At 44.8% G+C, this 243,793-nt stretch overlaps 5 protein-coding genes and 1 long non-coding RNA gene across 7 annotated transcripts; 3 read left to right on the top strand and 3 right to left on the bottom strand.

The window, feature by feature from the left end:
* Positions 1-1,081: 1,081 nt before the first annotated feature.
* On the bottom strand, positions 1,082-7,381 carry LOC137802778 (pannexin-3-like). The gene is made up of 4 exons (XM_068600898.1): positions 7,198-7,381; positions 2,783-2,925; positions 2,293-2,507; positions 1,082-1,925 (listed from the first exon to the last, which is right to left on the bottom strand). The coding sequence occupies exons 1-4, from the start codon at positions 7,379-7,381 to the stop codon at positions 1,082-1,084; spliced, it is 1,386 nt and encodes a 461-aa protein (XP_068456999.1).
* A 3,470-nt stretch (positions 7,382-10,851) lies between these two features.
* Positions 10,852-103,969, bottom strand: pknox2 (pbx/knotted 1 homeobox 2). The gene is made up of 12 exons (XM_068600897.1): positions 103,869-103,969; positions 78,318-78,393; positions 45,864-45,970; positions 43,157-43,293; positions 25,291-25,462; positions 21,870-22,055; positions 21,553-21,688; positions 19,773-19,870; positions 16,236-16,355; positions 15,916-15,992; positions 15,154-15,326; positions 10,852-13,873 (listed from the first exon to the last, which is right to left on the bottom strand). The coding sequence occupies exons 3-12, from the start codon at positions 45,948-45,950 to the stop codon at positions 13,590-13,592; spliced, it is 1,470 nt and encodes a 489-aa protein (XP_068456998.1). The 5' UTR covers positions 45,951-45,970; positions 78,318-78,393; positions 103,869-103,969; the 3' UTR covers positions 10,852-13,589.
* A 1,808-nt stretch (positions 103,970-105,777) lies between these two features.
* Positions 105,778-111,750, top strand: tmem218 (transmembrane protein 218). Its single transcript, XM_068601087.1, has 3 exons — positions 105,778-106,201; positions 107,288-107,390; positions 111,121-111,750. The coding sequence occupies exons 1-3, from the start codon at positions 106,092-106,094 to the stop codon at positions 111,253-111,255; spliced, it is 348 nt and encodes a 115-aa protein (XP_068457188.1). The 5' UTR covers positions 105,778-106,091; the 3' UTR covers positions 111,256-111,750.
* Positions 111,751-119,184: 7,434 nt separating this feature from the next.
* On the top strand, positions 119,185-140,460 carry robo4 (roundabout, axon guidance receptor, homolog 4 (Drosophila)). The gene is made up of 19 exons (XM_068599663.1): positions 119,185-119,528; positions 125,431-125,748; positions 128,296-128,453; positions 129,479-129,599; positions 129,707-129,845; positions 130,128-130,255; positions 131,639-131,754; positions 131,833-132,064; positions 132,156-132,277; positions 132,369-132,552; positions 132,647-132,844; positions 134,607-134,649; positions 134,926-135,038; positions 135,673-135,996; positions 136,088-136,192; positions 136,321-136,456; positions 137,115-137,345; positions 137,470-137,825; positions 139,214-140,460. Exons 1-19 carry the CDS (start codon positions 119,330-119,332, stop codon positions 139,390-139,392), a joined length of 3,402 nt encoding a protein of 1,133 aa, XP_068455764.1. The 5' UTR covers positions 119,185-119,329; the 3' UTR covers positions 139,393-140,460.
* Positions 140,461-152,466: 12,006 nt separating this feature from the next.
* Positions 152,467-230,321, bottom strand: robo3 (roundabout, axon guidance receptor, homolog 3 (Drosophila)). Of its 2 annotated transcripts, none has more exons than XM_068599794.1 (27): positions 229,762-230,321; positions 215,615-215,941; positions 192,504-192,661; positions 191,663-191,783; positions 190,428-190,566; positions 189,063-189,190; positions 179,467-179,591; positions 177,382-177,553; positions 174,254-174,459; positions 167,995-168,076; positions 166,894-167,062; positions 164,637-164,803; positions 164,400-164,521; positions 164,061-164,277; positions 163,314-163,438; positions 162,553-162,739; positions 161,505-161,762; positions 161,216-161,255; positions 160,898-161,037; positions 160,498-160,779; positions 159,527-159,677; positions 158,948-159,166; positions 158,351-158,550; positions 158,046-158,153; positions 157,209-157,385; positions 156,631-156,773; positions 152,467-153,365 (listed from the first exon to the last, which is right to left on the bottom strand). In XM_068599794.1, the coding sequence occupies exons 1-27, from the start codon at positions 229,823-229,825 to the stop codon at positions 153,354-153,356; spliced, it is 4,239 nt and encodes a 1,412-aa protein (XP_068455895.1). In that variant the 5' UTR covers positions 229,826-230,321; the 3' UTR covers positions 152,467-153,353. The 2 variants fall into 2 exon arrangements, with proteins under 2 accessions (XP_068455895.1, XP_068455896.1); XM_068599795.1 differs by having other exon boundaries at positions 158,351-158,547.
* Positions 190,498-192,666, top strand: LOC137802165 (uncharacterized). Its single transcript, XR_011079956.1, has 3 exons — positions 190,498-190,821; positions 191,612-191,855; positions 192,553-192,666. It is a non-coding gene; the product is annotated as an uncharacterized lncRNA (long non-coding RNA).
* Positions 230,322-243,793: the final 13,472 nt, after the last annotated feature.

Here is a 243,793-nt window from a genome sequence, read left to right as displayed (position 1 = left end):
AGTTTGACTTTCTGAAGTATGGCACGGGTAGACTGCTCCTACTTAACAAATATAATTATACATTTGACACTCTGATAATTCACAGACGGATAAAACTTTATTTGCTCATGACGTAAATAACAGTATAAAGAAGCAAAAAGGAAATGAGTACAACAATGTTCTAAGTTTATGAACAGTACATTACAGACAAGTTGCTACTGAAAGGGTTTTTTTGCCTCTCAATTACAGACGTACGTAAACACGTACGTCTGTAAGTGAGAGGCAGAAAAACATTTAACGTCTCACATTATGATAAATATATTTGGTACATGGTATAATAATACTTTGCTCATACTAATGCATGGTGTTCTCTCACCATAATAACAGCAAATGTCATTTACATTTACATGCTCGCTGTCACTGCCCCCCTCAAAAAAACACACCAAAGTGAGAGACAGAAAGTCTGCGGCAGCTTCATGCTAGAAACTAACACATCGAAATCCATTGACATTTCTAGCCAGAACAATTTGCCCTGTAATTCTAAAAGAGTTTTCTGTGTTGGTCTTCAGACCACAGAAACTTCATTGATGTCCACAGCCTTTGTGGATACAGTACTCTTGAAAATCTACTGTAGAGCGTGTCCCGCCCCGCCCCCATTGTTATCACATTGATTCAGTCCATAGGAGGCCTAGTAATGACTAAATGGTGCAGTCTCCTTCAACTCATGGTACCCCTGGTGGTTTGGCTCTGTGAAGAGACAGAGAGGGCAGTTAGGGCTAGGAAGTACCACAGATCTATCTCCTCTACATCGTGCTTTTCAAACACTCTTTTAGAAATATAGGCAGTTCAGTCTGGCATTAAAAAGAAGAAAGAGCAGAGGCAACACAGTTACAGACCACGAAGAGAGAACTAAGACTTAACTATGTTTGTATTTACTTGAATTTGCTTACAGTTGCAAATGTTTCTCAAACTGCTTTCTCCGGTACACACACATACGACCTCATTGTGTATTCAGTGTCTGTTCACAGAGAACTGCTTATGCTATCTTAAATATAAAGCACTTGCTATTTATTTTTCAGAGCCTGTATATGTAGTCTGGAGGTCACTTAATAATTTTCTGTACATCCCAGATTATGAAGGCAAAAATAGCCACGAGCAGAATGCGTTTGAGTGAGTAGATAAGTGTTACGGTACCGAGGCTCATATTCTCCTCCACCAGAGGCCTCTTCTCGCTGCAGTTCACAACTCTTCCCTGCGCCGCTCCCAGAATAGTCATGATGTCCACGAGATTGAGCTTCCCTTCCTCCTTGGCCTCCTCCACCTCCTCTGCCAGCTCCATCGCAGCCTCCTCACGCTCTTCCATCTCCTCCTGCGAGAGCATCGCGCTCAATCCCTGCCCCGCGGTGGCGCTGCCCACCTGTGGCGGCGCCAGCGAGCACAGCGCCCTCACCTTCCCGTAGGACATCAGGTGACCGACGTTGGCGCGCAAAAAGAGCAGGAGGACGTTGAGGTCGTTCAACGGGCAGCCGAGTCTGCGGCGGTTGAGGAGGTCGAGGGCCGGGAGGACCTCGTACACGGAGAAGAAGGTGGTGTCCCAAACGAAGAGCCGAATCAGGCTGAAGAGGACGATAGGAGCCAGCAGGACGTAGATGGCACCGTTGGCCACGCTTATCACCTGAAAAACCAACTGGCCAATCATTTTGCACTGAACCAGTTCAGGAACCCAGTTCTGATCACGCAGCATGCCCGTGCGGACAAAGCAGCTGAACTCGTCCTGCAGGAAGGCGGACAGGTGGAAGTAGGCCAGGTAGAGACAGGCGGCTGTCATGAAGGTAAGGAGGAGGAAGCCCCGCAGGAAAAGCATGCTGACCAGGAAATAGGAGTTTTGCTTGCACTGCAAGTATCGTTCCAGAAGAGGGTACTCGAAGTAGCGCTTCTTCTTGGCCCTGCAATTGAACAAGGAAAAAGAAAGTCAGCACCAAGTTCTCCTTGATGTTCATCAATCCCAGCTGGGAGCGTCTCTACCCAACCCCAATCCTCTACTTTTGGCAACTTTGAGCTGCCAACAAGATCACTTCAGAATAACCTTTGAGCAATATTTCTCACTGGCAGATAGTTTTATTTGCTACTGCGATGACCCAATTCCTCGGATTCCTATCGGAATCCAGTTTAATTTAACAAGGCATATTCTAGTTTGGGCGGGAAATCTAAGATCAGGTTACTGAAAACATGGACCCGGAAGCATTTTCTTTAAAAAATACATGAACAGCAATGAATATTCATGCTACAAGCCAGCAGTCGTCGGTCTCTTACCTTTGCAGTTCGGCCTGAAATGTGAGAGGGTTCTTGGTGCTCTGGCGCATGTCCAGAATGCTCTGGGCCATTCGGATCGAGCGGTTGTACGACTTGTCCAGTTCGTCAATTATGAAGAGCAGGTCTGAGCCCAGCGTGGGCATGACAAGCTGGCGCCAGATGAGAGCCGGCAGGTACATCAACACGGCCATGGCCAGAAGAGAGTAGGGGAACATCTGGATGGACAGCGAGAGAAAAGAGTTGAATCAAGCAGACGAGTCAAATCAACATCGACTTTACAACCCAAAAAAGTCTGAATACTTTGCAAACGGTTTGAGCAACAAAGCATGTACTCTGCTTCTCATTAAATGTGGCACACTGACATCTTTTAACTGGGGTTTTGCAAGTTACACCGAAGAGAACGAAGGTTTCAGCAGTTTAACTTCGTCAGCCAGCCACTCTCAGTGGAAAAATAACAAGTGGAGCAAGTTTGATCAGACTCTCAACTTACTTTGTGTACCCAGAGCGAGCGCTCCTCAAAGTTCCCATTGCTGTCAAACTCATGGTGCATGAGAGAGTCCCAGCAGTATGTGTCGACATAGCTGGCCTGCTTCATGGTGAAATTGCTGGGAGGGAAACAGCTGATCTGAGGCCCTGCAGAATAAACAAATGTTGATTTGTAACATTATCTGCTAATATGGGGAATTACTTTCTGCTTTATCAAATTGCCTGTAAGCAGCTGCTAAGCGCTTGATTCCACACACTCAGACACACACACGCACACACACACACTCACACACACACCTACACACACAGACACACACAATTTAGTACTTATATCCTTGTGAGGACACATTGCTGTCATGCATTTCCTATTCCCTTACACCAGTGGTTCTCAAACTTTGGGGATTGGTTCAAAGGCTACGACAACAAAACTTACTTTAAGTTGGTGCTTCTGTCATTGGTATATTTTATCTTTGTGGCTTTTTACTTTAGTGGGGCGCAGAGTGCGGGGGAATTTCTTTATTTCGTATATTGCAAAAGTACAAAGTACACAGACATAAAACTAAGTCATTATTAAATACATGGCGAAATGCCTGGAGTTTGGTTAAAATGTTTATGTCACACCGTTTAACAGTTACGCTTGCGCGACGAGGATCTTAGCAACTCACCGATTCTTGGCGTTTTGCCAAATGACAATATCCGTGAGATCTCCATGAGATCATCTTTTCTGCTTTCAGAATACCGATCTAAGCGCAACATTGAGCATTGATTGAGAGCGGCCTGCAACCCTGTTTTGAAAAGATTTGTAGCAGGCTCACTGAAGCCACTACTGATCCAACGTTCTGGCTCACACATATGTGTTTTTGTTATTTTGAAAAGATATGCAATGTAAAACTCAGTGAAACTCTTCATTGCCAAATATTTTAACTTGTTTTGTTGAATTGCTCACAGGTTGCACATTGTTGTTATTATCTTGTAAAGATATTCGGTGCAAAACATGTTAATTGCAGCCACAATCATAATAATACAAATAATTATTTGTGAAATATTACTTTCACAGAGAGATCCGTTTTTGCATCGTTACAACAAAGTGATTGCACTTTCTTTTCTTTTTTATTTCTGATGGAGCGATCTGGTTTACCTGAAAGTGATTGCATTCTTCTTTATTCTGTTATTTGAAAAAGCACAGATGGAGTAGTCACACAAAGGTGTTTTAATCAAAATTCAGCACGTACTATTTTGTTACAATTTTGGTTGGACATGAACATTTTTCTTCCTCCAAAGTGGGACGTGACCAAAGAAGGTTTGAGAACCACTGCATTACACATAAAATGTCTGAATCCTCAAACAGGCCTTTCTAGGTCTGTCCCAAAGTCAGGGCTCAATGAGGCGACTGTGGCTCAGTGGTTAGCATGCCCGTCTTTCAATCAGAGGCTCGGTGGTTTGAGCCCTGGCTCTGCTAGTCCCTGTCGTTGTGTCCTTGAGCAAGACACTTAACCCTGAATTGCTCCCTGTTACTGTCTACGGTGAATAGAGCAAAAATTGAAGTTGCTTTGGATAAAAGCATCAGTGAACTGTGATGCATTGGCCAAAAATGTCCTCACTCATCTGTTCTTCACAAAGTTAGCTGTACAAGTAGTACACACACAGTGCTGGGCGTCCACTACCAGGCATGTACATGTAAGCTTCTGCATTTTCTTTTCCGTGGAACATCATTTCACTGGAGAAATCATGTGTTTCCAAATGGCAACCCGGTATTTAAAACCCTGGGCGACTCCCTTCCAAATTTGGCCTCCTCCACCTTATATTTAGTTCACCTTGATATAACGACATGTAGTCCAACCACTTGAATCCATGCTCCAGCACCCATCTGTCATTTCCCAAGGGTGCTCCACCCTGAAGCAGAGAGCTCGGGAGGGAACACACCAAGGGTGTGTCCGACCTAATGCAGAGCCTTGGAAGAAAAACAGAGAGCTACTATTTTTTTCTACAACACCACATCTGCCCAGCGTTCTGAAAGTAGAAACATACTGCAAGTAATTTATTGTCAGGATGTGATTTATCCTGCTGGTACACCTCATTACAGGCAACCGTTACACGGCCCAGATATACTACAGCGTGTGTATGCATATGTGCAATTAATCAGCCGGATTCAAACATATTGATGGGGACACCGAAAATATAATTCTGGCAGCTGAGCTTTTAATGGAGGATATTCATTTTGGCCCGAGACAAAGAAGACAGGCGAGGTTGCAGTTTGTATTTCCAGACTCACACTCAATTCAAACTAATTATTTCATATGATTAGCCGTGTAACATGTATTTTCTTTCACATATTTCATGTAAGAGCAATATGTTACAGCAACACCAGTCATAAACGCCTCACAATTCACCTTTACTCATAACATATTTTATTCTGGGCCAGCTTGTAAGGACATAATGAAACCCTATTAAAAGTGGATTTTATGGAAGGCCAACATAGTGAAGCTGGTGAGGACAGATGGTCGCAGCAGTGGTTGGTTCATCACCATCCATTACTGGCAGCCACGTAATGAAATGATGTTACAGGGTGTCATTTCTAAAAAGGTTTTGTAAAGCTGTCTGTCACATTCTCTTTCCTCGGGAGCCTCACAAACCCCTGAAGGCATCACGGCGGCGCAATTCATGTAATCTGCTCCGAATGGTGCAAAACATGGTACAAACATGAAACAGATCCGTTAGAAAGTTGTGCTTGTTGTTACTTATTGATCCGATGATCTTAATTTAATGTTGTATTCTGCTGAACATGAAGCTGCATCGCTCTGTGAGTGATTCTGATGCTATCTGTGCGTTGTAATGCAGCTGACTGTGGAAATCCGTTTTCTCCACTTTGCTGGTGTGTATGTTTGTGTGTGTGTGTGTGTGTGTGTGTGTGTGTGTGTGTGTGTGGGGGGGCGCAAGCATTGACAACTCACCCGAAATAAAAAAACAAACGACAGCAGATGCCTTCTCATGAAATCTTGTTGAATATCCCGCTCCCTGTGAGCCATTTGGCAAAGTGAGGCAACCTACATGTATGCCACTGCTCCTATCTCCGACTCCCACTCCCCAATTAACATTGGCAGATCGTCGCCACATTTTGTGCTTTGTGCGAGCTTTCTTGGCTGAGAGTCCAGGTGCAAGTAAACCAGACAGCAGCGCAATCAAGCGCCGTTATGAGGGGAAAGCCAGCCGATAGGCAGCCAAGATCCATCAGTAGAGCCGCGCACCCCGCCACCACATCATGTTCCACGACCCCCCTCATCCCCCCAAGTCCCTTGTTAATCAACATATCCTCTCATTTGACTGAAATAGAGGGGAGCTGCCACACAAGAACTTTGCCTTGTAATTACAGCGTGCCAGCGTTAGTGAACGCTGCTCTCAGTCATGGCAATTAGCATCAGAAGCATCCGGCTGATTGCAGACCAGCGCTGCAGAGACAACGTTTAGTACAAAGTCAAGGGAGTCAGCCTTCTCAACAATAGACTTGTACTGCAGTGTTGCCACGTATACTTTGGATTGTCAGCTGCGCTTTTTGTGTTCCTTAAATGACCCATGTAGACGGACAGCCTGTTGGCATGTTACATGTGAAGAACCGCCCTGCTGTTTTAAGAACATGTCATTCCCTGTGGTCTGGACCGGATGAATGGAGTCCGAGGCAATTGTGATTTGGTGTTTTCAGGAATGTTGTGTTGTCACAAATGGCTGCGTGGTATTATGTATTATGCTGAGAAGCGCTTCAAGGGTGACGTGGTGTTTTTCAACATGGACAAAATCTCTCATGTTTAGTGTCCAAGTGACTAATGAGGAAAACAATTTCTGAAACTGGTCCAGTATTGAGCGAGAGCGTCGCTTCAGGGGCTGCAAAACATAATCCTACTGGACACTTGCCCACCGTCAATGTGCGTCCACTAAGAAGCTTGTTTTTGTTCAGTCAGTTTGTCTTCCATGAATGTGAAGTAGTTGTTTGAGTGTTTTCTCCCTCTCGCTTTATTCTGTCAAGGAAAATGCTGTGTAACTACAACTCTAGTTGTTGTTGCTTCCTCCTTAAGGATACATCCTCAAGATGGCTGATACATCCTCAAGAAGGAGGAGGGAGGAGCGAGGATTGAGAAGATGTTCCTGAGTGAAAAGCACAGACGGCTCGCTTGCCATGTTTCAGGACTTCTAACTCAGCTTTGGTTTCTTCAGTACACACCATTGTGTTTGAGTTGAATTAAATACCATGGGCCGTGGTCTAAGTATGGTATCCCTCCCTCATCAGAAGTTTAACTACAAACAAGTAAAATATAAGGAACTCAAGGACAAACAGTACACGTTTAGTTAGCGCAGGACGCCGCATCGCGGCGTGATTCAAAGAGAAGAAATGGCCTCACAGACCGGTAGACACAGCGAGCTGCTCACCCAAGGAGATTTCGCGGGCGAAGGCCATGGTCACCAACAACAGCGGAAGGCCGACGGACACAAACTTGATGACCTTGTCCAGAGGAAGCTCCAGCTCCAGGTGGCTGATCCCGTTTAACCCGGGGCTGTTCTGCAGCAGGGCATCAGATAGCATGGCCTTGGCGGCCGCCTGGGCGATGGACATTTTGAACTCCTGCCCGGTGATAAGAAAACGCTTTATTTCCTGACACAGTCAAGGAGGAAGGACAATATTGTGTGATCTCAATACAAATCAGACTCATGACCTTAGTCACATGCCCCTCCTTCTATTTCTCTTTATATAATAAAAGAGAAATAACTATAAATTTAAAGATACATCGAGAGTACTTTTTCAATCAGAAAGGCTATTAACATTATTCCAAGGAAGCGAAAGCCATCTTACCGTAAGTCTTCCAGCTTTCTTTGGTGATTTCGAAAATATGTTTGCAGAGCCAAAATGTTCCTCTAAAGGCCGGCACGGTGTTGGAAAGCGTCTTAAGTATTCAGGGAGGGCCTCTGTAAATGAGAGGTTGGATCTGGGCTGGACCCGGCCCGAGCCCGGTTCTGGCTCTAATTATAGGGAGGACATCTGGGAGCATGTAGGCGCACAGATGGCACGGACTCTAGCAGACCTCCAGCACTCCAGTCACATTGGGCAATGCAGTGTGTGTGTGTGTGTGTGTGTGTGTGTGTGTGTGTGTGTGTGTGTGTGTGTGTTTCTCTGGTCTAGCCCTGCTGTGAAGCACAGTGGCTGTGGCCCACTTCAAACAAGTGAACCATCGCCTGTGGCTTTTTCAGCCTCTGTCATTCTGAGACTATTTTTACTGCTTTACAGCCTCAGGGCGACTCCTGGCTGAGATACTGTACCATACAACTGGGATGATCATGTTGCTGTTCACTGCAGTGTATGTGTTCAGTGTGTAAAAAAATGTATTTGATTAAACGGAGCTGACAGGACTGGAGAACTGGTAATCAAATTAACAAACAAGCATTTGGCTCGTCCCTGCATGGGAGCAGTTTTTCTGTAAGGTAATTTGTGCTGTAAATTAAGGAGAGCCACAGTGTAGTTCAGTGTTTCACGTGGTGTGTTGAATCACACAAAGCAAAACAACAGAAGGGTTTAAAAGATCAGCAGCGCTTTTTTTTTTTTTTTTTTTTAAAGTAAAAGGTTCAAATCTGTTTGAGAACAGAGGCTCTATGAATAAAAGCAGAGTAGGATCGTTGTCATCATGCATTTAAAAAAAATCGGATTAGAATGTCTCATGTCATGAGGTAAAAAAAATCCACAATCATCACGGGGTTGTATAGAAGTCTATGCTTCATGTGTTGGTGCTGCATTGTCTCTACTGACCAACCGGGGACAACTCCTCTGGTTGTATAGAACTCTATGCTTTATGTGTTAAAGCTACATTCTCTCTTCTGGCCACCAGGGGGTGACTTCTCTGGTTGTATAGAAGTTCATGCTTCATTTGTTAAAGCTGCATTCTCTCCCCTGACCACCAAGAGGCGACTCCTCTGGTTGTATAGAAGTCCATGCTTCATGTGCTGGCACTGCATTGTCTTTACTGACTAGCAGGGAGGGACTACTCTGGTTGTATAGAAGTCTACGCTTTATGTGTTAAAACTGCATTCCCTCTCCTGATCACCAGGGGGCGACTCCTCTGGTTGTATAGAAGTCTATAAATGACTCTACTTCTCTCTCGATTTATTCCTTCAGTAAAAATTGTGAACATGAGTTTATGTCTCAATCTCTAGTTGCTCTTATTTAATACAGCGTGATGATTATTTAGTAAATGATGATCATTTAGAGTCCATAAAGCAGGGGATGCTTCAGGGCGGGGCTATGGTGATTGACAGGTCTCTACCACTCCGTTGTCCGGTCTGGGAGTTGCTGTGTTTTTGTCCTGAAGCTTTACCGTTTCACAGTGAGATGCTTGCAGAGGAGTCAAAGCAACAGGAGTTGAACAAATGAGACACCTTTGCCTCAAAGCCGTCATTTTAAAGAGACGTCAGTTAAACATGGCGTACAGTTAGACGAACAGAGCAGTGTTACTGTTAATTCAATGTACAACATGAGGTTATGTGACAAGATTGATTGGATATTATTTTTATACTCTATATATATCATTGTGTGAATGACTAAAAATGTTTCTATACAAATAAAGAATGACGTGATTGAGTGATAGATATTATATATGTAGATATATATATACCTTTATGGCACCATAAAATGAAACAGCAAACTAGTGCTGAATTTAAGAGAATGTTCTTGTTGAGACAATCATTTAACGACAGCAGGCCTTGGCACTTGTAAACAAAATGTCCCCTTTATAGTTGAATTGGATGCAACCTTGGTTCAAGAGGGAAACATAAGTAATCTCAAGGTGAAATGTCAACAGTTTCACGATGCGCTGCACAGATGGTGGAGGGCAGAAGGTTTGCTCATCTTAAATAACGACAACGCAGGAACACAGGAAATGGAAACGCTTTCATTTGTAGTCCTGCGTTTGCTGTTTCCTCGTGTAAGCTTCTCCTCTCTGCTCTTTTCGTCAGTAGGACCCATCACCTCAACCTAAACTCAACCCTGCCGCCCAACAACTAAACTGCATTCTCTATTGTCTTTTCTCAAGGCTTATGGTGGCACTTTTCAAGTTTCATGTTGTAAATTGAAAGAAAACCCAACAAAAACCCAGCAAACTACTTAGTTAGTAGAGTGAAACATTATGGTTGGGCTTAAAGTAAGTACAGTTGTTACATCATTATTATTATTATCTCGATTTCACGTGGGACACAAATCAGCGGTCTCCTGGGTGAAAGTTCGGTTTATTTGGCCCAAACAAATCTATAAAATAATCGATCCCATTCTTTTTCTTTGCATATTCTTATGACTTTATTTGTATGGTTGCTGACCATTCCTGCATTATTTAACCTTGTATTCATTGAACCTTGAACCCTGCTGGTCTGAAGTGCACCACATTGACCCCCCCAACAACCTGACTAATGAAAAAGAGGTGCGAGTAAATGATTCATGAGCAGTTGTGCTGCTGCATGTACGGCCGCCCTGTAATGAATTAAAACCCCTACCTTCTACTGCTATATGGGATATATTAATATATTTACATTGTATCCTCTTTGCTCTGCTATTAGTGTTCAGGCAAGGTCAGGGCTACTCTCCTCCCGCTGCACAGGAAGTCCTGTGTGGAATAATTCTAAAAATGTTGCGATGCCCGTACTCTCAAGCAAGCGTTTTATCAGATCCCTTTCAAAAATACCATGATTTCCTCCCACACACGAGAACCTTTGACTTTTGCTCTCTCGTGGAGATGTCAGCACTGATCGCCTGGTGCCGCTGGTACGCTGGTGCGTTACTGTGGAGCCCAACATGGCCGCTGCAATTCAAGTTCCTCTTGCCCCCGAAAAAGTGTCCGAAGGAGGAGAAAAGCAGCAGAGGTAGACAATGACAGATATTTAATAAGTGATGCTGCAATTAAAGAATGACCTTTTGTAGTGGGGGCAGAAAACAAAGCGCGGATGCCATTATACACAAGCGCTACAAGCCGTGTAAACACCCACGCGATGTGGCTCGCTCAGCTAACACCCACGGGAGTGATTGCCATTTTACTCCGGGAGGAGCGGGATCCACATTTCAGAAGCTGGAACCCTGTGGAGGAGAGAGCTCTGCTGTCTGGGAGGAGGGGAACTTTTGGGCGGGCGTCTTCCAGCGAGCTAAAATCACAGGCTCGAGCAATAACCAGTGGGAGGGAGACTGCGCATGTGACAGGAAAATGAGGGAAGCTAAACCAATATTTAGACTAACTCTATAATCTGGAAATAGGTCACAATGGAGCCGGGCCTCCGAGGGTTTGGAGATGTCGAACATACATGAGCCGGGCTCCCGTTGTGTATGTGCACGGGGAACAATGCCGCTGCTCATTATCTTCTGTTCGGTTCTTTTTCCTGCTTCTGGTCTCTAAATGCCCTCAAACTGCTTTATCTCCTGTTTGGTGATCTATGGACCTGGATGCGTTTGCTCAGCCTAAACATGTGCAGAACTTTCATATCACAAAGCCAACAGCAGTACCTTTACATGTTTTAATTATTAAAATTGGCCTATTGAAACACAATAGATTATGACAACCAAGTGTATAAATGAAATAGAAATATTCCCTATTGTCTGTCACTTGCTCTGGAAGATCCATTTTTTTTAAAAAGCAATTGAGAAAAGAATATTAATGAGCAACATACTTCACAATGAACAATCAGAACATTCAATATAACATGTTTTTTTCTTTTTCTAGCTTCACATTAGAAACAAGCGTATCCGTTTGTGTGTTTTAGTACAAAACAGAGAGCTGAAATAGTTTCACAGTTTCTTCAAAATCCTTCACATAAAATTGAAAGAGACGTCAGCGCTGAGTTTCCATTCTCTTCCTCTTTTTCCTCAAAATTGTCGTCTTTATCTCCTTGAAGACGTGTGTCAGTAAAAGACAGAGAGCTTTGCCGGTTGGGCATCCCAACGTCCCCCGGCCCGGACTGTGGGAGATGTGGGTGGGACAGTCTGTGGAGTCCTGTTGTGTGACGGATTCACCCCGAGGTCACGCCAAAAATACACAAGCAATTCTCTAAGACGGACTTGATGGCTGAAGTCAAGTATGTGCATGGCCACCTGCTGATACAACGGCCTTATTCAGAGCGTTTGCAAACATGGGTCCGCCACCTACTGGACTCCACCGGTACTACTCCTCTCCAACCAACAACCAGGAGCGTGCCGTTGCCCACTGAGGCCGATCACAATGTGCCGACAACACCTGCATGTCTTCGAGCGCCTCGATGAGCCGATGAATGTGGTGTGTCTTTTTGACCCCTGCAGGATTAGGCCTTGCCTCGACCCAGTTCAGGTACCCGGGTTGACTGGGGCCCACTTCCAGGCCGTGTTGGACTAGGTTATCAAGAACCTTCTAGCCGGTCAGGTTCAGAGTGGTTTGGTTGATGTTATGTTGGGCGCGCAATCCTGGGGCTGTCAGTTAAAATGAATCTGACTGTATTGTAACCTTAGTTCTATGAGTACAGGCGGAGCCCTCAACTAAGGGCCCTCATCGCTCCTACACCGCCAGCATACATGCTGCTTTATGTACTGTGGGGTCCGTATGGATTTTAGTGGACACGTCCTGATTGCCAAGCTACACTTGTGATTGGAGAGCATTACCCACAGTCCAGCAGAGGGCTCCACCCTTTGCTTACAGACCTACGGTTACAATAACGTAACCTTCGTCTATCAGGAGCAACCGCCGTGGTCTCGTTGTTCCTTGAGCTACCATCTGAGGCCACGCAAAAGAAAAAAGAATAAATATGCAAACCTTCAACACCAGAATGCAAACATATGAAAAATCTGATATACATACTATAAGTGTAGTCAGTATACACTAGTTTACTACTTTTTTTTTCTTTTTTTCTTTGCACATGAGAGGAAAAGAATGAACTAAGATTGTTTAAAAAATCATGCTCTAAAAGGTTTGCTGGAGCGATGAGTCAAATGTTTCGCTCACGAGGAAGAAACACGGCGACCTGAGAACCTATGGACCGTTGAAAAGGCGTGAAAGATGTCGCTGCAGTGGAAGCCGACACATCGGCGTTCAGTCACTGCTGAGGGTATTTGGACAGCATAAGTACTTGTTTTAAATTTCTCTTCACTCTTATTTTAGGAAGCAAAATGACACATAAACTGCAAAGTTACATGTAGAGCGTACTTATAATGTACTTGTAAATTTACGTTGTCATGGTATTTAGACAGAATATGTTCAGTTTTAAAAGTAGTTCACATACATACACATAAAATCTCACTGTGCAAATTATGTTTTTGTTTGTTTTTCTGTTTTTATGCATGTGCAACTACTCCAACCTACTCGTTCTACTGTTCCCTTTTTTAAAGTTCACAGTAAACTGCATTCAAAACGTGTTTTTTTTCTAAAAGCTTCTGCAAAGTGGTTAAAATATGTCTCAATTTAAAAATGTCAGCAATCTCTTCCACTTCTGAGTTCCTGTGTCATTTCTGTCCATAAATAACAGGAGCTATAGAGTAAAAAAATGTGCTACTATCCAAATATTTTGAGAGCTCACTGCATTAGAACATTCACTAGTAAAATGAAACAACACATATTCATCATCAAAAGTCCCATCCGTCCGCTGTAATCGTGATGTCATTGTGTCTGAGTCGCTCTGCATCAGAGTCTCTGATGAATTTGGAGAAAACCTAATATGTCCTCACATGCTCCCAAGAGTCACTTAGCATTAGAGCTGTCCTCGTCCAGTTTGAATGAGGCTGTGCTAAGGGGACACGTGAGGTCAAAGGTCATAGGGTCTTTTCCTCCAGTCGACTACTCTAGTTCCTCCCTGTGCTCCATAAGCAGATCTCTCCTTCCTCCTCCGCCTCCTCCTCCTCCCCCGCTGGACATTAGCCTCCCCCTGTCATTTTCCTCCTCTGCGTCCTCCTCCTCCTCCTCTTCCTCCTCCATCCCTTCCTCCTCTTCTTCTTCCTCCTCCTCTTCCTCCTCCTCCTCGGTGCCGTCCATGGAGTCGTCGGCTCCCAGCATGGCTTGCTGCATGGCCAGTGTGGCCGAGTCCGAGGACAGCGACTGGAGGCTGTCCATACTCAGCGGGTCTGAAACAGAGGAAGGGGGGGTTTTAGTTTCCTCAAGAGCCAGTGGAACAGACGTGAGAGCGCCTGTATCTCCTGTACTGTGACTATTCTTCAGTGAAATAGAATATTCAAGCTGTGTACAGATTCAAGAAGTTACATCAAATCCTCCTCATTTGATTGGACCGGTGGTGGCCGGGCCTCGAGCTACTTTAGCTACACTGAAGTTGTAGCTACTTTAGCTACATTAAAAGCTCCCTGCACTAAAAGCTGAAGAGTAATACAAAAAAAACTATGAATACAGAATGTTTTAAAAATATTTGGCGGTACTTACATTGAATAAACTATTGAACTTCTAATTATGCAGTTTGCTACTGCCTCGAACAGAGCAGGGCGTCATCATGCCGTGGCCTGGCTAAACTCTGCATATTTATGTATTATTATGTATATATTATTATGTGAATCTCTTCCTGTCCTGCCACCAACCTGGGCCCAGTCTACCTCGTAATGGGCTCGTTCCCTCCCTCCGCTCACTCGCCTGTCGTTCGTTCGTCAGCTCCTCATCCCTGCCGCATGTCATCCCCGGCTCTCCACCCACTCACCTTCAGATCACTGTCTCAGCTGCTGTGGTGGCTACATTTATAAGACAAGCTTTAAAAAAAAAAAACTGTTCCTTGTAGTCCTGTTTGCTGTGCCCCAGGATCCCGCTCTCCCCCTCCTTCTGTGCAACCTCAGCCACATCCCCCTCATCCATCCTGGTCTCTCAGTAAACCTTCGAACTCCACCAGCCTCTGTATTGTCTTAAGCCTGGCTCCATCCGTGTGACTCCACACACCCTATCCAGTTTTCCCCCTGCCTGAATGAAACCTACACTGAAGATTATCCTCCTTTCCTGCCGCTTCAGCGATGACAGTGAAGTTCGCTCACTCTTTGCCTGCTACAGCTGCAGTGCAGAGATAGCGGATAATGAATCACGCCCGATGACTAAAATCTATAACCTAAAATGGGCCTTTGATGACTGAAAACTATTTCTTTATCAAACTATTCTCTGGAGAGTCGGACCCCCTGTGCTTTGGAACACACACTCAGATCTAATTTAAGATTCCCGTAGAACAAATGCTGAGATTCTTTCCCCACTAAGAATATTGTACTCTTTGTTCTTGACTTTTGCCTTCGCGTCTTCTCACATAAACACAAGTCAACAGTGACCTCTAGTGGGGACATTTCAAACACACAGTTTGAAATGAAAACGTAAGGGGGTGTTTGTGTTTCTGACTTCCTGGGACATGTTGGCGTTATCTTACTGTCTGAGTTGTTTCCCGATCGGTGCGACTGCAGAACTCCGGCCACGATGGAGTCGGGCCAGAAGCGCTGAGTGGGACGGTGCTGGGACTTCATCTTCTTGGCTTTAGGGGCCGGGTCCGGGTTACTGGCGTCCAGCATGGGCTGCAGGATGCGCCGACGAGCATTGATGAACCTGCACAGGAACAGGAAGGATGTTTTCTTTTCTCATATACTTATATGGAACCAAATATACTAATTCTATTACATTACTGTCATCATTTTAAAATATTCATTGTTATAAAATACAATATTTACTGCTACATGAATTTACAAGAGAAACGTAAATTACTGGGAATAAAAAACTTAAATTGTAACATATTTGAACTAGAGAATATTATCGAACAAATAGCATCTTTTATGTCAACCAATTATAGATTTAAAAAAAAGTTGAATCTCAAGGCACAAAGTAGCAAATTATGCACCTCTTTTCATCAAATAGCTTCCATATCTAAAAAAAAAATCCCAATCCAGTTCCATGAGAACAAAAATATACTTAAAAGAGTGACACATGGCGTGAAGGGAGGCAGTTTGGTCTGAGGTGTACTTGCTCTATAAGACCAGGAGATGGCAGCACAGTGCAAGCAATGTGCTGGGCCGCTACAGTGAATCCTCCACTCTGGACTCCATAGGCTTCTCCTCCAATAACAGAAAGTGTCTCCCTGTCTCCCGTGTCCAGGAGGACTTTACAGACTTCATGTTCCTGCAGCAGCACAGCAGCTTACCAGTTGTTCACTTGTAAAAGCGTGAGATTAGTTTGTCCCGCGATCTGCCTTTTCTCGTCTTCTGTTGGGTACGGGTGCTGAAAGAAGGAACACACGGCATCTGAGTTGTCGAAGCCCTTTTCCTTGAGTTAATAGCATTCATGTGACGTCTCTGATTGGCTCTGACTGCTCAGGTGAGAACACTGCAATGCTCCATTCTCAATAAACCTCCCCCTTCATCATACGTCCCTCACATCCTCCTACGCTGCTCTGCTTCTAGCTGCCGCCTCACAACCTCTCCCCCTCCGACAGGCCGACGTGTCTCAGACTCCTCGCCTCACCATGAGATGCTGAAAGAGCCAGGAGCGCATGATGTTGGTGGCGTGTTTGGGCAGGACCCCCCTCTTATTCTTGGACTTCTTGTCTTCGCTGTCCAACAGGGACGACAGGTCCAGGTTTACCTTCACAATGAACACAGGAGGGGAAGCGAAGGGAAGGGAAGAAAGGAAAAGGAGAAAAAAGAAGCGGATGGTAGGTCTTACTTATTGTTGCCACGGAAACAAAGGGAGACGACCAATTACCTATCGTTTTTTTTTTTTTTCCTGCTTTTTCCGTGGCAAGGGCAGAAACACCTCCTCAAGAGTCACCATGGAAACTGAATTTGGGTAATGGCACTTAAAATATAAAAAAGCAGCGCCCTTGACTGTGGGAACACAAGAGGGGTCAGTCGGTCCTTTCGGAGCCGGGACGAGGAGCATAAAGAGCCAGATCAGGCCGGGCTTGGGCACAAGTTTGGGCTTCACATTGTTGAAGGGCTGCTACAAAGTGTGGCTGTGTTTGTCTTGGCGTCTCGTCGGTGTTGACCTAAGCCTGTCTGTGTTCACTGAGAAATCATTATTCAGATGTTATTGTTTGGAGGACGAGGCGCTCTCGGAGTATTGACAGTGTTTGACAGCCTGCTGTGCTTATACGGGCGTGTGTGAGTCCATGTGTGTGGTCTGGCTGAGCCGTACTTGTGAGGACCGGCTCCGTGGTCCACTGTCCTTGTGAGGACTGTGATGTCATCGCTGGGTCTGTGGTCGCACGTAAAGGTATGGTGAGTTAGTGAATGGTGTGGATGTCCCACTTCGGAGTGGTGATGAGGTTTGAGTTGGGCCGGGGCATTAACAGAGAAGAAATGGTGAAATAATGGTCGTCAACAAATCCCATAGAAGGACCAAATCAGCAGTAAAATGGATCCACTAACGAGTATTCATCTCGTCTTCCCTCTGTGCCATAGAGCTCCATTAAAAACACATCATGGTGACATGTTCCTTCATCACACACACACACTTACACACACGAACACACACACACACACGAGTTTATTTTGACTCAATTCCCTCGTACACTGTCCTGCTGCCACAAATACACACTGGAGCACACAATGTGAATTAATCCGCTGCTGGAAATAGTTCCCAAAACATGTATTTTTGTACTATTTGAGAACCTTTTGATCACATCTACAGTTGGCCAGTTGTTTCAGGAAATTACTCTTAGTCTCTTTAAAAAATCAAACAATATTTCTTTTGAGCTATTACAGTAAAGTATTCAATGAGATTCAATGGTATTAGGGCTGAAGTTCAAGAAGCAGGGTCGGGAATTCAGAAAGTATTGGAAAATGGACAAAGCCAACACTGATTTAGGTCTTTTAGCGGGATTTGTTTAAAATATAAAACGTATAAAAAAAAATGGCCAGACTAAGCATGGGGCCAACATGCTGCTCCCCACGTGGTACACCACTGAAGGGTTCGGGTGAGACATGTCCTCGTTATGGTCCTGCTTATGGTTGACATCGGGCCCAGAGCCAGAGAGGAAGAACACAAGATGACGCAACATCCTCCTACGTGACAAAACAAATGCATGTGTGCGTCTGGATGAGTTAACTATAGAACAGTATGCGTTTGTTCATTTCATTGTGGGGATGAATGTGTGTGTGTGTGTGTGTGTGTGTGCTCTGAGGCAGATAATATGAAACACAATGGGCCTTCATTCTTCTCTGACACTATTTCTATACACATGCGCCACGTCACATCCCACTTACTGCCTGCATAGTTGTACAATGTAACATTATAATGTGTGACATAACTTTTGAATCCAACATTATAATTGTACCATGCAGCACCGGCGACTGAGTTGTTTTTTTTTTTTTGGATGATTTCTTTGAATGAGGTACCCATTTGTGGAGGCTAAAACACTTCAGAGGGGAGCATACTGCATGGAAAATTCATATGCATAAGCACAGAGGACAAGAAGCATGAATACATAAAAAATGCAGGTCTTCTAAAGAATATAAAATTGATTAATTTAATGCAGCGCGTAGTGGTGGAAAGAATCCCTGCTGTCTTGGAGATAAATAACACACAAACCTATATGCAGCCCCCTTAACCCACAACAGACCGATAAACACACACACACACACACACACACTAGCATCCCCTCATACTCCCTACACGAACCAACAGTCATTACAGTTGCAGCTGGGTGTCACGTGGATGCCCTCCTCCTCCTCCCCGTTCCTCCACCCCTCCACCCCCCCCCCAGCCTTGGGAGTGCGCGTGTTGCGGTGGAAAGCAAGGTTGAATTAATTGGCGGCACCGAGCTCGAGAGTGTGATTACTCCGGGCTTGTCGGCAAAGTAGCAACGGGGCTGTGTTCAATTCCCCGCCCGCGTGTACCCTCCGCCTCAGCTGGGCCGGGACTATTCACGAGCCACCCTCTTGACTGTCAAGCACAGAGGTACCTGCCTGACACCGAGCCGCCTGCCGGCCGCTGCCGCTGCACTCGGATCCCCGTCTGAACTCCCGCTTTCTGGTTCGATCTGCGAGGAGCGTCGAGGCCGCGAGTCCAGAAGACCGGCCGCACCACTGGGCCTTGGATTCACTCAGCTATTAGGCTCGCTGACTCGTGCACATGTTTGAAATATCATTATAGAATCGCATTCTTTAATTCAGACTGAATCCTGTCTGTAGGTCGGAATTCTAATCTATTTCACGACTCTTATTGATGCAGTTTCTCATTCAAACTCTCAAACCAGAGTTGATGATTGTTGAAACAGTGGGAAGACAATTTGTTTTGTTTTTGTGTTCGAGTTTGAATGAGGTAAAAAGACCGTTTCTCTGAATGGAGTCCATCTTTAAGCTGCACATACTGTATAACACATGTTTCTTTCACATCCAACTCTTTAGGTGGAGACTTTATTCCGACCAAACAGGAGTTGGTAATTGTTGGAACAACAAGACGGTTTTGATTTATCTATTTTGCTCGCGTGAATTTGAATGGACCGTGTTTCAATAAGAGTTCAAATGACTTTTGTCTGACTGGAGTCAGGTGGCTTTCAGGAGAGCATATGAATTGTCCAAATCCTAGATAATTATATTTATTATATATTCACTTCTACGCCGGTCACATACTGTAAAAGGGGCGGAAATGTGCCACTGGGGTGTCATGATTCCATCACTGCCTGAGCATACAGCAACAACAATAATGTATAAAAGGTTGACGACGTATGAGTGAAAATGTGTTTTAGCTTTCTGAGTTTCAAATCCTGTATCGCATCATGAAATATCTGTAATCTCCCGTGCAGATAGTAGTGCATGTCCTTACACGACCTTCACACAGTCAAACCTGACCGCATCATTTAAGGGCCCGAAACATCACGGGTTTGAACTATTTCCCTTTGGTGCGTCAGCGGGGGGGGTCTGTGTTCAGACAGAGACATTGAAAAGGCGCCCGGGGGTCTCGGAGCTCCTCTTCGAGATAACAGATGGAGAGTTGCTGCGAGGGCACAGGGAGGGAGCGAGCGCGTCGGCCAGAGCGTCGTCGCTCAGCCGGCTTTACCTGGGAGTTCTGGATCTGGATGGTTCCCGGCGGCAGCGCCTGCGTTAACACTTGCCCTTGCGATGTCACCATGGCAACCGGCTGGTACAGGGTCCCACCTGAGGGGATAATTTAGCATCATGAGTATCAAGTGGCTCCAGCAGCTCCTGGCAGCCACAGCTCGCTCTGCCACCAGAGCCGTGTTTCTTTCTTTGTCAGCCGCGCAAACACAAACAAATGTAGAGACAAAAGATTAGACTTTGAGGTGCGTTCCTGTCTTTCAACCCGGGGAGGAAGGAGAAGAAGAAGAAGAAGAAGGAGAAGAAGGAGAAGAAGAAGAAGACGAAGAAGAAGAAGAAGAAGAAGAAGGAGAAGGAGAAGAAGAAGAAGAAGAAGAAGAAGAAGAAGAAGAAGAAGAAGGAGAAGGAGAAGAAGAAGAAGAAGAAGAAGGAGAAGGAGAAGGAGAAGGAGAAGAAGAAGAAGAAGAAGAAGAAGAAGAAGAAGAAGAAGAAGAAGAAGAAGAAGAAGACGAAGAAGAAGGGGGGGGGAGTGAGCTTTTGCTCTTGGCGCAATTAGTCTTGATCAAGACACTCTTATCAAAGTCTGTTTGAGCTCTTCAGTGTGTAGTGATCAAAGGCTGATATTGATTTATTTTGGGTTAAAAGAGATTTCCGGAGGGCAGGATTAACATTTCACTGCACAGGCTTGACATTAAGAGATCGTATCGGCAGAGCAACATGTAAAGGATATTATTAAAGTCTGGTACACGTAGTGTACAGTACACAAACAGTATACATACAGTAAACAGCTCTATTTATACAAACAAATGTTGATGTTTGCTGGAAGAAAAACATATTTGCTCTTAACTGACTGTTTCACTGTTATAGTCAGACTTCTCATTGAACTGTCTCTGTTTAATCGTACACACAAACGTGGCATGTCTCCTGATAGCCATGAAACTGGGGAATTTGTATCTTACTGTCTGAACGTGCAATTCCTTTGTTATCATAGCATGCCGAGGCCGATCTAAAGACGTCATGGGGGGATAAAGCCAAAGACATCATGTGGACCTTTGTGTATTGATAACCATACGTATGTAAAAAGGTAGTGCTTCGCTCATTCTTTGAGCAGTCTTGGATATGCAATTTGTCTATCACGTTCTGACTCTGCTCCTTCCTTGCAACAAATACATTTTCTGATTAATAATTTTACCACCAGGTGTCAAGTACATTTTTCAAACAATATTGCATAGTAGTGAACTACATTTAACTTTCAATGCTTCTAGTTTGTCATTTCAACTGTCCCCCCTGACAATGATGATCTCTATGATTCACAACAGGTGTTGCATATTACGATAATTTCACCATGCGAACAGACGGTACAGTTCAGTACTAGCAAATGCAGTTATACAATCTTGACCATCGGAAAAAGGAAGGGTTTAGATTTGAGACAAAATGTATTCCCATTAACTGAAACCAGAGATATGTAAAAAAAAAAAAAAGAAAGAAAAAAAGAATATGCGTGTTATAAAAGCAAGTGTGATTACAGGAGTGGACCTTTATGTCATATGACGTCTGTGGATTGTATATGTGCTGTGCTGTATGAAACTGCTGGTCTCCCCACAACAGCCTGAACCAATCCAAGTCACATGGGTCTTAAATATGCAGATTTCAAAATAAACCCCTCCCCCAACTTTTAAATGTGACATAGCAGAAGGAATACTCCCCTCACGCTAATACAAGCCATGCAAATTGGATGTGAAAGTGTCAGAGTCCTGGTGTTTATGTCATCACGTGCTTACCCGATACCACTTGAGAGTTGATGGTCGTCATGGCGACATTGCCCTGTTGCAGACCCCCGGCGGCCACCAAAATCCCTGAAGGGTTAACAGAGCTGGAGACAGAGGTCATGGATGGAGAGGAGGTCTGAATTAGTTCCTGGGGGATCACAGAGAGATATTAGTGAGCAAATGCAAAGAGGCAGCTCGACTATTTCAGACTGAAGAAATCCCAGAAGCCAAATCTACCTGGTGATAAATGACCAGGTGTATCTTGGGAAGTGCTACTCAGAAAGAGACACCATCAAGGAAGTAAGATCCACAGAGAGTCCATGACTGACCTGCTGCATGTTGAGACTGGTGTGTGACGGGGAATAGGGTCCTCCGAGGTCGTTACGGAGGAGGTTGTCGCTATGCATCTTGGTCTTGAGGCAGGTGATGTAACGGTTGCAGAAATCTTTACAGAGCTCATTGACCTTCTCTAACTCTAAGAGGTGGATTCGCAACACCTGAATGGCCTTTACCATCTGTGGGAAACAGAGACAGACCATAAGCAGATCACCACCACAACATGCTACTAAGCTAATCACTTAAGTCAAACACATAAACACTTCAAATGTAACATACAGCATTAAGCCAGACTTACTAGTGTTTTCAAAAACATTTGTGAATATCTATGGAAAGACGAGGGTGTTAAAAGAGGAGCAGCTCTATCACTCTAGCAGCCATGCTAGCAGCTCTGTGGGGCTCTATGGAGCTTTGAGCTCGATGCTACCTGAAATGCTCCAATCACAGCGTTGATGCCTACAGTAGCAATGTGTTAATGTTAAGCACTTAGTTCAACGCTTAACATGTAGAAACATTTACTAATTAGCACTAAAGACAAAGTTCAGCTCGGGCTAACAGGAATTAGCTTTCCAGCCATTTGGTCATGAATCTGTGAAGCATTGGCTCAAGTGGATTGTTGACCACTTGTCAGTGTGGGATGAAAAGTCAAGTGACCATCAAAACTATTAGGACTCATCGTGTGGGCACCATGCCTGAACCACATTGCATTGCAATGCATCTAAGAGAGATATTTGGTTAAAAAAAACACATTTAACACCTCAATGGTGAAACCAATTCATTACTCATTATTTGAAATCAAATTTCAGAGGAATCCTTCACAATGTACAAAACATAGACTGTAGAGGGACGGGGCATCTCAACTTCCTCCCACTGAACCGAAGTGAAGCCAATAAAGTCTGCACAGTAGTGATCAAGGGCCTGTGTCATTGCTTCCACCTTTATTCCGTCTATGGCACAAATGAATAAAGCCACCCATGAATTTGCAACTAAATTGACATTTTTTTCAGTTGGAGGACTTTTGAGAGACACATTTATTCATTTAGAAAAGGTCTGAAGCATTTCTAATCATTTTACCGGGTACTGTCTTTCACTGGGGGCAATTTCCATGTCTTTTAAAAAAGTAACTGTGGGAGTACCTTAAACTTGCGTTCTTTCTAATAGCCAATAGAGGCGACCCCTGTGGTTGATACAAGAAGTCAGATATACTGTAGAAGTATTGATTTATTCCCTCAGTAAACATAAGGTTATGTCTCAATCTTTAGTTTCCAGTCTTCTTCAATACAGTGTTTTCAGTTCATGAAAGTTAATTGTAGTTTAGATGTCTGTGTTTAGCTGCACCCTCACGTGTCACTTCTGGTTGCAAAAAACAAGATGGCAGCAGCCAAAATGCCAAACCGAAGCCTCAAAGTTGTCGCCACAAAGCAAGAGGTGACTTCACGTCCACTATGTCCACTTCTACATTCTGTGTGCGGTGGTTCATGCCGCCTAAATGCCCAAATGCTCAAACCAACACCTCCAGTTTGTAATGCAGGGTTTTCGGTTCAAATGTTCAAGCCTCCGAAGTCCAAACAGCGGCGAGCTCCATGATAATGTGAACTCAAGCGTACAGCTGGGGGATTGGTCCTTCCAGATGCAAGTGCAGGGATTCCTTTAATTTGATTAATTTCAAGGATTAATCCCCTTTATAACTCAATGCAGGAAACCCATTAAAAACCCGTAAGACTGGCGCACATGTGACCCAAATGACTGGATACTAGTGTGTTCAAAATATACGGCACAGATGATATATTAGCGATCAAATACACATTTGGTCATGTTAAGTGAAAGAGTTAAACTCCAAGACACGAGATACAAGTGAGATGTGGTGTTTAAATCAGCTTTTAAAGGGTGAAATTTGATGAGAGGAACTGACAAGCAGCGGCTTCTTTAATTGATGAGCAGGGAGTCACATCCACCTTTATTATTTATTCCAGAGATGCATATAGATTGCAAGTATACAGGGGGGCCAGGGTGTCTGTAATCCTTTCATCCTTCACTCTCCCAAAGACCGAGCCTCTGATGTAATGTAATGATGACAGGTCAAAGTGCAGCAGCGCCTCCACTGCCTGTCTGCAGGGCTGCTCGTCCACTAATATAGTCAAATAGATTATTTTCATCCTCATGTGATCATGTAGTGGATTCAATGGTATGTTTAATTCAAGGTTTTGTCTGATCAATACATTCCTTTTAATTAGCTCCACCAGAAACATCTTTGTTCCCCTTTTTGTTTCTGAAACAATTTATTAAATGGATCATCAGATTTTCTTTTTCTCTCACTTGCATCTCAGGGCTTCAGCATTTATTTGCAATTAGCCTGCCAGTCAAACAAAAGCCAAAATAGTGAGCAAACAAAGACAAACAATACCACTGAAACGGACTACAGGAACTCTTCACGCTGGCGAGGCTTCTCTGCAGGTTCTACAGACCAATATCCCCGAAGACGTCCAGAAAAATCTCCCCACACCAAAGTGGAATTATTGCTTCGCCCGCATAAAATAATTAAAATGATTGCCATAGCAGGGGTCAGAGAGGAACCTCTGGCATATTAGATACTGATGGACAGATGTCTGATATTTAACAGCCCACTTCATCGGAGTTGTGTTGCTAGGAAACTGCTTGGGCTCAGGTTTATTCCCCCACGATGGCCAAGAAACGACACCATACGATATAAGATCTGGAGGGTTTGTTTGTAGTGAAGTGGTTGTTCTCAAGCAGGAATAATAATGATGTACTTCCTGCGGTGAAGTGACCATCAACAGGGTGCTGTTCCCCCCTCGGTGCAGCACTCGGAGGTGCACTCCCTCAACGCCTCCACCCAAGGTCAACACAATGGACAGAAAAGTGCTTGGCCAAGAGGAGATAAATCAGCTAATTAAACTCTTCGCTCACTTAATCAAGGGACCAGTAACTCTCTGCCCATCGCAGCCAGTCAGGCCAGTGAGACGCTCCGTCCTGTGGAAGAGTTAGTGCCCTTTGGGAGGGATGCCTGTACCGCAGTGCCTCATAAAACACACAGATGCAGGGTTAATTGACTGTTCAGCACTCGTCGGCCTGTACGCCCGAGTACTGCGATGGCAAGAGTGCACTTTTTTTTTTTCTTTTCTTTTTGTCTTTGACTCTGTCTGGCTTCAACTCCTCCCCCTCTTTTCTCGGTGAGCATGATCAGCATCCTCCTTCTCTTAATTAGTAATTACTGCTAGCTGTTGTGCAAGGGGAAGTGCAGGGGGAGGACGGGGAAGATTACACGAAAAAGGAGGGAATGATTAGGAGTGGTAATGATGGGATGCGCTGGAAACAGACAAACAAGGCATTTCTACAGCTTCCTTCTTGTTATGCTATCTCAGTCTTCATTTACGTCGAGCGTGTAGTTCTTACCAAGTTGTCCAGCTCTGGATCCTCACTGAAGAAGGGCTTGTGTTCTCGCTCCTGCTGGTGCACAAAGTTCTCAATGTCCACATCGAAGCTGGCTGACGTGATGCATTCAGAGCCCTGTGTGGCCTGCTCGCACTTCTCAAACAACAAGGCCAGCAGGGGGAACAAGGGATGTCTGGAGAAAGAGAGGAGACACAGTGTGGGTCAGTTTCCATCATTCAGTAAATGTTGGTCATCATCAAGCTGGAACTACAGTATATCTCTAAAAATCTTCATTTCACTGCACTCAAAGTTCAAGTTCGACAGTCATTCATGTATTTTAGGAGTTTGGGGCATTTTGTGTGTTGCAGTCGGTGGAATCGCTGCAGCCACTATAGTTTCATCTCAGTTGAAGGTGGCCTACGTTTCCCAGAAAGCCTTCCCACAGCCCGAGAGAAGTGGTGTGAACTCTCAATCAAAGGCGCTTGTGCTGACAATAACTGGCCAGCTGTGTGATTGTGCAAGTGGGAGTGAAAAGAAAACAACAGGAAAGAATCTGCCATTTGCCATTATTGCTTTCTATGTCGCAGATTGTTTTTCCTGCTATGAAACTGCTTCGGATTAACTTGATGCAGCTTTTCACACACACACACACACACACACACACACACACACACACACACACACAGACACACACACGCAAGAGATGACATGTTGATGCATCTTTGTGTCATTTCATTTTGATATTTGACTTCTGATAAAAACAAAAGTAGCCCGACCCCGGTGGCAGGAGTCAGATTCAGTTCTATATTCAAACAGGTTGTTTCTGAACATCTGAACACTATCAGCATCCCAATAAACTCACATTTAGTTTCATCTTTGAACCAACATCAGTCCTGAAAAATGTGAATTGTAACCGTTAAGTTTACACAGCCAAACGTTCTGCATAGTAAATGCTGGGGGGGATTTTTTTTCGGACTCTAATATGTCAATGATTAGCAACATTGATTTTTATGCATTTTCTTTTTTTTCCTGCAGAAAACCAGGAAAACAGCATGAATTTGCCCCACAGGACAAACAAAAAAAAGAGTAAATGGCTCAATCTGGTGGAACATAATAAAAACTACAATTTTGAAGCCAGGGCTCAAGATTGAAAGCCTGATATAATGGAATAATACAATGTATGATTTTATGTATTCAGAAGCTCTCTCCATCAGGTCTGATTGATGATCAGTTCTTTAGAAAGACATGAAATATCAGATATATATATATATATATATATATATATATATATATATATATATATATATATATATATATACACTTTCCAGACACTACGGGCGACATTTCCCCTTTTTTATACTTTATACTTTTATACTTATTGTTGTAGATATTTACAATATGTGTACAATGTTCATATATTTCTATAATAAACAAGTACACATTATAGTTAAGTAGAAAAAATATTGTAAATACGAATAAAAAGGAAAATAAAGAGAAAATATAAAAATATATAGAATAAAATTCAAGTTAGAAGGAAGGCTAGCGTGATGTTGTGTAAAAATCATAATGCCATTATAAAATCTTCAGGCTTGAATCATTCAATATTCTTCACCCAGCATCGTCCTATCTCATACATTTATTGCATTGTTGCAAATATTCTTGATTCCTGATTTTATTACACATTATTGTCTATTTTTTAGAATGCTGTTTACTTGACTTCCAGCTGTTAAACGAAGGCGTAGATTTGAACCACGGTGTTCTGTTTCAGTCTCAGCATCCTGTAAATATGGACATCTGTATGTGAGATCTGTATGCAGATGGTGATCCACCTGCAATGACACATTCTGGTTCATTTTGAAAAAGTCATTATAAAGGTTATAATTAATCAACAGAGTGTTCATATTCATTAAGATGTGTATTTTTTTCCCATAAAACCCTGGTTTAATGGCTCTTGCACATTTGGATTGGCTTCTTGGAGGGATAAAGCCTCCTGTGAGTCCATGAGAACTCCCTCTAATGTCATTTCCCCTTTTGACACTTTAGAGAACTGCTTATCTTACAAAGTAATATAATGATATCACATTTGTATTGACATGTACGCTTGCTTTCATATAAACCGATTCCTTTGACACGTATTTCTTCCCAACAGGGTCTGAGTGTCGACTGTAGAAAGATCCAGGAGAAAAGATCATGACCTGTGAGGAGCTCCCGTCCAGAGCCCTTCTCCCTCCCTTACTGTACTGGTAACAGCGTGCAGCTCCATGACATTCCCTAAAGGACATGCTGAACATACGAACAAGGTTCAGCTGGAGATGAAAAACCGTCTTTAAGAGGATAGGACATGGTCCAGTGACAGCGGAGGCTTTCCAGTGTCACCTCCATTGTTACCATCTGCCTTTTATAGGGAATGTCACTCACATCCGATCCCCAGATACACGGTGCAATGGCCCATACTGTGCTGCTAAATGTAAGTCACATTATTAAGCATTTCCACTTGGAGGAAAGCTGCTGCCCTAATGGCATGGAGGCAGAACACAAGCGTAGACTAGTGAGAATATATGAATATGTTTTCCCCACACGCCGGTGATCACATGGTGGTGATCTCTGTTCCCTCCATGTTCTCAATCCATCCCTCTCTTCCATCCTCTCACACACTGTCCTTTGAGTTACCTTTGACTCAAAGGAAACACAAAGTATGTCTCTGCCAAATTAATTATGGTAATTTTGACTCTTTGCAGTGTATTATATAACCCCTGTAAGCTGCTTACTAGTGGCATATTCTATTATGTCTGCACCCAGTGGCTTTAGTCGTATGTAGCGTTCATTTATTAGAGATGTTCTTACCATTTAAAAACAGAAAAAAGAGAACTAATCATTGTTATACAGATGTTTTTTTCAGGATTTCAAACACAGCTCGGTGCTCAAAGGCCTAGCCCGACTGCTTCTTCATATTATTTAAAGTCGCAAATAATCTGATCCATTGTGATAATTCAATATAAAAGTGCTTTCACACCTCTTTGGTTTATTCACATTAACTCTGGCCTTCTGCACCGGGCAGAAATAGCTGCAATTCATTAGGAAACTTGAGGAGGCCAAGTTTTTGTTAACTTTAACTTAGGACTATTAGAAAGCATCCTGACTGCAAACATTACAAACATGCATAGGATGTGCACACCCTCAGGACAGGAGGCTCTACAGAACATCATTGGGACTATCTCCTGAGCATCAGAGGTGTTGCAGAAAAGAGGAGTCTGCAAAGAGCACAAAGGACACCTGCTGCTGTCTGGAAGCAGAGATACAGCAGCTTCCTTCTTTCATTTTGTTTCTTCTGAAGCAAAATAAAACGGCATCTTGTTACGCAACCCTGTTGTACAATGACAATATATGCATCTTGTGACCTTATGACCTCGTGAGTGACTCCATCGACCGAATGGCCACTTTGAAGGAAGTGATCGCAGTAGTATCTTTTCTCATTCTCATCGTGTCTTGACTCTTATTCCCTCTCATTCCTTGGGTAGCTCTTTGGTGCAACCCAGCAGATAAAGAGACACGAGGCCCAGAACAGAGCTGCATGTCCGGCTGTCAGTCAAAGGGATTGTTTGTTTTTGAAGTTGGTTCATTTGGAGTAAGTGAGTGCACCACAAACCAGACAAGAGCTTGAAACCAGAATATAATGTATCTACCCCAATGTTTAAACCAAATGAACCAAACTGCACGGCCACCGGGCCTCTGCAGTTTTATTTACCTGTAGTTTAATTCCAGGAGTGAATTTCCCACCGGACAGGAAACACACAAACTCCCACTATTATCTGGCTTTTGTCTTTAGTGGGAAAAGGTTCCAATCAGCACTCATTCCCTGGACAAATAGCTGCAATAGTGACAGCTGTGTATCTGCTGCAGGTTTAATCACCGGTGATGGAAACATGACACCAGGTATAGACGCGCTAATTTCAGCCCCTGGCATGTCACGGGTGTCCCTCTCCATCCATCCAGCGACATCCAGTTTTAAGAGGGACTAGAAGAGAAGTATCAGTTCTAAAAATGAAATAACAGCCGCAACGTTTTCATATCTATATTTAACAAGTTTCCATCTAATTTGAGTGAAACAAGGGTTTGTGTGCGTGTGGAGGAGGGCGTCACTCGAATGAGCAATACATCGATAAAGGTTAAATAAACTGAACACAACGCACATATAGAGATTCTATTTTTCCACATATTAGAGGCCGTTGGCTTAATGATGATCGCCATATTTTCTCACATTTTTATGTCGGACTGCTGTGGACATGAGTTGGTGTGTGTGCGTGTGTGTGTTGCACTGACATGCAGGCAGACTGGGCCCCTGCTCAGGCTCTAACCCGTGGCTCTCATTTGCAGCCTTTAATAGTCGTCTATATTATACTCTAATCTGCCTGATCCCAATTTAATGCCGCTCCCTCAGCCAGACGTGGCAGGAATACTAAACAGGAAGTCACGTGCCGAGTGGAGAGCCTCTGCCTTGTCTGTTAATGTCTGCTGGTGGAGAAGAATCCAGGTGGGGGGAGGAGGTGGTGTAGAAGAGGGGGGGAGGGGGGGTGAGAGAGGGGGGGATAACTGAGAGCAAACAGGGACAAATGGCTCTCAGCGCTGAGGACGGCGTCTTAATTATTTACTCTCACATTCTGTCTCTGTTATATCTGTTATCACAAAAAGTCGTTCCTTCTGCCGATGCGCTGAGATAATTTGAATCTTCTCTTTTTTTCTGTGTGCGTCCGTATCCACACACACGCGGACGACTGTCAGACAGAATAACACTTTGCTTTAAGAACACCGTCAAGAACGCATCACACAAACTGTATATGCTGTCAAGGAGATGTGGCAGCACAGGGCCTAAGGACCCAGGGGCATTGTGGGAATAACTGCAGAGTACACAAAACCATATTTGGCAGGTACACATATAGATGTAGTGCCTGTGCATGGCAGAATAAAAACGCCAACAGCCAAGAATACAACTAAACAGATACAACAATTAAAGCTGCCAAGCCGTATGACGAAGGTCCAGGTTCAGATGTTCAGTGTTAATTACACTATACAAATATATGTTGTGTTATTATGGCATATTTTTAGTCATTATTGAGTCTAGAGTGCGAAAGAAAGGCCCGGCTCCACACGTTCTTATTCTGCTGTTGGGGAAAGGAAGACCACTAAATGATAAATACTTGTATATCTCTTTTAGTCTTCCAACCACTCAAAGCTCTTTAACACAACTCGTCATCATTCAGCCATTCACACACTGACGGGAGGAGCTACATACAAGATGCCACCTGCCCATCCGGACTATCTCACATGTACACACACATTCACACAGCACAGGAACCGCCTACGGGGCAAATCAGCGTTAAGTGTCTTGCACAAGGACACATCGACATGGACTAGCGGAGCAGGGGATCGAACCGCCCAATCTCTGATTGAAGGTTGACCCTGTTCCACCATTGACTTCTACCTCGCAGTTTTACGCCTCCACCAACCAACAGTGTTGACTCAAATTGTCCTCATTTCATCATTGTTTACATGAGACTTGTGTGCGCATTATCATATTAGCATACTAGCAAATGCATTCTTGTGTTTTGAGTTATTGGGTTCAAGTGGACTTTTGTACCGAATTTTGTACCGCAGACTCAAACCAACAGTCCTTATCTCGTGAGTCAGACGACTTTGTACCAAATGATTTTCTTTACATCAGAAATGTTTCTTGTTCACATCCTTATGAACCAAATCATCCTAACTTGTTCAAATTGGAACGATTTTATGGGTGTTAAAATGAGTAAAATGTCCAGTGGATGCCTAAAGAGAGTTTGTCTGAAGTTGTCTTGTAAGTTTAATATCATATTAATATTATCTTTAATATCATCTGGCCTGGCAGGCTGGTAGGAGATCAAGTCTGAACATTAACAGACGCAAATCCAACTCAACAAAACGTACAATAATAATGAAATGCACATAAAACAATGCCGCACCCACATATCAACCATATATCAACCACATATCAACCATATAGCAACCGTGCTGCCACATGTTTGGAGAACTCACAGTTAAGAACTCACAGGTTCATTCTTTTGTTTTTGTTGCAACAGCAAACCATAGAGCGTCCTATATGGAAGCCCCGAGGAGATGTGCTCATTGTCTTTTCTGATCTAAACTGTTTTCTCTCCTGTGTTTATGACTTAAGAACAGGAGCCACCTGTCTCATGTCTGAAACAGGTGGTTCAAAAAAAGGTTTTGCCAGGATCTTTACTTCATTTGTTTTTCACAGGTAAAACAATCAAAAGGTTGTAGCAGTTGATTTATTTTATTTTTGGTCAGTATCATGTTTCCTAGTGTTTGTTGTTCAGCCACACGGGGCTCCAGCGCACCACCACCCCGTCCTCTCAATAGTTGATGTGTTCTTTAGTTTTAAGTTCTCCCTGCATGTTAAACACAAAGTACATAAACTGTGTGTTAGTGAGTTATGTGAATTACCCCCCAACCCGCCTCCTATAAAGAGTTATTTATTATTCCACTGATTGTTTTCTCTTGTAATTTAATGTGACATTTCTCTTACCTGAGATCTCAGAAGTGGTACTTGAATCTGCATTTCCTCCTAATTGCAGATTGGTACATTCATAAGCCTCCACCAAAACCCAAATGTGTCGGATGTGCGGTTTGAAAGCGAGCGAGCCTTCTCCTTCATCCGCCATGTTCCTACTGTTGCTCCCATTCTCACACAGAAACAATAAAGCATGTCTTGTTTAATGGCGCTGAGTCTAATTAACATTCAGAATCAGTAGAGGACATTAAACCCAGAGTGCATTTGTTCAGCAGACTTTGTTGAGCTGAAATGCTCCTGAAATCTGTAAACAACGTGGTAACGTACATGGTGAGGATTTTATCTTGACAACAACAGCTTTGTAAAGGCTTGATGTGGACTCATTTGCATTGAATATTTTATGTTTCTTCTCTCTTGCTGCTGCAATCCAGTTCCTTTCTTTCCTCAACAGACATTTCTTAAACATGTTATGTGGAGCCATTAAAGCAAAAGTGCTACAAATAAAGGTAGCATAAGAAATGTTGTCATGTCACTGTTATCTATATATATATATATATATATATATTTAAATACTTACAGCCATAAAGTAAGGAAGAAACATCTTCATTTGAATGCTGTTCCTTTCTTTCTTGAGGAAATTCAACATGATATGTTTAAGATCATCGTGTTTTTTTTTAAGATGGAGCTTCATTCTGTGGCGTCTGTGCTGAGTGGGAATTATAAGCTCCACTTGCCATTGGCGCTCCGCGGCTACCAAAGGCTAAAGGCTAAAGCTATCAAAGCAATCAGGGTTTGTGAGGAGACGTGTATCCTTGACGACGTACCATTGTGCACAGCTGGACCCGGCCGACTTGGAAGCGAGGTAAAAACACTACCTTTCGGCACTTTCTATGACCTTTACACAGATTAAGGTAGATGGGGTGTGAAAAGGCATGCATTTTTATGAACGTGAGCGTAGCCGCATGTGTCCGCCCGTGGGTGTGTGGGCGAGTGCACGGTCACGCCGTGTGTGCCTCCCAGTCTCCCAGTCTCCCACTACCTCCTGCCACCATCCTGAGCCCCCCCACGTCGGCTGCCAGAAGCGGCAGGTTCTATCTGCAGTGCGACGGAGTGGAGATTGCCGGCTGGGGGATCATTATGAGGGCCATAAAAGAGCGATTTACAGGACGGCCAGTGAGTGGAGTCAGCACGGTCCCCTCCCTCCAGCGCTGCACCGTGCTGGGTCACCGGCGGAAAAAAAAAAAAAGCCCAAAACGGAGAATCAGAGGCCAGCGGGGGGATGTGATGACTTAAACATGAAGGTGAGAGCACGGCGGCTCTGGTGGCATCTGCTTTATGGGCGGTGAGTCAGAGGAGGAAATAAGGCCCCACTGGATTTTCATTTTCATGTTTGATTAGAGGGGAGTGCACTTTGAAAAGTTTGACTCAGAGGTAGACAGGTATTGAAATATATACAAACTGCTGTTAATTGATAGCTGACCACATTTTAAAGCGGTTCTGGGGCGGAATAAATTCCGGATTTTTTTGGTCAAGAATCAATCACAACAACTGGTTGTTTTCTATGTCTTATGAATACAAAAGAAGCTGTAAAGGTAGATAAAGAGCGAGTTGCATTATGTATTGGTTATTCAGAAGTGATGACTCTTGACCCCCATGAAATCAGAAGATTTCAGGATATGATTGGACTGGCACGCCTCATAAATGTACTGGAGCTCTCTTTTAGCGCTCGTGAAATGCTTCTGCGTGCTGATTGGTGCTGAGCAGGTAGTGAAGACGGCGCTCTGAGAAACAACCAAAACAGGGAAGTCGGTTCAGCTAAACAATGAGCTGAAACTCTCTAAAGAAACTCCACGAAGCCGAGCGGATAATAGGAGCGACACGTTCAACAGCACTCCTTGTTTTCACATTGTTGTTTGGTTCTTTGTTTTTATAAATATATTGATCGTAGATGATTTAAAGGGCCAGCGTCTAGGATTTGGCAGCATCTAATGGTGAGTTTGCAAATTGCACCAAATGAAACCTCTCTATTGTGCCAAGCATTCAAAGCTAATGAAAACACTCTATGTAGATATAGATATCTTTCAATCCATCATGACACTAGAATGTCATTGTTCACAGCGCTCATTGTCAAATATTAGTAGTTATACTGAAAGACAGAGGAAGATTAAGAGGCTAATAAATGGAAGCAGGACAACACAAAACTCACAATAGACAGCTGGGAAAAATGAAACATTTAAACATCAATTGTGCAGTTGCATCACATGTGCAACTCCATTGTGTTATACAAGCAAAAGCTTCACAACAGCTACTAAATGGCCCATTTTCTGCTAACTACTGTGTAAAAGGTCAATGAACTTCCAATGTCAGCAGGAGATATCTGGTTTTCTCCTGCCAATGAAAAATGTTAAAGCTGCAGATGCAGAGCTGTGCATAAAAAAACAGCTCAAATCAAAGCAGACGTCTACGGAATAAGTCATGTTTTCCTGCTTCCGTAATAACCTGGCAGGCCACCAAGGGGGTACAGAACGAGGTGGGGGTGGGGTTTGAAGGTATGTGTTTATGTGGACTGTGTGTGTGTGTGTGTGTGTGTGTGTTGGAGAGAGAAAGATGGAGGTCTCTCTCTCTCTCTCTGCTCCCCACTGTTTGCCAGCCTAATCAGGCCTGCTGTAGCCCCGTATTTTAGAAGCCAGTGTGTGGAGGAGTCCTGCTGCGTGTGCTCCCTATAAGGCCCCGTTTCCCCAGGCCACATGTCTGAAGCACACCCTGTGTGAGGTTGTGTGTGGGTGTGGGAGGTGGGGGGTTCACAAACACACACACACACACACACAAAAGAAGCCCCGGCATTATCTGAATAAATCTTGTCTCCTTTATTTTACTTTTTCAACTCCCCTTTTCATTCTCATGCTTGGTCCTGACCTTCACTCGAGGTTCTGTTTCTCTGAGGCTTCCTTCTAGTCTGAGGTTTGTACAACATCTCTCCCAACACCACGCTGGACCACAGCAGATGTACACAGATGGGACGTGAGTAAAAAGTGTAGTGTGCGCACACACACACACACACACACACCTGTCACCTTTAAGTTTCTTGTCACCAACATCACCTGCATTCATTATACTAAGCCTTATGGCCATTGCTACAACTTCAGTCTTTTTTTTTCCTTTCCATTTTTTCCTTTCTTTTAAATCAATAAAATAAATGAAAAAAGCAAACATTTCCAATGGACAAGTTCCCTCCTAAAGGTCTCGGGGCCGCCCATGGCATGAACACCAGACAGACACAGTACAGTGCTGGTCCCTTCTCACCCTCCATGGGGCTGCACTGAACCTTTGCAAAACCCATGTTGCCATTATTATTATATTTTTGGGAGGTTTGACTAGAATTCGTATCCTCTTACGTTCCTCCCCATCTTTTTTTCCTTTTTTTTCATACGTGCAGAAAGACATATAGCACTAATCTGGAAATATGTATAAGTAGTTCCCCCACTAGAGAAGAAAAAACAAAGAAAATCTGTAACAAAGTCAAATATTAGTTTGTATGCATTGCTGTGTCATACTGTTTTGTGTTATTATCTGCATATTTTCTTTTGTCAATGTTTAATTTTTGTACACATTGCACTAATACAAACATAAATGTATAGAAGACATAAACCCGAGGGCAGAATTTCAGCTCTAACAGAACCACCGTTGCATTAGGTAATCAGTCAGAGATGTTAGAAAAGTCAATCATCTATATAGATTTTGCATCTTGCCAAGGTTCTCAAAAAAAAACAAAGAAATGACGATAAAACTGTTCCCAGAGGGCATTACTTAAAGGCTGTGAAGTCCAAATGGAGTTGTTTCTCTTCTGTGTTTGCTGTGGGCCAGTCTTGTGCCAAGGAAAGATAACACAGATTACTAAATCTGTCCAAATAAAACAAAAAAAAAGAACATTGTGGACTTCCTTTCTCAGCCAAACTCAAGCGGTGAGGAAACTCATAAAAACGTGTATCTGACAGAAACAGCCAATAAAACCACTTGAGCTCTGACACAGTTTCCTGCGTTCAGCAGCACACGCTGACCTGCTAAATGGAGGAGGCACAGCCTGTTTTAAGCCAGTCAGACGGCGGGTCTCTGCGCCGCTGGAAAAACCCAGCGCGCGGTCGAGGGTTGCATTGATGCATCGTGGAGGCGAGGATAAACAGACTTTATGGTGCATTACAGAGGCAGACAAACACACAGGCGGGCACAAATGTGGCCGACGGCATCCTTGGACGTGGCAAATTTAAACGCACTCCCTCCCGTCGTGTACGACATGAGAGGTCTTCAAATGTTCACGCCATTAATGACGAGCGCGCACACAAACACAAACACACCCGAGGCTGGATGAGTTCCCGTACGTCTCGGAGTTCTGCGACTGTCAGCGTGACGGCATGTTAACCTTCCCTCAAACACACACACACAAACCCTTAAACCAGTCTCAATGCTAAACACCCAGGCTGACCAGCGTGAGAGAGGCTTTCAGCAAAGACCCACTATGGAGGGGCTGAATGGTAATGTGCACCATACAGGGCTCTGCACTGCAACACGGGAAGCTTTGTAACAGGATCCCACCACAGTCAAAACACAGAATTAATCACTTTTGAGTCCTGTTTGCCTTCACTTCCTGATCCAGTGTGTTACAAATCCTCAACAACGATCTTTTAACTGTTCAACATGTTTGATAAACAAGTTCCTGTAAATGCAACCGAAGAACAGATGGTGTCTATTATTCTGGATAAATCAGGATATAGCTCACTGTCAAGAATAGTGGAAAAGTACCTACTACTTATAGCTTACTATCCCAATATGTTTTATTTAAATAATAGCGTATCAATATGTCCGCAACTAGTGTGTGTGTGTGTGTGTGTTAAACACCCTCCTCCTCCGCTGCAGTAACGCTAGATGTCACTCTCTATTCCCTTCAAAAGCTAAGGCCAGCGACCTCCCGGCTTGTCACGTGATCCGGCCAAAATCACAGCATGGCGTCCCACCAGCAAGCGGCTGAATACTGTAGAGCGTTGCTATGTGATCCCGAATCCTTCATGTCGACACATGATGGATGTATCAGTGTAGTGTCCAGCTTTTATGAAGAGGTGAAGACACGTGTAACATCAATCCCCCCGCAAAGAGAGTATCGTATCATATAGCAATATATACTGATATATCGCATCGTGATACAGCGTATCACGATGCGGCTTATCGTGATACAGTTTATCTTATCTTGAGGTACTTGCCAATACACAGCCCGAGTGTGTAGAGTAGACTGTAGAAATGTGGTGAATGTAGTTCTTTCTTGCTCCAGCAAATATAAGAGCCTTTACATTGATTCATGTGCACGTTGTTATATTTGTTCAAACTGTTGTCTTTGTCTTGAGTACTTTCACACAAAACACAAATGTTACAGGGCAAAAAAGCTCCATGATTTGTTTTTCGTGATAACATTTTTTTGGGGCGATTGGGACATCAACCAATCACCTGTGACCGAACATGTTGAGTTATGCCTATATTTATAAAACACGGAGACTCCTTAATCCGAACCAAGACGGTAAATTACCATTCTTACCTTTCACAACAAGAGCCCCAAACATAATGATACTCACAGGTGAGTACTTTGTATTTTAGTGTTGTGTATTCACCGTGGCACCCCGTGTGCCAAGTCTTAGGCCCGTCTGTGAGGACTTATGAGAAACTCACTCGTCTGGCTGGTTATCACTGATTCTCTAAGTTCTCTACATGCAAAGCAAGCGAACAGTTTACTCTGAACAAACGGCAGAATTCAAAGCGTGACCTTAAAACAGCTTATTCTGGTAAACACAGTTTCAGCCCGAGTTGTTTCCAAGCATCACAAGGACATTTCTGACTGATTATGATGTCTCTTTCAATTAAGTGCACATTTCCATCTCTGAGCCCAATCCGCTTCCATCAGCTGAGAACGCTACATTTGCAACCTACAAAAACAAAAGCCTCACCGGCTTTTTAATAAGATGCACAGAATCCAGAAGGATCTTTATTGTAAATGCCACAACTCATTAGGCTAATTACCCTATCACACATTTACTCCACTGCTAATAACCAAGTAGGCAGGGAGACAGAGAGAGGGAGAGAGAGGAAACCACACATCTCCTCATAAAGTTGGCATTCTAGCAATTAGTGGGGAGAAACATTAAAGCCCACACAGACTTCCTGAGCAAAATAATTAAAGAAAAATGGCAGAGGAGCTGATTCTCCCTGCTTTTCTCTTTTCAAAGTCTACAGCCCCCATAAGAGCACTGCGTAGAGGCAGGAACTCTGGCAGATCAGACTTCTATTAAAATAAAGAGTGCTGTTTGTGTTTTTTTTGTTGTCCTTTTTTGCATAATTTGACTCACTGTGGGAGACGGTGACTTGTGAAGTCAAATTTAATTGCGAATATAATAAGGTAACAAGGTGCGTTTAGTCATTAGCTCCTTGCATGGGCAAAAAAAAACAATTCCAAAAGTTCTAACATGCTCTGCCTCCTCCGGGCACGGAACAGCAAGGATTTTCACTTAAGAGCTACAAATAATCATATTTTAGCAGCACATGCTGGTGAATCCTCAGCGCTGCCTCACCGTTGATCACAACATTTTAATTGGCTATCCTACACATTTACAGACTCAGCAGGCTCCATGTGCTCCGCAGAGCTATTTAAGCTGCAAGCAACTTATTTTATTCCCATCCTATTGTGTCACATAAAGACACTGATAATAAACAGCGACATTTGCCTATAAAAGGGGAAATAGGACGGTTCAAAGGGATTTGAAAAAGTGCTAATGCTAAAATACTAGTGTAGTATGATAATTCATTGTTTAACTAACTGATCAACGTATTCTGATAAAATGGTTCACATGATGTCTGACCTTCAGTTCAGTACACAATGCTACTTGGTTAGCTTTAGCTTGAGGAAAGATGGTGCTCCGGGTAACGTGACAGAAGTAAGGCTATTAGGAGATTGGTGCAGGATGTCCCGTCACACGAGTTACGATTCCCTCTGGTCAATCAGTGGTCTGCTGTGTTTTAACTACAATCTGTAGATTGTTGCAGGCATAAGTATGAACAGTGAATGAGAAGCACTGAGCTTTAGATGTAATGTCAAATCTCAGCCTCAATGAGATGAAAAGACTTCACACTGTGATGTAAACGCATCGTGCGTGTTGGTGCACCGTGGTTGCTGGTTGTTTGCATGAACACACTGAGGACATAACACAATGACTGATTTACCAAGTGGGACTAGTAAAGACGAGGGAAAGAGGCTATTACGTGGACACGTGAGCCTCGACAACATCTACATGCATTGCTACCCATCGTCTCTTCTGCCGTGTGTTTCCATGACAGAACCTAGTTTGGAGGCAATCGGCACCGTTGTAGTGAGTAACCCCCCCCTTGTTGTCGGCCAGTCATGGAGTACAAAAAGCACAACAACTTTAAACTGTTGCTTACAAGAAGTAAGTTGTGTAGTGTAAAGATTAAAGATCTGACCAGGTCTGAGCAGCTTGAAAGTCGTGCATTGAAACGATGTTCTCACCGTGTCATCCTCAGTCAAACAGGCAAGGCCTTTAAACTGTGTTAGAGTTCAAGGCTTACTAGTTTCATTGATATGGATTATATTGCACATGTATCTGTGCGGTTTTCTGGGTGAATCAATGGAAGAACAGGATCGTCCTTCAATCAGAAGATCGGGAGTTCAATCCTCGGCTCCGCTAGCCCATGTCGATGTGTCCTTGTGCAGGACGCTTAACCCCATATTGCTCCCGTAGCTGTGGCTAAACGTTAGCTAGTCCTGATGGGCAGGTGGAACATTAGTCCCTCCCATTAGTGTGTGAATGGGTGAATGGTGACGTGTAGTGTTAAAGTGTATTGAGTGGTCAGAAGAGTAGAAAAGATCTATGCAAGTACAGTGCATTTACCTTTTATACTGGAGGTGTATTAAACTCTCACTGAATGACTGAAATTAATGAGGATATCACTTTGCATTCCTCATCTCACACATTGATTATTATTAGATGATAGGTCAGGTTTTCTGCCAGAGCCTCGATATTGATATAATCAACCATAGGGTATTTACTTTTAAAATTCACATGAAAAGTTTGAATGCAAGAAAACCTCGTCATCTGCCTAACACTGCCATATATTATTATGTATCATTTCTGCATAGGTTTAAGTTCCACATGTGGGATACATACTCACGGTCACAGGTATTGGAGGACATTTTCCTCCTATTCTGCTAGGCTAGCTGTGTTGCCCTGCTGTCAGTCAATATGCTAAGCTAACCGTGTCTTGACTGTAGCTCCAGCCTTTACTGCTTTGCTGCTACACAACACCCAATCAATACCCACTGCTGCAGGTCCACTACGTGCATGTTTCCAACCGTTCTACATGAATCAACACACCCAAGGAAGGAGTCACAGACCCTGGCTGGTATAGAGGCCAATCAAGATGCTAATAAAGCACATGAGCATTATTAACGTTAATATATTCTCTCTAGAAGACAACAAGAGAAACCATATTTAAATTAACTTATACATAATAAGGTCTATATCGAGGCTGCAAAACACTGTGGTTGTGTTAGCTGTTACTGTGAGCTTCCTCTGTTCTTGCTTTGTGTGTGTGTGTGTGTGTGTGTGTGTGTGTGTGTGTGTGTGTGTGAGGAGGAGGGGGGGGGGGGTTAAAGGAAGGAAGAGGAGGAAAGTGGAGATCCAGAAAGCCCATGTGGAAGGGGAAGAAGGGCTGATTTGGACCCCCTACTCCCTCCCACCTCCATCACCACCCGGAGCTACTCCAAACATGGCTGCTCACATCAAAGGCAACCGTGTATCTCAGAGGAGCCGCTGAGGACTTTACAGCAGCTCGCCTCAGGCCTGAGCACAGGGGCCTCCCGCACCTCCTCCAACAGCAGCGGTGGATACCCGCAGGTGGGACCCGCGGTGCCGGGACAGACGGACCCGGCACCGTGGCGTGCGGTGTCACCGTCTCAGGACGGGCTGCGCCAGGCGGCAGCTGGGCGGCCTCGCGTCTCCTTCCATTCAACACATCCAGTAAGTTGTTGGTTTGCTGCCGACACCGGCTCGATTAGAAATGTCTGTATTTTGAATAATTTACTTCATAAATAGATAATACAAGCTCATTATAAGGGGGCATCAATATTCTAGTGATAAGCTGAGAGAGGAGTGATTTTTTTTTTGTACTAGAGTTTTTGGGTTTTCACCCAGCAGTGATTTTCCTGCTTATTTTCCACTCCTAACAAGGTGGTGCCTTCCAGGGCTTCTACATGGTAAATGAAAGAATACAGTTTGGAACACATGTCTGTGGGCTGATCTGTAAACAACCTAAAATAAGGGTGACAAAAGAGAAGAGAAAAAAAAAAGCCAAAAGCCTATCTACACCTCAGCATGAAAATTGTCAGATAATATTTCACAATGCTTTTACTCAGAGCCGAGACTTAATCTGAAAGTTTACACAAAGGAACAGTGTGGATCACTTCAAGGGATCTATTAGCAGAAATGGGATTTAGTATGCAAAACTCTGTTTTCGTTAACTTAGAACGAGCCAAGAGGGAGCCTTTCACGTTTTCCCGTCACCTTACAGGCCACCGTAGTTCTCCCACGCGCGTGTGAAAGCAGTAACGAGAGCCTCGGAGCGCAGAACCGTGGTACCGACAGCTGCCGGCTCCTACAATAGTGTTTTTATGGAGTTATTATGGTGATAAATGCCTCCGAGAGGCCTCACGTTACAGTCCTGGAGGGAACGGAGGGTTGTTCACTTGAAATCTGCAACCGCACCACGACATGTTAATAAATCCTAGACACTGTCCCTTGACAAAATTTGTTTGAGCAAAATTTTTTTATTAATTCCAAAAAATATCTCACTGCGTCCACACAGCGATGGTTCAAATTTATTGACTTGACACTTGAATTGTTTTGTTTTTTTCTCACAAAAGTGCATCGGCCTCACTCAGTATGGTTTATATGTATATTTGGACTTGACCTCTACCAAAAAGTTTTCGCAAACTTGTAGTTTATTTCCAAAATAAAGTCTTTACTACTTGGAGATTGATGCTTACCTTTGAAAATGACTGTTGGCGTGAAAGAGAAATAAATTATGTTTTACAATTTAAGCACGTTACACAAAACAACTCTGCTTGCCAGTTAAACATTTATTGCTTTAAATGTGTTTCTTTTTGCTTTCCTTTAGCCCTCTTGAGGCTTTTATAGCCCAATACGGCCCGTTCTCACTCCCACTTTGTCTTGGTCCGTGTGGCTGCCCTTCTAACTATGACGCTCTGCAGGGCCGTGGTCACAGGAAGTCAAGTGACATAGTATAATTATGAATATGAAGTCAGGTTGGGAGGAGGTCCAGGTGGACACAGGCCCGCTGTTCATGTCCCATGTCAAGCCAAAAGTCTGACTTATTTAAAGTCAACATTTTATTTATGCAGCGTAGCGTAGCTTATTTTAAGTCGGTTACGCAACGTTCCACAACATAACACATGTACTTATTTAAACCCAAATCACAATCTTTTCCTAAATCCAAGCAAGCCGTTTCCTGTGACAATGGAAGTTTATTTGGAAAAGTAGTATGTGTAACGAAGGGAAAAAGACCCGTTCCAAAGTGAGCGAAGAGGTTGGTAGAGCGTCATAGATGGAAGGGCCGGCTTCGACGAAGCGTCTGTCGTGGACGAGTTAGGAGTGACAACGTGTTGCCCAATACAGTGACTGAAAAGCATTAGAAAGCATTCACTTCTGTATCCACTCCTTTATTGTCTCATCACAGTAATCAGAGTCAAAAGAGGCTCCAGCCTCTCCAAGTCCACAGTCAGAGAAACAGCCCGACTCCTGCCAGCATATCAAACGCTTACTTCAAAGTCAATTTATTAAATTCAAAGAAAAGTAAATTGAGAGTGCTTCTGCTCGCCTTTGATGAGTGAAAGCCTTTACTGAAGGTGCTCTTTGGTTTATGAACCACACTAAGTGAAAATTGAAGGAGGCACTTCAAGTACAGTTTTTTTTTTTTGAAAGCGGTTAAGTCATGGCTTGTTTAAGGGAACATATTAATTAAAGACACCAGCGCTTGTGGCCTTCATCGGCGAGTAGCACATCAAGTCAATTTGGTACAGTTTTTTGGACGAGGCTAGAGAGAAAATGCAATAATCATTTCAAGGAAAAGAGAAGCGACGAGAAGGGAAATTCAGGGGCAGTCACATCTATTCACCAAAAGACAAAGTGAATGCCCTCATTCACCCAGAACAGAGAGACAATGACACATGAAGCTCTCACGGGAGAGCGAACCAACCTGTAAACGGCCCTCTTGTCAGACTCAAGCTGGGCCTGGGGGTCAAGGGTCACGCTGACAGAGGTATTTCCTGCTGCAGAGGCTGCTGGGATATGGACCTGTGGGGTCTTGGTGTTCTGCTGAGTGGTGCCCGTCATCTGGGGACACAGAGAAACAAACCACAAAGTGAACTAGTGAATATGTTGTTACTGTGAAGGTGCTTTTCAGGTTGGTTTCTTTAGCTTAAAGGCTTTCACACACCAGGGATGTGAGCGATAATCGCCATGAACATGCTAAATACTTGTCTGGGATTATTTCACATTAAAACAGCTGCCGCTCTTTTTCAATTGAAGGTTTAGATAGATGTTTGCAGACAGACAACCAACAAGCAGGATCGACCCAAAGCAGCCGCTGACAGTCCGAGCTGAACTGTAACCTCAGCTACTGTCAGACGTGTCATTGACTTTCCTTTGAGGCGAATTGTCGAGGGGAACTTGAGTTCCCTCTGGGAAACAGTTAGTTTGCTGTATCCGTCGATAGCTTTTATTGTAAAAAAAAATATGAACAGAAGAGCGGCTCTGTTCTTCGCTACCTTTGTCAAGGTTGAGAGTAATAAAGTTCTCCATAAATGAGCATTTTGGAATCAAGCACAGCGTGACATTTATTTACGGTGCAATAGCTCAGAAGACCTTTTCTCTGCGTTACGTTTTGAAAAAAAAAATCTAATGCCATGGGAATCAATCGCACCCAATGAAATAGATGCTTTGGTTCTCTGCTACTGCGAGAAGGCTGAACCTGCTCCCCCTCGTCCACCAGGCCAAACGAGACACCACATGACCGAAATGACACCTTTATCAACGATGTCGAGTCTTCACGTGGACCGCTTCTACTTCTCGTGGTGTTCGAGCAGCTGCTTGCGAGGTCGAAGTCATTTAGTAATCACTTCTCAAAAGCAATAAGGGGCAACATCATTTGACGCCGCCGGACTGGGAATGAGGATGTAGCCGAGTGAATCATTGTTGCCTGACAGATCAGTCGCCTCGTAATGAAGCTGTTAAGCAACATGAACGAGATAGGATAGATCCAGTAATTGAACAAGGCATGCTCAGGTCTTCTATAGATTCCTGTTAGATGATAAATATTCAATTAGCAATATGTTCACAACTGGCCCTACTGCTGAACCACACACTGTAACTGCAGCACTGTGCATCTCTCATTGCGCAATCTGCTCTTTTAGCCTTATTTGTTGGGTGACATGCTTTATGAACACAATCCATTGTCTCCTTCATCCCTCTCCACTCCACTTTCGTCTCTCAGTCGTTCTCTCTGAGGAAATGAGTCGAACAACCCCCGGCCCCATTTTTTTTTTTTTTTCCTTTTTCGGGGTGGGGTGGGAGGAAGCTTCAAGTCTTAATCCCAGCACCAAATGGGAAATAAATTAGCTTCTTCACACTTAACTAGCTCTCATTTGCATTTGCCGAGCGTGCAGACTGCAGCTCGGGAGCTCTCCCACGGCACTAATCCTCCGGGCGAACGCAGACAGAGGTGGTGTGGACGAAGAGGAGGGTTTAGGCGGTCGGGTGAACCCCTCCTCCGCCCCGCTCTCCCCATCCATAGGAGGGTCTGCGGTGTTGGTAATTAAGATGACCTGTTGGTGGCATCACAGGTTGTGTGGGACACGGCAGCCCGGGGCTTGACCTCTTACCCTCGCCCTTTGACATACAGTATGTATCGCTCTGGTCTTAATTATGAAATGAAATTCAACCTGATGGAAAATCATTTAAATATTCCTGTAGAGACTTCTGTTTCAGAGCTGTATTAAAGTCTTATAACAGTGCGGTCAGAGCTTTAAAGGGTTTTAAACCTGAATGAAAACATCCCTCACATCAAAAAATCAAATGTTTTTATTTGACTTGAAGCAAACAATGACCACTTAGAGTAACTTATAAGCACATTAATACAATACAACAATGATTTTAATATATTATGTTATGTTTTTAAGTATGGGAATTACAATACGCTATGATTCTGACCAGCAATTATGTAGTATTATAATGCTTGAGCTAATTTTTTTTTTATTATAACATACTTATGTGTTAATTTTATTGTTATAATATTTCTTAGTGCTTTGAAGTATTGTTACATATCAGATTTTAACACATTATATGTACATTTATAATGCATTATACACATGGGAGTCATACAAAATAAGTTGTATGTATATATATATATACATATATATATATACATATATATATATATATATATATATATATATATATATATATATTGTTATGAATACTATCATAGAGTATATATAGTATATAACATGTAATAACTCCCATGAACACATTCCTAGACCGTAAAAAAAAAAAAACCCTAAAAAATTAGCCCTGCATATAGATAATCATGACTAAATGAGCAATGATTCACGTTAAAGTTTCGGGGGAATCAGATTAATGGTAATCTCCTTAAATTAATGGTTTGTTATCAGACAAGGATTCTGACTTTAACTTGAGTCTAACTGGTGAACAACAGTATATAAAATAACCTGTTTCCACTTCAACGGGTGTAAAGAGCACAAATAACACGCGGAGATCGACCCGAACAATCAAGACTGTTCGAACTTTGACAGAAATCCCCTAAATCTGTTTTGGACCCCATCCCTCCCTGTGAGAGCCTGACACATCTCGCTCTGGCCTTTAAACGTTGTGCCGCAGCCTCTGACCTGTTGGCTCTCCTGGTACGATGGTGGAGGAACGCTCTGGGTGGCCATCATTGTCACTGCAGGTGCTGGGGACGCATGTTGCATCATGGGATAGCTTCACATTTAGACTGGGGAGGAGACAAAAAAGAAGGGCCACATTAATCCAGTGCAAGCAGTGACTGTGAAGTCTATCACGGCAGCAGCCACCAGGCGCTGCCGCGATTGAGTAATAACTGTCACTCTTCTCGTCACCCTTCTCCCTTTACTAAACGCATCGCTTTGCTCCGTCTCCGCCGCACGGAGCCGACACTCAGCCGACGCCATGCAACAAGACTGAGCGATGCCGAGCGGAGAGAAAACAAAGCAGACCAATCACGGAACCCTTTCTTACAGAAAGACTTTACCAAACAGCGGGCTCGTAATGACGCTGCAAACAAACCCGACCACTTGTTTACCAATTACCGACCGCCATGCTTGTTGACTAATTACAGTACAGCTGGCTTTAGAGCAGAGCGTCGCGGTGGAGTCACCTTGGTCGGCGCTACGTGTTGGCTGCCGATGTTGTTGTTGCGCCGCAACCGAGCCAATCAAGAGGGCTAATTAGGGCTCTTGTTGGCGGGATAATTGCTATTGGGCCGGGGCCCCACAGGGCTGAGGGCGGTACCCTGTGGAACACCGCTGTAACCGTCGTGCCCACCCCCACTGACGGAGCTAATTGGTTCAGGGGTATGTTACACACCCACACCCACACACACACACACACTCACACGGACCCCCTGCCATCGCCCCAATCCTACTATAGGCGAGTTCAGCGGGGGTTCCATCCTGAAGCTACTTATAACCTATGTGTAAACGCTGCATGGCAATGTGCTGGAAATTAACTGTTTGACCTGAGGGGGGTTGGATAAATGTTAAGGGGTAAACTTAATAAAAACCTTTTATTCATCAACATAGACCGTTTGAACCTTTTCTTAAAGACGCCTGTAAACCGGGACATCGCGGTCCAAATGTTGGCCGGGCACCTTTGAGCTTCTGAACGTATTGGAGATATCACTGAGCCTTGTGTGGCCAAGAGGCCGGCAGCGCTCACAATGGGCCGTTGCCCTCGGACTGCAGGGTATTGACGTGGAGGGACACGCTCGGCTGTGAACGGGTGAAACGCAACTGGAACATCCGGGAGAAATCTCTGAGCCGGCCGCAGCAACGGTTCAGAGCTACCGCTTCAGGAAATAAAGACGCGCAGTAAATCTGCCGGACCATTAAAGCCCAGGATTTGTGACAAGGTGGTGAGTTATGGATGAAAGAGGACTTTAATAATCCAACAATAGCCATTCAAGGATCTCAGAAACACTATAAAAAGGAAGATCATTTACTGATATCGCACAAAATGAAATATACCATAAAGTACTCACTACACGAATACCACAGGAACAGTAATGTGTGTGTGTGTGTGTTTGACTCTGGCAGAAATGAGCAGGACTACACAGCGGCGTGCAATATGATGATATTAGATCATGAAGGATCAAAAATATCTCTCCTCCTTTACAGAGATCATCACAATGTGCTGTATCAGTTACAGCTCCATGGCTGCAGTGTTTCCCCAGCACACAGCAGCATACAGCACTGCTGCTAAATGATTAGCGCCGCTGCTATATTAAAATTCCCCCCGAATGCAATGAACTCTCCATCTCTCCCTCTCCTCCAAGCCGTCTGTAACGAGCGAGGAGTATAGATGGAATAACCCGAGACATTGGCACCGCTGAGAGAGGAGTCAGGTGATTGTGGATATGTTGACGCATCCTGTGTACTTGTGTTTTCAACTCAGCGAGAACAGAGACGTTCAAACTGATCCTCATTGCTCGCTGCTGCGTTTTATCTGTGAAGTAAAAAGAAAAGAGAGTCTTTTAGACGCTACATTGTTTGTCAGCACATATTGGCCTTGTGTGCTTCTGATTAATTTGTCAGGCAGTTAACACAGCAGTCATGATGTCGTTGTCGTGAAAATGGAAAAAGGAGGAACAGGACAATGAAAGAGATTTTCTTTTTCGATAAGTGCTGTATGATGGATCTAATTATTATAAAGAGTGCTTCATGTGGATATGGAATAATAACGGACAAATATTTAAATAAACTTTAAAAAAAAACAAATGTTTGCAATTCAGGGAATTAGTTTGGTCGTACTGTTCAGTAACTTACAAAATAGTCTTGACATCGAACAGAACTATGATACGGTCGTGGGTCCTGATCCTGCGCCTCTTAGTTTCACACAAGTGCGTGTTGAGGCCAGAGCTCCTCCAACAACTAGACTGTTTGAGTAGTGTTCAGGCTCCTGCTGCCAAACAGGAAGAGAAGCAAACATCCCTCTCTTTAGACTCAGAACAATACGTGACAGACGTTCCCCGCCGCCGACCTCCATCCACTGAGACTCCGGCTCTGGCAAACGCCTCTGACTTCCCTGTCGGAGACGAGACAACTGGCTGAAGCCGCTTCTCCGCTGAGTGGCACCTGAACGCACCGCGGCCGCCAACACGGTGATGTTACTGCTGGTTCAGTTTCATCTCTGGCACGTTGTAAATTGTGGTTTTAGCTGCAAATCTGCATGTTTTATCCCGTCATACTGTGCTCTGGCGCGTGCTGCGTACACACGTGTGTGTGTGTGTGTGTGTGTGTGCGCGTGACTGTTTGCACGGTGTGTGTTCACGCTTGTTGGTGTGCCATGTGCATGTCTCCGCGAGTCATTTCGGTGTACTGATTGCGTCTCCTGGTTTCTGTTCTCATTCCAACCGGTATCAGCTGAGAGGCATCTTCTCTGTTATCAGCCCTCATTTTAATTGCAAATGCAGAGAGCGTGTTAGTGATTAAATGGAAAATTGCACATTAATTGATGAGACTGAAGATAAAGCAATTCCAATTACTGCACTGTATTTTAGGCAGCCTCTCAGGTTTCGCCCAGCCCTCCAAGGAACGGGCCACCAAACGCCAAATTTGAGCAGGCAGTCGTGCGTCCATAAATACTGTACGCACACACGGGGACATAACATGAGAACCAACACACGCAGCGGCCGCTGAAGCGTGAATGTACGTAGAAGAACGCTGCAAAAACACCAACAGACAAGACGTTTAATTTAACGGTGAAATGAAACGCGCAGAAAGAAAAAAAAATCTCGCCCCACGAAACTGGAAGTCCGCCTGGCAGCCGCTCCCTCCGAACTCGTCGCCGGCGCCGTACGCTCACACAATAAGTGAAGAAATTCATTTTGAGGACACATGACATGTTTGTTCCTCAACAAAGGCCTTTGAATTATTACAGAGTTCATAATGCATATCAATTGAAAAGTGCCTGTAGTCGCAATCAAAATTCAAAAGCAAGCATAAAATGGAAAATGAGAAGTAGGCATAAAATTATTCCAACAAACATCAAAGGGTTGCGCGACTTTGGATTGGAGGCAGTGGGACCCTTTCATCGGATTCTGTGTCTATTCAGCATTCAATTTTCCGACGATTCTCCGGCATGGAATGGCCCTCTGCTGTATTGATGTCAGGTTAGTCAGTGGCAGAGCTGCAGTTTCACCCCGTTTACCACTGGCGCCGGGATGAAAATCCATATCTGGTCACGTATGATGTGATCACTGCCTCTGGCCGCCACACTTCAACTGTGTCCAAAGCTTTTCCTTGTCTGCTTTGGTTTGAGGGTGAATTCATTGTACGGTGCTGAACTTCTATCAAATGTGGGATGGGAAATGCTTCCTGCTATGCGCCACGCTGATGAAAAGAGAGCTGATGCTCCTCGCGACTGACTGTCAACGCACAGGGAGAGCCAGCTGGTGACCCGGCAGGGTTTTTAACACCCAATCATTACAAGCGGACTTGTAGACAAAGATGTGACCCTCCTTCATGGGGAATTATCAACACGTTGTGAAATTAGACTAAGGAGCAAGAGGTGCCGGGTCGACTGAGACACACAGGTAGATCCAGGCCTCACACAGGAAACTGTAAAAAAAAATAAAAAAAACATGTTGGTGAGCTGGCTGTTTGATGCCTGTGAGACGGGGATGTTCTGATTTGTAAAGCGCTTTTGAACACAACTTAACTCAAAGATGGAGGACTGAAGGGCGAGGCATTTAGTATCATGAGGGTTTAGGACCCTGATGGCAGAATGAACATACAATTACCACCAACACAGCGGTTCCTTATTTCCATCATCGCCTCTTCATTTCATGCCATTCGATACTTGGGTGAATTTCTCATGGTCACAATTGGAATTCTTGAGTTATGGCAAAAAGAAAAATGCTCACAAAGGTCACACAGACCTTTTTGAGTTTGAAGAAATCCCTGTCCAGCTCTTCCTGAGATATTTCATTCTCTGGACTGGGACAGGAAGACGTAGCAGGGCAGAAGGGGGACAGACAGGACAACCCAGAAACATCACAGCCTCCAGCGCAAATGTTTAGAAGACGTGTGTTTAATAAGGGAGTGGGGGTGAGCGGGGGGGGGGGGGGTCTCAGGGGGTCTGAGTGTCTGATTGACACTTCAGAGCCCCTGAAAGCCTTAATCACTACATTTTGGGGGGCCCTTCGATTGCCACCGGGTGCTTCGTACTAATGGTTGCCATCGTCACACAGCTGAGTTTGTTGGTAGTGTAATTAGTTCTGCCAATATTTGGCCATAATCCTAAAATACTTAAACAGCCAAATGGTGCCCCTTGTGGCGGTGCCAGGCGAAGACCAGCAGAGTTATGACGTGTCATCCTGGAGGAGAACATTGTCATCTTGCTTCATATTTCATGGCAATGCCAAAACATTTCTCTCAAACCCACGCAGCGTGACGCTTCAAGGGAGGGATGATGAGCGTTCTTTGTCTGGGAACCCTGATGGATCATTTCAACTCGCGTGTCATATTTCTGGATCAAAGTGGATGTGAATGTCTGTTGTGTCATAATTTGTCTGGCTCACTATTTTTCCTTTCTTTGATTTATTCAGTCAGGTTTCCTGTTTACTGTTTGGGACGTGTCCCTATTAATATCCAGTGAACATTGAATTCTTCCTAGCAATAATTCTGCTTTAATACAGCCGTCAATTAGTGATAGAAGGAGATAAACCAAAAGGTAGAATTCTGTCAACTACGACGGAGTATTCGAGGCACTGTCAGAAAAAGTGTTAATCGGTGATTTCGAGCAGTAAGTCCTAATATTATAACAGCATGTGTTATAATATGATATATGAGTCCCTCCAAGCCGATAGACACCTGTCTCCAGACTCCAGGGTCCCATTGAAACGCTTTGGCAGCAGCTGTGAGCGGCTCTTCATCGGAGGTGGTGAAGTTACATGTGTGGACAATGGAGGGAGGAAGAGCAACTCTCAACGGTGGGTCACCCGGAGACCAGAACCCCAAACGGGCTCTGTGCCTGTCAGACGGGCTGGAGGGAATAATGTGACACTCGGCACAGTCGACCATGGAGGGGGTCATTTTTATTCTAGAAAGATTACCACTTTTTTATGACGGATTTTTTTGTTTCCCAAAATATTATGATTTCTCAGAGAACAGATAAATATGGGATGTGTATTTAACGTGCAGAAAGTTATGAAATCTTTCTGAAAGTATGTTTTTATGTCAGCACGTGTGTTCACTCAGCAGAGATAACGTCACATGAGAAAAGTTGATCTATGGTGGAATACATCCTACTAAGTAAGAGCCTTACTCAATTAATTCCATTATGTTCTAATATTTTGTCACCTTTTTTGTATTTTTGCTTTCCATGAAATAAGATATTTCCACCATAAATTGATGCATAACGAGAATGCAGACAATATTTTGGGTTTTATATATTTTGAGTTGTTCGATCTAATGGTTTAATTGTATTAATGAATCCTGTTTACTTTGTCTGTAACCAAGCTCTTCCTCAGACGCTCTTCATCTAAATCTTCATGCTGTTTTCAGCTCACTGGTAAAAGCCTCTCAATCACACAATAGTCCATTTGCTCTCATTAACCACAGCTTGGAGAAAAAAAGTGTGAAATAATTTCACAAAGACCGTCTGTAATTCAGAGAAAAATTAGCCTATTTATTACCCACAATGCCAATTCCTTAAAATCCCAAACAACAACAGTGCGAAGGCTTGTCTGACTTCGTGATCAATTGGATCCGCTTCTCAGAATCCTGAAGCTTTTTCATGAATATTATCTCATCACAGTGTCTCCACCCGAGGCGAGATTCACTCTCCCTGTTGAAGCCGTGACGGATTGCAGCACCCATTCTGATCCCAGATCTGGTATCACATGTACACGCATGAGAGGGGGGCGAGAGGAGGAGGGGGGGGGGGGGGGGGTGTGAACAGCCTCTCCACACATCCTCCCATCAAAATCTCATTTAATCTGCCCTGTTTGAGTTTGTTGGTTAAGAGGTTGACCCGCGAATGCAATGAATAACATTTGGAAGTGCGGTGTGTCACCTTGGTCAGATATTATGCATCTCGATGCCCATGCGAGAGGGGAAGATGAATAAATAAATCAGCTGTTTCTGAATATGAGCAGGATCTAATCATGGCCTTATTGTCAGGCCTGATTTACAATGCAAACACCGGGAGGAGAGGCCTTGATGGCGCTGGGTAAAATGGTGGAGGGAAGGGGGCGCTGGTAATGAGATTGGGGTAGGGGCGGGGAGGGGCTGAGTACACATGCGGTGTCCGACTCGGAAAACACACAGATCAGAGCGCAAATACCCCACAACACACACACACACACACACACACACAGACAGACAAACACACACACTTGGGAATGGGCATGCATGCAAACAGAGGCATGTATATTAATGCACGAATGCCAACATTAAACACAGAGAGCAAAGCTTCAACTAGTGTCATCCTGAGGGCAACATCACACACACACACACACACACACATACAGGTCTAGCACACATACATCCAGACACACAAACACACACACACACACACACACACACTCGAGGTGCATACACAGCCGGAGGCGAAGAAAGTCTCACTAGTGGTCTTGGGGCTTCAACCCCCGACCCCCCCAGGCTAGAGCGAGCTTCACACATAGTGCAGTCAGGACCTGGTCCACACTCCCAGACCACCTCATTAACCTGAGCCAGCAGCCCTCTCTCATCCCCGCTCTCCACCAGCCCGCACTTGCAATGCATGCAGGTATCATTTATTCAGCCGCTCTTCTTGATTGGACCCAGCCCACAAGATAGACGAGGCCCCAACGTGAAGCCGGGTGGAGGACGTTTTTCAGCATTGTTGTGGACATCGTTAGGGCCTCTGCACACCGGGGGCTTCATGAATAAACGGCAGGAAAACTAATCAAAACTATTCCTACCGGCAGTCATGTGAATGTGCGACAGTCGCGACACTTTTTAAATGAAGGGTTTCGTGAGATTCGGGCAGGCTGAGGACCAGAGCAGAGACGCAGTCTGTCTGGGGTGAACCCCATCGTCTGGAAGGCTTTTTATTGAGTCAAGTGGAGTTCCCTTTGGTTAGCATCAGCTAAACAAGACGGGCCACAATTTGGGACAACGAAATATAAGCAGTTTTCTCAATTTCAAAATCCTGTCCTCTTTGTCCCAAAAACAAAACCGAAAGCTTTGCTTAGTTAATCCCTAATAAAACCTTTAATACTGATCCTGGTGATACACTATTCAGAAACACTGTGATGCCCGTAGCCGACATGAACTACGGCTGTTTTTTTTTGCAACGCGCAGCATTGATGTTGCTGAAAGAAAACATTTACAGAGCGACATGAAACCATCCATCGCCGACATGGAACCCGTCGTTCCCGAAAAATAATTATAATGAGCAAATTCATGGCACCCGAAAATAATGATGGAGGCCGTTGTTTTTTGCCGGGGCGCCATGATATGATTCCCGGTGTAGTTCTTGAAGCGCTAACATCGCAGCGCTGTAAGGTCTGTTGTGGAAATGCAAACACACCGAGCAGAAGTGGGCGCTCCTGGTGTGGTCACCACTCGGCCGAGCGTGTTCCCATTTAGATGTAAATCAAGTCACAAAGAGCAGAGCGCCACTCAGCCGTGAACACTCAACGCGACGTTGCGTCCCGTGCTGCGTTCAGGACGGTAGGAACCTCGACACACCCGGCGCCGGGTTGGTCATGGAGCGAGGGGAGGAATTAATGAAATGATCACAAGCGCGAGTCAGCGATAAACAGATTGGAACGCTCCCAATTTGTTGCGGCCTCACAAGGTTAAATCTGCACAAGGTAACTTCACACTCCAGCAGCTCAGCGGAGGGAAACTTGGCGATCACGTTATCAAAACTTGCTTTTAATAAAAGCCAATGCGCTGCGTCACCACTGTCAACATGAAGCCCCGCAGACTTCTCCCTCAAAGGCTTCCTCTGACTCGTCCTTATCAATTTCCAATGACATTTGTATGCTTGAATTTAAATCTATAACCTTTCCAGATTATTCTTTCACACTGAACTTCTTAATGAACGCCCTTCACGTATTCAAATATGCCCAACAGCCATAATGAAGACACAGGGAATTCCCCCGGGTGAGACAGTTTGCGAGATTCATTGCCGTCTCTCTAACTGCTGACAATGTGCTCCAATCTGACTGCAATTCTTGTTTTCTTTGTATTTATGCTAATGTTTGTTTGGATATTATGGATTCCAGTTTGATTGTGTTCCTTCCTGCTTTTTAAAAACGAGATTAGAGTCTCAAGTAAAACGGATAGTGGTAAAACTACAGTACAGTGGAACATTTTTGTAATTCTCCAAGGACAAGTGGTTTGCATGCAAATAACCTTATTAGCATAGCTAAAAGCCCCTTCTCATAATGAGGTGAGGGTTTTTTTTCTGAGGAGGCTAAACATACAAGACAAAGATGAAAGGAATATTCAGGCTGCAGGTAAATGATTGCACCATCTTTAATCATCTGTATCAAGAGGGGCCTGATTTTCAACCTCGTTTTTTTTCACACAAAAAAAGTAAGAAAGCAAAGCAATAAAATTAATATTCATGTCTCTATTCGATTCACGCTTCTTCAATTAAAATCCAGGACTAAACGCATTCAAAACCAAAAATGGGAGAACAATTGTGTTAACAGTTTTCTGCAGTATAAGGATGATTAATTTTGCTTGTTTTCCTTATTTAAAATACATTTACATATCGATTCATACAACTTGGCATTGGGTTAAGATTATGACTGAAATGGGTTTTCTTTTCATCTAAAACATTAATACAACATAGAATGCTTTTGATTCTTTTTCATTGCGCTCTGATGGTCCAACACACATTATTCAGATCATGGGTAAGTCTTTACTTTCAGCGCCCTGCGAGGAGCTACTGGCAGCTAGGGGCGTGGCTTAGTTGTGTGCAAAACAACAATGGAGGTTATCATGACGCATCATTTACTTTTCGTAGCGAAGAAGATGTTTTCGTTCTTCGCTAAGAGTTTGATTGACAGATGGTTCATCCAATCACCCGCCACTTAGTTTTTTGAAAGTGTCTGCCCTTTTCCAATCGAGTGACTGCTTCCCGGATTGCTCTGTGTAATAATCATCTGACGGGTCAGGTTAGGTAAGCAGTGTTTCCTGTCAGTTACATACTCCAGGCTGCATCCTAAAAGATATGGCACTGGCATGCATCAGATAGGATGTGACTACACGTGTGTATCAGATAACGTACTGTATATCAAATAGATATAGGACAATTGATTAAATCAACACGTGCAAGATTGATCGTATGATTCATTCCTGTGTCACATGATTAGCACGAGAATCAATAATCTCCATTGTCAGAACAGAGATGTATTTGACTGTACAGTTAAAATGCCACAACGTCCCAGTGAGCGGTTAATGTGGAAGCAGCTTCTCATTGGCCACAGCTCAGACCTGGCAGCGTGGACTTAGTTTCCTCCCAGCAGGCTGTAGCACGCTCCTCAATCCTCCTACTTAGGAAGTAAGAACAAGAACATGGACCTGCTCCACCACGCACACAACACGTGGCCAACACGCCACCAAACGCTTGTCGGGCCCGCTTCACTGAACTTATTTTTGTTCCAGCTCTGTCGCTGTTAGATTTACACAAACTGGCGCTGCATCATTTCCTAAAACAAACACACACACACACACACACTCCTGGGAAGTGGGTGGGTAGGGTGGGTGGAGCGTGCCAACATTGCACTCCCCTCCACCAGCAAAAATAGCACTGCAACAGCGTCTGTATGGTCCAAAAGGCTCAGAGAAGCACACACCAGAGGATGTCGAGTAGAACGTGGATCTCAAGCCACATTTTTCTTGCCGTTGACAAAATCCAATGAATAGATCCAAACCAGCAGCAAATGTATGTGATGACCGTGAGAGCACTGCAGTTTATTTTGACTCAGTCCCACATACAGTGCTCTGCTGCCGTGGATGCTCACGAGCACATCTCATCAGCAGCTAAATATAGCTCCTGTATAGTCTCTTTTCCCACTGGACACCCACTAATATCTGGCGTTTGTCTTCAGTGGGAAAGGTTATTCCTTCTCAGCACAAATGATTCTGCAGTGGTTGGGTATTAATCAGCTCCATGTATGAAGGTAGATTTGTGTCTTTATTACGTAAACAAAAAAACATGTTTTGTGAGCAAATTTCTTGTTTGTAAGTAAATTATTTGTTATTTTGGTAATGAAACTATAATTTCATTAATCATTAATCTTTGCTTTCAATTAAAAGAAAATTGCTTTAAAAAAAACAACTTGAATTTTGGACGTAGTGGGCGGGGCATGAACTCCTAAATGAGGCAGGAGTTTCTATTGGTGGGCTCGCCTAGGCTCTTAGCAGACACACCCTAAAAGCTGAATTATACTTCTGCAACTACAACTGCGGCTGGCCACGCAGTGGGATTGACGGACTCGCTTTGGTTTATAGTTCCCGTGCGTTGTTCAAACGCCAAAACAGTAGGTGGCGCAACGACCGTTTAGAGTCGACCTGCACACCGACGTTCACGCATATCTCCCGCCAGGAATTCACCTCCATCTGCGTGTCCTCATACTCCGTCAGACGGGTTATATAAATGCTCATATTTGCGGACCTCTTCAACCAAACGTTCTTCAACGGGATCCATTGTTTGTGTTTCTGCTGTGGCTTTTAAAAACAGAGGTATTATGCTATGAAACCGGAAATGCGAGACTCAGAAAGGATGTGGTTAGCGGACCAATCGCAGCCTTGTGGGCTTGCGTTGCTTTGACGGATAGTCAGAAATTTGGGGTGACGCGCGCAAGCACGCAAAATGGCCGATTTGACCACGCAAGGTCGGCCATGCGTGTCTTGCGTGCTTGCGTCTCTGCGTAAAACCCGAGTATAAATCAGCCTTTAGAGGAGGTTATGTGTAGGAGAACATGGAAGTAAGTTGACAATATATTGCTCTGTTTGTCAACATTATTTTAAGTGTGGCAGCACTGTTAATGTTGTGGAGTCTCTTTTTTTAAAGAACGACTTGGAGGGCTGCTGTGTTGACATGCAGCACCGCTTTCTGCCTGCATGTAACGTTGACCCACAGTGGCTAACGTTAGCTGCACCTGATGCATGACTACGTTAGCTAAGTGAGGTTAGCTAACACAGTTATGTTAGCTAACATAGTCATTTTTGCGAAGCGAACCACTTTCTGCCTGCATGTAACGTTATCCCACAGTGGCTAACGTTACACGCACCTGATGCATGACTATGTTAGCTAAGGTTAGCTAACATAGTCATGTTAGCCAACATTGTCATTTTCGCGAACCACTTTCTGCCTGCATATAACGTTAGCCAACGTTTTTGTGCGTCTGTGCACACATCCAACATTTTAGAACGAAACTGGCAGAGGAATCGGAACTCTGAGGAACTTTCGAGAATGACGGTTTGCCGCTAAAGAAACTCCACGCGTACTATACAAGATTCCTCGTCACGATTTTCACGAGCTCACGTCCGTGCTGACCGCCCTTGCGGAAAGTATAACCGAGGTTTTATCCTTCAAGGTTGGAAGGAATGGTAGGTCACATGAGACGACCTGACTGGTCTCCTTTACATCCTCCAGAGGATAAGCGACATTTTCATCAGCACATTCAGGATGTACGGCTTCATTAATTATGTCTTGATTAATGTCACCGGTCCCTTCTGCTGAAATCAAACATGAAGATAAGAACAGCAGCAGATAAGTGAACTGATGTTTTATTGAAGTCGTCCTGTTTTCTCTGCCAGAGAGATGAATGGATGTTTTAGTATGAAATACATAAGTACTCCCGCATGCACCTTGTAATCCATTCAGCTGTCAATGTCTGGGCATTTTGATGTTTCTAGGCGGTGCGTGGCCGAGTGTCTGCGTCCTGAGGACGACACACACACACAGACACACACACCGGAGGAGCATTTCCTCTGCTAAGCTGATAACCATCAGAACACTGAAGGCAGAAAAATTTGAGCTGAAATTGGAACGGCCGAGCTCATGGAGAGGAAATGTAATCTGCAAGAGTTTCCCGCTGAATCCTTTCCAGACACTTTGCTCTGCATCGCTGCTATCCCCCCCTCCCCCCCCCTCCCTCTCCCTCTCCGCCTCCCCTCTTCACGGCCCTCCTCTTCCTCCGCTGTCATTTTGGCTGGTACATACATTGTGCAGCCTATCTGCCATTGCATCTGCGAGCTTCTTCTATTTGAAAAGATACCTCCTTATCACTGGGAGTGAGTGCCATCCGTGTCACTCCGGAGCAACTTTATCTTGTGGTGGACATGACTGACACAGGATGTAGGGTGGCTTATTCGCTTCAACATTTCACTCCACACAGAAGGAATGATACAGTCCAGTGTGTGTGTGTGTGTGTGTGTGTGTGTGTGTGTGTGTGTGTGTGTGTGTGTGTGTGTGTGTGTACACAGCGCACGCTTTAATGCAAAGTGTTGACAGCTCAAACTCCAAATTTCATTTCAACTGTTCCTCACTGAATTCAACAGAGGTACAAGTGTCTGATTGGCTTTACGTTTGAGTGTAAGAAAGTGTTACCGTTCCATGTAACGTTTGCAGTAATCTGACTGACCAGAGCAAGCACAGAGCAGTAACACAGAGAGAGTAACACACTGTGTGTGGATTAGACATGAGCCCATGGAATTAACAGGGTTTGGAAACTGAAACATGACCACCTAAACAATGTAATACAATCACAAACGCAATAACCCTGAGCTGTGCCTTCTTCAGTATGAGTCAGAGAGGTGTTGGTTGTGCTGAAAGTGTCTCACGTCTGTCTCACTGTGCTGTAAATATCACATTTTCATACTTGCTATTGCCAAATTCTTTAAGTATAACACCTTTCTTCTTCTTCTTCTTCTTGTCAGCTGGAGAACCCGAGGCTGTGTATGTATTCCATGCTCAGAACATGTCTGTTCTCTGAAGCTGAGACAAAGATTGTAATGTTTGTCCTGAGGGTGGCGCCACATATTCAGCTCCTCGGCCAAACTCTTTGGCCAAACTGTCTCCTGGAAAGGACATTAGCTCATTTGTTTTGCCCAATGCATGTTGATGGAAACCTAATTGCAGGCTGGATTACGTTGGATGGCAATGTTTCTGTGAGTGAAGGATTGGCCAGGTCCCAGTGAGGAAGAGGAGTGAATGAGCAGGATTTTGTTTGCATCCTAAGTTGGTCGTGTGGTAGGTTGAGTTGAGATCTGGGGGAGATTGTGTTGGGAGAAGTCACGCTATCACTAAGGTCGGGTGAATTTCATGCGATATAATGTACCTGATAAAATACACTTCTCATTGAAATATATTAAAATTTAACAATATGAGGCAAGTTGAAGTACTCTTCTTTTATTTTACCCTATAAAACTTCTCATAAAGTGAAAAACAGGTATCACTGGGAGACCCTGAAAAACGGCTCAAATTTTTTTTTTTTTAAAGATTCAAAATGTAAATGAAGGAGCTATGAACTTGTTATTTGGTGCACATCTTCCTGGGAAATGCAATAAATGCATGTATACATGTATATATATACATGTATACATATATACATATATATATACATATATATACACATGTATATATACGTATATACGTATATATATATACACATATATATATATACATATATATATGTATACATATATATACATACATATATATATATACATATATATATGTATACATATATATACATACATATATATATACATATATATATGTATACATATATATATATACATATATATATGTATACATATATATATATATATACATATATATATGTATACATATATATATATACATATATATGTATATATATATACATATATGTATACATATATATATATACATACATGTATATATATACATATATATATACATACATGTATATATATACGTATATGTATACATATATATATACATATATATATACATATATATATATACATGTATATATATACATATATATGTATACATGTATATATATACGTGTATATATATACATATATATGTATACATGTATATATATACATATATATGTATACATATATATATACACATATATATGTATACATATATATATACATGTATATATATATCTATATGTATATATATACATATATATGTATACATATATATATACACATATATATGTATACATATATATATACATGTATATATATATCTATATGTATACATATATGTATACACATATGTATACACATATATATACATATATGTATATATATATATGTATACACATATATATACACATATATATATATATATATATATATATATATATATATATATATATATATATATATATATATATATATATATATATATATAAAGAGACATTTATTCCCAACCAAAGTGAAACCAAAGTGCTTGTGTTTCCAGAACAAAATCAATGAAAGCTGAATCATAACCATGAATAACATTATCATGCTTCTGCCTTTAAGAGGAGATATTGTCGGGAAAATAAATGTTGTCAGTGAACTAAACTACCTGCCGATTCCTTTTTCGGACCCGTCATATACGCTCATTGGAAACGTTAATAATGTGTTGCTTAAAAAGCCCCTTGAAAGGTATTAATTCATGAAAAAAAACATTTCTAGGAGAACATTTTGTTTACCATGACCCAGTATTTTACCTTCAATAAATACTTAAACTCAGACGTCTTTGAGCTTAGTGAGGTTTACACGTCTACAGCCTCATGAGGTGCCTAAACAGAATCACAAAGTAATATCTATTTCATAATGTAATTGTTTTTCACAAATACACTACATGTATTATAATCATGCTTTCCTATAAGCTTATTTTCTCATTGCACCGCTCCTGTCTCCACGTCTGTCTGCTTCTGGTCTGGTCAGCGAGCTGGTCGACATTAAGAGCTCTCCTCAACGCTCTTTATCCAATCAGATCTCACCTCGGTTTTTCTCTATGTTTCTCTCTTTTCTTTCTCTCCGCCGGGTAAACACATGGTGACGGCCAGCGAGGGGGTTCTGTACTGTGATTCCTCTCAAATACGCCGACTTTCTGTGTGGACTCTGTGTAACACACCGGGGGGCGCGGTGCGCGGCTAACAGCATCTCCTCATGCGCATATTTATGTATACAATATCAGACAGCAGGCTTAGGTAGAAAATGCACGGCCCCCTTTAGAGTTAAGATAGTCTTCATTTCCAAATCATAGACTTGCAAGTATAAATAGGATGAGCATGGAAACACGGCTAATGAACACGTGAAAAAGTCAGTGTGTTCAGGTGTACGTATATGTCTCAGGGAAAGAAAGATTGTATTCACTGAGGTTGTTATAGTTGACATACTTGCTGTAAAACTGTGATTTGAGCTTGGGTTGGAGATATAAAGTGAACAAACTGGTTATTTACTTTGAAGATACAAACTATAGAAGTTAAGGGTCCAACAGGAAATTACCATTACAAATGCAAATACTTCTGTGGGAGTTGACAGATTTCCATCCATCAAAAATGGCTGCAATTTCCAAAGAAATAAATGATGGACGTTTCTAAACAGGTGTTTAGACATGTCTCTGCTCTTGAACAGACCCCCCAATCCCCCATCCACCACCCCCCATCCCCCATCCCCCGGCTGCACGGCTGATGTTGAAGGTGGACTTCCCTTGAACTCCTGTGTAGGTGTGAATTTGCTGGAAATTGGAAAAATGTTCTACTGAACTCAAAGTGGAATATCACTTTAAATGGACACAGGCATCTGCAGAAGGCCCTGTTACACCACATCCCCCCAAAACACATACACACGCACACACACACACACACACACACACACACACACACACACACACACACACACACACACACACACACACACACAACCACCAATACACACACTACACTCCCTCACAATGAGATCAGCAGAAGGAAATATTTGAGGAGAGTGGTGGGGGATTAATGAGAAGGGGATTAGCAGGTGGGTGGCTCTCTGTATGTATATGTGTGTGTGTGTGCGTGTGTGTGTGTGTGTGTGTGTGTGTGTGTGAACAGTGTTAGCCACTTGAGTGTCAGCAGAGAGCTGGTCAGGGGGGGTTAGGGTGCTGAGTTTGTCTTCAAGGCAGGCGGGCAGAGAGCCGCTGTGGGCCAGACAGAAGCAGAGGATGACTGGGCAGACCGGCACGTCCGACAAGTCAGCATCAGGGAGCCCGGACCAGGCTGTGAGGAAAGCAGGGAGTGAAGAGGAAACACCTGGCGACTGGGTCTGCTGGAGGTATTGTTGTGTTGCTGGCAGCCAAACTGCCCACCGTCATATGGAAGGCTTCCTTTGTATTTTGATTCCTGAAAATCCTGCTTATAAGATAGTAAAATAGTAACGTTTAGTGTATGTTACAAGCTGTTTGAATACCATCAAAACTAATCGAGGCCGCTTCATCGTCAATGAATAGTGTATCCTGTAATCTCAGGTGTATATGTTGAACCGATGTCCGGCTTCATTATGAGATTGTGAAGGAAATATGAACCAAGTGCAACATCAATCAAGCTTTATGCTGCACCGACTCAAACTTCAAACCTTCCGCAGCTCCTTGTTTCTATAACTTTCAGCCTGTTAGTTCAAATTTTTGGGCCCATCTGCATCGTCAAAAGTCCGGCTGCGTTGGCGGCTCGATGTTCATGTTTGACAACAATCACCTGGATCATTCTGACACGGAGGAAACACTCTGGATCTGATGGTTATGAGGTACCATCAGATGAAATGAGCTGGCAGGAGAAGTGCAATGGAACCCAACTGAAGCTATCTGGACCAGAAGTCAGGCTGAGGGGAACAAGTAGAAAATGTCTGAAATGTGAACAAAAGGAACGAGTCAAACGGAGCAAAGTGTGGTTGTATTGGTACCGAGTAACTCAGAAGGGAATGCAGGTGCTGTGATGCATTTGACTCCAGAGGACGGTATGTGGGGATATCCTTACACTCGTAGGGTCAAGTAACCCAAGTGTGGAAAAAACAACAGGACGCATCTCCAAGGCCTGAAACTAAGAGCCACACACCTGATGCTGTGGGGACGATGCTCTGCTGCAATCTGATTGGATACTTGTCAATTACCATGGTGCCATTTGCTTGTAATTAAGAGTATTTCCTTTAAAGAAGAGTCTAACTGCGGTCATCATGAACAGTGTTAATTTTCTTCACCACAAATGTAAAAGACTTATTTTATAGACTTAAGTTACATCAATAGACTGAGAAGTGGACTCTTCACCCATCGTTTTGTGGACTGCTATTTGGAGACCTCCAGTTTTGCATTCAGGCAGTCGTCATCTTGGTTTTCGGCCGTCGCCATCTTGTCTTTTTGTAACCAGAAGTGAAACAAGAGGGCGGAGCTAAACGCTGGAGAAGACATTCGTAGGTGAGCCCTTAAAAGTAACTTTCATGAAGTGAAACCACAGTGTGAAAAGGTTAAAGTTGTGAGAGGAAAACACGGACAACTCCCAGACAGGACAACGCCGTGGAAACGACCTGTCAATCACCTTGTAGCCCCGCTCTTAGGCAAACCCTGCTCAATGGTCTATTTAACTTTAAATGGGAGCATAATTTACTAAAACAACGTATACTCACAAAGTGGTTTGTTTAACTTAAAAAAAATGTTACTCCTCATTTTTAGTGCATTTTCCTACAAAAGCCTGCAATACGAGCTCGTTCCATGCATGCAGTCTTTTTAAAATAAACTTCCGTCTTCACAGGAAACAACTCCGTTAGGCTTAAGCAACCAAAACACTACGTTAGGTTCAGGGAAAGATCGTCGTTTGGATTGAAAACTGTGAGAAAACGCATTATGTCAGACTGTTAAATTGTCTAAAGTAAATCTGTGCACTGTAGTTGTCGCCCCACCCTTCTTTTTTCCACCTCAAACGCCACTGAATGAGAAGACCAACTAACGAGGCCAACACCGGTGGTGTTTGCTGCTCTTGGCTGGACGGCCTCTGTTTGTCTTAGTGTCGGGGGGCAAAGAGAGCCAGCAGCCGAATGGAATTCTTGGAAACACCAAACAAACCCATATTAAATTTCCCCTGAAATGCCATGGGGAGAGAGAGAGACGAGGGGCGTGCGGGGTAAGGGAGGACCAACAGAGAGGTGGACAGCAGAGGTATAGGGACACAAGCAGGGGAGGGAGGGAGAGGAGGAGGCCCACGGGGAAAGAAGGGTGGGTTGAGAGCTCCAAATAAAAGGGAAAAGTGGGAGAGAAAGAGGTAGAACGACAGAGAGAGAGGCAGAAAAAAGAGATGTTTAGGGACTGGAGGGCAGACATGGAGAAAGTCGAGAGGGAACTTGAGAGTGTCCCATGCTGCAGGTAGAGGAGTTGTTGGAGGAGAAAAGCGGGTAAGATGGCGGTGTGGTGGAACTTTCAAAGCCACTAGAAGCATGTTTCTGCCCCTCTGAGAGTCTCTCTTGAGTTTCTCCTGGCATTTGTGGGGGAGTGTCAGTGCATATGGTAGCCCAGCTGCTGTATGGCCATCTCAGTGGTTATGCTATATCACTGGTCGTCTGGTTTGAATATCTCTGGAAGCTGAATTTAATCATATAATATATAATAAGCGCATATATCAGCGAGCCCATGTGGTGCGTTTACTGCCACAGAGGGGAAATGGAAGGGATCTGACTCCACTCCACTGGAGGAGGGAACACCTTGCACCTGCATCTCAGCAGACGTTTGACCAGTTTTATCATAAAATGTACAGCATGAAAAAGGAGCAGCAGGCTGGCACACATGTATTCACAGAGCATGCTGATAGATCACCTACAGTTTTACAACCTCCATAATCATACTGAGACGTTAAGCCTCAGTGACACATGCCTTCTACTCATTATATGAGTCATTTCTGTCATATTCACATAATGTGCTGTAATCTCTGTTACGTTGCTTATTCTGGTCACATGACATCTTTTGCTTCTGTCCATCCGGGGAGAGGGATCCTCCTCTGTTGCTCTACCTCAGGTTTCTTCCCTTTTTCCCTGTTAAAGAGGTTTTACTATTTTTATTTGGGGAGTTTTCCCTGATCCAATGTGAGGTCCAGCGACAGGGATCTCAAGCCCTCCGAGGCAAATCTTGTATTTGCGATTTTGGGCTATGCAAAATAAGCTGAATTGAATCGATGATCTAGTTTTCCATCATAGGAACATGCAGCCAATGTGCTGCTAAACAATCAGTCAGACAGCCGGCAGGTAACGCCTAAACGCCTAAACGGTCATCTCAGCAGTGGCGGGCGGTCAGGGCCTGCTAAGCCTCCTCTGCTGGCCTAAACAGAATCACAAAGTTATAGCTTTTTTTGTTTTTCATAATTATTTTTTTCCCTAATAGCTTTTTTTTCCTCATTGCTCAACTCCTGTGTTGCTCTGCGTCACAGCCGGCTGTTCCAGGTCTGCTGGCGCTGCCGCTGGTGAAGGGTTAAGACCGCTCCTCCAGTCACATCTGTTCCTCTATGGAATCGACAGCGGCTTAAAATACACGGCGAGCTTCGCTAGCAGCGTTGTGTGCGTCTGATTCCTCACAGAGACAGCGGTGCGGTGTTAAGCAGCTGAGAAGACTGTATGGCTCAGACGGAGAAGGCGTAGGTAGATGATCCACGGCCTGTCACGTCTTCTCAGACCTGGTTCTGGTTCTCCTGTGCCCCCCTTCTCTCCAGCCGGCCCGGCAATATGTCCCGGGGCTCCAGCAGCATTGAGTTCTCTCTCGCTCTCTTTTGCTCTCTCTCAATAAACAACGTTGTGTTGTGACGTGACTTTGAGAACAGCAGGAAACCCACAAGAATCTGGACACATGTTGAATCAGATTTTTCTAATTGTTCCTTTGCTGTCGAGACGGTCTCAAATCATCGGCGTCACAATACAACTGGCCTGCCGTTCAATTGAAATAAAAAGATGTCGGGGAGCAGTTACTCTTTAAAGGAGGGAGGAGGCCCGCGGGGAAGGAGAAGACGGAGTACTGAAAGATGTATACCCACTGGAGAGACACAAACAATGCTATTTGTCAGCTTTCAAATGGGGAAATAACTCTCCCCGACTATCAGAAACACAAAGGTGCAGGTGCCTCCACATCAAACCCCCCCGAGGAGAAGGTTTGACAGACCAGAGCTGCAGTCCGTGAGCGAGATCAAGGTCTACTTTGAGGTCCGACAGCCTCACATTCTCTCCCCCCTCTCTCTCTCTTTCTCTCTCTCTCTCCGCTGAAGGGACATCTGGAGCGCATTAAGGCACTAAGGACACTGGATCTCCCCAGAGCGCCCGGCTGGATGGGTGGCCCGCCGAGGCCCCCTTTCAGCAGCCCGGCCCGGCCCTACCTGATTGATAGAGGGGAGCCCCACACGCACACTTAACACTCACACACACACACACACACACTAACAAATCCCACACAGTTGACATACAGCGCGGCCATTGAAACGCTGGCGGCGCTGCTAACATGGATTAGTGCGGACACGTGTACTTCCGCCTTTCACCGTGTTTAGTTTGGCCCATCAATCAAGCGTCGGGGACGCGATACACTTCATGTGCTGCACATTCCTACGACGTTAGCCCTCATGGTACCAGTGGAGTCAGAGCTAGCGTGTTGAAGTGCATTGTAATACAAGTTGGAAATCAATAAACACAAAGTGGCTCGCTATTTAATGTGAGTAACAACTCCTGACATATGGAAGTAATAGGGGAACATGAAGACAACTCTGAACTTCCTTAACAACATGCAATTTCCACGATGCCTGAAGACTCTCAAAGCATTCCCCGACACCTCATTCAAGCAAATAAAGATTCAGATCAAAGCCCATCTTGTTTTCAGGACTGTCCCTTTTCATTAGAGCGCGGGATAAACGCATACTATTTTTTTTTCCCCCAGCAGATGCTCCCCATGCGACGGGAAAACACAAACTTTTCTCAAAAAGGAGGAAAGTTCAAAGGACCTCCTCATTCCCAGTAAATTGCTTCGCCTGATTTGCCATTTCAAATAAATTGCGGCGTTGGCCAAAATTTGAAATTCACAGGAAGTCGTCCCCTCAGCCGCACAGAAGAAGTTAATCCATATTTCACGTTTGAATATAAGATGGAAGCGGAAGAGAAAAAGGGGAAGATAGGTAACTCTTTGCCAGGAGATGAGGAGCGGGAGAGGGAGGAGGGGACGAGGGGGTTTGCAGAGAAAGGCGAGAGAATGGGAAGAAACAGGCGCCATTTAGAGTAAATGGCATCCAAAAACCCTCTCCAATTATCTTTGCCTGCCATGCCAGTGAGACTGACTTAATTAAAACGACTTGAGAGGGAGGGGAGAGAGGAAGGAACTGCCAGTGATTGAGGGGGCAGGCGGGCGACGTATCTGCACCGAAACACAAAGCTCAGGCATCGCACAGGCTGTCCACCACTCTCCCTTTTCAATTCCTGACTTCAAAAGAGAATAAAGAAATAATAATAAAAAAAAGAGAGGGGGCCCTCACCATTCTCAGCCATGTAATTGCGCTATTTAAATCCTACATTTTTATCATTGTTAGAATATTCGTTGAGGGGAAAGAGGAATGTACAAAAATGGAGAATAAAACTGTTTTTTCTCATCCGACTCCCCCCCCCTCCATAATCCTTCTGCCTTTTTCTGAGAAAAACCTCTGACAGTGACCTTTTCGCATGAGGTCTGTTTCTATGGAAACAACGTCCAGCCTCTCTATGTTTGGTGTTTTCTTGTCATCGTGCGGCCAAAACTGGCCCACTTGTGACGAAGAGGAAGAAAGCATCACATTTAAAGGTTTGTCTGTGCGTCTTTGTGTTTCATGTTCCTGGTGTGTATCTCCGGTACCGGCCTGGGAGGAGGCAGTAAGATATGAAATCATCGTGCCTTTTTCATGACGGGATTTGGCTTTTTCGCCCCTCCAAGCATCGAGACGTCGTCTGAGAAGCGATCTGATGAGGCACCAGATATTGAGAATCATTATTTATTCTACAAAATCCTTCGGTTACATTGTTAAAAATAAATAAAACAAATAAAAACGTCAGGGTGAAGTAACTTCATAGTATTTTCCATGAGGCCTTATCTCAACATTAGCAATTCATTTGAAGTTGCGCAATGCGAGTCCCACCGGTGTTGGGCTGTACTCTCTGCATCGAGAGCAAACTACTTTGTGCTTCTTTCAAACGTGTCACAGGGCTTTTATTTTGAAAAGTTGCTGCAAATCCAAATTACTCTACTGGCCGGTTGTCAAATGTTACTGTAGCTGTAAGGTAGGATTTTAAGTGTCTCATAATAAAGTTGTTCAAGTATCACAAATTTCAAATAACAGCATCACGAGCATACAACACTATACCAGAGGAGGTGAAAGTGAGCGAGGTTCAGGCGGAGTTATTGCGTGTATTAAATATGTGCATACATTTACATCTAAATACGAGAGAATTTAGAGCTAAACCGCACTGCTTTCCAAATACTTTTGTAACTCAGTGTACTTTAAGAAGACATGGCAGTAAACTGAGATTCCACCAAACTGTGTGCTGGTGAAGTCAAGTGGAGCTCGTCCCTGCGAACACACACACACACACACATTCACACTCACAGTCCCCTCACACCTTGATCAGCCAATACACAGCGAACACCTGTTACTGTGCTTTTGTCTTGTGAACTTATTGTAAGAGACTGTGCAGGATATTTCTCACAGACACAACACAAACTCCGGCTGTTCCATCAAATGTGTTTGCGCAGAAGGTAGGTGGGCGCTTTAATTTGAAGTTTAAGTGTGAGAATACACTGTGGACGATAATTGCCAGGAATCGAGCAACCGCTGCATCGCATTGGCTGGAAAGAGTGAAGGAAAGGCAGCTTGGATGAAAGTCAGAGTAAAAAAAACACAACAACTCTAAAACAACTCTAAAACAGTATTGGAATGACTTGTTGATGCATTTGGGAGAAGACAAGAAAAGTTAATGTATTTTCAAGATGTTGGAAAAGATGACATTTAACAAACACAAAAAGTCTGCTCCTTGAAAACAAACTGCTTCTTTCTGTTAGTCAATCAAGTTTTCTTTCAAAATAAAAGCAGTACTGCATTTGATTTGAAGCCGTCTGAGAGGTTCGGAGCGTGAAGGTGAGAGAGGGAGAGAGAGAGAGAGAGAGAGAGAGAGAGAGAGAGAGAGAGAGAGAGAGAGAGAGAGAGAGAGAGAGAGAGAGAGAGAGAAAGCTGAGTTAGCATGACAACCAGTATTTTGATGGGGCCAAAGCCAAGTATCTCCACATATCCACTTTCCCTCTCGCCCATTCATCCCCTGTCCTCCCCTCTTTTCCATCTCCAGAGACCCCCCCCCCTCCTCCTCCCATCTTCCTTCTCATTCCCGCCATTGCTCGCTCCTCTTTCTTTCCAAATCCACGTTCTCCTCTTTTCACTGATCCCCCCCCCCCCCCTCCTCTCCTCCTTTCCCTTTCTTGCCCCGCTCAGAGAGCTCCACATTCCCCTGCGCTGAGCTTAGAGAGCAGTTAGAGGAAAAGAAGGAGAGACAGAATGTGAATCGGGTCAGTCTGGTGCGACTGTGGCTGTTTGTTGGTAAAGGTGGTGCTTTGTCTCAGTGGCAGAAGAGATGCAGATAAAATGGGGATCGACTCTGTGGCCTTAACCTCCAGTGCTCTGCTTTTCACTGGCCAGATTGTTCTCCCCCCCTCCCTCCCCCCACACACACACACTATACACACACACACATATACACACAAACACACACCACCACCGTCTCAGCTCCAGTTGCCAGGGAGACCGCCATACCTCTGGCTCTGGCCCAAGAGGTTTGGGACTGTTTTTCAACCCCCCCCCCTTCAACTCCCACCCCCCAAAAAAAAAAGAAAAAAAAAAAAGCGCAGAAGAGATGGCAGCTGTAGGACAGCTGTTCCTACCAGGCCCGAGTCTTAAACCGCAACCATCGTCCCGCCACCAGCCTGGACGGCATTTTAGGGGACAGAAACCGCCCGCAGCCCAGATGAGTAGACACATCTGCCTCCTCAGCCGAGTCCTCACAAGCGTCCACGGGAAAGGATCGCACGGCGCAATCAAGACCCGACGGAGCGTTCTGTGAATGTTAATATACTCTTCTGCGCTCAGCTCTTCTGTGCACATGTTTGTTTATTTCCTTTGCTTCAGCGACTCACCGTCATGGGACCTAAATAACAGTATCGCTCTCGTTGTATTAAAGGAGGACGTACTCACTCGCAATGCTACATCATGAGCGTTGCGGCCGTAGACATAGTTTAATACAGGGTTCTTATATCGCTGGTAACTGGGGTCCTGATACGGTGTGGTTAATGTAAAAGCATACTAGCGTTAGCACTCTGTGCTAATTCAATGGCATTTTTAGCGAAAGTGAAACTGTTTCTCGAAAGCCTGCATCATCTTTGTGTCAGATGACAATAGTCCCACCTCTGCTCACTGCCCACAATACCTGACAGGCACTGTGGAAAACCGGCCTCCTTTCCACTCGCTGCTCATATCTCCAAAGGCCCCTCACTCTGTGATATGCATGCTGTCTCCAAAATAAATAACGAGTCACTGTGCAGAAGTAGCCATGCAGAGAGGGACTTCGGATATTTTGCTGTGATCCTCGGGGGCAAAACATCCAGAAATATTTCCTGGTAACGTTATAGCCTGATAACCAGTCGTGACCTCAATCAAAGTGTAACACACAGATTCTCTCCCATAAACAGAGTAGCGGATACATAACAACCAGGGGAAGGGAGTTGGGGGTTGCGGCAGTTGGACACTTCACAGTATCCATTACCTCCCTCACTCTATATAACGCTGGCTTCTCATCGGAGAACACGTCGGGTTATTCGGCGCGTGAGAGACTTTGGCAGGCGCCTGGTCTCCGCGAGCCAAAAAGGCCGCCGGGCCCAAACCAACGGGCGGACAAACCGTGTCGGCTTGAAGATGCCGCGGCAATGAAAGTATAGGGACACTGATCTCACGACTGCAGAGCGCACAAGGTAACTATATTCCTGTGGGGGACGGAGCGATTTCACCACGATGGATGGCCGCCTCGCAGTGCATTTCAAGGGCAGACAGATCAGTACGGGATCATTACTTCAGTGAAGGGGTTGGTTTAGTGGACTGAGTGGGGACTTTGTTCACGTGGCTGCACTGAGCATTCTGTGGGAGAGGTCAAAACACATTCGCATATTGTTTTCTTGCAGCATGCTTCTTCTCTTGTCACACATTCCTCCTGTTGATGTTTGGTTGGAACCACGTTATTAAAAAGAAGAGATATTTTCGTGGTAATGAGAGCAGAATTCAACGCAGGGCAGCAACAATAGCAGATCTAAGAGCTCCGAATTGTTTTATGACCCAGTGGGCTTCTGGTGGCATTGGCCGGCCGTCAACCCATATGCAGAACTAGAAAATGTATTATTGCCTCGGTCTCATAACATCCTGTTGTGCTCAAGACATGTATTCACATCCGTCCAACCCATCTAAGTCTCTCTCTGTCTGAGCGAAGTGTGAAATGTGTGGGAGGACTGTCCACTCACTTCTAAAATATATAATTTACACATAAGTGTCGCTGTTACTTTGCCAAGAAAATGAAATAGTCGCCTTGAGACGGCATCCAAGAGCGTGGGACACATAAAAATAGCTGCTTTTCATGTTCAACTGGACAGCAAGAGGCATCATGCACACTTACCACGTCCACCCGTGTGTCTTATTGTCTTTCTCTATATTAAGCTAGTTGTCCTCTAGAGAAACACTAACCTGTTTTGTTTTTTCCATCAGAGTGCCGGGAAAAGGGAGCAGGTTAAGTTAGAACGCTGGTGATTTGGCTCTCCCCCTCCATCTGTTTTGTTTTCCTTCCATCTCCCTCTTTTTGATGAGCTGGGTCTTCAGTCCCCCTTATAAAATCCCATTAGCTCTTAATGAAGTCGGGCTCCTAGCCTCTCGGCCTCACCTCATTTAGCACGATTGTCTGGCGGCCATTAGCATGGAGGCAATTACAGCCGCACGACAAGAGTAATTGGAAATGCCGACAGGGACCCTGAGAAATGGGAATAAATAAATATTTAAAAAAATATTCAAACTAATAAGATTCCATTCAGATGACGGGGAGGGAGCCGCATGTGTCTAAGTTAAATCAACATAATTACAATTAGGGCTGGTGGGGTAAAGAGCCCGGCTGAGGCAGGAATGATATGGATGGATTGGAAGGCGATTGGCTATAAGCACAGAGGTAGCAAGAGCGGTGGAGGGGAAATGTGGGATCACACAGTGACGCTAATAATGTAAAGCACAAGCGTGACCCCAAACTCATGTAACGCAGAGGTCAGAGGCGGCACGCCGGCGCGGTCGCTCCAGTCCGCCTTCCAGGCTTCCCTGACTGAAGTCAGAGTTTACATTCTGCGGCCAAAATAAAACCCAGAATCATTTCAACCCCTCGGCACATCCTCGTTACAGCAGGCCGGCCTGCAGGCCCGAAGAGGCTGACACATTCTTTGCCGAAGATGGTGTGATAATAACCATGGGCCGCGAGCCTCCAGGAGTTCCACAGGCGGCTGAATCCTGCCGCATTTGAAATGGCGTTCACGATTTCATACCTGCTGAGACGTTAAGCTCAAATGTTATCAGTTTCGGAGCAACCGCTCTTCTTATTATGTTGCAACCAGATCAGTTGAACTAAATTCCCAAAGTTATGAAGCACTTGTGATTAACAGGAACTTCCAGACGTCTCGATTGAACAAAGACAAAGTGAGCACATGAGCCTGGCAGGGCCAAAGCCACAACGCAGGAAACCTGCTACTCTAACTCAAAAGGAAAGGCAAATGGATGTCTCTCCAAGAGCAGGGCTAAATGAGGCCATAAACACTTTACTGCCAGCATTCCATGAGCATCCAATTTGTAATAGCATGCTGTGTTTGGGAGATGAAGTCCTGTGATGAATTACAGCAGGTCATGTTATTCTGGTACTCGCCAAGGAGGTTATGGTTTGTTTGCTCTGTTTGTGTGTTCCTGAGCAGGACATGAGAGGAAACCAAAACAATTCTTCATTCCTAATGCATATTACATTTAATAGATACACGGAAGGTAGCATCGGCTGTGGTTAGCATAGCATGGACCTATATGTGTGTATTGGGCTACTGGGGCCTTATGAGGTTTTTGCAACTCATAAAAGAAAAATATATATTTATTTTGTTTCCAAGTCTTTGGTCCAACATGCATCAATCATGTACCACACTTATATGTACCACACTTATATGTACCACACTTATATTTACCACACTTACTCCCATGCTAGGTTTTCTATGAGTTTGATGTTTTTATTCCTTCTGTCCAATGCAACAGCATTTTCTTTTACGTTTGATGATATGTGGCGTTGCGTTAAAGGTAAAGGGTCAAAGTCAGGATCTCACTTGAACTTCTGCACGATTGATTATTGTACAAACATCCCATGATTAGGTATTGTCCAACATTACATAGACGTATGTATAAGTCTATATGGCCCACGGTGTGATTATAAACAGCTCTGTCAGATCTGACCAGCTCCGAGTGCTTTCTGCAGTCGATATGAATATCAATAAAGTAATAAAATACAATCTTCATAAATTATGTCTGGAAAAGACTAGATAAGGTAAGACTCAATAAAAATGAGATTTGAAGACCCGAAATAAAAGAATACATTTCCCAGTTGTAATCCTGTTTTCCCGTGGTAATTGTCATCTTGTCATATGCCATATATATATATATATATATATATATATATATATATATATATATATATATATATATATATATATATATATATATATATAAATAAAAGGAAATCAGTATCAGAGAGTCTATTCTTTGTTTGATGACTCATCCAACACAGGGGGTGTTCAGAAACAACCTCCACTGTTTGTCGGTTGAAGCTAAAAGTGCAATATGGAGAGACAAGAAGAGTTTGAATATCAGTGAGCAAAAACTTTTTAATTTTCCATTACCGTTTCAAACTGTAAGCCCGCCCACTTTTTAGCTGTCCAATTAAACACCAAGGATTTGAATTAAATCCCTCTTGTAACTGTAGAACGCCCAAATATTCAGTTTCACTGTGAAATATGTGAGAGTACAGCAGATAAACACGCTCTACCTTCAAGAAAACCTGAGACCTGGCCTTCATTTGAAGTAATGGCCGACATAAACTTTTCTAAGAAATGTCCAGTGCTCAACAAAAAGCATTGGAGCCGAGAGGCTATGAAGTGCACTGAACACTAAACGTTGTGTGCTGTTCAGTGAATGGCATTTCATGTGACATCCACGGTGTACTAGAACATTAGTTAAAGTAGGTAATGACAATGTGTGAAATCGGACTACTTTATTATTAGATCAGATGGGAACTCTGCACTGCCTGAACCAAAAGGACGACTTGGGAAATCTGGGAGGCGATGCCGAAACAACAGCAGGCTGTGGGCTTGGTGCCAGATTGCCATGGCATCTCTTATCAACCCCCCGACTCCACCCCGCCCGCCCGATCCCACCGCCCACCACCGCTGTTGCCCCCTTTCCTGCCTCCTAAGCTGAATGACAGGTGGCAGAAACCCGATCAGCGCGGGCCTTCATCAAGGAAGCACTCCCATCTCGAACGGGCACGCTGCCCGCTCGCCCACCCAAAGGCCACACAGCACAGGGGCTGGAGGGAGTGTGTGTGTCTGTGTGTGTGTGTGTGTGTGCGTGTGTGCGTGCGTGCGTGTGCGCATTACTGAGGCAGGGGATGGGGGAGCTGGGCTACAATGACCACAGAGGCCTGGGAGGGAGAGGGGGTGAGGGCTATAATGGAGTTTTTGGCTGAAGAAGCAAGCGGCGAAACTGGCAGCGGGTGTACAGGGCTCAAACGGGAAACGGGAGGCTGGATCTCACAATAGCCAGCGCGAGAGTCCCAGAGGGTCGTCCACAATAGCAGGGCAAGCGGCTGTTGTCAACAATGACCTCCAAGGTCCCCACTGCTTGAACTGAGATTGTCCCACCCTTCAACACTTCCCTTTCAGAGCCTCGATACTGCTAATGCAGGGATTATTATTAGGGACGTGAATCATCAACATGTGTGCGTTTTGTGACTAAAGTCCTGTCGCTCCGTGGATTTGCTTTTTTGAGCTTTGGCTACTGCGCTACACTACATCGGTTTTGAAGGAGACAGTGTGTTTCCAGCGGTTTCTCCAGTTCATGCTGTAGCAAAATATGCTTAACCCGTGTAAAGATCCCTCAATCATCAAAACAGACAACGAGATGTTACAAAGAACTTTACCACTAGTAGACATACTCATCAGCACCTCATCTCAGATTTGAAAACCTATTGGCAATCATAAGTGCAGCGGAGCATCTTGGCGCGAAATTGGAAATCCACGGAGTAACACAGGCCCGTCCTTGTGCAACCCACTGCCCCTGTTCTTCATGAAAAAGTTTATTTGTCTAAAATAGCTCTACAAGCAATCACCCCATGGGCTGGAGTGATTGTGAGTGGAATTGAGGGGAGCAATGTCGGGGGAAGGGGGGAAAAGGGGGCTCCAACCAGGAGGAGATTTAATTAGTGAAATCTCATTAAGTCTAACAAAATTAAGCGTAAAACAATCCTTGGTGGGGAGCCGTGCTGGAGGTTTTTGGGTGGAGTGAGGGAGGGCGGGCGGCAACCGGGAACACTTAGGGGCCGAGAGGACACGGAGACTAGCTGTGCGATTAGTCTGGCTTGTGTAGGAAGAGACAAATGGCTCAGTATAACCAGACCTCCCCTGGCAATGGACGAGAGACTGCCATGTGTGCACAGATCCCCTTTGTGCTCTTATTCCGTCCAGGGCGCCTTCACAATGGAAGGAAATTTGCAGAATTTGACTGCAAAGACTAAATTAGGATTGAGAAGAATTTGACAAAAACAACACTTCACAATAAGGGGTTGATGTTACAAGAGTAGGATAATGACAGAGGACAGCCAGTTTGAACCCTAGAGCCGGCAGCAGAAATGCTGCTGCTGTGCAGCTACCCAGTCTTTACAAAAACGTCAATGGACCATTTGGTAAAAGCTGGAATTAGGTTGAAGATACAATGTCTTTTTTTTCCATATCGGCACATGGTGGCTGTGGTTTTCATGGGGAAAGACTGTGGTTATGGCATACATACTGAGGTTAGGCAACTAAAGCACTTGGCAAAGCTGAGGGAAGGATCATAGTTCCGCTTAATAAACAAGAATGTTAATTGCAGATCTGTGATGAGACGCGAGCGCCGTTCTCCTGCATGAAAGGAAAGCGCACCACACACCCACCGGCCGACCTGACCTCTAAATTTGTGCTACATCAGGGCTTACAACGAATGTCGGAAAAATAACTGCGAGGTAGCGAACCGTCCAATGTGGATCCTATATTCCAATACGTATCTGTCGAGAGATGAAGCTGTGGTAAATGTCACCATGTAACACCCATCCCTCAACAGCGGGACTGTCAGGACTCCCTTGAGGAAAGGGTTGAATCCACAGTTAATCCTGTGAAGCTGCCCGACACCAACGACTGTTGTTCCTGGGTATAGCTGCAGACAGGAGGCCCTCCCCAAACATGAAGAGTATCAGTCGTTCTATTTTAGTGAGGGCCGGTCAGACCCAATGGCAGTCCGACCCAATTCAAAATGCAGTTCACCCAAATAGACCAAAATAGAGAGAGAATAAGAAACACTGAGCGCCGCATGATGCTCCTGCAAACAACACATTGTCTCCTGCAGTGATTATGATGCACACGTGGAGGCCCATCAGCTTCAAAACATCCAGGTGTTACAGACATACTGACACAGTCATAGACACGCACACACCAAGGCCTGGTGAGAGAAGCCCGATTAAAAATGGCCCCTTAAAGAGACAGAGAAATAACTCTGCGTCTTAAAAAGAGAGGCGGGGCTAAAGCTCCCTGATAAATTAAAAGAAGAATAAACAGAGGGAAGGGGGAGAGAGAGAGAGAGAGAGAGAGAGAGAGAGAGAGAGAGAGAGAGAGGGGGAGGGGGGGGTCATTGAATCAGAATCATTTTCACTTCAGGAGGAACAACCACAACTTTTTTTTAGTTCTACAAATCAATTTGCAATTAGTTGCAAACACGTGCAAGCAGAGGACATTAAAGTCCGCGGCCTTATTTCGATCTGAACCAGAGGGACAGGCAGTAATATTAAAATGCTCCTAGACAGCAATTTTCCGCTAATTTGTAATATCTTTGTCTCTGGATGGACGCAGGTGGAGGTGGACAACAGCATCAAACAGGAGTTCAGTTCTGACAAACCATTCCTCGTGCATAATCTAAGCCTTCCAATAACCATATTCGCGCATCAACACGCCGTTGATAGATCTCATGATCTGCTTTGGCTCGATTCTAAAAAGAGCCTGCGTTGACAGCATTGTTAGCCGCAGCATTAGCTAAAGTCATCACAGCACTGGGATCACCTTTTTTTATCACATGGTCTCATGGGCTTATTCAGGAATAGAACATTTGTGGTAAACACAACACAACTTTTACTCTGTACGGTTGAAGTTCAGGGACAGAACTTCAATTTGAATGTCAGATGTATATGAAATTACCCAAATTACCATTAGGTCACATTCATTTCCATCTCGGACTAAGATGCAAATAGTGTGTTTTTTCCATAGTGAATCATCAATTAAAATCAAAAAGTTTTAAAAGCACAGCTATAGATTGACGTTCCAACAAGAACTGAGCACAAAATAAATCAAAAATATAATTGATGTGTTAAAGAAATGTCATGAAAATGTGCTCGAGTGATTGAACTTATCCTCAGCTTCTCCCGGCTAAAAGGAACTGCTCAGGTTACCGTTAGCCGTGTACTCATGGCTCCGTGTTTATAGCATGAATTACATCTGATTGTGTGCTTTATAATTAATTCAGACTGTGCTGGCACACAAAGAAATAGATTATCTGCCAGACATGTTGTTATGGAATGTCTATCATGAAACACATACTTGAAAATTGCACCCAGCTTTGTTAATGACACTTAAACAAACACCGGCGTAGGGCCGGGTTTATCACAAGGTTTATAGGAAAGCAACTGACAACTTACAGTTGGCTTGCCCACAGCGACGCAGCAGCTTTCAGTCTCTGCTCCGCGGCCCTCGATCCAACTCTCCACACAAAGCCTGTAGACAGATGACAACGTTTAAGCAATACACCTTAATAAGGTCAGCGTTATTACTGAAAAGGACATTAAAAATGGCGGCATACAGATAGAAAGTGGAAAAACTGTAAAAGATGTCCATGCCAGCAGGGGTGCAGTATATGTTCAGCGCCACTATTTCACTAGTGGGATAGAAAGTCATTATCTCCACCCGATATAACGCTTTACAATCACAAGTGCACTGATGGAAGCGTCGGTACCGGTGCGGACACGGTGGTTAACGAAACTGTCTGCCTGAATTGCCACAACGTTGAGAGGATAAAATGTTAACAACCTCATGGAAACACTATGCCAACAATGGGCAGCTGTCAATACTTTATGACTTCCCGAGCAGGTCTCTGGCTCAAATATATATATATATATATATATATATATATATATATATATATACATATATATATATATATATATATATATATATATATATATATATATATATATATATATATATATATATATATATATATATACATATATATATATATATATATATATATATATATATATATATATATATATATAATTTTTTGTTAAGGATCAGTAATTTTTTTAATCTAAAACAGCTGGGCTTTGTAGTTTTTATCAATCATGACTCAAACAGGAAGAAATAGTGCATTTGTAGGGGACTATTTTCAGCGGCGGATTGATCCACACGAGACGCTCCAGTGATTATTTATGGCAGCAGAATAAGGGACTGAGTCAAATTAAATTGCGGTGCGTATGTTTATTGTGATGAAGGAACACGTCAGCGGGTACAACTGTGAGGCCCATCGATGTGTTAATTAATGGAGATCCATGGCACCCATCTTTAGGATTCAAACACAATTCATGTTAGGAGATTTATTCACTGCTGGTTTTGAACTTTTCATGGGCTTTGTTGAGGATACCAAAATATAAAGAATACACCAGCATTATCCTTTTATAAAATAAGGACCCTGCGTGGTGAACCCTAAATGTCAATGACAAACCTGAAATTGATTGTTTGCCATTCACACATTATTCCAGTAGTGGTATGTTCTTTAACAGTGTTTGATTTAGGAGCCTAATGGATGTCATTGACATATTGTCAATGACATAGTTTGTTGTTTAGGTATTAACTGTTTGATTGTATCCTTATGGCAATGGTGTAAATGAGAGAAATATCTAAGGATACGTACAACCTGGTCTGGTGTTTGTACATTCTAGTTTGATTGGCTTCAACTAGTGAAACAGCAAACGCAGTGATGTCAATATGAAATTGCTCTTTTTTTAGATAATAGACAGTTAGGACAGACAGGAAACAAGGCGATAGCGTGCCAGACCCGTGTCACATTAAAACCACGTTATGGCAATACGGTATGCTCTGAGACCAAAGCCCTACACCCCTTTTGACAAAACAAATCTTTCAAACGCTTCTCAAGGTCTTCCTCAGAAGCTCAGAGAAGAAAAAAAAACGAATGAGCATAATTTAATATCTTTCAGAAATTTACAAAATGACTATTTCCAAGGTTAAGAAGGAACTTTCACACATCGATCCATATATCCATCCATCCATTATTATTCAAAATAAAATACCCATTGCACTGTCAAACTTCTGGACACATGTTTCATCAAAAGTAATAAATATCCCAGAAATAGGTGCTTTGATAAAAGCATCAATGTGTGCTTTATTAATTTGTATTGGGTTGTTATTGTCTTATAATTACTAGTAACTTGATTTACAGTCAGTTCATAATTTAATAAACTCCCCACCAAACAAACAAAATGCATCTGATTGTCATTTTCAGCAATTTGGTTGAAACAGGGAGGTCAGAGAGCCTCTGTGTGACTCAAATTCCTTTCGGCAATTGGCTGGCTGGCCATGTCTGAGCCACACGGGGCACAGCGCAGCGGAGAGTTATGGCGCACATGCAAAAGATTTAAGTTCAATCAAGCATTCAGGGCTGGACACCTGATCTTTCGCTTAAAGCCCCTCCAGAACAGTGGGAGTGTGGCCGGGCCTCACAGCAGGCCGCCTACCTCCAGCAATCTGCGAACACAGAGCCTCTGAAGGGATGGTATTTACCCGGTCCCGCAGAGCTCAGTGGGGACTACTGTGTGTGTGGTAGGTAGGTACTACCAGAGGCCCCGAGTGGAGGAGAGGTGGGGGGGGGGACTGGAATGAAAGCTGTGGTAGGTACTACTTTAGTTTGGTACTACCAGAGGCCCAGAGTGGAGGGGGAATGGAATGAAAGCTGTGGTAGGTACTACTTTAGTTAGGTAAGAAGAAGAGAAAGAACTCAATAAAAAAAGTTAATATTCTACCCCACTGTCATGCACATTTTGAGAGAAGTCAATTAGGAGTGTTTACATCATTTGAGATGTGGCAAATAAAGCGGTTCATTGAACATAGAATAGATAAACATCCAGATTTTATGAGGAAATTGCGGGTACCATTTTCTGAAGATTGTTTTTCAAAAATTTGTGTTGTACAAGTTTCCTTTTTTTTCAACTCTCCACTGAAAACAAGAAGCAGGAATGTGGCAGCTGGTGCTCTGCTACATTCGTGTTAATGCACTTATTCCCATATAAGATGGTCGTTTTGGAAACATTTCCATTAGTCTCACAGTTTCTTTTTAATCCTGTAAAGTCCATCCAACTCCTCCCAACCTCATTCTAACACTGCTCTTTATTTGGAGGGAAGTCCAACTATTGGTTGGACCTGGCTTCATTTCCACTAAAAGCCACAATAAAAGACGTGGAGCTCAAGCTTTGAAAGAGAATAGTGCACGTTAACGACAGCAAAGACACTCTCAAAGCCCGAGAAGAGGAGAAAGTCCTCAGGATGTAGCTCGAGTTTCACTTCCAAACAGCCCCCTCAGACCATGGGAGATTTGGGTGAGGGCATTTCTTAGGTTTCTTACAGCCACAAAGAAAACATTTTAGCCTCTCAGTAATCCTTCCCGAAGCCCTCCCTAAGCTCCAAGGGCCCTTCCTCCCTCGGCCATCCCGTACGTCCCCGTCTGGGCTCCCGGAGGAGCGTCTCTGTCTAACCGAAACCCGCCAAACACACCATTCGCCATCTCTCGCACGACCCCTCTGGGACCCGGCTGACCTTCCTGTTGACGTCAAAGCAAACCAGAGCGGGAGCCGGTGCAGCGAGGGGCTCCACCCAGGGGGCTGGAGGTCTAATCACCGTGTTCCTCACACGAGCCGCAGAGGAAACGTTAGCATTCCTGAATCTGCCCACCATCACTCACGCTGCAGCCTCTCCAAGCGTGTACAGGTACACACATACCGTCAGTCTGTCGTACTGTATCTCACCTTCTTACGGTTGCTGCTACTTCACACTTCTACTGCACCAAGCATCCAACATTGCACTTTGCACTGCTCTATTAATCTGACAGCTGTAGTTACTTTGCAGCTTCTACTTTATGCAAAACAACAGCAGACAATTCAATGTTGATATGCGTAGTCCCTAAAGAGGACATTATTTTGTGCAGCCTTAAAAAAGTTAACAGAAACATATTACAATAAGACAACTGAAGACATTAATAGTACAGGTACTATTCATCCAATAAAGAGCTCAATAAAAGGTTCCTGACGGCCACAGGCAGTCTATAAAGGAGACTAGATCTGTAGAGCTTCAGCCATCGGGTATTTAGTCGATTAGTCGATGAACAGAAAGTATTAAAGCAACTATTTAGATCAGATTAACTGTTCTCTGCTTTTTATAATTCAAAATAAATATCTTTGGCCATGTCTTCTAGGCTCTGAGGAAAGTTGATGTGCACTTTTGACTAATTTCTTTCTACCTTTTTTTAAATTTGTATATGTTAGGTTCAGTAGGATGAGCCTAAATCATTCGGCTACCTGCACAATTTAAAACATTTTTCTCACACATTACAGACCAATAAATGAATGAAGAAAATGATCAGGAGACTAATCTATAATAAAAAATAATCACTTTTACTCAAGTAAGATTTTGAATGGAATACTTTTGCTAGCAATAGAGTATATCTTACATCATAGTATTTTCACTTAAAGGGCCAGTGTGAGGGATTTGGCATGCAAATTGCAACCAACTGAAACATTTCCCTTGTGCCAAGCGTGTTGGAATATTACAGCAGCCGACCCAACAAATGTCCCCATCTAGAGCCAGTGTTTGTCCCCTCTGGGCTACAGTAGAAACATGGCTCATGGCTTGTTATAAAGGGCTCAATCTAAGGTAATAAAAATACATATTCCAATATATCATTTATATCATATACCAATAGATAGTAATAGTACATGTTCCATACTATACTTAAGTGAGGAATCTGGGTATTCTGCCACAGTATATGAATGCAAAGAAGACAGTGTCCACAGTACTGATACTCCTGACACACATCCACAGTCAATGAATCTGCCTTCAAACAGTGGGGGAAGCACATTGCTCTTTATGTTACGTTCCAGCATCATTATGACTGAAATAATTCGTCTGTATTGAGTTTCTGGTGAAATGGTTGTCTTGTTGCTGCACTGTGTACAACATTTGCTCATATCAATAATGGGATGTGCTCCAATGCGTCAGGGAAACCCTGGGAGAGAATCTATTCTCATTTGACTCATTGGATTTTACCACTCGCTTTTGTGGCAAAGCAGGTTTGGAGAAGACACAGACACGTTTAAATATTCACTACTTTCTGCCTACACTTCCTCTCTGGTCATATGGAGGCTCGGTGCGGCGGAGAGAGAACTCCAGATGGACATCTTTAAGATTCCCAAATCCTCCTCTTCTCCTGCTAGCAGGAGCTTTGGGGTCAAGGTGTGAAGGGAGGACCAAAAGACCCGTTTCCCACAATCCCTCTGCAGCTATAGCCCCCCAGCTGTTCAAGGGCTTCCATAACAACAGCTGCGCAGAGGTTTAGTGGTTCATGTTGCTATGACAACAGCAGGATCAATTGGCATGCACAGACTCAGGGCTAATAGCAAAAGTGACATTATACCATAATTTCGTCTCAATAAAACACAGGCAGGTTTTTTACTGCACTGAGATTCAGGGGGACATAAAAAAAATAATAAAAGAGGCAAATCATTAATTTTGCATGATAGCGCCCGTGGCTCGTGCGCCCGGAACTCGCAGGAATCTCCCACGCTTAATGGCAACCAACCCAGCCACCTCACACTTCAAATCCATTCGCTGGCGTTGAAGACAGAGTGGGATTGTTTCAAAGCTCATACAATAGAAGCTAAATAAATCCTGATGCCTTGCAGCTGTATGTGCCACAGATCAGTGACCGGCAGGATGTGCGACCATCAAATGTTTCTGTTCTCCTGACAAACAGGATATCGGGTCACTCGGCCACCTTAACAGTCAGACAGTATGGAGTGTGCGTGTGTTTATGTGTGTTTGGGGGGGGGGTGTTACACTAATGTACCCGACCACGATGAACCAACCACAGCTACGCTTGAGGTTGGGTTCATCGTTGGACATGCAGGATACAATAATCTGGTCACAAGCAGGGCCCTCAGATGCGGTGGAAGTGAAGCTTCGGGGTTCTTGCATCTTTTATGCGGCCGGACCGACTTCAACCGTTTGAGGCTAATTCCGGGGGAATTATGAGGGCTCACAATGACAATGGCAGGTATTCCCACGGGAGTAACCAGAGCCGGAGCGGTGTCAGCGCGGGTTTAAGTCCGACATTTAACGAGCATGCAGCTGATACAGACAGCTGAGCCAGACTAAACACTCACGTTGAGTCGACACTAATGCGAGCGCTCTATCCAGCTGCAACACGTCTAACTTACAGCTCGACACAAGGCCCGAACTTTGTGCCTTTCCCTTTAATCAACCCTCGGTTGATATTTGACATTGATCATTCCTCCCCGTCTCACAGAATATGATAGCCCCTTGTGAACAGTGGGGGGGAAGACAAACAGGAATCGACTGCTAAAAATACCCGAGTCGTGATGAGTCAGGATGGACAGAGCAAACAAAAAAGAGGCCAGTCCAATTTCCTCCAGTCTGGGTTTTGGAGTTCCAATCCTCAGTGCCACCAGTGGATTCCTCTATTTAATGAATCGAGCTGCGTCAAGAAGAGAGAAAAAAACATTTCTGCAGACTGGCGGGATAAAAAGAGATTATACAAATGGAGGCTAATGGTGTGCAAAAAGGAATCACAGACTTAAAGAGAATAAAGGTACAGCCCGGAACATGGGAGTGTTTTGTCCTGAGTTGTTTGTGGGGACTCAGTCACACTCGTACAGACTGCTCTGCCTTGTCGACGTCAATTAGGCTGCGAAAAAAATCCATGTACAGCTATGTTGTGATGTTCACTATCGGCTACTTCACGCAACATGTCTAAGAAGTGTAAAAGGAAAAGTTAAGATATATTATATTTTCTTAATCTCAAAACACTTAATAAAATATAAATAAAAGCCAGTTGAGTTTATTTTCCTTACCACAATTCATCTGTTATCGTGTTAGCTAGCTAACTTCACTCCTGTTATTCTGTTTGTTGGCTAAATGTTTTAGCTATTACTAAAATATATATATTAAGATAAAATAAGATAATCCTTTATTGGTAAAGTGCAAGCAAGAGACAGTAAAAAAAAGAAACAACATATTAATTCATATGCTGAATATATATATATGCAGTATATGTATGATTAAATTAAATATGATGTATTCATGTATTTTAATTACACAGAACATCCCAACTGGGGACAAGTTAAAATTAGAAACAGCAAACTGTGTGCCACTCATTTTAGATGTATAAAAAGAAAAAGTAGAGATATGTTTTGTTTTTCTCTCAAAACAAACACAAACACAGTGTATATGTATGATTAAATATGATGTATTAATATATAACAATACACATGTAAAAGCCCAACAAGGGAAAGGCAAGTGAGCATTATCATACGCTCTGTTTCATCAGTGCCATGCCCTGGTTAGGAACTATGTTAAACAGCATTGGCCATCAAATAAAATATATTTAAAACGTCCTTCACCGGCTTATGGAGCTATGTAAAGGAAGTTAGCTTTAGCTCGGCCTCTATCTGAAAAAGCTGGTGTGTGTAGCTTTCTCAGGAAAAATAAAAAAGCTAAGACCTAGAGACACACACACACACACACACACACACACACACACACACACACACACACACACACACACACACACACGCACACACACCAAACCAAACCCTGTCCTGGACACAAACCCGTCTTATTATGATTAAGAATAGTAGGAGTTAAAATGACTAAACGTGAAAAAATGAAAGATTGGACTTATGATGATTCCAGAGCTCCAAACACATAGACAATATATCTCTCTCTCTCTCTCTCTCTCTCTCTCTCTCTCTCTCTCTCTCTCTCTCTCTCTCTCTCTATATATATATATATATATATATATATATATAGATCTATATATATAGAGAGAGAGAGAGAGAGAGAGATACTGTCTCTTGCAAACAAGAGACAGTAAAAAGACAGTGTTATATATTATATATATGTATATATATATGTATATATATATATATATATATATATATATATATATATATATATATATATATATATATATATATATATATATATATACACACTACACATTTTTTTATATGGCAGCCCATTTTCCAAGCCAAAAACAGTTGGTAGGGATAAGCATGACATGGCGTCCATCGTCTGACGGTGCTGTGTAAGGGGTGTGGGCTCTGGTGAGACTCCTGCACTCATGTGCTCGTTCACGTGCACAGAGGCTAATACGAGGATGTGGTATTTTAGGTGGTTCCTCAGCAAGCCCTCTGTCCAAAGTTTCTGAGTAGTTCTGTTCGGTTTGAAACCGCGGCACGCAACATTGTATTCCACATGTCTCCCCCGACTCATTCTTGTAGCGGCCTCGCTAATCTTTGACTAGCGTCCAAATCTTTTCCCTGGCGGGTGGAAACCAAAAGGCCTTGTAATGTGAGACGTGGTTCTGTGATCAAATATTTTGACAGTAAAAACTAAACCTCTGTGCTTTTTTTTTTAAAGGGAGTTTTTACGGTTAATGTGAGACTCATATTGACTCCTCTTACTCCACATAATATCAACTGATACGGAGTTAAAAGCCCCGACATGGCAATAAACTGCAATGTTAGATTTCTACACCCGTTATCGAACACAATAACATAATAGCTAACCAATGATAAGAAAAGTATGATTATCTAGCTATCATGCTGTAGCACTAGCTAGCTAGCTTGAAGCATTTGCTTTTAACCAACTTACAGCCAAACTCATAAAAAGTACCCATTACGTTACCCATTTTAAAATCTATGAGTTCGACATGTTTATGCTGCATTAGCGACAGCTCACCCCAAACATCCTAAACACAGATGTGTCCTGTTACTGTCAAGCTATTTATCAGTCTAGAGTATTTCTGTGTGAGTAACCCAGTGACATAGAGAGAGATGTCTGCCTTCTCTCCAATATGATTGGACTGGATGGTCCTCGGCTTGTGGTGCCAAAAAATGCTAAAAAAGTAAAGTAAAATTTGATAAACTCAAGAGCAATGTCTCTTTTTAGAATTGCCAGGTTACTGAAGACACGATTATTCTTCAGGGGGCCGTATGAAAGGGATTACATTTGAAAACAATCCTAACTTTTGTATTATTACAAAACTATGCTGACTGAAAAATATCCTTCTTGGCAACTCATTCTGCATAAAACTGTATCTTGTTTAGTCTCAAATAATTAGACAGACTGAACTAATGTGACAATAAAGTAAATGGGATCACTAAATTTGCAGATTATTGCACTGGAAATTAGGAATATGACTACAATGGAAACAGGGTGTATTCTATCACTGCAGCGTTCTACAAAACAATACTCAATGCCAGACCGAATTACTTGCTGAGACAAGATATTTCTGCTGTGCGAAATCCATTTACGACACAGCAAGTGTATCTGAACAGAAGATTAAAGGGATTCTGGGAGAAACAGCATCGTTTCTTGGGCTCCAGGGTAAACAAGCTGTGTATGCTGGACACCAGACCTGCTGGACCTTTCTGAGCTGAGGCTCTGCTTCTTCCTGCCACGACTCACACGACAGGGATCCAGCGGAGGCTGCTGTTGTGACGTGTGGAGTGCGTCTACAGGCATGGGGAAAGTGACAGGTACGAACAGGTCCGGCCTTTACCATTCAAGAGACACATTTCTGTCATGTCAGCATAAAGGTAGACTCAAACCCATTATCTCTTCCAGGTCACTTTTCATTTCATTTGTGCATGTTTTCACTGACAAAATGATATTAACAGGGACAAGACCATCATTGTGATTACGGTTTTGTTCATTTGTTTTTCCTTTCTTAGGTATAATATAATATGTTTAGGATTCATATGTGATGCTGACGTTAAGGTGTGTTCTTTGTCTGGTTCATTTCTTTGAGGAATTGAGTTTGTGAATCGGAGGAAAAAAAGTGCATGTACGGTTCAAATTAATAAATCAATAAATACAAATATATATACTGTATGTATGGGAGAACTATTTCCTATACAGACCCATGGCACCTTCATCTTCCTTCTAAGTACTAATCCAAGACACTGCCCTTCTGCACATGGCAAAACAATCATACGCAAACACATGCATATGTGAAAGGCATTGCATGTATGAGGTCAGATAATGCAGTAGTCATGAAATATGCAGGAAAATGGGATGTCTTCACACTTCACATCGGCTGACAGGATATCGCCGGTGGAATCCTCCATTGTTTCTCAACAAAAGGCTAATTGAAGTCATCATATCGTCCATTTCAGCGTTGTGTTCAAATCTTCCATTAATCACACCAGCGGGCCGTCATGACTGAGTTTCCAGTGAAAAATGCACCTCGAGTAGAAGCTGGAAATGAGTCAGCATTCGTTCACTTCCGGTTCCCTCCAAATGAAGTCATTGCAGTTTGAATGGGGCTTCTGTTAGAGGCCTGAATTAATGTCAGCGGTAACACAAGCTGAAGATATTTTAACGTTTGGCTCTACAATATAAAATATGTCAGTGAATGTCCCTCTCTTGAATTAAGAAGCTTCTAAAAAAAAAGGCAATTGCTAACAAATAGTTTAATTATCTGTCATTTTTTATGCTTCAAAACTCATGAAAGTTGTGTTCATTTGTGAAGAGTATCTTCATAGACTGTTATCATAAACGTTTGTTCGCCGCAGATCTCATCTTCTACAACATTCCAAATGATTCCAGTGGCTTTTTGTGGAGGGGACCAGTGTGGCGCTACCATCCTGTTAGCCTACAAAAAGATGTCATCACTGCTTCACTCTATATCTAAGGAAACACCCTGAAGAAAATGACATTTGAATCTTCCTAGTATGAATTGATTTGCATTAAAAGTTAGAAATTAATTATCCCTTCTGGCATAGTTATGGCCTCCATGAAGTAACAGTGAAATACGTATATAGGCCATGATGGAGGAACAAAAGAAATGTGTGTATTCATGTTCGGTATTCCCGACTGACTGGACTCAGGATCATCCTCCATCATTACTGCCTTCACAGCGCGATATCGTCAGACCATAATAAACACAACCATCAGCAAACTGTAAGACTCGAAATTGGATATAGCAGTTTAGTTTGGGAGCAGTGATCAAACTGGCGGCCCGCAGGCCGGATACGGCCCGCCGCTGCTTCCCAACAGGCACGCAGAATATTAGAGAATGTGAGGAGGTATTTTGAACATCTCGCTTTGTGTTTTTTCTTCCTCTACTGGAGCAATACTCGCACAGTTGAGATGGAAATAATTGTATTAGGCAGAACTTAACGAACCCCAAATATGTGCATTTTAACAAATATGTGCTCAGGCACAAATTCATCTGTCAGCTTAGTATGAGCGATTAGCACCTTGAGGCAGGAGTCAGCTCCGCCTCACTCACTAAGCCCAAACCTTAGAACCTGTTACAGTTGATTAATGGTTCCTGCCAGTACTGCATTCTGCAATTATGTTATCGTCATTACATACATTACATATATTAACCATCACTCCACGCTAAACTGCATCACTGGTGAAAAAAGTCTGACAACAGTATTTAAGTATCTCGTTGGTTTTTTTTATTGCCGATATAAGGCAATAATTGTATATTGGCTATATATATATATATATATATATATATATATATATATATATATATATATATATATATATAATTGTGTGTGCAAATGAATGCCATTAGCAAGAAGCTGTTGTTTAATCATCAGCGTCGTGAACAGCTTTGTACTGGGAGGTGAATTGCCGAAGTGAATTATCTTGTCAGATGCCATTTTGGATGATGAGGTTTGCACGTACGGTGGCTCCGAGTGGCCAAACAACTGACGGATGCCGAAAAAAAGAAACGCTACAAAAATGACAAACACATGAATCCTTTTTCAGAGTCGGCTTGTGAACCCGACGGATACAAGGTTGTGTTTATTTTCAAACGTGCGACTATCTCAGACCACAAACACACACGTGTTGTTTTAGAGGCCTTCAGTGTCGAGGGAGTCGTCAATGAGTGGAAACGGAGGGATTTTGGACACAGTCCAGACCTTTGCTTTCTTTCAGAAAAATAAAATCTGCATCATGTACATGAACCAAGATTTTTTTTTAGAGGGCTGAAGGAGCATCATTCTCTTTGTGACATGAATTCAAACAGATGCAGCCTTCCAGTCACTCTCTTATTATTTATATAAAAAGGTAAATCTTCTGAGATGTTAATATGCTATTTATGCAGTGAATCTAAACACCCTTTCATTGTCTGGGCATGAAACAGACAGGGAAGCACGGAAGACACAAACACAATAGACTTGGCAGCGACGGCCGAGGCAGAACTCGGAATTCCCCGTCACCGTCTGAACAGCTAACCTTCTTTGTTTTTTTCCTCCCGACTCTTCCCTCCAAAAAAGGCAGAAAGTTAACCGTTTCACTGACGTGCTGGATGTCTCCTTCAGTGGTTTGCTCCGTGTGCGCACGGTGCTCAGAATACTGCAGGATATCCCCGCGGACTGAGCCTGCACAGCGTACTGACGCTCAGGTGTTCTCTGCCGTCTCCGCGGTGCATTTCCACACATTAGAGATGCACCGCTTGTTTCACGGCCCCCCTCAGCCCCATCTCCAGGTACTTAAATACAAAGTACTTTCTGTCCATTTCCCCCCAACAGAAAAATAGTGTCTTTAAATTTAAGGTGCTCTGCCATCTGTACTAAATGTCTGTGGCGCTGTATGAATGCCACTGACCACGGGGGGAGAGCCGGGACGGCAGTGTGTCGGTTCACTGAGACGGAGAGAGACTGGGGGACTCACACAAACACACAAAACACAGACACTCAAACACACAGACGCACAGCGTTTTTGAAAAGAAGGGGGTTAGACTCACACATCCTCAAATCAATTCCCTCGTACACTTACACACTCCCTCTCGCTCTGACACACACACACACACACACACACACACACACACACACACACACACACACACACACACACATATATATCTATATATATGGCCTGTTTTGAAGTGGGCGTTGTCATGCCTCGTCTCTTGCCGCGCATGTCTCACCTTCATAGTCCGACAGACAGAACTCTGCTACTCTCCTATAACCTCTATCTATTAAAAAAGTACCGGAACTTTGTTGGAGATTGACTTTTTTTTGTTAGCGTTAAGATTTAAAACGAACGACACAAATCATCTGTGTCCTCCCGGTGGATGGTTTCCCCAGTGTTTCAATTCTCGGCGTGCGCGGCGGCAGCGTGTTGGGTCGAACAACCTGCTCAAGGCCTCATTCAGACCTGAACTTGATTTAAAGACAGTGCTAGACGCGGGTCAGTCCACACTCGCTTTCCCCCTCAGAGTTCATGTATTTAATCGCACAGAAAGAAGGGTACCGCGCACAGGCAGCAGTTCCAACCCCACGCTCATCCACTGTGTCTCGGGCCCTCAGTCTCACTACAGACGTGACCCTCACTGTCTTTCCGTGTCAGCTTTTGACCGTCTACTTAGGAAGATTTCCCACAGACGATGGATCGACTGGTCTGACCCCCCCCCTCAAACAGCTCCTTCCCCTTCAGAGTTAAACAAACAAATCCGACCCGCGATCAACACTATCGCGTTTCAAACGGCCATTTCGACCACGCTGACGCCGCAGCGGTGCCCGAAGCGGTGCCAGCAGGGAGACGGGCACAGACATACCACGGGGTGGTGTGAGACCTTGAGCGGGGAGGGGGCGGGGCCTCCGTCTCCTCGCCCCGCCGAGGGCCATGTCGACGCCGCAGCGCCTCCGAGCCGCCCCACGTATACACTGTGACTCTGCGGCTGTTTAGAACTCCCTTTCAGCTCCAAGAAGTTACTGCGTGTGTCACTGCGTGTCATCTTTTCCCGTTTTTGGTCAATTTGTCATTTTTTATTTTGATAATTTGAGTCTTCTAAATGCTCTTATGAAGTTCTGGGGGAGGCTCTGTCACCTCTTTGGCGGAAAGCGTGTTTTTTAGATGAATAAAAAAAAATCGGATTCTTTTGTTTCTATTTCAGGGCCGAACAAGATCGTTATTTTTTGGGGGGGGTTAGCTTGTTGTCACAAAATAATAAGCAAATGGTATTTGTGATAGACAACCATCATGAATGTGGCTATGATGACACAGTAGTCGATGATAGAAGTCGGTCCCTGTGCTGTAACGCAGCCTCTAAAACCAGAAAACGACACTGTAGCTTAATACAATATCTTATCTCATATCACGATGCTGATATGAGCCCTATTTAGAAATTGTGTGGGTTCTATGAATAACTCGGGTATCTGTGGAGACTCAGTGGGGCCCTCACATCGTCGTGCTGGCTCTGCGTCAGACGTCTTTGTGGTGGAGATCTTTTACCTTTCAATCAACTGAACAGAACTTCCCTCAAACTTTCTGTGAAACGTCTCCATCTGACTCCGTGTGCCGGTGCCGTTTATTGATAATTGCAGAAATCCCACTGAATTGAATTGTATAAACTGCTCTGAAAAAGAAAAAAAAAATCTTTTCAAAATATGTCTGTAATCACATTCTGAATATGAATTTTCTATTCCCCCCTGAACAACCCGCTGAATTGAAGGAAAAAAAAAAGGCTGCAAATAGCTCATTATGTCTGTTTTTTGGCCCTGCAGCTTTTTGGCAGCGACACCTTTCGCTAACCTGAGCCAACCGCCTGTAAAACACAAACTGCAACTGAAGCGTTTGGCGTCAAAGACGCTGTTCCTGTTATTTAGTGGTGAAAAGACAGCAAGCATCCAAGGTGCTGCTGCGGCAGTACGAGCAAACTTTTTTTTTATAATCTGCGAGGCTGATTTAAGGACACATCTTTCGGACGCATTAACATTATTTTAGTTTGCGAACCATGTTGAATCTGGGTGGCTGCAGCCGGTTTGCTCAAGTTAAATATCCACCCTTTGTGAACGTGGACATGCGGAGCCCGGACTTCTCCATCACTGCGACTCCCCTCCATTTATATACATCACTCTCCACTGGGGTTTAATGCACTGTGAAAATTGGACTTTAATTGGGTGGTAAAATTTGAAGTTATTGCATTTTTCAAAAAATCCCTGTGTCTTCAGAGGCAGTTCAGACTGACTCCAGGCAAGGCATCACAACTGGACTCGGTCCTGATTGGCTCCCCTCATTAAATAACTCCTGAAACGTTTCCAGGCAGGGCACTGCATTAAAGTGGAAAAGCAGGTTTACCTCATTGCGATTGGAGGAGCTGCTGCTGTCGGTCACTCGTGGCCATATTAGGACCGGTCTGCCTTCAAGTAGTTCAAATCAACCTCGGACTGAACTTTGTTCGTAAAAGGCAATAAAAGAAATGGCTCGCGCCTGGAGTTATTGTCCATTTACATAATATTATGGAACCTTTAACCACATTTGAGGACAACCTGGAAATACCTTCACTGCCCAAAGGAATGTGTCAAATGTGATATGTAAAGTGTAAAAGTTGCACAGAAATTGAAGGGAACCCTTCAAAATGACTGAAACCTCCACATCTGTCATTTAGATTGGGCCAGATCTATGCAGCAGACAGCTGCACAAGTCAAATAGCATATCGGTCTGTCTTTTCACAATAGTCTCCATTATGCTCCTCCGTCTTGTTATGTCTTCTGCAAATACACTCCTGTCTGCTCCAGACCTCCACTGCCATGACAAGTTCCTCTGAAACAGATCCACACGCCACAAAATGAAGAGAGAATATGACCAGTCTCTGGATTTCTGAAGACACTTCAAATTGATGACAAAACATCCTTTTTCTTCCCGAATTCCTCACTTTTCAGGAACGTCTTGAACAATACGATCTTCCGGAGAGCGAGGCTCTTATCGTGGCACATCTCCTAACATGCTAATTACCCCGCACACAGTTTGAGTTCATTTATTATGCATGAAATAATCTAATATGATGACTGTGATAATTATGCGCACACAGATAAGATAAAAGAGTAGTAACCAATTATGAAGCGGGAGTTGGGAAAAGTAATTATTCTTTGTAGTGGAAAGAAGTCTCAGTTTGAGAAAAAGGGAGAAGAAAAAATGTGTGTGTGGGGGGAAGGAGGGGGGGGGGTTCAGTCTTTCTTTCAGTTCACAGTGCTGCAATTAACATGTGGAATCATGTCTGCACTCCGTGATCGTGTTTAAGGAATAGTGTCTTGATTTACGCGCAGTAACATCGGAGCGTTTAAGGGTGCGTGAGCTGACGAAAAAAAGGTGCTTCTGCACAGGTTCATTCACAGGCTGTTAGGATAATTGCCCACGAGGCTTCCGACACGCCACGAGGCTGACACGCTCACCTCACGGCGTGAAAAAAGACAACGCGATTTGACACGAGTGGGGTCTCACCATCACCATCACCAGCACCACCAGAGAGTGCATGGTGTGGAGTCATTAAGGAAAGTAAAACTTTCTGAAGATTATACAATTGTATGTTATAGAGACCTCAATATCATCCAAAACAACCAAAACCAGTGTGTGTAAAATGATGATATTTCTTATCGGTTTTAAACAGTGAAAAACAGCCGGGGGTCAAATTGACCCCAAAGAACACTGACGCGAACAAGATGCGTACAGGACATTGAAAACATGTCATCATGTTCATTTGATGTTTATCCAGTTGTCCCCATTAAATTAGAAAAAGGCAAAACAAAAAAAAATGAAGCAAAAAAAATGATGTCATTCATGTATTGTTAAGACGTTAAACATGGAATGGGGTCAAATTGACTCCAAAAGGTAATAGGAAGGTTTAAGATCACCACTCGCCAAATCAGAGCTGGCTGCGCCGCAAATTACAGGAAACAGAGATTCAGCAGTGGTTTCTTTTTTTCCTTTTGTTGGACTGAGTTATGAATCCAACTTTTACGTGATGTGGCACACTGGAAGTGAGGGACTCAAACGACGCACAGCTTTCTTATAGCACACTAGATGACTGAGGCACAGGAAAGAAAACCAGGGGTTACATGACCGCGTGGACAAATAGGAATAAAAAAAAGCATGATGAATACAATAAAAACAGACATCATCTGAAGGAGGATGCCTGACTGACTAACTAAAAGCACATTTATCTGACTCAGGCTCCGGAAGCTTCTGTCAGCCATTAGCCTGCCGGGGTCTCGTCTCGGGCCGTGCGGTTCTCTCCTGATTGCTTACAGAGTCGGCGCTCGGGGCCCAAACGCGGTGCTCTGACACCAAGCTGGCGTTGTCCCGAAGACAAACAACACTAAAATACCTTTCCGCCAGATTTTCAACCTCGCACCAGAACTGGGAACACGTTCCTGGGAGAAAAAAAGTATTTGTGTATAGGTGTCGCTCCCGCAGTTCTTTCAGAACAGGAAGTGAAGGATCATGAATGTGAACAAAGAGACTTCAACTAAGCATTAGCCCGCCGCCTGCTCTGTGGCTTCAAACTGGAGGTTAATGTCAGTGGCACCCGTGTTTCCTTACACGCTCAGCAGAGTCGTAATGTTCAGAATGTAATGAAGTGAGAAGAGGGGGAGGCGACTGCCGCCTCAGACGGACAGCTGATGTTCCGGAGAGCCGGAGAGGACTTTTTATATGCATCATAATCACTTTGGAACCCTTTTCTGCCATGATGTAGAGTGCGTTGTGTGTCCAACGTCACACTTGGAGAACACGTCTCCCAGAACAGGGAACAGAGTGCTGTGCACGTACCAGTGCAGGAGGGACAACCCGGATACTTTTTCTACTTTTCCCTCCATGAAGTGGGTGAAAGATCTGCCGCTGTACAAATAGTTTGGTTCATTAGCGGTTCTCAAATACCAGCAAGGACTAAAGTGAATTGACATGTTTGAAAACAACGACTGAATGGTTGTTGGCGTGGTGCCCACATCCTCCCGAGCGGTGCCGAGCATGTGCAGCGCTCACCACAGAGGAGGGGGAGCGAGATGCTCACTAAGAGCCGCTCCCATCGTCAGCGCTGTTTTATTCCCCGATCAGTAAAGTGAGTTGTTACTGACCCGACGTGGCATTTGACCTGCTGTGTGTTAAAGTACTGAACGACCGTAAGTGTTGCGGGGATAAATGTTAATAAAGAAAACACTTCCTGTCTCGCGCCTTCAAGTTTTGCTGAAACCAACGCCATGATCTGGACCTAACCCCTCACACACGCTTTTGTTGCCCAAACATAACCATAAAAACTATGAATCATGCTCTCTGGGAGTGGATATTGACTTGCAGGGGTGTGTTGTAAAACTAATGAAATGCACTTTGCATTCCGGGTTGCAACATTTCGAGATTTGGCAGATTTGTTCATTAAAAACATGTCCTCATCAGTTGGGTTGAAAAAACGGTTATTAGGGTGCATTCCATTTCTCTCAAAACGTTCAAATGTGGTTGTGAACCATATATGTGCATTTAGTTAGTCTGTGTTGTGCCATATTCATTAAATGTGACTTGTTATGTGAAGCTAAACGCTACTGGCTAAACAGTAGGACTCTTGTACTGCAGCGTGAGAGGCCTTGAGACCGTTTTGGGCTCTGACGTGAGGCGACAATCGACCAGCCAGCCGCACTGAGACGTCCCGCACGCCAAAAGCCCGAATGAAATATAATCCAGGAATGAAACAGTTTGGTCCTCCTCTAATATCTGAAGAGCGACAAGTCTTATGAAACGCCATAAAAGATGAAGCCTTCCCGCAGGAAAAAATGCCCTGCACTTTGACTGAGGCCTGTGCTGTCATGAAGTCATGCTTTTATAGCCGGGGACTGAGAGGAAGTCATTTTGCAGCTCCTCAGAGCGATCAGTGGAACGCGCTGTGTCCTCTCTCACTAACAAGTGATTCACCAGCATCTGAAAGACCACTCGGAGGTTAACAGCAAGTATACAAATGGACGTGAAGAGAGAGACGCTTCTGCTCAAAGTCCCACGTCAAAATAAAGAGGCAGCGACAGAGCGAGCGAAAATATTGTCCTTCAGATCAATTGTGTCCTGCAGTGCAATAAGCTGAAACATTCAGATGAGATGTGAGTGGCACAAAAGAGCAAAACACTTGAATAATATCTCTGGAGAGGATTCTGAATAACGGAGCGGCGTTCCAGTAAATAGCCCTTTGGAGGTCACAACTTTGGCGCTGTTGCATTTCCATTCAAAGTGCAGCACACTTTAGCGGGCTGCTCCTCCAATAATCAAAGGGGGGGGGGGGTTTCAAAAGGCCTTTTACCGCCATTTCCCTGCGTCTCGGGCTCCCAACCTGTCGCCCGCTGCAGCTCTGTGCGGTAAACCAGCTGCACGTGTCCCACGAGGCGGGGCACACGACCACGTCAGGAGGTTTAACAGAGCGGCGGGAACACATCGGGATTTGAAGTTAGCCGCTTGTCTGTCCGTCTGCAGCTCGGTGCTAAACGGGGGGTCTGACCAGCGGCAGCAGTGCCCGAAAAAACAACTGGAACTGAACCTGCAGTCTAAAACCACTTGAGATTAAAGGGAGACTTACAGTATTTTCAGCCAGGTTGGTATCCTTCATGTGTGTAATACTTTCAACGAAACATGTGGAACATCCGTCCATGTAGCCAGCACCCAAAGGTCCCTTTGTATCTACCATAAAAGGACTTAAGCCACTCTCTCTCTCTCAACTGGTCCACTACCAGGCCTGTTCAGTGGTCCCACTCTTCCCACTATGAGGCTCTGGTTCCTCTCAAGAATCAGTTCCCACTTGGTACATGCGTATTGTCTTTTCAAAATGAAATGAGATCTTCATAGGAGGTTAGGTTTGGGCAACAAAACCACTTAGTTAGTGTGAGGGGAAGATCCCGGTTGACGTTGATTTGACTGACAATTTAAGTGATGAACAACTGATGTGACTAAACAGATCAACGTTTCACACTGACAGCAGTCTCTTGGGTGAAAGTCCTGTGTATTTGATCGGGGTGCACCAAATGTCTTTTTTAATGCCATCAAGCTAAGCAATTACAAATACAGAAGAAAAAAATAGAAATGGACCTTTAACAACATTTGTATTGTACTATTGGTATTTTTCTTCTTCTCTGTATTTGTAATTGTTTAGCTTCATGACATAAAATATGAAATTTGAAGTACCTTTGTAATATAAATGTTGTTAAAGCTGCAAAACTGCATACATTTGGATTTGGCAAGAGAATGCCAGAGATATTAACGCTTATTCTACGACGTTAAACAGCTCAGTAAAAAACCTCTGGTGAGTTTTGGAGATTTTACATGTTTTGAAAAAGTCTAAATGAGACGACTCGACGTCCTCACTAGAACACTAGTCGTCCTGTAGCTTAGTGGCGGTGACGTGAAGTCACGTGACCCAGATGCAGCTCATTCGTAGCATTAGCTTTTTACTTGAAATCCTAAAAGCGGTGTTCATTAGCGAAGATTATCTCGCTGAACAGAACGTGTAAGTATGATAAACGTTTGTTTGCCATTTCACTCAGAACTCCAAGTTTTTAAAGAGAATTATAGATTTCCAATATCTGTGACCCCATTCGGGCCCATGCATTTATTCATTCTGAAGGGAAGCACAAATATGCAGCCACACAGCACTTGGTGGGATTTTCTCTGCTATGATCTGCTGTTGAATTCAAATCAAATATTTTGAACCTCACCCAGCTCAGCTGTTACCAGGACTCTCAAAATATAATAAATTCAGGATTTACTGGCAGGCTTCATATTTCTCTGTGTGAAGCTCTGCTCATTTATTAGGATTATCTACATTCCACCAGAGATAAGAACCAGCGGCACAATGAGGTTCACAGTCTTGTTAGAGGTCTTTAAATGCAGAATATATAATAAGCTGTTGCTAATTTGATTTTGTGCTTGATCCTTGAATAATACCACTGATGTCTAAAAATATAGGTTTTAATTGTTTTTAATGCTAAAATAATGACATCAAAAGCAATGTATTCCAACACTGAAGGCATCAGAGGGTGGAAATAGGCGACTTCTTGCACGTCTTTGATATTTCAGCCACAGTAAACACTATCTGTGTGTGCATCCTGTATTGGGCTCCTCCGTTCTATGCCATGACTTTGACTTAGTTTATGGAATGTGTCCCTGCTGGGTTTTCATTTCCTTCCGTCTGAGGAAAAAAAAGGAATGCAATCAGAGGACTGATGCTAAAATCATTACCTAATGACTAAAGCCTTTGTATGACTTCTTCCATGCTGTGGCGTTCACTGTTCATGCACACATCACACATTATTGTGTGGAGAGAGGAGGATTTCCAAGCCGTTTGTTTGACTGTCTGCAGGCCAAATTGATTCAAATGTGCCGAGCCCAATCAATCAGTGACTCACGTGAAGACCGAGATTCTTTTTACAGCCCAGTGCGTCGTGATGAGAGCAAAGCCATTACGACACAACGTGCCGTTGTAATTATGTGTTAAAGCGACAGAAGATGTGATTTTTTTTGTTGTTTTTTTTGGAGTAGTTAGTAGTAGTTAAGAAGACAGTGAGGACGCTCACTGTTTCAAATAAAGATGACGGCACGCTGTTCATCAAGTATCACCATGATGGAAGTGGACATGGCTGGCGGTGATATTGATGTTTAAAGGTGGGCTACACTCAGAAACGCCACTGGATGTTCAATCCAAACAGCCACCGAATGGAGGGGGGCTTCGGAAGTTTAGTTTACCTTTTGGGGAGTCCGAATAGAAGAAGAATGAACAGTGTGCTACTTGTTGGCCGGTCTGCTGAATATGCACAGAATTGAGGTGAACAAGAACATTATTTTAGGTCATATTAGTACAGGAAGCAGTGCTCTATTCATATAAATATGAAAGTGCAGTAAAAAAAAATAGCGTGCCCCTAAAAATCTATGAATAATGAGGGCAATACAGAGGGCAATACAACATGTGGTCAGGTGACAATTTGAGAACGAAACCCCCAAAATGCTGTTATGAGTTTCATAAGCTAGTTGATAACAAATCATCTGAGATGATGAAAACTAAATAGCACTGTTGATGTATTTAGATCTGTAGAGCTGCAACTAACAATTACTTTCCTTGTTGATTCATCTTTGGGTGATTTTCTCATTCAATCGATAAATTGTTTGGTTAATAAAATGTCAGGAAATGGATGTCCACACACGTTGTGTCCAAACATCAAAAATATGGACTTTATCGTTACAGAGGGTAGAAAGCAGAAATGTACACATGTGACTGTTTCTTCTTAAAAATAAATTGCAAAACCAATTTATCGTTTAATTGTTAAGTTGACGGCTAATCAATGAGTCGTTGCATCTCTGTAATCTGCTTAAAACGTGGGGGAAATGAATGTTGTAAATGTTCTGCTGATGATCACTCCGCTGTATCACAATCGCCGCCTGACTGCAGTCTTCCAACCACACGTATTTCCATGACATCTCTATGTCCTTCCAGGAACAAAGCTCCGTGATGTTGACAGCACGGAGGATCATTAAATTTGCCTGCTGCTCCTCTTGGAGCATAAATCAAGCCGATCCATCTCTCTCCGACCCTGCTCCCTGGTGGCTTACTTCGAGCCATGCCAACGCAGCACTGGCTGCGAAATGAGCAAGGGTAAGCATGCAGGGGCTGTCTTTAAGCTGAGCCGTCTGCCGGTATAAACAGGCCTCCGTCTCCTCTTGAGAGCAACGGGGATCAAGCGGGCTTAGTGGGCATGACCTGTGGGGGGCCCAGACACGGCCCCGAACATGCAACACAACACAATTGTCTTAAAGATTGCTGCTCGACTGAACATGAGAGAAACTAGCCTACATCACATTGCCCACGGGCCCGGAACAGGACCTAGATGCACTCCGCCGAGGATACCCGGCAGACTAAAGCCTTATGAATAATTCTGAACATCCTCTGGCTTTTTTTTTTTTCCTGCCTGATTTAAGAGAGTGAGGCCCTACAAAACAAATTAGACATCTCACAATCGGATCGCTGAGGAAAGGAATCTCACAAAGTGAGGCCTGGTAGCCTTTTGAGACCCTTAAAAGAAAAAGAAAAAAACTCCAGATCTTTTTTTACGAATAATGTCCTGGTTTCTTCCGCAGCATGCAGGCTGGATTTAGAGGCAAAGGCGAAAAGGAAGTGACAAGACATTTGCTTCGTGGTTTAATTTCCTCGATTGCTTTATGGCCATACATAAATGCTTAAATTGGTTTGTAACATATGCTCTCCTCGCTCTGTTTACTTCCTTCATTTAGTGTGACTGAATCACTTTATTAGCGATTATCCCCCCAAAAGCTGCAGGAATGCACAGCATCACACCTCATCATGTAATTTGCCCATATAGGAGGAATGAGAATATGCAAATAGCGTCGGAGTATTTTGCGGCAGCAGATTCGCCCCCAGGCTGCTTGTCCAATGACACAAATCATCAATTAAGATCTCAGCAGGGTTTGGGGATAAACTAAATTGGCATTAATCCTATCTGACGATATGTAGAGCCGTGTGGGGTTCATCACAACAAAGAACAAACATCTCGGAGGGTGATTAGCAGTGATGCGCTTTGACTCGCGTGTTTGACTGTTTGTGTGTGCGTGTGTGTGCTTGTGTGTGTGTGTGTGTGTGTGTGTGTGTGCACCGTCAGCATCCATTCCCAGCCGGGGTGTACCACTTTGAGACACTGACAAAAGGTGCACAATCAGAGCATAATGATCATTTCTCGGTCTTTCAACGGCAACAAGTCTTGTAAAGCGGTTTCTTTCACCAGTGTGAGTTGAGCTCCTCGTGGGAGTCCAGGCCCGGCTCTCCCCACCTGCCCCATGTGTTTGCTGGGGCGCTAAAGTGGTCTGAATCGCCATTGTGATTTCTCAGGGAAGCACATGATTAGTAAACAAATGGTTCAGGCATATTTAATTAGGCTAATGTACTCCCAAAGCTCACACCGTGGTCTTTGCCGAGAGGGGCCTTCCCTCCGCGGTGCACAGTTGTGGCGTTCGGGGACAGACGACAACAAAGACACTGCCACAGCTGAGTAACACGCATACATTGAGCAACTTGTTTTTCAGCCAATCTGTGTTTGTACGAGTACATGTGTGGGAAATTCGAGGTGGGCCCAAGATCAAAGCCGGACGCGACGGAACAGGCGAGTCGACTGGACTCATAAAAAGTGCCAACGCAGCAAACGGTGCCTTTGTTTTACCGGGAACGATCACACAGAACCAAAGCAGGGACACGTGCTGTCCGAGGGACGCGTCACTACGACAGCTCGTCGCGTCGGTCGCGCGGCTCCTACGAGTGAAATAGTCATTCGGGCAGTTGTGGAATAGAGTGGTCATCTGCAATAGAAAGTGGTGAGTGGCACACAAAGAAGGCCAGTGTTCAGTGTAGAGGGGTCTGCCGGGCAGGGAGAGCCGGGAGTAAACATTAGACCTCACGGAGATGCTGAGAGCAGAGCATTAAACACTTCAATCAAAGATGTATTCACCGAGAAACGCAAAGAGCCAGAGACTCCCCGTTTGGCCTTTCCCAATGCAGACGAGTGAGGAAGCTAGTTTGCTTTACATTTCTTCCTGGAAGAAATGCAAGACATTAGCTTAATATTGAAATAACTGGTGTTGTTGAAATGCTGTACATGAACTGCGGACAGAAAATGAAAACTGACGCAAGTTCAACATTTTAAAGCAATATCTTCATAAAACGCTATTAGCTATTTAAATTACCGACTCAAATCAATAAACTACATTTGCAAATAAAGGTAATAGCACACACACACACATGCTCACGCACACAGAGAACATACATACATGTATGTACACACACACACACATATATATATATATATATATATACGTATATATATATATATATATATATATATATATATATATATATATGAAAAAATATATGTGTGTGTGTGTGTGTGTGTGTGTGTGTGTTGTGTGTGTGCGTGTGTATTCTTCAGTTTGACATATGTTGTCGTAATTTGTTTGTTTTTGTGAAAAACAAACAAGCACAGCCACGCACAGAGTACAAACACTCTCACTCACACTCTCTCTCTCATTCACACACGCACACACACACACACACACACACACACACACACACACACACACACACACACACACACACACACACACACACACACACACACACACAGTGGCACTACTGTCCACAATACAATTTATTATGAACAAAGAATACTGCCGTAGTAACTTGGATCAAAACTGAGTGCGAGTCATTTTACTCTGAAAATCCGTTAGCGGTTTTTTTTCTGGACAAACACGCCAGTCGTGCCAGTCAAAATAAAAGCGTTTCACTAAAATAAAACACACCACGGAACTTCAACGTTAAGAAAGCTGCAGTGGAGGAAGAAAGACCAAACAAGACGAGCTGTTTTCTTTTCGATTCTTTTCCTCTTTTTTTTCTTCGCAGAAGATTCACACCGTGAGATGTTCACTGTAAACGTGCACATCAGAACGCAGCAGTCCGCTGCCGGTTGACAAAGCCGTAATAACGCGCCCGCTTCCCGCAGCTACATGCGCTTACTCCGTCCTCCGGTCACTACTCTCCAAATCACAACCTTTCCCAATGAAAAGCTTCCGTCGCCTAAAGCAACACATCCTACGTACAGGACATATGCAGCACAAACATTACCGACACATTTCTCATTTCTTTTCTTTTCTTTTTTTTTTTTTTTTAAATCCAAACGCCGCATCAAGCAAAAGAAAAAAAAAATCCACTGGTCTCTCAGTCCAGCACAAAAATGCATCTCCTCTCTTTTCCCTCTCTCTTTTTTCTCCCCCTCCTCTACTCCCTCCCTCCCTCCCTCTCCCTGACTCTCTCTCTCTCTTTCTTTCTTTCCCTCCCTCTCCCTCTCTCTCTCTCTCTCTCTCTCTCTCTCTCTCTCTCTCTCTCTCTCTCTCTCTCTCTCTCTCTCACTCTGGCCAGGCTGGCTGTCTGACTGTATGAATAATGTCCTGCCTTTTGTAATGAAGGGGGGAGGGGAGGGGGAGGAAGGGGAAAAAGGACGCTGAAGTGGTAAAGCCCTGCTCCCATGCACTGACATTGAAAATGAATGACAGCTTACCTGCATGCCAATCTTCATCAGACTGACACTGGGCTGACAGCACAGCCTATACTCCTCCACACAGCCGCTGACGTCAGCCGCGCCTGGCCCCTCCCACCTCCATCTCCGCTCCCCGTTTTTCCCAACACCGGGCTGCTGATGCCTTCCAGTGTCCGTGGGAAATACGGCAATCACGCGTGGGGCTTTGCGAGAACGGTAAGGGGATATTGGTGATGAAGCACCACAATATAAACATGTAATTATTTCTATGTTGTTTGTTTGTTTTTCCAGATCAGCTTGAAGGGCAAGTTACAGATAGTGAATCTGACAGTAAATAACCAGCATTTTCAACATCAACCACTAAAACACAAGACATGTCTGATGTGTTCTTTCCCCCCCTTCCTCTCATATATATATATATATATATATATATATATATATATATATATATATATATATATATATATATATATATATATATATATATATATATATATATATATAATGTTTTATTTTTTAAGTGCCATATCAATTTATTGAGGAGTCATTCCAGTAGGTTCTAGATTTGTTGCTAGAATGAGTTATCTCTGATGGGAAAAGAGTAGAATGTGACTCAGGGTGTGACGGGGAGGAAGAGATGACTTTAGCCTCCATGAGAGATTCAGGGTTTGGTCTCATTTGTTGCCAGAAACACAGTAAATAGATTGTTCATTTTGCAATTAATCCACTTCTTCTGGCCTGTTAACAGACTGATTTGTAGTAACAGAAGCAGAATGGATGTATGAAATGTATGTATAAAGTGCAATAACTGTTTATTTTTTAAATGTATTTATTGAAAGGTAATATGTTTTTGTTATTAGTATTTTATTCTGTTCTTTATTTGCTTATTTTCGGTTATTCAGGTTTACCAACGACTTAACAGCTGAAACCGAAACCATAGACCCTGAACATGAAGTTCCACTGTGTCAATAAGAATGAGAGAATAATACCTGTATTGCTACTTGCTCTCTCCAATCGGACCGTCTTTAATCCGCCGGATTTTGTTGAGATTGTGAGGCGTGGAGGAGTCTAAATCATCTGAGGGATTCTTAAGCAAACAGCGAGAACACGAAATCCCACGTGAAGTTTGGTGTAAATAGGCCCGGATTTGCTTTACGGCTCACTTTGTACTTTTTGCACTTTTTGCTCTCAGTGGTTCTAAACATGAGCCAATCCTGCCATCTGCCCTGTTATCCAGAGCATTAATAAACACTGGGTGCATGGATTTTTCGATGGTCACTTAAAGGCAACATGTCTTCTTGTTTTCTTCCCAGTAAACGCGCAGGGCACCGCCACTTTCTGCAGGACTGGAGCGCAGCGCACACGCGCCTTTGAACCGCGGATCTGGCCAGCCCCCTGTCGGCCCCCACTGGGAACTGTATGCTCCAAAGAGACAGGTGGGACGATGGGAACTAGAAGGCTGCTGCTGTTATAGTAGACATATCTATTCAGACCCAAAATCATGTCAATCGATTTCGTCTTGTCAGAGGAAAACACACCGAAGAATTGACTCGGTGTCAGAACAACAGAAGTTATATTATTTATGCTGTTGGTACTAGTAATCCATTTGCTACCGTTCCTGAATCTTAAATGACGATCTAATAGATAATCAGATAACGTATTTATATTCGTGGGAAACCCCGCTTCTCCAGATAAAGAACATATTTGTCCTCGAATCGATAATATGTTGCGTTTACGTACACATAATAAAGGTTAAATACAAATGTGAATCGTATCAAGAAAGAAAAAGTCATACGAACTGGGTGAAGTTTCTGCAGCCTGTTTCTGCAGCCTGTTCGACAGAGTTCGGATGTTCAGTAACAACGCACGTGATTGGTCCGTCCTGAGTTCGCGTATCCAATCAAACTCCAGTTTGCTGTTACCAGGAAGTAGAAGACGCGACGGAGTTGAGAACGTTAACTCTATTGAACTGACTGATAAATGAGGGGTTAATGGGCAACAAGCAGTTTTGCTTAGAGAGAGAACATGTCTCGAACATCGGTATATTTATCACGAAGCATGTCGTCCTCAACTGAGCAGACTGCTAGCCAACGTGCACCGTAACAATACGGTGGACGTTACAGCGAGCTAATGTAGCTAACCTTAGCTAACCTAAACTTTACTTGTGTTTTAAAATCCTATTTGACCGAGTTCAGGTAATACCTGCTCTGTGTGTCGGGTTAACTTGCGGTAGTTACCGTGAACATGGCAAGCACCGTTATGGAAGTCGGCACGGGCGTGTGCGCCATTGTCATCGTTTGGATTTTAGTGCTTTTGTTTGGGATGATGCTGCTGAGAACATCTAGGTCTGCAAAGTGAGTGAGAACAGCACACACGCACACACACACACGCGCGCGCGCGCGCGCGCGCACACACGGGAGAGCGTGTTGCATGCGTTGATTGAGAAAAGCCCCGCTGTGTTTGAATAAAGTCGGTTCCGCAATCCCGAAGCATTTCCTCCATTTTAACGTCGGTCAGCATGTTGGCCACAGCTCACATCTTATAGAGCGAAAATAACTTAAATTGTGGCATTAGTAAGGTCTACTCAGAAATTCGGCATATGTGTGACAGGTTTTTTTACAACATTTTTACGAATCCTAAACACAGTGGTATGTTTAGGGGAGGAAACATGTCGGAATGTGAAGATTCTCAAAGATAAAGTAAAGTCGTATCAAACTGAAGAGTGGATTCAGATTCACAACAGAATTGAAGCTGCATTTAGCACTTATGAATCGATATTGTTATAGAGTTTAATGTGTTTTTTTAAGTGAGGTCCTGGGACAGCGATATCGTATGTGTACATATTGTAAAGCCCTCTAAGCCAAATGTGTGATTTGGGGCTATACAACATAAACCGAATTAATAGAATGTTTTACACTTTGACCTGGATTTCACACTGAAAGACTGCACCAATTCATATTTTTTTTTTCTTCCAATTATCTCGATAGATCAGCTAACATAACTATTCTCATGATGCTTCCCTAAACTCTATGAGACAATTAAGCTTCACCCACTGATCGATGGCTGGGCCGGCGTTGTTCCTTCCAATCCCTGCGGATTAGTACTTGTGGAGAGACTCCATCAGACCAGGCACTATTAACGTTGGTTCATTTCTGTCGAGAATGCACAGTGACACCAAACACTGTGCACTTGTGTAAGATGCAATTACAGTACAGTCTAAATGGGGTGAAACATGGTGCCATTTACTTGATTGGAAAGTTAACAACTATTTAAAAACTCAATAAAGAATGCCATTGTTTTGATTGGTACTTGAAAATGACATTATCCTCAGAAAACCCTGCGTTTACTGCACGTCTTACTGCATAACCGCAGTGGGAGTCCTAGTGTATCGGCTTTGTGTGTTTTTTTTAACTGTGTGTGTGTATTTTGTGTCTTTCCAGATTAGGCATCATCCCCATATTCTTACTGGCTCTCACCATCACTTTGGTGCTAGTGTTTTTCCCGCGACGCCCAGAGATAGCGGCCCCTTTCAAAGAGACAGAGGTGAGCTGAATGCACAGATCTAACACCTTTAAAAAGTATTCCGCACCATATTAAAACGCAAATACGATAGAGAAACATTTTGAACACGATTGTTCCTCGACATCATCAAGGGGCAATTTAAAATCTGTGACAAGGAACCACTCCAAATCAGTGTTCTCCACCATTTATTGCATTCCACACCGAGTCTCGTGTCGTTATCGCCTGTGCATGATGACGGCATCATGCCATTCAGTTGGAAATGACAGAAGGCCTGGGATGTTTCCAGTTTTGATGCGAGGCCATTTGGCTGTCATTAATACCAAATGTTTTGGGTACGCAGACCGCTGAGTGAATACGAGGATTCAGAGCCCACGGACAAACTACTTTAGCCGAATGGTCATCTCATGCTCACTTCAGTGCTCCTCAAAAAACACATTTCATCACACGTTTGCCTCTGTTCTCTCTCCTCTGGCATTATGAGACATTTAGGAACAGAGACAGTCGAACAAACCTGTATCTTTATCAAAGATGTCTGGCCTTGATATCTGTGTGTGTTTGTGTGTGTGTGTGTGTGTGTGTGGGTGAGGTCCAAATGCCAAAAGGCAGAGCTCAGATCATGAGTGGTTGTCACGCTGAACAGAATGTATTTGTCCTGATTGAGGATGTAAGCTCTATTTAGGTTTGACGGAGGTGACTTTAAACCACAAGCCACCCCAAACAAAAAGCCCAACTCTGATATAAGCCAGCATCCACAGCGCTGTAAGCCTGTAAATAGCATGTGTCATCTCGCTCGCCCGTCTGTGTGTGTGTGCTTGTCATAAAGGCCCGCTCCGCTTTATCTTAGTCCAACAGCAACACAGAACAAACACTCCCCCCGTGTTGCCTCGGGGTCGTGCCAATGAGCCGGCCAGATCTGCCAAGCAAGCTGCCACCCCATAGAAATGGCGAGCTCGCACTTCGCAGGCATTGTGCAAAGGCTGATACCCGACCAGCGATGGAGAGAGGCGACACGACGCCGCTTCCTGCGTGTCTGTGCAGAGGCGGGCGGGTAACATGAACCTGTGGTGATCCAAGAAATTAATTTCTGTGTTTAAATGAGCTCACATATACAATCACTTGCAATAGTGAGACATAATGCTCGGATAAGACATCATGAGCCATCAGTTTGAGTTCTCTACCTGTATTGATTATCAAGTGGCCTGTTGTTTCTTTACATTGGGAGGGCATATGATGAAATAATGAAGCATTTACCAACTTTATTTATTTAATTATTTTATTTCTTTTGCTTCTTCAATCAGACGTTTTTAGAATTAGATAGAATACGACTCATTGTGCATGATGTTAACACTTTAAAATGTAACCATCAACACAACAGTGACCGTATGTATCCTAACAGGAGGCATTATCAAAAATATGAGCAATACACCGAAGGAAATATAGATTTAAATGGAGTCCCTCAGACGTGAGCAGAGGGACAGTTGAGCTTCTCCAGCCTGGAAAACAGAGACGGCGTGTGTTCTGCCGGCCTCATCTTTGGAATCTGAAATGAGTTTTCATACAGAGCAAGAGACAACTGAAATTATGAGTATTAAAAATCCACACGCGGGTGATCATTAACAGAATTCAACGGTTCAAATAAATGTGAGGGTGACAACTCGGTTAACTGTCGTTTTCATTTCCTGAACCCGACATGCGAGCAGAGGGATGTGTGTGAGTGTAAGAAACACCTCACCTCTCGCTGTTAAACAAAAGTAAAATATCATAGTGCCAATTAGGCCAATCCCAGACTAGAGGGGGGAGGGGGTTATACTAGACCCAACCCCCCCTCTCCCACCTGCCCCCCCACACGTCTGCCAGCTACCACCCGTGCGCTCAATGGCACATTAATAAAACATGGCCCACACTTTGGGTTCCTGCTTGCTGTGTAATTGGCAAATTAAAAAGTGAGATGCGTTAAATGCATCCATAAGAAACGGCATACATCACCCACCCCCCTCTCTCCTCGACGCCAAGAGGATTGATACACACACACACACACACACACACACACACACCTCCTCTCATTCCAGCCCCTGTGAAATCTCGCTCAGTCAGCAGTGGGCTCATCCTGCTGGTACGATCCGGCTCAGGGCCTTTTCTCAAGCTGTGTGGGCATATTCTCGTATCCTCCTGATCTTTAGATCTGTCCGTGGCAACTTTAGGAACTCGTACTGCGCCAAATTTGAAGCAACGCCAACGCTAACCTCTGATGACCTGTCATCGACTCGTTGCTCAGCCCCCGGAATCAGCATTTAGTCGTCGGCAGCCGCGAGGGAGCGGTGGAACAACAAACATGCCGTGTCTTCAGATGCACGGCTGCACAGGCTATTCCCCGAACACACGGGTCTAGTTCCTGTACGGATCAATAACCACTTGGCTGTGTGTCAGAGCCAGTCAGTTTGAAAGGCAGAGCGGACAGAGGGCACAGTCATACACCAGGTATCTGTCTGATAAGTGGTCACCAATCACAGGTGCTGCAGCTCAAATTCTGGCAGGCTCCTGGTGGATTGGTCACATCTAGCTGTCCCAGTATCAGATACAGATCTCATGCGCTGAATCAGTTTGTTAAAGGGATAGTTTGCTTGTTTTGTGGTGGGGTTGTATGAGGTGGGGTTGTATGCGCCACTTTTCCATCGTCAGCGTGTACCTGCAGCAGATGACAGTCGGCACGCCACAGTTTGGTGAAGCAGACAGAGGCAGCAGCACGGGAGAGCAGCAATGTATGTGCTGCTGTGGACCGGGCAGCAGCACCCAGTTCACCCAGAAACATCAGTTTGAGACTTTAGAGTATTTAGCTATACGGTGTATGTTTCTGACTGGGAACCGACGCTGCTGTCCATTACATGCTCTCACCAGAGCTACCAGACTCCATTGAAAGAAACAGACAATTTACCAGACAAAGCCTACGACGTCAGTCCCCCCGTGGGTAATGCAGCGCCACAGCACCATAAACAGGGGGAAATATTCTTTGTATAATGTACACTTCAACGGTTATAGATTTATTCTTTTAAGGTGAGTCATTCTTTCAGGTGTCTAAAATGTATTTTCCTGCAGCCCCCGACCACAGCATGGCACTGCTTTGCTTAATGTGAACTGGGTCACGATTTAAAAAAGTATCTCCAGCAAAAGGGTTTGGGAATCACTGCTCGAGATAATACCCCGAGTATAGTTAAGTACCTCACACAAGCTTTCTTCAAAACATCCAAACTATCCCTTTAAATATTGTAATTGTTCATTTCTCCCGAATAATGAACAAGTAGTAAAATAGTCAACTATGTGAAAGTACTTACTGAAGAGAACGTTGGGGCATTAGCCCGTATTTCTGCCACTATTCATCCATTCAGGACCCCAAAATGTTCCACTCTGAGCTTGTTGGGGTCGTCTTTGAGGTCTCCATCACTTTCAAACAAGAGGAATCAGTTGAAGGCAACACGTTATTGTCGTTTTTCCTGTCAATGTGTCTGATTGTGTGGTTTGTCTCTCTGTATACAAAGTACCCATCCATGGCCTCACACTAGGCCTCATGCGTTCACAGGAAGCCTTTGTGAAGGCCCTCTCCTGACACCTACTGGCTAAAAGAGGAAAGCCAGACCTTTGAGCAGCCATGATTTTCCCATGCATTGGATACTATTAACTAGAAGAAAAACAACAAACTGTAGCGTGTAGTTGCTGAGAACCTGACAGTGAACGTCTTCCCTCTTTCTTCCTCCAGATAGTGGACACTTTGTTCATCGGGCGCTACGTGCTGCTGGCGTTGGTGAGCGCCGTCTTTCTGCTGATGTTCTTCATGCTGCTCCCCTTTCACTTGCTGGAGCCCGTGTATGCCAAGGCCTTAAGAACGCAGTAGAGCTGCCAGGGTCCGAGCTGGCACGGGGATCACACCGCTGATGTACACAACTTGAGACAAGCGGGGCACGACGAGAGGCCACACCCCCTCTTCATGTGGAAACAGACTACAGAATGCATCCCAAACAGAGACAGTGTTTTCTTTCTTCATCGCCAACTGTTTATGTACACCCGTCAGAAAAGAGGAACACAACAGCACCCAGGTTGTGTTATTGTATCCTTCAGTACAACAGATGAGGAACTGTTTCTGTGTGTGTGTTTTTTTAAAAACTTTTTATACTACTGAAACACTCCCACCGCATATTTTAAAGAAAAAAAATTCAACTTGATTTTGTCAAGTTCTATGTTAGTGACGTTACATGATACATGTGCACCTAGAACATGTTTATTTAAACTCTAAATACATCTTACGTGGTGTGTTACATATCCAGGAGATTGCATTTGTGTCTTTTCTGACTATTAATAAAGTGAATCTTTTTTTTACTACTAATTTTAATTTTAGCTCATTTGAATCATTCCAATAAAATGCATTACTTCACTTTCATGATAACTTAAGCACAGTCAGGGATTTACAGTAAATAAAAATATGTTTATCTATTTTTATATTGTATCTGAAACATGAAATACAATTAAGTGACACAAATTATCACATTTCTATTCAGTGTGTTTTATTAATATGTATATGTGTTGAAATGACACATTCTAATGATTCTTCTGCTTCCCCAGATTCTTCTGTGCTAAAATGTTGAAAATTAAAATTTTGTAATTGTCATGTGTCAACAGATATTATCCAAAGACTTTCATTATATTCAGTTGTCAAACAATCAGCTGAAAACTAGAGCGCGTTGTTTGTCTGACATTGTCATGCAAACATGAAGGCAACTTTAGACTAATGCCAACCAAAGTTTTCCAAGTTCTGATTTTGACTTCTAATCTATATTGCTCGTCTGTGTCTTCTAGCTTTTAGCTTGAGATCATGATAGCCCACATGGCTCCAATTCATGGTGCCAGAAAAGCATTCTGATTACACAAATTTATGTTTACATCATATGTGAATATTGTCTTGAAATACACTCAACTACTCAATAAATCAACACATTTTTGTGAAACTGAAAGGATAAATAGCCCTCTGGGCCTGTCTATTTGCAGTTGTCACTGCTCTGTGGTCAGCTGGTAAACCTCAATCCAGTTTGCATGACAAAGACTGGACCTCCAGTCCTCCACACACACACACACACACACACACACACACACACACACACACACACTCAGACAAACACGCGCGCGCTGCTGTCTCTTGATAGTGTTGTTTGATACAGTAGATCTAATAACCTACAATACCTCTAATACTGGAGAAAGAAAAGACGCCAATTCGCTGTTTTACAAGGACTTATGTAAGATTTAGAGATGCTGGGAAATTACAAGTGATGAGTCCAAGTCTTAAGTCTTTGAGCCAGACTCGAGGTCAAGTCTCAAGTCTCTGAGTCTCAGGTCTCTTCTGGTTGTAGTGAGTCTGCAACATGCCGTCCGGTCTGCTTAGAACGCAGCGTAGCTATATACTGTCTAAGGAATTACAAAATAAAAGCTTTCATTCCAATTAAATAACTGTATTTTGTATTTTGCCCTGAAAAATAGATACAAATTGAGGTCATTCAGGATAGCAGGAAAATATTGCTGATATTATGAGACGTGCAATTTTAATGTGGACTATTCTTCAATAGAAGTTATAGTACACCCATATTGAAGAAATACACATGTCATTGTGGGCAAGTCTGAGTCTTTGAGTTTGAGTCCAAGTCAAGTCTCAAGTCTTTGAGTTTGAGTCCAAGTCAAGTTTTAAGTCAGTCTTTGTGTAACATAAGTGCGACTCAAGTCCAAGTCCCAGGACTGAGGCCCCGTATCTTTGTCGCTCTTTGTCGAGTGCATTGTCGAGTGCATCGACACATGCTAACGTGCATCGTTAGCATGTGTGTCGGAAGAAGTTTAAGGAGGAGGCAATTTATGAAAAACAAATGTGTACTACTCATGCCTAATAGTAGTATTCACAGTATTGTGTAACATGACATGTGTAAACAACAATTTCTGGTGGATTTCTCTTTGAGAGGTTATTTAGAAGCTGAGTATGGGTTTTTCCAATTGTGCATAGCTATTCTACGTGTTGGTTCCGCGTTTTGCAAACCATTGAATCATATCCTGTACTGTGTTGTCAGTATTTTTTCAAACACAGAGCAGCTTTCACATGATTATGATGCTGATTCTATGGGGTATGAATAAGCAGATGATTCCATAGAGAGTAATGAGCTTTTTCAGTCTGGAGGCTCAATTCTAAACACTTGCCCCCCCCTTCCACCACACCCCCACCTCCATTTTAAAAGTGTGAAGCTCGGGGAGACGTGGAGTGGAATTCCAACCAGGATGATGAAAGAGAATCTAATGAATCAAAACCAATCCTATTAGTTCCAGCCCACATCTCCATACTGTGGTCCTTTTTCCGCACAACAATCCACCGCATGATTTCACACAAGCTGGGGAACTGGGGGATTTCAGCGGGGTGGGACAGGGGATCTAAAACCTTTCAACCTGGAGGGACTTGTTGCCTGTAATTGACCGGATGATTACCGCAAAACATGATCTTAGCCCCCGCAGAAAGTGGCAGTGAGAAACGAGCCCATTAGAGTGCATGGAGAGGTTCAAGATAGTCCCTTTAACGTTAACAAACAATTAATGCCAGCAAAAAGGCCCATTTGAGAACATTCTGCTGCAGTTTATGTCAAGGTGACAATGCAAAAGATGCAACAGTTCCTTTCTGTCTTGAAGTCTGCCAGCTCAAGGTCTCTGAATCCCCAAAGTCTCCGTCTGTAGGAGATCTGACGGTATGCATTGGTTTGCTCTCTGGTTCTCACACACTCTCTCACTTTACCTCACCTTTTAAAATACTTCTCTCTCCCCCATCTTACTCGCTCCCTCCATCCTTGCCTCATTTTAATTTTTGCGACTAAACTCTGTCTCTAGGGAGTGGGAAAATGAGCAGAACAAAGAATGTGGGGGTTTGAGGATCATTTGGAACTGTGAGACAGTCTTTGTGGCGCAGCCAGCTGGACATATAAAGAGATGGGGGTGGGCAAGATAGAGAAAGAAGGAGCTATGCAAGGGCAAAGAGGTGCGAGCGGAAAGCTCAGGGTGCTCGGTTTTGAAACCGCGGAGGGGACGGGGTGCGCTCCTCTCCTCCTCCTCTCCAGCATTCAGATGCATTCAAGCAGAACTCCTGGCTTGCCGTTCACATCCTCAGCCATCTCGCCCTCTGTTTGTGATACGGATCCCGTCTCCGCCCCACCCAGCGCCCGCAACACTGAATACCCATTAAAGATTTCGGGCAAAGTTGGTGCACTTATCCCAAAAGAATGTGTTTCAGTTCGTGTTAAATCAAGCAGACGGCAATGTTTGCAATCCTTTCAAAAAGTCTGGTAAATAAAACTTGATGAGGGCTCCATGGGGTAAAACTAAAAGTGAAGGACTTCATTTTAAATCCGTATACAGGCAGGGATTAAATAAGAGTTTATTAGCCAAGAAGTGGATGTTTGGCAAACCTGAAGACACCAGAGTTCACTCGCTGGGTATTTTCCCTAAGCTGTGAAAGAGTTGCTGATGGAACGCAGAACTGAACTGGGGCCTTGTCACCCGAGCAACAAACTATGCGGTCTCGGGCCAAGAAGAGTTTTTTTCTCAGCGCTGCCCGGTCGGGCTCTATTATGCCCTTTTGTGTAGCCAAGGGATGCTATCGTTGCAACACACACTAGGGGGGCAGAATCCTCAATCTGAGACCCTGGTGTTTCCTTAGCCTTTTACCTCTCTCTCTCGGGAAGGAATTACCCTGCAGCTCGGCCTCTCGGTTGGGCCATGATTAGAGATTAGGGGTCAGGTCGCTCACCAATAGCCCTCTGCTGCTTGGACATGACACCCCATCGCGGGGCCACAGCTCGGCCCCATGGGGGTTTCCATTTTGACAGTGCTGAAGACATGATTGAATATTGGCCAGGCTTAGAAAGGCAATGGCTACACTGATCAAAGAAAGGGTTCACAACAGTCTTAACATGGGGGGGGGGGGGGGGGGGGGGCTCAGTGATCCACGGAGCATGCTCAGTGCCTGCTCAGCTCCAACTGGCCTGCGTTGTTAGATTGAGCTTTTGGATTGGCCTACCTTTTGGCCTAGACCAACAAAAGTGAAATATGACTTCACTCATAAAGATTACATGAAAATGTTAATAATGCTCCACAAATATTCTGGTATTTCATCAACTTCAACATTGCCAACATCCACGAATAGCTCCATGATGTTTATAGTCTGTTTAGCAGCAGTGAAGTGCCCCGAACACTTACAGAGAAACCTGCTAGTTAACCAAGGGGCTGACGTCCAAAGTTAAGGGCTATCCAGAGAGCCTGCTGCTGCTCTGGCCTTGCGTTCCTCCGTCGCTCTGTTCCTGGTGCTTCCAGGGAGGATTTCAATGAGGTGCGCCTGTTTTCGGTATCGCTTCGGCTTCTTGATGCTCGTCTGTGTCTTGGCAGTTTGCTTCTGACTGAGTGGCGTCGGTGCTGCGTTCAGGGGGTTACTATCAGATGACATCAATTCTAGAGTGAGTTTGATCAAATTGACTTCAAATCAACATCCACAGAAAAGCATCTTTGCAAGCTTTTATTCATTTATTTATCTTTTAATCTCTGATCAGTTTGAACCCTTGATTTAATGCAAAACAACCTCTTTATGGTTCCCTGGTTCCAACAGGCTCATCAGTTATACCAATCCGCTCGCTTTGCTCAGGACTTCAGCAGGTTAATACGGCCCATGGCGACATCTTCGTCACAATGGAGACGATGTTCATACTGTTGGCCGAGCCAGCCTCGTCCCAAATCTCTGGGTGCATTTCCAGAGAGCTTCTGATGTGATGGGTGTAGATCAGCTCAAATGGTGAAAAAACCTGACCAAAAACAACCTGTTGCCCGACTCCTTTCAACCGAGCCACCTATGTCAACAACAATCTGTCCAAATGGTGGGAATAAGGTACAGGTGCTCTATATTTACTCACAAAAAGATGATATTCAGGGCACAATTTACTGTAGTCTTTGACTTGTGTGTACATTCCTGATCAATAAGATCTCCTGCTTTAGTTTTTACACTACATCATGTTTTATCTACCAGCCTTCTTTTCATGTCTTATGTCTCTTTCTATCTGTAGCGGCATGAAGTTCTGAAACTTATTCAAAGTGACATACTGAGGCTGACTCCCGGCCGGCGGTCGTCTTTCACAGCACGTCCAGGAGCATTTCCTGAACACAGGCTTCTGTCTGCCGCTGCTGCAGCTATCTAGGACTCATCCTTTACGCCGCTTCTGACACGAGGTGGAAGCGCTGGTGGAGGCGGAGTAATCTACAGAGTGATGAAGACGATAAAGAAAAAAAACACAAATAAACTCAATCGTCATCAACAATGAACGACCCTTCAGGGGTAGGTTTTGTTAGGATCCTGAAGTTTTCATTTCAGTTCTGTATTTTTAAGTTGTTTATTTCACCAAGGCTCTCCTTGAAGACCAAATAATAAATTACATGAATAAACCTTCTCGCAGGAGTCATTTGGACTTGTCAAGCACATTTTTTATATAATTAATAGCATTAATAATGCCTGCAGTGGGGAAAGAGGGGTTACTATCAGATTCTAGAGTCAGTTTGATCAAATTGAGTTCAAATCAACATCCACAATGAAATAATAAAATGATGGGAATGATTGAATGATGACTGAATCCCATTGTGAGTGTTCTGAGTAACGCCTGTGCTCTTCTCCTGAGAAGGTCGACTGTGTGGAGGCTGTGAGAAAGGTCTGATTTACTCACATGGCTTACACATAAACCTGCACTGACAAAAGCAATCATTATTATTATTATTATATTAGTAACCTCTGCTCTTCCTGTTTTTTAGATAACTTGCCTGCTGTGTAAAAGGTCTGTTGTAGACAACAATGAATAAGCTGCACTGCACAGCATCAGCACCATTAGAGGCATTTCCTTTATGGAAAAATATATAAATAATATGAACAATGCATTTTAATGAGGCTTCACATCACAACTGTTCTGGTGCAAAACGTTGTAAGTATGCAGTTTCAGAGAACAGCTATTGAGCGATAGTTCAGGGGTCAACAATAGCGTTAAAACATGGGCTGATTTTTGTTTGACAGAGGAAGTATATATACATATAAACATATGTGTTTGTTTGACTTCTATCAACCAATCACATCACAGTGTTCCACATCAGCTAAAGTGGACCTCTGCTCCTACTTAAATATAGTGTGCACACACATTTATCTTCATTATTTAAACCAGACTCAAATTAGTCTGATTGTATGAACTTGAATTCTTTCTTCTTTTTTTAATTGACCTTCACGGAACCTCTTTTGCTCTGACTGATTCATAAGGTTAATTTAAGTCAGGTTTCAGAAGATTAAACCCCTTTTCTGAGCTTGCTTTCAGGAACGAGCCGTAGTTTTTTTTATAAACTCCTAGACATTAATGTCAAAAGTAAAAGTATACGACATTCAAATGTGTGTGTATTGTTGGGACACACCAGTGATGGGGCCTTGTTAATTCTGTACTTGCTGTATTTTCCTGGGTTTGTGTATTGATTCTGTCTGTAATATCTCAATCAGTCCTCAGGCAACTCAGAAATAGATTATTCATTTAATTTTAAATCAAGCCGTCGTGGACATCTTCATGTCTAGATACACACAGTGGCAACGTGGGACACAATTGTGCATCAAGTGCAAAAAGGATCTTAAAATAAAAAGTATACAAAACTAAGTACTTTTACAGGGAAAGTCAATTATGATATTATTATAAAATGATTACATGAACACAACCAAATGACTCTGGTTTCAGATCATATAATTGGAACTGACAAACTATCTGCAGTACTTTATTAAAGCACCCCAGTTGTTTTTGTTTACAGGCAGAAGCGCTGTGGGAGTCCACTGGAACCAGACAAACCCACTGTGTTTGAAATTAAAGCAGAACATTCTGACAAGGTTGACTTGGTTTGCTTCTCATGGGCGAGCCAAGATGATCTATGAGACTCATACTGTGCAGACGGGCAGCTACAAATTTGCTTGGCTAGTTGACTGGTGGGAGGTTGGGTAGTGATTTTGTGGGTGGGGGGCGAGGATCGAGAGGTGGAGGGGGGGGGCGCTTGAGTTGTCACATTAAAGCAACGCAGTGAAAGAAAGTGAAGCCTTTGTACCCATTTTGTCTTTTCTGAGCCCGTTGTTTTGTCAAAAGAAAAACATTCTTCTGGTCCGACAATTTACATCTGAGCATGAGAACTAAAAAATAGAAGAAGTGAAAATTGCACAAGAGAAAGAAATGTTTGTCTTTCTGACAAATGAAAACGCTCCCTCCAAGTGCGATTTGTTTTGCCAATTTCGGCTGAAATACTTACCTTTGTGAACGATCAAAGCGGAGATTGAATTATTCAACGTGTGCAATGCTCCACACTCAAAAAACTGCATTTGATCCGTCACATGGTAGACATTTGATTAATGGAAGTGATCTGACTTGGGAAAACAGGCCTCTCTGTGTTACCTCCCCCTTATTTCAACCTCCTCCTCCCTAGACGAAGCCTTGTTTTCTGCCCCCTCCCCACCTCCCTCATCCCATGCAGAATGAATGGCACAGATGTTGTTGTAACAAGACAGTACCCCATGGTCCCCTTTTCCCTCACTACTCGCTCAGCATGAGGTCTGAAACTTGTTTTTTAATCATTGTTCCCCCCCCCCCAAGTTCTCCCACCGCGGGAGGAAAAAAAAGATCCAAAGAGGAGGGCGATGGGGAGACCAAGAGCAGCCAAATTAAAGAGGGAGGGAAGAGGAGCTCACGGCCATGTTTGAGGAATATGAAGAAAACATACTGTCTCTGAATAACTAGTGGAGCGTAGGACAGGTCACATGTTGGATGTTTGTGGAGGCAGTTTACTTTTTTCCCCTGAGGGCATGGGAGGAGCAGCGGCGCTGCAGTAGGGGTTCCGGGTCTTGACTGAAGATGCGGGTCGGTGCGTGGCTCCTCTGGGTGTCCTGGTTCTGCACCTGGGCAGAGTTCTCACAGAGGTGCGAGTGCCACGACGCGTGTCCAACAGAGTCCGGACCGGACGGCAGGTCACGGAGCCGGGTCAAGGAGCATGTCCGTCACGGCGCGGGACACCAGCACGCGCCTCACAGGAGCAGGCCGCCCCGCAGAAAAGGTGAGGCTCGAAAAACCAACACGAGGTCTCAGGCTGGAGGCAGCAGCCCTGACACGCTTTAACCTGCAGATGAACCCTGGGTGAGCATGCGAGGTCTGTGCACGTAGTCGTTAGGGTAGGGAGCTAATCGGGGTGGGGAATTAGGTCATTTGACCTTGGAGAACATTAGTTTCAAATATAAAGAACGTGTTAATTGCAGACGCCACTGCTGAATGTGTAAACATAATGATAATTGTTGTAAATTCAAGCATTCCTTACATTTTAAAATGTTTTATTTGACTCTAATTTTTTTCAAATCCAAGATGTAGGACAATTTAACTCTTCCATTTGTGACAAAGTGACATCCAGTAATGATCCCACACCAAGAGATATGTCACGTTTTTACATCTTCTCTGGGCTATGCATGAACACACACATTTATTTTATTTACCACTATATCATTATTTAGCAATATATCACACATGGAGATCATATATCTATTTTATTCAACTGGAATCAACTATTTTACAGTTCGTCCTACACAGAGCTAATGTGACTGCAGATTTCTGAAACATGTCGTCATTTTAAAATCATGTTTATAAAGCAATTTAGTTTAAAAAAAACTACAACGTTGGAGATTTCTATGAGCTGTTTGAAGCCAAATAACACGCAGGTACACTGCCTTAGAGGAAAGAGTATCTTAGACAAATAAACAAGATCTCACAGCCGTCCAAATGTTTAAATGTCCTTTTGGTTTGGTGCCCGAGGGAAGCCATCTGCTTAAAGCCCCTGTGGGACTCATAATCATGTTCTAACTGTGTGTGAAATAGGAAAAAAAAGTGTTAGGAACACACCACCGATCTGCTCGCATCTGAAGGTTTGACTGCAAAAGACAATGCAACGTGCAACTCTGTCAAACAGGCAAAGTGTTGCATGTATTTATTCCTTAGAGAGGGATTCTTCAACTGAGAGTGATGAGAATTTGTCAAATGGAATGGCGATGGAATGTGATTCCATTGTGTCAACACAGATTACACATTTTTAGTTTGAAGCCGAGCGGTGTTTACAAACCACACTTGAATTTACTCTGAAGTCACTTTTTATCGCATTCTTCACTCCGGCTGACACTTTCTTTCTTCCTCTCATTCCGTCCCCGCCCTCCGCGCCCGTTCCAATACCCCTCCTGACCTCTGTTCTCCAGCCTGAAAGAGGCGGCTTCCCTCGGCACATTGCGGCGCAGCAGCATTCCCATGGGCTGTGTAGAGCCGGGACTCATCCTTCATCCTCTCTAAGGCCTTTGTTGCACACTCAAAGCTGGCCGATGCCGGGGCCATCAAACCCAAGTTGTTGGATCAATATAAACATCCATCACTTAGCCGGGGCCTTTCTGGGCCTCACAATGAGCCGCTCACTAAACAATGCTCCATTTATGTGAGCCATTGGAAGGAATGAACTGGCGGTAGTTCACTTATTTCTCGCTCTGCTGTGGTGGAACTTAGTTAACTAACAGGCTTTTTTGTATCGTTCACAAAGTTACGTTTCAGCAAAATTCCTTTACTTTTTTTTATACTTTATCGCAGAGCCTCCATTTCCTTGTGTATGGCATTGTCCACACATGTTCTAGTATTATTTAATACTAGACTATAGAAGAGGTTTAGAACTTATGTCCCGTAACAACACAAACTGCTTACAGTCAAAGTACTTGTGGTCTCATTGCATGAGTGAGAGGTACATCATTTCCTTTCATTGTTTAGAGACATGGCAGACTATGAAACTTCCTGTTTCCTAGCAGTGTTGACAGAGCTGCTGTCACAAACAAACAAACAAACAGCCAAAATGGGAGAGCTGTGTGTGTTTGGAGTGTAACAATACACCACACTCGTTTATATTAGATTTGTTAACCATGAAGAACTATATTAATGTTTGATTACATGTTTGAGCCTCACTCTCTCCGGTGGGGGTTCTGATGATATTTCCCTCAGCACAGTCTGATCTGTTCAGGAAATGGAGGCGTTTTCAGTTGTTCAAATAATATAAAACAATAATGTCAACAATTTGTCACTTTATTTCCATGCTGTGTTTTCAGTGACACAATCAATACAGTTTTCAAGTGAGGAAAAATGAGCAGGTTCCTCAGAGCTTAACAGTAGGATTAGTGGGAATGTGTGATAGTGAACAATTTAGAATTTGTCAATTACATTTTGGCATATTTAAACAGAGAGGATATGCAAATTATATATATAATTTTAATAAATTATGAAAACCCAAACATGAAACGCATAATAGTCAAGTTTATTAATCAAGAACGAAACATTTATAACTGTGTTCATGAATGGCATACTAATGACTTACTAATGATTAATGATGTTGGAATAATGCTTTATAAATGATAAAGTAAGTGTTTAATCATGCATTACCAATGCTAAATAGTGTGTACTTATTATAAAGTGCTCTCAAAAATAATTAGCATTGAGTTTAACAAAAAATGTGGGATAATAGTGGGCAATATGGGATGTAGCATTATATGGTTGTACTGACGTTCTTAAAAGATACATGACTATATTTATATTGTGACTCTGCCTTGAGAGTTCATAGAGTGCGTCACAGTCTTCCGTCGGTATATGGATTTTATTTTGAAAACCCACCTGACAGGAAGCCTGAAGTCCCCCCGTCACCTCTCTGCCCGCGCGCTCACAGAGTTGGCGCCGCTGTTCACTATGGGATGCTGCTTTTCAAGTGAAGTTGGAGGTTCAATTTAAAATGTGCTTGTAGTTGAAACCCAAAGAACGAGGAAGCAGTTAGCTAGCGGAATAAAGTGTGTTCCCAGCGGGTTGCTGAAGCCGCTCTGAACCATGAGCTGCGGGGCTCTCACCTTCGTGATGGCCTCGGTGTGCGCGCGCCTGCTCCTGCCAGGTAAGAGGGCTGCCCTGCCCTGTGGAGGCGTTCAAGTGCTCACTTCCACCATCCGTATTCATACATAGTATAGTATAGATTTTATGTGGTATTTTCATCTATAAATATATAGCTGCTTTGTCTTTTGGTGGAAGTATTTCTCCTTTTTGAATTGTAGAGGGTAGAACCTGAATGGTTCCTCCACTTCTAATCATGATCTAAGAAGAACTAGCACAGTGACAGCAACTTTCAGTCCCATTGCAAACACACAGTAAGATCACCTGGACTGTTAAAAGCTTCATTTAAAGAAGTGAGACATAGTCCAACTTGGAAATGAGCCAACACCAGGAATGCTACCATACAATGTCCAGTTAGAGTACCGTGAGATGTCATGTCCTTCTGTAACATGGGCTGCTACTACCAAATGTTCTCTCTTATTGATTGATCCAAGATCATTTTCTGTGTCAGAAAATAGTGGAAAATGTGATGTATTCATATTAAGAAAGCTTTGAGGAATACACTTATAAAATTATATTAAATTAGATTCAGTGTTTTAAATGCACTGCTGTTTAAGTTGCATCTTCTTCCTCTCTATTTATCCGGTGACAGTGGGGTAAGAGAGGCTATTGTTGTCATGTGAAGGTATTTCCGGCTCTCGTGAGTGAATCTATAGCACTACAGTGTACGCTTCTGTTGATTGTTAAGGCAGCCAACACATATTCCTTTTCTCAGATGCCTCTAAGTGTTGGCAGCTCATGAGCGTCTAAAGACTTTTGTTGTGTCTTTTTGGCACCCTCTTTTATTTTGGAAGGAACTGGCTTTGCCTGGTTCTGAATTACAGCATCTGTGAGGGTTCAACTCTCTCTCTCTCTCTCTCTCTCTCTCTCTCTCTCTCTCTCTCTCTCTCTCTCTCTCTCTCTCCCGGATCCTTATAAACTCATTGGCTTTTTTAACTTGAACTTCATTTTTAAGATGTTCTTTTAGTTTGTCTTGTTTACCGGTGAAATTCCACTTTAGAAGCGTCTTTTGTTCTGTTGCGGATGTGCTGCTGATGGGGGGGGGTTCCAGTCTGCTTTTGTTCAGGGCCGATATTCCCGAGACCCTCCAGCTTCCCGTCCTGTCAGGAAGCTGATCACAGTCTCCCTGTTTCCCTTCATCGTGGTCATCCAGCTCCATGGGAAGTTTCAAACAATGGCATTCCACGAGCTGCCGGCTGCAAATAGACTTGTTTGTTGGTAGCGGTGGCTTAAATGTGTCATGTTGTGTGTTCTGGAGCAGTTAGATGAACTCTGGTGATGCAGAGTGCTGCTGCTCAGGTGTGGCCTTTTTCTACACAGGGGAAAAAAAGCAGAAAAAGCTCTGATACAGTGATGACACCCTTGACGCTTAGCCCACACCATGGTGGTCCAGGAGGGATGACAATCATATTCACGGCATATTGATGCTCTATTTTCCAACCCTTTTAAGTTGCGTAAGAATTTGGTGTGAACGGCATGACTAATGTTGGAACCTGTTTGAGCGTTTATTTATCCTTTATTAGAGACTCAGGGGATCTGAGTGAGTTTTAGCACCACAGCAGACCTAAACATACTTAACATAAAAATGATTACGAGTTCATAGCAGTTATGTATATAGGTTTATATGTAAATTAGTTCCGGGGGGAAAAGAGCACTTTTATCAAGTTAGTAATTGCTATCAGGAGACTAGTTGGATCCCAACGCACTTATTTCTGTCATCATGAAGTGATCATGCTGTCCTTTCTTTAAGGCAACGTCACTGTATTTCTATTGCTTTTCTCCAGCTTTTCTAAATTAGGGCTGGCCAATAATTTAACGAGATGATTTATCTTCTTTCAATGAAATCACATCGTGATTAAATCATTAATTGAGATATTGTCTAAATTAGTAATAACAAATACAAATTTCTCCGTAAATCTGAATTGATAAGTTCTGTTTATGGGATGCTATACATCGTACCATACACCGTGCTATACACCGTGCTATAAATCATGCTATACACCTTGCTATACACCGTGCTATATCACCATGTTATTTCCCGCGCTATACACCATGCTATACACCATACTATATCCCCGTGCTATATCCCTGTGCTATATCACCGTGCTGTATCTCCGTGCTATTCACCGTGCTATATCATCGTGCTATATCTTCGTTCTATACACTATCCTATATCATCGCGCTATATCATTGTGCTATTTTCTGTGCTATAGCGCAATCTCCCATACTATATACCATGCTATACATTGTGCTATATCACCACGCTATACACTGTGCTATATCCCCATGCTATTTCCATCCTATATATCGTGCTATACCATGCTATATCACCGTGCTGTATCACTGCGCTATACACCATGCTATATCACCACGCTATACATTGTGCTATATCCCTATGCTAATTCCCGTCCTATCCGCCGTGCTATATCGCCATGCTTTACACTGTGCTATATCCTCAAGCTATTTCCCATTCTATACGCCGATACACTGTGCTACATCACCGTGCTATACACTGTCCTCTATCACCGTGCTATACACTGTCCTCTATCACCATGCTATACACTGTGCTTTATCACCATGCTATACACTGTCCTCTATCACCGTGCTATACACTGTCCTCTATCACCGTGCTATACACTGTCCTCTATCACCATGCTATACACTGTGCTTTATCACCATGCTATACACCATGCTCTATCACCATGCTATATCCCAGTGGTATTTCCCATACTATACATTGTGCTATATCCCATGCTATATCACTGTTCTATACCCCATGCTATATCACCTTGCTACATCACAATGCTTTACACAGTGCTACATATTGTTATCTTCATATAAAATGACTCGAGAGAGAAGATCTTGGCCTTATCTCCCTAGCGTTATGCTAACACGGCCTTATCTCCCTTAGCCTTATGCTAACTGACTACAGCATGCATGTGTCTCTGCTCTGCTACTATATCTACACATGGATGCTGTAAACAGTCTTTCTAAAACCCCTGTGCTGTCCTCAGGTTCAAGAGTTCATGCACAGGAGACGCCGCCCCGCATCGTCCACCACCCGGCCGACGTGGTGGTGAAAGTAGGGAATCCCGCCACGCTCGCCTGCCGGGCGGACGGCAGCCCCAAGCCGACCATCGAGTGGCTGCGGAACGGCCTGCCTCTGGAGACGGATGGACAGCTGCAGCCCATCGTCCTATCGGAGGGGAGCATCTTCTTCTTGAGCGTGGGGGGGGGCCGGAGGGGTCAGTCGCATGAGGGCGTCTACACCTGCGTGGCCAGGAGCAGTGCCGGCAAGGCCACCAGCCGCAATGCATCACTGTACATCACAGGTGAGACCGGGGATCCCACTCGATAACCGATGCAGAGCTGTTACTGGGCTCATGTTTAAATTGTTCAAGTATGTTTGATGGAACTAGTTTGCAAGTTGTGTTATTTATTGTATTGTGCGCATACTTGATTATGTGGGGATGCGCTGATATAGATACCGATCTATTACATTCAAAAGTATACTATATGCATGATAGACTGTTTAAGTTTTGACACATTTTTGCTGCATTGAAAACACTTACCTACAGGCTAGTGTACGATGTATTATTTAACAAACAACAATTCAGTCAATTTATGTATTTGTTACACATTGTTTTACAAAGTTTGAAAGCAATGCTTGCACATAAAATAATGATCCCAGTCACTTCCACACAGTGGGGCTCATTGATTAAAGACACACTGGTGCATCCCAGAGGTCCCAGCTCATATGGATATCCATGCAACAGAACACACCAGACGACAGTGGTGTAGAAGTGAGGAGTCCCTCATTTGACGTCACTATTCTTCATGCACAGCTACACCTAATATACCATCTGCACAAAGTAGTATGCTGACATCAGTGAAACCGTCTCATTCTAAACTCATCGGCAACATTCTTATTATTGCAATACAAGCTATGCTGCTAATGCATCCACACCTGAAGTAAAAGGGGAACATCTTTCACCATCTCCCCTGATGGCACATCCACATAACAATGTGGATGTGCCATCAGTGTTGAATAGAATTGTAGGTACTGCTCAGTGCTCCTGTGTTGACCCAGGAAGCTGAGTTCTCCTGCTTCTTGAGCTGTGCCTACATGTACCAGGATGCATTGCGCAGCAAGCGTCCGACACCCGGAGGGTCCTCTGCCGTTCCCTCTTCCACTGGTCGTGCAGCCTCTGCCGTACACTGTGTCTCCAATAGATATGAATATGAATATAAATATCTGATGATCTGTACCATGTATCCAATACTGAGGATACCATCAGTAAATTCACTTTCCTTTTACCTTATTCTTGCTCTAATAACTGAAGTAACTGAACACACAGGAACATTGAATCCTGGTCCAGTTTAGAGAAGGTGGATGGGGAGATGAAAGCCTGGCCAACACAAACACACACACACGCACACGAGCAGGGCTGATGTCAATGTTTGCTGGGCAGCGGGGGTCAAACAGTGGTGCAGACCCTCACTGTGTACTCATCAGGATCCCAGTGAGGCCGTGGACATGCAGCAGCTTGTCTTTTCTTTCATTCTACCTCAGAATGAATTGACTTTAAGTGAATGTATTTCTGGCTGTATCTGCCCGTTTTCTTTTGTCAGAGAAGAAAAAAACGTTCCTGATCGTCAGCCGTCTGCCGGCCTGTGTAGCTGCGATGAGTAGAGCCACTAGATCACAGTGATGAGTAGATCCACTCGATCACAGTGTTGAGTAGAGCCACTAGATCACAGTGATGAGTAGAGCCACTAGATCACAGTGATGTTTGCTCGGGGATGTCATACTTGAGCCTGCTGCATGCACATTACACATTTCCGCAAGTACAAATCGGGAGTTTTATCTTACTTTGGTGATGATGTGTTGTTGATTAGACTTTAAAGTACAGTCCTCATTCTGGATATCTAGAGTTTTTTTATGAGATTAGCGTGATGAAGGATGTAAAGAGACACATCAACGGTCCATCATGATCCCACTGGCAATGCTCTAATCAGGGGGATATAGGCAGTCACAGGCCCATTAAATAGTAAATCTGTACTTTTCAACCAGTTACACTGAAACCAAATCTATGTGTCTAGAACAGAATGGTGTATCTGCCATAGAAAATTATCTCTATCATCATCAATGTGTAACATAATTTCACTCAATGTAGTCAACATGTAGTGTTTACACTATGCCATATGTAAAAACAGGCAGTACTTTGACCTCCCCCTCTAAAGGTTTGTTTAAGTGGACCTGTCCCTTGTGTTTTGATCACATCGACTTCACTTCCTCACAAACACCACTACTAAACAATAATCATAGTCATCACTTTTGCATATTCAGTTATTTTCCCCTCATATAAAGTAGGAACTTTTCCAAACGCAATATGCAGAAAACAATGCGTATTTTATGTTACAGGCTTTATGGTATAAGTATCCACACATTGTTAAAATAAGTTATTCTACATAGCGACTACTCTTGTTTGGGGTCAGTTAGCCTCCAGAGAGGTCTCCCTCACTGATGAACAAGCGGTTAGGATTCACCAATCACATAAAAAGACTTTGGGAGGAGCAGTGCTGTGTAAAGATGACTGTCAGCATCAATCACAGACACAGCGTGTGGGCGGGGCTCTCCAGGACACATATCCATGAGACAAACTCAAGACCAAAGGGTCTGGAGATGAATATGTGTTCATGTGACATTTTTACACACCCTGCTGCAGTAAAAGGAGAGGTTTTCCAAAAGGCGCTCAGAGACACTGCCGCTTTTGTCCAGAGGGGGTCGCCCTAATGAACACAACATCGGCGTAGCTCCAGCGTTCAGTTCTTCCATGTGTGGTTTGTGTGGACTGACCCCTACTCTGTCGTTACAGTGTTGGAGGAGGAGTTCAGTTTGCAGCCCAGTGACGTGGAGGTGGCAGAGGGGGAGGTGGCGGTCCTAAACTGTGGCCCCCCGATGGGACACCCTGAGCCCAATGTCATCTGGAAGAGGAACGGCGTGGCCATCAACAACACTGACCACCACTACACTGTAAGCCCTCGGCACGCACACGAAGACACTTTCACACTGTGTCTGAGAAAGAGAGAGTGTTTGAAGTAAGGCGTCCAACCTGGTAACACCTCTACACCGCACTAGTCTGAGCTGAGTATCTGAGATGCATGTGGAGGTCGCAGCAGGCGGTAAACAAGGCACATTGGGTTTGCATTATCTCAAGCACTCCAATCATTTTGTCACTTAATTATCACCTCTTTTTCACACAGAGATGTTCTTTTATTTGACGCCCTCGCTGTGCAGGGCGACGCAGGGAAAACAAACACCCCCTCCCTTTATTTACCGTTAGATATTAGATATGCAAACTGCATGGAGGAAGTTTTGACTATCCAGCAAAGCGCTTTAGACGCAGTATGTGAGCAAACCAGAATGAAACGACTGTGTACGTTGTCCTCTAATTGTCTAATAAATTCTGAAATAGTTCATTGAGCGCCCCTTGCCCTCACAGTGCTCATTACTGAAGACTCCAATGCACAACTGTGATGCAGAGAAGCTATCTTATTCCCTCATAGTATTACTTCTCAACACAAACTGTAGACCAGGTGTAAATACCAGGTTTCTATGTTACATGTCCCATGGGCGAGCAGAAATTAATTAGTTTTTTGATACTTCTCTGTTTGTTATAATAGAGGGATGCTTTGAATGAAAGCTCGGTCAAATGTGTGGGCAGTCGGTGACTTGATGGATGTTTCTACACATCACATTATTCCCACAGTGTCTCTAGCTCAGTGGCTTCTACATCTGTCAAAGATATTTTTAAAAAAAACAGCTACAGGACATGGCATGGTGATAATGGTTCTTTTAAATCCACCACATAACTTTTTGATATTGTAATGTTCAGCATAGAAACCATTAAACTGTATAACTAATGTCGACCCAGGGTCGTGTACAGCAGCAGAGGGTCACATATCAGTACCCACTCGGAGACGGTATCTGCCGCTAAGTGCTACGAGCCGGGTGCGCACATCCCAGCTGAAGTGTGTTTGTGGTCCGTGTGTCTGTAGGCGCTGAGTGGGAAGCTCATCATCGCTCCCGCAGAGAAGAAGCACTCGGGCGCCTATGTGTGCGTGGCCAGCAACACCGGGGGGGTGAGGGAGAGCAGGGCGGCTCGGCTCTCCGTGCTGGGTGAGACACGCTCCCAGAGCCACTCCTCTGCTCCTCCAACCATCTCACTTTTCAACTTCTGAACAGTACAGGACACTAGAAAGTTCCTCTTCTCTCTTCCTCTGCAGCCAAGCCGGCGTTGGTGCTGAAGCCAGACAACGTGTCTGTGAGAACGGGGGAGTCTGCCCAGTTCTTCTGCCAGGCTACCGGGGACCCCCCGCCGGCTGTGGTCTGGAGCCGAGAGCAGGGGCCACTGCCCAACGGCAGGTACTTCATCACGGCAATACACAGAAACACACACGGCACAATAGTCACCATTTGAACCGCTAGCTGGAGCAGTTAGCTTCCTACCAATGTTGAATAGCATCATCCCAAGTCAATGTATTGTCCTTCAGCTTGTCACACACATCTCAGGGCTTCTTTCTTTCTGGACGTCTCTTGTTTGTAAATTAAGCAACTCAAATATTTGCTAAATCAACATATCAGTTATCGTAAAAATCGATCAGAGGGGCAGTAAACGTGAAAGCTAAGTGCTCTACGTGTGTTCAGGTATCTGGTAAACCCGGACCACACTCTGCAGATCCACTACGTGACAGCCCAGGATGCTGGGAAGTACACCTGCACGGCTGTCAATGATGCAGGTGTGGCCACTGCCAGCGCACAGCTCCTGGTTGAAGGTAGGAAGATGTCTTGCATCGCTGACAAGTTTTCAGTTCACAGTTTTGTTCATTTGTGTAACTTTGCTGTCCGTACTGGAAGATGAAGTGAGACAGGGGGCTCACTTTCTCAGCATTCCAGACAGTGGAAATTATAGTTGTAGAAAATAATCATGTATCAGAAGAATGTTTTAGGAGTTGTATACTTTTTATATATTCTTTTCTCTTCCACGAACACAACATAACAGTTCTACATTCTCAAATTCTTCATCGCAGGTGCAGGAATCCTCTTCTGCAAATCACAAACTAAGAAACTCACACGCTCCCATGCAAATAATGCAAAACACACCCACACACCTGGATCAAAAATATGAAAGTCATGTATATTTTTCCAGCATGTAAATCAGGAAGTAAAGATCCACCATTACGAGGCTCAAATGCAGCTTTTTCACTGACATGTGCTCAGGTGATCTGCTACAATAATTCAGATGTTATCGCTGTGAAGAGGAGCTGCACACTGTGCTGCCCAGAGCAGCTCCTTCCAAGCAGCTAATGCACTCTGGGATTTCAGATTTTCCATTTTGAGGTTGGCTCTGTTCAAACCAGCAATCTGATTCATAATGTTTGTCAGAAGTCGGCTTTATGAACTCATTTAGTTTGAGTAGTGTGACTAAAAGAGTTTACTTCCTATTACCTGCATAAAAGCCCATGACCTTCAACAGGCTTATGGTCTTGACAACAGTTCCTTAAATGTACTTCTGACTCCAGCCCAGACAAACGGCACCACTTGGCCCTTTGGTCCAAACCAACTATAAATCACTTTAATAAGTAAGAAACAACATTCTGTTTCATTTTTTAAGTATGATTTATTTTCTCTCCACAAGTGAGAAAAAGGTTTTCCCAGGACATTCTTTTTAGGTTCTAATTTGTGTTCCATCTTTGAAAACGAGTGAAAAATAAATATTTTGTAAAATTGTGTTTTAATAGTGTTTGTTGTTGTAATACTCATCACTCAATGATGTTTCTCATTGGCGTCTCAGGGCTTCTATATTGCAGCCTATGGACACAAGTGATTTAGAATAATGAATGCCTTGCTCAGTACCAAAGGGGACTCGGGACCAGAACCTTAAAATCTGTCCACTCCATCGAGTCTTAGTGGACGGAAACTAGTTGACAATTCTGATATCAGGCAAAACCAGACCATTAAATGCTGATTTGGCGACGCAGTCAGTGCCAACACTCTCACCTGGAGAGAGTGAGTTACACTAATCAGATTTGCTTTGAATAATTATGTAACTTATCTCCTTGTTTTTGGGTTTTCTTACAGATCTTGTCCTGTGTTTCTGGCCTTTGAAACAAACACAAATCTCTATATATAAATAAATAAAACGCTTGTGTTTCCAGAGGCTACCAGCACCAAACAGAGAGACCTCCACAAAGAGCTGTCGGCGCTGCGAGTTGCTCTGGAGAACGTCACCATCGTGGCCCCTGGGTCGAACGTATCGCGGGTACAATGGAAGGTATGGGCCGGCTGGTGGAGAGGGTTTCAGAGGCTGAACCTTTCAGGTGTTTGATCGTGGTGTTTTCTCTCTGACCAGCTCCAGTCCCTCCCGGCCCAGCCGCACTACCTCGACGGCTTTGAGGTGCTCTACCGCTCTCTGCTGCCCGCCAGCTCCGACTGGGCAGCAAAGAGGGTGGCTCTGCCCAGCTTCCAGGCTCCAGTGGGCCCCTTGAAGAGGGGCTACAAGTACGAGTTTAAAGTGCGGCCATATGGCAGCAACCTGTACGGCAGGGAGAGCAACACCCGGCACCTCAGAGTCCCAGAGACGGGTGAGAAACAATCCGGTTCAGAAATGTTTGATTTACTAGACTGTACAGCCATGTTTAGAGGGTAACAGAACACCTCCCTCTCTCTATGCAGTGCCCAGTGCCCCTCCACTGTCTGTGTCCATAACAGTGAGCCATGAGCAGAATGACACCATCCATTTGAGCTGGGGGCCCCCTCCTCACGAGACCCACAACGGCATCATACAGGGATACCAGGTATGTAGCCGAGTGGAAACACAATCCCCTACGAGATATCTCGATATGCTGCCTGTGTGCACGCGCCGCTTCAGGACACTTTGTCCCTCAGGTGTTCTGTGTGGAGTCCGAGGAGCAGCAGTACCAGAACTGGACAGTGGACAGCGGCCAACACAACCTGGAAATCTCCACCCTGAAACCAGGGAGACGCTACTGGATCACCATAGCAGCTGTGAACGGAGCTGGAGTGGGAATGCTGAGCGACCCTCATGGATTTGTCATCAGCGAGCAAAAGGGTACGCGCTGAAACTGAGCTGTTCGTTTCTGTGTGTGTAGTCAGAACCACTGTTATCATATCTGATTTAATCTGCTAATCTGTTTGCTTCTCAGACCCACAACTAGGCGGTTCCCCCGAGTCAGACAGCCAAACACGGGATCTGTCGCAGGTCCTGGCCCTGCTGAAGGACCCAGTGTTGATCGGAAGCATCGGCGCCCTCCTGTGGTGCGTTTTGATGGTGGGGGCTGTCTTCCTTTTCAGACGCCACAACAGGACGGGCCACCTGCTATCAGGACGGGGCCGGGCCAAAGGTAGGTCCACACACAGCTTAAATGTCCACCATTTTATATATACTTTATTATATATATAGTAGGGCTTGTCAAATTAACATGTTAATAACGCGTTAACTTCCTCATCCTTTGACGGCGTTAATTATTTGGTCATGCGTTAACTGCATGTTGTTGTTTTTTTGCATTAGCAGGGTCTTGTCACTGCCGCACACAGGTGCTGCACTTTAAATCCCTTCCAGACGGCGTAGTTCAGACCTGGGCGTCTTACAGCTCTCCCAGTTCGGCCCGCGTGAGGTCAATCAAAAAAGAAAAATAAATAAATAAGATGCACGCCATAAATGCAACACAACAACACTGCTTTTACTTTGAAGGTGATTTATGTACGGGCGCGCGCACTTCCGTAGCATCACTGACAACTTGCCGACTTAAGCCTGACGTTATGTAGTTTTTGTTCTCAGCGAGCAGCGAGTGCTGCAACAAGCCGCTTTGCCTCACAAAGCGCTCACAGGCGGGCAGTCTACCGGCAGCCTTGTCCTGCAGGCTCCTCGTCTAGATTGAAAGTTAATCGCGCAAAGCTCCTGACCCCGCAGTCTGATCCACCACGGCAAAGCACTTTAAGTCAGTATGACATCTGCAGCTTTACTCTTCTCTCAAAGAGGAGAACTTTCCTCACATCACAACATGTTCAGTGCGCTTGTTCAATGCAACACAGACTGGACTTTTCTCACTGAGGAAGAAAAATTGAACTGGAAAACATAGTACTTTTGTATAAAAGTTAATAAATTGCTGGTCTTTAACATCTTTAAGGTAAGCAACAGACTGAACATGGACAAAAGAAGGAGTGCTTTGTCCCTAACAGGGACAAAAAAGAAAACAGATTTATAAACTGTTTATGTATGTATGTTAACTTGCTGTTGCTCCAGAATGTCTGTTATATTGTTCTGATAACATTACTTTTAAATAATAGTCTGCAGTACACTAGTTTTTACGTCATTATTGAATTTGGAGCATAATGCGATTAATCGCGGTTACATCTTTTCATCAGTTACATTTTTTCAACTTTGCCCAGCCCTAATATATATATTTCCTTTTTTCACTATATCTCAGAGGTAAATATTGTCCTTTTAACTCCACTATAACCGACATAAGTCATGAAACACGTCAAAGGAGAAATATATGAGTAAAAACTGATCAAATCAGCTTTGAATGAGTCAGGTCGAGAAACAAAACATGCTTCTGTTGATCATAGTTGGTTTGAATACGTCATCTCGAGGTAAACTGAAGTCTTCTGATTCATTTTCATTTCATTCTGCGGTGAATAGCAGCAGCTGCTTCTGTTGTAATAAAAATGGAAACGCTCTTCCTGTGGTCAAGGTCTCAGGGGGAGATCAGGAAATGAGAAATTATTGTTTGATCAAATGGGTTCGATGAAGGATGTTTTGAAGAGCGCTCAGGAAAAGAGCATATATATAAAAATCATAAATCATACTAATCCATAACAGCTCTTTTGACGTTATTAAACCAAGTTCAGAATGTCAAATCTCTACACAAAGGTTTGAAGAGGTGATGTTTTATTATTGGAGCAAGAATACAGGGATTTATATGAATTGGATCCATATTTTGAGAGAGTTATTCACTGGGTTGGTGTTCACGAATATGGAAGGGAGAGTCAGTGTGAAGGATACATTTTGCTCATAAAGCGTAAATCTTTACTTGAGAAGGTAAAGGATCTGAATACTCAGCTGTGTGTAATCTTTTATACTTTTGTATGTTTTGTTCTTAGGTTTGCGCAGACTAGCCAGCGAAGATCTCATCATCAAACACAGGTGAAGTGCAGAGAAATGTAAAAGTTTGGTGATGAGATATGAAATATGTGACATGTAATCACACTGACGTCCTGAGAATAAATTCAGACCTAAATGTGGTTTTATGATACGTTACGTAAGTCTATACAATCTGGTCCTTCTGATGCTAACTTGGGATTCACCTAAACATTACAATAAATAATGTGAAGTCGTGTCAAGGCTGTGATATTCATCGTTCTAGTTCTGCTAAAGCCTGATGAAACATCTCAAGCCCTCTCCCCGTGCTGCCTCCTACAGGATGGCCGCTCCAGACTCCCCCTGGATGCCTGGAGGCTGGAGACCTGCCTTCAACCAGAAGTATCAGGACCTCTGGGCCCACGAGCAGAAACATCCAGGCCTCAGAGGCACCAGTGAGTACCGGTTGGTTGATTATGAAGCTTGTCTATCTGACGCTGACACGGGGATCTGGAGTTGGACACCGGAGGCCTCGGGGCTTTTACTCCTCACCGTTTGGTTTTAATGTTTGGAACGGCTGAGTTCGGTTTGATGTGCAAGGTGTCATTTACACTGTGGGAACCAAATAAACGGAGTCGGCCTTAAGGATGCCTTGTGTTTGGGATTGCAGGAATTCAAAAGATGAATTATTAAATCCACCTGCTTCATCGTCGGTGATTATTAGGCTGTATTTATACAGGAGCTGTGAATATCAGCATGTGAGTGCTGTTAAACAGAGCTGTGTAGTGCTTAACTATGTGATACATAGCGGCCTCGCAGTAACTATGTTCTCGTAATATTAATGCACACAATGTTTATGATGCATGATGTGCAGTTGCTCTCTCATAATAGAATATAATATACTCATAACCGCTGTTTGTTGGTGAAGAACAAGTCAGAGTGAACAAGAGAAAAGGCAACAAAGTGTCTTTCTTTATTCCAAATGAACTGAACTAGAGTTCTGAAAGGAGATGTCAGGGTATCTATGATGTCATCACTTGTGCCGAATAAGCTCTCAGAGTCGGTTCACACTCATCGGTGTCTCGTCAGGCCTCCCGGCCTCCTGGAAGGACCTCGGCCGCGTGGACTCGGCCGTCCCCATCGTGACCGACAGCTGCGGCGTTTACGGCACGTTCTACGTGGACCTGATGGGCAGCGGCCTCAAGACCTTCAACAGCCCCAAGTGCGGCCCCAAGATGCCTCACGGGCCGCCGCACCCGCAGGGAGCCGAGACCATCCAGATCTTCCCTCAGCCGGTCGTCAAGACCCCGCCCCTCGGCGGCCGGGAGGCGCTGCCGTGGAAACAGGCCATACGGCCCCAGCCCAGGATGGGCGTGCTGAGGGAGTCGTGGGAAAAAAGCAACAGCAAGCAAGGTGAAAAGTGGCGGATACCACAACTAGCCGTCACATTGGAGCATGCTGGGTAATGAGTCCTTCATAAACCTTTTGGTTTCCCCCACCCTAGAGTTGCATGCAGTGAACAGCGTCCCCATCGTGCCGACCAGGAAGCAGGCGGGTCCATCCAGACTCTACAAACAGAGACTCAGTCACGTGCCGTCAGGCCGCCACGGTACGGCGGAGTCCATGCATGTCACTGCTGTCCATGAAATGAGCTCTAATTGTTCTGTGCCACACATTGGAAATTACAGTTGCAGGTGAATTAGTAAGTATTTATTATGTCCCGTGTTTTTTGTCCAGAGTGTGATAAAGTTGTGGGCTGCCCTCGCCTGCTGCATTACTCTGCGTCACTACACCTTGTAGACATGCTGCCCCCACCACCACCGCTGCCCATGGAGGACACCACGGACACACACAGCCGCTCCTCGGATGAAGGGTAAGACACACACACACTCATACACACACACATACACAGGACTGGAGGGTGGAAAAGAGGTTCCACTACTTTTCCAGGGTCCCATGAAGAAGGAGTGTGATATTTCGAACACAGGACTGCTGAATAAACAGCCATGTCCGTCTGTTCCAGTCAGTTGAGTTCAGCTCTAAATCATAATAGATGTGACACGAGGAAAGGAGGCATCCCTGCTGTACATCCTTCCTTTCTTTAAGTATGTTTTTGTCCTGTTCAGAGGTCCAAGAAATGGATACATTTAAGTGGAAACACCCAAGACGGGGTAAAAAAAAACGATCTTGTTCGCAGACGTCTGTGAGTTAAAAACATTGGAAAGATTCTCATATGAACCGATGCAATAAGTGGATTTGCATCCACATAAAGAAACTGCTATTTATAATGTAATTAAATGTTATTTTCAAATGTTGACAAAGATTGACCCTGAAGTTCTTATTGAGCAAAACACTGACAGCAGTTGAGCTGTCTGCTGCAGAAAGATCGTGTCTGACATTGTTATCCTACAATATGGATATTACAATGGAATCCCTTTTGACCTTTTATCTTTACGACTCTGAGACTCTGTGTCCCAGCCGGCTGACAGAGAGGTAGTTACACTCTCTCTCACACTCTCCATCTCCCTCAGCTCCAGTCGCTCTACGAGGCTCACGGAGGACACGGGCTCCCTCCCGTCATTGTGTGCCGCGACGGGCTGTCGCGAGCAACCGCGAGCATCCGCCGCCCACGGCTGCTCCTCCTGCAGCCCCCTGTCCTCTATGTCCTATTCCTCTTGCGGGGACGGGGAACAGGACGGCACGCTGACGGCACAGGAAGCCGCCCTGTACCTGGAGCTCAGCCCCAAACCTGAGAGATGCAGGTAGAGATGCAGCGGGGTTCTGGTCCCCGCTCAGGTTTACGTGCGTCTGAGAAGAAACAGGTGATGCCAGTTTGAGTTCTAGCACATGTATCCATCTGATGGCCCCACCCCTTTCTGTCAGCAGTGCCCTCCCTGAGCAGCACCCCTCCCTGCCTCCTCCCTTCTCCCCCGGCCTGGGCTACACCTGCGGGCCGCTCCGCTACGCTCAGCTGGACGCCGACCCGGCCGGCGGCGAGCCCGAGTTCCCGCCGATAGGCTTGCGGCACGCCCGCCTGCGGAGCACGCCCTCCTCCTGCTACAGCGAGTGGGACAGCTCGCTGTGGAACACCTGGAGCTCCGTCACCGACAGCAACATGGCCAGCGCTCGCACCAGCCTCATCAGCTCGGTGGACAGCTGCTACACCAGCGACAGCGCTCACTTCGCCCGCCTGCTGGCGGCGGCGGGGATGACGGACACCGTGAGCGGAGCCTCTCTGTCAGGTGAGGGATCCACAGCAGCTGGAGTCGAAACAGAATACTGTGTGTGTGAGGGGAGGAAATAATCACCAACTGTTTTGATAATGAAAAGTCTTTTTTTTTGTAAATCAAAAGGTAGAAAATGATTTCTTTCACCTCTCTAATATGCATAATACAACTTTCCTCTGTTTTATATCCTATTAATCTGAGTGTCTATGAGGAACTGGGATGCATATTTTCTTTACGTTTTCTGATAAAACAATTAGTCGATTAATCTACTAAATCTTTGACGGATTAATTCTGGGATGAAGGTAAGCCTCAGTTGCAGCTTCAGTGTTATTTTAATGTGTCGACTCAAACAACACAAGAGGATCCATGGACACGGGATCCAGGTTGGCAGTACTGCATCTGTCCACTAGATGGACCCTTCCGTCCATGAAGGAGACGTCTTCAGTATGTTTGGAGGAGCAGACGGCAGCATGTTCAAGTCCGTCTGGAGTGCTCTCATCATTTTGAGGGCTATGATTGTAAATGCCTGGAGGAAAGAAAAACATCTTTCTGGAGGTCAGAGAGAGTGACACATACTGTGCTTTACACGTGTACGTCATGACATGATGAGGTCTAACGTGTCAGGTGTCACCAGGCAATCACTTCAACACCTTTCACCAGATTGAACCTTCTGCTTTTCTCGTCTTCTGAACCACTCAAAGCTTTCACACTACACGTCGTCATTCACACACTGATGGGAGGGGCTACGGCTCCACCTGCCCATCAGGAGTATCTAACATTCACACATCCATACTGCCTACAGGAGACATTTAGGTTAAGTGCGTTAAGTGTCTTGCCCGGCACATCGACATGGACCCGTGGAGCCAGGGATCGAACCGCCGATCCTCGGATCGAAGGACGACCCAGCTCACCAATGTCGGCTGTGATGGAACACGCTAGAGAACCGTGTGAACAGAACCGTGTGAACAGAACCGTGTGAACAGAACCACCAAGTGTCCGTCCAGGCGTAGAGGCACTGCTTCCTGTCCCTGCTGCCCACAGCGGGATGCTCTCTCTCCAGCTAGCTTTGACTCATATTCCTTGACGTGACTCACCTTCTACTGTCTGATGAGATCCGTGGTGCAGAAAAGTAATAAACTGTTATTAATCCTGGAGAGCTACATTTCCCCCTGAAGGTCCTTGACAAATAATATAATGGTCCTTTCATAAAGCAGAGAGAGGCTGTTGTTTGTTATTTGTTGGACTCTCTATCGTCCGTGACGGACAGCCGCCTTAAAGGAGCTTCAGCATTCAGCGGCTCCTCAGAGAGACCTATACTCTGTCTTTACTGTTACCTTCTCCACAGGTTTCTATACAACCCGTCCGGTCCGTATCGCATGTCAACATGTCCCCTCTGTGTTTAGACTTCTCCCCGCCGGCCTCCCCCCTCAGCGCCTCGTTCCGTTTGGAGGGCGACTCGTTCGGCGAGCTGGAGCTGGAGCCGGTTCCTGCGTGGGACTGGAGCTCGGCCTGGGTGGAGGACATGGAGGCTCGGTGCAGAGCCCACTATCCTGGCCGGAGCGCCAGGCCCTTCGACGCCTAAGAGGGAGAGATACGACGTCACTGAACACTGACAGCTTCAGAAACACAAGACGGGACTCTTATATTTTTAAGATGGCTGGAATTTTTTTGTAGGTCGAAATAAGTCAGAGTTTAATGGATAAATATCTGGCTCTAAAATGTAATTGGAGCCAGCTCCTTGATGTCTGAGACACGTCTGTTATAGTTTTCCCAATTTACCTCAGGGCAGTCCGCTGCTATTTGACACCCTTCAAATGACTTCCATCCAGTCTCTAAAGTCCCTCCCTCCAACGGAGCCCCTCGGCTCATTAGAGAAGAGGATAATGAGCGACTTCCCTCGGGATGTTCTCACCCAGTGTGTTTAAAAGATGCCTGAAACACAGGATGCGAGGCGGGGAGAAAGCCGTCATTAAGGAAGAAGCAAGGAGCTCTCCTCACAGCACACGCTTGGTTCTCATTGTCACGTTTCTTTTGGGCCGAGTCCGACCAAATACACGCAGCACGGGAACATTGTACAGACTGTTTTCCTGATCAAGTGTATATATATAATCAGCATATTCAACAAATGTTATTTAAAGAATTTTAAATCACATTCCAAATCATTTTCTGCCTTTCCAGAATATGTTGGGTGCTTTCATTTACGTTCTTTTCTATGTTTTTTACTTGATACACTCCGTCCACTTTTGTATGTTTGTATCAGACAAAACTTTCTGTAGTCCACTGTAGTAAAAGTAGAGCAAGTTATTGTTTAAAAGTCCTTTGTTCACAATTAATCGAGCTGACTTGAGGTTTTACCTTAAAATAACTTTTAATTTTAGGGAGCATTCAACAACAGATATTGTACAAGTTATGCCGCATTGATTAGTCTTTGCATAGAAATTCACTAATGGTGGTAGATTCAAAGTTTACATTTTTTAAGAATTTGTGTTTTGTTCATACATTACACATGTATTTTAGAGTCTTGAAGAAGATTTTTGAATTGATTGGATTTAAATTTGACGTTTTGACGGACGTTCCATTTGCAAGCTGTGAAATAAAAGTTCCTGTTCCTGTTCCATGTCGTCTGCAACCATGTTTGACTGAAGCTGAACTTTTGGCATTGATGTATTCTTTCATTTTGTCCCAAATTAAAACACACATATATTACATGCTACTACAGTTTATTCTGAAACATGGACCATACAGGAAGTTCTTCAGTCACTGTGTACGTGAAGGGAGGGAAGGTGTGGCCTGTGGGCAGGAGGTCTGAGTGAATACTATCTCAGTCATTAAAGGTTAAGCATGTGAATAAGACATATACATGCAGTAGCTTCAGGGATTATAACTCTATAGCCTGTGTTGAGATGTGTCCAGAATGAGCAGCAAACAGAAGCCGGTCTGCAAAAGAGACTGTGGGATTAAACCAGAGGAGCCTGATTGTTGAGCTGTTCCTGTGCTGATGTCATCAGAATAGGAACAACAGGTCAGACACAGCACGTAGGTGAAAACAGTGCTTCTGTGCGAGCAATAGGACCGCTCCAGACGGAGCTGCTTTCAGATTATCACCTCCAGAATGGTGAGGCGAGGGGGAAATATGACATTCTGGTATCGTGGGAGGAGAGGGCAGACAAGTGGGCAAAAGAAGCCGTCCAAAAAAAAGGAAGCGTTGCAATATGAGACAATATTAAGTTATTAGTGTCAGAGTGTGCAGGAAGCGGCAGCACAAAAGGGAGACACTCACTCCAACACAGAGGTGAGGTGGTGGAAAGAGGACGTCACAGTAATGGAGTTGAGAACTGGACACAGCAACATCAACACAACACGCTTTGTGAAAGGTTAATATCCGAAAGGTCTTTGCAATCTCTCATTTACCCCGGAGGGACAAGAAGGGATGACACAACAGGGCGGGGAGACGGCAACAATAAAAGTATGAGTGTCCTCATGAACTGTAAGTCAAAGAATAGCATACATATCACACACTGGAGAAACCTATTGATACATTTAAATGGAAAATGTAAGCTGCATCATTTACAATAGAACAGAACACAGCTCCATCTGCTCATCCTTCACAATGTTTTTACAAACATGACACCACCCTCTATGAGTACTCACACTTTTGTCTTTTTTTGGCCTGAAATCCAATTGAAACCCACGTACACGCATACGCACAAACATATAAATCTGCCCTCATCTATACTGTGTGCCTTTTGAGATGACGTTATGAACACACACAAACAGTGTTTGTTCAAGAGGGAGGCGAGGAAAGAAGGATACGGATAAAACCTGAAGGTGGCAGTAATGCAACATGCAAACTGCCACGAAACCTGAAAGAACAAGAACCGCATGCAACATGGCTCCACTTAGAATACATACAAGTTAATATCCTGACAATGGATTTGTTGTTTCTTCATATATTCCACCGGTGTCACATGGTCTGCTGGAACCATGAGGAGTCATGTTTGTCTAAATCCTGCACATCTGTGTCATTTATTTATGGACATTAAACAATTCCAGTGTCTTCTTCTTCTTCTTCTTCTTCTTCTTCTTCTTCTTCTTCTTCTTCTTCTTCTTCTTCTTCTTCTTCTCCTCCTTCTCCTTCTTCTTCTTCTTCTTCTTCTTCTTCTTCTTCTTCTTTGCGAGTTGTGATACACTCGCTGACAGTGAGTATAACTATAAAAAGTACATTATTGTTGTATGATTTTGTGTTGCATGTTAAAACAGGTGCTCTTATTTGTCACAAACTTGTCGATGTGCCGCCTCAAAGTACGGCATCGAGAGACACGTAATACAAATATAACCGAGATAGCTTTTGTAGGAGCAATACTAGCAGTAGTCGTCATAAAAAGTCCAATATTGGATGGCAAAAAATTCCATGAAAGTGTCATAAAATGCCATGAAAGTGTCATAAAATGCCATGAAAGTGTTCGACAAATGGTCGTAGCACAATAGACCATAAAACAAGACAGTGAAACCCCCTGCATTAGAGTGACACACATAGATTTATTCATTTGGAATGAAATAAACTTCATTTCTCAGATTCCTCTCCTCGTCGGTGAAGCCGCTGCTGTTCTACCTGCAGCAGCTTCAAAACGTTTAGGCTCCTCCCACTGGACGCCATCTGGAGAGGAGAGAGGAGCTCATCCAGACCCACTGCTGGTCCGTCATTGTGCACTGGATGGAGGATGTGGATGCACAGGAGTGAGGGAGGGAGGGAGGGAGGGAGGAAGTGAGTGAGGGAGTGAGGGATGAAGGGACTAGGGAACTTGTGAGGCTCAGCAGTGTTTTGGAAGCCGTCCTAATAACGCTGCTGCTGCTGCGTCTCTGTTCTGACACATAAGAGAACGGCAGACTGTTCATTGAAGGTGTATTCAGGTACCGGTGTTATTTTTAGTCCGGTTTTCTCATTCAGCATGTCCGTGGTTCGTAAGATGTACCGAGAGAGAGAAAAAAAACACATCAACAGGAAGTCAGCCAGTTAATTCCAGCTCACTTTGTAGAGAAGAGAGAGAACTGTGGGACATGAGGGATGCTGGGAAAACACACGCAGTGGAACGTTTGGCTTGAATTCTGTCTCACTGTACGCCTGAGCTGCAGGTAGAACTCTCATATTTTATTTATACATTTTGCTATACCCACAAATGACTGAGCGTTTAGGAAAAATGATTCTTCGCTTCAGAGCTGAGTGTGATATCTGCTTGGTTGGATAACAAGATAAACACAGACACTGTTTTTTGAATGGACTTTTGAATGAGCCCTTTATAATTATACTACTACTACTACTAATAATAATAACAATTTCTTTACACAGAGGCTCTGACTCAAGTATCTACGCCCCTTCAGGTCCTCAAGCCGGATTAACCAGAAAGGAGCTCCGCTCTCGAGACACTGAGAGTCTGGCTGGGCTTCTGAGTTAAAACAAGTTGTTTAAATGGTTTGTGTTTAGTGTGAAGACGTGTACTAAATATACGTATTACAAATATAATATCAAACGTGAGATTTTAAGTATTGTAGAGAACTGAAGAGCTTGTAAACGGCCCTCAGGAGACCATGACCAAGGACCCTGTGCTGGAGGGAGTCTCCCCGGTTTAAACAATAACCTGCAGGTCACCTCGAAATGGATTCGACTGATGCGTTTCCTGATGATCAATGCGTTGACACTCACACGTCTAAAGCTCACTGTTTGACAAACACCAACAGCAAACACTCACCACCACCACGGTTTGCTTCGCCTCCTCCAGAAGATCCGAGCATGTCGCTCTCGGTTCAGGCACCCAGGATCACGGGTTGTTGGTTCTCGTTGTGGAACTGCACCCTGATGGTTGCTTCTCTGTGTGCTCAGGACGCTTGTGGATTCCTGACGAGCGTCCTGGATCAGATCAGGAGTTGCTCCCCCGGATTTAGCAGATGGTCCAGGATTACCTGAAGGTACCATCCACCACGGGAACTCTCACACGCTGTTTGTGATCCAGCACACATGTACACATATATGCACATCCAGCCCAGGTCAGTGACATCACAGCTGGTCTAGTGTCGTCCACTGACCTTAAAGGACCACAACGCAGGACTTACTCCATATTTAACGCCTCACATTATTCGATTTTTGGAACACTTGAACACAATCAATAAATCGACCATCTTGCGGTGACAGCTCTCATGTTTTCCTCCTCCCTCCTCTGCTAGCTAGCTGTCTCCAGAGTGCAGATGCTCCTGCTATGTGTGTGTGTGTGTGTGTGTGTGTGGGGGGGGGGGGGGTCATACAGCATAAATAGTTTTGTTTTCAAACACGTTGCTTTCTTTCTCACTTAGATGCTGTGATAAAAAGCAGTCGGGCCTTCACACACACAGACAGGTGTGACGGAGGCCACTCCCACAGAGACAGGTGTGGTGGAGGCCCCTCCCACACAGACAGGTGTGACGGAGGCCACTCCCACAGAGACAGGTGTGACGGAGGCCACTCCCACACAGACAGGTGTGACGAGGCCCGTCCCACAGTGACAGGTGTAACTCGAGACTCCTCCCACAGAGACAGGTGTGAAGTAGGCCCCTCCCACACAGACAGGTGTGATGGAGACCCCTCCCACACAAACAAGCGTGATGAGGCCCCTCCCACACAGACAGGTGTGACGAGGCCCCTCACAGAAACAGTATGCCATACAAATTAAATGAATAATTCCATCATAAATTAATAATATGCCATATAAATATCATAGACTAGTTTTCCATCAAATACAATAAATACCACAGTAAAGGTCGCGGGGCAGAATCGGCTGCAGGGTCTGGACCCAAATGCAGAGAGACACGAGGAAACAGAAGGTGATGCAAAGTGAATTTTAATACACATGAAATTAAATATCATAGTGTGCCATAACAAATATAACCATATAGTATGACATTCAAATGTCATTAATAATGCCATAATATAGTTTGCCATGAAATAGACATAACAAATCTTAGTATTGAATGACATACAAGAGTTATGATATATCTATAAAAATGTCACTGTAAAAATAATGCCATGGTCTAGTATACTATAATAATCTGATGATATATGAAGTGGTACAGTATGCAATACAAATTGTATACTATGCCACATAAAAGTATCATTGTATGGTAGCCAATACACATGTATGCCATGAAATGGGAAAAAAAAAGTATTATTACTATTAATATTACTAGAGTTGATTTTCTTTTATGGATCAGATAACTTTTTTATGACATTTTATGATATTTGTTCTATGGCGTCCATGACTAATCGACTAGTTATCACATGTCTGTGGCACACTATGAGAGTTGTGTCACATATTTATGTCATACACACAATGTCATGTCGTCCTGCTGTTTCATCGCTCTGAGTGGGTCCAGCCTCCGCTGCTCGTCATCGCTCTCCTCTTTAAGGGGGCGGAGCTTCTGATGAGCCTCTCTGAGCTTCTCCAGCTGCTCTTCAGAGTAGTGAAGAAAGAAACAAAAAACATAGAAGTCACACGATCATTCACGTTCCCAGCTGTGTATTGGCAGTAGTTTATTTAGGCCCATCCCGTCACCTTGATGACCTCACGACACCTCGTGTCAACGTTGAGAACCAGACGACAGATCATTCCTGTCAACGTATCGCTCAGCTGGTCTGTGTAACGCTCAATTCAGTTTATTTTGCAGAGTCTAAAATCACAAATTAAAATTTGCCTCGGAGGGCTTTACAATCTGTACACATATGTGACCTCACATGAGATCAGGAAAAACTCCCCGAAAATGAGTAAACAGCTTTTCACACGGTAAAAAGGAAGAAACCATCGGGACAGCAACAGAGGAGGATTCCTCTCCCCGGATGGACACAAGCAATAGATGTCATGTGACCAGGATGAACATTGTGACAGAGTTACAGCACATTTAATGAAAATGACAGAAATGATTCATATACTAAGTAGCAGGCATGGACCACGATCCAGATAACCACGATCCATGTCAGCAGAAGGAGGTAGAGAGGAGGGCACCAGCAGGGCTGCCATGGGAGGCAGGAGACAGGAGGCAGGAGACAGGAGGCAGGAGGCAGGAGACAGGAGACAGGAGGCAGGACTGGCTCCAGACTTGGAAACTTAGGGCAAGGAAGTTAGTAATGTGCATCAAAGAGACATTAATTCACCCAGAAGGAGAGAGCGAAGAGGAGAGAGGAGCTCAGTGTATCCTAAGATGTCCTCCAGCAGTCTAAGCCTATAGCAGCAGAATGTGAGTGCAGTGTAATCTCTCTGCTGGAGTCACAGGGTGAGTTGCCCTCATGAATCTCCTTCAATGTGTCATCTGGTGATGCTGCATAAAGGGCGATATACACTCTTGCAACTACAACTGCTGCTGGCCACGCAGTTGCATCGACGGCCTTGTTTTGGTTTATGGTTCTCGTGCCTTTTCCATACGCCAGAACAGTAGGCGGCGCAACGACCGTTTAGAGTCGACCTGCACACCGACGTTCACCGATATCTCCCGCCAGGAATTCACTGCCATCTGCGTGTCCTCATACTCCGTCAGACGGGTTATATAAATGCTCATATTTGCAGGACCTCTTCAGCCAAACGTTCTTCAGCGGGATCCATTGTTCGTGTTTCTGCTATGGCTTTTAAAAATAGCAGTATCATGCTATGAAACCGGGAATGTGAGACTCAGAAAGGACGTGGTTAGCAGACCAATCCGACCCTTTAGTGTGAGAGCAATAAGAGCACCAGTCTTACCAAGTAAAACCCATGAAACAACAATACACAAAATATGGAGTGGGCCTGGGTGTATATTAGCACTGATGCTATCTTTGATTCATTATTTGAATACACTCGGTTCCTGCCGGTTCCTGCCAAATACACTTGCAGAATAATTCAATCACACAGTCAATAATCTATGAATAACCATGAGGATGTTGTTCGTTGAGTAGTAGAGCTCACACCTCTCCAATAAGCATCATTCAGCTGCACAGCTCGGGTCCTTCACTGACGCTCTTCGTCCACCGACGTGTCGTGGTGTGTAGTTCATGGTCCACAACGCGGTTCTGAAATGGGCCACCGAGCAAATAGGGGTTATTATATCGGGGCACTATTCATGTAAATGTGATCAAAGCCAAGCAATATGCGAAACATGGCCCATCATCTTGCACTTCTTCACTTATGATGTGAGTCAGTACATCAGCACGTTTTGTTGCATTTCGCTGTTTTTTATGTCATAACATATGCTATTTTTACGACCATCATCATTACATGAACACGTGTTCTGTTGCCTAATTGGGGGTATCAGAAAGAACTAAGGCCCTTTGAGGAATAGTGTCTGCACTAATGGTACAGGACTTTTTCTTTTCTTTTCAAGAGAGGAGACTTTGTTCCACTGCAAAAAAATATGAAAGAATTAAGGTTGAGCATTTTTCATGTCTTCTTCCTTTTGGAATTTCATTTTGAAGATAATCAGCCTGCTTCGTTTGCAGCTGTCAGATGAAGTCAAGCAGACCCGCAATTAGGAGGGAAGTCAAAGCAGGCAGAAAACTTGAATAATTACAGAAACAGATCAGACTCTCACCACAAACATCAAGCTCTGAACCACGTTAAACTCTCACATCATGTCAAATGTATTTCATCTTTATGCAATGCAGCAAGCGGTGGATTATGTCTACGTGTGTCCCTCCCATGTGTGTGTTTGTGTATGTGTGTGTGTGTGGAGTGGACTGCCAAAGAGATTATCCTTCATATGTCTCCTCACTAAAGGCCATATGTTTCTACATGAAGCCCCCAGCTCCTGTGAGCAGCGCACTGACAGACCAGAACACACGCTATGAGGCGCACAGAGCGAGGAACCAAGCACGAATGTATGTCTGCTTGTCTTTCTCTTTCATATGCACACACGTACACACACGTACACACGCACACACACACACAGATACATGCATGCTCGCGGCCCTCGGGATTTGTGCATCACAGATTTTGGTGGATGCCAAAATACCAGCTTTTTATAGCAAGTCAGCAAACCAGTGACCCACACTAGACATGGCCTGAAACCATGCACAGACACACATGCACACACACACACGCACACACACGCATTGTGTGTCTTCCCCGCAGTCTGTTATTCAACCCAATGGATAATTAGCATCCTCAGACCAGACTTAAACACAAGGGCAGTGGTGTGTGAGTGTAATTAGCTGCTTCTGGCTTTAATGCCAAACAGCCAGTCCAACATGGTGGAACATCACCCTGCTCATGAAACCAGACCCTTTTAGCACTTTATACTTAACGTTTATGTGAAACTTATTAAATCACTTGGCAGCTTTACACTATTGCGTTTACATGCTGTCGTAGTGCAAAGCTCAAGGCAGCAGCTCCAATGCAATTACTTTACAGATGCCACTATTTACACAACACGATAAAACTTTATTGACCCGCGTGGAAATGAGGTTACTTTTTCGACCACAAACGTAATAGGATTCAGGGAATCGACGCAAATAGAGTATAAGAGCAGAAATAGAACACAACGGGAGAGGAAAATAGATAAGAGAGATAAGGCAGCGTATAATCCAGGCAGCGGCGCTCCGGGTGACGACAGGAGCTGCGTCCGTGTCAACTAATTCCTGCTCCCGTGCGTTCAGGTGGCGGTGACACGCTCACATCGACCCACAGCGGTGGCTCACTGTGGCGTTGCATGCCAAAGTGGTAATCATTCAATTAACTGCAAATCAATGGGTCCCATATGCTGATCGGCTTCAGTACTGCCCTGTCAGTCACACACACACACACACATACATGCACACGCCCCGGTATCTTTACATGAGCATGTTTACTGTGAGATTGGTCAACTCTGGTCAACAATGTCTTGAGTTCCAGCTAAAACATCCAAACCTGAGTCCACTATGTCCGCTCCTTACACCCGTCTATGGCCGAGTGCACGCCACAAACCGTCGATGAGAAATGTCCGTGGTCATCGTGACGTCTCCCATCGGTTTGACAACTCCTCAAGTTCATCATATTGGCCGTGAATATCTTTTATTTTGACGACCAGTGAACGGAATGTACTTACTTTTACTGTTTGACTCTAAATGACCGTCATTTACTCAGTGAACATCATGCTGTATTAAAGAAGACTTCTATACAACCAGAGGAGTCGGCCCCTGGTGCTCAGCAGAGAGAATGCAGCTGTAGCACATGAAGCATATACTTCTATACAACCAGCGGAGTCGGCCGCTGGCGGTCCCTGTATCACGAAATAGATAAATAAAATATATGAAACAGCTTTTTAGAGGTTTTGTTTCTCTTTTTTTAATCTCTTACCTACATAATTTTGAACTAGTTAGTACTATTCTTGGAGGTGGTGTAATTAAACGTTTCTCAGATGGTTTCAACCCCGACAGCTACGTTTGTTGTATTGACAGATGCTGAAGGGACGATCACATGATGAACCAGCACATTGTTTTTTACTCAAAGGGTCTGTCCACGCTGGTAACTTTCAGCCAGTTGACCCGATCTGTGGTGTACATCTTTAAAAAAATATCCATTATCACAGAAAAAAAGGGTAAAATATTGATCCTTTTGTAACACGGCTTCAATGTGTTGAGTGGTTTGTTGCTCTGCACGCCTCTAAATCATTTACCGTCTCCGTCGTCTGACCTGCTGCCGACATAATGGCTTCATCTTAATGTGCATGTTTGCATCACATCAGCCCCAAAAGTCACCAGCATCCATCTCCGCTGTCACGGGGAAAATTAACATGGAAATTGGCGTGTTGCATTTTGGAAATGAGGGAGCGGCGCTCTGAATGAGCCGTCCCTCCTTTTCATCCTGTCTTTTCTGCCTCCGTCTCTCCTCTCAGGCCGCCGGCCCTCTCCCTCCAGCCCGCTGGGCGTCCTGGCCCTGACACCGGCCTAATGAATGAGCGCCGTGATTTATGGTCGAGGGGAAAGGGAGAAGGAGGGAAGTGAAGGAAGAGGGAGGGGAGGGAGGGGAGCATGCAAAGGGTACGGGGTGCCGGGTCACGCTCGGAGAAGGTCAGTCACGTAAATCTTCCCATCGTTCTTATCTGCTGTCCTTTGCTCTTGTTTGTTTTTTAATCCCACAGGCTCATGAATGCTAACGACCTCGTGCGCTTCATGATCTGTGGGAGGTCGTCGTGGGACGCCGGCGACTCCCCCGCCGACACAGAGACTCAGACTGAACATTTGGAAAATAGCTCTTATACAGTGTTTTTTAAAAAAAAAATTTATTGAGTCCTTAGGAAATGAATCACTGCGTCTCAAACACCTTTCAGCGCAAAACAATTACAGTAAATAGCAATGCTTGATTGTTTCTCAAAGCAAACATCACACATGGAATCATCATCTGGCAGTAAAACAGCCAGTGATGGAAGAGCTGTTCTTTATGGAAGTTATTCTTTATGGAAGCAAAAGAACGGATAGAACAATGTAGAAAGTTCTGCATTCAGTGAAAGAACAGCAACGCGTTCTCACTACTTTTACTGCATGTATTCAGAGTACAAGCAGAGGCTCTGCTGGCAACATGTGCCCTGAGGGATGTCATATTAGAGATGGTATTATTAGATTGTTAATAATGATGCATCAGTAGATTAGCAGCGCGTTACTTCATATACAGTCAGCTAGTTTAATCCAAAAAGGGTCAAGTTAGGCCCTCAATGTGAGGGGTTGTGAGATATTAAAAAGAAGAAGAAGAAGAAGAAGAAGAAGAAGAAGAAGAAGAAGAAGAAGAAGAAGAAGAAGAAGAACAATCTTACTGTAATTCATTTCCTTGGAGCAAAACCTGCTTTATCAATGATTATCGTTACTGTGAATAAATAATAAAAACAAAGAAAAAGGTTATATTTATCTAGTTTTTGATCCAGGTCATTGACAGACTGGTGAATGATTTAAATTGACAACCTTGGGGTTGGTTGCGACATCGGCGGGGACAACCACCACCGAAGGTAGGAGCAGCTTGTAACACAACTTTTACGGTATAAAGTAACAAGAAAAGAAAGACAGAAATCAAACACATGAAACTCAAGTACTGCGCTGATATTTCCTGGATGCAGAGCGCGCTCGTCACAGAGAAAACAGCTGATCTGCCCCAACACTCACCAACATGAAGCGACAGTGATGTCCTGAGGGTCACAGGCTCAGAGCTTATCCTAAATACAGAAATACCACATTGTTAAAAACCAAGAATCAAACCAGAAGGCAGGAAATATCGCATGTGTATTTATTTTTAAAAATAAATCCAATTAGAAGACCAAATGAAACGGAAGCTTTTGAAATCCACTTTACAGCCCACACGCGGTTCTTTAATGCTGGTATTTGGGGTCAGGTCACGACTGATCCCCGATTAAATCTGCTCATAAAAAGAATATAACAGGAGAGTTAGAGCGCTCTCCCCCTCTCTAAATTCATCTGAATCATAATATAGAACATCATAAAATGAAGTCATTCAGAAAGCACAAAGTAAAATATAAAGAAAAACAAGCGTGTATCACACTGAAATATGAAATACGGTGTGTAGGTGATGAAAGGGGTCTTGTTGGTCCTTATATCAGACCCCTAAACAGCCACGTCATTTAAATCGCAACACATTCCTCCCACGCGTTTGCCGCCTCCCTGCGCCTCCATCTGAGGACCACAACCCGGCCGCTGCTGCAGCATCTCAGCGGGCTGCTCTCAGCTCATCACAGAGCACCGAGACCAGGAACACCCCGCGGCCTCAGTGTGTGTGTGTGTGTGTGTGTGTGTGTGTGTGTCACAGCACAGCGAGCATCTGTAGAGCACTAGAGGCCGATGCATCCCTTGTCTCAGGCGGACAGCAGGAGTGTGGGCTGCACTCTCGGAGCTGAGAGTTTGGCAACTTCGTGCTCCTCGGGGCGAGCAGAAGCAGCCAGGTGCAAAGCTCGGTGACGCTGGAGGACGGCCGGGGCGGCGGGAGATTAGGAAGCAAACACAACTTCAGCGACGAGGACGTTTTGATTTCTTTATTTCGGTCTGACTGGAAAGTACGGCCAGAGAGTTGAAGGGGTTCTCTGTTCATTTTCTAGGGGAACGCACTTCCCCACGTGGTTCATGTTGTAAACGGAAACTGTATTATTTTCTCTTAGTTGACTCCGTTGAAACTTATTGGTGACGCGTCATAAGCAAACGTTATCTTCATGTGACTGATAAGTGTCACTTAAGTGACCTTTAAAGGTCACTTGCAATGCAGGTTTAAATCAGCAGCACATCACACGTGCAAAAAACAATCAAACAAAATCACAATGTGTAATAAAGGTGCTCCATGTTATGAATTGATATTTTACCTAAGATGCAATGCCATTTTTTTCCAGTCTGTCTAACAAAACTCACATCCACAAGTACGATGAAAGCATGAAAGCACTGAGAGAAAGTCTGAGAGATGGAGGACAGCATCCACAGTCCTGGTTTGTGCATTCTTAAGTTCAGCGGAAGCTGATATGAGGCAACATGAGGCACTTATTGACACTACTTTTGATCATTAAATGTCCCGTTTGTCTTGCTTTGACTTTCCTGTGACATGGAATAACATGGACAAGACGAGGTTCTACTGTAAACACACACACACACACACACACACACACCTGAGAGCTGCTCCCAACAAACCAGTACAGGGTCCGATCAGCAAATGTATTTTATTGTACATTTACAAAACAACAAGAGTACAAAAAAAGTCAGTCCACAGACATTGTTTTTGTTTGTTTTGGAAGGAGTATATGCAAATGTGATCTCACAACTGCAGCAAACAGTCCCTCAGACGACCAAGAGGAGGAAGAGGAGGAGGAAGAGGAGGAGGAGGAGGAGGGCGGGGTTACAATCAAACTTTTATAAAGCTCGTCTGTCTGCTGGCACACCGGACCGCTTCGCTGCAGAGGAACATAGAAAAGTACGACATTCTTAGCGGACTAGATGGGTGCAGGGGTCCCGCTGGGAGAGCGCTCGGAGTGGATGAGGGGGGGGGGGGGGGGGGGTCTGGGGCTCTCCTTTCCCGGGAGCGAGAACCCGCTCGTTTTGGCTTTTTTCGACCAGCAAACACACTTTGTGCTTCATATTTTCTGTTGTTTTTGTCATGACAACATGAGAGTGCAACAGCAGTTAATGCTTTTTCCCAAAAAAGTATACATTTTGACAAAAAAAGGTTGGCACATTCAAGAAGACATGATCTTTTTTTTTTCTTCTTTTTTTCATAATAACAGACTATTTTTTTTTCTTTTTTTTTCTATCCTCATAAATACAATATACGTCTCTTTCCCTGTATCCAGAGCCCACAAAAGAACAGTACAGACACAGATATTTACAAATCAGAGGAATGAACTCGTTTGCCCATAAATAATCGTAGTAATACCAAAAAGAAATAAAAGATGAGGATGTAAAGTCCGTTGTTGCTTTCTTTCACAGCGTGGCCAGAGGGGAGCGTCCTGGAACACAGCCTCCGGCTCTCGTCCTGCTCTTTGAGTCCACGGGCGGTAAGATGGAGGAGGATGGCGGCATCGACATCACTGCTGTCCTTATCTCATCTCCTGGCAAGACAAAAGTATCAGAACTTCAATACAAATGAAAACTACGACATACAACGCGGCTGGACTCCGAAAAATCAATGCAGACAACTGCTCACGTGCTTCAGTTTCTACACAATAAGAACACAGGGGGCCGACTGCAGGGTGTAGAATCCTGGTCAATGTTGTCATGAGGTCTGTAGTATGTGGAAGGACCATTCTTTACATTTCGACACGCTTCAGTAGCATTCAAGAGCCCACTGTGAAGCGCTTTGTGACATCTTAACTTTAAAGCTTGGGATGCTGAAACACTTTAAAGTAATGTGGTGATTTATAAACCTCTCTCTCCCTCCCTCTTCCTCTCTCTATACACATACATATCTATACATAATATATCAAATATACACCACTCACTACTTCAGTGTGATGCTGTAAACCACACAAAGGAACTTGGAATCATTTAGTGTGAAGATGCTCAGTAAATCCTCTACGGCTCCTTCCCTTGATCATTCATGTTCCAGAAGAGGAGCTTCAGCTGCAGCACTGATGTAGCAGTGAGCTTCAGGAACACGCATGTGATGGTGACACGCGTGTTCCTGTCATTCTGTCCTCCTTCCTGTTTAGTCCCACTGAACACTGAGCACCAGCATCCCTCACACACCATGAGTCAAACACAGCGAGGGGACACGGAAACAGAACATCAGGAAAGTCTCAGCCACACGACAGAAATGTATTCTGTTAGAGGAGGAAGAGGAGGAAGAGGATGGAGAGGAGTACACGGAGGGAGGGCACTAGAAATAAAGGTGCCAACAAGAACCATATAAGGTTCTTCGGCTTGTCCTCATATCGGCGAAAGATTCTACAGGGAACCCTTCCATGGCCTTAGCATCGACTACACACACACACACACACACACACACACACACACATCCATGCCCATCCAATAAGAATGGCTCCGTATCGGTTCTCCCGTTCTCTGATACACATGCTATTGTGTCCCCGGCCTCAGAGCTCATGTAACAGAGCCGAGGACAGCAACAACCGCCTGGTTGTCCGCCGGGGTCAAAGGGCAGAGATAGCAGTCAGCAGCACCGCGGGACGACGGGGTAACCCAAGCCAGACTTCCTGGAGAAACACCCCCAAACTTTACTGCAAAGCTTTCATGTTCCTGGGAAGGCGTGAAAAGGCCAGTAGCAGTCAATGAGGGTCAGGGCGGGGGGTGAGGTGTTGCTTACTGCTCCACGGGGGTGTGTGTGTGTGTGGGGGGGGGGGGGGGGGAGTGACCTGAGAGGCTCCAGATACAAGGGAGCCCTGTGTGTATGTGTGTTGAGAGTGAGTGAAAGCAACAATTGTGTGTGTGTGTGTGTGTGTGTGTGTGCGTGTCCCTTTTACAAGTTGCTTTGCTACATTCCCATGTGGGACGTGTGCTGAGGTCAGCGTGGAGCGACCCCGGGACAGGGCCGTCCTTTCCCTCTGCTCGCACAGGAGGCTTTACGGCGACGCCTCAGGTTACTGCATTAAAGCTAACAGCTACCCCTCTAAAGCATCAAAGCCGCCACGCTGCTCGGTTCCCATAAACACAATGTCATTTCCTGTCAACGTTCTCAAGGTTGTTGCCATACTGACAGCTGAACCCAGGACAGCAACAGCAGCGACCTCCGAGCGGTGGTGCGAACCAACTACGAGTCGTTCCTGTAATTCAGTGGTTCTCAAACAGTGGGGCGCGGCCCTCTAGTGGGGCGTAATGGTATTACAGGCGGGCCGAGGGGAATGGATGAGTTATTATTATTTATTTTATTTTGACGGCCTAGATTTGGGGCGTATTGCCAAGACTTTTCTACTGTTGCGCCTCGAAAGAAAATACAGATCCAAGCTCAATATTGAGTATGAATTGAGAGCGGCCGTGTCAAGCCTGAAACCGCGTTTTAAAAAGATTTGTAGAGGAAAGCAGCTCATTGCAGCTACTGATGCTGATACAACGGGATGGCTCACACATATCTGCACTACTGTGTGTCTCTTTTCTTTGGCACAAGTTATTGTTATTATCTTGAAAAGATATTCAGTACAAAACAGGTTAATTGCAGCCACAATAAGTGCCAAATATTAGTTATTTTGGCACAGATATACCTTTATTTACAAGTGATTATTTGTTGAGAACCACCGCTGTAACTAATGGCTGTAATCTGGAAAACTCAGATTACATCTTTTCATTTCATTCATCAAAGAAGGAATCGGCAAATTTGCTGATTTCATTTGGTTTGTTTTCTTCTGGAGGATGAGTCGTTCTTTATGGGTTCAGTTTCTTCTTCTCAATAAACAGCTTGAAAGCCCTCTGGGACCAGCAGCACTTTTACTTGTATTAAAGCGTGATATCGCTACACAAATTAAAAAAAATACAAAGATGGATAATCAAGCTGTGAATAGAAGTTTGAAGCAAAAAGTAAAATTGGATATTTAAATAATATAGGAGAGTCTTAAGTGGAGATTAAGAGTAATATTAAGGTTTAATTGAAAATGACTGGAGCGATTTGTCAATTCAATATTTAGAAATCCAAAGTAATACAGCGAGAGATATTTTTGTTCTGCAGCAACAGAGGAAAGGCTTCGTAGCTTCATTGGGTAACCGGACCTCGACAGACGGAGATCATCAGGAGAGTCCGGTGGAGACGGAGCGGCCGCGGAGTCCCACGAGGACGCTTCTACTGGAGGACAGGGCGCAGCCAGGCTTCTGCTGTGTCCTGATTTACACCCCTCCCCATGCTCTCTATCGGCCTTACCGACAGTAATGTGGAGGGGAGGCGTCCAACTCGAGCTCGCCTCCCCGGCACCAACATACCCGCAGAGCTTTGCATGCGGCTGGCACAGCTCGTTCCGCCATTAAAGAGGCGAGGGCGGCTGCCTTTAGAGGAGCCCGCAGTGAAGCGCACTCCAGAGAGCGGCGCTTCTCACCGTAAAGCCCATCCTGAGTAGACGTAATGGTAGATCTGTGTGTGCGAGTGTGTGTGTGAGCAACAAGGGAATGTGGAAGCTCTTTATATGCGCGTGCACGTTTAAGATTATGTGTGTTTTATGGAGCGCAAGTAATGACGTGTAGATAAAACTAAACCACATGAACCTCTCCATGGCAGGAAGAGTCTTTGTTCCCGCGCTCATGAATATCTGAAAGCATCAATTATTCAAAAAACGTTTGAGGTGAAAAGGAAGATTTTTTTCCTCTTGCATAAAAAAAAAAAAAAAAAACCTGCGGGGAAATTATGAAGTCATTAGCGTCGCTGCTGCTGGATCCTACCTCGTTGTGTTTCCGGGCCGAGTTGAGCCCTCGGGAGCCCGTGGAGCCTCTGGACGAGGAGCTTCCTGTGGTCGAGCAGTTACTGGACATCTGACTCCTGGAGAGGTATCCGGCCTTGCTGCCGTACGGCACCATCTCCTCATCTGAGGAGGCGATGGTGACAGAGACGAGGTTAACTGTTAGTCTGTGAGGAAGTGCAGCCATATATATATATATAGTATGGTTAATATATACAGTATATCTGCTGGAGGAACCACAGTTTAAAGCAGCTCGAGGTAAGATTTGCAAAATCACCCGCTGTGAATTCCTTCCACTTGTCTATATTTAATGCAGGCATCGTGCATGCATTAGCTGTAACTGTTTTATATGAGAAGGAAAAGCCCAAAATGTCTCTTATTTTCTCTTGCTGCAGGCTTTCTGGACTTTATAACAAACAGCTCGTGCTTTTCGTATTCATGGCCACCAACTTAGGAGCACAGCTGCATGTTAAACATGTGACACAACTTCGACTCAAACATGGCGTGATACTCCGCTGCTTCAGAACAGGACGAGGACATGAACGCTACGCTCCCTCTTACTGTCGGCGGTGTGTCTTTGTCCCGAGCCTTTCCGCTGGTGGCTGCTGCTGCTGCTGCTGTATTCGCTCCTCTCCAGGGAGGACAGGGCGCCGTTCACCGCGTTGCCGGCCTCCACGCCACCCTGGGGGCCCCGCAACCTGTCCTCCCCTGGGGGCGGCTCCGGAGGGGGGGGCAGGTCTGAGCGGAGAGGAGCGATAAAACAAAACACGCATGACGAGTTTCTGTTGCTGTTTTAAGTCGATGCGTTGATGCTAATTTTAGTGTCCGGTTCCTGTTATCTTTAAAAACAGATATGTTTGTTTTAGTCATGTGCATCACGGAGAGAACTGGAGTTCCAGCGTCGCCTTCCTTCAGAAAACAGGGGAACTTTTTTTACCACTGACGTTCTGCTTTTTAAAATGAGGGCTGTGTGTGGTTTAATTGGTTCCTGGATTCACAACGCAGCGCTGCTTTAGATCCTTTAGAGTTCCAGTTTCGGTGAGGGCAGTGTGTCTGTGAGCTAAGATCACAGGCCAAAGCCATGCATAGAAGCAGGAACACTGGCCTCACGCTCGCCTCTGTGCACACAGCTGTAGGGATTCACTCACGCGGTGTGCTTGCCGGGCTATTATTTATTCACTCACTGACAAAAGACCGATGAATACTAAAGAAAAATAAGCCCAGACAGGATTTTTCTCTTTTGCAGCATAGCTTCATATTCCGCCACTGAGAACATTTGAATAGCACCTTTACCCCTCAACTCTTTGTCCCATATGTTCAATAACACACACTGAAGTCAACGATGGAGGCGTTGCTGTCCCCCATATGTCTGAACCGACGGGATCCGAACTCACTCACCTCCTTGCGGATCTCTTCTGTACGCTGAAGTCTTCGACACCTTTTTTTTCACACGGGATTTTTGGTTGGGAGGCGTGCACGCGTCTGCTGGGGACGAGCGGCTGTGCACTGTGTGTGAAGACGGGGAACAGTCAGAGACCTTCTCCACGCGCAACGGAGCATTTGATGTATTCTATGCATATGGATTAGTGAGTCAACACAGTTCCAGGGTGAATGCATACATGAATGTTCAGCTCTCCTGATCTTGTTTGCCACTGTGCCGTGTGTGTGTGTGTGTGTGTGTGTGTGTGCGTCAGCCTCTTTACCGGGTGTAGTCGCGCTGCTGGTGTCTTCATTCAGAGCCGGGCCCTGGCCGGGGAGGCAGCGATGGGCAGGACTCTGGCACTGCAGCGTGCCAACCTCCGATGAGCCGTGATGCTGTTGGCCGGAGAGGTTGGGGTTGGACTGGGTGAGCAGCGGGCTCGGCGCCTGGGGAACTGGCACTGGACCGCAGGGTAACCTTCTGCTATGGGGAGGGTGAGGGGGGGACGTGTTACTGGAGGGAACAAATCAGTGGAGGCAAGCGCTAAAGCTTTGCTTCAGAGTGAGTGTTTGCATAGACAGAACAAACCGTGCGTGTTATTTTTAACCCTCCGTTTGGCCGACTTCTCCTGTTGAGAGTTCATCTGCAGCATTTTTACTTTAATGGATGATTTAACATCTGGTCATGGGATTGTTCATTTGGCTAACAATGGTCAATGTGCGTTGTTGCAGACAACGTGGTCCTTTTTCCTGAATATTAACAAGTTCATTAAAATCTATCTCTTTCTCTTAGTATCTAAACATTCGCCACTTAGTGTTCATGAGGATTCAAAGACAAAACGCAACCTCGCAGTCAACGAATGGCGCGCCAGCGGACATACCGCGAGAGCTGCTGGCCGTCGCCGTGGTTGTGGCGGGGGAGGTCGTGGGGCGCTCGGCTCTCCTCGTGGGGCGACGGCGTGAGCGTGGCGGTGGACTGGTGGCTGTAGGAGGTGGCCGGGGAGGAGGCGTTGTTCCTCTGCGGGGGGCAGGGTCCCTCCTCGCAGCCCTCCATCAGGTAGGTCCTCTCCGGGAGGGGGGGGCACCACTCCTCGTCCGAGCTACACAGACAGAGAGCAGCGTCACAGCGAGACCATGTTATGCATGTTCTCTGCCTCGTAGCTTAGCTTTCAGGCGAGGCTCAGCCTCCGCTCGCCGCTCCGAGCGCGAGACTGAGGGTGATAGTTTGCTCTGTGGCCGCGGGGAGCGACTGGAAAGGAGGAACACAGCAAATTGTGTCGAGAAAACAGCTTAATCACTGCGAGGAAGCCGAGGTAATTGAGTTGTTAAAGCCGGAGGCAAAAGAGCCGCGTCGGGTTGGGTACGCAATGTGCCTGTTGGAGCTGACGCTGAGTCTAAACGATGGTGCAGCAGTGTGATACTAATTCATAGAGATGTGTGTATGTGTGTGTCTGACTCACCCGATATCCATGTCCTCGTGCTCGAGGGGCTGGTCGTCCGGCTCACAATGTTCCAGCTCTTCAACAGGGGGAGGAGGGGGCAGCGCCTCCATCCAGGTCAGAGACGGGGTCTTGACGGCCTTCCCCATCGCCTTCTGCTTGGGTTTACTACCTGTAGAAACACACACGGAGACGCTGTGATCTACAGGACTCACATCCCAGCAGGCCTGAGGCTGAAAGATACCACAAAGGGTGTGATCGGGGGATCGCTGAAGAAAGTTTCTTTCAAGTTCATTTATTTATACAACAGTAAATGTCGAGGTAGAATCAAAACCAGATGAATAGAAAATCAAGTAATGGATCTGAGGTTGGCTACTACGATACACTAATTATATTTTAGTGTATTGTAATAGCCAGTATTATCTTCATACTCATTATTTTTCTTGATGATTATTTCACCTTTTGGTGGAATAAATTAAAATCTCACAACATCTTTGACCAAATATCTTAATGTTAAAATTGTAGGTTTGAATATTGGTGCTTTCACAAAATGTTTATTAAGATATTTCTGATAAATAATCATCAGTACGATGCATATGCCAACATAGAATATCCAAAATCAAATATCTAATCTCGTATCACAATATCGATATAATATTGAGATATTGCCCAGCCATAAGGCCAACGATTCAAAACGTCAAATATTCAGTTTAATATATCAATAAAAATGATTAATAATACAATTATAATTAATATCAACAAAGAAGAGCAGAAAATCACATTAAAAAGCTGGAATTATAGATGATTGTTGGTATCTAGCTTAAATGATTACTTCATAATCAAATGAATTTCTGATCATTTCAGCTAAAATAAAGAAGAAGAAAAAAATCGATAAATGTGAAATTAACATGACATAATAACATTGGAACAGCTAAAAGGTCTTTGAGATCCCACAATGCATTTCTTACTACTGAACCCGGTGCCCTCCTCACCGTTGCAGCGGTCCGGCTGGGCGTACTGAGATCCGGACAGCCCCGGCGGGCCGATCCAGTGTCCGTCCTCCTGCTGCTCGCCGCTGTGGGCCGGCGCCTGCATCTGGTTGGTGAAAGGCATGATGGAGGTGGAGGCGTAGGGAGCGGTGGAGGCGTGCTGGGCGTAGGCGAAGTTGTGCGGGTCTTCGTTGGTGGCGTCGATGGTGCTGTAGATGGGCCCCTCGGTGGAGCCGCCCATGCTGTACTTCTCCGTCTGGTTCAGGTAGTTAGAGATTCCTGCGTCTGGGGACGGGGATGGAGGCCACGTTTAGCTTCTCTTGCTTTCTTCTACTTATCCCCGTGCACTTTGACTTAAGGAAACAGACGTTCATGAACCGTCTCCAGCAAACTATTCAGTTACCGTTGTAGTATCTCTCAGCCGTGTCGTGGTTGCTGGTGCAGCAGTTGACTGCCTCTTTGCCGCTGTGGACCAGGTTGGTGGTGGGCCAAGAGTCGGCCAGCCACGGGTAGTTGCCCATGTTGCCTCCCAGGACGCCGGGCCTACAGAGACATTCTGGCTGTAATTTAAGGCGTGGTGGAACACAGTGCAACAGCAAGGACTGTCTGGATGGAAATGCAGCAAGTAAAAGGCTGGATGTGAACATGCACTCATTCAATTCTATTGATTACTGTGAACTTCAACAAATCATAGATACACGGACGGATATAATTGAATTACCTTCCATTGAGCACTGTTCCCTCTCCATGAGGGAAACCAACTGCAGGAGACAAGGAGAGAATGAGAGAGTGAGAAGAAGGGTAAACTGACTCAGGGATGATGCACTTTGAGGGTCTAGTTTGTCTTTTTGTTCAGTGAAGACCAGACGTATTATACAAGATTAGCTGTTTATATTTTCCCTGTTTTCGAAAATCTGTATGCCGCCTTCTGAATGGCCGTTAAGATCAATGGTAGCAGACGGCAGACAGAGTCATCGACAGTGTGCCACACGTGAGTCACTCCTCCTGACCTGCTGGTGTGTAGGCGAAGGAGGCGGTGTAGTGGCTCAGCTCCTTCCTCTTCTTGCGCCGGCAGTAGATCCAGACGCTGAAGCCCATGAGGATGACCCAGCAGGCTCCGCCGATGCCCGCGATGAACGCCGGCTGCTTGACCACGTCTGTGATCTGCTCGGCCAGACTCACGCTGCTCTCCTCGGCGCCGTCGCCTCCGCCGCCTCCGCCGCCTCCGCCGCCACCGCCTGGCACGGAGGGCTGTTCAGCTGGCAGCTCTGAGGGAAGGACACGGGAGGGTGGAGGGCAAAATAAGACAACATGAGGGAGTTCTATGTTGTGGACCTGTTGTTGAATCCATCCAGTGGATTTCATTTTGTTTGGTTGGCTTCATTGTCTTTAAAGCCAAACAGAGCATCCAATAAATAGCTGACATTGTATCCACGCAGTAATAATACCATTATAATGCATGAATCAGCCAAAAGCCAATGACTAATTATCAAAAAGCAAAGTCACAGCAACTAAATGGTTACATCAACATCAAATGGTTTACCTAAATTAGCATATTAGCATGCTAACTTTAATTAATTAGCACTAAGCACAAAGCGCAGCTGAGCCTGATGGGAATGTCAATCATTCTCCAGTCGGATTACAATTTTGACCCGATGATATTTTCATTTTCCAGTCCACGGATTTGAAGCCACAAGTTCAGTATTTTGGCTGCTGCCATCTTGTATTTTGGCAACCAGATGTGACAGAAGAAGGTGGAGCTAAGTACCACTGAACGCTGAACAAGACAATTTTCAGGAACGAGAACGTTACAATTAACTTTCATGAAGTGAAAGTTAATTGTAAATGTCGTGGTGTTGACCTGTCAATCACCTTGTAGCCCCGCCCTAAAGCATCCGACATCCGAAAAGCAAGGCTACAAATATGAAACAGAAACTAAAGCTGACATTAGTTTTAAATTAGATAATTTCCCCCTCGAACAGAATTTTGTATGTAGTCCACTCGCATTTTGTCAGATTCATACGTTGTCTACATCTGTTTGTGTCTCTGTGGACTCACTGATGAGGACAGACACCGGCTGACTGCGGGTGCCGATGCCGGCGCTGGTCACCGCCGCCACCTCCACCTGGTAGAGCACGCCGGGCATCAGGCCCTTCAGCGCCGCCGACAGCGTGTTCCCGTCCACCGTCCTGTTGATGAAGTAGCGCGTCTGGTTGTCGCCGCCGCCGCTGCCCACACACCACACCTGGTGGTGTTCACAGAGATGGCATGGAATTCATTAGGCGCTTCATTTGGGCCTCTGGTTTGGCTTTGTGACCAAAGCAGTGTCTTTTCAGTCTCTGGTGCTCAGTCGAGAGCGCGTTAGAAATGATCATTTACTGACGAAATAGCCGACGACAGACTGCAATAGTCCGTCACTTTGATCAGCCAGATACTCGTTGTGTTAAATGTACAGTAGACACTGAACTTGACCACTAACCAGTGTGCTCGCCTCTACATTTGAAGTCCTAAAAAAACACATCTTGAGGATTTTCTTTCCCTTTGAAATGTTTTTTTATTTTTTTATCTCTGCGTGTAACCTGAATGAACAAAATATTAAGGTCTACTTGTGACTGTCCCGAATCCTCCACAATCCTTCGACTTCCTGATTTGGGACAAGTGCAGATTGTGTGAAGGAAACCTCATCATTTGTAACATTTTCCGAATGATGATAAGACATTTCTGTGTGAAAAGACAGCGTGTATTCGTGTGATTGTGTGTTCCAGCAGTCGTCGGTGCCTGCAGGTGAAAGCGCAGTGACACTGCTGAGGCGTGTTTACCCTGTACTCCTGGATGATGCCGTTCTGCATCTCGCTGGGCGGAGGCTCCCAGGAGACGCTGATGCTGGAGCTGTTGCTTAGCTTCACTGTTACCACTGCCACAGCTCGGGGTGGGGCACTGGGGACTGTGAGAGGTGGAGGGGGGCAGGAGAGAAGGGGGTGGGGGCAACATTCATGTCATTACAGCAACATACTTATGGTGAGCAAGATGACACACGAGTACAAAACTCAAGTTCCAATGCAATAAAAGCGATGAGATATAAAACACGAGTCGAGAAACATGAAAGTGAGCTGTAGCAGGAGAGAGAATTTTGCTTTTGCTTTAAACATTTAATCATGTTTTTTTTGTTTTTTTGCCAGACGAAGCTAAGGCAGGTCGATCCAAAGTCTATAAGTGCTGCTGGCCAAAAAAAAAATATTAAAAATCTTTTTTTGTTTTAATCGAGACTTTGGATCAACTCGTATAAGACTGCTGAAAACCTCGGGCTGCAAAATTCACAGTGTGGAGAAGCTGAATTTAATAAAAACTAGGATCAATATAAATGAAGCAAAAATTGCGCAGGATATAAAATTAACCCCGAAGTGAGATACCGTGAGTGAGGTTCATGCGGTGCCAGACAGGCTAATGAACAGACATTTCCATGGCCCTGCGATGTCAAAGGGCCTGGTCTACTTTATTAACAGAGGGGGTTTATTTGAATCTCTTCCTGGCACGGACGCGTTTTCTAAAGTCACCAGGTTCATTACCCTCTTCCGGGGTTCGGACCAGTAACGTCCGGCTGTCCTTTCCCTGGAATTCGTCGAAATAGGGTCGGATCTTCATCTCGTACTCGGTTCCTTTGAGCAGGTTGGTGAGGACGGTGAAGCGCTCCGAGGGGGAGTTGATGTCCTGGAGGAGCCAGTTTCCCCCGCTGGGTCGGTAGAAGAGCCGGTAGCCCTGGACGTACTGAGACTGACGGTCCACCTGGATCAGTCCAGTGGGATGGGGATTAGAAAAAAACGGTGAGAGAGTGGACAGGTGGAGAACTCAAACTGAACCCTCTACCGCCCCCCTCGTAAAGCACAGCGCCGCAGAGAGCCACTCACCGTCCAGGACACGCGGATGGAGGCTGTTGTCAGCGTGGCGGGCTCCTGCAGCTGGACGGCCACCTCTCCCAGCTCCCTCTGCACTTGCCTGTGGTCCACTCCCTGACCCGTAGGACTCACATCTGAGGGGGAAAACACACATGCTGCTCAGTGGGCTGCTGCTACCGATGCATTAGCACGCACGACCGCGGCGGCGTTCCCCAACGCGAGCCTCGATGTCCCCCGAGAGGGACCGACCTTGGGTTCTGACGGGCTCGGAGATGGGGCTCGGGTCGCTCAGGCCGTAGGCGTTGACGGCCCGGACGATGAACAGGTAGATGGTGTTGGGGAGAAGACCGGTGATGGTGTGCGTTTCCATCCTGACCATGTCGGCGACAGTCTGCCACGTGCTGCCCGCTGATTGGCTGTGAAAAGATAGGAGGGAAAGAAGAAGAAGAAAAAAAAGCAATATGATATTAAATGTGATCTGTGATCTAAGCTCAGTCACGGACATGCAAGCTCAACTTTCATTCTGCCTGGCATGAGGTCTGCTGCTGCTGCTGCTGTGACACCGGACCCTTCTGAACATCAGAATAGCTTTCTGAAATGATTTACTCGACAGATATCTGATTATAATGAAGTATGGAGGCCAACTTGTCTTAATATTCAATGTTTTAGAGACTGCAATAAACTCTTTCAAACTTGGGGATGACAAGACATATGCAGATGTGTGTATGTGAAGCCTACCAAGCAAGATAAAGAGATTCATCAGAACATTTAATAAATTCCAATTGTTTATTAAAATGAGTCATAAAGATGTTATTGTTTATTTTTTCAGAGTGGCCAGTGTCCATTTCCATATCTGTCCAACAGAAGGCGAAAACATATGAAACCAATTTGTCCAGCATTCCAGGTTCACGATCACAAAAGGTCATTAGGCTATTATTACTCAAGGTAAGGTACAAGTACATGATATGTGTACTTAAGGAGGCTACTTAAGCAGAGGAAGGCTCCTTCAGTTACATTCCACTGACCCAGCGTCCTGCTGCTGGTCGATGCTGGATTCATGTGCAGCCGCACAACTCAACCAAAGCGTGAGAAGATCTCCGGGGCGATAGCCACATCTATTTTTGGCCCAGTCTCATATTCCTTATCTGCTAAACAATAGCACATGCGAGCAAAGTCACTCAGAGAAGCCTGTGCTCGCTAGAAGGTCTCCAAGTGATGCAATTCGCTCCGTCCTGATGAATAATGTAATGGGGCCTGGAAGGAGCCGCAGCTGCCGGCGGGAAAGGAGGGCATGTTCTTAGCATTGTGGCACTCCCCCAGATGCATCAGCGCATCTCTTCCCCATCCTCTGTGAAGCCTCCGTCACCTTGGCAGAGCGGCAGTCACAAAGGCCTCCCCAACCATTTGTTTGACACTTTTAGAATTCCCCCAAGGGTACTGTGGGGGTTTGCGGTGAAGGAGCTTCAGTTGTGCTGAACCGCACGATTAGACCAAAGAGAACGACTCATGAATACTCATCTATGTGTGTTTGTGTGTGTGTGTGTGTGTGTGTGTGTGCTCGAGCAGCATTCAAGGTAACTTTGTGGAGGAGTTGAAAGTTCACACACAAGGATGTGGCTCCAGAAAAGACAAAATGAACGCAGTCCCACCCGGAGACTGGAACGTCTGCCATCTTGCATTAAATAAACACTATAACACCTCACTCACACACACACACACACAGCTCATCTCTGTGCTCCCACAAACAAGCCTCAGCCCCTCAGGCCCAGCAGTGTTATTGCACACATCCCAGCGGTCCCTCCAGCTGCTTTATAAAGAATCAGCGTGCGTTACTTGGAAACGCTCCGCCGCTGCCACGGGCGGGTGGACGTCTGGATCTGATTAGGCTCTGCCGGTGTTCTCCGCCGTACCGAGTCGGAGGGACACGTATCCCCTTAACGCCGTCTATCTTCATCTGAAGGGCTCCGCCCATCCTGCTCAGCTAAATCTACCCCCCCCCCCCCCACCCTTAATTATCCAAGGTGGACTTTCTGCCGCGGTGCATTCAGGCTCAGTGTGCAGATGAGTCCTCTCACATGCTTGTGACAGTTCCTGACATGTTTTGAATGATTCCGCCTGGCCAAACCTGCAGTCGAACGCACTCCCCTTCACACATTTAATCCATGAAATTGTTCCGTTGAGTTTTTTTGTCTTTTCAAGGTCTAATACTAATTAATAACTGTGGCAGCGTGACTCTTTAAAGAGATGCAAAGCATGACAGAATTGCATTAGTCTGAAAGTCAGTGAATGTTTGAGTGTCCCGTAATTAAAAAGGTTTTCTGTTCTGACAAGAAGGATGCTTTTATGTTCAAATTGTTGAATTTTAAAATATTCAGCACTAAAAGAAGCCTGGACTGTTAAATATAGAATTGTATTGTCTGAGAGACGAAGCAGTGAAGCGTCTCTTACGGCCGGGAAGACACACAGCAGGGAGGTAAAGGCGTTCTCGGACTTGGTGAGCACTCACCTGAAGGCCTCGATGATGTAGGCGGTGACGGCGGCCCCGCCCTCGTGAGCGTTGGGTTGCCAGGTCAGAGACACGCTGTTCTTGGACACGTCCGTGACGATGGGCTTGTGCGGCGGGCCCGGCAGCTGGAAGGGCTCCGTGGCCTGGGCGACCGACTGGTCTGCGCTCTCTGGGAGGGGGGGGGGCGAGGGAGGAAGCAAAGATGGAGGCGGAGAGGCGGGGCATTAACATGAAGCGTCTCATTGAGCCCTCTGTGTCGTCTCACGTTAACTGAACGTTCGCCTCGGCGTCGCTGCGGGCCGACTTCCTCACTTCTAACAGACTGCGCAATTTTGGCTTCTCATAACAAATATTGAATGCTAACTAACCATCACGGCACTAATAGTCAAATAACAGCATTCTGTGTCATCAGAGCGGCTTGTTACTCAATTTAATTCTTTGTTTTTATGCTCATTCCGTCTCATTCTCTTTGTTCTAAAGCACTTTGGGGCACGTGTCTTGTATGAGAACTGCTACACAAATACAGTATTTTTATGCCGCTAATGAAATCTCTCCAGCTTGAAGTCTTTCTTCCAGCCTTATGGCTTGTGGAGAAGATAAAGAGCGGCGCCTCACAAAGCAGCGTGTGCCTAGAGCTGCAGCAGGCCGTTAGCGTGTTTGAACCTTTATTTATCCCCACAAAGGGGTTGTCTCTTTGTCAACATCGTGCTTCACATTCATACACTTTCCCACATTTATGTTTGCAGTCTGCCCGGCAACAGCCCCGGGACCCGCAGGCGTTCATTAGACCTGGCAGGTTGCTTCAGTGGAGCAATCAAAAGGCCACAAGGAGCCTCGATACTCAGACCTTTTAAAGAAAAGTCTCACATTGACAAGTATGCTCTAAACTGTCACTTAAATCTCTAAGTAAGTGTTACACAAAGCATGTCCTCAAGTTAGCCAGATGAATAATAGGGCAGAGTGGCAATCAGATTCAGATTTGATTTTCAGCTGTACAAATGGTTTAATAAAATGAATTACAAATAGTTAATTATATATCTGTGTTCCTCATGGAGCCGCTATTCATTTGCATGCATTTAAAATCACGCTGAGACACTTTACCTTTGACTGTGAGCACTCCGCTCCAGCTCGTCTCTCCGCTGGAGCTGGAAGCCAGGCAGGTGTAGACTCCGGAGTCCGTTTCCTGGCAACAGGGAAACGTGTGTGCTTAGTTTGGTGTGAGCGTGAGCCTTGGATGCTACATTAATGAACCCATTACCACTGATCAAGACTAAATGTCATATCTCTCAAACTAGAATGTTTGCTCCCAGAATACTGAGCAGAGGGAAAGCTGGCCGAGCCTGGCGCCGTGACCCAGGCGGGGGAGTCTTTGTGCTCCCACATCAGAGTCAGACGGGCTTCTTACAAGCCATCAGGAGCAGCTTGCCTAACATGTTTAAAGAAGGTGCAACTGTAGCCCCGTCATCAGCCATCATGTTGGGTCTCTACGAGCACGATTCTCTCCTCTCGCCTACGCAAGCGTGGAAATCACTTTCCTACAGATATCGAGTCCCGCCCCCTCCATATGGATGACTGGTGTGGATTTCTGTCTCATAAATTATAATATACTTCAACAAGCTTTACGATAAAGAATGATTCTCGACACGTATTTGTTTCCCCAAAAATAGATCCAGGGAACAATGGAGGAGGGATCTGCCTCTTTGCTGCTGGCAGCATGACGACATCCTCTTCAAGTGGAAGGATGGAAAGTAACGTCGCGACGGAGAATCATTTGGATTTCTCTGATATTCTGAATGAAAATAATAATATCATGTGTTTTACTAGTAAACTGCAGCATTCAGGCAATACATTGGTTATGCTTATCTAAATATTACAGTAAAATAGCATCACTTCGGTATCAAATATGATTTTGTTTTCTGACCCTTGACACAGCATATGCTTTCATGAGCTGCTTTTACTCTGGCCACTCTGTCATTGGTAGTTATTTTATTGTATTTTTCATAAATGAAATATTCTCAGTGGACCTATTTGAAGTTAAAGTCAAGCTGGTGGCTTTTATGTTCCTCGTCTGATTCCTACACGGCAGAGGAGGAGAGTTAAAGGAGGGATCAAAGGACAGAATTTTAATGAGCAGCTAGCGGTCGAGAAGTGTCTGAGGAGCCAGTCTTTATACTCAACAGCTACTTAGCATTCTGGACATGCTATGAGCAGACGTAATTAAGTGAGGTGTGTGTGTGTGTGTGCATGTGTGTTGACGTGCACAAGTGACTGCTGGCTATCACATTTTTTGGGGGGATTCAAGCCAGAAGCTAGACGGGCTGTGAAATTGCGTACAACAGAGGAGATGCTGGGGGTCTGTACGCTGGGGAACGTGACACCGAGGCAGCGGGAGCCTCTGAACACGCTTCTGTCGCTCGAGCTTCACTGCTCCAGGTCTTTCTTTTTGTCTCGCTCTCTCTGTCTGCTTTCTTTCATTTCGCTCTCAGCTTCAATTCATCCTTCTTTGAAAGGGTAACGTCTATGCATTTTTTTTTTGCCCCGGACTGCTTTTTTTCCACTGTTTTAAGTGACTAATGGGGACAACCTTTTGTTAGTCCAGCACTGAGCGAGAGCGTTGCAGACGGAGACGAGAAGTCTCCTTCTGAAATCTAGCGAGAGGCTTGTCAGGGGCCAAAACAAGCTCTTTAGCTGCCCCGCTTAGCGGCTGCCGTCTGCAATACTGGACCTGTTTCACGATAGTTGTCATCATTCGTCACTCAGACACAAAAAGATGAGGAAAAAAGTTGTGAAGAAACATACTGAAGTTGCCCTTTAAAGATGTCGAATGTTTCAGAACTCTAATGGGCGTTAGAAGACCGAGACAGCAGAAGATTGTCGAGTGATACACAGTCGGAGGAGCACCAACACTGCTCTGGATCAAACTAATTGTAGACATGCCACTTCTCAACGCCTGATGAATAAAATTAGTCTTTTTTTAAATCCACCCTGTGGCTTAATTTGACAACTATTGACGCTATAATGAAATGTTTTTAAGGAGTTCAGATAGACAACATCACTGCATGGAAAAAGTAACCCCTTCAATCATTTAAATGGGTTCTGGTGCTGAGCACTCCGGTGAAATAAAGTTAAACCAGGCCCAACTTTTGGAGTGAATGCCATATCACTAATGTTCATGATCTAACTATGGTGTCTGATTAGACTGCAAACTCATCTGTTACTCCAACTGGATTAATATTTCATCATCCCACAATACGCCGCCACTTAACTCTTTTGCAACGCAGGGATGTGTTCAACGATGCCAACTAAACCAAGCGCCAAGAACCTCAGCAATGCACCAGCCAAGGAGTTTGATTCAACATGTCTGGCAGGCCTCAAGGACAGTGGGATGTGTTTGGGTGAGACACTGAATGTGAACTTAACTTTCCTCATTTACTAGAAAAAATAAATACTTGAACCTTACAGGGTTTCCTTTAAAGCCCTGTGGAATTTTGACCAGTGGCATTGTTTGATGGGCGTGCTCTCGTATCATGGACCAGCTCTCGCATTCACGCCACAACACTGTAGTACAAACATTCCTGCTGGGCGCAAAGGGCAGTCGTGCATGAGTAACTACGGTGGCCTCAATGCCCCATTAAACGCAGCGGCGCACGAGAAAAACAAGCAGCGGAGAAGAAACGAGACGGCTGGTTTCCAAACATCGCAAATAAGAGGCTTTGCGAAGGTTTTATGAGCTATGAAACGCACTCAAACAATGTGGCGAGGAAACAAAACCCTGTTTGTGTACAATAAAAGCTCCAGAGAGAGGAGCTGTACAATGAGATAAATTATAAATTGGGCTCCATTTACTGCACATGGCGAGAGAGAGCAGGGGGACCGACTGTATTTTAATGTTAACGGCACCTGCGAGCACTGCTGGCTCTCTAAATCGCTCTTCTGTTGCACTCTATGCCGGAGCGTCACAGTGAATTTTAATTACTTTTTCCTCCGTTTTGCTGTAAGAGGTTTCCGTCCACTGTAGTTCAGCAATTTACATGCAGAACCCCGTCCGCCGCAAACACAATCGGCCTCCCCTTATTCACTTAGTCTGCGAACGCGTCCCGTATTCCCCCCATTGAAAACCTTATACATTATGCAGAGGATGTGCGAGGCCGGCCTATCATGACTAATGCCTCGCTGAGCGGCGTGCGCGCGCACGTGTGCGCGTGTGTTGCGTCCAGGGCCGGCTCATCAGTAACACTGACAGAGGAATTACTCAAGCCTAAGTGGCTTGTCAGAGCGTCCTGCAGGACGCGGGACAGGTGACTCTCCATCCTACCCAGCATCCCTCGCTGCTCCTCCTCCTCCTCACTCTCCCCCTATAGGCCCTGACCTTGAGTTGACCTGTGGGCCGGCTGACTGAAGGGGGTACAAAGCGGGTCCCCAGATGGTGGCGTTTGATTCGGTGGATGGGGAATCGGGTGGGGTAAACAGCCGGGACACCTGACTATTAATCAAGCCCGGCAGCTCTGGCGCTGCGCGGAAAAAAAACAGATTGCTGAAAAATGGATGAGAGGCGAGGAAGAGAAGAGAACGGGAGGGAGGAGCTCCACACTCAAAGAGGGGATATTATTCATTATTATAGTTTGACTCCATCTTTGGGATATTTTTGCTCCACACTTCCTCGAAATCAGTTAAACAGAGCGACCCGAGCTTCCTTTTTCTTCGCCCACCACCTGCTAACTACCCACTCACAGCGGGTATCAGCCTTCTGCACAGTACAGCGCGCAGAAGGTTGATAATGATGTCAGATCCTTTTTTTAGGCCGGCGCAGAAGGGAAACGTGATTACCTGCTCTAACACGCGTACACTGGGATTTAAAGTCAACACATGAACTCGATTTCCTCCTCTAATGTGATTACTCCGAGTAATCGCTTTTCTTATGTCCGCGTAGTCCTGCTCACACTCTTCAGGCTTTGTTTGGGTTCCTCTGTTGGCTTCATTTTTAAAAAAATTTTTTTAACTTTTGCCACACACACACACCCCCGATGCCCACGCCCACGGCAACCGTTTAGCAGAATGGCAGCGAGAACCCTCTTTAACCCCCCCTACCAGCACCAGAATACACACACAGACACACTTCCCGTCTGTCCAGGACGTCTTGGCACCGGTGAGGGACCGTGGTAGTGTGTGTCTGGCAGAGGTCCCAGGGTAATGGCATCTCCTCACTGCCAGGGTACGAGGAACAAACACACCATCTGTCCCCCTCCAGGGGCCCCGGTGAAGTCCACTTCTGTACACTGATTGTTTCAGGTTTCAATGGGTTTTATTTTGATTGGAAGGAAGATTGTGCTCAATAATTAGTCTTTGCGTTTCATACTCTGTTGATTTGAACTAACAAATCGAACTGACACAAACAGATGTTTTGAGATTGAAATAGATGAATGAACTCGTGCTCAACTCAAATGGGACCTGACTAACATTGTTTGCATTGAGCTATTCACTCAGTGTGTACAATTTTGTAAAACTTTAAAAAAAAAATTAAATTAAATTAGAAAAAAGTACAATGCTAATTGTGATGGACTTGTTCCAGACATCCATGGTGCCCAGATGACGTGTTGTGATGATAATCACCACATCACCTCCAGCTGGTTGATATATGTGGTTTTGGGTCTAAATCACTGTTTGATGCATTCTATTCAATTCAGTTTATTTTGTGTAGCCCAAAAATCACAAATTGTCCTCGGAGGGCTTTACAATCTGTACACATGTCACATCCCTGTCCCGGGACCTCACGTCAGATCAGGAAAAACTCCCCCTAAAAAATTGAAAAAACAATTTCGCGGGGGAAGAAACCTTCAGGAGAGCAACAGAGGACGATCTCTCTCCCCGAATGGACAGAAGCAATAGATGTCATGTGTACAGAATGATTCCCTTGTAGAAACCAGTGTCCATAGTCCCCTCCTCATGAAATGTAATAACCTAGTTGATCCCTTAACTTTGACTCTTGTGCTGTCTTCAGTTAACTTTGATTTATAAGCATACCTGCAACAATTTAGACATTCCCATCAGCTTCAGCTCGTTTTTAGTGCTCATTAGCATGCGTTAGCTCTCAGGCTAAACTACGATGTTAAACATGGCCGACATTACATCTGCTTAACATCAGCCTGTCACAATGAGAGCATGTTGGCTCACAGAACCGCTGTGCCTTTAGTCAGCTGTAGGCTCTGTGTCGTGTTTGCTGCCACCATCACATCATCACAGCTGTTTAATTCTGTTTCGTCTCAGTGATGGACTCTGGCGTCCGACATTTGACATCGCCGACGAGGCCCTCAACTCAAGTGTTGTTTGTTTCTCGAAAAGAAATAAACGGCTGATTTCGACAAGTCAGTTTGTGATCTCGTCTGTGAAATCCAAAGCCATAAATACCAGGTGCTGTTGTGTCTGCCGTAGAACAATAAAATCAAACGCGCCGCCATCACTGAGGGCATGTCTGCTCACTGTGTAGATTGAGATCAAACAGAGCCAGAGTCTACAGAGAACTTCAACACGCTTCAAAAGCTCGAGCACTTCCAAGTTGGTGCTCTCAGCTGTCGAGCTGACATGAATGCAGCGCAAAATGCACTTCGGGGCGGCTGACTCCCGACTTGCCTCCCTCCTCTCCTCTCCTCTCACTCAGCCTCCTGCTCCTCCATCTCTGTTTCTTGCTCCCATTCATCCACTCCTCACTCGCGGTGATGTATTGAGGATTTAATTACAAGTCTCAGCGATCGTTAATCATTGAGAACCCACAATCAATTAATGTGCGAGCCTCCTCCGAGTCTCGCAGAGGCTGCGGTGACCTCAGGTGCTGCTTCATACCCGGGAGGGAATTCTGGGCGGAATGGATTTCATTAGCGCGGAGTAAGACGATGCTAACGACTGCTAATGGCCCGTTGCGCTCATTATCATGGTGATCACGCCTCGCAGATGCGGTTTTGCTACTTTCCCCACCTCTCCTTCTCTCATAAAAACTCATTTGAGTCATCGGTAAAAAAAAAAAAAAAGAAATGTCCTGATACATTCCCCACAATTAAAACGGTGTGTTTTATCACGTGGGATTTGGAATTAGATTATCCTGCGTGTACAGCATGATGTTTGATGTGCAAATCGTAATACACGAAGATCCAGAATACGTTTTAATGAGTTCCCTGGAAATTGTGCTGTGATGGGATGAGAAGCAGTAAAAAAAACAAAAAAAAACTCTATGAATTCAAATAAGTTGAAGGTCATCACAAAAGAGCTGTGAATTTAAAAGGCAAAATGACAATTAAAAAGTTCTTCATTCCCTGTTCCAGTCTGTCTACATTTCAGGTGTTGGAGTGGAAGTCTTTCATTCAAATACCTGGAGGTTGGTGATTTGGAAGGTGCCGTTCTCCATCAAGCTGATTCGACCGTCGTTTCCCAGGATCCTCTGGCCGTCTTTCTCCCATTGGATGCTGGGGATGGGGTTGCCCATGATGTGGCAGTGCAGCTGAGCGGTGGAGCCAGGAGCTAATGTGTGATTGGCTGGGCCCTGTCGGATGATGGGCGGGAGGCGGTCCGAGGGCGCTGCAGGGACAGAGAGCAAAGTCAGATGGTTTGAGATACAACCAGGCGGCAACCTCCGGGTCTTCAAAGTGAAGCCGATGCTGAAGTGTCTTGAAGCTGCGTTCTCTCTACTGACCACCAGGGGGCGACTCCTCTAGAAGTCTATGCTTCATGTGCTAAAGCTGTATTCTCTTTCCTGACCACCAGGGCGCAACTCTGGTTGTATAGAAGTCTATAGAATGACTCTTCTCTCTTAATGCATTCCCTCAGTAAACATTGTAAACATGAGTTTATGTCTCAATCTGTAGTTTCAAGGCTTCTTCAATTCAGCATGATGTTCATTTAGTAAATTCTGATAATTTAGAGTCAAACAGGCCATAAAGCAGGGGATGCGTTAGGGCGGGGCTACAAGGTGATTGGCAGGTATTTATCACAGTGTTTGGGACTTGGCAGTGTTCATGAAAGCTAAAAATGTCTTCCTATGTGTTCGGTTGTACTTTGCTCCGCCCTCTCGTGTCACTTCTGGTTTCAAAAAACAAAGACGATGACCAAAAACACAAAACCTTTGCTCATAAAACCAATGGGTGTGGTCACACTATGTCCACCACCTAAATAAAGTCTCTGGATAGAAGGCCATACCTGAGCCCCTCTCTCTGGTCATCAGAGAACTCAGATTAGTCTTTGACTTGTATCTGACGTTCCTAGTGTTCTGACAGAATTTGGGCTGTGATCCAGATGTCAATGTACAGAAAGTGCCTGTCCATGTTTTTAAACGAGCAAGAGAGACTCACCCAAAACTCCTCTCGGTGCAACAATAATACACTGCAATCACACTGCAGCACTCATATTCTAACTGGCCTAAAACGACTATCAATCATCATCATCCGTACTCTCACAACTGCATGGTGTCGTTTTTTTGAATACTCAAATATTTCCTCTTCTATATTCTTTCTGCTTCAAATCCATTACATGATTAACTATTAAGCCTGTATGATAGGATTGATGTATTGTTTCGGGGGGTTATACATCACTGGTCATTTCTCAGTGTCTGGAAGTCCTATTTACAGACATCCAGTAATAAAGTCAACAGAATCAACCTTTATGTTTGTGCGACGTGACATGATCCTTCATGGCTTCAGTGCTGCACGCAGACCGATGGCGGGAAGAAACGTGGACGCATTCACCTTCGTGAATGAGCTATTAATGACTTTAATACTTACATACTTCAATAAAATAATTAAAAGATAAACTGCAAGTTCCATCTCTTAAACTTAAAATGGGATTGGGATCACATCTTGGTACCGGACCACTAAATCAAGCTCTACACTTTCATAAAAACGGGGCGGAAAGTCAACGGAGAGAGAATCTGATGAGATCGCTCCTTAGCTCGGGGAAATGTAAAACGTATTAAATAAATGCTGTCAGCTCCGTTTACATCGGCTGCACCGCTGGGCTTCAAGTCGACGGAATAAGAGGCGGAATGGACACACACTCACACACACACGCGCAGTTCGATGTGCGGCTACAACTACTGCTTGTAAACCCTGCATATGTACCAGAGAAACCTGCTTCCAGTCCCCACAGAGAGGCATGCACATATAAGGCTGCGCCGCAGGCCTTTCTGTCTTCAGGGTCGACCTGCGATGTAAACACGTGGTACGAGTGTTTCCCACCAGCAGAGCTCCGCTTTAGTATGGAGGAGTGGAGAGGAGACCGGAACGGAAAGTATGTCTTTTCTGTTCCTGCGACGCAATGGCTGAGAGGAAAATAGAACACTTCACTCAGCCTACCGTGTGACATTTGCCTTCAGACGTGGGAGCCCGCCCTCATTGGTATTCTGCTCTGATATCATCAGCTATTTCGAAGCCAAACCCAAAGTGTGAAGAGTCAACACAGGAGTTAACGTTGAAGGAACTGAACAAAATCTCTGTTTACTCCCTGAGTGTGTGTGTGTGTGTGTGTGTGTGGGGAGGGGAGGGGGGGTCTCTTATGGGCATATGCTGCAGCGGGGTATTTGCATAGAGCTATCACCAGTTGTCCCTTTTGATTACATCAGATAAGGACTCCTGCTGTTAGCTCATTCGGGGGAGAATATTTTAATTTGAGACGGATTTGAAGGATGCCTTTCTGAATCTATATCGCTGCACGGGGGTTTAATCAACAGATTGGGAGAAGTTATTAATCAGGTAACAAAAAATGAAATCTGAAGATTAGGGGAGACATTTTCTTTTGGCTTGCTCTCGTTTACAGAGGAGTTTCATATTGATTTCCTTTGGCTTGAAATGCATTCAATGTGCGTAAAGCGAGCTGCGAGCTGACTCACACGGTGCAGCAGAATATTTCTTTTTTAGAGATGGAATATAATATGAATAAGTATGTTTTCTTTAGTGTATCATCACATGAAGAAATCAATAACTGTGACCTTAGAACGAGCAGTTTGTGTCATACAGAGCGGGTCTACAGTAGCCCACAACGGACAAACTGAAAACTGACAGACATATTTGTCTCACTCAAATGCCCAAACCTGTCCATATCTTTTTGTCATTCAGTTCAGGACTGTCTTCCAAAAACCTCTGAAAATAATGTGCCAAATAGATGCCAGACAATACATTTTGTTGTCATTGTCAGATGGGATTTGTGACGAGAGCGCATGCTCGGAGGGTCTTTTTGGAGGTCAACAGAAAGACAATGGAAGATTTATAGTGTCAAGACATGCTGGCTGTCTCGGCCAGGACGCTACGGTCTCCTAGTTAAACTAAGTAACACATTCAATCACTGATTTCAGATCTTAAGCAAATACACTACATGATTTAAAACAGTGAGAGTCAAAAGTCAAAATAATAAAACATTTATTGTCGCGAACAATCATAGCATCTTTCATGTGATGGGCACTTTGATAACCTATCCGTGTGATCAGATGGGCATTGCTGTGTTTTCACTCACCGCTCTCCACCTCCAGCAGGGCCTTGGTGAGGATGCTGCCGGCCACGCTGATGGCCTGGCAGATGTAGTAGCCGGAGTCCTCCACCTGGACGTCGGTGATGGTGAGCTCGCCGCTCAGCGACACCGAGAATCGGCCCGACTGCGACGGCTCCTGGATGGGGAACAGCAGGATCTGAGAGAACATGAGCGAGATTAGTCTTTTCATTTCACTTCCTCATGACCACGTCTACACTTTATGGCTGAAATTCACTTCAAAATTAATCTTATTAGTTATTGTTAATATGCAGGCTTTTTTTTTTAATCAGCTTCGCATATAAGCTTTCTATTTTTTTTTTTTGCGCTTCTGTTCAGAGAACGAGTATTGAAATAAAAGCCTTGAACCCTCGAGCTACAGCACAGACCTCAATGCCAGACATTAGCTATTCCAATGGCAGCTTTATTAAGAATCAGAATTTGCATAATAGGAACTCAGAAATGTGGCTCTCTCGAATGCTCAAGGATGAATAACAAAACAAAGTACGGGAGACACTCTGGGTCGTGCGGAAATAATGCGGCGAAGACATTGAGGATGGTTTGAATGCAGCGTGCCGGAAGGAAAGGGGAGCGCCGGGATCGACCGCGGAAAGACGGATGAACTCTGACCTTTCATTCAAACGACAAACCTCAAAATGTTTTGGGACTATGAGTGTCCTCAAACTGCAACACGTACAACGGTACAAACACTAAATGGAACAAAAAATATAAAAATCCAGCACATTGAGAAGAGACACGATGTCGAGGGAGTGAAGAACAAGAGCACAGAGCTGGCTTCCTCCAGAAGAGCTAAATATTGGAGCTAAAAATCAGGAAATTAAAACAAAAAAAGCAATCGCTTGTGGAGTGCCTGTAACTTATTTATGTCATTGCATCCACATTTGCTGCTTTCATTCAGAAGAAATGACACCCAAAGTGGTTTTCCTCCAACCTTCACCCCTCGTCTTCTCCCTTTTCATTTAGTAAATAACGACAGGCTCTCGCTGCATGGCTATCAAAACCAACATGCTACCCACATGCTACCCCCCCTTTCCTCGTCCTCCGCGCTTCCTCCTCTTTATCTCTCTCCTCCACTCTTGTTCTCTCCCTCTCCCACACACATTCTCCAGGCCTCCTCCCTCTAATCTGTACCTGGGAGCCATACTACAGGCACCCACGCACTCTCGTCGGGCCTTTCAGCGCATTCCAACAGGCTGCAATGCTTATCACACGCTCGCCTTTCTCACACTCATACTTATGCATGCACAAAACCCACACACACACACACACACACTCACACACACACACACACACAGGCCCTGCGTGAATTATACCCTGTATGGACGATGGGAAAATAAGGTGTGCATGAATGTGTGTGTGTGTGTGTGTCTGAGTCACCCTGGCAATAAAGTACATAGTGATAAACGCTAAGGATGAGAGTCAGGAACATGACAGTGAGAAGCAGAGATGCAGGCTTTCTATAAAGTACGTGTACCAGAGAGGCATAAGAGGGAGCTGCGACTAACATCAGAACATTATGGGATGCTGCGTTCATCACAAGGTCTCTGTCTTTGTTTTAAGCCGCTTTCATACTCATCCTACTCGGATTCATCCGGTTGGAAATACCTCGAAAGATATCTCCTTTCCACATTCGGAAGGTTTTTACAGAGGGGTTTTTTCATATACATTATTCATAGCCTGAGTTATATAAAAAGGTATGACTAAAACATGTTTGTTTTTTTTCACGGGCGGAGAAAGTGACACAAATGAGACCCAAAATGCCTTACATTTTTAACCTGGCTTTATCAAATATCCGGATTTCTGTCCTGAAAATGTATGAACATTAGCACATATTTAATAAGACAATGCCTCCTTTTCAGATACATTGATAAAACGTGTTCTCTTCATGGAAATGTATTTATAAAACCAATATATATATTGGCAAGTTATTTTTACCTTAATCCCCTGTAGTGTCCCCCTTCTTCACCTTTAAATGGTGTGAAACAAATGACCACAGACAACCCGACCCCTGTCAGGGTTGCGTCTCCACACGCGTCACAACAAGTCTCTTACCTGGCTGCCTTCTTTTTGCCAGAAGACGGCCGGCGGAGGGTTTCCTTTGGTGCCACAGAGGAAGGTTACGGTGCGACTCGGGGCTGTGATCTGGTCCCGTGGCCGGACCACGATCTGAGGGGGCACTGCAACGCAGACGAGGGAGAGAAATGGTTAATTGGGGGCACGACAGAAGCAAAGTCTTCGTGCCTGCTGAGTGAGTTTAGTAGAGTGAGAACGTGCCAGAGGCGACATTGAGTGCATTAAGCCGGGACAGGTCTCCAGTGATGACAAGTCTCTGTCTCTTTATCTCCACAAGGACCAGGAGGTAGTGGATGGTCACCTGACTGCCCCAACACGGACAATAAATACCACGAAGCATTTATGTTTGGGATTCAGAGGCAACAATGTGAAGAGAACATTTCTCAAATAACAGTGAGTGCTTTGAGGAAACTGTAAGTCTGCAGCTGTGTGGCAGCTGAGAGATCACCCAGATGTTATTCCATCATCAGCTGCTGCTCACAGTTTAAATATCTATCATGTCCACAGATTCAGTCAACCAATTATTCTTGATTCAACATTTTAACCTTGGATGTGCTTGTGTGAATTAATCAACCCATCCCTCTGGTTCATATATAAAGATGTATCAATTACTGATGTTTTGAAGCTCGAGAAGAAGAACAATCCCTTACGTAACACACAGTTTTAGCAGAAACGCAAATATTGACGCCGTCACACACGTCGATCACAGAGAGAGTCAATGCTGTGAAGGCTAAAATGAATAAAAAAAAGATTGATGAAGAAATGCAGACAATTCAAAACAAGTGAAGTCAAAGAAGGCTGAGAACAGACGCCGCTCGGCGTTGATGAAACTTTTATCTTCCCCTCTACTTCATATATGGTAGACGACAATAGAAAGCCTGAGAGTCTGCTTCTTGCTTCCACTTTCAGGTTTGTACAGACTGAGAAACACAGCGTTTCTACAGGAGGAACTTCAGACTAAATTCAGCTCCTCGAGGAAAAAAAAACTAAACACATTTCCACCAAGAAGTTGCTGTTCCTGTTAGTCTCGGGACTGCTTTTCAATGAGTTAATAGGCTCCTTCAGCCCGTGGTTGTGTGCAGTACCATCGCAGTCTGCAGAATTGAAGGAGAGTGTTTAAGGAGTGTGTTCATCGGGAAAAAAAACACATAAAAAAAAACTTTTGTTTTGTCTTACTGAGACAACATCTACTGCTGCATAGTATTTACTGAGCCACTGGTGATGAAACGCATACAAAGGAGGAAAAGGAAACGGAGAGTCTGTCTCTTCAGTAAATCATCTGTCGACTATTTGATGGTTATTTATTTCTGCTTTTTTGTCTCTCTCCCCTAACGGCTGAGAGATGAGCGAGCCAAGCGGCTGCTCGCTCGTCTCTCTCTCGCCGTCTTTTTTAGAAAAAAATAAGTCGGAAAGTTTACTTTGAACGTTATCAAGCGAATAGAAATGCTCTCTCTTCGTCCCTCCGTCTTCTTTGTGTAGCGCAACATGAAGAGAGAGAGTGAACCAGCTGAGAGCACTAACAGCCCAGAGAGAGAGGGAGCCCTGAGGATGACCCCTGACTCTAGGCCCAGGGGCTCCTTACTACCTGGAACTATTCGGCCATACGGACTATTTGTCTTCATCGGGACAAAACAGATCATCTGTGACCTTGACTTGTTGGGCTTGGATTGATGACGCCTATGCTAGATGCTTATTGGTTAAACTATATGCCATGACAATCAATCTTGTACACCTGGGTGGGCGGAGAGCCCATCAAGCACCAGCCCAGAACCCACAGGAGCCTGCATTCAGGTCTGTAGGTCCCCTTAATGATCCCAGGAACCAGGCTAATCAGATGTCTTTGAACATAGACGGAGGGCAGGAGGGAAAGTCTATTCTCACACACACACACACACACACACACACACACACACACCTCTTTGATTTCCATTGATTCTGTAGCGAGTGACAGGCCTTCCTCCACAGAGGGGGTGTGAATGCATAATGACGCCTTCCACCGGTCCTAATTGATTTCTCATCTCCCCACCTGATCTCCTGCTCCTCTCCTATTCTCCGTCTCAATTAGAAGAGGAGACCGAGAGGGACACCGCGAGGTGGAGAGCGCCCTCACGAATACAAAGACTGACTCAACTAACGGAAAGAAACGCTGAACCGCCAGTGTTTCAGTTTTGCATTTTCTTATTTGAAGTGTAAAAAGTTGGATGGAAAAAAAAAGGATCAAAGGCTGAAAAGTGGTAATGCACCTTGACACATATTCTGTCCTGGCTTTGGGGTTTCTTACATGAATGTGATGTTGTTGTGTTCCCTCCTTACAATATACCTAGTTGATGTAAACATTAAAAAAAAACTAAAAATCCAAAGAAACATAGTGAGAGAAAATAAAACCTGAAGGTGTTATGTTGGGTTTAAACACAGCAACGCTTCATTTACCAAACCTCCCTCTTTGTGACTTGCTCATTTCACATTGCATCCCCCTGTCCCGGTAACAGCCACGCCCCATCCTAAAGACTGCTTCCACCACGGGCCCCTTCGCACAGCAGGAGGGGATCCGAGTGTCAGCCTCAGGATGAATCACAGCTAAAGGGGGCCTTTTCAAAGATGGGCAGGGTCATGTCCTGGGGTCAAAGATGCAGCCCCCCCCCCCCCCTATACCTCCTACCTCCCTCCGCTAACCCTAAAGGTCAAAGTCCAAACATGCTCCCGGTGCCCTGGATGTGAGCCGCCGCTTCCACTCCCCAGCTACCTTAACGTTCTGTCAGGACTGATGCAAGGCCTGAAATATTAAAGAAATGCAGTGTAATACTCCTTCTTATGTAATGCAACTCCAGGCTCACACAGATGTGACAAACACACGGGACAGAAGACACTTGTGCCGTGCCAAAGCAGGCCATTTGGAGGAAGAAAAAAAAAGAAGCTCGTCAACACCTGAACATCTCCCCCTCACGCCTGACTCAACGGCATAACTTTGACCCAAATACTGTGACAGCCCGGAATATTCAGACTATGAAAATGCTGTTTTCGGTGCGCTACACAGCCCTGTCTGGAGAATAACAATGTTTGATTTGAGCAGGCAAGCCAGGCACACTGCCTGAGGCTGCAATAAATAATTAGCAATAATGGGTGCACTCGGCGCGACACTGAGCTTTAGATTTAGGGCAGGCGGAGACATTAGCATCCATACATGGGATGGAAACCGGGAGACGGATCGTAGCAGAGCAGCTGAAATATACATGACAGAAATCTGGAAGACAATGCCTGCCTGCTGTGGAAGCTGTTTGCACAGCGCCTCTTCTGCAGTCATTTAGTATCTTCTTGCTTTAAGCTATGACAGCTTTTGTTGTGAAAAAAGAAACGAAACAAAAACAGAAATGCTGTCACTGTTTATCAAACGCCCCGGTACCTTAATTTTCCAATTTTAATATATAACCGGGTGTACAAAAATGATGGCACATAAACTGATAGCTGCGGGAGGCTGAGTCAGGGAGGTCTAAATAAAGAATGAAACGCTTGACATAGGAATCTGATGAGCCCGGAGACTTGCAGGGCTGAGAACACAGAACAAGCCGAGGAAGCAAAAATAAACAAAGAGCGCGAGTTCCATTTCCACAGCGTTTTCGATAAGAGCCTCAGACTGGTGGCGCAGCGGCTGGTCTTGTGTTTTACTGCGTGATGAGGAGCAAACGTCCTCTTAAAAGCTGCAGACTTATGGCCACTCCTGACTTTTCAAAATGACCATTTAAAGTTCAGCCGAGCATCGTCTATGGGTGACAGAAAATAAGAGAAAAAAGGCGCCATAGGGTTGCCTGACACTCATTACTAATTTTGGCTGCCCATGTGTATTGCTTGGGGCCCTTTCAGGGACCACATCATGGAGTGCAGGGTTAGGCAACCATAGTCACGTGTGCCATTAACCACGTTCAAAATATCTTTTTCGGGGGGAAAATGGACCTCTCATGTCAAATCACCTCTTTCACAGACATTGGCGCGGTCTGTTTACAAAGTTTCTCCATCCGCATTCTGTGAAGACCCGCCCTAGTCAACCTACAGAGTGATTGAAGGTTAGTAGGATAATGATTTCAACTCAGATGGCAGCATTCTGCACATAAAAATACATTTGTATGTGTCACAATAATTAAACTTCATCTACCACCGTCTTGAAACGATACACTGATTTACAAGATAATTTCAAAAATGGCACTTGTGATCCAAAAGGTTGCCGACCCCTGACGTAGTCTTGCTCCCAGTCTCGTATCTGGCAATCAAGTTCATATTCTAAGACTCTGGAGTTACTAACGGTGTTATTCCTCAGTGCTGATGCAGGAAGTAGAGTTCCCTTTGCTGTATGTAGCGAGGCTGAAAGTCAGGGTGTGGTGGAGGTGTAGCAGGTTTGACTTTAATGTAGGACACAGGAGATGAGAGAAGTGGACTAACCTACAAGGAATAGTTCTAACAACAACGATACGAATAGTGACTAGTGGTCACCTGACTCGGCTCTTTCTGGTGCCAGCAAAAGCTTCCTCTTAAATGGTGTTAAGCGGAGTGGAGCCGTTAAACAGTCAAAGCAAATATTAGCAAACAGACTTTGACAGAAGTCATCAAGAAATACAAAATCTAAAAAGGTTATAAAAAGTCTGGAAAACTCTGTGAAAATCCTTTACCGGGAGGATGATTGGGAAATGTTTTGTTTAAATTGGATTTCCATGAGCTCATGAATGGAGCTCAGGAATTTTCTAAAGGTCTTTTGGGACGTTTTAGACCTTTTGTTTTGGGGGTATATTGCTCCTTTCACATTACCTGATATAAAGGCTGCATTCGAGGGTTTTACAGAGTCGGCCGTATCGGCGTTCTTGTCTGGTTTTGCTGATCTCGGCTTTATTTGGGTTTATGGAAGAAACACATTCAAGAGACAGTCCCAAAACTAAACACATGTTTTAAACGGGGCTCAGCTGTGCACCACACACTGTGCTCCCACCGAGACGGATCAGAGTGCGATCTGTTCCGCCGCAGTCATGTGAGCACCGTGTGTCGCTCAATCGCATCGCAAAGGTTGACAAAGTGCTTACAAGCAAAGAGTCTTACCTCCCCCGCACCCCTAAACGCACACTTGACGTGTGATTTGCTCCAACGTACTGATGCTATCACACACGAGGGGGAACACAAACAGACACACACACACATACACACTGGCTCCCAGCAGGAGTTCCTCAGGGGCCTGGATGTGACAGGCAGCTGTCACAGTCCCACGCTGATGCAGACAGCCTGTTTCACACATGCACGTCTGAGTAAACACACTCTCACGCTGCTGCTGCTGCTGCTGCTGCTGCTGCTGCTGCTGCTGCTGCTGCTGCTGCTGCATGTGGCTTCAGCTTCACCCTTTCATATCACACACACCCTTTTCCCTGACCCGGTTTTCCGATCGGCAATCATGATTGAGGAGGGGGTTATTTCATAAGCATGATGAATTACAGCCGGACCGTCATTCATCTACGCTTTTATTTAATTTGGAGCGGGACTTTTGTGACCAGAACTACTGCCTATTTATCCAGCATCAATATATAAATTGGAGAGCTGGCGCAGCTTTAAATAGAATAGTATAATTATAAATAGTGTAAATTATGGTAGCAGCTCTGTATTTCTAGAGGCAAGACAGAGAAGTGAATCTTCCCCAGAGAGTCCATGACAACGAAATTCGACTGGATAAAATGCCAAAAGGAAGGTCGCCTGTAGGTCCTGCCTGCACACACACGATGTAGGGCATGAGGTCAAAATGTGGGGGAACGGTGGTTTTCCTTCTCTGGGCCATTTCCTTTTTTTATTCCCTCCCAGTCTTGCTGCACGTTTACAGACAGGGCTAAGTTAAGTCAGGCTTGAGACAGACTCAAGTTGTTTGAAAGCACATCATGTCAAGGTCTGTAATTATAATTCATTAAACAATCTTAATGGAATACGGACCGAATGAAGCATTGGTCTTGGTTTAGTTTGGCCTTTTGCTCAGCATCCAGGGTAAGCTCAGAAGGGCAACTAGCACAGTTATGATTGAGCATGCTTGGTGTGTTAGTCTGAGGACTTATAGTAAGAGTTATCCAACGAGCCAATTCGCTATTCTGACCAAAGTTGACATGGAAATTATGGCCAGGCAATGTTAGATGTTATATAAACCATCTAACATGTATAAAGCTCTAGTTTCTTCATTCAGAACATATTCTTATTGCTTAAAGTGTCAGTGGTCAAGTTACTTGGTTTATCTTATCATCAAGAAGTACAACAAATTAAGAAGATTGCAAAAAGCCTTGCTTTCACTGAAATTGTGTCATTTGATTCTTACGGTCGTTTCTTGCTTTTGGACTGCAGCCAATTAATGTTAGCTGAGCTGCTAGCGATAGCCAAGCTGCTAGCTGTAGCCAAGCTGCTCGTGGTAGCTAAGCTGCTAGTGGTAGCTAAGCTGCTAGTGGTAGCTAAGCTGCTAGTGGTAGCTGAGCTGCTAGCGAAAGCGATCCGCTAGTCCAACCTCTGTAAATCTTGAGGGGAGGAGGAAGTTGTCTGTTGCCACTTTTAAGTATTCTCATTTAGTCCTGAGTCTCAAAATGCACACTAACAGCAGAGGGCTACTAATAAAACAATACTGACAACTAAGTGTTGGAAACAATCTCTTTGGCTGCTGTGTTGTTGTGAACAGATGTAAGACGCAATACCAGAGCTGAACATGTGTGAAGAAAAGTTGATTTCACGTGGTGTGGAGGCATTAGTCACCCCATTAGCCCAAACCTCTGCAGCAGAGAACTGATCCGCTAATGGACATAAATCTGTTGATGCCCTCTACCAATGTGTGACATAGCTTAAAAGGGTTACTTCATCCCTCTCAGTGGCCCCTGCCCACGCACATGAAGGGACTGAGAGGTTGAAACAGATGAAATGTTGGAATGGTGTGAGCCTGTGAAGCTTCAAGGCCCTTTAAGAAATGAAGAGATGTAGACGTGAAGAACACAAAGACAATTTCTCCAAAAACGCTCAGAGTCCTCTCCGCTGCGCAACCGAAACGTTGTTCTTGTTGTGACAGTGGGAAAAGTGGACGTCCGCTCTGACAGTCGACTCCTCAGACACCAGTAAAACTCCTTCCCTCGTCTACATGTTTGTCTTCCAGTATCGTAATGAAAAACTCCTGAAGACAACAATATTTTGTCTTCCATGCTGAAAAGGTTCGACTTTGGTACCTTTTGATTTCACAGCGCACAAAAGAAGTGTTTCCTCTCACAGCTTTGTGCCATTTCATCACCACAAGTACACAAGAACCCTTGGTGACGTTATCGTGTCGCAGCAGCCTGGAATTAAATGACCAGTTTGTCAGCTTCCAGACTACACCGCTCTGTTAACTGGAAAAATGTCAAAGCACACAGCCACTATTTTTCCCAGTGAGGAAATTGAATCGTCAGAGCAGATGTGGTTGATCAGTATATTACTGAAGCACCATGATACTACGGGAATGTATTTATTTATTCTGTAATATGAAAAAAAGAAAATGCAATGGACGCTCCACCGAGATGAGCTGAAGCATGACTGTGGTGCAGTTGTGGACAATCAAAAGCCGACTTTTGATTCATAGTTAGCACCAAAACAAACAACATTGGTTGCAACATGGCAACATAAATCTGTATGACTGTCTCTCTCTTGTGTCTGTTAAGTCTCTCTCTCTGTCTGTCTCAGTCTCTCTCTAACACACACACACACACACACACACACACACACACACACACACACACACACACACTCTCTCTCACACACACACACACGATGGGATGAAATGGAATACTTACTAGACGGGCCGACTGCGATGGAGTGATGCAGAAAGGGGCGGAAAAGAAAAGAGGAAAGAAGGCAGATGAATGAGATGATGAGGTCACAGTGAGCGGTGACACTCGATGAAATACTTGGGCAACACAGAGTGAGACTCTGCAGCGCCACAGCCGCTCAGGTCTATTCAGCATCCATAGTCATTGCAGGTGTAATTAATAACGTTAATAGTGGCCCTGTTCCATTTAGGTGGGCTCGGGTACAATGTGCCGTCTCACTGGAATGACTGTGACACGCTAAATAGAACAGGCCCATAATTAATACGACGAGCATCGCCTGTGTTTACCCTGATATGACACGACAACATGGCTGCTGTGTAATATGGAAATGAAGCGGCCCCATCAGGCAGGAGGACGGGACGGGGAGACGGAGGGATGATGGACTGAATGTGGACATACAGGTGAAGATTAGAGGTTGTGTTCTGATTGATCTGAGGTTGTGTTAAGGGGGGGAGGGATGCTGTGGGCCGTAATAGCTGCATGAACCAGCCCATGAATCAAACTCTGTTTGTCTAACAGCTGCTGCTGAACGACTTCTTCATTCCGCTGCTACATTTAGAAGCTCTTTCAACGTGCTGTATTATAAACAGATAGTGAGAAGAATTTATTATTATTCACATTTAATTATTTACTAATAGCTATCACCATACAACATCGCCAGTGGATTATTACATTAGACAAATTATGTTGTATTAAAATCTTTCTGAAAATATGTGTAAATATGCAAGTGAGGCATTACGTTATTAAATATTTCTGAATAGCATTGTGTGAACATTGGATGAAGTCAGGTTTAAAATGATTGTTTACTTCGTTGACATATTAGAATTGAAGGTTTTTACAGAGGTGACATCACATTCTAACTGATTATTATAATGCATGAGACAAATATTCTGTGTATCTGTGAGTTGGCGCATGCATATGGATAAAGTACGTGAGCATACATGTGATGACAGCTGTCAGAAGTGGAGGGCCTGCTAACAGGATTAAATGCTACAGAACAAAACCCTAAATATTCTCTTTTATCATCACAAATGACAGATTTCTCTTCCCAGTGCCTCTCTTCAAGGGCTGACTTTATTCTAATGCAATCTCACTGCGTTTTGATCTCGGCTCTCTCTCCAGAGGGATGACGAGTCGAGGCTCGAAAAGGAACTCAAAATCCATTTTTTTCACTTGTCCTTTCTTATAGTTTCAGCTAACAGAGTGTTACCAGTGGCACAAAAAGGGGAGTCGAAACCAGCCACGTCGCTCTGGCCGTCTTGTTTACTGACTTCGTGTGGCCAATATCATATTCACATCTTAGACACTGGTAATAACTTGATGGCAAATCTCACACAGAAGCAACTGGGAGGTGTTTTGTGATGCATCAGAGCAAAACTGTCCATCTGTGCAAATAATTTACTCATGTATTTAGAGTGGGAATCTAATGTTGTGCCAGAGCACTGAAGTTTCACTTGTTGAACGATATGTAATAAAACAGCGGATAGGAATTATAAGAAGAAAATTAAACTTTCTATGAGACATTTATAACAACATTAGCTTCCTGGAAATTCGACATTGTGGTGCGTTTTTCCCTCATTATTCACACATAACATTACATCAAATGAGTCCACTATTCGCGCTCACACTACATGGTGCCCGTGCAGCCAGCTGGCAGTCAGTGACAGAGATTTTTCTTTCAGGGATGGGATGCGACTGAAACGCTCCGTGTGCGTGCCCATGTCTCACCGTGCACTTGCAGGGTCCCGGATGACTCGGCTTTGCCCACGCTGTTCTCTGACACGCAGGTGTAAGTGCCCTCGTCCTCACCTCGCACCTGGGTCAGACGCAGACTGTTGTCGCTGCGGATCTCAAATCTGGAAAGACATTGACAGACACACACGAAGGCGCTGAAAACTGCACTCGTTTGTGATTTTCTTTTTCTTTTTTCGATGCAAACCGCAAAGTTTTGTCGGTCTATTGAACCGTTGAAATGTAACAAAATGCAGAGCTATCAGACTCAGAATGAGGCTGCTTTTCTTTCTATCTGAAGTGTTGCTGTACCGCAGTCGGCAGAATGAGTGAATCAGTCGGTGAATGACTGGGTATGATGAATTTTACATTATTGTTTTATAGCTTTAAGCTCCCTGTGGAGATCTGGATCCTGCTGACAATGAGGGAACATTTACCCCGTTTCCCCAGAGGGATCATTAAAGTCTCCTCCAGTCAAACCCACAAAGGCTCCAACAGCCACTGTGTTACCATGTCACATGACTGCTAACATGTACCATCACTGGCATTACTATTACTATCGTTGTCTTAAAAAAGATACAGGGCCACCTCAACAGCTGTTTGGATGACCATCAGAGGTGTACTGTGGCTGGAAATTGCCGTTCATTAGGCCGCCAAAAACATCTTATTTTCAAATAAAAACTGTAGTTTGTAATTTTGTTGGCTTAAAGCCAGGGTGAGAAATGTATTTTAGAATAAATCATGTTTTTATATTTGTTGAAAGGCTCTGGTACCTGTAGCTGTCACAAGACTGCAATATGCCCGTTTTATCATTGTATTGAGGCTTAATGAAATGATTGGTCGCTACCTGTCCATGCACTCATTGCACCGCCACTGTTTCCCGAAAGCTGCTAGCTTGACAGCTGCGAGTACTAACACTGTTTATCATTTTGGGGGCGTGGCCTTGGAGGGACAGACTGTCAGTGCTGCCGACTTGGCGACTTTCTCGTGACATTTAGCGCCTTCTGGAGCTGCTAGCTACTGTCACTGGAAAAGAGTTGTCATCAATGGGCCGCGTTCCTATGCTGGACACTGGACACACAATCCAGCGTGCTCTTGCTGGTTTCTCCAACTTTACCTTCCCAAGCTGCGGGAACACATCCACTCGCAGAACATCATCCATAATTCAATCTTTTTCACATGTTGCCTCGCTCAGCGTGGAACATTGGAAGCAGCTCAGATTTACTATCATCATGACTGGACATGTAACACGTTGCTAAGTAACACCCTGATCACCAATGTTATTTTTCTTTTTATGATGACGATGTTGTGGGGCCGCGTGGGGCAGATAACAGACAGCAACAGCTGTCCTTTCCTGCCTACCTGCCCCGGGGCAACTCTCCTTCCTCCCTCCGCCAGCGGACAGTCGGCGTCGGGTCTCCGTGCACCTCGCAGAAGAAGTCCACCGTGTCGTCTGCCAACACCACCTGGTTCACCGGCTGTTTGGTGAACACCGGCCTCTCTGAAATTAGAGGACGAAGAGAAGATGAAAAATGCTTCTGGTACCAAACCGAAATGACCCCTTCAGGGCAGTTACTTTCTTGCAGCAGCCGGGACTGTGATGCAGATGAGAATGAATAGTGACTGCAGCGGAAATGAATGGCAAAAACTAAAACCAAAATCACCACAACTTTACAGGAACCAGAAGCAGGATCGTGCATAACAAGATTCAAACATGTGGGAGAATCAATCTTGGTACATATATCCAGAGAGACAGGTGAGGGTTTTAAGTTCTTATTGTGATCATAATTTAAAAACGATGACAGCAGAGAGAAATTAGTGCAGATGGGCACTGGCTATTATCTGCAAAATCCCCGCATGGCAGGACTATTAAATAGAAGGGGGAAGTGTCTGGTCATTTTCAGGAACCATGCACTGGGTTAAGGTTTACTGTTGTTGGAAAGGAGCAGCATCTGGGTGAGGAGGAGGAGGAGGAGGAGGAGGAGGAGGAGGACGAGAAAGAGGAGGAGGAGGAGGAGGAGGGGTTCGGTGGGGCTGAAAAGAAAATATCAATCGTCTATCTGTTTCCTTGGATCAATACACACTTGGGAGCGCTTACGCTGCCGCTCTGCTGAGAGCAAAGCAGAGAATCAAAGACAGGAAGCGAGGCAGAGAGGTCAGAGAGCAAAGCAAAGGGCAGCTGGAAAGGGAAACATTCATCTTCCGCTCCAGCAGCATCAGCTGAGGAGAGAACGAACAGCCAGGAGAAAACAAATCCAGTGTGTTTTGTGAGGCTTACTATCAGAGCCAGTACAAATCTTTCCTTAGAGTTACTTACGCTACACGGATGTCCTTTACTAAATTAAAGGACATTTATTAAAGTCCAATACTTTTGACAAAATCCAATGACTCCAACTTAGACCATTAACACTGTAATTTGTATATCATTGTATAACCTTAACAATTATTATTCCAATGATTCCATACGGACTTCTCTGTCAAAGGAAGTAGTGTTGTGATGATAAATTAGATCACAATAATTCCCATATGTTCCATTTTCCACGCAGTGTTTTTGCAAGCTGACTGTAATTTAACGGGACGCCGCAGAAATGACTCACCAAACACCACCAACTCAGCGGGATCGCTGTCTTTCTCTCCGACCATGTTGGTTCCAACGCACACATACATGCCAGCATCGCTCTTCCTGGTGTTGGAAATCATCAATTTGCCTCCTCGCATCTGAAAATTGAGGAACACAAAAAGGGGAGACGGAGACCAAGGAGAGAGGCACAGAAGGAGATGGATGAAAAGGTAAGGAGGAGGGAGGAGGAGGCAGAGAGGGAAGAGGAGGAAAAGGATGAGGAGGAGGAAGAGGAGGAGAAGGAGGACGAGGAGGAGGGAGAAGCAGATCAAGAGGAAGTGGAGGAGAGGTGGTGTTGGAGGAGGGGGGAAGAAAGAAGACAAATGGAAAGAGGTTGGAAACAGGATATTGAGGCATGTTAGTCTAGAGGGAGGCCACTCCGTCACTTTCAGTGTCTCATGACAGATGGCTCCTCTGCTCGCTCCCTACACTGTTTGACAATGAGTCTCGCTCCGGGCACAGTGTGTACACACGTGCTTGCTCCCAAATAGTGGCTTTTCAAGTCTGTATTTCCACCTTCTGTATTTCTAGAAGGTGGTCTCCTGATGAACAGCCTCGAATGGTTCAATGTAACAACCAGCAATGCAGTTCAATAGAGATGCTGCTTTTCAATTATCAACAATGATGGAGCCGGATTGATTCTTAATCAGTGCGTCCTCATCAAAAAGTAAAAACTCTGAATTATTGATTGGTCAGTGGATGAAAAAAAAAAACACCACAGGAAAATACTTGAAATAAATAAGAAAAGAGCTTGTGTGAACATAACAATACACAAAGCTAAGAGCTTGCAAACAAGTTATTATTTCTCCAAAACTTACGGTGATCCTCTCATCTCGGTCATTGACCCGGATGTTGTTCCTCTTCCAGGAGATGGTGGGCTCCGGGTGGCCTCTGGGAGGGATGCACTCCATGACAGCCGGCTCACCTGCTGCTACCACCACGTCACTGGGCGTTTGACGGAAGTCATCTCTCAGAACTGGGGTTGAAAACAAGCACAGAGGAAAAGAAGAGACTTGGTTACAGTGTGTGTGAACGTCTTTGTTCATGAGGCTGCTTTGCGTTCATCTCGCCTGTCGACGACACTTTTCTTTATCCGTCTATACAAAATACGATAAACTTTATTGTCCCGCTCAGGGAAATTTGCCTTGGACTCTGCAGAGTGTCCTGAATGCCTTGACAGTCACAATGACAACATAACAGTGTTGCCCATATCCCATAACATAACACATACATACACCTCATAATAATACATGCTCAATGCAGGACGTCCTGTTAAAGTTGTACTGACATGTGGCCTTTAAAAACAACAACAAGATGAATGCCAATAAAGTGCAAATCACAAATTAGGATCATCTTCTACTGTTTCTCTGGGCGGACTAAAGCAAAGCAAATAATGTACGACTGTGAATCCAACATGGCGTCCTTATGGTCTTCAGCCAGTCATGTCATGTGTGCGGCGCCACGGTACATTAATAATGGAGGCTTGCACACACACACACACACACACACACACACACACACACACACACACACACACACACACACACACACACACACACAGTAAATACATTATTTAATCTGACCCACACACAGATACACACACATACACCGCAAATATATAAAACCACTTGGATACATGATCAAGAAAACAGTTGAATCGGGGATATAGCAAGAAGACACTGTAATCCAGAACAAATAACTCTCTTTTTCCATGAATAAAACATGAGAGATTTATCTTCTTTACTTTCAAATGCAACTCTCTGCAGCCAACATCTTGCCTGGTACCTGCAGGCATTGGAATTCTTCTCTCTTATTTCAGTCTCTAAGGCTCTGTGACCTCTCGGATTACAGGTGTGGAGGATGCTTTTGTACTCGAGAATGATGCACTGACAACATCGGCCGACTGGCCCTCAGAGACCGAAGCCATGCAGGCCTGCAGGGTAAGTCTGGCCTCAGCCACTCCAGGGACGTACAAAGGGGATAAACCAATGAGACGGGTTTCATTCCATTCCTAACTGCCCCCGACCATCCCCCCCCAAAACTGATCTGAAGAGCATCTCCCCGCAAACTTCCCTTTCACGCCACAATCTCTCCTCTGCATTTATTAAGAAATGTCTAAAAACGCGCAGCAACGCTTTCAAAATAGCATTTGGAGGGTTTCAAATTTCAAACCCTCAAATATTCCACAAAGTTCTCTTTGAAGCGAAGGGAAGATGTGAGATTTGGACATCAAGGAGTTGGCGGATGATTAATTGATGCCAGAGGAGAGCATGGCTGATTTGCATACTCCCTTACATTATATTGATACATCTCATTGAGGTATTAATAAGTTATATCAACGTAATGACATTCCGCTCATGTCCTGACTCCAATTCCTCCTGAGTGCGCTGAGCTCTGCTGAGGCCGACAGGAAGAGAGGACTCAGCCACTTCATCTCGAAAAGAGCAAGTCATGTCAGAAGCTACTCTTCTAGTTTGGGCTCTTCATAGACTTCTGAATATTGCTGCTAAAAAAAACAAACCTGTCAAACCCTTACCGCCTCTGTTTCTCTCCCCATGTTTGGGGAGGAACACATTTCTAAAGTGTATACGTATGGATGTAAAGACAGAATAAGACCAAACTGATTGAGCACTTTAACACTAAATAATAAGTACTCATCCTCTGGTTCACTCACATAGCTAACAACATAACATAGCTAGCATTATGCCTCACCTTTCAGGTGTCAGCAGAAATATGTACACGTTCAAGATTAGGGGTGGAAATGTCTTCATTTTGTAAATACTACTTTTGCTACGATTGAACAGCTTTTTCAAGCCGATTTTCTGAGACAGTAACCTACCTACATTTATTAAATAAAGTCTTAAGAACACCTCGGATCATAAGTAAAATATTAGCACAGATTAAGGCCTTGCAGCCATCCTTGACTTGGTTATGGTCCAACCATCTCCATGCAGTTGATGAATCATTAGCCATCTGCTTGCGTTTGATGTATTTTCGGAGCGATGGACCTTCGGAAGAATGGACCTTTGGGCTGAAGGACGAATGGGCTTTCAGTCCACTGGGACATTTTGGTTTTGGAATAATGAGCCGGCCCCCATTCCATTAACATTTGAGACTCGGCCCTCTTTAGGGAATGAGAAAACCAGAGAAGCCGTTCACGACATTTAGGAGCATCACTGAGTTGTCAGATAGATTGATGGATGGGGATTGAATACATATTGGCCTTTTCATTAACACGACACACAGGGATGTAAGACAGTCTGAGCTTCTGCTTTCAGCACACGTCATTTCTTTTCTACAGGAGCATTATGCACTGGAAGTATTCTTCCCAACGCCATTCATTCAAAAACCCGTGTAAAACCAGATGTTCTTCTTGTGCATTTAATTCAAGGGCTTGTCCTTCTGAAATGTGTCTCCAGTAGCAAGTGTTTTATTTACATTTGCCCTGAGAATTAATAGAATACAAAACAATTTTCAAAGCTTATATTCCCATGTTCACTTGATACGGGAGGCCTTGAGGACTAAAATAAGCAAACGAATGAGGACATGTTATTACAAAGAAGAGCAAAAGTGTAAAAACTTGATGCTCCGTGTCGGCTTTCATTGATGCCAGTGGCTAAAACAAAGTTTATGGCAAACAGAGACTTCGTACGTGTTCGTGTTTGTCTGTAAATGTCTTCATTTTGTCCTCAGCGTCATATCATTATACTGATACATCACTGGATGTGTGCTTGTACATTTTATTCACGCATGTCTTTATACATGGGTGGGTGTGTTTGTGAGAAACAACAACGATGTCGTGTCCCAGGCAGCAGGGGGGAGTCACCGCCTCATGTAATTAATAACACGCCACCCCCGACGACATCACAGGACATTACCATTATCATCACCATCCGTATATCCAAGTGTCCATAAATCCATCCGCATAACCTCGCTAGACTTTGGCGTTTCTCTATCTGAAATACCTGGCTGCGTGTGAAAAATGCATTGTATCTCAATGTCAGGCCGCGCGCCGCGAAGACTCATTCCTCTTCTTGTCAAGATAGCGCAGCGTCCTCTTTGAGTGAGGGAGATTGTGGGCGTGTCTGCGCGGAGATAAATCAGCCTGTTTTGTTTGTAATCAAGGTCATGTCCGTGTTTAAGGGGGTATTTTTCATTTCCTCTTCAGGAGGAAGGAGCTTGCTCTTGCCTTCGCCCTGATAACATGCACGTCTACGCAATTCATCGTGGGCTTCTGGACCACTATGTCGCCGTCTTTAAAAATAAAAAGAGATCTGTCCCTTATTGCCACTTATGGCTTCAGTCAGTCCCATATCCTGATGGCCAATTACTTAGCCACAGAGCGTTTGGGGCACTCCAAATCCCATTGGCCCTTCCAATCCTGGAATAATATGCCGAACACCACCCCTGACCTTATCCGTACCTGCCGCTGACATTTCTCTCGATCACTATTCACGGCAGATTACGAAAACCCTGACTAAATTGTTCAGTAACCTAACCCATCACGCAAAGCAGAGGGGGGAAATTGGGCGGCGCGCTGCACCCCGGGTCTGAATTACCATGCGGCGGGGTGAAAGGACCGCCGCGATGACCTGTCACACGCCACTCGGAGGCTGTGGCTCCAGGGGCCCCTGATCTTTTTCCCGTTCTGCCCTCCGCACTCTTCAGATCGGAGCGAAAAGAGGGTGTCTAGAAGTTTATTAGGCACTGGCAATTACCCATGAGGCCCTTTGGGGCCCATATTAAGTGGGTGCTCTTTGACCCTTTCTCTAAAGCCCTTCAACAAAGCCAAAGTAATCCCCACCACTGGGCCTGAACGGCAAGCTTTAATCAGAGCACAGACACACAGTAACACACACACAGATAAGGAGCGCATGTGCTTCAAATACAATGTCTGATTGGAATGGAAACCCGAAAAATGCAGAATTTACATCCCACAACCAGAGTCCCAATGTGACAACACATAGCAGAAGACAATATCTGTGTCCAGCAGGGATGTTGTTGACCCATGAGGAGTATTGCCGGCTTTTAAAGCTTGGTTTTTGGATCTTTAAAGCTCTTGTAAGCACGCTCAACAGTTTGTGGACGGTTGTGGGCAATGTTGAGGCCGTACGGGATGTTTTATTGACACCAACCACTGCCGGGCCCCTCGAGTGGGCTGGTTTGTCAGGTACTAATTCATTGTTTTAGCCTCAACTCATATCATCATTTGATCACGTTTTTGTTCAGCTGTAACCGCACGTCTTCTTCCCTTCTTTCTTAAAGAGACAGCACTCTTTTTTTATGAAGTGTCAATGCAATACTGTGTGGAACAACAACATTTGACAGCGTGTTTCAGGGCGCGAAATGGGTAGATTTGTCAAGTACTAATTCATTGTTTTAGCCTCAGGTCATATTATCATTTGATCACTTTATGAATGTATTATTCCAGGAGCCGCAACAATGGAATGGAATAAATTAGTCAATCAAAAAGAAAATCAAGAAAGTATTTTGATAAATTAATAGTTTTTGCCTTAATTTCTTGCATGAAGGCCAAAACACAGTTCCAGCTTCTCATGTGAGGCTCTGATGCTTTTCTTTGTCGGATATGAGAGAGAACTGAATATCTTTGCGTTTTGAACTGTTGGGTTGAACATTTTCACTATTTCTTGACATCTTATAGCAAACCGATGAATCGAGAAAAGAAATCGTGAGTCGCAGCGATAATCGTTTCTAGGGGTAATTTCCACAAGTCAACGTCCCAATATGAAGTCAGGTGTATCATGAGAGAAGATTTCATCAACCGCTCCTAAACACAACACATCTAATAATCCAAATGAGATCTGTGAGGCTTTTAGCTTCCTTGTCTGCGACAGATTGCTGTCAGACTGCATCTTCACACAATGACAAGCACATTAGTCACAAGAAAAAACAAACGACACCCATCTGCAGGCAGCATTCATCAGCTTGTGACGCACACTGATGGATGTGTGAATTACAAATAACACTGAATCATTGCAAAAATTACAAAAAAATGAAAACACCGGAGGAGAAAGAATCTATTCTATGTGTTGTTATTGTAGGCAAGTAATATTTATCTGTGACCACTGGACAAAGTAGCACGGCCCTGCTGTATATCAGGGCATCATTTGAGCATTTAATTGGACATAAAAAACACCTTTGGGGCGAGCTCAGCCTCACTTTTAATTAAATGGCTTTATCGCTGTCGTTAATGTTCCAAGGACTGTGTGTGTGTGTGTGTGTGTGTGTGTGTGTGTGTGTGTGTGTGTGTGTGTGTCTGTGTCTGTGTGTGTGACAGCACCCCCTCAAGAATAAATATTCAGATGGCAGAGAGAGAATGACGGATAGTCCCTTGGCAGGCAGAGCAAAGCGAGGGATGGAGGGAGGGGAATCAAAAGAGAGAGAGAGAGAGAGAGAGAGAGAGGCGTCCTCGGGTTCAAGCGCTGTTGTGGGGGACGGAGGTCGTCTTCCGTCCATCCGTCAGCTCCCATCTCGTCCCCAACACGGGCCAATCTGCTTCGGTGTGAACGCCAAACACGCACCGCCCGCTTCAGACCCTCGAACCAAGCACATGCGTACGTTCCTATCCCTTTCACAAGACTGCTTAGGCGCTCGCATGAACGTCTTCTCTGTCCTCTCTGGAAGGGGAAGCATGGTCCCCAAGGCAATATCTGTCCGAACCCTGGGTCCCGACAGGGGCCCCCGCCATCAGAAGCCACTCTCATTATCCAGAGTGGACCCCCTCCGATCCCTATCAACCATTACACCATGATGAAACGGCCCCGCACAGGATATTATGTGTGTGTGTGTGTGTGTGTGTTGTGGTGGTGGTGGTGACGAGAGGGTCTGGAGGGGGTGGAGGGACGGTCTCGCAGTTGGAGACAGATGTCCGTGCTGCCTTTAAGCGCCCACCGCCTCCCCGCCACACCCAATACAAACACAGACACCGGCGCAGATTCGCTGCGCGGCAGCTGGAGCAGCAAATACAGCTAAACACCGTCTGCATCCCATATTATCATCAGCTCAGTCCAATAGTCAGGCCGCCTGGAGATTGGAAACCCCCTGCAGTGTGCCGACACACACACACACACTGAGTCAAGAAGCCTTTACTATTCTATTATCAACATTTTCTGACAGCTGACCTGTAATGTCCTTCCTTCAAAGTAAAAAAACAACTTGGTTTAAAGTGTAATTCCATTATTTGTTCTCATGGTGCTGTCATTTGGCTCTGAGAGTATTGCACGGCCTTGAGTAAACGACCTAACACGATTTAGCGCTCTGGAAATGCTCGTGTGGGCGACGGCGAGATTGAGCTGGCCCTAAAGCCAAATGAATAGGAATCACATCGACGGGGCATTTCAATTACTCCTTCCACGAGTCCAGAGGGGTCACCTCCAGCACACACTCTCTCTCACACACACACACACACAAACACACACACACACACACCCTGTTCATCAATGTCTGACGCATTTCTCCCTTCAAATTGACTCCCTCCATTTTCCTTTGTCCCTCAGCGTGTCTGCCGGCGTGGCCATTTAGGCCGCCGTCACTGCTGCTTAGTCCCGTCAGCTGAGTCCGTTTAGCACCCACAAAAGCTGGCCTGACCCCACCCATCCATCCATCCATTCACCCACCCGCCCACCCAATCCCCCGGCACCCTCACGCAGAGACCCTCCCACCCATGCTGCCACCAAAAAGCAGGCTTGATGGTTGAGAAGCAGCTGGTCCGACGTCAGGAGCATGAAAAATGATGTCCATGATGGCCCTACAGGTCGATGAATGCTGAGGAAAAGAGATCAGGCCTTTAAATGAAAACAAAACAGCTCTCTCTCAGTTTCAGTGGAATGTTTACCAAACTCTTGGCCAGACGTTGATAGAAAATCTCTGCGGTGCAAATGAACATTACGCGGAGGCCGCAGGAAAACCAATTACTCGCCGCGGCGCTCAGATAACGCCGCAATGAAAGCCACAAGTCTCCGCGATGCATTAGATGCAGATTATAAACCTGTTATTGGCACATGTATAAACCTCCTCTTACGGCGCAATCAGCAGCCGAGCCCGAGACAGCGGCGCGTAATTCATATTCGTGTCATGTTTCCGATGCTGTTTGTGTGTTATCGCCGTGACCACGCTATGTAAAATACTGCTGAAATTGAATTAGGTGATAAAATATGAGGGGCCGCCGTCACCCACCCAGCCCCCCCTGCTGCCGAGCAAAAAGAAATAGATGAGGTTATCAGTCAAAGTGTGACGTTTCATGGCTTTTTAAGCACTCATTAATGCTCGGGCCCCCTGGCCCCTCCACAGTGTCTTGTCATACCCAGACGTGTTGGAGGGGGGTGGGTGTATGGCTGGATGAGGAGCGGGTGGTGGTGGTGGGGGGGGGGGGGGAGGTCTAATACTTGGCAGTGGTGTAGTCTGCAGCCAATATGACCGTGGGCCCCACATGTAGCGGTGGGACAGCACAGGAGGCTCTCATTACCAGCCACACAGACGCTGAAGGGGTGCTCATGGGGGGGGTTGTTCTGTGTGTGTGTGTGTGTGTGTGTGTGTGTGTGTGTGTGTGTGTGTGTGTGTGTGTGTGCGCGCGCTATAACGAAGCCCTCGGCCCACAACACGAGCTTGAGAACAGCGGCTGAGGACGGGCAGGTCGACCTTGCAGGCGCTGCCGTCATGTGACAATAAGATTATATGTTTAAGCTGACTCATGCTCCACAAGAGTGAGCGTTATGCAAACTCCTGCAGAAAGGAGTCTGACAAGGTATATGTGCTCCGAGCTCAGGTGCCACTGTGCTGCCGAGTAAGGGAGAGGAGACCAGGACTGCCTGAGGAAGAGGAGCTGAGTGGTGTTTCAATTCATGAGTAAAATAAGTCTGCCAGCGTTACAGTAGCAGCAGCCCTACCACCGGACTGACAGCTCCAAGTTCATAATTGTGAAAAGTCACGTACTGCTTTCAAAGACTCCTTTAATGCTTGAAATCCACCGCCCAACTCTACACCATATACAGTATGTATATATATACTAGATACTAAGTGCACTCCCGCTACTCTTTGCCTTAAGCATGCATCCAGCTACCCACAGGGCCCATTACTGCCTGCCTTGGCTGAGCATTTGGCTCGAGGTGAACATCACGTCCCGGAGAACTGTTCAATAAAAACAGAATTCCTGTGGATTCTGGGCTGCACCCGAGATGTTCTCCGGGGGAGGGGGGGGGAATATTTGATTCCTTTGGCTGTGTTTATATAAAAAAGAAAGATAGAAAGAAAACTTGTGTTTTCGAGCTGCACAGATTAATCAAGAAGTTGTCAACGCTTATAATGAATTCCCAACTATTTTGATCATTTATGAATCGGTTTTAGCGATTTTTTTTTAAGAAAACAGTGACGATTTTCTGATTCTAGCTTCTTTAATGTGATTTGTTTTGTTTTTTTAAAACCGTAAAAATGATGCACTTGGAGTTGTGGACAATACAAGACATTTGAGGACGTCGTTTTAACTAAGCTTTGGCAAACTAACACAGCTGTGACAGGAATAGTGGTTAGTCGTGTCTCATCACACAGCTATGGTCATCCTACGAAGTACCGTGTGCGGGTTCATCTGGTTCGTCTCGGTATTTCCGTCAAGACACTGATTAAGTAGAAGATAATTAAGATGAAATATCATTGCTACTTTTGAAATGATTAATGACTGCTCGGGCAGCGAGCCTCACGCTGTACTTTGTGCATATGTGTGCGGGGAGGTTTTAACCGCTTTGGCTGACCTCCAATCCATCCTGCGGGATCTGCGCCGCTCTCCTTTCCTTCCCTCTGTCACACGAGCACGCCCACTGACGTGCGCGGCAGAGAGCAGAACCAGCTGGAGGCATGCCAAGCCCATTGGATTGAAACTGACAGATTTTAAGTCAAGAGGGAGGCGGGAAAAATCTCCTCACACACCGAAGCCCATACCCGCCCCCCACCATTAACCTGCTACTACAGAATGTATGTGCACAGGCCCAGATAGAACCGGTTTACTGTAAAGACACACACACACACACACACACACACACACACACACACACCAACTCTCACACAAACAATTTGCATGTAAATCCTTCCAATCTCCCGGCATGGGGAGGATTCACCTACGTGAGGCTCAGCGGCAGGTTCCCATCCCAATTGTGAGCCGGTTGCTGTGCTCACCCACCCGGCAACCTTGAGGTTAATCCACCGCAAACCTCCTCTGGCATGCCATGTTGGCCTTATGTGTGTGTGCGCGCTCATGTGTCTTTCTGCCAATTTTTTTATCTGTGTGTTTCATCTCTGCAATTCCTGATGGGATACACATGACTCCCCCCGACCTCCTGACAACTTGAAGACCAAAGTCAGCAGAGGATGGACTCTGTAATTCTCTGGGAATTAAAGTAACACTGTGGCTCAAGGTTTTCCTCCAGGAAAGTAAAAGGATCTCATCGGCCTGAGAGAGCCTCCCTTCAAGCAGAGCGCGCTGGTTAGCGCCACATGCATCCGCCCTGCTCAAGCGTCCTCGGGGCAACGCAATGATTTGTTCCCTACTTCGGCTGACCCCGCCTTCTGACCTCCTGTAGCGAGGAGAAAGGGAGGAAGAAAAAAAAGAGAACAATTTCCCAGAGCGGATCAATGATATCACATTATGAAAAGGCCGAGCTGGAGATTTATCTCCCCCTCGCTTTAGTCTCCTAATGGGTACTGATGAAGAACAACGGAGGCTCGCGACCTCTAAGAGGGAAAGACGTGTGAGACGGAGAACAGTCAAGGTGAGTGGGTTGTTCCATGTTGCATGTCCAATCTATCAACTTAATGAAGCTGTGTATTTACGATATCATCTTTTTGCAAGGTGGAAGATTTCAGTGCAAAAGGTGATGAAAAAAGCAAGAGATGGAAGATTATTCCTGGATTGTTAAGATAAATTCAGAGACGCAGATATTGTGACGCTACACCACCTGAGAAGGTGTCATTTATCCCTGAGGGCGCGTGCAAAGAACCCGGATCCCTGTGAGGAGTGAATGACTCTCTCATGGACGCCATGTAAAGACAGAAACACGCCACATCTCGTCAAATTACCCCTGGTCAGTCATGAAATATTCACAGTGTTTGACAATACTTAATTCAGCTCCCCCCTCCTTGTAAAGCTGGATAAATTATCAGGTGACGGTGTGCACTCCTGATTGACAGGCTCATAAAAAAACACTTATGCCCTTTTGACAAAGAACAATCTGCCAGCAAAAACACACATTTTGGAATGGATTTTGAAAGGATTTTTTTTTTTTGCTCAATTGGAAATGCACCATGCCTTTAGAAACTGAGGAAGAGAGGAGATGAAACAGCATTTTGATGGGATTCTTTTTTGGCAAAAACAAGCCGGTGGAGAGATTCAGAGAGAAAAAAATTAATCTGGACAGTATGCTATAAAGGCTTGAGGAAGAGGAGGGGGATTTCATATCCATACCCGCACCTAATCAGATTGTAATTCAGGTAATATGTGGTGCCATGTGGACATTTGTAAGTGTGTGTGTGTGTGTGTGTGTGTGTGTGTGTGTGTGCGCGTGTGTGTGTGTGTGTGTGTGTTGCACCATATAAAAAAAAGGAAAAATGGCCAGTGCGCCGGGTGAAACCAGGGGAGGTAACGTATGCATGACCTTGCTAAGGAGAGCCGCAACATCGGCGACAAACCTCCACACAAACTTCCACTCCCCCTTTGGCCCCAGCTTCCACCAATAACACCCACCCCGGGACCTCGAGCCCCCCCCCGACAACAATGCCATTACCGAGGTGGTCGGGCTCCTGTGTGTGGTCAGCTAATAAAGCAATTGTCTGGCCCTGAAAAGAGGATTACTTTAATCTAGTAATAGGGCCGACGCCGTGCGGCCTATAGCAGCAGACTAAGAGGGTCGCTGAGACTTGCTGAGCCCATTGTCAGGCAAAACGCCCCCTCCGCTTGGCCCCCCAACGCGCCTGCCCTGATCTGCCCTCAGCCGACCCAATCCAGGCTACTGTAGTTCACCCATCTGGAAAACCAGAGATGCTTCTTAACTCGACCTCGAAGAGAATGGGGAGGGGGCAGAGGTGCCTCTGGACAATGGGTCCACCACCCCAACACCCACACACAGCCTATTCATTATTGACTACTGCAGTGGGATGGTGGCAATGAGCGCCTTCAAAAATTCCACTCCAACAATGGGAGGTGGTTTGTGCCGTGTTCAATGAAGCGCTGCCAAACAAAGTATTGGTTGTTCAATACTTTGTCACAATGCTCGAGAGAGAAATGTCCTTGATACACTGGGACAGCCTTTAGATTCATGCAGGTAGTACTCACACTGGACAAAGTGAAGTGAAGTCTAAGATGTACAAGACACCCACAACCACAAAGCCCATTGCATTTGTTTTTTAACTCAGTCTGCATGCTGGTGCTACAGTTAGACTTGTTCCTGCCAACCGACAGGAAGTTAGCATGACTCCGGTTCCATCCACTAAAGGCCGATGGGATTTTTCCTTTGGGTTTGTGATTATTACAGAAAATAATAACTTACTCACAGGTTTTGTTCAGCAAGATAATCTTCACAAACGAACACTACTGAGCTACAGGTGCACTAGTCTTCTAGAGACACGTGAAAGCGTCCAAATTTACAGACATATTTTCAGTCAAAGGGTTAATCTTGGGCATCCAACAAAAACACATCCCAAAGCATGAAACCTGAAGTATAAAACACGCCGACTCTATTCTGGGTGTTCGGACCCATTCCTGCAGGATCACATGATACAGTGTGATGCAGATGGAGTTGATAACAGTTTGTTCTTATATTGGTGGAAAAGTAGCCAGACGTGTTTGCTGGGAGATGGATGCTAACAGCCAAAAACAGAGCAGGAGAGCCCTGACGGCTGCTTGTACTTACACACACACACACACACACACACACACACACACACATAGCACAGTCCGCTTCCGCTGCCTGAGAGGTGAAGAAGGTGACTGGTCTGTCTGATATCAGCGTCTTTCTGTTGGGGGAGAGCCGGTCTGCTCGTGTCAGGTGACCCCCCCACACCCAAACCTCTCAGCTGTCCCTGTCCGGTCACAGGGCTTCTGGCCCCAGCCCACCAAATGCCGCACCTCTCCCTATCAAACGGCCAGAGACGTGTTCCCGTACTGCAACAGATGGCCAGGCCTCGTCTCCAGCCTCGTGCCCAGCACGCTTTTCACCCGGCCAGGGTGCCGTGCCTGTTCATACCCGTGCATTGAAAAGGGGTGGTGGTGCGACTGGGGGAGGGAAGAGCAACAGTTCCAATTTTCCACCCTGTCAACAAACTCCAAAAACAGATGGATCTTGGAGCAGAAATCCATTTAGCTCCACATGAATGGCTTAAGCCCCCATTCGTTGACCTTTTATAACTCAGAGTCGGGCGGGAGCGTCTTAAGGAGAAATGAATCTTGTACAAATACACCCAAGTGGAAATCAATAAGCATTTTCTACAGCTGTTTGCCCTCGTATTTACCATTTGCAGACAGGTCAAATATACCTAAATCCCCCTGGAATAACTTTTCCCCCACAAAGAGGAGGCGACCTGAATTACTTCGTCCATACCAAATACTCAAGGGTGAGTGCTTTTGTCGATAGAAACGTCCCAAAGGTTGGTTCTAGGTGAGGGACGGCATGTGAAACAGTCTCCTTATCGTTACCTGTCAAGGAATTGGAAAGGTGATACTTACACAGATACATTCGGTACACACTGAACGCAGCGAGGATGACATTAAAGATTAAGCAGTCTCTCGTGTAAAACACGCTGTCACAGCTCAGGATGCTGCTCCTGACACGATTGCAGCAAACTGTAGTCCTCCACATACAAGGGAAGAGCATAAGCCCCTTATTCACATGCAGAAGGGGAACCATGCTAATTTACATAATGCTAATTTAACATTCACCACCAGTGATTTGGAATACACTGATATTTTCTGCCACTCAAATATTAATTTTCCACCAAGTGCTTACGAGACGCTGCATCAAAGTCAAAGTGAGTTGAAAAAGTTGCTTAAAAGGTCTCTCGATGGGGCGACCCAATGGTTAGGCCCATACCACATGGTGGATATGAGATTCTTGCTACTCTCTTTCCCTCGTGTTCCGACTCCCCACTATCACTATCGAAGGAATATATTTTAATGGTTTAAAAACCAATGTCTTTTGATGGAAACCAAATGCTTCATCAAGTTAAGCCATACGCCACAGTTTTAGCTCGAGGGCGGCCATGTAAGAAGGTGACCCAATAAGAGCGTGTCCAATTTCTGCTTCGACTAGTCCGTTCCTGGAGCCAGTTATCCTGCTGTGACTCCAGTAACCAGCCAAATAACCAAAATATAGTGACTCCAACCACCAGAAGAAATTGTCCAATAATTTAAATGAGCTGGCAAAACCTAGAATGAGTTACAAAACAATCAGAACGAGTCCCACCAGTTGGAATTGGTTGTCTAATGAAGTTTTCCAATTGCCAGAATAAGTGGGCACAAATAATGGCACTGGATTGTTTCACGGCTACACGAAGCAACGGCATGAGACCCATTGAGAGGTCCGGTAAAAGCAGCCTAGCATCCTGCAGCTACTGTACAGAGCTGATGATTTTCCCAATAACCCCACTGATTGGTTCAATACCTACAACTTGCTGCAATTCTCAGAAGGCTCCATTTACCAGCACCTCTTCATCTGATTGTCCTGCTCAATAACAACTGCCCACCAGCTCCTTCTCACCTCAGTCGCTTTGATGTCCTCCCTCTTTTATCCGCTCTGCACTCTGATGGTGCTGCGATCGTGTTCGACTGATTCGTTTGAACCGCGTATTGATTGTGTTGGCCTGTCCGCCATTAACGACGCCTGAAACTCCCCAGATGTGTCCTGCTTCTCCTGTTATTTGATGAATTGATGGATTTATTTTTAGCCTCCTCCCGGTGCTCAGCCGTGTGCAATTTGCCTCTGCTGTGGTGTGTATAGTTTGTGTTACGTTCAGTCTGGTTCTCTGTTGCATCTCATCACACCACGGTTGGCTTTTGTTCTACTTTCTCTCTGGATGCCTTACTGGCTGCCTTTCATCACAATGCCCCCTACGGGCACATTCAGGCCGACATTAGCAATACATTAAAAATAAAGCAAGCTCCTCATTCATTTCAATGAGGCTGTTACATTGGTGCAGCGGGGATCCTGCTGCAGAATGCAAATCAGTCTGAGGGAAAAAAGGTGCATGCTGGTCCCGCTTTGGCCCCAAATAAGCAACGATGTGGTAACTTCCCAGCTCCAACGCTGCGCCAAAGCTGAACCAACTGCTGCGCGTTGTCTGTTATCTGATACGGTTTCAAACTGGACTTGCTGGTTTGCATTTCTTCTCTTAATCTGTACCCTGAGGCCACACTCCACAACCACTCAGCCCCTTGTGTAGTTCTGCCATAGGGCTATTGTTGGCCTCAATGGGCCCAAACAGGGGGTCATTTGCATTCTGTAAGACCATGACTAATGACTCTCCATTAATTACAGTTTTAATCAAGATACTTCAGGAAAAAACAGCATAGAAAAACACATTAAATATTCATAGAGTGGATATAAAAAAATATTCATTGTTTCCATTCTTTGCGTTTTATTGTGTTTATTGTATGAAAATGGGTTCATGTTGAATAATACATTTAAGCAAGTAGGGGTAATGAATGCTGCTTTGAAAACTTCCTGGTGCAATCATAGTTTCCGAGAGTTAAAATGTTGCTGTGCATCCTTGTTCGAGCAGAGAAATCACAAAGACAGGACATGGGCAGAAACCTCGAGGAAACGACCAATGATGGGGGTCATCTAGCACAGAGGGACTGGTGACTCTGGCAGTGCCGCGCCTGTGATCAGCAGCTCAGAGATAATGGGAGTGGGTGGGTGGGAGAGGGGGGGGCTCAACGGTTGGAGCAAGGGGCCTTTATTGTTCTCCACGGCCCCTGTGGCCCCTGTGCTGCACTGTCGTTAAAGGGGGGGAGGTGGTTAAAGCTCTTCCTCACACCACCTGTTGTCAACGCATCCCCACCCCCGTCCTTCTGCTTTTGTCCTACTGACCCTTTATGACTGACACACACACACACCAGGCCACTGGTCGCACTCGCCTTTAGTATGGTCTAATTAATTCATGGCTATCCTCTGGAGGAGGGTTTGGCTGGTGGGTCCAGCTCAATGACTGGCAGACGGCCGGATCATATGGGGTGATGGAGGGGGTGGGGTTAAGCCAGAGGCCCGTGGCCTCACTCCAGCCATCTGATCCCCTTCGCTTCAGACCAGAACGGCCACCGGCTCTGTCCTCCACGAGGCTGGGACCTGCAAACCCATTAGTGAAGCGCGAGCGCACCTCGGAGCTAACGGACGTAGACGGACGCGGCATCGAGCAACTGAGAGCGAAGAGTTCCGCGCGTGAGAGCCGATGGTGTTACTGTATCGCTCCCGCCTGGCTCAGCGGGCCAAACGCATATCCGCAAAAACCCGTTCATGCGCAGACACGATGAAGCACGATCACGCACACATGACCGCTGGAATAAAGCAGACGGGTGGAGGAGGTAGCAGGGAAACGAGTCTTGACAGTGGCTGTCTTGACAAATGGGTTTGAATAGGCAAAGTGCTTCGGACACCTGGGGGAAACATGGTCATGCCCCTGTGGATGCGGGAAGAGATACAGTGCTCACTGATTGCAATTCAAAAAATATATTGTAATCAATGTGAGCAGCAATGACGCTGATGTGGTTAAATGCATATGTAAGGAGATGAATCATTGATGAGAGAGCTCTCCGTACCTGCTACAATTCATAAAGTTGGGCGAATAGGATGAATAATGTGAGCACTGCTCATTAAAGCCATCTATGGACTGATTATAGAAGAATTATAAGACAAGACACTTGGTGCTGATAGCATGAAGGTCTAGTTTAAGTTTTGTTGCAGCACAGGTCAACTCTCTCCTAACATGTGACTCACAGACTCAGAAAAAATAATGAAAAGGCAGAATACAGATACAATCGTCTGTCTGGTAACAGCTGAGCAGATAAAATCAGCTCATTCAAAGCAGGCGACCGGCAGCTCATTGAGAGACGATAAGAAGATAAAAAATAACAGTTATACAGTTTAGGCAAATAGGAAGAGAGGCACTTCATCTTGAGGGTGAAGGCTTTATTCCAACATTATCACATTTTTTCCTTCTAGGAAAAGCCTCTTTTAGACACGGCATGAGATTACGGGGACTTTATAAATAACATGGACCTGCTGGTTAGAGCAAGACTGACATACTCCAGTATTCACCCCAGTAACAGGTGGCTACAGAAACTGACAGCAGGTCAGTGCTCACTTAGCCGCAGCCTGCAGGTACGGTGTGTGTGGATGTACACATCAGTGGGAATGCTCTCCACTGTGTCTGAGCGCATGCACTGCCGAGCGCCAATCACGGCCCATATGGCTCCACACCGCGGGGTTAATCACAGGAACATAGGGCACGGACAACGGAGGGAGGAGCTGGTGGGTTTTTTTACTTTATCTCTTTTATCAGCGATCAGCAGCCCACGCTTCTCTCCTACTATAACTCTTTCCAAACACCAAACTGCCCCCCAACCTGCAAAATCCTTTCCCCATCTCCAAATCCATAAAACCCTGAAATCCATTTTCGTGCACAGGGCGCTCAGTGTGACAGGTGTGTGTGTGTGTGTGTGTGTGTGTGTGTGTGTGTGTGTGTGTGTGTGAGACAGAAAGGGAAAGGAGGATCCGAGCGTTGACAGTGCTGCTCAGCTGTTTGACACTGGCGTCTCAGATTACGACGGTTGAGAAAGTTGGCCGGACCACCGTTTGTTGACTTGCAGGGAGAAGGAAGACCGGGAGTGTCATCACTTCTTCACCTGTTTGTTCCCAAAATTCCACGAGGCAGCTGCAATCTCGACACTCGAAGGCCCGACCTCCAAACGACCTTAGCAAGAAAATAAAAAGGGGGCGTCTACCTCAGTCAGCCTCATTTAAAATGCCTCTGACTCCGCCCCCAAGCACCGTTGAGATAGCAGCACCTCCTCCACTCCCCTGTTAGCGTGAATATTCATGAGCCATAAAGCCCGGCGCTGGAGACGTAGCAGGAATAATAAAAACGTCAGAGGTATAAAACACTGGAGGAAAAAGCCGGCAGGAGCTTGGCCAAGTCGCTCTGAATGTCAAACCCCCACCCAGGGGTGTCTGGCCCCGTAGTTCTATTGTGGCTGACTGACTTTTATGCCTCCGGCATGAATTGGCCTCTGCTCCTGGCACAGAACTTTGTGGGCCCACGTTTTCAGGATCAAAGGATCTCTTTTAATGCGCGAAATCGGAGAGGATCGAGCCGCAGAAAACACATTCTGGAAGGAAATGCTCCGTGAAGTGGTACGGGATCCATCCTTAATGCCAGATAATGGAACGTACAGGCTTACTGCTGGATGACACTTGCACATCTTCACACACACACACACACACACACATATTTCTTTTCATCCTACACTTGTGACACATTTCCTAAAAACTCTTCATCTTCAACAATGTTTGTTTGAAAGAAATGAAATTCGTGCGAGCTGCCAGCTCCACCGTATGCAAGGTGAAGCTCCACCCGCTGAAGCCTGACAGGACTCATGCGTCAAACACCCATTCGGCAAACGTGTCATTAACAATAAGTGGGAACTGTTCCAGATGTAACTAAGCAGAACCGTCTCTAATTAGTTATTGAGGGCCTAATTGTGAAGGAAGAACTGGTGTGCACACACTTCTAGAGGGACAATCTTAATGAAAATGTATGAAGCCCACGAAGCATTCTGAACGAACGTAATGTGTATTAAAACTCGCTGAGTCACTGTTAATGGTCTGTGCTATAGGACACTGTGACCTTCTGGCGTGACAGAAACTCTAGAAAAGCTCAGGGCGTCGGGAGAACCTGGAGGCTCTATGGCCCTGTGAAGTTGCTCTATAACAGGTTTCTGTGGGGTGTTTCCTCTTAGCAGTATTAATAAATGTATACGTTTATTTGAATGGAGACTAATAAGAATGTTTTCAAACAAAGTAGTTTCAATTCATCAGCTAAAGACTGCAAACATTGTTCTGAACTACTTCATTGAGTGCCGTCTTTATGTCTTAACATTTTCAGTTCCTGTCGCATTTCAGTACTTTCCACTGAAAGACAATACGCTTCCAAAACTAGCTGTGTTCATGATATGTAATAATTCACAATTTTAAAACCTCGGCATGATTGCGACCTGTCAAATTATTCCCAAAATACAATTAGTATGTGCATCATTCTTAGTGGCCAATGTGTCAGCGTAGTGATGTTGTCATGTTGGTCTCGCCCCGGGGTTTTAAGTGCCATTTTTTAACGATCTAGTTAATCAGTGTGCCGTATCGACATGAGGGTAAACAGTAAATTGAATTTACAAATCACAATTTATATCTCCAACAGATCTGTAATTTGATTCTACCCATATAAAGAATGTGGTTAGAAACGTGTAAAAAAAACATTTTCCTCCATAAGCAGGACATTAACTACAAGAAAGCTGCCATCCTCATGACATAAGGTCAATAAACTACCGACCTTCCAACAATCGTTGTTTACGAGCAGTGAACTAATCCTGCCAGGATGGCACTTGAGTACTAGAAGCAGAGAGGGGCGGGTTTTTGCAAAATGTAGGCGGGGAAAAGAATCAATACAACTCACCGCTGGACTGCCAATGGGCCAACGGGCAGTCCAGCGGTGAGATGGGAAAGGGGTCATTTGGCATGTGGATGATGCTCCTGCACACCTGTTCCCAGCGTGCCATTGGTTCTAAGCTCTGGAGTGAAACGCCTCAACAGTCGTTAGAGGATGAATCCTTAAGTCTTTATCTAACGACGCCAACTGGTCAACATTTCCCACTGTCCAACGCTCCATTCAGGACAAGGTACAGGTGGACTGTGTGAGGAGTGCGAGCGCTAGTCCTCGCTACTGAAATACAGAGCGGCACACTGAATACGAGCCGACTACAGCACTTCTGCGCGATGTTTTTCTTTTTTTTAACATCGCCACTTTCTAAGCTTGCTCAAGAGGTTTGATCTTCAAGAGGACAGATTGCGGGTGACAGATCACCTTAAAGCCAAAACCCACAACTTTAGGAACTACAGCAAAGATGGAATGCCTCATGTTACATTGGTTTCACTTCTGAGGACTCGTTCACCAACTGCTGCTTCAATCCAACATGGAAATGCCTCGACAGGCTGCACTGCTTTAAAGAAGCTCTTCAGTCCTCAGCTCCGCCAACGCTCGCACAAAGAGATTAACGTGCGCCGTATAAATAAACCATTTCCAGACAAACACTCCAGTCAGGTTTGTTTGTCAGACTTCCTGCCAATTCATCCTCCATACTGCGACTCAGTGGCCTTACCCAGCCCTGCCTGCACCCCCAGGCCTGCGGCAGATGGACCGCGAGGGGTTAAACCTCCCGAAACCTTCCACCGCTCCCACTGTGTTGGCTCCCAAACCGATACCAAATATACACCCCAATACATAACGCTTCTCCCTCTCCGTTTGCCCCCGGTGCTTCCAAGTAACATCATGCCACAAAGTGCCATCTTGCGCCTGCTCTGGTGCCTTGCTGAGCCCCCTGGCAGCTTCAAGCGGGCTTATGGGCTCGTGGCCTTATCTCCGGCCCCATTGGTGCCATGAAAGGGGAAAGGGGGGGGCTGGCAGTGGCTTGGCTTTGGCACCGGCCACTGTTTGTTCTGTGGAACCTCTGCTGCCCCCCCCCCCCCTTCTTCCCATCGCTCTCTCTGGGGTTTGATGGTGGATCGTGGTTGTGCAGGCAGACTCACACTCGCACCGCCACAATGTAGAGAGCCCTATCCGCCAAAACAACCACCCTCGTGTCCCTGTGCATGTGTCTAAATGTCACTTCCCGAAGGACCACAGCATCAGGAGAGGAAGCTGGATGCGCAGGAAAACAGATGGACAGCTGCGAGGCCCTGCAGACTGAAAGACACACAACAAACCCCCCAGAGCCTCGTCTGAGGACCAGTCCATGTCGGCCCACAGGGCTCAGAAACCCATCAGGGCTTCTTCAGTCAGGGCTGAACAATGAATCGAATATTATTCACCGTCACAATTTGGGCTTCAAACAATTACATGGAGGAATTACAGGATTGGCTAAAATGTTGGCGTTTAAAAAGTACACACTCATATGTATACATGAATGCATGCTGCATATCTAATGAAGTGCTTCCTAAACTAACAGCCGGCCAGCAGCTGTTTAATCAAGATATTTTATCTTGAGTCACGCAGCCGCGAGAAACTTGTAAAGTGAAAGTGAGAGCAGGGCACTATTGATTCAATTTGGGGTAAAAGCGTCAGGTATAATTTCAAGCATCTGGGAGTTGCACTCTGAATACATTAATGGAGAGATGTGTACATCCTAGTAGGTATGTTGCACAATATGGAAGGGAAAGCAGTGCAGTACACATGTTTTGACCTATAACTTGATGAATAATCGTGATCTCAATATTAACCACGAGCATACTCGTGGTCGTCTTCTTGGTCATCATCGGGCAGCCCTGGCATCGGCCACTGATCTGCTCCGTGGCTCTTTTTTACTAACCAGCCGTGTTGTGGGTGTTTCACAACTCTCAGACTCTTATACCGGCTCAGCTTATATCACCAACACCCCTGCGCTTACATCTAAATAGAGCAGGAGCGAGGTGAAAGGTACGTCTAAAAAAAGTGACGAGCACACCTCACACACCCCCCTCGGTTGATGGAGAATGGAGAATGAGTCATTGGCTGTTTTCCTGTGGAGGCCGTCAGGGGAAATTCAGTCTCATTATTAAGTTAGGGGCTGGAGCCTTTAAGGAAAATATGATGCCTTTTCGGGAGGGGTTTGACAGGAGTCTAGCGTTTCACACACTTTCTTTGAAGGGGAACGGAGTTCATCTTCAGCTGCTTTCAGCTGGTTTGTGTTAGTGCGATGAGAAATTCCTGAGCTGGTTTCTGTTTTAAAAAGGAGATGATATTAAGGAAGCTGTAGTGAAGAGGTTTGAGAAAATGTATAAATATTGAACGGTGTTTCAGTGAAAGCAACTAACAGCAGGCTGCGTCGACCCAAGTGCACCTTTATTGTGACGATATGTGATGTTCTTTCCTCTGGGTTTACTAGCCTGGTCACTAAGCCTCCTGTTGTTACAGATCCCTGTTGACCTCATCTGCTCTCCAATCAGCTCATTCCCCTCACCTGAACATCCTCATCAGCCTTGGAGTTTCTACGGCCTTTCGAATTTTGGCTTTTGGGTTGAGAGGCAGAAGTCAAAGCAGAGAGAAAACATGTCTTTTTAACCCCTTTTAGATTGTATCCCCGCTTACATTGAGAGCCTATTTAAAAAATATAGAGAAAAAATGACCCCAAAAAATTCAAATTTCATGAAAAAAACATTTCTTCTTGAAAAACTAAATGACACGTGCCAACATAGGCGAGGACCAACTGACTTCAACCAGTGATATGGTATCGTCCATCCAGCCATCAATCTGCAAATTGTGGTGAGGGTGTGTGTGTCCTCTGCAGCTCCATATCACACTACACTTTATATTGTACACTTTATACCTGTCCTATCAAATGTGAAGGATGTGACTTGAATCCCTCTTGCAAGTGTACACCACTCAAATATTCTGTTTCACTGGGGAGCAGTCACAGTACAGAAGATAAAGACGCTCTGAATTTTGAGTGACAGGGCTGTCAACATCAACATAATGATCGTCCATAATTCAGCAGCTCGTAGTTTGTAGTCCAGCTGCTGCTGTCAAAACAAAGATATACTTCATAATCATATTCTAACCAAAAGAAATGGCGAGGAGATCTAATTGGCCTGATCTGCATTCCACTAAAGTGACTGATCACAAGCAGCCTTGTCATGGAGAGAGAGGAGGAAATCACAAGAATTCTTTTTTTTTTTTTTTTACGTTCCTGTCCAGTGGGCGACAACTGTTATCTCTTCACAGGAGCTAGCTGTCATCCATCTACATTAACAGGCCCGGTTGCAACACGACAGAGGCCAGGCTCGCTGGGGCGGGAAGAGATAGGATGCAATGTCGGCGGCCAGAGAGGAGGATGAGGATGAGGGGGGTTAGAAGGGTGCAAGCTGCCAGGAGATCTGACACTAAGGTCAGGGGTGGCGTCTTCTGTTAACTCAGCCGAGAAACGGCCGCGATAAGAGACCAGAGAGCCCTTTGGAGCTACCTCTCCTTTTGTATCCGCGGATAACTCATTATTACTTGTGAAACTATCTGTGATTGAATGTGTTTCTTATTGCCGGAGCGACATGAAGCATGACATGATGTTTGACACCTGATGTGTGGACAAGAACCCATCTTGACTTGCCCGTATATAGACTTGTGTTGCATGACACACTGAGCTTCTTTGTGTTGGCGACGTGTCTCCAGCTCTACGTTTCCTGGTAGCATCACATGTACTCTGTCCGTTGCCATTTCCAATGTGTTAGCGTCAAGCAGCATTCCATTTATGTACACACACACACACGCTGTACTTTTCTCTTCATGAGGACACTTACTGATCACAACTAAGGCCCAATTCCAGTACACCCCTTGAAAAGCAACGGGCACTCAAAAACGAGGGATAGAGGTAAAAGTAAGACATTCAATAGGCCCTAAATGCCTAATCCTGAACCCCAATTTAACCATTACATAAACCTAAGCTGAACCTTAAAAAGTCTGAACCCTTAAGTAGGCCTTTGGAGTGAGGACATTGTGGCCGATCGTCACTTCTTCAAAGGTCTAAAACTAAAATCGGGCCCTCAGAAAGAAACATGTTCCACTACACACACACACACACACACACACACACGCAACTGAGCACTCAAACCTGAACGGCAAAAAATGTAAGACTTACTTGCCACCTCCAGCGATGCATTGCGACTGACCGCCTCACCCAGGTAGTTGCGCGCCACGCACACGTAGACGCCTTCGTCGGGTTTGCTTCGCCTGCCGTGTACGATTCGCAGGAAGAAGAGGGAGCCGCTGGGCAAGAGCATCCGGTGGGACCGAGGGTCCTCCCGGTCCGTCTCCACGCGCTCGCCGTCTTTGTACCATTCCACCATTGGAGTCGGCCGACCCTCCGCCTTACAGTTGAGGGTGGCCGGCTCGCCCTTGGACACGATCAGGTCAGACGGGTGCTCTACGATTCGGGGAGCCGCATCCTCTAACCTGGGTCGGGATCCTGGGGGACAGAGGGAGGAGAAAGGGTTAAGTTTGAGTCCATCATAGGGCAGCGGTTTTTGTCCTGATGGTGCAAACATGATTTTGATATCTGCTCAACAGCAACAGGACAACGGGAAAGGAATTTGGGGTATAATTACAGCAAAAGTATCTCCAACCCAGAGCCATATGGTGTTTAAAAGCCGACAACAGACAACCGATTGAGAAGAAAATTACAAACCTAACAGTCTGTGTTATTGAGAGTGGTTAAGGGTATTTAAAGAGTTGTGAAGATGTGAGGAGTGTAGCTGTGCTGGTAGAGGAAGAGTAAAGAGTATAATGAACACAGGACATAAAAGCCTTTTTTAACACTCTCCCAACTGCACACAAGAGGCCAGTGAGGAGCACAACTGAACGGCAAGAGATACACAATTTTATCACAGACTATCCGGCTGCACGAAGCGAGCATGTAATGTAATTACCCCACAGTTACATTCAACATATAAATCTGGAGGACGTGTGAAATGAAATGCACTTCATTCTGCATCTATCAAACCAAAGCCAGTGGAGGGGAAGCAGGAGAGAAGTAAACATGGCAGAATGGTGAAGCATGACCTCATGGGAAAGTAGATGGACTAAATATCTTCATATATCCAACATAAAACCAACTCACAATACTTATCATACTTAGATTTAAACTGGTGCTTTCTATTTAAGAGAATCCTATGCAAAGCCCTGCGTGTTTCTGTATGTTACTTATCAATATATATATATATATATATATATATATATATATATATATATATATATATATATATATATATATATATATATATATGTTTCTGGTCAGTCTGCAGACTCGCTAGCTGTCCTTGGAAAGTCTGATTGAAAGAAATACATGAAGACAGAAACAGAAGCAGACAGACACGAGGTAATTCCCACAGGTTTTATTTGCGAGCTTTGAAATTGCTTTTTTTCCCTCCCCTCTATCTTTCCTCTTCCTCCTTCAAATTGAATGACAGCATGTTGGAGGTACAATTATGTATGAAAAGCAATGACACACGCTGAAGCACCATGAGGCACAAGTGGAATTTCCCCCTGGAGAGCATATGAAAGAATGGCAACAGGAGGTGCGTCTCGCCACGTTTATTTTTATTTTTTATTTTTTTAATAACCAGGTTTTGTTCTAGTGATGTTTGTTGCCACGTTTGTGACTTTGCAGCGGGGGACTTTAATGCCGTTTTTAAACTTGTTATAGAGTTGCATGCGTTAGTTGTACCATGACGCATGTAGTGCCATATTAAGCAAATTTAAATTTACAGAACATTCACAGCAGGAGCAGCTGTGCACATAACAGGAAGACAGAAAACATGAACGGCTTTGTTCAACATTATCATCTGTTATCATAAACTCAGTCATTGTTTGGTTGGCGCTACAATGTATAGCAAAAAGTCAGTGGGCACCCCTGCTAATCATTGAGTTCAGGTGTTTCAGACACACCAATTGCTAACAGGTGCATACAATCCAGCAAGTAGCCCCATTTCATGAGGTCTGTAAGAAGCTGCATGCAAGCCTCCCATCTCAATGCCAAGTGGCGGCTGGAGTGATGTGAAGCTGCAACTACACTCGGTGGTAGTGGAAATGTGTTCTGTGGAGCGATGGATCACGCTTCACTATCTGGCATTCGATGGACGGATCTGGGTTTGGCAGAGGTCAGGAGGAATGCTACCTAACCAAATCTATGGTGTCTTATTTAGGGTGTTGGAGGAGGGATATTGGTCTGGGGCTGGTTTTCAAACTTGGAGCTAATCCCCTTTGTTTCTGTAAAGAGACTTCCTAATACTGCATGGAAAGAAATGGTAGCTTCCAACTTTATGGAATCTGTTTGGGGCAGGCCCTTTGCGATTCCAGCATGACCACCTTTGCAAAAAGTGAGGTCCATAAAGACATGTCATTTTGTGTGGGGGAACTGAGCACCTTCTGAACCAGGCCAGGCCTTCTTGTCCAACACCAATCCTCGAGAGAGCTGCTAAGGGGCATCCAACTTCATATTCATGCCCAATGGTTTAGATGGCCAAGTGTCCTGTTACATTTGATCCTTTCAATAAGAAATAAACATAACTTGGGGTGAATTGTATTTTTGGTGTAGGGTTTTATCTTGTGAACAAAGAACACTGAAAAAGAAATACAGAAAGAAGACAGTGCCACATCTGATCAGGCAGGGAAGGAAGAAGGAGCCTGCTGCAGTTTTGGGTAACTCTCAAACCTCCAGGAGGTCATCAAGATAGCAGCTTGTTTCCTGTGTTCTTTCTTTTCTCTGGGAAGGTAGCTGAGAATGTGCCTAGAGCACAGGTATAACAGTGTAATCAGGTCCAACATAAAGGAAGAGGGTCGTAATGGTTTGTCCCACAGGTGCATGAATGAGAAGAGGTTCAAAGGTTCAGTCTTTCCTGATAACACCTGATAAGAAAAGCAGTCAAAATTCCTGCCCTCAAATTGACAAATCCTCCGTTAGGTTTTGGGGGATTAAGAACTCAGCTAAAGTTCCTGTCGCTGATGGGAATATAGAGTACCGTCTGATGGCCCTGCTCTCAATGCAAAACGCTCACCAAAACGGAGCTATAGAACGCTCTAAAGAAGGAGCAAATGCTCATGAGGCTTTGAAGCTGCATCTAGTTTCAAATTGCAGCTGGGTTTACGTCTGACATCCAAGCACCCAGCATAATGTGATCAGATACACCTTTTGGGGGTTTATTCCACTGCCTAGAAAAGTACAGGTCTTGGGTTTATAGCTGTCATCAGCTGAATGGCAGTTCAATTGTTTCCAACTAAATTGGATTCAGCAACTACTTTTTTTTCCAGTAACCTCATCACATTTGCAGAAAACATATACTATATTACTACTGATGTGCATTTGACAGTCAATACAAATATACGTATGCAGGTATGTAAGCATATGTACTAGACTCGCACCAGTCACATAAAGAACTTTAGATTCAGACTTACAGTACTGTTTAACTTAATTTCTCATCTCCGAGTGTCCTTATGTTATTTTGGGATTCATATGTGTGATGTGGCTGCTGTAACTTTTTCCTCTCAAAATTAATAAAATACCTGTTATAGGATATACCCACTAAATAATTTTACGTCGTAAAATCTGTGTGAACGTATCAGGATGCAAACAGAAGTCCTTGTCATGTTGGGCAGCATGAACGCAGCTGGTTGAGTTGAAAGGGGCGAAAGTGGAAGGTAGCTGAGTCCTTAAGGAGGAACAACAAACACCTGGCCATTTATGGAAGATCCATGAAAGTCTCATGTTATCTAGACCTAATATAGGTCTTGTTCTATGAAATGCTATGACGCAGGGCTACCAGGTAAAACATTTGAGGTGATACATTTATACAAAGAACAATGAAAGGCACCCTTTGTAGATAGAGACCGTTCATCTAATAGCTTTTATAATGAAAGCTGAACAGAACCGAGGAGTCTGTGTGGTCGGGAGGATGGGGAGGTAGGCTGGGGGGAAGGGGCCTTTAAGAGCTGACTCATAAATGTTACAGGCCAGGCTGGTTGGAACAAGCCATGTGGAAATGTAAATCGAAGGCTTTTAAAGAAGAACAGACCACCATGTTGACTGAGCTAAATACACTGAACGCCGGCTCTGAGAGATGATACGATGATATCCTCCACGTGAACTTAGTCTTGATGAAATGATCCCCCAGCTATGATGAGACATCTCCTGAACCTACACTGATACCCCTGTCCTGATAGGGATCTGTACACGCGCCTCTTTTGTGCCGCTGCAGGCTGTACATTAGTAGGAGTGCAATCGCACAGATTCGCATGTTGATAGAGACTGACTGCCGCTGCCACACAACTCAAGGACATTTGAAATTCTAAGCGCCGCCGTATTCCCCCAGCTACAGAGCTCACAGTGAGTGTAGAGATGAAGCCGAGGCTGTAAAAGAGGAACTCAAATCGGGTAAAAATGGACAGCTGGATTCTGAAGAGTACGACTGGCTGTCTGGTAGCAGGGTGTCTAATAGGAAAGTCTGGACCCTCTGAGGACCTATTAGGTCCGGGCTGTGGTGTGATACAGCAGGATGGCAGCAACTCCTAAAGCTACATGGGAGCTAATAAAACCACAGGGATGCTGAAGTCCAGACTGTTGAGAGGGTGTTTGACAAGAATGGTGCGTGGAGATAAGATGATTAACTGTCTAAAATCCCATGCTAAAAGAGAAGTGTGATTTCCCTTGAAGCTGATAGCTGTCAGTCATCGATGGTTGTGAAGATGTATTATCTGGCCTTCAGAGCCACAAACTGTATTTTTTGACAATGCAAATGGACAAAGGGTTGACAAATGAATAGAAGGACCTGCACGTGTCTGTGCACATGAAAATGAATAAGAGATCATATGCTGTAGCCTTTACAGTTACCAGATCCAAGCCCAAATAAATGGTAGACCCATTCACACCAATGGAAAACATCGGGCCCTTGTTTTAGCTGGAAATGTGTACAGTATCTCTTACTACAAAATCAAACACTTGAATTTCTCTTGTGGCGTAATTATGTGGCTGCTTAATCCAGCAGAGAAACCAGAGCACTGCTTTCTTTTTTTTTTAATTAACTCTTGTCTAGTCAGCACAAACTTCCCAGCCTCGCTGAGGTGTCCAAACCGAGTCAAAAAGGCTCACGTGGTCCACTCTGTATGTAGATTACATTAACACATCGAGGCCGACGCATACACAACAGTTAATTACTGCCAACAACAACTTCAAAGTCATTTTAAGTGGGGAAGAGAGACTAAAGAGTGAGAGGGTAAGAAAAAGTGCACAAGACAAAAGTGCATAAAAACAAATATAAAAGAATAAAATCGGAACAAAACAGCCGCGGGGAGTACAGACTGCTGCTGCAATGTCCTTTCTATAATGGAGGATGGCAAAGTGCTGAGGCAGAACTTTTTCTCATCTGGAACCAGAACAAGTGGCTCTGTGGTGTCATACTGATATAAATCTAACAGAGGGCCGCTGCCAAAGATCTCCAGTGGATTACACCCACCACCCCACCCGTCCTCTGCCAACTCCTCAGCTTTATTTCACCACAACACACAAGTGGGCTTTCATCGCTAAGCAGATTTACTTCCTCTGAACAGGCAGAAACACCAGAACAACACCCAGTAACTCACACACATCGCTCCCGTCTATAAATGCTGCTGGCAGCGGGTGAGGCTGCGGACTGTTGACATGGAGGAAAGTGATATTGATACTTGTGACTGCAATGATCAACTTTAAAATAAAACCGAAAGTCCTAAAATAGAGAATTTGTTTTGTTCCATGTTCGTACCCAATAAATGTTGCATTAAAAGTTACTGTGACTGACAGTGTGATGATAATGCAGCCTCTCCTGGCATGAAAACAATTCTGTTCCAATTATGCAGAAATAATCCCCTGCTATGAAGTCACAGGTCAAATGAGAGACTGTCAACTTGCTTGGAGCATGAGATTAGAGATGTGCTGCTGTCGACAAAAGGCCCCCGACAGTTAGTCATTAAAAAAGGAAAACGGAGGCTCAAAACAAAGACGGAGAAGTTGATAAAAAAAAAAGTCAGAATGGTTTCTCGTGCATATCTTCTGATTCCGGATATGGCGAGCTGTGAAAAGTTCCTCCTGACATCATTTGGGTAGCGTTGGGTGACTTGCGGCTAAAACCGCTGCACCTCAACAGCTTTGTCTGTAAATATGCACGTCCCCTGCTTCGTCCCCAGACACCAGACATCAGAGACACCATTTCCCAAACACAGATGGTATCATGCGCAGATGATGGCCCGACTCGCGCCATGAAATCCGCGAGGCCCTTGGGCGCTCATTTTGTCGGATTTGAAAAAAATGGCTCGATCTTGAGGTCAACGGAATAAAAAAAGCCCTCACCCCAACTGTTGCCCTGCCTAAGGTCCAGCGTGCTCACCACCCCGAGCCAACCCCCTGACTCCATTCTGTTCCCTGCGCAGAGGGAGGAGGACGTAAAGCACGGATGGCGCCTCCGCCCCATCGCAGCTTCCACCCGGATCGGGTGAGACACGCCTGTCACTCTGCACGAAATAAATCCGGACACTGCCGTACATCAGAAGCCTGCACTTCTTATCACTCTGTGGTGAGTTATGGTAAAAAAAAAAAAAAAAAAGAAAGAAAGATTAAGCCATGCTCTGGCTTTGCAACTCAAATTAAGGCTAAGCTGAGCTAACCCTCACCCTGCACACAAGATAACCCCCCCCCCTCCCTCCCTCCGATTCTACTTTAAAAAAGACACAGCTGTTAATGGCAAAGAAAAGTCTTTTTAAGCTGAACTTCCAGTACAATAAACCTGGTGAGCAGGCTGAGCTTTATCGTCTTTAAAGAAGGGATGGGGGAGGCAGGGGAAGGGCGAGAGATGACGATCAAAGAGAATTCAATACTTTCCCACTTCCATCTCCCCTCATCTGCAATTCTTTTAGTGGGCTGGCTTCCCTCTCACGGAATATGTTGTTTTTACAGCTTTGTTGCCTCCTCCTCCTCTTCCTCCTCCTCCTTGTCCTCATCCTCCTCTCCTCGATTTCCACCACAGCCACAGGAATTGATTTGCAAATGCACATTCATTGTTAAATTGGCAGCATTGAGGAAGCGAGGCTGGAGCTGCTTTCTCTGCAGCCTCCCACTCTTTGACCCTGTGGGGACAACAAAATGAGGCACTCGCATGAGAATGCAAAGTGCCAGCCATAAAGAGACGATCTCCTTAATTGAGCCTGTGTTGATGCTAAGCATCTAAATGGGCAGGGTCAACTTTGCAAAAGGAAATTGGGTGTTTTTATCCTGTCTCTCTTGGGGCCATGAACAGATTCATGAGTAGGGGCTGGCTTGCCCTTCCTTTTAGAAGAGGGGGTTGTGGAAATTGGGAGCGAAGAGACCTAAACTCCAACAGCGGCTCCAAAGAAATGCCCTTTTCCACTAACAGCTCTGCTTCATGCTCCCTCTGAGCGTGGCCCCTCGCGCCAGTGGAGCAGCTGAAATGAGTTCTGGCTGATGTTTGGGTAAGTTATACAAAGCAGAAGTAGCTTGCTGTGGATAGAGAGCAGGCAGGGCAGTCTTTTCTGGTGCGACAGCAGCAGACAGCTCAGCCTGACCGACCTTTTTTTACACAAAAAGTTACTTATGGCCGAGAGGCTTGGGAGTTGACGAACTTTGATTTAGTTCCAAATACGGAAACAACTCAGATGGGACAGCAAAACATTTCATTTACACGCACGTTGCCACTGTCAGGTTTGAAATGGACTTTTTTCCCTGCACATTCCTGCCACGAATAATCTGCAAAACATCATATTTTAACATCCACGCCGCGGAGGACGGCTCGGCTAAACTATTCCCCTATTTAAGGCTTCAGAGAACTTTGAATGCAGCTTCTCTGAAAAGCCGCCCAGAGGACATAAATACAATCCGCCCAGCATCCCTCAAGTTATCCCAAACCCTGCCGAGAGTTGTCAGTCTGCGTTCCAGTATAACGGCATTGATTTGCCTTTTGGACAGGGCTTTGAACGAACAGCAAAGCAGCAACGGCATGTGGCGGCTAAACTCACACTACTCACTCCGCTTTGCTGCGAGGGCTCTAAGTGATGAGAGCGAGAAGAGACAAGAGGAAGTAGAGGAGAAAATATCTGGCTGTGGTGACGCTTCACCACTCTGCTCGGGAGCAAACAGAAGAAAAACATTAAGATGGACGAGTTTTTTAAGTGCTAGATCGTATCGAGCACGGCTGTACGCTGATGACCGTGTGATTTATCCTCGCTAATGATCAGTCCGTGCAGGTCGAGCGGTGTAGGGTTCCTCTCCCTCGCGTCGGGCAGGACGGGCCCACCACTGGTTGCGGGTGGCCTAACACAGCTGTGGGGAAATGCCCCTGGCTTCCTGTCCCACAGCAGCATATTTCAAGATTAGCTCCTATTAGATCTGTGACCGCCTAAACACATACACACACAGGCTGGCTGCTATCTGCTCCCGTCCGTCTGAGCCGGGAGGAAAGGCTCGAGACGGGGACTTCCTGAGTCCACAGCTTAGAAGAAAAACAAGCGAGGTGGGGGGGGGGTTGTTTCTAATTTAAACTGTGAGCTCATCGTTCATTCTGAAGTTGAAACGATCTAAATGAGAGACATTAATGAGACAGAGATTGATGAGTTCTGAGATAGAGACAACTGCTCTGTCCTCGATGAATTAGTAGAGTGCTACTGTACAAGGCTCCACAGTCAGGGTTGCCAGGTATTTGCCACTGGCAACACTTTTGAGAGACTGGTAACCAACTCTAGGTCTTTGGTTGCCACCAGAGGCGTCCAGGCGGCTTGAAGCTGAACTGAAAATGATGCCGCAAAATATGTACAACACACATATTGGCTTTATTACTCAAAATATAAAAATGCCAACCAGATTTTCAGTTTGGGCAACCAAAAGTGGATGCGTGGTCACAGGAACCACTTTTAAAAGTTACAACATATAAAGTTTTATAGTTCTTTGAAGATGTTACACTGCAGGCACTGAGAGGAGACTACATCATGAGAGCATAATTAATATAAATCACCGATGAACAATGTGTGACTGGGGGGAGGTGGGGGGTGGTAATGAGATCTCTTATATTTAAGAGCGCGATAACATTACAGTGAAAGATAAAAATTGATAAACGCTCCCTTCACACACTGTCGAAGGCATTTGGAGGAACATTGGCTGTGAAGTCTAATTAAGACGAGGAACCGTGGTAAAAGGGGGAAGTTTAAGGATTCAAACACAGCTGCCGATCACTGAGCCGCACTTAGAGATAACAAGTAGAGGACTCTAATTGCCTCGTCGCCCAAGTCACTTTTCTTTTAATAACCGCTTTCCCTTCAGGACATCGCACTAGGCCGTCAATCATCAAACTGCCGCTACAGAGGACCAGTAGCCGAGTCACTTGTTGTGTAGCAACACTCCCATCACCAAATAAAAGGTCTCCAGAAGCTGTCACTTTTCGGAGAGAGCTGTCGCCGTCAGTTGGAAAGCCGGCCATTAAATAATGACAGCGCCTGTCATGCTGCCTCTTTGCTGCAGCGTCACCTCGATGCACCGGCGTTGAAAACGATCCCTTATCAGGTCTTTTCCTCACACCGGGCTTTGGAGTGCCAGGCTGCAGCGAGTGCAACCGACGTGCCGACAAAGCCGCAGCGGTGACAGCTGCAGCTATGCCCCCGCAGGCTTTTTCCCTTTGACGGCGGAGTGTTGTTGCGCTTCCCAACCGCGCGCCGGAAGAGTCTGTGGACAATAAAGGAAACTGGCAAAACATGAAGATTGTTGGAGAGCATGTGCTCCTGTTAGACGGGCCGTCTGACACCAAAGGCGGGCAAAACAAAAAGATCTGTGTTGCCAAAACACTGCTGCTGCATCTTTAGGATTATTATGCTGTTTTGATTGTTGTATTAACTTAATCACTCTCCAATTACAACTATCACAATTGGAAATGACTGGGTCTATAAAAAAAAAGACATCTTGGGTTCGTCCCACATTTTGTGGGCAAAGAGGACGCCCCTCTGGAGACGAGGCTGGCAGATTGCTGCCGTTGCTGTGGACGTCGAACCGCTTTGATCCTTCACCAGCGGCGTCGAGGAGAACATCTAGAGTTGGAGTTCTCTGCGTGCGAACACAAAACCGGCGACCTACGACCTGTACGGTCCGGATGGCCGCTGTGTTTACGGCCTCGACAGGGCATCGCTGCGTTATAACCGGCAACAGAGGGGTCTGCCCTCCTAGAACCACTGGAACTAATGTCTGGGGGCCATCCATCTGTCTGCAGCCCGAGGTGGAGCGCTCAGGCCGGCATTGTGTTGGGGCCCCTCAGGCAGTCACCCCAGACCTTTAAGGAGCGGGACTAGCTGACTTGTCCCGTCAGCACTAGCTGCTGAATAGAGTCCCTGCTCAGGTCATTCCCTTTCTCCCTTGATGACCGATGGAGTCTCTGGTGACCCGTGGAGTGTTTACTTTGGCCCTGTGTGGTGGGAACGTGCAGGGAAATATAAGAGCATTGCAACCCCTGCGGTCACTTTCGTATTTTTCTGCGGTTCGCTTCAGTCCAAAGCACAAATAAGTCCCTGTTAATGCACAGCGCGGCGTCATCAAGCCGCGGCGTCGGGAATATTTGGGCCTGTGAAATTCTATCATCACAGGGATTCGTAATGAGTGGCGGCTCAGCGACAAGCAGGAACCAAAGAACACAGCTCAACTAAGACTTTTTGATTGTGCGGCTCTAAATTTAGCAAATTGTGGGGAGAGAGGAAAAAAAAAAAAAGCTTCAAACGTCAATTCCAGCACGTCGTTAGAGCTGCTGATTCCGCGATGACAGGAAGAGGGCGATTTACGCCGGTGGTGTTCAGTCACTCGCACCGAGGCGACTTCCAAGAGGTGCGGCTCGCTTGTTGCGCATAAAGGTTGCGGAGCTACTGACGGGCTAATTGATCTGTAATGAACAGATGGGCAGGCGGGTGGGGGGAGGAGGAAGGTGCACCGAGCGCGGTAGTTGTCAGAAAGGGACGACAGAGCTCTCCCCTGTCTGCTTCTGTCCTCTGCCAGGAAAAAGAAAAAAAGAAAAAGCAGGCACGTTGTTAGTGTGCCGATAGCAAAAACCGCATTGTATGTTGCATTGACGGAGTATCTTTTCACTTGGATCCTACTCTCATGCTTCGGGGTTATAATGCTGCTCGGGGCCGATCCTCTCCGTCAAGAGACCTCCACTAAAAGGGCTTCTTTTTGCCACTGGCAGGCTCAGAGCCCTACGGAGACATCACTTATTTTTCTTGACCTTTTAATTGATCCGATCTGTTCATCATTGTGTTGAAACCAAGTCTCGCTCGAGGAGAAGTCTCGTTCTCAAATCTTGCAACGTGGCCACATTGTGGGAATGAGCTAAAATACTGAGATTCAATTCAAACTCGCGACAACAGCGACATTTTCTGTTCTCCAACACAACAAACCCCGGTAACAAGGCACATGATCACAGTCGCATCCAGATCAAGTTCTCTGATGGTCCTTTCCAGGATGTGGTCAGCCACTCCTAATAACAATATGAGCCTGTCAGAGGAACCTTCACCTATAGTGGACCCACATCATGGAGAAAGAAAAGAGTACTATGTAGCACCAGCAACGCAAATTGTTGTTCCTAGTAGTCACTTGTTTTGGACACAAAGGCACGAGGGGTTGAGGCAAAGAAACTCTTTAGTAGCCACTAAAAATGATATACGAGCATTAAGTAGTGAGATCAAAGGTGCAACAAGCAATCAGACCAACTGGATCACAATACTGACAATGTTTCCAGATTGCCGCTCTCAAACTCGAGGCTGCAAGTCGAACCTGGCAATATGAAGACGCTCCCGTCCTCATCCATGAGAAATTCTATCATATTGAGGAATTCTTTTGCTTATTTGTGGCATTTTATACTTACTTTGTGTTTCCTATGAACAACCTGGTGGCAGTGAAGCCTGTTGATGATCCAGACTAACATGGACATTGTTTCTGGAAAGAAACACTGCTGTTTTTTTTTTTTTCTTAAACTAAATTCCATTTAATTCCAATGTCTCGGAGCTCAAGGCAGAGTTCTAAAAACCAAAAGGAAATGATCTTTGTGGCGATTTAGAGAACAAAAACAATCTGATTATTCGTTCTTTGTCATTTGGAACACAACCTTTCGCTGGTTGTTGTTGTTTTAGGATAAAAGAACAGATTAAGTCCTTGCAACAGCTAGATCTCCTGTCAAACTGCCCTTGACCAATTCAGTATCGAAGCTTCCCCCAAAGCTCCTCCACTGTGCTTCACTGTGGATGACGGTGTGTCTTCAGTGCCTCAATTGAAAAACGCCGGCAAAACCAGAGAAAGGACTTTGAACAATGGGGCGCCTTGTTAATTGTGCTATTTCAGCAGCCCCCGTCTCCTCCCTCCCTGGGGGAGACAGGTCGTACGCTCTCACTGAAATTACACCGGGTGAGTTTCACGGCTATTTGATCTGGTGTATCGGTCCGTTTTGGGGGGGGGGGACAGTCAGGACACAACAAGGCAGCTGTCCTTTGAGCCCTCCCCTCCCGGCCACTTCAGTGAGAGCATGGTAAACACACATACGAAAAACAAACACACACACACACACCTCCCTCTAGCCCGGCGGAGGTCTTTGGGGAGAAGCTGAGGAAGGAGTTGACTGATGGTGACAGAGATGACTGACAGTAAGCGGGGCACACTCCAGTGTCGCCTTACTGGGCAAACAGTCTGAAGACCGGGGCCCCTGACATGAGACTCTGGGTCCAGGCCCCTCCAGATACCAGAAGGAGAGACCACCGGGCTGATTCTTAAACAAAGCTCATTTCTACGGCACGCATTTCCACGCCAGCACTGTTCTGAAGCATCCTCCCCCTTTTAAGCTGAGTAGCAGCTCTGGATATCAATGTGACACAAATGTGCATTCAAATGTAAATATTTCAACGAAAAAGAAAAGAAGAAAAAAACAAAAAGCAGTACAGGCTTTTTTTTCTTAGTCCTTACTTACAAAGTCCCCGTGTGTGTTTTTGCTCAAGTGAAAATAAAACGCTTTAATCCAGCTTGTGTCGTCCCAGAGGAGCATCTGGAGTCACTGAAGGAGCACTTTCACAGATGCTGAGTTCATATGCTCTGGGTTCATAGCCAATGTTTACAGCCTTGTAAAATATAAAGAAAGGGGGAGTCTCAGCAGTGGGTCCAGGCTCAACGACACCACGCTGTCACAGACTATAACGTCCAACTTGTGTTGGAGTGAAATGCTTTTGTGCGTCACAGGCGGGCGGTGGGATTGATGAGGGATCTGTGGATCCAGCATCCGGCCGAGGATGGAGCCAGGTGTCCATCGTCCCAGAGGGGGACTCAACTTAAGTAGCCTGGCCGATGCCGCTTTAGTGTTTGTAACCGCACAGTTTAGTGTGAGAGGAGCTAAATGCAGATGTTTCAATCAGAAGCGAGCCATGAAACAATAAGGCCCAGAGGCCGCTTAGCAGTGGAATCTTGTATGTGGGGATTCGGACAGTGGTGGCTGAACCCAAGAGAAATACTTCCAGCATCCCTGTTATCCAGGTCTACTCAACGCAACGCAGGAGAGCGGTCGGATGGAAACATAGAAGATGAGTTTAACATTTAGGACGCAGCATCTGGAGAAGGCTGGCACCCAGAGAGAGAGAGAGAGAGAGAGAGAGAGAGAGAGAGAGAGAGAGAGAGAGAGAGAGAGAGATCATACATGTCTGAACATCCTCCTCCCCGCCCCCTCCAACCCCACCACGCGCACTGTCAGTTCCCTGCAGCGGCTCATCACACCATTTCTGCTCCACACGTGCACTCTGTGCGCCGGGGACCCGTCCTCACCTAACGGGCCGATGATGGAGATGCAAGAAGCGCAGCGGGGAGCAGATGCTGGTGTGAATCCGCGGTCCCTCGGGCAGGACGCGCAGTAAAGCTGCATAGGGGCCCCTCTGGTGTGCGCTGGCTTAAGTGGCCTTTTAAAATGACATCATCCAGGGGGGGATTAATGCTCACTCATGCTGACATATAAGGTTCCATACATTAATGCCAGGAAGTGGGGCGTGAAATAGTACTTTGCATGAGGAAAATTAGAAGTAAAATGTATTTATTTGTGTTAATTAATTAATTATTCTTTTTTTTGGAGGGGTGCAGGACCCCCCTTGAGAGCCCAGGGATTCAGTGAGACCTAGTTGGAGCCACCGATATGGAGCATAAGCCCCATCTGTGCAAACATAACCCCAAAAAACAACCAGCCAATTTCAACTCACCATATGCCAAAGTTGTGAGTGCACATAAAACCAGGAGGGGAACCGAAGTCTGGCGGTACTCCATTATTATCCACTCAGATGTTTCATAGGTAGATAAGGTCGGTCCCGGGCTGTCCAGCAGATAGTAGCTTATATCCAGACAGACGCGCGGAGGACTTCCAGGCTACGGGGTGGAAACAGCACCAAACTCCACAGGCAGCATCTCGGCCGCTGTCGGATCAAACCGCAGGTTCAAGCATTGGAACTTTTTTTTGTTTGTTTGTTTTTCGTTGATACGTCTGAAACCCGGCGGATAGTCCGTGAAACAGCGAGCCGCAGGTGGTGAGAGGAGAGGCGGCTGTGAGTGTCAGGCAGCGCCCGGTCGGTCCCCGTTGCCCTCCCGTCCCGTCTTCACGCTAACTGTCACGCGGGGGGGGGGGGAACCCTCTCACTGAGGGCAGCTTGAGCCTCAAAGTGCGCGGAGTCCTCGCGCAGAGAGGAAACGCCGTGAACTTTGTTAAACACACGGCTTCAGTTATCCTTCCCGCCTCTGCGTCTCTCCTCCTGCTCCGCTACTCTGAATGAATTACTACGGCCTCATCACAACACGGCACGCTCCCGGAGCCAGAACACACTGGGGTAAAGACCCGGGCACTGGGAGAGGTAGCTTCCGGTCCCGCTATCAAAATAAAGCTACTCTTCGCTAACGCGCCGCAACGCGTGAACGACGTAGTAGCAATTTACATTGAAACACTCAATCGATGGTGAATAAATGAGAACACTGTTGCGTAAGTGGAGCCAATCAGTATCAGAGTCTGTTCCATTGCCATAACAGACCCCTTCTAGCTAAGTACAAATGTATATAGATGATAATTACAACTGATATTATTCATTTCCAGACACCTGGCACTCATTAGGAAAAGAGGAACGTTTTATAATAGTCCTAGTGATTCCAGTGTTGTGGACATAGAAGTGCTCATTGGATATCGTTCCAATGGTCTGCACGTCATAGCCGACTGTGATATTATATTGAAGGCACACTCACAACGCATCCGGTTTGTTCTGGTTTAACGCTGCGTGGCTTTACCATTCTCACACCAATCTCTTAAAGGGCCAGCGCACTCAAACTGGTCAGGCATCTTCAAGACTCTTTTGCACTGTTTTGTCTTTCTGACATAAACATTAAACATAACAGTAAAATACAAGATTCATACCACTGAATTTAGAAAATCTAAACATCAATTAAAATTATGTAGCTCTTTATTCTCACAATTATTTTTTTTCCTTTTCAGTTTATCCTTCATAGCCTACTTGTATGTTGCTGTATTATATAATTGACTTGTTTATTTCCATTTGGTCACATGTTCACAGCCCTCTTGTCGTTAGCTGGGTCATAATGGATTTGATATTTACTTCTCCTAAATGTTTAAAAAGTATTCAATCTCTTGGATGTGTCATTGAAGAGACCATTACCATCACCAGCATTTTGTATCTCTGAATCATTTGGAGTATGAATAATACTTTCATGAAAACACAAATGGTCTTTACTTGTATTGCGCTTTTCTAGTCTTCCAGCCACTCAAAGTACTTTAACGATACAGTTCATTCACCCATGAGCATCCATTCATACATTGATGACAGGGGCACATCTCCCCATCAGGACTAACTAACATGTTTACCCTTTCAAAGCCATGCATACAGTCAGCGGGAGCAAATGGGGTTAAGTGTCTTGCCCAAGGACACATCAAGCAGAGCTGAGGATCGAACGGCCCTGCTCTATCACCAAGCCACAGTTGCACCCAACATAACATATACTGCTATTTAACTTTCCAGGAAATGTGACAGGTAGCTACGTCCCTTATAATACTACTTGGATTAAATCTGTTTAGGAACAACCTCATTTAATTGAAATCGCACATTTCAATGCGGTGCAAATGTCAACATTTATCTCAAAGCTGTTATCCAACCAGGCATAAGTTATGTTGGCGGCAGGATGAATCCAAATGCAAATGTCTTCTTACATGTGAAAGACCTTTGATCGTGCCGACTGTGGCGCTATGTATACAAATCAGCCAACGGAAATCACGCAGGCACCGGCAGATACAAACAAACCCCACACACCACTGCAAAATGTCAGTATTTATCTGAGCGCGGGCTTTGCTGCACTTGATGGAAAGCGAAAAGCAATATTACATGTGCCAGGAGATACGACAAACTGCAGCCAATGAGACTTGACATACAGAGAGCAGCGCTTCTGCAATGAAGCAACACGGAGTGATTGGGTAGAGTGCTGTTGAACTGAATAAATATTAGGGGTCAGACAGACCCAGTAAACACACAGCTCTTGACATTTATAGAAATGCATTGGATGGTGGTATATGCATACTGAGCTGAGATTTTGCACATTCTGTCTCACACGGAACGATTTCCTGTCACAAAAGCCTCAGAGCCTGTTGTAGAGGGCTGAACATAAATACTCTCTTTTTGAGTTCACATGGAACCAAGCGGGTTTAAACACCCCTGATATTTCTTTCATGTTTTATGCATGTACATGTTTAATTTAATTGCAGAAACTGATTAATTGAGCATCGCTCTGTGATTGAATAAAACATGAAGAGGCCCTCCACTAACTGCATTTCCGTTCGCCTGTGACTGATGCCGCTACCGCCATGTCTTCGTCAAACGTTTGGCGAAGCTGTCAGTGGAATCAAGCACTCCATGAATTTAGACTAATTATCCACATTAGGTGCTGAATTACAGCGACAACCCATCAGAGAGGTTCGGTGCGGCGCTGCAGACTCGCAGCTGAGCCGTAGATCATAGAATTATGCTCTCTCTACACACAAAGGCCTGGTTTTATGAGGTGATTTTTTTTTTTTTGCCATTCATTTGAATGTATTGCAAAGGCCTTCAGCTTTCGGGAAGCGCAGCATTCAAGCATTTCCTAGCAGCACTATGAAAAGACGACCTCCTCTATGATCTATGGCGTCTCATTAATCTGAAAGGTTCGGACGGTCAGTGACTTTTCATGTAGTGAGCTCATCTTTTACACATCAACGTTTGAATTAAAAAACCTTGGCTTTACAAATGATTAGGAAGATAAAGCCTTTGCTGGAACAGCATTTAAAAAGTGGTAAAATATTTTACATTGATGCAACTAATTACCAGGGAGACAGCCCACATTTAATGTGTGTCATTGCTTTTCAGCAAAAAGCTAAATTCTTTACAGAGGAACACCGGCTTCTGATGGGGAATAAACTAATGACCATAATGGAATGGAGGCTATGATGTATGTCTGACCTCTGGGTTGGGTGTTTGTTCTGGCCGAGTGTTCTGCCACTGCAAGCCATTTCATTATTCCACCCCCTTACGAGTTGATTAAATGCTTCTATGAAAGTAAAGAGCAATATGAAGAGTCCACTTTTTCCTCTTAAATCAAATTCAATATCCAAGAAGACAGAGTGAGCAGCTCATTAACTTCTTACACACGTCTCTGTTTGCGCGTCAGCCATCAACAATAATGCAAGGAAACAGAATGAATGCAGAGGTGTTATTTATTTCACATGAGACACTTTGTATTACTGCTGAGTGACTTTGGTGTTATCTGCTGCAGAAGCCACACTTTTCTATCGTTTAGAGAAGAAGTAATGTCTTAAAGTGGCAGGTGCTTCAAGTAGCTCTTAAAAAAGACAGATTTTTGAATAGAAAAGAATATTTATGTTGTGCTTGATCATTTTCCTGAGTAGGTCAAACCTGTCGCTACATGATTCATGAACTGTCCGGCACAGCACCGTTTCCTGTTCTGAGAAACCTGAGAGACTCATGTCCTCACCTCTCGATGGAATAATATAGAATATTATCGCCATTAAAAGAAACAAAAAGCATGATAATATTGTTCATGCGCTTTTTCTTTGTGGTTTTATGAATGATAAGTAGTGTGTGTGGGTATTTTCTCTCAAAAGATGAGTTATGATTTTACAGTATGTAAGAGGTGGACGTTGTCGCCATCTTGAATCTCAGAGTTTGACTTGTTTGTCATTCACCATCATTTTGGCAACCAGATGTGACACGAGAGGGCGGAGCGAAGTACAACTAAATGCAATCTGAAGCATCCAAAAAAGGTCTTTTTGATAACCAATGTCCTTTAACGTTTCATATACTGTGCATCAAGACACAAGAACATGACAATGTTATAGAGCAGCTGTAAATGAAAAAAAAACAAAAAACATTTACAATATTTTCTCAACAAAAAGTTGAAATGCCTGAAATGAGCGATGATGTGTGATTAAATGATGGGGCATATGCTGAAGAACCCACACAATCAGTCAAGCTACGACATCCAAGCTGTAAAGAGGGAATGTGGAGATTTCATGGCCCAAACGTTGATGTAAAGAAGCCTTGAATCTCCAAACACAGTGCTCGACTTGTCCGCTGCAGGAAAGCAAACAAGCTATTTTGTCCTTCCAACAGCATATGCAATGATATACTGCTCTGCCCACAAATAAATAGCCAACATCCGTCACCAGAAACATTTCCTTCCTTGGCATAAATAAAGTTGAAAATGAACAACGGTGATGGCCGCTCTGATATACTGCTGGGGGAATTCAAGGGGTCATTTTGCATGCTTACAATTAGAGCTGATAAAGTTGAGCTGCAGGGGAAAGAAAAGTCCTCCTCGTGTTCTGTATGTGCGCCCACGGCTATTGATGTGAGAGATTAGCTTTTCCGTGAACGCATTGGTCACAGAAAACGTGCATAATATAGTGTGTAAATACGGCCTTTTAGTTGCGCGAACCTTGAACTCTGATTTCACCTCTAAACAACAGTGAATGCATCATCTTTAAGGTTGCATTCCCCTCCTGGCTTATCGCGTGGAGCGCGGTTATAGCCACTGCAACACTGTGGCCCAAAGCTTGAGGCGGAAAATAACCAGATAGCATCAATAGCATACAGTAGTGTGCACGGAGCATAATGCATATGTCCCTATATCTGATGATGCAGCGGAGCAGCGATAATAACTTATTAGGACTGTTGCTTGTAATCTTGCTTAGCCAACCTATCTATCTATAGAATAATATCTATATCTATATCTATATCTATATATATATATATATATATATATATATATATATATATATATATATATATATATATATACATTCCATGCTATAAAACATAAGCACTGTTAGGAATGCCATTGAATGTGTATCACCTGTATCTACCCCCGCCCCCACTCCCGCCATTATTACTCGTAATGAGGACCCTATATGTCTGCACCTGGTTTTGACCCGTGGATGGTAATAGGAAGAAGAGCCCTTTAAGAGGCTCCAGTGAATGGATTCCATTATAGATTAATTGATTAAGCGGGTGGCGCTCCGTGATGACAATATATCTCTTTATTGATCTGCCTTTCAATGAGATTGGCTGTTACCCAACCTCCCTGAGGGATGGAGAGAGGAGAAGGCGGGGAGAAAATACGAGGGGGAGAAAAGCAGAAGCAGGGCTATTTAGAGAGCAACTCATTTCCTGTTTCCCTCAGCTCGGACCCAGTCCCACGGTGTGAAATACGAGCGATCCGACAGGCTGCATTCAGGCTGGAGTTCTCTTCTGCATAATATCATCTCATTTCTCCTGTTTCCTTCACACTCTCTCCTCCGGTCTCATTATATAAGAATCCACCTCTCGAGCTCTCCCCCTACTTCACCGAGACCTCTTTGTCTTTCCTGGTTCTCCATAATGAGGGGCCCCCTATTAATTTGGGGCTTCTGAAGCGAGACGCGGCCCTCTGAGCCCACCCTCCACCTCCAGCTCCACCTCCGCCACGCTCTTTGCAAATCTGCGAAATTGATATGAGTGTATGAAGACAGAGTGGGCCGGGCGTCCCCGTCTGTTTGCCAACACATAATGATGAGGAGGGCAGATTGGAGTGTCAAAGGCGACATTACCCTCTTGTCGATCTTCCAGGGTTTTAACCATTCAACTGGTTTCATACACTGATTGTATTTTGTAATGAGCGGGGATTACATTTGGCACGCGCACCGTAAGCTCCGTGGATCGCACTCTGAAGACAGCAGTTGAGTGGGTTGCCAATAGTGGGAATGGAAGGGGGATGAGCTGGATGAGGAAAATGGTTATTTTGAATGTCTAACCACCATTTAGCATTTTATGACTTGGCTGTCGTTTGAGTTGGCTGGGCGGCGAGGGCATGGAGGAATCCTGAAAGTTTTCATTGGTCCTGGGCCAGAGGAGCTTCAGTGCACCTTGGAATACATTACAGCCACGATGCACTCTACAAGCTAACTTTATTGTTCACTTGGGTTTTGTTAGTAACACAGATGGCGTGTGCTTAGAAATGATTTTGTTCTTTTTAAACCTCTAATTTATTGACTAGTGCCCTGTGGATTGACGGATTTCCTAAAGCCGTTCTAAAACCGTTTTTCCACATGATCTGACTCAGGTTTCTGCATGATGACGCTGCTACAGTTTCAGAATATACATCCTGAAAGTCACAAAATTGGTTGGTGGTTGGCAGGCTCCCGAGCAGACAGGAGTACCAACACGGCAGCTGAGCGACTGAGCGCTCACAAAATAACACAACAAACTAACCGATGTAAGCGGCTGTCGACCAGCAACTCAGTCTTCTGTTTTGATTCATGGAGTCTTGTGGCTTAGAAAAGAGTGATTTAACGGCTTCAGTCCCATGTCATGAATGGCTATCTGATGGCAAACAAAGTTGTGAAAAAATTCTAAATACAGCGCCCACAAAGCTGAAATATGTTTTCCATACGCTCCCCTCCACAGCCACTGTACCTTACCACCATGACAGTCCTTTTCATCAGGAACTAAAGCGGTTATTTTGCCCTCTTCATAGCCACCAGACTCCATTCAACAAAAGCTTGCAAAACACAGGAATCTACACGCAACCCCCTTCAAATAATCAGGACGAGCCTTTTCAGTTTTACCTTTTCGAAGTTAGTGTTAGCTAACCTTGAATAAGCTAGTGTTAGCTTTCAATTTAAAGATTAGCTCACTGACATTTGAAAAGTCTAAATCTACCTCTCAAAGCAACGTCTTGTGACGTAACGACAATTCCTCCAAAGAAAACCCAAATATTTCCTAACCAGTGGCCACTGAAAGTGGAGGCTAACAAACAACCTTAGTTTGAATGTCATCACAAACTTACAACCAAACAGAAGAGAACTGTGAAGGTTAGTGCAATGATAGTAATCCACATTCCTAATACAGCAGCCCTGCAACAAAGAACACCTTGTAAAGGTCAGCTTTTATTGGAACAGTGAGGTGTTGACTCAACTCTGTGGTTATGTTTTAAAGCTACAGGTTGTAGTTGCATTATTAAGGACACCGCCTTCTAAAAACCCACCTATTTTTAGGCCCTTTCCTTTGAAAATTGCATACCCAAACTAAAAAGGATGTATCTCTGCAACTACTCAGGCTATTTAAAAAATGTTGGTTTTAATAAACGTGCGATTTTGTTCAGTTGTGTAAATATCAGTCTGAGAGTAAATCAAGTTGACACACAGAAAAAAATGAAAAGGTTTCAGGTCCGCCTAGAAAAAAGCATTTTTAGGATTTCTTTTCTTTGAATATTTCTTTGAACTGATGCAGCTGTGAGGTCCAACTCTGAGGCAAATCATAGCAAAATATGTGAACGTTCTCACTGCAAAGGTTGACTTTGATAAAGTGAAGCAGAACAAAGTTAGAGGGTTTAGAACAGAGACAATTCAGGACAAAATTTGCATTGGGGCAGATCTGCACACATCTGTGACTTTTGAATTCTTTGTATCAAACCATATATTTCATTCATAAAACAAGCTATGATTTACAGTTTTACATAGCAATCTTTCAGTCTTCTTGGCAGGGAACAAAACTGGAACAAAATTGTCTGAGTCTCATCCTTAGACAATATAATCTTCACCAAGGTAGTGTTTGCTGAATGGCTGTCGTATTGTATGACATTGTACAGGATGTCGTGTTATTGTGTCCGTTCGCAGTTTCTGGCTGGAGATGTGCATCTTGTTTTTCGAAATAGCCTTGTTCTCAGGCTCCAAGTGGTGTCAGGACAGAGGGTCAGGGTACACTACCGGCTGCCACGCCGCGCTGCTCTGTAATTTAGCCTCCTCTGCTTCCCCACCCCGCGGAGCTCCCATCCGTTCCTTTCCTCAGAGATGAAATGACTCTTCCAATTCCCCATGTCCACTCTGGGGAGGAGGGGCGGCGGTGGCAATTACGGCCCTCTTTTTCAGCACACACACTCACACACACACACACACACACACACACACACACACACACACACACACACACACACACACACACACATTCAAACATACACATACTCTCTGACAAAGCTGCCGAGGTGCCAGAACCAAATTGTCTCTCCCCTCTCTCTCACCTGGCATTACCAGGCAGCCCTGGCCTTTCACACAAGCTATTACGCCGTGTGACAGGAGCCATTCAAGCCTAGCAGTTAGTTGGCCTGTCTGAGATGTCATATTTTTTGTAAGAATATATGGAATGCCACCGGCAAAAGTCGGAAGGCACTGATCAGCTAACGTGTTCTCCAACTGGTGAAGACGTTGTGATTATTCCGTTGCATATCGCAACATGCAAAGAGTTTTTACTCTCCTAAAAGATACCTGGTCGCATTTTTATAGAATAAGGAAACCTGTTTTCCTGTGAAGGGCTTTCTCAGTTCTCAGGGTGTGATGGGAATGCCAAATGATGTCAAAAGATGAGGATAGCGTCTGAGAGATGGAGCGATTGCATCCCGATATTCGTCACTTCATACCCCTGTTTCATCATATTCACTTCCACGGAGCAATTATCACACACACATACACACACACACACACACACACACACACACACACACACACACACACACACACACACAGATCAGACAATGCCATGTTTTCCATGTTGATTGCAAACAGAAAATGGCAGAAGCTTTTGTCTCCTGCATTGAATTTGACCCCATCTCATCGCCCGCTGAGAGGTAAGCTAATATTCTGTTATTACTTTAGCGGCGTTTGGTGCAAAATAGCCAATTATTTTCCAGGACAGAGCTGTTGTGTCTGGCAAAACAGGGACGGGAAAGTAATTACACCAGGAATATACACAGCCAGCTCATTTGTAGTATTGAACATGCATCTAATAAAGCAAAATAACACTCAGCGACGGTCTTATTTTTAATGGGAGATGGCAGTGAATAGTGAGATACTGATGCTCGATGTCGCGGTTGTTTGTCAAAAGACTGGAACCTTTACATAGAACCAGCCACACCTTAAGAGACAAGAGTCACTGCGATGAAAGCATACCTGGTCTCTCAAGCCACAGACGAACTGTAGTTGCCATGTGAGATATGGTCTTTGTTAGTTTGTTCTTGCAGTAATTCTTCTTTGAATTTCAAGGTACCATATTTTGTATTTTTTGTATGTGCTCCTGCATTAAGCACTGTGAAGGTTGTGTGTAAGGTCGGCAACACATGAGCTCAGTCTTTTGTGTGTTCTCAATTAGATCGGCCAGTTAGGTATTTCCATTTCGAGGCATGTAGGAATGCCAAAATGAAAAGAGAAAATAAAGGTTTGGGCCCTGATTTTCTCATTCCAGTCCAACTCCATGGCTTCGTTGGTTGATGGATGGACAGACAGACAGACAGACAGACAGACAGACAGACAGACAGACAGACAGACAGACAGACAGACAGACAGACAGACAGACAGACAGACAGACAGACAGACAGACAGATGGATAGATGGATAGATAGATGCCACGGATTGTTAAGGACGCTAACCCACTTGGACAGCATCCTCCTCTCCGTCGCCTCCTCCAGAGAGTCCAGCACAACTCCGCCTCCACACTCGCCCTCGTGGTCCGAGCCCCAGCACACAGCAGCAAAAACATCTCGTAACAGATGAAGCCTCTGAGGCTCCGCAGAAGGTACGAGGCTCTGGCCCTCTCCTTGTGGTTCCAGCGCACTCCAGCTTCTCATCCATTTGCTCTCGATGTATTTATTGGATCAAAACCACCTCGACATCCGTGTCCTTATTATTGTGTGTTTTAACACGCTTTGCGGCTCAGAAGTTTTCCAGGAGCTCAGCAGTCAGAATAAATGGAGGATCTGACAGAGCTCAAAGAAATGCTGGTACATTGCAACGCTCAACCCATTCTGACAGGCCTGAATCTCAACCGAACAACAAAACTGCAATCAGACTGGGCACTGCTCAGCGACCGGCTTAACGGACAGGATTTGGCTGCTTGTGGAAGACAGATATCCAGCATTGTCTGATAGCGCATTCACTGTGATGGTGCATGTTCCCAACAGCATATATGTGAGATATATATATTTATAGCTACAATATATCTGTCTCTCACTCTCTTTCATCCCTCTTTTACATGCCTGCAACCTACAATGGAATCTGATATTGTTCAAACCGATAAGCATCTGCTTACATGTAAGCTATATGCACGTTACAGTGGGGGTTGGGTGGCAACCTCCAGTTTTGAGAAGTGAAGCCAATGCTTAAGTGTCTTAAAGCTGCATGCTATCTACTAACCAGCAGGGGCAACTCCTCTGGTTGTATAGAAGTCTGTATACTGTAAAATGATTCTAATTCTCTCTTGATTTATTCCCTCATTGTAACCATGAGTTTATGTCTCAATATTTTCAAGTCTTCTTCAATACAGCGTGATGTTCATTTAGTGAATGATGGTCATCTAAAGTCAAATAGTGGTCTATTTGACTCTAAATGGACCATAATGTACTAAATGAAGGCGGGGCTGCAAAGTGATTGACAGGTCACTATCATAGTCCAGTCTGAAAGTCAAATGAGAAAATGTCTCATGTAGCGTTCAGTTCTACTGAGCTTCACTCTCTCACTTCTCGGTTAAAAAACAAAACAAGATGGTTGCCGTACTAGTGACTTTGGTTACCAAAAATCCTTTGAAAAGGTTTGGGAACCATTGATAAATATGTAAAATAAACCCTGGCAGCAGAAAAGAGAGCATTCAGTGGTTGCATCGTGTCTTTAAGCTTTGTTCCACATATTTGTCTAAGGAGAGTTTCACCTCAAGAAGCCAGGAAAATCAATCTCACCGAGTAATATGTGACGTTTGAATTTATATAGTTATTACTTCCTCTCACTATTTGAGGGAAAGTGAAGAAGTTTGTGAGGTTGTTTGAGCCTCTTTGAGCCTTGCATCCGTTCACATAAGGATTTCTGTGCTCAGTAAACAGAAAGCAATATGGTTCTCATGGTCTGGCTTAGAAACCATGCACCGTAAAATGTGAGCAATCGGTTACGGGTAGATTGGATACAGCTACACTGTAATGAAGCGAGACAATTGTATTACCTAATTAGCTGAAATCAAACCTGCGAAACCTTGAGCTTTGTGCATTAAAAAACCAGGATATAGAAGCTCCTCTCCAGCTCTTGTGTGGATAAGCCCTAAAGGTCCCCAGAGGAGCTTTCTCTTTTTACACGGAGCTTCATTCCATCCCAGCTGGCTGGCGCTCTCCTTCCGCACAGCCCTCCCCTCTGTCTGGCGTGTAAATGTAAAGAGTCCAGTGAAAAGTGGCACTGGCTTTCCTCCTCGACCCTCTTCGTAAGCTGTCAGGGTTAAGCCTCACGAGCTCGAGGGGGGAAAATGTGAGATGATGGGTGGGAGCCAAGTCCAAACACTCGCAGAGGTCGTGGAGAGGGGCGCGAAACATTCCACAGGGCTTAGTTACCTCTAAGAGAGAGGGAGGAGCGAGATACCTGGGGCCAGAGGCACAGGGATCTGTGTCAGCGAGAGAGAACTGAGTAAAGCTACCTTGACAGCACTGGCAAACAGTAAGAATAGGGAGAACATTTATCAAGCAGGAATGATTTGGGGCTGGCAGGTGGTTGGACAGAGTGCTGCAGGGATGATGTATTTGTGTGGAGGCCAACCAGGAAATTGCAGCACACTAGTCCCCTCAACAAAAAGACAATGGGATTTGGGATTATTGCAGATAATATAATCTCTGTGGCAAAGAAACATTTATGATACTTTCAGATGTTGTTCAGTTTTGGTAATCTTCTCAACATCACTTGTGTAACTGTTGAAGCATAAATACATAACACCAGAAGTAAAAAGCTAACGTGAGGGTCACATGACCTCAGGTCACTTCCACTAAGCTACAGGAGGACTGTGGTGGGGACGTCTAGTCCTCTCATTTAGACTTTTGTTAGCAACCACCTTTTTAAAGGCACATAAAAGCTTATTTTATATGCTAGAAAAATGTAATCTTGTGTTAACCATAGGCCTCATTTCAAGCATCTGGGCAAAAACACAATCAAAAATGTATTGACTTTTCATTGACGAGGGATCCCACTGACGATTTAGGACTGCAGCTCTGCAGTGATGTGAAACCGTTAGTGATTATAGATTCTGCATTTGCCTTTATCTTTCTTTCCTTTAGATATATTAACATATTAATAATAAATAATAACTGATTTAGTCGGGATCATTGCATTTTTTTTTTTTACTTTAAACATTTGTTATTGTGAAAGTGGTCGGCATAAAAATGTCAGTACAGTGAGTCACACAAAGGCCAAAGACACAAAGGCACACACACACACACACACACACACACACACACACACACACACACACACTCACACATGCTGTCTTATCCCTTTCATCAGTGCCTCACTTCAGCCTTTTCCCTCTCCATCAGCCATCCCCCCTGCCATTGTCAGAGATGGCTTTATCCCTGAATGCAAGGACATTGCTTGGCTGTAGGCTAGGCAGCGCTGTAGCACCGAAAAGAAAGCCCTGCCTCGATGATTTTGGCTTTCTCCCTCCTGGCAGGGTAGAAATCAAAATCCCTTGTCCGCTGAAAATGACTGCTGGATTACCTTTGTCTCCCGGCGGCTGCGCTGTCAGAGCTAAATCTCGCCAACTGGATTAATGACCTGTGCGAGTGACGCAGAAAAGCACGAGAGGGACGACACGCCTATTTGTGTTGTTTCTGTTTTCATCATATGCCTCCATCTAAGAGTGTGTGTCCTCGCCAGCCCACCACCCCCTCTTGCCTTCATCCCATGCCTCATCATCATCTCTTCCTGCCTTTGTCTCCCACGCTGCCTAATGATGACAGGAATGGCCGGGCTCCCAGAGAGCCAGGTTCCCACTTTAATGTCTCCTTGCCTTACTCCCTTGCTCTCGGCTCAGGTTTCTCCCCACCCCTGCCCTCTGATTTACAACATCCCCGGTGGCTGACGGGGGAAGAGAGACAAGGCTGGGAGCATGAGGGGGGGAAAAAGAGGGGGGGATTCATTGTTCTCATTCGCTCTCCACCGTCTCTTTTTATTTATGGCACCTCCAGCCTGACCGGGGACGTGGCGTGACCCCAGGGACAACGTGCAGCGCGCCAGTACACCGGGGACGGGGACTCCCGAAGGCGAGACCCAGCCGAGTGCTGCGGCTCTGGAGCCGATCACAAGACAATGGCCTCCCCCTGCCCATCACTCTGAGGGAGTCAGCTGGGTTGAAGTTTGGGTGAATGAGAGCTATCACAGGATCGCACGCAAGGTCAGACCGCAAGGGCTGAATAATGGATAAATTTGGGAGTAAAAGGGGGGGGAGTGGGAGGTTTGACGCATTAAAGTGTAACAATGAGTGCTGCCGCCGTCTTCTGACATCGTCCCTCAGGGAGGTGTCACATGTTGGGTATTGTTGTCCTATGTTGTTGATGTGAAAAAGCAACCTGGAGGCTTTTATGATCTAGACCGGACAATTTGAAGGGCGGAGAAGGGATCACCGTGACATTTTCTCTTTACCATCTGTTTGGCCCGTATTTGTGGGATGTGTTTTCCTGATCCAGCTCACCTCAACGTGTACAGGCCAGTTTTGAAGCACTGGGTTTCACTTATCTCACGACTGCATTTGGTACTTTGTTCACTCAATGGTACACTTCCAAATCTCTCTTTTCCTGTAAAAGAAACAAAAGAGACAAATGGTTTTGGAATCTTTAGATTCTAAAGAATTAATTCGGGAGAATAAA

Source organism: Clinocottus analis, unplaced genomic scaffold (genome assembly GCF_023055335.1).
Source record: "Clinocottus analis isolate CAN_PGR_092001 unplaced genomic scaffold, fCliAna1.0.p SCAF_5, whole genome shotgun sequence".
NCBI classification, from domain to species: domain Eukaryota; kingdom Metazoa; phylum Chordata; class Actinopteri; order Perciformes; family Cottidae; genus Clinocottus; species Clinocottus analis.
Note: the sequence above shows the minus strand (reverse complement) of the source record. Positions and strands in the feature narration are given on the sequence as shown.

What these genes read in the sequence shown, in the direction of transcription:
- LOC137802778 (XM_068600898.1), bottom strand. Translation starts at nt 7,381, where the DNA reads ATGTCCATCGCCCAGGCGGCCGCCAAGGCCATGCTATCTGATGCCCTG. An exon ending in GCTCGCTCTGGGTACACAAA is followed by an intron (nt 2,508 to 2,782) that starts GTAAGTTGAGAG and finishes CTGTCCATCCAG; the next exon opens with ATGTTCCCCTACTCTCTTCT. An exon ending in TTTCAGGCCGAACTGCAAAG is followed by an intron (nt 1,926 to 2,292) that starts GTAAGAGACCGA and finishes GTTCAATTGCAG; the next exon opens with GGCCAAGAAGAAGCGCTACT.
- pknox2 (XM_068600897.1), bottom strand. Translation starts at nt 45,950, where the DNA reads ATGATGCAACATGCGTCCCCAGCACCTGCAGTGACAATGATGGCCACC. An exon ending in ATCCAGAGCTGGACAACTTG is followed by an intron (nt 22,056 to 25,290) that starts GTAAGAACTACA and finishes TGTTTCCCACAG; the next exon opens with ATGGTAAAGGCCATTCAGGT. An exon ending in CTTTTACAAGTGAACAACTG is followed by an intron (nt 15,327 to 15,915) that starts GTAAGCTGCTGT and finishes GTTCCTGTGCAG; the next exon opens with GTTCATCAATGCTCGTCGGC.
- tmem218 (XM_068601087.1), top strand. Translation starts at nt 106,092, where the DNA reads ATGGCAAGCACCGTTATGGAAGTCGGCACGGGCGTGTGCGCCATTGTC. An exon ending in AGAACATCTAGGTCTGCAAA is followed by an intron (nt 106,202 to 107,287) that starts GTGAGTGAGAAC and finishes GTGTCTTTCCAG; the next exon opens with ATTAGGCATCATCCCCATAT. An exon ending in CCCCTTTCAAAGAGACAGAG is followed by an intron (nt 107,391 to 111,120) that starts GTGAGCTGAATG and finishes TTCTTCCTCCAG; the next exon opens with ATAGTGGACACTTTGTTCAT.
- robo4 (XM_068599663.1), top strand. Translation starts at nt 119,330, where the DNA reads ATGCGGGTCGGTGCGTGGCTCCTCTGGGTGTCCTGGTTCTGCACCTGG. An exon ending in CAGGCCGCCCCGCAGAAAAG is followed by an intron (nt 119,529 to 125,430) that starts GTGAGGCTCGAA and finishes TGCTGTCCTCAG; the next exon opens with GTTCAAGAGTTCATGCACAG. An exon ending in GAGCGGAGCCTCTCTGTCAG is followed by an intron (nt 137,826 to 139,213) that starts GTGAGGGATCCA and finishes CTCTGTGTTTAG; the next exon opens with ACTTCTCCCCGCCGGCCTCC.
- robo3 (XM_068599794.1), bottom strand. Translation starts at nt 229,825, where the DNA reads ATGGAGTACCGCCAGACTTCGGTTCCCCTCCTGGTTTTATGTGCACTC. An exon ending in TGCATCGCTGGAGGTGGCAA is followed by an intron (nt 192,662 to 215,614) that starts GTAAGTCTTACA and finishes TTTCAACCCCAG; the next exon opens with TTCTGAGAGATGACTTCCGT. An exon ending in TACATCATCGAGGCCTTCAG is followed by an intron (nt 164,804 to 166,893) that starts GTGAGTGCTCAC and finishes ATCTTTTCACAG; the next exon opens with CCAATCAGCGGGCAGCACGT.